The sequence below is a fragment of the Schistocerca americana genome, chromosome 2, assembly GCF_021461395.2.
Source record: "Schistocerca americana isolate TAMUIC-IGC-003095 chromosome 2, iqSchAmer2.1, whole genome shotgun sequence".
Lineage (NCBI taxonomy): Eukaryota > Metazoa > Arthropoda > Insecta > Orthoptera > Acrididae > Schistocerca > Schistocerca americana.
Genome location: NC_060120.1, coordinates 326668929 through 326957286, shown reverse-complemented (window position 1 = coordinate 326957286; position 288358 = coordinate 326668929). Strand labels below are relative to the sequence as shown.

The following is a 288358-nucleotide window of genomic DNA, read 5'->3' as shown; positions in this document are numbered from 1 at the left end:
GGTAAAACTAGTAGTTAATTGTTACTGGTGGTCAGGTGGTGATTCCCAGAGAAATATTTTTTTTTATCTTAAATTAAAAACATTGATTGTGGTGACAGCCAGAGCGAGAGCACCAGCAGCAGCGAGTACTGTTTGTATAAAGCGTTTATTTTGCATTTTGTTTACGACCTTCCACTAAGGAAGGGATTCTATTTGTGTTTATCTGCTCTGCATAGTAACTAACAGTTCTTGATAAAACTTTACGTAGTTTTCGTGTTAGATTTCTTAGTGTTTTCTTGATCGTTTAGAACAGAAAGTGCCCTAAAACCGTCTTTTGTTTGTTTCGCGGCCGTTAGCCACTAGTCACTTGAATCAGCAGTTGTCTTGTGACAGCCAGAGCGAGAGCACCAGCAGAAGCGAGTACTGTTTGTATAAAGCGTTTTTGTACTTATTTGCTGCGCTTAGCTTTTAAATAGTTTTTCTGGGAAAACCTAGCGTAGTTTTCGCGTCTCGTATTTCAGTGAGTGTTTCTTGATTATCAGAGTAGCTCATCAGAAGATTATCTTGGGAATTTGTCACCGTATAGAGTAGGGTAAACATAGTCATGTGTAGGGACTGTGGTTGTTGTGAGCGGACGCAAGGAGAATTGGCCACTCTTCGGGGGCAGGTGGAGGCTTTGTCTGTTAGGCTCATCGAGCTCGAGGCGCAGGCGTCGGCTCGTAGTGGCGTTGGGGCAATTGTGGTGAGACCTATGCCTACTTCGGTGGCCTTGGAATCACATGGAACCCCTGATGTCGCTGCATCTTCCGGCAGTGAGCATCTTACCGGTCAGCCATCACTCCAGGGTGAATGGCGGACAGTGGTGGGCTCGCGCGTGCCTGGCCGAAAGGCGAAGGTGGGATCTGGCCGCGTGGCAGCTGCCTTACCCTTTTCCAACAGGTACGGGGTGCTTCCTAGTGGTGATGACATCGTTTCCGAGCCACCACAGGATGCCTCGCCTGTTGGGCCAGTGGCCGATTCTCCGGCAAGGTCCCGACAGTCACAGAGGGCGGGCCTATTAGTTATAGGGAGCTCCAACGTTAGGCGGGTTATGGAGCCCCTTAGGAAAATAGCGGGTAGGTCGGGGAAGAATGCCAGTGTGCACTCGGTGTGCTTGCCGGGGGGTCTCGTCCGTAATGTGGAGGAGGCCCTTCCGGCAGCTATTGAACGCACTGGGTGTGACCGGCTGCAGATAGTAGCACATGTCGGAACGAATGACGCCTGCCGCTTGGGTTCTGAGGCCATCCTTGGTTCCTTCCGGCGGCTGGCTGATTTGGTGAAGACAACCAGCATCGCACGCGGAGTGCAAGCTGAGCTTAATATCTGCAGCATAGTGCCCAGAGTCGATCGCGGTCCTCTGGTTTGGAGCCGTGTGGAGGGTCTAAACCAGAGGCTCAGACGACTCTGCGACTATAATGGTTGCAAATTCATCGACCTCCGTTATTGGGTGGAGAACTGTAGGGCCCCCCTAGACAGGTCAGGCATGCACTACACACCGGAAGCAGCTACTAGGGTAGCAGAGTACGTGTGGCGTGCACACGGGGTTTTTTTAGGTTAGAGGGACCCCCCCTTGGGCGAAACGATAAAATACCTGACGGCTTACCAGAGAGGACATTATCATCGTTGATAAAGAACGTCCATCCTCAGAGACCAAAAACAGGAAAAGTCAACGTAATATTGGTAATAGGAAATAGTGCGCATATAGTATTAGGAACGGAAAGTTGGTTAAAACCGGAAGTGAACAGTAACGAAATCCTAGACACAGAATGGAATATATACCGCAAGGATAGGATAAACGCCAATAGCAGTAAAGAATTCAATAATATCCAGTGAAGTTATTAGCGAATGCGAATGTGAAATAATCTGGGTTAAGTTAAGTATCAAAGGTGGGTCAGATATGATAGTCGGATGCTTCTATAGACCACCTGCATCAGCAACCGTAGTAGTTGAGCACCTCAGAGAGAACCTGCAGAACGTCGTGAAGAAGTTTTGTGATCATACTATTGTAATAGGGGGAGACTTCAATCTACCAGGTATAGAATGGGATAGTCACACAATCAGAACTGGAGCCAGGGACAGAGACTCTTGTGACATTATCCTGACTGCCTTGTCCGAGAATTACTTCGAGCAGATAGTGAGAGAACCAACTCGTGAAGCTAACGTTTTAGACCTCATAGCAACAAATAGACCGGAACTTTTCGACTCCGTGAATGTAGAAGAGGGTATCAGTGATCATAAGTCAGTGGTTGCATCAATGACTACAAGTGTAATAAGAAATGCCAAGAAAGGAAGGAAAATATATTTGCTTAACAAGAGTGATAGGGCACAAATCGCAGAATATCTGAGTGACCACCATCAAACGTTCATTTCTGAGGAAGAGGATGTGGAACAAAAATGGAAAAAATTCAGAAACATCGTCCAGTACGCCTTAGATAAGTTCGTACCGACTAAGGTCCAAAGCGAGGGGAAAGATCCACCGTGGTATAACAATCATGTACGAAAGGTACTACGGAAACAAAGAAAGCTTCATCATAGGTTTAAGAGTAGTCGAATCATAGCTGATAAGGAAAAGCTGAACGAAGCGAAAAAGAGCGTAAAGAGAGCAATGAGAGAAGCATTCAACGAATTCGAACATAAAACATTGGCAAACAATCTAAACAAGAACCCTAAAAAGTTTTGGTCATATGTAAAATCGGTAAGCGGATCTAAATCCCCTATTCAGTCACTCGTTGACCACGATGGCACCGAAACAGAGGACGACCGAAGAAAGGCAGAAATACTGAATTCAGTGTTCCGAAACTGTTTCACTGCGGAAAATCGTAACACGGTCCCTGACTTCAGCCATCGCACGGACGCCAAAATGGAAAATATTGAAATAAACGATATCGGAATTGAAAAACAACTGCTATCACTTAGTAGCGGAAAAGCATCCGGACCAGACGAGATACCCTTAAGATTCTACGGTGATTATGCTAAAGAACTTGCCCCCTTTCTATCAGCAATTTATCGTAGATCGCTGGAAGAACGTAAAGTACCTAGCGACTGGAAGAAAGCGCAGGTCGTTCCCATTTTCAAGAAGGGTCATAAATCAGATGCGAATAATTATAGGCCTATTTCGCTTACGTCAATCTGTTGTAGAATAATGGAACATGTTTTGTGTTCTCGTATTATGATGTTCTTAGATAATACAAATCTCCTTCATCATAACCAACATGGATTCCGCAAACAGAGATCATGTGAAACTCAGCTCGCCCTATTTGCCCAAGAAATTCACAGTGCCGTAGACACTGGCGAGCAGATTGATGCCGTATTCCTGGACTTCAGGAAGGCATTTGATACGGTTCCGCACTTACGTTTAGTGAAAAAAATACGAGCTTACGGAATATCAGACCAGGTTTGTGATTGGATTCAGGATTTCCTAGAAGAAAGAACACAACATGTCATTCTTAACGGTTCAAAATCTGCAGATGTAGAGGTAATTTCGGAAGTACCGCAGGGAAGCGTGATAGGACCTTTATTGTTTACAATATACATAAATGACTTAGTTGACAACATCGGTAGCTCCGTGAGGCTATTTGCAGATGACACGGTTGTCTACAAGAAAGTAGCAACATCAGAAGACTCGTACGTACTCCAGGAGGACCTGCAGAGGATTAATGCATGGTGCGACAGCTGGCAGCTTTCCCTAAACGTAGATAAATGTAATATAATGCGCATACATAGGGGCAGAAATCCATTCCAGTATGATTATGCCATAGGTGGTAAATCATTGGAAGCGGTAACGACCGTAAAATACTTAGGAGTTACTATCCGGAGCGATCTGAAGTGGAATGATCACATAAAACAAATAGTGGGAAAAGCAGGCGCCAGGTTGAGATTCATAGGAAGAATTCTAAGAAAATGTGACTCATCGACGAAAGAAGTAGCTTACAAAACACTTGTTCGTCCGATTCTTGAGTATTGCTCATCAGTATGGGACCCTTACCAGGTTGGATTAATAGAAGAGATAGACATGATCCAGCGAAAAGCAGCGCGATTCGTCATGGGGACATTTAATCAGCGCGAGAGCGTTACGGAGATGCTGAACAAGCTCCAGTGGCGGACACTTCAAGAAAGGCGTTACGCAATACGGAGAGGTTTATTATCGAAATTACGAGAGAGCACATTCCGGAAAGAGATGGGCAACATATTACTACCGCCCACATATATCTCGCGTAATGATCACAACGAAAAGATCCGAGAAATTAGAGCAAATACGGAGACTTACAAGCAGTCGTTCTTCCCACGCACAATTCGTGAATGGAACAGGGAAGGGGGGATCAGAAAGTGGTACAATAAGTACCCACCGCCACACACCGTAAGGTGGCTCGCGGAGTATAGATGTAGATGTAGATGTAGACAGTGTGGCATCAATTGTTTTTATATTTACGCATAGTTTTAAGATTTAACAAAGATAGCTGCCTAAACGCCACTCCTGATTGGCTACTTTCATGTGACTTGTCCAAAGCTGCCAGGTGGTATCCTCATCTGCAGTATTCCCCATCAACCATACGTTCGATTTTAATAAATGAGTTTATTATTTATAGACATAGCACACATATATTCCTTAACAATTATTGATACTTTAAGAAAAGAGCAGTAGAACAGGACGAATTGTAAATTTAACCGAATTGTAAATTTAACTGCATTACGCTCATCTTTGCGAAAAAGCCGGACACTGTAAAAATCCGCCTGGACCCCAGACAAAGAGCTAAAAAGGAGGACATGCCCAGATTAATTCGGACATCTGGTCACCCTAGGTATAGGTCCACATTGGGAAATTTTCAGCCATTTTTGAAAAACTTGGATTTTTTGTTGTGCTATCTGTCAGACAGAGGGAAGCAGATTGTTGTTTGTGGGGACCTCAATGTAGATTTTCTGGAAGAGTCTGATAGAAAGCATGACCTTTAAGTATTACTTGGTGCTTTCAATCTAATGTCAGTAATTGATTTTCTTACTCAAGTCTTACAGGAAAGCAGCACACTGATAGATGTTTTTATGGACCAAGATAAATTTAATCAAGTAAAAACTTTTCATGTTAGGAATGTTCTGTCTTACCATAATGCACAGCTAGTTACAATGTATGGCATAGCCCCATACAGTAATCCAAAACAGTCCTCCAAAACAGTGCCTTCAATTAACGATTTAACAAATGAAAATTTTAAGGAAAGCTTGCAGCAGTTAGACTGGGATGAGGTGTACAGGGAACATGATGTTAATTTAAAATTTAACCTATTTCATGAGACCTTTGTGAGTATATTTGAAAACAGTTTCCCCACAAAAACAGTGTGACATAATTGTAATAAACAAGCAACAAAGCCATAGCTTACTAAAGGGATAAAAATATCCTGTAAACAGAAATGGGAAATGACTCTTATTTCTAGGAGGAGTAATGATCCAGAAACAGTGAAACATTATAAAAAGAATAGTGATTAAAAAGTACAGAAGTATGTGCATTATATATGAGATTAGCACATCTGATAAAAAATTAAAACAATTTAGAATATTTTTAAAAGGGAAACAGGGCAACCAAAGAGCACAGGAAGACTGTATTTCTATCAGACTCAATGAAAGTTTTGTTAACAAGAAGTCAGAAGTGGAAAACATTTCTAATAATTATTTTCTAAGTGTTGTAGAGAAAATAGGATCCAACTATTCATTAGAAAATGCAAGGCAGTATATGGAAGAGGCAAAACCTACACAATTTGATAAAACTGAAATTCAATCCACCTCTCCTACTGAAATTAGGAAAACAACAAATTCATTCAAAAGTAAAAGCTCACATGGAATTGATGGCATTTCCAACAAAGTACTAAAAGCTTGTTCCCAACAAATAAGTAGGGTTCTTAACCACATATGTATTAGCTCACTGAAAAAGGGCATTTATCCAGATGGACTTCCAACGAAGTACTAAAAGCTTGTTCCCAACAAATAAGTAGGGTTCTTATCCCCATATGTAGTAGCTCACTGAAAAAGGGCATTTTGCCAGATAGACTGACATGTGCTGTTGTTAAACCGTTGCATATGAAAGAGGATAGGTCTGATGCTAACAACTACTGCCCAATCTCACTTCTGACAGCTTTATCCCAGAATTCTTGAAAAAGTAATGCATTCAAGAGTAGCATCACATATTTATAAAAATTAAGTACTAACAAAATTTCAGTTTGGTTTCCAGTAAGGCTTTTCAACAGAAAATGCTATATATGCTTTCACTAATCAAATATTAAATGCATTGGATAACTGATCACCCACTGTGATATTTTCTGATTTCTCAAAGGCTTTTGATAGCATGAATCATGAAATTCTTCTAGGTAAGCTTAAGTATTGTGGTATGAGTAGGACAGTGCACAAAAGGCTTAATTCATATTTAACTGGAAGAATGGAGAAGGTCCTACAGAACTTGAAATGTAAATAAATAAATAAATAAACAGTACAGATAGTCTGTAAAAATCAGTAGAGTCCTCTAACTGGGGAGGTATCAAGAATGGAGTCCCACAGGGTTCAGTCTTGGGTCCCTTATTGTCCTTATTATATATTAATGACTTTCCACTCTGTATTCATGAAGATGCAAAGCCAGTTCCTCTTTCTGATGATACAAGTATAGTAATCACACCCAACAAACAAGAATCAGCTGAGGAAATTGTAGCGATTTTTCAGAAAATTATGAAGTGGTTCTCTGCAAATTCACTCTTGCCAAATGTTGAGAAAACATAGTGTATACACTTCTGTACACATTGATAAATATAGACTATGAACGAAGCCTATTGCTAAGGCACAATATTCAAAATTTCTGGGTGTGTGCATTGATGGGAAATTCAGTTGGAAGAAACACATTGATGATCTGCTGAAATGGTTAGGTTCGGCTACTTATGCTATTAGGGTTAATGCAAATTTTGGTGATAAACACATCAGCAAATAAGCCTACTATGGCTATTTTCATTCACTGCTTTCATATGGCATCATATTTTGGGGCAATTCATCATCAAGAGAAAAAGTATTCATTGCACAAAAGCATGTAATCAGAATAACAGCTGGAGTCCACCAAGATCACCTTGCAGACATGTATTTCAGGAACTTGGAATATTCACAGTACCTTTGCAATACATATATTCACTTATGAAATTTGTTATTAATATGAAATTTGTTATTAATAACCAATCCCAATTCAAAAATAACAGTGAAGTGCATAGCTACAACACTAGAAGAAAGGATGACTTCACTATTCTGGATTAAATCTGACTTTGGCACAGAAAGAGGTAAATTATGCTGCCACAAAAATCTTTGGGAATTTGCCAAACAACATTAAAAGTCTGACAGGCAGCCAACTAACATTTAAAAATAAATTAAAAGAATTTCTGGATGACAACTCCTTCTACTCAACCAATGAGTTTCTAGATGTGAAGTAGTAAAAAATAACTGTGTAAAGAAAACTTGTGTTAAAGTGACACATTTCACATCATTATGAAATGTCATATTCATGGTCTATGGAACAAGTGTTAAGATATGTACATATGTATGTTGTCCAAAATGTTAGTGTACTTCCCTGAACTGCTCATTTACCTTGTTTTGTATCAAATCACATTGTTCTGTATCTTGGTATGATACTTCTGATCGGCCAGACTGGATTGTTTGTAAGTTAGGAATAATTGTATTTCCTTCACTTGTCATCTTTAAGAGCTTGTAATTTATCTTTCAACTCATTAAACTGCTTATTTGATATCTCTATACTGTTCTTAAACCATTCTGATGCGGCATCCACCATATCACTTAACAGGCATGCATAACTTAAACAAAATATTTTTGACACAAACTATCATGGTTATGTGTTAGGACTAAGTCAATAAGTGATATGACCAATCACAAAATAAAATAACTCTGTCCATAAACTACCCCCTACTGATCATGGACAACACCAACAGTCGGTCACCCTGTGGTGAAGTTGAAAGGTGTATGTACTACTCCTGTTTCTCTGTTCCAACTCTTAGATTGTTAATTTATCAAAAGTCACAATTTGAAATGGCAGTCAAAGAAAATTATTAAGTGATTGACTATCAATATTGCCTGACTTCAGAAACTGCAGAGTAATTTAATTGTGCTTATGCTGCACCTTATTCATGCTGTTATTTTGGGTGTTGAAGGACAACAATGTGTATCTCTTGCGTATTTTTATAAAATTTTCATAAAAATCTTCTTAATATAATTTCACTTTCTTTTTGGCACAGCCTCATCCTGGTCCTGTCTTGATCGCCAGGATGAGCTGTTCCTATCTTGCTTCTGGTGTTGAGTAAGTCCATATTCATAGTCTTCTTGCCTATATTCTGTGATGGAACTAAATAGAAATCAGTCACCTCTATTTTTTACTTCTTCTCCTGACAGTTTAGCTACACTCTAAAACTATAAGAAAATGGCTGTCATCCTCTGCAACCTACTAAATGATGAAAGCCTTCCTTCAATTAACTGTACATACATTTCCTCTTCTCCTTACATGGGTATTTTTTATCTCACAAGACAAGATCTCATCTTCTATTTGCAGCTCTTCCATCATTTCTACTGATAGCACACTACTTTTGTTTGACTTCATGGCTAGCATTCCATGGCCATAGCACATCTCGTTGAGCAAGTGGTGCTGTACTGTTCATCATTCTTCCCAGTCGATATGCTGCACCCACAAAACTGCAACATCTGCACATAACAGCATACCATACCCTACGTAATGAGCTGTTCTTATCTTAATTCTAAAATACAACACTGACTAAACTTTTGATCATTTCCTTATTTAGGAAATATGTGTGACCTACCTTTTCCCCTGAAACGACTGTCACACCTCAGCCTTGGCTTGTAACTACCATGTCCATCCCCACTGCTGTGACAAAGTATATCTTTAATATATCATTATGGCTCAGAAAGGGAGTTACTAAGAACCTGTATTTGTGAATAAATTATGATATTTGAAACTGACACAATTCAGATACACACTTGTCCATTTTGATGATTTTATTGCCTGTGATAATTGTTTCTTTAATCTGATAAAGTTGGACTTTTCTAGGTATAATATATTAAGAACTGTAAAGCCTAGCTGTATATATAAATCATTTGATGTTGTTTATGTTTTTCAGTAATTATGCTGAATGAACTATTGGTAATTAACACAGTATGGTATTTCAGAGACTACCGGATGAGTTGAGATGTAAACACTTTAGCAAAAATAATGAGAGATGGGACACTAAATCGTCAAGCTTCACACACTTGAGGATAAGATGTTGTTAATGCGTTATTGCAGTCTAATGATGAGTTTGTAATGAAAACACACTCTGTTATATTTTACACCAATGTCTATACAATATGATTAATGGAATTTATCTCACAGATATGCACACTATAATCATGTTGAGTAACAAATTTCCCATCCTGATGCATGCATACCTTGGCCTTGTAACATGATCTTTCTCACTTTTGCAATCACATCAGTGATTCAATCTCTTAACCTAGGAATATAGTCCACTGTGGTTGCATCCAAGTGTTCCTTCACAAATCCACACAAGAAGAATCCAGTGAGGTACTGCTGGAGGAATGCGCTGGCAGGCAATGGGTCGTCAGTAATCAATCCACCAATACGGAAATTTTACATTCAAGAACTTGTGAGCATCCATTGACCTCTGCAGCAGAGCCCCATCTTGGTGAAAGATAATGCTGCATGGTAAGTTTTATATCTGAGGGCACATAAACTGTTCCAACATGTCCAGATACACTGACCCATTCAATGTGTTTCTTGCAAACAAAAAGGGTCCAACAATTCTGTCATGCATTGTCCGCACCCAGTTTAGGCTAGTATGAACATGTTTAATTATAGCATGCAGATGTTGTGAGCCCCAAATTCCAAATATTATGCTGATTAACCATTTCTAATACGTAACAGGTTCTCTCATATGAGAACAAACATCTTTCCAAGAAGATGGCATTCATGTCAATACACTGCTGTATATTTGTAGCAAGTTATTGTCAGCATGGTTTGTCATTCAGCATCAGATGTTGCAGAATTTGCATTTTGTAAGCATAAAAATGAAGACACTGGTTTACTACATGATGCAATGTTGCTCAGAGTGCATTAACAGGATTGCCACAAGTTTTCCCAAGTGAAATTCCCTTATATTTCCATGAAATCCAGACAAGTTTTAGCATTTTTCTCTGACAAGTTTTGAGATCTCAAGGGTAAGTAAAGGCATAACTCGACAAAAAAATGTAAGGGCTTCCATATTTCTCCCCCGTGAGAGCAAAAATGTTAAGTACTAATATCAACATCTTAGGTAATGAACTGTTTTCAAATGGAGAAAGCAAGCCAAATGGTACATGCATTTCATTAAGACCAGGACTGTTATTTTATTTCAATAAAACGAAACACATTTGGTGACAAAAACATGCATTACCTTGGAGTGACAAGACAGATTTAAAATACCTTCAGTAATTTCAGGAATAACCTCAGAAAAAAGTACGCCTCTTGAAAGAAGTGTATAAGGCAGGGAGTTTTGTAAACCAGCACCAATAAAGTGTTTGTTAACTATGTTTGTTATTGTCAGTTATTAGTCACTGTGTTACATCAATTATTTTACAGGGATTGTGTGATTTTTCTTTCGAGAAATATATGAGCACATAGCGTACAAACCGCCAGCAACTGCCACAATTTTCTTCTTCTTATCATCCATACTTTGTAATATATAAATTATTTTTGAAGTGCCAAAATGTACTAGAATAAATAAAATGTCTATAAAAAGCTGCACTGTGCAATGTAATTGTGGTGAGACAGTCAGCTCCAAACAAACCACTCCTCATGACTCCCCTGCCCTCAGTTGCTGGGCTAGTGGGAAGAAATGGTGGCAGCACTGACTGCAAGCTGAGGGGAGGGGTAGGAAGGGGAGAATCAGTAAGAATGAGGGAGTAGGGAAGTGGCACGTGTACTCAGCTGCACCCAATCATGATGATCCGTGATATCTCAGCATATGAGCTATTTCGCCTGTTGAGACAAAAATGATATTTTTCCAGTGTTTTTTTGTTTTTCCTCCCAAAATTCCCTGACACATTATAAATTCCCTGATTTTCATTATTAGACAAATACAGGATTAAGGACAATGCTCTAAATTGGCTAACATCATACTTACACAACAGAAAATAAAGGGTAACAATCACCTCAGATGCAGTGAATTATTATTCGAAATGGAGTACAGTATCACAAGGTACGCCTCAAGGCTCCATTCTGGTGCCAATCCTGTTCCTAATCTACTTAAATGACTTACCCATAAATATAAATTCCCATCAGCTCTGTTTGCAGATGATACTTCTGTTATAATTGAAGATGATGATGCAGAAAAAAAATCTCACCTCCATCGTAAGCACACTGGATACCTTAGAAAACTGGTTCCAGTTAAATCAGTTGAAACTGAACATTGCAAAAAACCATACGGCACATTTCAAAACCAAACATTCAAATGTGTGGAACTTAAAATACAACATGACAATCAACCTATGAAAAAAGCTGACATGGTCAAATTCCTGGGACTAAATGTGGACAAGAACTTAACGTGGAATACAAATATTGATTTCCTATTAAATAAACTAATCAGTTTTTCATTTGCAATGCAAATACTAGCAAATTCTGCTGAATCGAGTACACAAAAAGTTGCTTGTAATAGTTATTTTGAATCTGTCAGTAGATATGGGATAATTTTCTCAGGAAGTTCAAGTAGTGTATCTTGAATACTGAAAGTGCAAAAGCAAATTATCCTATACCTGTGTACTGCACAGCAAACAGAGTCTTGTCGCCCATTATTTTGGAGACTGTAAATCCTAATTGTTTCCTCCATATACATTTGTGAAATTATAATCTTCCTACACAGCAGACAATAATTGTTTTCGGTGAATCATTTTAACCATACAGTAACATAAGAAATAAAAATAATTTTATGCTACCCACACACCAGTTGAAATTATACGCACAGGCTCCATAGTATATGGGGATGACAATATGCAATACGTTAATGGGCAAAAACATATTTAATATTAAGCAAGAACTTTTAAAAAAGAGGCTGCAGCAGATTCTGTGGGAGAAATGCTAGTATTCAACATAAGAATTAATAGAGGATGAAATGATCATTTGGGCAAGGAGTAATTGGGTGTTAGATTTTTTGTATGTATGTATAAAAAAAAAATATTATTAGTGAAAGTTCCCACTGGAGAACATCAAGCAGGTAATTTTCAATCTTCCTTAGGGTTCTTTTTATTTTCTCAATATTTCTTCATTTTCTCCCCGAATGCCTACTTTCTTTCTTCAGACCTCTTTGGTTGGTATGGTTTTGGTTCCATCTCTGGAATAAACTTCCACTTATCAATTTTGCTTCTGAATGTACCCCTGTCTGGTGTGTTTGTTACATCAATTTTTGCTTTTGTCAAATAGTCCAAACTTCAGTTACCCGAGGTATTGATGCTTTAAGAGAGGTCACATAGTCCAACAGACATTTAGCTAAGCTGTTTCCAAGTAATCTGTCTAGGTGTCCATAGAACTTCATTCGTCTCTTTCTGATATCAATTTTGATGTTTGATACTTTTGCTTGATAGTTTGCAGTCTGTATCCATCTTGTGTATATCATGGTCCCAGAATTTTTCTAATAACTTTCTCTCTATTTTCTTAATTTCTTGTAAATCTAGTTTTCAATTCAGTGAGTGTCTTTCACTTGCATATGTGACTGTCAGTTTGATTACTGTGTTGTAGTGTCTGCATTTAGTGCCTTTTGAAAGGCATTTTTTGTTATACAAATTTGAAGCTAGTCTGGAAGCTTTCTTGATTTTCTGCAATCTGATTTTTTGTGCTATTCTACATCTACATCTATACTCCACGAGCCACCTTACGGTGTGTGGCGGAGGGTACTTATTGTACCACTATCTGATCCCCCCTTCCCTGTTCCATTCACGAATTGTGCGTGGGAAGAACGACTGCTTGTAAGTCTCCGTATTTGCTCTAATTTCTCGGATCTTTTCGTTGTGATCATTACGCGAGATATATGTGGGCGGTAGTAATATGTTGCCCATCTCTTCCCGGAATGTGCTCTCTCGTAATTTCGATAATAAACCTCTCCGTATTGCGTAACGCCTTTCTTGAAGTGCCCGCCACTGGAGCTTGTTCAGCATCTCCGTAACGCTCTCGCGCTGACTAAATGTCCCCATGACGAATCGCGCTGCTTTTCGCTGGATCATGTCTATCTCTTCTATTAATCCAACCTGGTAAGGGTCCCATACTGATGAGCAATACTCAAGAATTGGACGAACAAGCATTTTGTAAGCTACTTCTTTCGTCGATGAGTCACATTTTCTTAGAATTCTTCCTATGAATCTCAACCTGGCACCTGCTTTTCCCACTATTTGTTTTATGTGATCATTCCACTTCAGATCGCTCCGGATAGTAACTCCTAAGTATTTTATGGTCGTTACCGCTTCCAATGATTTACCACCTATGGCATAATCATACTGGAATGGATTTCTGCCCCTATGTATGCGCATTATATTACATTTATCTACGTTTAGGGAAAGCTGCCAGCTGTCGCACCATGCATTAATCCTCTGCAGGTCCTCCTGGAGTACGTACGAGTCTTCTGATGTTGCTACTTTCTTGTAGACAACCGTGTCATCTGCAAATAGCCTCACGGAGCTACCGATGTTGTCAACTAAGTCATTTATGTATATTGTAAACAATAAAGGTCCTATCACGCTTCCCTGCGGTACTCCCGAAATTACCTCTACATCTGCAGATTTTGAACCGTTAAGAATGACATGTTGTGTTCTTTCTTCTAGGAAATCCTGAATCCAATCACAAACCTGGTCCGATATTCCGTAAGCTCGTATTTTTTTCACTAAACGTAAGTGCGGAACCGTATCAAATGCCTTCCTGAAGTCCAGGAATACGGCATCAATCTGCTCGCCAGTGTCTACGGCACTGTGAATTTCTTGGGCAAATAGGGCGAGCTGAGTTTCACATGATCTCTGTTTGCGGAATCCATGTTGGTTATGATGAAGGAGATTTGTATTATCTAAGAACGTCATAATACGAGAACACAAAACATGTTCCATTATTCTACAACAGATTGACGTAAGTGAAATAGGCCTATAATTATTCGCATCTGATTTATGACCCTTCTTGAAAATGGGAACGACCTGCGCTTTCTTCCAGTCGCTAGGTACTTTACGTTCTTCCAGCGATCTACGATAAATTGCTGATAGAAAGGGGGCAAGTTCTTTAGCATAATCACTGTAGAATCTTAAGGGTATCTCGTCTGGTCCGGATGCTTTTCCGCTACTAAGTGATAGCAGTTGTTTTTCAATTCCGATATCGTTTATTTCAATATTTTCCATTTTGGCGTCCGTGCGATGGCTGAAGTCAGGGACCGTGTTACGATTTTCCGCAGTGAAACAGTTTCGGAACACTGAATTCAGTATTTCTGCCTTTCTTCGGTCGTCCTCTGTTTTGGTGCCATCGTGGTCAACAAGTGACTGAATAGGGGATTTAGATCCGCTTACCGATTTTACATATGACCAAAACTTTTTAGGGTTCTTGTTTAGATTGTTTGCCAATGTTTTATGTTCGAATTCGTTGAATGCTTCTCTCATTGCTCTCTTTACGCTCTTTTTCGCTTCGTTCAGCTTTTCCTTATCAGCTATGATTCGACTACTCTTAAACCTATGATGAAGCTTTCTTTGTTTCCGTAGTATCTTTCGTACATGATTGTTATACCACGGTGGATCTTTCCCCTCGCTTTGGACCTTAGTCGGTACGAACTTATCTAAGGCGTACTGGACGATGTTTCTGAATTTTTTCCATTTTTGTTCCACATCCTCTTCCTCAGAAATGAACGTTTGATGGTGGTCACTCAGATATTCTGCGATTTGTGCCCTATCACTCTTGTTAAGCAAATATATTTTCCTTCCTTTCTTGGCATTTCTTATTACACTTGTAGTCATTGATGCAACCACTGACTTATGATCACTGATACCCTCTTCTACATTCACGGAGTCGAAAAGTTCCGGTCTATTTGTTGCTATGAGGTCTAAAACGTTAGCTTCACGAGTTGGTTCTCTCACTATCTGCTCGAAGTAATTCTCGGACAAGGCAGTCAGGATAATGTCACAAGAGTCTCTGTCCCTGGCTCCAGTTCTGATTGTGTGACTATCCCATTCTATACCTGGTAGATTGAAGTCTCCCCCTATTACAATAGTATGATCACAAAACTTCTTCACGACGTTCTGCAGGTTCTCTCTGAGGCGCTCAACTACTACGGTTGCTGATGCAGGTGGTCTATAGAAGCATCCGACTATCATATCTGACCCACCTTTGATACTTAACTTAACCCAGATTATTTCACATTCGCATTCGCTAATAACTTCACTGGATATTATTGAATTCTTTACTGCTATAAATACTCCTCCACCATTGGCGTTTATCCTATCCTTGCGGTATATATTCCATTCTGTGTCTAGGATTTCGTTACTGTTCACTTCCGGTTTTAACCAACTTTCCGTTCCTAATACTATATGCGCACTATTTCCTTCAATAAGATATACTAATTCAGGAACCTTGCCCTGGATACTCCTGCAGTTTACCAATATTACGTTGACTTTTCCTGTTTTTGGTCTCTGAGGACGGACGTTCTTTATCAACGATGATAATGTCCTCTCTGGTAAGCCGTCAGGTATTTTATCGTTTCGCCCAAGGGGGGGTCCCTCTAACCTAAAAAAACCCCCGTGTGCACACCACACGTACTCTGCTACCCTAGTAGCTGCTTCCGGTGTGTAGTGCACGCCTGACCTGTCTAGGGGGGCCCTACAGTTCTCCACCCAATAACGGAGGTCGATGAATTTGCAACCATTATAGTCGCAGAGTCGTCTGAGCCTCTGGTTTAGACCCTCCACACGGCTCCAAACCAGAGGACCGCGATCGACTCTGGGCACTATGCTGCAGATATTAAGCTCAGCTTGCACTCCGCGTGCGATGCTGGTTGTCTTCCAGTCCTGTTGGTTCAATAATTTCACCAAAGTACTTAAAGTGTTTGACTCTTTTGATTTCACCATAATTTGTTTTAAGTTTTGGAATATCTAACTTGGAACATATGAATTCAGTCTTCTCAAAGGAGATTTGTAAGCCAACTTTCTCTGCACATTTTTTGAGGGCCTCAATTTGTTTCACTAGTGTTTCTTCAGTGTCAGAATCGCCAAGTCTTCTGCAAATGATAAGTATGGAATGTTCAGTTTTCCATGATTTCTTCCTAGTTCAATTGTCTTCCAAAAGTTTTGTTTTCTTAGTTCAATTTCACATTCTTTCATTACTTTGTCTAAAACTATGTTGAATAATAGTGGTGAGATCCCATCTCTTTGTCTTACTACAGTTTTAACTAAGAATGGTTCCAAAATTTCATCTATGAATTTAATTTTTGATTTGGTTTTTGACAGTGTTTGTTCACTCAGTTTTCAAGTTTTGGTGTCTAGTCCACATTCTTCTGGAATATTGAATATGGATTGTCTATCTATAGAATCATATACTTTTTTTAAATCAACAAATGTGCAGACTATTGGATTCGACCTGAATGCTTAAATTTTTACAATAGTTTTAATGTTAAAGATCTGTTCTGGGCACAATCTATTAGCTTGAAAGCCTGCTTGGTAATCTGAAATTGTATGTTCTAACTGCTCTTGTGCTCTTTCTAGAAGAAGCACGGATAAAATTTCTAAGTGATTGGCAAAAGTAGCCTCTGTAGTTGTTCACATCCGATCTATCTCCCTTTATGTGCAATGGATGAATTAGTGCACATTTCCAATCCTCTGGAATTTTTTCTGTCTGCCAAATTTCTTGGATGATTTGACTGATTTCTTTTTAAGGAATTTGTACCACGATTCTTCAATAGCAATATAGCAGTTGTGAGAAATATTTGGCTAATTCAGCATGGAGCAGTTAAAATCCCCATTGTTTTGAACAGATCTTTACAATGAGCTCAACTAGTATTTTTGGTTATTATTCTTATGGCTCTTTTCTGGAGTTTGAAAATTGTGTTCACATTTTGTGCATTTGTTCCCCAAAAAAGAATGCCATAGCTAAGAATTGAGTGTACATATGAATAATATGTAACTAAAAGACACTGCATGTTACACACTGATAATAGGATTATAAGGGCATAACATGCTGATGACATTCTGTTTACAACTACCTTTGTATGTTCACACCACTTCAACTGAGAATCAATATTCATTCCCAGAAATTTTGCATTTGTTACACAGTCTATAGAGGTGCCATCTAAATTTAATTTAACATTGTCATTTCTCCTCTTCAAACTGAAATTCATGGCATTAGTTTTCTTTATGTCCAATGTCACTTTATTACTTATTGACCAATCATGAACTTCCTTGAGAGTTTCATTTGTTTTTTCGGCAAGGAGTTCTCTTGTTTTCTCAGTGACTATAATATTGCTGTCATCAGTGAAGAGAATTTTTTCACCATGAGTAACACTGGTGGGAAATCCATTGATGTATATCAGGAATAGTATTGGTCCTAATATGCTACTTTGCGGAACCCCTGTATTAATGTATTTTGGTTCTAATAAGTGTTTTACTAAATGTTTAGATGTATTTGACTATCTCTACTCATTGTATCCTACCTGCTAGGTATGATTGAAACAGTCATTAGCTACCCCTCTTATTCCTAATGATTCTAATTGATTTAATAGAATCTTGTGGTCAACTGTATCAAAAGCCTTAGAAAGAGCCAAAAATATGGCTGTGACACACTCATCTTTATCAAGAGCATAAAGTACAACTTTTGTGAATTCTACTATGGCTGACTTCGTATTTTTGCCACTTCGGAAACCAAACTGTGATTCGCTTAAAAGATTGTATTTATTCAGATAATTCATTAATCTGTCTTTCATAATTGTTTCTATTATTTTTGAGAATGCTGACAGCAGGGAAATGGGCCGATAATTTTCTACGTCTTCTGCACTACCTTTCTTAAGCAAAGGTACACCTCTTGCCTGTTTTAACTGCTCTGGAAATGTCCCTGATGTGAAGGATTCATTTATTATATTTGTTAAGGGGCCTTGTACAAGGGCGAGTCAAATGAAAACTTTAAATATTTTTTAAAATGTTATTTATTGTGCAGAAGTGGTACAAAGCTGTATCACTTTTTAACATAATCTCCCCCACGCTCAATGCAAGTCCTCCAGCGCTTACAAAGTGCATAAATTCCTTTAGAAAAAAATTTTGGTAGTCCACACAACCACTCATGCACCACGTGGTGTACATCTTCATCAGAATGGAGCTTCTTTCCTCCATTGCTTCTTTGAGTGGTCCAAACATATGGAAATCACTTGGGGCAAGGTCTGGTGAGTATCGTGGATGAGGAAGACACTCAAAATGCAGGTCTGTGATTGTTGCAACTGTTGTACGGGCAGTGTGGGGCCTTGCATTGTCATGTTGCAAAAGGACACCTGCTGACAGCAATCCACATCGCTTTTATTTAATTTCAGGCCGCAGAGGATTATTTAGGAGATCTGTGTATGATGCACTGGTGACAGTGGTCCCTCTAGGCATGTAATGCTCCAAAATGACACCTTTTTTGTCCCAAACGAGAGCCAGCATAACCTTCCCTGCTGATGGTTCTGTTCAAAACTTCTTTGGTTTTGGTGATGAGGAATGGTGCCATTCCTTGCTCGCTCTCTTCGTTTCTGGTTGGTGGAAGTGAACCCAGGTTTCGTCCCCAGTAATGATTCTTGCAAGGAGGCCATCACCTTCTCGTTCATAGTGCCGAAGAAGTTCTTCACAAGCATAAACACATTGTTCTCTCATTTCAGGAGTCAGCTGCCGAGGCACCCATTTTGCAGACACTTTGTGAAACTGGAGCACATCATGCACAATGTGGAGTGCTGACCCATGACTAGTCTGTAAATATGCTGCAATGTCATTGTGTCACTGGGCGGTTTCCCTTCACTATGGCTTCAACTGTTGCAATGTTCTGTGGAGTCACAACTCATTGAGCCTGACCTGGACGAGGAGCATCTTCCACTTAAGTCACAGCATATGCGAACTTCCTACTCCATTCGTAGACTTGCTGCTGTGACAAACATGTATCACTGTACTGAATTTCAATAGCTTTCACACCTTCAGTACGCAAAGATCAAATAACAGAATGCTGTTCTTCCCTGGTGCAAGTCGCAAGTGCGCGGCCATCTTTATACGGATACTGTGATGGTATGTGTGCATCTGCTCTATGATGCCACCTACAGGCCATTCTGCACACTGTTTGGAGCACGCTTACCAACTTATAGGATAATGGCACGAAATTTTGATTTGTTATTACAAATTTAAGGTTTTCATATGACTCACCCTCATATAATCACTATGCATTGTTTCAGCACACACATTGGTACTACATCTAAGTCTTTTGACTATTTATTTTTTAGTTTTTGAACAGTTTTATTGACTTCATTCTCTGTGCTTGAAACTAATGTCATTGTATTTAGTGCAACATTATTTACAGGTGTTATATTTGTTTTTGGGAATTTTTGCTGTAATGTCTTTGCAATATTTGAAAAATGCTCGGTTACATAGTTTTCTAAGTGATATGGATCATTTATTACCTTATCTCCCTCCTATAGCAGTATGTTATTCTGCATTTGTTTGTCTCTACCCACTTCCTTTTGTATAACATCCCAGACTGCTTTGATTTTATTATCTGCATTATATATTACTTCGCCATTAAGTGACTCTTTTTGCAGCAATCAGCATCTTTTTTTGTCTATTGATAGAAATTTAAGAATTCTGGATAATTGCAGATCTTTTTCATGGAACTGAGGTTTTTAAGTGTTTGGGAAGACTTCTTAAATACCTGCTGTTATCCATCTGTTTATGTGAGATGTTGATACAGACATGCTTACTTTTGGAAATGCCTTTGCAAAGTCCAGTTTAAACAATGTGAAGAACTTCATAATCACACTGGTTTCCTTATAGACTTCATCCCAACTTTGTTTTTCTATTTCTTTTGAAAAATCCATTATTTTGATTTCTGATAGACGTTGTTTGTAGGCTTGTAGTTTAGGGAATGATTCAATGCCTGATTTTACTGTTTTCATTTGACAGAGATGGTCTGATAGTCCGAAATCTTTTACAGCTACATCACATTTTTCCCTGTTCATATTTGTGGCCACATGGTCAATTACTGATGCAGTCCTTGTAGTAACCCTTGTTGCACTATTGACCAATAGGGACATGCCATACTTTGAAGGATGTTTATGAAGGTGCTGGTGGATTCATTTATCATATTAGTGTTGATGTTAATGTCCCCACACCGAATTATGTTGAAATTTGTACATGAGACTTTATCTTGGACTTCTGTTAATTTATTGAAAGAAGTGTCCTCATTACCACTAGGAGATCTATACACAAACAAAATGACTAATTTCTTGGTGATATCAGGCCTGGTAATTCAACTGCCAATAGTTTAAAGTGTTTGTCTTTACTTACCATACTGAGGTCATGTCTTGATTCGAACTGTTTTCCTTTTCTGACAAAAATGCATGATCCTCCACCCCTTGAAGTAGTTCTCCAGTAAAAGTTTGCTCTTTCATACAATGATAATACTACATGTTGGATTTCTGTGTCTCTGCACCAGCGCTTGGTAATACAAACTACTGTGCAGTTCAAAGATTGGAGCTCAACTTCTAATAGTTGTATTTTATTTTTTATTGATTGCATGTTTTGATGGAGGATTTTTAAGTCTGTGAAATGCAGCATGTTACTCTTTCCAACGGGTTGTTTTTCTTTGTGACATCTGGTATGTGTGATATTTGAAGTGTTAAAATCTGTCTTGTGATTGATTGTTTCAGTATTTTTTAAACTGCTGGAGATAGTGTTTAGGCAGGGAAACCTGTTGTCTGGATTTATCCTAAAAAATACCTACTTTTCCTACCTATGACATTATGTATTTGACAATGTGTGGTCCGAGATCCACCCCCTGTACTTTCATGAATCAGCTCTACCAATCTCCCCTTCTGAGTCCTGTTTATGTGTAGGCCATGCTTAGTGAAACCCCATCTGTTGATAGTCCCGGCAGGCACCAGGGAAACATGAGCAAAGTTGGCTGTCCTCCGAGCCATCCCTAACCCCACACTGATTCACCTCACAGCTACATCAAGGTATGGTCGATCATGATGCCGGAACAGCTCAACAAAGTGTAAGTTATTTTGTCCAGGTCACCACCTATGTCATATGCCCCATCCCACCCACTATCACTACATGGTCCACTTTTGTAAAGTCCTTACATAAAGACCCTAGGTCCTCCATCACATGATTTAGCCCTGCATTTGTCTTTGAGATACTGGTGGCCTGGTATGCTGCCCCTAAACTTTCCTGTAACTGAGAGCCTACACCATGCCCACAGCTACTACCTAGCAGCAGCACTTTCTTCTTCCTAACACTTTGTACATTCCTTGGTTTCTTGGGCTCGGTTGAAGTGTGCTGCACATTTCCTGCTGCTCATCCTACCTGAAGCTCTTCTCCACTTAACTCTGGCAGTGGTAGATACCTGTTTTTGTTGTTGATGATAAAACTGTTATATCGTATTCTCTTTCTTCCTATCCTCCTACCAGCTGCCAGTTCCCAACCACCCTCCTCCCCCTATCTCCCCTGATCCTTATGAGTTCCTTCCTTGCTTCCTCCAACTGTGCCTGTAGGGCACAGATTTTCCTTTCCTGTTCCCCAATCAAAACGTTCCTACCGCATACTATGTAGTTCTAGGAGAGAGCCTCTTCTGATCTCCCAACATTCTGCCCATTGAATTCCCCCACAGTGAAAATATTTCCTACAAGATTGGCAACAAATCCCTCTACTCACTACCGTACAAGAGCTCCCACATTTATCACTCATGGTCGGTTTCGAAAGAATAATTAAGTTTAAAGAATGTTTTAAATTTGTCAAGGATGCGAGATTGGTTCTGTGTAAACAAAAAACGACACCAAGGTCTTATGTGCTGTGGTTGTTGTTTTTGTACTTATTTGGAGATATAATGACAGAAGATTGAATTTGTAATTACCTTGCTTTTAGAGAATTTACGTTATCAGGCGTGTTTGGTCAGGTTTTAAAGCGTTTATAATTCAGAAAATTTAGGCCTATGTCACGTCTGAGAAAGAAAACTGGCATTCATCGGATCGGAGCGTGGAATGTCAGATCCCTTAATCGGGCAGGTAGGTTAGAAAATTTACAAAGGGAAATGGATAGGTTAAAGTTAGATATAGTGGGAATTAGTGAAGTTCGGTGGCAGGAGGAACAAGACTTTTGGTCAGGTGATTACAGGGTTATAAATACAAAATCAAATAGGGGTAATGCAGGAGTAGGTTTAATAATGAATAAAAAAATAGGAGTGCGGGTTAGCTACTACAAACAGCATAGTGAACGCATTATTGTGGCCAAGACAGACACAAAGCCCATGCCTACTACAGTAGTACAAGTTTATATGCCAACTAGCTCTGCAGATGATGAAGAAATTGATGAAATGTATGACGAGATAAAAGAAATTATTCAGGTAGTGAAGGGAGACGAAAATTTAATAGTCATGGGTGACTGGAATTCGTCAGTAGGAAAAGGGAGAGAAGGAAACATAGTAGGTGGATATGGATTGGGGGGAAGAAATGAAAGAGGAAGCCGCCTTGTAGAATTATGCACAGAGCATAACTTAATCTTAGCTAACACTTGGTTCAAGAATCATGAAAGAAGGTTGTATACCTGGAAGAATCCTGGAGATACTAAAAGGTATCAGATAGATTACATAATGGTAAGACAGAGATTTAGGAACCAGGTTTTAAATTGTAAGACATTTCCAGGGGCAGATGTGGATTCTGACCACAATCTACTGGTTATGAACTGCAGATTGAAACTGAAGAAACTGAAAAAAGGCGGGAATTTAAGGAGATGGGACCTGGATAAACTGAAAGAACCAGAGGTTGTAGAGAGTTTCAGGAAGAGCATAAGGGAACAATTGACAGGAATGGGGGAAAGAAATACAGTAGAAGAAGAATGGGTAGCTCTGAGGGATGAAGTAGTGAAGGCAGCAGAGGATCAAGTAGGTAAAAAGACGAGGGCTAATAGAAATCCTTGGGTAACAGAAGAAATATTGAATTTAATTGATGAAAGGAGAAAATATAAAAATGCAGTAAATGAAGCAGGCAAAAAGGAATACAAACGTCTCAAAAATGAGATCGACAGGAAGTGCAAAATGGCTAAGCAGGAATAGCTAGAGGGCAAATGTAAGGATGTAGAGGCTTGTCTCACTAGGGGTAAGATAGGTACTGCCTACAGGAAAATTAAAGAGACCTTTGGAGAGAAGAGAACCACTTGTATGAATATCAAGAGCTCAGATGGCAACCCAGTTCTAAGCAAAGAAGGGAAGGCAGAAAGGTGGAAGGAGTATATAGAGGGTTTATACAAGGGTGATGTACTTGAGGACAATATTATGGAAATGGAAGAGGATGTAGATGAAGATGAAATGGGAGATAAGATACTGCGTGAAGAGTTTGACAGAGCACTGAAAGACCTGAGTCGAAACAAGGCCCCGGGAGTAGACAACATTCCATTAGAACCACTGATGGCCTTGGGAGAGCCAGTCATGACAAAACTCTACCATCTGGTGAGCAAGATGTATGAGACAGGCGAAATACCCACAGACTTCAAGAAGAATATAATAATTCCAATCCCAAAGAAACCAGGTGTTGACAGATGTGAAAATTACCGAAGTATCAGTTTAATAAGTCACAGCTGCAAAATACTAACGCGAATTCTTTACAGACGAATGGAAAAACTGGTAGAAGAGGACCTCGGGGAAGATCAGTTTGGATTCTGTAGAAATGTTGGAACACGTGAGGCAATACTAACCTTACATCTTATCTTAGAAGAAAGATTAAGAAAAGGCAAACCTACGTTTCTAGCATTTGTAGACTTAGAGAAAGCTTTTGACAACGTTAACTGGAATACTCTCTTTCAAATTCTGAAGGTGACAGGGGTAAAATACAGGGAGCGAAAGGCTATTTACAATTTGTACAGAAACCAGATGGCACTTATAAGAGTCGAGGGGCATGAAAGAGAAGCAGTGGTTGGGAAAGGGGTGAGACAGGGTTGTAGCCTCCCCCCGATGTTATTCAATCTGTATATTGAGCAAGCAGTAAAGGAAACAAAAGAAAAATTCGGAGTAGGTATTAAAATTCATGGAGAAGAAGTAAAAACTTTGAGGTTCGCCGATGACATTGTACTTCTGTCAGAGACAGCAAAGGACTTGGAAGAGCAGTTGAACGGAATGGACAGTGTCTTGAAAGGAGGATATAAGATGAACATCAACAAAAGCAAAACGAGGATAATGGAATGTAGTCAAATTAAATCGGGTGATGCTGAGGGGATTAGATTAGGAAATGAGACACTTAAAGTAGTAAAGGAGTTTTGCTATTTAGGGAGTAAAATAACTGATGATGGTCGAAGTAGAGAGGATATAAAATGTAGACTGGCAATGGCAAGGAAATCGTTTCTGAAGAAGAGAAATTTGTTAACATTGAGTATAGATTTAAGTGTCAGGAAGTCGTTTCTGAAAGTATTTGTATGGAGTGTAGCCATGTATGGAAGTGAAACATGGACGATAACCAGTTTGGACAAGAAGAGAATAGAAGCTTTCGAAATGTGGTGCTACAGAAGAATGCTGAAGATAAGGTGGGTAGATCACGTAACTAATGAGGAGGTATTGAATAGGATTGGGGAGAAGAGAAGTTTGTGGCACAACTTGACTAGAAGAAGGGATCAGTTGGTAGGACATGTTTTGAGGCATCAAGGGATCACAAATTTGGCATTGGAGGGCAGCATGGAGGGTAAAAATCGTAGAGGGAGACCAAGAGATCAATACACTAAGCAGATTCAGAAGGATGTAGGTTGCAGTAGGTACTGGGAGATGAAGAAGCTTGCACAGGATAGAGTAGCATGGAGAGCTGCATCAAACCAGTCTCAGGACTGAAGACCACAACAACAACAACATGTCACGTCTATCTAACCAGTAAACAATACGAAATGTGTTAGTTAAATATGATTTAGAAACTTTTATTTACAGTTTTATTGCAACAATAGAAACTGATGTAACTAGTAGCTGTCTTTTTTAAACGAATTTTGCACTATCAAGAAAACTCGAATATAATGTTTTGTGTGTATGCTAGGCAAAATTTCGGGTTATGTCGTGATTATCGGGACTTCAGCTAAATAACAAGTTTTTTCAAGAACAAGCTCTGCTGGGACGCTAATATTCAGTTGTGTGACAAGAACAGACACTACAGCAAGAATACAAAGCAAATAAAATTTAAATTTGACACTATTTCCTCTTAAATAAATTCTTTTAACGGACAAAGATAATACCTGTGATCTCACACGGTGGCCATCTCCGATATTTTGGATATCTTGGAGTTTTTCACTAATGCAATCAGTTCTCTTGCCTCCTGTATAATTTTTGTTTGGAAATCCTTCCAGTTGTTTGTAGGTTTCTTTTCCCATGCTTCTGTAATTTTCGATTCTTGGACTCTTTTTTTTTTATGTCAAATTTGGGAATTAGTGGTCTTTTCCTTCATAATTTCCTTTTTGGTGTGAATTTAATTTTGACTCTGGTAAGGTAGTGGTCAGAATATACAGGGTGGTCCATTGATCGTGACCGGGCCAAATATCTCACGAAATAAGTGTCAAACATAAAAACTACAAAGAATGAAACTTGTCCAGCTTGAAGGTGGAAACCAGATGGCACTATGGTTGGCCTGCTAGATGGTGCTGCCGTAGGACAAACGAATATCAACTGCATTTTTTAAAAATAGGAACTCCCATTTTTATTACATATTTGTGTAGTATGTAAAGAAATATGAATGTTTTAGCTGGACTACTTTTTTCGCTTTGTGATAGATGGCTCACAATTTTAGACGAACAGTTGGTAACAGGTAGGTTTTTTAAATTAAAATACAGAATGTAGGTACACTTGAATATTTTCAGTTGTTCTAATGTGATACATGTACCTTCGTGAACTTATCATTTCTGAGAACGCTGTTGCAGCGTGATTACCTGTAAATACCACATTAATGCAATAAATGCTCAGAATGGTGTCCATCAACCTCAATGCATTTGGCAATACGTGTAATGACATTCGTCTCAACAGCGACTAGTTTGCCTTCCGTAATGTTCGCTCATGCATTGATAATGCGCTGCTGCACGTTGTCAGGCGTTGTCGGTGGATCACAATAGCAAATATCCTTCAACTTTCCCCACAGAAAGAAATCCGGGGACGTCAGAAACAGTGAACATGCGGGCCATGATATGGTGCTTCGACGACCAATCCACCTGTCATGAAATATGCTATTCAATACCGCTTCAACAGCACGCGATCTATGTGCCGGACATCCATCATGTTGGAAGTACATCGGCATTTTGTCATACAGTGAAACATCTTGTAGTAACATCGGTAGAACATTACGAAGGAAATCAGCATACATTGCATCATTTAGATTGCCATCGATAAAATGGGGGCCAATTATCCTTCCTCCCATAATGCCGCACCATACATTAACCCGCCAAGGTCACTGATGTTCCACTTGTCACAGCCATCGTGGATTTTCCATTGCCGAATAGTGCATATTATGCTGGTTTATGCTACCACTGTTGGTGAATGACACTTCGTCGCTAAATAGAATGCTTGCAAAAAAAATCTGTCATCACCCCATAATTTCTCTTGTGCCCAGTGGCAGAACTGTACACGACGTTCAAAGTCGTCATCCTGCAATTCCTGTTGCATAAAAATATGGTATGTGTTTAATTGACGTTGATGTAGCATTCTCAACACCAACATTTTTGAGATTCCCAATTCTCATGCAATTTGTCTGCTACTGATGTGCGGATTAGCCGCGACAGGAGCTAAAACACCTACTTAGGCATCATCATTTGTTGCAGGTCGTGGTTGACATTTCACATGTGGCTGAACACTTCCTGTTTCCTTAAATAATGTAACTATCCGCCGAACAGTCGGGACACTTGGATGATGTCGTCCAGGATACCGAGCAGCATAAATAGCACACGTCCGTTGGGCATTTTGATCACAATAGCCATACATCAACATGATATCAACCTTTTCCGCAATTGGTAAACGGTCCATTTTCACATGGGTAATGTATCACAAAGCAAATACTGTCCACACTGGAGGAATGTTACGTGATACCACTTACTTATACGTTTGTGACTATTACAGCGCAATCTATCACAAAGCGAAAAAAGTGGTCCTACTAAAACATTCATTTTTCTTTACGTACTACACAAATAGGTAATAGAAACTGGACGTTCCTATTTAAAAAAAAAAAAAAAACGCAGTTGATATCCTTTTGACCTATGGCAGTGCCATCTAGTGAGCCAACCATGGCGCCATCTGGTTTCCCCCAATCAAGCTAGACGAGTTTCGTTCTTTGCAGTTTTTCGTTTGATGCTTGTTTTGTGAGATATTTGACCCGGTCACTATCAATGGACCACCCTGCATATTTGCCCCTTGTGGACTTCAACACTGAGTATTCCTTTATGTAAATCATAGGAGATTGCAACATGGTCTATTTGAAATTCACATAGCTGAAATATCGGGGATCGCCATGTGTTTTGCTTCTTAGGATTCTTTCGAAGTGATGTTGACATGATTTTTGTTGGTACAACTCCATGAGCCTAATGCCATTATTGTTCATGAATTTGTGTGCAGGCTAATTGACATCTGCTTTTTTTATATTTCTTCTCTTTACCAATTTGTGCGTTGAAATCACCGAGGAGAAGTTTTACATCCTCCTTCGGAATTTGGGACTTTTCAGTTTCAAGTTTTTCCAAAATATTTCTGTCTTCTCATGTTCCTTTTTGTTGTCAATGACAGTAGGTGTGTGAACATTAATAATTATGTATGTCTTGTTGGTGTGCTTAAATTGCATGGTCATTAGTCATTTACTGATTTGATTTACTTCTATAGCACAGCCTTGGATCTCCTTATTCACAATGAAGGCCATATCAAATAATGCATCTCCTTTGCATGTTTGTATTATTATTATGATTGTGTCTGTTATGGTGACATTTTACCACAATTTGGCGTGTCACCTGTACCTGAATAAAATGATTTAGATTATGCACGTTATGAGACATATAAACCACAATTCACCAATTCCACTTCATGTGATCATGCTGCACTCTGATGACAATTGTTGCCACGTCTGATGCTGGAATATAAATTTTTTGAGGTGCTTTTGTTTGAAATGTAGGAGGATTGAAAGGAGCACTTAGTACATTAAATACATACTGATGCCTGCTCTACTGCAAACTGTGGTACCTATACAATTCGCTTCACATATGAAGCACATTCAGTTTTTCTATGTTTTGTATCAATGTTATAAATATAAAGGAGACAGTTTATGATGCAATTAACTGATTTTGAATGTAATCAATTTTTATAATGCAAATATTATATGGTGAAGATCACTATATACACAGATCACTATATGCACCTTGGTTCCATCTCTTTCCACCTCCATCCTAGCAGTATGGAAGAACAGTGCCAAATTATGCTATGAAACTTTGGCAACATGCTACTCTGTGGGAAATTGCCTCCTGTAAAATCACCACTTCATTCCTAGCATCCTCAAGTTGGTCCACTAGCCCGCACAGCAACCTCACTACATTCGATTCATTGTCCAATGCACTCAATTACTTTAGCATTTCCTCCAAATTGCTATTCAGCAACTCCCTCATTTCACCAACACACCAGGTTAGCTCTGCTTCTAATTTCTGTACTAGTCTTGTGTTATTCAACACCCCTTGTGCTAAGTTTGATAACTGCGGTGTGTGCCACTCCATGACATCCTTCATAGAACTTGCCATCTGCTGAACGTGAAGAAATGTGCTATTTAATTCTTGCATTTCCTCTTCATCTGCTGTCCTGAATATTGTCTTTAACAATTTTTGTCCAGCATTTATCCAGCCCCTTTCCCACTGACTCCTAGCTTGAGAAACAACCTATATCAACTGCGACAAGAGTGCCCTTAATTTTCTGTAAGTGAACTGCAACTCCTGGAACTCTCCCAAGCATCCTTTTATGACTAATAAGCCACACATCTGGTTGTCTCGAGAATACCACACCCCTGCCTTGCTCTTGCAGACGTTCAGCAACAGCAGGACCATCCTTGTTCCCCAAGATGTCCTTATGTATTCGCCACCTGTAGAACAACATTACTTCATCACCCATCCGTCCTTCCAAGAACTCACAATCCCCCCCCCCCCCCCCCAAAAAAAAAGGGCTAGTGTAATCGAACAGCGGAGGAGTGGTACTCAAGCGTCAACTTTAGGTTACAATATCTCCGGATGTAATTAACATTTTACAATGCAACAAACGGCACTGATTACGTATTTGTTTATATGTTCAGATGTGCTAACAAAACTAACGGGGTTCCATTTAAAAAAACGTAGGTTTGTGTTAAAAAACATACTTCCGTGCATTTTTGTATGGTTTGTATTAAACAATTACACTCCTCACGTTCGGTCTGTGGAATCGGTTCGTCAGTATTTGATGTGGTTTACGAAATATATCCAACGGTAACGTAAGGTGACTCACCCTGTGTGTGTGTGTGTGTGTGTGTGTGTGTGTGTGTGTGTGTATATATATATATATAAACAAAGATGATGTGACTTACCAAACGAAAGCGCTGGCATGTCGATAGACACACAAACAAACACGAACATACACACAAAATTCTAGCTTTCGCAACCAACGGTTGCCTCGTCAGGAAAGAGGGAAGGAGAGGGAAAGACGAAAGGATTTGGGTTTTAAGGGAGAGGGTAAGGAGTCATTCCAATCCCGGGAGCGGAAAGACTTACCTTAGGGGGAAAAAAGGATGGGCATACACTCGCTCGCACACACACACACATATCCATCCACACATATACAGACACAAGCAGATATATATATATCAGTAATAACAACATGAAAAACTAAAAGCTCCCAACAAATTACAATTATGCAACCTGCGACCTTAACCCATACAGCACATCACACACCTTAATTGCTCACCAATCACAGGTTCCTTCTTTCTATCCTTTGTAACTTTAATCTCCTGGTTGGTTGCCAGTAACTGTGGTATCCCCTTTACCATTATTTTAAACAGTTTTATATGACTGACGTGTATAACTGACTTTTTGTGGGGACCTGTACCTTCATGTCAACTGATGAGGTCATTTCCACAACCTGGTATGGTCCCTGGTATTTTATTAAAAATTTCTTCATTTTTTCCCTTTGACATATAGGAAATACCAACTGCCCCACACAGTACTGTGGCAATTTGCCCATGTGTCTGTTCAATTGTTCCTGGTGCTCTGGTGTCTTTGTGTCAGCCTTTGATACATTCCTCCATACTTCCCTAATTCTTCTGGCAAACTTCCTCCCCGGCTCACCATCCGGTTGTAATTTAGGAATTAAAATGTTACATGGAGATGACATTTTCCTGCCATACACCACGTCAAATAGTGATAGGCCCATTGCAGTATGAACCTAAGAATTATAGGCACACTGTACATAATATACACAGGTGTACTAATCATCATGCCTGAAACTTACATAATAACTCAACACATCTGCAATTGGCTTGTGCAGGCGTTTGGGTTCTCCCCTTGATCTGCAGATGAAATGGACTTGTCTGTAACTTGCGGCATAGCTGTTTTTCATTAAATCTGAGACAATGTTTGCACCCTGGTCCATAATTATGGTCTCAGGTACCCCAAACTTTAATATCCAGTTGTTTACTAACACCTGTGCTGCAGTACTAGCCCACTGGTCTGAGCTCTGTATCTTTAACAAAAATTGAGAAATTGATTAATGATCATGAGAACATTATTAAATGGCCTGAGAACATCCAACCACAACACAGAAAATGTACTGGACGCATCTGCTAACCTTTGCAACAGGACATTCTGATGCGTGATGTCAGCAAGCTTTGCACACAGCACACAGTCCTTAACATACTGCTCCACCGCTCCTGAGGTCCATATTGTCAAGAACTAATACTGACCCAGCTTATCCTAAGTATCCATGATGTTTGGAATTGGATAAGAATCCAATACAGTTCGTGAATTTAGATACCTGTAGTCACAGCAAATCCGTATTTCTGTGTCCCATCCACCAATTTCTACAGCAAGATGACAATATTTGTGTTCCAGGGACCATCACTCAGTTCTGTGATCCCATCCTGTAGCACTTGTTCAATAAATTCTTTTACCCATGGTTGCAGCTGCTCTGCTGTACGGTATCAGAGATGGGGAAAACTGCTCTTTGCAGAGACTGGATTAGAATTGGTGACTCAGTCAAATGACCTAGCTCTTTTTCATGACTCAGTACTAACCATTCACTCAGAAAATAAGTACAGTAAAAGGAAGGTACTTTGTATTTTTAATTCAGGTCACTGAACCTGTATTTTTATCTCATTTGATCCTATTTTGAAAGCACATGTAAAGAGGAATAATTATTATGTGTCATGTCCCTAGTAATTTTCAGGTAAAAAAGTTTTAAATTTCGTCTGCAGTAAAAACAAATTTTGAGAATGAAGACTGATTGTTGTTATATTTTCATAGTTTTATTGCAAATATATAAATATTTGTCCAGTTCGACAACTGTCACACTTTCTGAGTCATGACTTTCTTGAAGCTGACAAACAGTTTCATTGAACTCCTCCCAGGTTGAGAACTTCTCATGTGTCACGGTGGCAACTGGTTGAGAAATGAGCTCTGTTTTTTGTTGTTGAACAACCAATGCTTCTATTTCTGCAACAGCCTTCATGTAGCAGTCCTGAAATGTTTTGTCATCTGAAAATCCTTGCCTTTGAATCAGGGGTCCAGCAACGTTACCTGACTAATCAGTTCATTACTTGAGATAACCGTAAACCACTCTGATAACCCTTCAAGAAGTTTGCTTAAAGCAAAAGGTCTCTCCTTAAGAAGCACAGCAAGTCACTTGGTCTCATCAACAGTTTTCTGTATGGACTTCTGTACTACGTGTTGCACAGTGAGGTTTAAAGAATGTGCAAAGTGTGGGATATATGAAAGTTTTGGAAGCATGGCAGATAATTTCATATTTGATGCATTCTGTTATTATGGAAGTGATTTTAAAATTGATTTTGTATTTGAGTTAATAGACTTTAACCAGTTTGGGATGTTTTCCACACTGTGTCTGTCTTTGTCGTAAGCACTCTAAAAGGTATGACTTTAGTTCACACTTGTCTATGAAATGTGCAGTGAGTGCCTAGAAACTATTGTTATTCAAACTCATCCACACATCAGACGAAAGGCAGACTGCCCTTGCAGTGGTCAAATCATTTTTAATTTTATCAAATAACACATGATTCAAACTGAGCATTAAAGAGTTTGGCAACATTTTTCGATTAGGTTAATTATAATTTGGGCAAAGCCCATATTAAATTCTGTCTCTTCAACTACAGCAAAAGAATAGTATTCTCTACAAACCATTTTTAAAAGCTGTACATCCAATGCTATACTTTTATTCAATGTGAGCAGCTTTATAATAATAAAAAAAATCTCTTGTTGGTTGCTGTACATGAAAAGCAGGTGAGGGTGAGGGCACCACAAAAGGAAATAAATCAGGACTTAGTCCACAACCTGACAACACTGATGGGCTGGATACAGTTTGAGACTCAAGTTGCCTTTCTGTGAGGATACCTTCACCCGAGTTGGAAGCATATACCAGTGAGGATGGTTAACGAGAAATTATTCCTCGAATTTCTGCATTGATTGATGGTGATTTTGGTCAGCTTTCTGGCCCACATCGTTCCAGAGGTACTGTAGGAAGCTCTGATTTTACATGTCTGCAGGTTTGATGATGAGCCAGATGCCACAGCAATTAAGTGCTGACAGTAGAGGCATTTTCCTTTTTCTTCCATTTTGGTGAAATGGTACCAAACATCACTCATAATTCTTCTAAGCGAAGGCAATGTGGATGACATCATGCTGTGCAGCACTGGAAAGTAATCTGATAAAATTACTTACAATTAACATAGCCATTTTAAATGGTAAAAGCTTAAAGTGAGAACAAACATACATGCAGCACATTCTATAATCAGAAGTTACAGAGTAGGATGTAGAATGTTTTGATCTGTGAAACCTAGACCCACAACCATGAAGTTTGTATCATGGGGCTACTGTTGCTGTAGAACATAGTTGGCCATCGCCTTCAACTAATTTCGATGAACTCCGCCACATATTTCAGAATATCAACATCCAGTCTTTCTTCTAATGAAGCATGCTCTACAGTTCTCTAAATATAAGTGCCTCTGTCTGAAGACACTACAGAAGTAACAGATGAGCAGGTGTAGTTGTGGCAAACAAACGCTTTGACTTATTACTGACCATGCTACTCATTTCCATTAGTAATGAAGACAAACAAGTTAAATATATGTTCATAAATATCAAATCCCTTAAGAAAATCTGCCTAATGTGGGTCCTCTTCAGACTTCCAAAAGCATGTGGAACAGCCTGTTTCAAAACTGACCTTTCAAAATTCGATTCGACTTAGGAGCATACAGATTATGCTAGGGACACTAGCATAAATATTCTGCTCCTTCATTGTGAAATTCAAGTGTGTAGTTTCTCCTTCAAATGTAACAGTATTTCAGCTTGCACCTACCCATAATGCTGCCTATACTCCTGCCCCCATACAAATATTTGCCACCAAATCCATGAGCAATGAATGGAATATCAGCTCACATCATCTTCAATATTCAAAGAATTAACTGTGCCAAAATACAAAGACTAAGTGTATCAGTGTACCTGAACTTGCAGTGGAGGCACAAGAAATAATCTGGGAGATGACTTCCATACCATCCATGGACATGAAAGACCAACTCCATGGATTTACTACCAAACTAACTCTATTACAGAATAAACGTACTCCCCCCAAAGACTGGAAATCTGAAGGAAAAACCTGCACCTTGGCTAACAGAGCTAAAACGGTTCACGAATCTTAGAGACACTGCACATTGGAATAACAAACGACCTCCTACCTTTGAAAATACAGTTTGATTACAAGCAGAAAGCAAACAGAGTCAATCAGTCTGAGAGAAACAATAACTAAGATGTGCCAATACATTAATCTAAAACAAAGACCAGATGCTCTATGGAAAAGCTTGTGTAATCTAAGGGAGAGTAGGCAAAGTAGAAGCTGCAGCTGATCCCATTGTCCGAACCACGGAACTAAATGGAGGGATTACATCGCAAGAATGGAAGACGAAGATTACAAAAATTGATGATAATTATTACCCAGTGTGCAGAAGATATTTAGGAAGACAGAGGAAAATCACCAATTTCAACCAAGAGGGCATCACAGGCAAATGCCTAATACATGCAGGGAGAAGAAGAAGATACGTCTTATTAAAAATATTATGATTTTTTAAGAAACTTTTATTTTAATGGGTTTTGTAAACATATAATACGCTAGTCTGATTTAAATGAATAAACAAAAAATTTAACATAATAAACAGATTATTCCAAGATGAATGGTCAATATTCAGGTACAGGATGAGAATGAGCAATTTGAAGCAAAACTCTTCATTTGAACACACGCACTATTCTGAATGGTTTCCGAGGTAGAACATATTATACGTCCATAGTTACTTATTTTCTTTATTGCTCTGTACTTTGTCATTGTTTACAACATACCATAGTAGTGTAGACAGAGTCGAGAGGAATAATCTGATACAGGACACATGGTATATCAACTTGGGAAACTGCCGCAAACTGGTTTACCTCCATGTTGTGCAAGATTTTCCGTATTCTCTTGCTCTCTTCATGTATTCTACAGGTCCTTGAGAAAAAAATGAATAAGACCTTTTTAAAGGAAATTTAATGTAGTTTAATTTTATACTGCGATAGTTTTCCGCTATGGACTGCGGATTTTATGTTATTCAAGAAAAACGTACAAAAGTAACTTTAATTATGTTCCATCTCAGAAACCATTTGGAATAGGGCATATGTCCATATTTAGTATTTTGCTTCAAATGATCGTTCCTGTTAACCATTTTTCCTCAGACAACATTTCTACATGGACTATCACGTATGTTAAAGTAATTTTGTTATACATACCATTACATTTAGTATCCTATTCACACAAAGTAATTAAAACCTTGTAAAGGCTACCAACACACCAACAAAAGCAACTATCATAGAAGAAGACGTAATAGTACACCTAACAAGAACACTCACACAAGAAAACAGAAGAGCAATAAAACAAGATGACGATGACTAGAAATAATCAAATAAGGATACAAAGAATAAAGACCTGAACTCGGATGGAGAAGTGCTCAGTAAAGAAAATGAGTAGCAAGCTGTAACACTGTGCCACAAGTGCAGAAAACAGAGTGACGCCTCAAGTTACCGTGTGGTATGCCCCATGCGATCTCGTCCGCGAGAGCGGCAGGGAGCAGTGAGCTAGCTCGCAATGCTGTCCATAAAAATGGTGGGAAGTAGTGAGCTACCTTGTGGTCTGATTCCAGAGAGTGATGGGGAGCAGAGAGCTAGTGAGATACAGTTCGATCAGGGAATGCTGGGGAGCCTGAGCGGTTGTGAGGGAGTGATGCCTGGATCGCTTTGTGATATGCTCCGACAGCACGATGGCTGAAGACAGCAGTTTTTATAATCGCTGAGAACACAATCCGAGTCCGATGCTAAGTCAAAGGATAAGAAGTAACAACTCACTCAAATGTATTTTAACATTTATCAAACTTCAGATATTTGAGATACTCTTTTGAAATCAAGAGTGGAAACATGATGCTGGAAGTCTATCCTATGTTAATGTATCATACTGAAGTACTCCTGTCTCGGTAGTTGCACTGTCAACACAGTGGAATGTAATGCAAAAGCGTCCAGGTTCGATTCCCAATTGTGTCGAAGACTTTTCTTCTATTCTGAGACTGAGTTTTGTCTTTTGCTTACTTTCATATCGACCTAAATAGTATTGCTATTGAGATAGCTGAATGGGTACAACCTGACAGCTAATAAATAAAAAAATAAAATAAAATAAATAAAAAAAATTTAAAAAAGAATGTGACTTGCTTTATTTTCTTTTTTCATGGATGAGGAAAGCTTCATGTACTAATAAGGTATGCAGATTCACATGTGCACATGGTCTATAACATATTTTTTGTAGCTTGGAAATGTTATCTTGTGGATGTGGGGTGGGGTGCCGCTGCAGCACCCTAGTGCAGAATTTTCATCCTGACCATTACAGCCACCCGAGATGCATTTTGAAATCAGATGAGCTACTGTTCATTTTCTCTGAAAATCTGTCACCCACTCTTAAGAAAGATCTGGCTCTTTCAATCAATTACGTAGCAGACTGCCCATCTCTATACGGTATGGTGCACTATCTCCTGTCGGTATGTGATGTTGCATCAGCGGGGTTGCCAGTAACCTTCCGTTCACACAAAATAAATCACTAAACCTAACAACAAGTTCTTCATAATCATTTGATCATTGCCCTCCAAATGACTTATTTTCCCTCTTAACATTTCTGTATCGATGATTTGTTTGTGGCTTTCCTGTAGGCTCGACCTATTGAAGTCTTTATCTTCCAAGACTTCCAGAGCGGCTCTTATTGCACCCTTTGACAGAGTCATCTCCCCTCTGCCAAAGTTATCCATACTAACCAGAATCATCTATTTCCCATTACTGTCACTCGCACGCACCAAACTCCTGCAGATAAAACAATGTAAACTATCCAAGTTTTCATTCCTTAAGAGCAGTTCAACCACATTTGGTTCCCCTCAGCAAAACGGTGTCCACTGAAACCCACACTATCTTTCCCATACCTACTGGTATTCTATCCTGCTGATTGAGCTTTACTGAAAATGTACGCAGTATAGTTGGTCGAACCCCCATGTAGGTGAACCTTGTTCCACTGTCTCCGTTGCAACTGTTTCCCCCAGTTGAAAAAAAAATCCAAATAAGCTCTACTGTGTATTGCAAAAGATCAATCTTAGTGTGATGTTTGTTGAGGAACTCTAGCCCAAGAAACACTGAATAACCCTCACTTACGCATGGCAACATCTGCAAGCGTTTGCTGAACTTCATATTCCCGACCAAAAACTCCAGTACTGCCATATCCAATGATTTCACTCTATTATTCCCAATACCACATAACCGGCACTGTGGTTACCCCAGTCTCCCTTTTCCCGCATGAGATCCACACAGATAAAGGACAAATTCGTATTTGTGTCCACCAAAAATCAATTTCCTGCCTCCTGCTACGCCCACTAAACTGCATTCTGTAGGTGTATGCTGTTCCGATCTATTGGGACTGCCTTCTGATGGTTGAAGCAATCCTGTTTGCATTTAACGCTGGTGCTTTCCACCCTTCCTACATCTACAATCAAATGCCCGGAGACCCACTGTGCCATTCACATAGCACTCTGGTTGCTTACACTGCTTCCTTACATGCCCCTCCTGATCACATCTATAACACCTGACTTCAGAAACACACACGTGGTGGTCCACACTCGGCTTTGAGGCCATATCCACATCCTCTACAAGTGTTGCAATCCTAAGAGCTGACTAAGTCCTCCATGTTTCCATCTCTACCCTTCATGACATTTCAGGGATACACCACGCAAAAAAACATCCACCTACCCCCCCCCCCCCCCCTCTCCCTGTATCAGTACTGTTGACTTCTGCATTCTGGGTCTGTACATATGTCTTTGCATTTAGCTTATGGATTCTATCCGACAATGCTCCCACAGACCCACTGGGCTGCATTAACAACGTACTTAAATTTCCCCTGAAAAAATTGCGCACTGTTCTGCGTTTGGTACTGCTGGCACAAACCAATGGCCCACTCCTGGAATGTAAGTGTTTTACTCAATGTCTCATGGTAGACAACAAGTGCTTGGTGTCCCCCACCAAACATATTAGCAACATACGGGTTACTTCATCTGGCGACCCATGTGTTTCCGCAGTATCCCTAATATCCTTAACAAAAACTGTCATGCCCTCTGTTGCCTTGTCTAAGAAGGGACTAATTGTGCAACAACATACAGAAGGCACTCTCAATCCATACTTACTTTCCTGTGACTCTGATTGCGACTGATCATGACTCTTTTTACGAGCCTCTAACTCACAACTAAGTTTGAAATTTCTCATTTCATGTCCTCAGACTGTCCTGTTAACACTTGCCGAGTTCCAAAGGAACAGACACCATACATATATAATTACGGAGATCACAAGACAAGGATCATTTCTGTGTGGATGCGCACACATGCTCAAACTTGTGTGGGAATAGGCCTTGCCACAAGCATTGAAATTACTGGGAAGGGAGCACTACTTATGTAGTGTGTGGAGTAAGATGAGAATGTTCGTCTGCTGGAGAGCGTACTTGGGATAAGTATGTAGAGCTGCACTAATTGCTGTGTCCTCAAACGCTTAGGGGTTAGAGTGCCTGCCTAACAAGCAGGAGATTCTGGCTTCAAATCCCGGTCGGACCCACATTTTCAACTCTCCCCGTTGATTTCTATCAACATCCCATACACAGCTGATGTTTGTAATTCATTGAAATATCAATTTAGTTTTTGTCTTACTGAAAAACAAAAAATCTACCTATTTTGAGAGCTAATTGCAACTGCCGTGTCATTAATAATACTATAAACCATGGTTCTAAAACATTTCATTATGATGTAGATGCAATAATTCTCAAAACTTACAGCAGATTTGGTTCCTTTGCATCAAATGTTAAGTCACAGAGACAATTTTCAGAGTTGTGGAGATAGAGTTTAAAGGAATGTTATGACATGTCCATACAGGATGGCTCTCATTACTTCTTGCAATTGACAGAATTGTATACTGTTGGTCATATAGGGCGACGAAGATTGTTCAAGGCTGATTTGGCAGTTTGTGACATCAAATGGGGAGCATGATGCCAACATTCCCTTCCTGAATACTATCTATATTTTCTGCATCACTTTTTGCCCATGACAAATTGCTGTTGGAAAACAGCTCAGTTACTTCTGTTGAGTTGAAGGGACCTTAATAGAAAGCTGGAAACAAGATTAACTCTTAGGAAAGGAAGTCTATGAAATGCTGGAAGTGATACCAAAATCACAAAGGTTGAGTTTTGAAAGCGAGGCAAATCTTTGTCATGTTGCAGTGATCGTTTGTCCCAAAATGATGACCTTTCTGAAAACAGTGTGTTCTTTGCTTACAAGTTTTTTGCATAAGGGACAAGAAGATTTTTCTCTGCTATGACATTATGTTTCAAAGATTACCAATAAACTGAATCTCAACCTGGATGAAAATCAGTTACACAATGAATTCTGTGATTACCAGAATGCATATGCTGTGCCTGATAAAAATAAAGTGGAATGCCAGATTTTGGTAGATTTCTTTAAGCAGTAGACCACAACTGACATGTGCCATTCCCAACTGCTTACTCTTACATCACACATATTTTCAGTTCCTACAAGTGACTTATTTGCTGAAAGAATTTTCAGTTTGATAAAAAGCCAGTGCTCAGAAGAAAGAAATCTGATGTCTGTGGCCCTAGTAAAAAGATAACTTCAAATCAAAATGAACTTTCCTGAAAGTTTTGGTGAATACTTGAATTTTCTGAAAGAGAGAAGGAGAGGGGCAGTGAAGGAGTGCTGAAAGCAGTTAATGATAACACAAAATATGCATTCAAAAACACAAAACAGTTATCATATTACTGCTGGGCATTTCCTGTTTGAATGGCAAATCCATACATTAAAATAAGAATGAAAAGGAGGAGATCTTCTTTGTGTTAAAATTTTAATATGTTTAGTAATCACAGGTACATATTGCTTATGATATTTGTAGTAAACTATTAGCAATTTCCTCATTCCAAATGATTGGAACTTTTCCTGGTCCAAGGTTTCTTGAAAAGGGGCATCCCTGTAGTTGAATCATTCTAAGTTGATCCTTGACAATTGCAGCAGGCTGGGTGCAACAGCTTTGTAAGCCTACCTCAACCAATGATGTAATGCGATTTTGTTAACATCTCTATGCCAGTGCCTCAGGGCTGTCACAGCTCTGTAGATGGCTATTCTTTTCGTGTTCAGCCATTAGCGTTTCACAGTTGAAAGCTGGCAACGACACTGTGAGCTCTCCGTGATCTTATGCCAATTCGATTACAGTTGGGACTATCTCTAGGCCAGAGAACAGGCAAGAGGCCCAGGGGTTTACCTGCGGGTAAAGGCACCTCTCCCACGTATGAAACTCCACAAACCCAAAGCAGGGTTAAGGCAATAACCAGATAATTCTTTCTGCCCAAATAGATAAGACCCATAATACCAAAAATGAAAAGGTTGCAAGTGTGATGAACACCAGTAGGACCAACCGCACTAAAATAAGATGAGAGAAATAATAAGAGCAATAGACAGATGGGCACAGTTTCGTGTGTGGCAGGGAAGAGCAAGGGGTAGTAGTAGTCCCTCTCACAACTGTCTCACCACCAATACACACACTCATGGAGGAAGCACAAAAACTTGTTCAACTGTTCTTTCATAATTATTGCTCATGTGAAACCCAGCTCACCCTTTTCTCACATGATATACTGCAAACTACGGATTAAGGCCAACTGGCAGGTTCCATACTTCTACATTTCCAAAAAGCTTTTGCCACAGTACCCCACTCCAAACTGTTAATGAAGGTACGATCATATGGAATAGGTTCCCAGATATGTTTCTGGCTGGAAGACTTCTTAAGTAATAGAACCCAGTATGTTGTCCTCGACGGTGAGTGTTCATTCAAGACAGGGGTAATATCAGGGATGTCCCAGGGAAGTGTGACAGGACCGTTGCTATTTTCTCTATACGAGGGGGAGTTGGAAAATAAGTTTCCCCAGTTGACTGTGGGCAGAGTTGTGTGATATGGGTGAAAAACGACACGACAGGTGAACGTGCATGTGCAAGACACTGATACATCATTGGGTAGAGGTCAACCGCGATCAAGCAGATGGCGCTGTTGCAGTGCCTGCGCAAAACAGAGGCCAGCCGCTCAGTCTTTTCCCACAGCTATGGAGAGGTGTGTTTTGGAGTCGTGGTCAAAGGCGGAAGTGAGAGCTGTTATCCGCTATGAATGGGCACATGGAGTATCAGGCCAGAAATTCACAACCGCCTTGTTGAGGTGTATGGGTCAGGTGTGATGTCAAGGCAAATGGTGCAGAAATGGTGCCAGCAAATTAGTGATGGATGTCAGCAAGTGCAGGACATACCGAGACCAGGACGGACGAGCGCGGCCACTACACATGCAAATGTCAAGAAGGTGGATGACATGATTAAAGTGAACCAGCATATCACCATTGATGGAGCAGCGGCAGAACGTGGAATCGGACATGAGTGAGCTCATGAGATCATCCACAACATTCGTCAATACAAGAAGGTGTCAGCACAATGGGTGCCCCGTCAACTGACCCCGACACACAGGGAATAACGCATGGCATTCAGCCTGGAACAGCTTGTGCGTAACTATGAACCTGGCAATGACCTTCTGTTTGATTGTGATGGGGATTAAATTCGGGTCCATCACTACACCCCCCCCCCCCCCCCCCAAAAAAATCAAAGGCCACATCCATGGAGGGAAAACATCCGTCATCACCTGTTCGAAAGAAGTTCAAAAGCACTCCATCTGCATGTAAAGTGCTACTCACCGTTTTCTAGGAAGCCAAATGAGTTTTGCTGCTGGACTTTCTGGGGGATGCAACCGTCAATGCTGCACGGTACTGTGCCACTCTATCGAAATTGAAAGAGGTGATTCGGAAAAAGCGGCCTGGCCTTCTCAGATCTGGCATTCTGCTGTTGGATGACAATGCGAAACTACACACGATGATGGCAACGCAAAACCATAATGCAACTCTTGGTTGGGAGCGCCTACACCATCCACCTTACAGTCTGATCTCGCACCAAGTGACTTCCATCTGTTTCCTACTTTGAAGAAGTCTCTCAGCGGAAGGTGTTTTGGCAGCAATGCTGATGTCAAACAAGCCGTTCAATGCTTCTTCCATATGCAATGCCCTGATTTTTTCCTGGAAAACGTTTTTGAAGCTTATACAGAAGTATGATAAATGTCTCAATGTACTTGGAAGTTATGTAGAAAAATAAAGATCTGTCTTATCTTTAATGTCTCATTCTCTTTTTTTTCCTTTCACACACAACTCTTGACCACAGTCGAAAGGGGAAACTTATTTCCCAACATCCCCATGTACATGTATGGTCTGGCGGACAGCAATCTGCCGTTGTTCACTGATGATGATGTAGTATGCAGGAAGGTATCAAAGATCAGTGACTGTAGGTTGATACAAGATGACCTTGAAAAAATTGCCAGTTGGTGCAATGGATGGCAGCTGGCCCTAAATTAGAAGAATGTAAGTTAATGTGCACGAGTAGGAAAAATAGACCCGTAATATTCGGATACGGCATTAGTAGTGTCCTGCAGGACACAGTTACATCGTTTAAACATCTGGCCATAACAATGCAAAACAATATGAAGTGGAACAAGCATCTGAGGATTTTGGTAGGGAGGGTGAAAGGTCGACTTTGGTTTATTGGGAGAATTTTAGGAAAGTGCAGTTCATCTATAACGGAGATCGCATACAGGATGTTAGTGCGACCTATTCTTGAGTGCGCATGATAGTGCAGGTTAGATTGAAAGAAGACATTGAAGCAGTTCAGAGGTGAGCTGCTACATTTGTGGTTTGATCAGCATGCAAGTGTTATGGATATTCTTCAGGAACTCAAGTGGGTATCCCTGGAGAGAAGAAAACATTCATTTCGAAGAAAACTACTGAGAAAGTTTAGAGAACTGGCATTTGAAGCTGCCTTCAGAATGATCCTACTGCCATTAATTTACATTTTGCATAGGGACCACAAAGATAAGATACGAGAAATTAGGGCACATTCAGAGGCATATAAGCAGTCGTTCCTCCATCGCTCCACCTGCAAGTGAAACAGGAAAGGAAATGACTAGTATGGTGCAGCGTACCCTCTGCCACACAGTGTGTGGTGGCTTGCAGATTATGTATGCATATATAGATGTGTAACATCAGGCAATAGCCTGGAAATGTAATATTCAATCACAATCCTGGTGACTGCTCATCATGTCACTAGAGATCTAGAGAGATCTGTTTAATGAAACACAGGGCTTTGTTAATGGCCATCAGCTTCCCTGTGAAAATGCTACTTGTTGGCGGCAACAAATGATTTTCTGACTGTTCAGAGGTGTAAATCCATATCCTGTCCTATTCATGGTTCCAGAGCCACCAGCGTAAATATTAGCAGCATCCTGCTACTCTACCAGAACTGAGAGGAATGGACACCAAGATGTCATTTGTGGTCTGGGTACTTACCAACAAGAAATGTTGGGGGGCGGGGGGCAACATTGTGAGCACATATGAGGGATCATCTAACGTGTGGGGTATGCGGAGGTCCCAACAAAGGAGCTCAAGGCTCATTCCAACAAAGAGATACACGTGAGAATGAGTATCTGAATGAAATACGAGTTCAAAGGAAAGATGGATGATTAGGAAAATGTCGTATGGAGATTGCATAAGTGAACATGAGTTGGTACTGCCTGAAAAGATAAGAGCCCTGCTTCAACAAATGGACTGTCTATGAGGTTAGTCTGGAAGATGCCAGTGACAAGTATTCTCCCATGATGATGTAGCTGAATACAATAATTTCAAAGCTGAAGGTGCCGCTGACCCACAAAACCTAGCAACCAAGTACATTTGGGATGACACAAGGGCAAAATAAACAAATTGGAGTAGATAAAATTCTTTGTGAATGTGGCAGCAGTTATGTTGGTCTGGCAATATTCATGTTTTCAGAATGCTGCACAGAGCACCAAGCCAGTTAGTTTCATGTTCCACGGATCATTTTGCACGATAAATCACAATGATGTGGAATGAGTCATTTTACATTCATGTCGCAAATCTGTAAATGTGTTTACATGCTTAATGTTTATAAGCATTATTATTAATATTATTATTATTAAAAATAAAGATGTGAATCAGCACATTTTACACATTACAATAATAGAAATTCTTCTAGGGTGTAGAACATGTCAAGGAGAAGCTTCTCCAGTTTGTTTTCAAATTTTGCTTTGCTATCTGTCAGACATTTTGTAGCAATGAATAAGTGATCAAAAATTTTAGTTGCAGCATTGTGCGCCCCTTTCCGTGTTAAGACAACTTTAATGTAGAACAATAAATGTCATTTTTCCTTCTGGTATTGCAATTGTGTACATTTGTTGTTCCTTCTGACCTACAGTGAATTATTTACAATGAACTCCATGAGGGAAAAAATATTCTCTGAAGTAGTAGTCAGAATGTCCAGCTCCTTGAACAGATGTCTACAAGATGATTGTGGGTAAGCATCACATGATGGTCTTACAGGACCTTTTTGAGCAATGAAGACTTTCTTTCTTACAGATAAGTTACCCAAGAACATTATTCGATATGACTTTACTGAATGAAAATATCCCAACTTTCTAAGTTCTCTCTCTCCCAGATTAGCAGTTATTCTAAATGCAAACATAATTCCACTAAGTTGTTTTAGTAGTTCCAAAATGTGATTTTTTCAGTTTATATTCTTATCAATATGGACACCTAAGAATTCTGAAGTTTCCACCCTGTTTACTATTTCCTCACCAGGTATCACACTTATCATCAGTATAGTACCCCTAGATGTGCAGAACAGAATATGCTGTGTCTTTTTAAAATTGAGAGTGAGACCATTTAATGTAAGCCAGTCAGTGATAGTTTTAAGAACATTGTTTACTATTTTTTCTGTCAGTATATATGCTAGGCTCGATTACAATACTAGTGTCATCTGCAAAACGAACAAATTCTGCTTGTTGTATATCAAACAGAAGATCATTCACATACAAGGAACAATAGTAGACACAAAATTGAGCCTTTAGAAAACCCATACACAATTTCTTCCCAGTCAGAATAATGTCCCAGGACTACATTAACTGAATTACTAAGTGCAACATTCTATATTCTTTTGGTTAGATATGACATCCATTGGTTGGCTGTACCATCAGTACCATAAAACTTTGATTTATTTAGAAGAATACTGTGATTCACAGAGGCAGATGCCTTAGATAGGGTGGAGAATATGCCAGCTGGTGCTATTTTATTATTTAATGCTTGTAAAATTGTGTGTCCGAACATGTAAATGGTCTTCTCAGTATAGTGACTCTTCTGAAATCCAAACTGTGATTTGCTGAGGATATTATTGTTGCCCAAGTGAGATACTATTCTAGAATACATCACATATGACGTATCGTGATTCTGAGAAATCTGCTGATGCCAAACATAGTATCCTAAACAAAAATGTAATTGTATTTGACGACATTCCATGTATCTACTAGTGGTAGTCCATCACCAAACAAGCCATTAAGATCAAAATGGACAACTACTTTAACCAGGACAGGGGCTATATCATAACCGTGCATGGAAATGGGCACTTGATGCTGAAAGATTACACAGAAAATGTGGAGTTCTTCCACATCAGCACCACTACAGACGTCAATCCATCATAGACTTCAAAAATATGTGGTTGGATATAGAAGTTCTGTGATGTTTCCACATTATAGTTCACAACTAAATGATGTACCACATGACCTAAAAACCTCTTGACAGTGATAAAGGAATTTGTTGAAAGCCTGAGATTACATTTACATCTGATGTGGCAGAAAGTCTGTAAAACTTTTACCTACGATTTTTTTATTTTTTACAGAAAAAGAAATAGATGCACTTAATAGATTTAATGCACTGAAAAAGAATATCAAGATTAAAACTGTCACCCAGCTGAGTGTTACCAGTAAGTACGGTGTTTCTGTTTCACTATCCCATATACGGCACATTATGATATCTATATGCAAAGGGATTGTGTCATAGGTTGTTCTTCCTCGAGTGAAGTGGACAATTTGGCAACAGCGCTTTACACCAGACTCGGGTGCGGCCATCCAGTCCATGAACACTGTTGAATGTAAAATCCGATGTTATTTTCATTGTCATTTGTCACAGCTGCGTGGTCTTGTGCTGCACTAGTTCACTCATTACTGGACTAGTGTTGCAGAGGCTGCAGTGAATCTTAAGTTAGGTGAAGTGTAGAAATTGAAGAATTATGTTATGTAAGCTTTCAAAAAAAAAAAAAAAAAAAAAAAAAAACGTGATACCTTTTGTTAAATTTGTGCCCATGTTATTTGTGTTTCAAGGAGGTGACCACTGACTAAAGCAGTAAAAGAAACATACATCTTGTATTTCGGGTGTCGAGTTGGAGACCAAGATAAATCGTGGTCTTCACACACGAGTAGCACCTCATGTTCGTTTACATTTAATGCTTGATTGCATAGTGAAAATGTCTCCATGAAGTTGATGTGCCTGCTATTTGGTGTGAACCCACAAATCGTGTGTCTGATTGCTATTTTCGTATGGTACCTCCCTTGAGGAAAGTAGTCAATCCCCCGAGAAATATTCAATACCCTGACACCCCATCTGTTGTTCTCCCTGCGGCTGATGGCGAAAGATTGCCAGTTCCTGTTCCCTCACATGTATTGCCATTACGCAGTGATGCTAAATTGACACAACAGCCGAAAAAGTGCAATCATATGCCAGTGACACTGATCCTATGTTTACACCAACACTGTCATTTGGGGAACCACACAAAAATCACACCACATGGCCTCAATGATCTGATTAGGGAAAGCTGAATTCTTGGCCTCATCGTTGCAGCAGTGAAATCTTCTCGCTGACATTACAGACAAACCAAACGAATGGAGACTCCTCATATAAGCCTCAAGAAACAAGCCTGAAGGCAGTACTGTTACAAAATAGTAACAAAGCTCATCTATTTCTGTTGCAAACACTGCCTTAGCTAAAGAAAGTTATGTTAAAATCGATTGTAAACTATGTTAATTACGATACGTATGAATGGCTAGTATGTGTAGACTTCAAAGTCATTTTGATTCTGCTGGTTTTCAAGTGGCTTACACTAAGTAATGCTGCTGCCTGTGTGAGTGGGACTGTCATGCAAGGGAAAAACACTATACAGAGGGGAATGTGTTCTGTGAACAGCCGTGGTGCCTGGGTCAAAAATATTGCCGAAGAACCTCTCGTGAATCTGAATAAAACTATTCTCCCACCAATGCACATTAATTTGGAACTCATAACAGCATTTGTTAAAGCTATGCACAGAAATAAAGCAGTATTTTAGTATTTGTGTAAGAAGTTTTCATGGCTGAGCACAGAGATCACAATAGGAATATTCATTAGTACACACACACACACACACACACACACACACACACACCAACTATTGGGGGTACACCCTGAGTCCTTCTAACCCCTGGGCAGCTGCACACTTTGAATTTTTTTGTAATATGAGAACACTGTTCTTGGGAAATAGGAGAAAAGAAAATTACTGGGACCTTGTGAACAAACTCACCAGGTAAGTTCAGTTAATGTAGACATATCGATTACGCTAGTTTAGATTAGATTCAGTTTTCGTTCCATAGACCCAAAAATGAGTTGATTCTCATGGGTTTGGAGCATGTCAGAAAGTACAACATAAAACATTTGAATATAATACTTCCTACCCTGATCATTTGTCTGGAGATTGTTGAAAAAGGTGAATACAATGTGGTAAACTGAAACAGCTAATATTTACAGAATTAACACACTGTCAGAATGAAACATTGTTATGCACTATTACTAAATTTATCATACACAAAATACCTAATCTTGACTGTTATGAGCAAGTGCTGTAAAAACTGAAATCTAACAGACATTTTTACTTAAGCTGACTTAACAGTCTCTGTTAAGATATTCATCTATAGAGTAGAAGGAGTTGCCTATCAAAAAGTCTTTCAAACTGTGCTTGAACTATGATTTATCTGAAACCAAGTTTTTAATGGTTGCTGGCAATTTATTGAAAATGTGTGTTCCTGAATATTGGCGCCCTTTTTGGACAAAGGTAAGTGATTTTAAGTCTTTATGTAGTTTGTTCTTATTCCTAGTATTGATAATATGTATTAAGCTATTGGTTCGAAAGAGATGTATTGAGCTATTGGTTGGAAAGAGATGTATTACTTGCAACAAATTTAATTAAGAAATAAATATACCGAGAAGCAGAGGTTAGAATACAAAGTTCCTTGAACAAGTTTCTACATGATGATCTTGAATTTACACCACAAATGATTCTTATCACACACTTTTGCATCCTAAAAACTTTTGCTTGGTTCGATGAGTTGCCCCAGAATATGATCCCATATTACGTAACAGAATGAAAGTAAGCAAAATATGCAAGTTTTTTTTATATTTATATCTCCTACATCTGAATTATTCTCACTGTAAATACAGACTTGATTAGGCACTTCAGCAATTTTGTGGTGTGCCCTTTCCAACTGAATTTATTATCAAGTTGTGATCCCAGAAATTTAACACTGTCAATCTCTTCAATCTGCATGTCTTCATATGTTATACACATGCTGGAAGGAAATCTCTTCCAAGTTCTGAACTGCAAATAGTGGGTCTTCTCAAAGTTTAATGACTGTGAATTAGCTTTAAACAATTTATTAATGTCAGTGAAAATTAGATTATCAGCTATTTCTAAATCTGTGATTGACTTGCTACTTATTGCAATGTTTGTATCATCTGCAAACAAAACAAACTTAGCATCTGGCAATGTAACAGATGAGAGGTCATTAATGTACACAAGAAAAAGCAATGGACCCAATATGGAACATCACACATAATTAATTCCCAGTCAGATGAAGACCGACTGCTTACTCCACAGGTATTTTGCGACAACACCCTTTTTTAAACTCCAACTTACTTTTAACTCTGAGCTGTTTACTTTGGTTTCTGCAGGGAAAAAGAAACCACAGTGGACCAGTGTAATTTAAAACAAATTCTGTTTGAAACACGTGTCATGTTATAGCAAGAGTGAAAAATGATTCCAAGTGATACATTATTCACAAAGACCCAGCTCATTGGACAGTCAGGGGGATCACCCTGCGGCATGAGCAGGAAGGAAAAAACTTTCTGTCAAGTCATCTGAAGTATTTATGTGGACTTGTTTTTATTACACACCAGCAGCTTTTGAGGTCTCTGAAAACTAGATAGCTGAACTTATGTCCCGTCCCGGTTACAAAAATGTTCCCTTCAATAAAGCCTTATTTTCTCTCCCAACCATCTAAATCTGTAACAGTGCTGGTAAGGTCATTCTTTGGAAACAATTTCTCTGAACTGCAGCTTTGGTTCCTTCACCCCACAATGTTTGTATTCCACTTCAATATCTTAGCAGTGTACATGAAAATAATTATATTGCAGAAATAGCACACACTTTAGTCTGCTCTTGTTTCACATCCTATCATTGAAACAGTCATCGAACTAACGTACAGATTTTAGATTTCAAAAGGAATTTAACATTTTTCACAAAAATGAGCACAATAATAATAATAATAATAATAATAATAATCCCCGTGGAGGCCCGGGAAAAGAATAGGCCTCCGGTATGTTCTGCCAGTCGTAAAAGGCGACGAAAAGAACAAACCACTAATAGGGCTAACCCCCCTTTTAGTGTGATTAGTTGGTTCAGGACAGAACTAAAGAAGCCTCCGACAAGCGCCGTCATGGTCGGGGACGACGCTTGAACCCTATGCCCGCCCACAATGGTAACGACACTGCTAGCCAACTGGAAAATGATTTAAATCCAAATAGAGGTGTTTTGCAGGATATGCTTCCTGCAACCACCCTAGAAGGAAAACAAAGACAGAGGATGAGATGGTCAGATGAAGTTAATCGACACCTCATGTTCTGTTATTACCAAGCAACAAACCTAGGAACCAACACAACTGGATACAGATCACAAGTATACACAACATTTATTACCAGATACCCAGAATTAAAATTTTTAACAGAACAACGACTAGCTGATCAGATCCGTGTAATAATAAAAAATAACAGGATACCCCAGTCAGAATTAGAAAACATCAAACAACAAGTACAACAAATACTGGAACAAAATAATGTGCAATCAGAAGAAGAAGAAAATACAGTAATGGACTCAAACATCCCAGAGCAAACAAACAAAGAACAACACGCACCAATTAAACAATCAGAGGAAAACGAAATCTTAAGACAGCCACCAGAACAAGCACAAATAGAACACGAAGTGACACAGATGTTAGATATAGAAGAAAAATTTCAGCTAACATATATAGAATACAAAGACACAAATACAGACATTAGACCATTCTTGCATAGACCACCAAATAACCCACAAGTCGAAACAACAATAAAAGCTATCAACACAATCATACACAACAAAATAAATGAAAACACAACTATGGAAGAGTTACAACTACTGGTTTATATAGGAGCACTCACTACACTAAATATACACACTAGGCAGAGATCAGAACCAACCAACACACAGAAGAAACCCACAAAACCAGCATGGCAACACAGGCTACAGATCAAAATAGAAAAACTGAGAAAAGACATCGGACAGCTAACACAATTTATAAGAAATGAAATCTCGGAAAAAAAAACGAAAAAGGTTAGGTAAAATCTCACAACAAGAAGCGACAGAGCAATTAGACGAAAAGAAGCAGAAATTACAAGCATTAGCCAAACGACTCAGAAGGTACAAAAAAAATGAAAATAGAAGGAAACAAAACCAAACATTCAACACAAACCAAAATAAATTTTACCAGACAATAGATAACACACACATTAAAATAAACAATCCACCAAACATAACAGACATGGAACACTTCTGGAGCAATATATGGTCAAATCCGGTACAACATAACAGGCATGCACGATGGATACAAGCAGAAACAGACACATACAAGATGATACCACAAATGCCTGAAGTGATAATTTTGCAACATGAAGTCACCCAAGCAATTCATTCTACTCACAATTGGAAAGCCCCTGGAAATGATAAAATAGCAAATTTCTGGTTAAAGAAGTTCACCTCAACACATTCACATCTAACTAAATTATTTAACAGTTACATTGCAGACCCATACACATTCCCTGATACACTTACACACGGAATAACATATCTGAAACCTAAAGATCAAGCAGACACAGCGAACCCAGCTAAATATCGCCCCATAACATGCCTACCAACAATATACAAAATATTAACTTCAGTCATTAAACAGAAATTAATGACACATACAACACAGAACAAAATTATAAATGAAGAACAAAAAGGCTGTTGCAAAGAAGCACGAGGATGTAAAGAGCAACTGATAATAGATGCAGAGGTGACATATCAAGCTAAAACTAAACAAAGGTCGCTACACTACGCATACATTGATTACCAAAAAGCTTTTGATAGTGTACCCCACTCATGGTTACTACAAATATTGGAAATATACAAAGTAGATCGTAAATTGATACAGTTCCTACACATAGAAATGAAAAATTGGAAAACCACACTTAATATCCAAACAAATTCAAATAATATCACATCACAGCCAATACAGATTAAGCGTGGAATATACCAAGGAGACTCATTAAGTCCTTTCTGGTTCTGCCTTGCTCTGAACCCACTATCCAACATGCTAAATAATACAAATTATGGATACAATATTACTGGAACATACCCACACAAAATCACACATTTGCTATACATGGATGATCTAAAACTACTGGCAGCAACAAATCAACAACTCAACCAATTACTAAAGATAACAGAAGGATTCAGCAATGATATAAGTATGGCTTTTGGAACAGACAAATGTAAGAAAAATAGCATAGTAAAGGGAAAACACACTAAACAAGAGGATTACATATTGGATAACCACAGTGACTGCATAGAAGCGATGGAAAAAATGGATGCCTATAAATATCTAGGATACAGACAAAAAATAGGAATAGATAATACAAATATTAAAGAAGAACTAAAAGAAAAATATAGACAAAGACTAACAAAAATACTGAAAACAGAATTGACAGCAAGAAACAAGACAAAAGCTATAAATACTTATGCCATACCAATATTGACCTACTCATTTGGAGTAGTGAAATGGAGTAACACAGACCTAGAAGCACTCAATACACTTACACGATCACAATGCCACAAATATAGAATACATCACATACATTCAGCAACAGAAAGAGTCACATTAAGCAGAAAGGAAGGAGGAAGGGGATTTATCGACATAAAAAACCTATATTATGGACAGGTAGACAATTTAAGGAAATTCTTTCTAGAACGAGCAGAAACAAGCAAAATACACAAGGCAATCACTCATATAAATACATCGGCTACACCACTGCAATTTCATAACCACTTCTACAACCCTTTAGATCACATAACATCAACAGATACGAAGAAAGTAAATTGGAAAAAGAAAACACTTCATGGCAAGCACCCGTATCATCTAACACAGCCACACATCGATCAAGACGCATCCAACACATGGCTAAGAAAAGGCAATATATACAGTGAGACAGAAGGATTCGTGATTGCAATACAGGATCAAACAATAAACACCAGGTATTACAGCAAGCACATTATTAAAGATCCCAATACCACAACGGATAAATGCAGACTTTGTAAACAACAAATAGAAACAGTAGATCACATCACAAGCGGATGTACAATACTAGCAAATACAGAATACCCCAGAAGACATGACAATGTCGCAAAAATAATACATCAACAGCTTGCCTTACAACATAAACTTTTAAAACAACACGTTCCTACATACAAGTATACACCACAAAATATACTGGAGAATGATGAATACAAATTATACTGGAACAGAACCATTATAACAGATAAAACAACGCCACATAACAAACCTGACATCATACTCACCAATAAAAAGAAGAAATTAACACAACTAATCGAAATATCCATACCCAATACAACAAATATACAAAAGAAAACAGGAGAAAAAATTGAAAATTACATCCAACTGGCTGAGGAAGTCAAAGACATGTGGCATCAGGATAAAGTTGACATCATACCAATTATACTATCAACTACAGGAGTCATACCACACAATATCCACCAGTACATCAATGCAATACAGCTACATCCAAACATATATATACAACTACAGAAATCCGTAATTATTGATACATGTTCAATTACCCGAAAGTTCCTAAATGCAATATAACACATACCGTACAGTTAAAAGGAAGTGACGCTTGATCAAGGTCCGCGTCACTCCATTTTTAACCGGACTTAACGTCTGAGAAAGTGAAGATAATAATAATAATAATACAAAGATTTTGACAATGTCTTTCTGTGAATAAAATATGTGCAATCCAAGAGTGTTAGTATTGATTTTAAACTGCAGGGTTGGGGGGATGGAGACAGGGGAGAGGGGGAGAAATTACATCAACTACATGTGCTGAAACTGTCAGAACTTTTGAAAATTTGCCAATTCTAGTTTTTCAGGCCAAGCTGCAATGCAAACATCGAAAGGGTTTTCTGCTTTAACAACATTTCAGTGGTCTAAAGGAAACGGCTTCTTGCCCCAGGCAGTTAATGGGATCATAATGCTGAAATACAGTTTCAAAGACTGTCCTGGGAACAATTTTACAATTCAAACTGCACGAAACAAAGTCTTCACTTCTTGCAAAGTGGATGCCAGTATAAATGTAACATCGGTTCAGCTGTGGCAATTTTTTGGTTAAAATCAGGTAATCAATCATTAGTGTCATCACTTGGCAAGATGTAATTTTACACTGTTGAACCTTCTAAATTGTATGTTGATGTTATCTAAAAGCCCATCTGTACCACAGAGAGATCTGTACTTGTGAGAATACAGATACATTTCCAGTAGCCAAGAATCTATTCAGTTGAACAGGCAGTCAAGCCTTCCACACCTCAAAACACAAACTCTCACTACTGAAACTGTGGAATACTTGAAATAACAGTGTCATTAAAAAATTATTAAATATAAAATGAAACCAGTGCGTCCGTCCCTCCGTGTGTGTGTGTGTGTGTGTGTGTGTGTGTGTGTGTGTGTGTGTGTGTGTGTGTGTGTGGTTTTTTGTTTTTAAGAAATTCAACTTACTGAAGCTCATACAAAATGCTAAGTAATGTTTGGCTAAAAATGGTAACTTCCATATGATTAGCCTCAACATACAACATGAGCTTTTTAGTCATGAAGCTACAACCATAACAATGCAGTAATCATTTGTGGTGGATACTTTTACACAGGTTTCCCTAAAAAATTAGAAATATATACATTATGAACACCCAAATAGGATAACCACTGACACTTCAATATAAAATAAACTTTATTACATGTGGTTTTACAAATATTTAAGAAATGCATTGAAACATGTCAAAAATAAAAGTAATACAAATATAACATTATGCTGTGAAGTCAAAATCTTAGTCTGTTTCCTTGTCTTAGCTCTTAAAAAAACTCATGTTGAATGCACACGTGGTCATCTAGAATGACTATAAAGTACATACCACATGAGATTTTTTTGTCATGAAGCTATAACAATGATTATAAAGTCTTCCATGATTTGATATCTTTACATTCCCTAACAAATGTGAAAGAGAGATTCTAATCATACAGATACCACAGATAACCAGTGACATTTCACTATAAAACAAACTTCAGTAAATGTATCTTTAAAATTATTAATAAATAGTTCTAAACCATGTCAAAAAATAATAAATACAAATGTACAGCAGCACTGTCAAGTCGAAAAACCTTAGTCACTGTTTATTTGTCTTAGTTCTCGAAAATGGCGATTCTGGTATAGTCAGTTCTTTTGTAGATTTTGTAACTACAATGGGGGCATATTTGGGAATGGGTTGGGCCTTATGTATGGCCTCCCTGCGTAGCCTTGCTCTTTCTTCCTCTTCCTCTCTTTCCTGCTCCTCTTTTAACTGAAAAGACAAAACCATCAGTAACCAACAATGAAAATTATTACCACAAAGCAGAAACTCTGACATTTCTTTCATTTGGAAAAACATGATTTAATATAATCAGCTCTATATCTAGTTAAAAGAAACCAAACAGTTAACTGATAGATGGCACATAGATGTAACCGCTCAGACAACTGCACTACCTTTAGTCCTGCCACACACTGCACCAGCAGAGAGAGCAGATACACAGCAGAACCTCTGCAGCTCAATGTGTAGGGCTCTTGCAGCATAGCATATTCTGCATGCCCACTGCAAACTTTTCGATATAATTAGATTAAGACCCAGAGTGATTCTGTACTCAATTTTTTAAATTATTTTTTTAATGCATATACTGCATGTAAGAGCAGTAAGTACAAGCAAGAGAACAAAATGTGATGAATGTGTGTTGTCTACAGAACTTCCTGATAAACTATTCAGGGAATATTTCCAACTTTCCAAAGAGATTCACACAGTGATAGAGGACTTGTGAGACCCCATATTCTCTAAAGAAAAATTAGTAGTGTTTAAGGAATGTGATGAATATTTATTATAATTACAAGAAACAAATGTCATCTGTAAATTCAAGGAACTATGTACATCTGAGAGATTTTATCGTGAATGTGGCGCAGTTTGTCCAAATGTATATCAGTACAATAACATTCCACAGTAGACAGAGATGTGAAAATGCAGATTCCCATTCTGTTTTGGACACAATCTGAAATACTTTACAAGGTAGACTTTTGGCATGCCTTTCGTTGAAAGATACACAGATATATAAAACTGATACAAAGTGTTGTTTCCTTGTTTAATTGCATTTACACGTGAAGTTTGTCTTTTCATAACTTTCTCTTTGCAGATTCCTGTGAGCTCGAGTTATCATGGTATTGGCGTCCTCCTCCTCGTTGTTCTCCTCCTTCTTGGCTACAGCTGTTCTGGTTCAAAGTATTTCTTTACATTTTGTTTCTGTGACATCACTGTCGTGATTTATAATGGTCATTGTGTTATCAGCTTCCAACATACTTGTGTGTTTCTGTTTGTCATATCTGGAGTTAAAAATGTCACCTGCTTTTGGCAGATCCATGGGCAGACTGAGGTTGCTGTTTGCAATAATTAACATCTATAACTAATAACAAATCCCCACAGAGGAGGAATGGATTAATGGGATGTGGAGATCACAGCTGTGGAGAGCCTCAGCTGTGGAGAGCCTCAGCTGTGGAGAGCCTCAGCTGTGGAGAGCCTCAGCTGTGGAGAGCCTCAGCTGTGGAGAGCCTCAGCTGTGGAGAGCCTCAGCTGTGGAGAGCCTCAGCTGTGGAGAGCCTCAGCTGTGGAGAGCCTCAGCTGTGGAGAGCCTCAGCTGTCTGTGCTGTGCAGTGGTAAGGGAAAAGGACATGACTTTTCCCATACATGGAACAAATTGTTGAATCAGGGTATATGCAAGGGATCTAAGTCAATGACTTATATAATGGAACTGCAGTAACCAACTCCTCACTTTCTGTGGAAGCTAGAACAAGCTGTATATGCGCATCAGTGTCAGAGTGGAGTCTCTTGAAGACGTAAGTAAATTGGACACACTTTCGAAAACAAGTCTCCGTAATCCACAAAGATTCTGTACCCAATGAAATCATGTTATTGGCATGTAGTTTTTTTTCTTCTCCTCTTTCTTCTGTTTCTTCCATATTTGGTTCAGGCGAGGCTCCTACACAAATGGAGGTTTGATTTATGGACTATATGGTTTCCACCACAGCAAATTTGAAGTGTTCAGCTCAATTAAAGCCATTTCTTGAGAGATGAAGTTCTCACAAATACCAGCCACATATAAACAACAACAATGACAATGAAATGGGGAATTTTGTAAATGCATGGATTTACCCAACCTTATGTCAAACCTCCACAATCAATTTTTTAGACAGTGCTCAGGCATTAATACTTCGTAAGTGTAGCGAGGTGATTAGCAATGTGTTAGTTAGCTTTGAGTTAAACAAACATAAAATAATTTTTATTATTCTGTTTAGTTTTTTAGGTATACTCAGCAAAGAAAATAATTATAAAGTTAATATAATGGAAGGAAACATTCCACGTGGGAAAAATTATATATAAAAACAAAGATGAGGTGACTTACCGAACAAAAGCGCTGGCAGGTCGATAGACACACAAACAAACACAAACATACACACAAAATTCAAGCTTTCGCAACAAACTGTTGCCTCATCAGGAAAGAGGGAAGGAGAGGGGAAGACGAAAGGAAGTGGGTTTTAAGGGAGAGGGTAAGGAGTCATTCCAATCCCGGGAGCGGAAAGACTTACCTTAGGGGGAAAAAAGGACAGGTATACACTCGCACACACGCACATATCCATCCACACATACAGACACTTGCCGCCACTCATACCTCACCTGTCTTTCAACAACTTCTTTGCCTCTACACTTCTGCCTCGACTGACATCTCTGCCCAAACTCTTTGTCTTTAAATATGTCTGCTTGTGTCTGTATGTGTGGATGGATATGTGCGTGTGTGCGAGTGTATACCTGTCCTTTTTTCCCCCTAAGGTAAGTCTTTCCGCTCCCGGGATTGGAATGACTCCTTACCCTCTCCCTTAAAACCAACTTCCTTTCGTCTTCCCCTCTCCTTCCCTCTTTCCTGATGAGGCAACAGTTTGTTGCGAAAGCTTGAATTTTGTGTGTATGTTTGTGTTTGTTTGTGTGTCTATCGACCTGCCAGCGCTTTTGTTCGGTAAGTCACCTCATCTTTGTTTTCATATATAATTATAAAGTTAGACAAACAAGTTTAAAACAGCCTTTCATTCATTATTTAAGTTGTAAGAAATAAGTACTACATAAAATTTTTTGTTCCTCTTCATTTTTTACTGTAAATGAATTATGAATGTATGCCACTGTGGACTGCTACTTGTTCTTTTCTTTTACTTTCTAATATGGACAATCATACTGTTATTTGTGCATTGTGAGAAGCATTCAGCACTGATTAAAGAGTTAATATTATATACACATCAAAAAAAGTTTTGCATCACCTCAGGTCCGAGAGATCCGGAACCTGTACAGAAAATAGGAATAGAGATAAACATAAACATCATTTCTGCCCTTTTTCTGCTCACGAAAATCACACATTGCATGTTGTACCACCATATAAATTGCATGTTGTACCACCATATAGAGAGACCTTCAGAGGTGGTAGTCCAGATTGTAGATACCTCTAATACCCAGTAGCACATCCTCTTGCACTGATGCATGCTTCTATTCGTCGTCGTGGGATACTATCCACCAGTTCATCAAGGCACTGTTGGTCCAGATTGCCCACTCCTCAATGGCAATTTGGCATAGATCCCACAGTCCTTTTCAATATATCCCAGGCATGTTTGATAGAGTTCATGTCTGGAGATCATGCTGGCCACTCTAGTTGAGCAATGTCATTATCCTGGAGGAAGTCATTCACAAGATGTACAAAATGGGGCTGTGAATTGTCTTTCATGAAGACAAATGCCTTATCAATGTGCTGCCAATATGGTTGCACTATCGGTCGGAGGATTACATTCATTCATGTATTGTACAGCCATTATGGCACCCTCCATGACCACCAGGAGCGTACGTTGGCCCCACATAATGCCACCGCAAAACAGCAGGGAGCCTCCACCTAGCTGCACTCGCTGGACAATGTGTCTAAGCCGTTCGGCCTGACCGGATTGCATGCAAACACATCTCCGACAATTGTCTGGTTGAAGGCAAATGCGACACTCATTGGTGAAGAGAATGTGATGCCAAATCCTGAGTAGTCCATTCGGCATGTTGTTGGGCCCATCTGTGCTACACTGTATGGTGTTGTGGTAGCAAAGATGGACCTTGCCATGAACGTTGGGAATGAAGTTGCGCATCATGCAGCTTATTGCGCACAGTTTGTGTCTTGACACGATGTCCTGTGGCTGCACAAAAAGCATTATTCAACATGGTGGCATTGCTGTCAGGGTTCCTCAGAGCCATAATCCGTAAGTAACTGTCAACCACTGCAGTAGTAGCCATTGGGCCGCTTGAGCAAGCCATGTCATCAACAGTTCCTGTATCTCCTCCATATCCGAAAAACATCGCTTTAGTTCATTCCAAGATGCCTGGATACTTCACTTGTTGAGAGCCCTTTGTGACACGAAGTAACAATGCGGATGCTATTGAACTGCAATATTGACTGTCTAGGCATGGTTGAACTACAGACAACACGAGCCGTGTACCCCCTTCCTCGTGGAACGATGGGAACTAATCGGCTGATGGACCACCTCCGTCTATTAGGCGCTGCTCATGCATGGTTGTTTACATCTTTGTGCAAGTTTAGTGACATCTCTGAACAGTCAAAGGGACTGTGTATGTGATACAATATCTACAACAATCAACGTCTATCTTCAGGAGTTCTGGGAACCAGGGTGATGAAAAACTTTTTTTAGTGCGTGTAAAAAGTAAGGCAGAAAATATTCAGGGCTTTTTGGACAAGTGAGTAGAATAAAGAAATACAGCATTTTCTAAAATAGAGCATTTTTGACACACATCAGGCGAGGCTAGTGCCACTTATGTCAATACAGTTTCCAGGCAATGGTTGACGCTCAAGTAAGAGCACAGAATGCGACTGTGGCTGACCGACCAGAGAATAGAAATGAAACGCCAGCCAGTCTGCAACATATTAAAACATCGACCCTACAAGAAGTGGAAAACACAAAGGGACAAAGGACATGCGCGAAAACTGATATGGAACGATAAAACCTACGGTCACATATAAAACGGAAAACTAAATTAGCCAATGAGGCGATGGCAAAGAGTCCGGTAACTGAAAAGTCTGGTGCAGAGCAGCCAAAGAATGACAGCTCACCAAAATATGGGCCACTGTCAGCCAGGTGTCACCCAATCGTGGCCAATGCGGAGCTGACAGAGAACCACAGAGTCCTTGCGAGAGGCCTGTGTGGCGATCTTCTACACATTCATAGTCTCCTTAATGGCACGCAGTTTGTTGTGTGTACTGAGGTTACGCCACTCTATCTCCCAAAGCCACAAAACCTTGCATTGTAGTACTGAACGCAGGTCAGTTGCAGAGAAGCAGTTTCCACGTAGCTGGTTTGGCCAGCCTGTTGGCAAGTTCGCTGACTGGGATTCCGACATGACCTGGGATCCAGACAAACAAACAAACACCCCTGAAAAATGGACCATTCCAGGGCATAGATGAACTCCTGGATGATTTCTACTAAAGGATGACGAGGGTAGCACTGGTTGATAGCTTGTTGGCTGCTCAAGGAGTCAGTACACAGAAGAAACGACTCCCCAGGGCACGAACGGGTGTGCTCAAGAGCATGAGATATGACCACCAGCTCAGCAGTGAAAACACTGCAGCCATCGGGCAAGGAATGTTGTTTAATATGTCCTCCATGGACATACACGAAGCCGACGTGATCATCAGCCATCAACACATTGGTGTTAACCACTTCATGGCCTCGGCACATGTCAAGAATCGAGAGGAAGTGGCAGTGGAGAGCCACAGGGTTTACAGAGCCCTTAAGGCCATGTTAAAGGCCCAGGCGAAGCCGTGGCCTAGGTGTACACTGTGGAGGTGTACGTGAATGAACAACAAGTATAGGTGGTGAAGGCAAGTACTCCAGTTCAGAAAGAAGGGATCGGACATGAACGGCAATTGGAACCTTGACCTCGGCCGCCAATGAGGGAGATTAACCGCTGTGGGTGGGAAAAAGAGATGGTAATTTGGATGCGCAGGAGGACTACGATCGTGTGCAATGTAACTGGCCAGCAGTTGTGCACGCCTAACTTGCAATGGAGGGACTCCGGCCTCCACCAGGACGCTGGTCACTGGACTCGTCCTAAAAGCTCCTGTTGCTAGGCAAACGCCACAGTGGTGCACTGGGTCGAGTAAACACAATGATGAGGGTGCCGCCGTACCATAAACCAGACTCCCATAGTCAAGGCGGGATTGAACATGGGCTGTGTAGAGCTGCAGCAGCGTGGAGCGATCTGCACCCCAGTTGGTGTTCCTCAGCCAGTGGAGGGCATCAAGGTGCTGCCAGCACTTGCATTTAAGGTGACTAAGGTGAGGAAGCCAAGTCAATCGGGCGTCAAAAACCAGTCCTAAAAATCGATATGTCTCTACTACAGTAAGTTGATCATCATTACGGTAAAGGTCTGGTTCCGAATGAACGGTACGACACCGACAGAAGAGCATAACACACACCTTTGCAGCCGAAAACAGGAAACCGTGGGCTAGAGCACATGACTGCGCCTTATGGATGGCTCCCTGTAGGTGCCGCTCAGCAACACCAGTCCTGGTGGAGCAATATGAAATGCAGAAGTCGTCTGCATACAGATAAGGTGAGACAGACGGCCCTACAGCTGCTGCTAGACCATTAATGGGTACTAAAAATAGTGAGACACTCAATGCAGAGCCCTGCGGGGCCCCATTCTGGATATGGGAGGAACTATGGGAGGCACCAACTTGGACATGGAAAGTACGATGAGACAGGAAATTTTCGATAAAAATCAGGAGCGGGCCTCCGAGACCCCACTCGTATAATGTGGCAAGGATATGATATCACCAAGTGGTGTCATACGCTTTTTGTGAATGAAAAAAAGGGGGGCAACAAGGTGTTAGCATCTGGAAAAGGCTGTTCGGATGGCAGACTCTAGGGACACAAGATTATCAGTGGTAGAGTGACCCTAGTGGAAGCTGCCCTGACATGGAGCTAGTATGCCATGTGACCCAACCCAACTGCTGACACACCATACATTCCAGCAGCTTACAAGGAAGGGTTGGTGAGGCTGTTGGGCCGATAGCTATCCACATCAAGCGCGTTTTTACCAGGTGTGAGCACCGGAATGATGGTGCTCTACCGCCATTGCAATTGATCTGGTTGAAGATGACAAGGAGATGTTGCTTGTAGTCAGATGATAGATGTTTAATCATTTGATTGTGGATCCACTGTGGCCCGGGAGTGGTGTCGGGGCAATGTGCAAGGGCACTGAGGAGCTCCCACTCTGTAAATGGAGCATTACAGGATTCACTGTGGTGTGTAGTGAACGAGAAGACTTTCTCTTCCAGCCACTGTTTGGGAGTGCGAAATGCTGGGGGGTAGTTCTACGACGCAGAGGCTAGAGCAAAATTCTCAGCACAGTGCTTGGCAACCGCGATTGCATCAGTAGATAACACACTATTTATGTTAACACCTGTTGTGAGCCTGGTACCCGAAAACACGTTTGATCCTTGCGCAGACTTTGGAAGGTGATGAATGGCACCCAATGGTCGAGACTTATCTCTCCCAACATTCCTGCTTCCGTCATTTGATAAGTTGGTGAACGAGGGCATGGAGCTGTTTAAAGGCTAGGAGGTGCTCCAGGTAAGGGTGCCAATTATGCCACTGTAGAGCTCGCCGACACTCCTTAATTGCTTCAGCGACTTCCAGCGACCACCAAGGGACTGCCTTTTGCCAGGGGCACCCTAAAGAGTGATGGAACGTGTTTTCTGCCGCAGAAAGGATTGCTGTATTCACCTGCTGAACCATCACATCGATGTTCCCGTATGGGGGAGATTCAACTGTGACAGCAGAGGTGAAAGTTTCCCAGTACACCTTGTTTAGTTTAAAGCCCATCTGGGAAAGCATAGGTGCCAGACGCTGGGGCATGACAGGAAGATGGGAAAGTGGTCACTACCACACTGGTCGTCATGTGCTCTCCAGTGGATAGTTAGCATACGTCCTGGGATGCAAATTGATAAATCAATGGCCGAGTAACTACCATGAGCAACACTGAAATGTGTGGCGGCCCCAGTATTTAAGAGGCAGAGGTCCAACTGAGACAGTAAAGTTTCCACATCTCTGCCTCGGCCAGTAAGCACGGTGCCACCCCACAAGGGGTTACGAGTGTTAAAATCTCCCAAAAGTAGGAAAGGTTAAGGAGTTGATCAATCAGTGCAGCTAATACATTCAGGGGTACTGCTCCATCTGGAGGAAAATATGCATAGCAGACTGTTATTTCCTGCGTCGTCAACATTCTGACAGCCACAGCTTCAGGAGGCTGAGATTAGGACATAACACAAACTCCACCTGACACTCGATTATAGTCGCTACTGTTTGTGTATTTTCCCTTATGGCTGCGGAGGGCAGCGGTCCGCATTGCTGGGAACCAGGTTTCCTGCAGGGCAATGCAGAAAGCAGGTGTAAAGCTCGATAGTTGCCGTAGCTTAGCCAGGTGGTGGAAAAAAATCGCCGCAATTCCACTGCAGGATGACATCATTGTGAGACTGGGAAGGCATGGAACATTCAATGAAGCAGTTTACGCCTCAGGATCTGTTTCCATGGCTGGGAGAACTTCACTGATTCAGTCTCCAGGACGAAGGATGAGTGTGAAGTCCTACGACCAGCAACTTTTGGGCTCTTCAGTCACTGGTGGCTGTCATCTTTCCCACTAGCAGAAACCTGGGAAGGGAGCGACCCAAGGGATCCCTTCCTAGAGGGAGGAGCCGAAGAAGACTGATGCTTCTCTGGCGCATAAGTGGGGACTGATGTCACCGATAGTTGTGGGCAGGGGGGGGTTTGCTCCTGAAGCAGGTGGTGCAGGAGCAACACGAAGGGAAGTGTCCCCCACAGGGGGCAGGTGTAGTCATCTGGCTCTGAGAGGTGAGTGGGGTTGGCAGAGCTGATTGGCCTAGAACTGTTGTACCGGCGGAGTAAGACGATGTCATACATCCACGATGTAGGCGTTCAAATTTCCTCTTAGCCACAGTGTAGGTCAGTCGGTCCAGGGTCTTTTACTCCATGATTTTCCCTTCTTTCTGGAGAATCCCACAGTCTGGTGAGCGAGGCGAATGGTGCTTTCTGCAGTTGACATAGATGGAAGGCGGGGCACATGGAGTACTGGGATGTGATGGGTGCCCGCAAACTCCATGTGTGATGCTGGAAGTACAGTGGGAAGACATATGGTCAACTTCCAGAACTGAAAGCACCGCATTGGGGGAGGGATATAGGGCTTTACATCACAGTAGTAGACCATCAACTTGACCTTCTCGGGTAATGTATCACCCAATAAGGCCAAGATGAAGGCACCGGTGGGAACCTAATTATCCCTCAGACCCCAGTGGACAAGCCGAATGAAATGAACACCTTGCCTCTCTAAATTAGTGCGCAGTTCGCCGTCAGAACGCAAAAGAAGGTCCCTGTGGAATATTTAAGCTTTTATGGGGTATAATGGTTACATCTCCCAGCTTGTCACAAGCAAGTAAAGACCGTGACTAGGCAGAGGATGCTGTTTTGGTGAAGACTGACCCAGATCTCATTTTGGACAAGCCCTCCACCTCCCCGAAATTGTCCTCTAAACGCTCAACAAAAGCAGGCATCGTTGTCATGATAGATTCCCCATCAGCTCTCAAACATACAGGGTACCGGGGCAGATAAGAGCCACTGCCATCATTGGCCTGACATTCCTCCCATGGTATGGCCAGGGAGGGGAATGATTTGGGGTCTTACTTCTGTGCGTTGAATTGAGCCCATGAATGCTTAAGAGACTGCTGGTGTTTGACCACCAGCAAGAGATGATGTACTATGCTTCATCGTGTGTCATCTGCCCTGATGCCACCCACCCTGACCAGGGACCCTCCCAGTGGGCACCACCCAGCCGCAGCAAAGGCCACCTGGCAGGATGGCCATTGCTGGGAGTCCCGATGCCCCAGAGTGACAGGCATCTACTCCTCGGCATACATGGAGAGTTAACGACGCAGGCATCAGCAGAACAATCCCTGTGTGATCATGGGGCTACAACCAACAGGGTACATGACAGCCCCACCACAACGGACTGGCTACTGTGCTGGATATCAGGTCCAACCAAGCAAACAAGTCCACTGGCATCATCAGCAAAGAAAACAATAATGCACAGTTGATGGAAGAATACACACGCAGGAGGGTGACCTCACCAAACAGTTGGAGCGTGAGCCGAAGTGCAGATTCATGTCAACGAAGGATGCGATAGGTCTCAGCGCATGATGGACACAATGCACCATGTAAGGCGCCCTTCCCCAATTGGCTTGCTCTTTGGGAAAATTTTGAAAAATATAGATCAAACCCTACAGGGGACCATCACATAAAGGCCAAAATGTGAGACACTCCTTTTAGTCACCTCTTATGACAGGCAGGAATAACTCAGACCTATTCTAACCCCCAGACCCGCAGGGGGAGTACACGGAATGACAATCCTACAGTAATGGGGTCAATTCACTGTGTGGAATGTTCTTTTACTTTAGGTTTTCACATTCTTTATCCTGCAAGTAACCCAAAATAGTTCTCTATACATTTTAATTACCAGTATTTTTGTAAAAGTCATGAAGAACAAAGGTAAAGGAAAATGTAGGATTGCAAATAAATTTCCAACAAAAAATTATTGTACTCGCAGCATCCATGAGGACTCCACAAATAACTGTAACTAAAGTGTACAGGACTTCATATATCGTTGTGATGCATTATGCATGGTTTGCTGCCAAAACCTGTGCTGAATGTAAACCAACTTACTTTCCTGCAGAAACTGTAAAACAACTGTGTAATTGTAAAAATGCGATGTTTATCATGCGTCCAATATGCCGAGACAATTACTATAGCCCCATTAAAACTACTTGATAGCTGACATTTGTCACTTGGCACTACTATTGACTCAACTGAACTGTGCATTTTGTAGCCCTAAATTTAAACTCTTTCACTAACCTAACCACAACCTCGTGATGTGCAACTTATCTGAGAAAACAGCTATCAACAATCTGCAGCAGACCTAAAATTGTAATCGTTTTGTTCAAGGCGATTAATGCCAACCTCTACAAGCAAAGTCACGACACAAAAATTTCAGTTTCAGCCCTAAGGGCACACTATAATTTCTTGTTGACACTGGTTAGCTGGAACTATCTTCAACCTGGTTCCATGAGCTGGTGCATTAACAACCAATGATCAGTCCTGGTTGGTGGTTGATTGTAGATTACAGATGACACAAAAAGATTCCAAAGGCAAAACAATGATATGAAGAAAAGTAAAGCAAATAAAGACATAAAATTTTGAAAATGATGCAATTAAGTAGCTGAGATTTTAAAAAATTACAATTAAATCAATTAACTGAAAAAATAAAAAGGTACAAGTTTTGATTATATTTAGAAACGTTTTTAATTTCAGTGCATTTGACAATATTCGAACTTATTATGACCTACACGGCAAGTTCATACACTAACCACTGCACCACACCAATACACTGTGGGTCATCAGAGTCAGAAGTACAATATAATGATCTTCCAGTCACTACAATTAATTGCAGTCTTAAAAAATTTGTCTTCACGCAATGTCATGCGAACCTTATCTAATGTATGCTGCTTGCTGTAATTATAGTAACTGTATACATGACGCTGATTTGCATCTTGTGTGGAAGGATCCAGTAGTGTGTTACAACACCACGTATGAAACATGTTTACTTCGTCAGCACCCTTGTGCATGTGTGTGTGGTGTGGTTATCCCGTGAACCATGGACTTTGAAACTGGTGGAGAGGCTTGCGTGCCTCAGTGATACAGAATAGCCGTACCATACGTGTAACCACAATGGAGGGGTAGCTGTTGAGAGGTCAAACAAACATGCGGTTCTTGAAAATGGGCAGCAGCCTTTTCAGTCGTTGCAGGGGCAACAGTATGGATGATTGCCTGATCTGGCCTTGTAACATTAACTAGAACGACCTTGCTGTGCTGGTACTGCGAACAACTGAAAGCAAGGGGGCAAACTACAGCTGTAATTTTTCCCAAGGGCAAGCATCTTTACTGTATGGTTAGATGATTATGGCGTCCTCTTGAGTAAAATATTCCGAAGATAAAATAGTCCCCCATTCAGATCTCCGGGCAGGGACTACTCAGGAGGACGTCATTATCACGAGAAAGAAAACTGGCGTTCTACAGATCGCTTAATCGGGCAGGTATGTTACAAAATTTAAAAAAGGAAATGGATAGGTTGAAGCTAGATGTAGTGGGAGTTAGTGAAGTTCGGTGGTAGGAGAAACAAGACTTCTAGTCGTCAGATGAATATATGGTTATAAACACAAAATCAAATACGGGTAATGCAGGAGTAGGTTTAATAATGAATTAAATAATAGGGGCACAGGTAAGCTTCTCCAATCAGCATAGTGGACACATTATTGTTGCCAAGACAGACACAAAGGCAACCCCTACCACAGTAGTACAAGTTCATATGCCAACTAGCTTCACAGATGAAGAGATTAAAGAAATGTATGATGTGATAAAAGAAATTATTCAGATGGTTAAGGGAGACAAAAATTTAACAGTCAAGGGGGACTGGAATTCTATAGTAGGAAAAGGAAGAGAAGGAAAATTAGTAGGTGAATATGGATTGGGGTAAGAAATGAAAGAAGAAGCCGTCTGGTAGAATTTTGGCACAGAGCTTAACCTAATCCCAGCCAACACTTGGTTTAAGAATCATGAAAGAAGGTTGTATACATGGAAGAGACCTAGAGACACTGGAAGATTTCAGATAGATTGCATAATGGTAAGACAAGGATTTAGGCACCAGCTTGTAACAAATTTCCAGCGGCAGATCTTGACTCTGACCACAATTTATTGGTTATGAACTGTGAGTAAAACTGAAGAAACTGCAAGAAGGTGGGAATATAAGGAGATGGGACCAGAATAAAATGAAAGAAACACAGGTTGTAGAGAGTTTCAGAGAGAGCATTACGGAACGATTGACAAGAACGGGGGGAAGAAATGCAGTAGAAGAAGAATGGGTAGGTTTGAGGGATGGAATAGTGCAGGCAGCAGACGATCAAGTAGGTAAAAAGGACGGGGGCTAGTAGATATCCATGGGTAAAAGAAGAGAGACTGAATTTAATTGATGAATGGAGGAAATATAAAAATGCAGTAAATGAAGTAGGTGAAAAGGAATACAAATGTCTCAAAAACAAGATCGACAGAAAGTACAAAATGGCTAAGCAGGGATGGCTAGGGGACAAACGTAAGAACGTAGAGGCATGTATCACTAGGGCAGGATAGATACTGCCTACAGGAAAATTAAAGAGACCTTTGGAGAAAAGAGAACCACTTGTATCAATGTCAAGAGCTCAGATGGAAAACCAGTCCTACGCAAAAAAGGGAAAGCAGAACGAGGGAAGGAGTACACAGAGGGTCTGTCCAAGGGTGATTTACTTTACGGCAATTTTATGGAAATGGAAGAGGATGTAGACGAAGATGAAATGGGAGATATAATAACGCGTGAAGAATTTGACAGAGTAGTGAAAGATGTAAGTTGAATCAAGGCCCCGGGAGCAGACAGCATTCCATTAGAACTAGTGATAGCCTTGGAGAGGCAGCCCATACAGAACTCTTCCATCTGGTAAGCAAGATGTATGAGACAGGCGAAATATACTCAGACTTCAAGAAGAGTATAATAATTCCAATTCCAAAGAAAGCACCTGTTGACAGGTTTGAAAATTACTGAGCAATCAGGTTAATAAGTCATGGACGCAAAATACTAACATGAATAGAAAAACTGGTAGAAGTGATCTTGAGGAAGATCCATTTGGATTAGGTAGGAATGTTGGAACACGCGAGGCAATACTGACCCTATGACTTCAAACCCACATTTCTAGCAATTGTAGACTTAGAGAATGCTTTTGACAACGTTGGCTGGAATACTCTCTTTCGAATTCTGAAGGTTGCAGGGGTCAAATACAGGGAGCAAAAGGCTATTTACAACTTATACAGACATCTGATGACAGTTATAAGAGTTGAGGGGCATGAATGGGAAGCAGTGGTTGAGAAGGGAGTGAGACAGGTTTGTAGCCTATCCCTAATGTTATTCAGTCTGGGTATTGAGCAAGCAATAAAGGAAACAAAAGAACAAATTTGGAGTAGCAATAAATATCCATAGAGGAGAAATAAAAACTATGAGGTTTGCCAATGACATTGTAATTCTGTCAGAGACAGCAAAGGACTTGGAAGTGCAGTTGAACGGAATGGACAGTGTCTTGAAAGGAGGGTATAAGATGAACATCAACAAAAGCAAAACGAGGATAATTGAATGTAGTCGAATTAAGTCGGGTGATGCTGCGGGAATTGGATTAGGAAATGAGACACTTAAAGTAGTAAAGGACTTTTGCTATTTGGGGAGCAAAATAACTGATGATGGTCGAAGGAGAGAGGATATGAAATGTAGACTGGCAATGGCAAGCAAAGCGTTTCTGAAGAAGAGAAATTTGTGAACATTAAATACAGTATTAGGAAGTCTTTTTCTGAAGGCATTTGTCTGGAATGTAGCCATGTATGGAAGTGGAACATGGACGATGAACAGTGTAGACAAGATCAGAATAGACACTTTCGAAATGTGGTGCTACAGAAGAATGCTGAAGATAAGATGGGTAGATCATGTAACTGATGAGGTACTAAATAGAATTGGGGAGAAGAGAAATTTGTGGCACAACTTGAATAGAAGAAGGGATCGGTTGGTAGGACACGTTCTGATGCATCAAGGTGTCACCAATTTAATAGTGGAGGGTAAAAATCGGAGAAAGAGACCAAGAGATGAATACACTACGCAGATTCAGAAGGATTTCGGTTGCAGTAGTTATTCAGATATGAAGAGGCTTGCACAGGATGAAGTAGCATGGAGATATCAATCAAACCAGTCTCTGGAGTGAAGACAATAATGTCATGTGTTCTGAAATACGACTTTTGAAGTTTGGCTCAGCGGAGGGGACGTGATGCCGTTGTCCAGATAACACCAATGGCATGCAGGCTTTCCCTACCATGACGCCAGTGCTTTGATTGATAAAGTGCCACTGTTGCCACACTTTGGATAAACATTACCATGTGGTGTTGCACAATAGATGCATCTGCATTCGGCAACTCTTGTTGGAGCTATAACAATACGATAGATGAAAGCGGATATTTGCCTCTGGGTACAAAGAAATGTTCCACTGGATAAAGTTCAACCTAGGTGTATAAGGCAAAGTTAATGGAACCTGAAGTGCTGTATAAGCCAGACCCCACATTACCAGGTTGACAAACTGGTTGACGCTAAAGGACATTGTACTCCCCGACTACACCTAGCTGCACTATCGGTTCCACCACATCCCTGCATGCTCTCTGAAGCAGTGTTTTACCATCCTCCAACCCTACCCTGTTATCCCTCCCCTTTCCCACCTCAGCCCCCCCCCCCCCCCCCCCCCCCCCCGTGACCTTTCTGAACATGAATCATAAAATCAGTCTTACCTCTAACAAAGTTGCGTCACGAGTCTACAAGGGTACTTTTTTTTAACTGTTCTTGTTTTAATAAAAATAGTCAATAACACAATAAGCACAGAGCTGCATATAAACTCTATGGTTCTTTCTTATATACCCAGTAAAACATCTATGGATTCCCATCCCACACCCTTATCCAGAATTTCGTGTGTTCGAGACGGTAGAAGGCTGAGTGATTCTAGAATTTACACAGAAATTCTCGAATCACTACATTTCCCTTCACCTCAGATCGAATACGCAATATTTTACACATAATCATTATGCTAATAATATCACTCATAATAACATTTCATATCTTAGAGAAAGCTTTTGACAATGTTGACTGGAATACTCTCTTTCAAATTCTAAAGGTGGCAGGGGTAAAATACAGGGAGCGAAAGGCTATTTACAATTTGTACAGAAACCAGATGGCAGTTGTAAGACTCGAGGGACATGAAAGGAAGCAGTGGTTGGGAAGGGACTAAGACAGGGTTGTGGCCTCTCCCCGATGTCATTCAACCTGTATATTGAGCAAGCAGTAAAGGAAACAAAAGAAAAATTCGGAGTAGGTATTAAAATCCATGGAGAAGAAATAAAAACTTTGAGGTTCACCGATGACACTGTAATTCTGTCAGAGACAGCAAAGGACTTGGAAGAGCAGTTGAGTGGAATGGACAGTGTCTTGAAAGGAGGATATAAGATGAAGATCAACAAAAGCAAAACGAGGATAATGGAATATAGTCGAATTAAGTCGGGTGATGTTGAGGGTATTAGGTTAGGAAATGAGACACTTCAAGTAGTAAAGGAGCTTTGCTATTTGGGGAGCAAAACAACTGATGATGGTCGAAGTAGAGAGGATATAAAATGTAGACTGGCAATGGCAAGGAATGCGTTTCTGAAGAAGAGAAATTTGTTAACATCGAGTATAGATTTAAGTGTCAGGAAGTCATTTCTGAAAGTATTTGTATGGAGTGTAGCCATGGATGGAAGTGAAACATGGACAGTTAATAGTTTGGACAAGAAGAGAATAGAAGCTTTCGAAATGTGGTGCTACAGAAGAATGCTGAAGGTTAGATGGGTAAATCACATAACTAATGAGGAAGTATTGAATAGGATTGGGGAGAAGAGAAGTTTGTGGCACAACTTGACCAGAAGAAGGGATCGGTTGGTAGGACATATTCTGAGGCAGGTCCTCAGAAAAAAAAAAAGAGAGAGAGAGAGAGAGAGAGAGAGAGAGAGAGAGAGAGAGAGAGAGAGAGAGATATGGATTGGATACTAGGATCAAAGGAGAGACAGAAGATAGCACTAAAGACAGGAAACCCTTCCCACCCCCTTTCCCTAGGATCCCTACCTCTCGGGTACTGGAGTGAAACGTCGGAGGTGGTTTGGTGTTAAATTGTCTCCTACAGAATGGACTTGTCCCACCTTCACCCTTTGAGGTCCCCGAAGGAAATCCTAGCAACCGTATGGAAATGGCAAATGATGAAAAATCAGGCACACTTGTTTGCGAAGGTTGTTTGAAAGCTGTGATGTGTGTTTTGTGTTAGACATGATTTATGTTCTTGTAAATCATGCTTTTAGCTACAATATCCACTACTTTCAAAATTTTTACAAACCCTCTCATCTATATCACATCTCATAAAAGGTCTAAAACACTCTATACAGAATAAGAAATCTATACATTATTGTATAACAGTTGTTCAGTTAGTCACATCTTTTTATATTTTCCATGAATATACCGGTAATACTCTATTTAGTTCATTTCGTCTAGACATCACTTTTTCCTGTGATTATCTTACGTTGTTTTCTATTTCATAGTCATAACTGGCTTTCTAAGCAATAAGATTACAGAATAATTCTATATTTTAAAGGATTTCGATGCAGGAAACTATTTGGAAAAAACACCGAAAACAACTTGGGATCTGGCAGTCGTTACTCCGCCCATTAACTTAGAATGTTAACGTCCCTAGGGGAAATACAATTTTACATCCTTTACATTGCATTTACCCTTCTCTAATCCAGTTGTGGGATCTACTAAAAATTATGTCTTAGGATGCACCACTGTTTGTAACCAGTATGGTCCCTCATATTTTTGGAAAAACTTATGGGTCTCTTTCTTCATAGTCGAGCTGGGAAGATGATTTTTTTTTTTTTTTTTTTTTTTTTTTTTTAAAAAAGTGCTGGGAAGATGATATTTTATAAGAACCAGGTTATCGACTTGGTACTGAGGTTCCACAGCCTTTTCGTTACACTTACTTACTCTTTGTTGTGCCTTTTAAATTAAATTTTTAGAAACTATTTCCCGATTTACTTCGTAATTAACACTACATTGTTCAGGCCAATTAAAACTCTTAATTAGAGGTTCTCCTACACAAGGGTTGCCTATAACTTCTAAAGGTACCAACACAGTCAATAAATGGGGTAATTCATTTAGGGTAAGTTCAAAGTCCTTAATTTTCGTTGCCCATGAAGTATGTTTGTCATGGCAGTAAGTACGACATAATTTTCCAATTACCTTCATTACTCGCTCAAACAGATTTGATGACGGGTTATAATTGGACATTAACACTTGTCGAATACCTTCCCATGCTAGGAATTCTCTAAATTTGTTATTCACAAATTATGGTCCGTTATCCGTAAGAAACAGTTTTGGTTTACCTACTTCTAGAAAGTATTGTTGAAAACAGTGTACAACCATCTGTGTATTTGCTTTTTTAATGGGATATAGTTTGACATATTTTGACCAACATTCTATGATAACCAAAATATATGATACTCCTCCCTTTCCTTGTGGAACTGGACCAAGAAAAATCTGCCACTGTGAGATCATGTAATGACTTAGGAATAATAGAACACATTTTGTATTTCATGTATTTTTCTCTTTTACTTTCTGGCAAGTTTCACAGGTTCTAATCAAAGATGCTATTTTATGTCCTAGTTTCTTGAAATAATAAAACTTATTCATATGGGATATATATTTTCTGATTCCGAAGTGTCCATATCCTGTGTGAACGTACCATACAAGTTTGTCATCCATTACCTTCGGAATACATAAGCACCATCACTGTGATGTTATGCCATCTCTCCAAAACAAGTTATGATCTATAATTTTCCATTTTCCTAATTGATTAGGAGGTAACGAGTTCTGGATACACACAGAAAATATTTCTGTGAAATACGGTTCATGATGGATAATCCTTGTTATTCTTTGACACATTTCCTTTACAAGGATGTTAGGATATTCTGCTGACATAAAATTAATGGCAAAAATAATGTCGGGTCCTTCCAGACGTTTTAAGTCTTCCATTCCTATGAGTAGCCTTGATAACATATCAGGTACAATATTTTACATATTGTATCTTTATGTCGTATTCCTGTAGGAAAAGCATCCATCGCATCAACCTACTGTGTAGTAATCGACTACTCATCAGAAAAGATAAAGCTTGATGATCTGTATAAATATGGATTTCTGATCCTCAAATATGGATTTCTGATCCTCAGACTAGTGTCTGAAACTTGTGAATACTCCACACAATCGCCAATAGTTCCTTTTCGGTAGCTGTGTAATTTAGTTTGTGCTTATTTAGGCTACGGCTAGCAAAAGCTATGGTTCTGTGCCCTACATCACTTGGATCCCATTCTCCCCGGAAAAGTTCAGCAGTAACACCATAATCAGATGCATCTGTCTAAAGTTTAAACGGTTCGCCCATAACTGGATGATGTAATATGGGTGACTCAACAAGCGCTCTCTTAACATTTTGAAACGCATCATTTTCACCTTGATCCCAAGTCCACAGTACTCCCTTTCTTAACAAGTTTAAATTCTCAGGTCATTTAACTCTTGCCCTCATACGTACTGTCGATAGTATCAGGCCATACCTATAAATCCTTTTTAACTGTCTTACATTTCTGGAGTGCAGACATCCTTTGATAGCTTTTGTGTGTTCAGTGTCCGGTGTAATTCCCTTTACCCTTATAATGCGACCTAAGTAGTTAAGTTCTTGGCGTAAAAAAAAAAAAAAAAACGATTTTGACAGCTTCACCGTAATACCTTTCTCTTTGAATCTTTTCAGAGTCTTGCACAAAGTGAGGTAATGTTCCTGCCAAGTAGCTGATATTATTAGGATATTGTCTATGTATATTACCAAATCCTTCAATAAGTCTCTCCCTAGTGATCCATCTAACGCACGTATAAATACAGACACAGAGATATTAAGTCCGAATGGCAAACATTGAAATGATATATGATATGATTTTCCATCAAATAAAAAGGCTGTATATTTTTTGGATTATGGATGTAGTTTTATCTGCCAATGTCCTGCAGTTAAGTACATTGTGCTGAAGAATCTTGCCTTTTCAAATTTGGATAACAGTTTGTCGATTTCGATTCAATGTACGAGTGCCTAAGACTATTAATCTCATCCCGAACTGCTTCCTTCAAACTCACTGGTATTGGATATGGTTTGCAAAAGAATGGAGTGTCACCTCTGATTTTGGACTTACAGATATAGTTGCTAATGTTACCTGGACAATCGGAAAACACCACTTCATACTCCATTAAAATTTTTATATAAATATCGCCTTTGTTGATCGGTTAATATTAGGGATTCATTAACTTTGTCTTGTATATCAGTTCGATGTGTTCCTTGATCCACATTATTGATTTTTGGTGATAACTGAGTTCTAGATGTTACTCGCAGACACCGACACTCAGCTGTTTGTCCCTAAATGTGACTATTTGTCACAAATGGTGTCCAGCATCTACTGTCCCCTCTACCAAAACAAAGATGATGTTCATCAAAGTTTAAGAGGACTTTAAACTCTAACAACCAATCTACACCAAACAGTACATCTCCATTAATATTGTCTACTATTAGTAGCGTTTGATGAAATAACATATTTCCAATACTGCAGTTAACTTTGAGTTTTGTATTTTACAAGTTTACTTTTTGTTCCCATTATCCCGATTATGTACACTCCAGTCACTGGCAATAATGACAAGTGCTGTTTATTTTGTAGTGAGGAAAAAAAATCCATTTGAGATGAGTGATACCTCACTTTCTGAATCTGTAAATACGCAAATCTATGAATTTTCCACTGTTCCTGCTATTATAGGTTGTGGGTTATTAGTGGGTAAGCTTGGTTCTTCAAGCAGCAAGTATTCCTTCGTGAGTATCTTGTGTGTAAAGTTAATCTAGCTATAAGGAATAAGGCCTCCTAATGTATCTCCACAACCTGGACCCCGGCCCTTGATCCAGGTCTACATCTACATCTACATTTATACTCCGCAAGCCACCCAACGGTGTGTGGCGGAGGGCACTTTACGTGCCACTGTCATTACCTCCCTTTCCTGTTCCAGTCGCGTATGGTTCGCGGGAAGAACGACTGTCTGAAAGCCTCCGTGCGCGCTCTAATCTCTCTAATTTTACATTCGTGATCTCCTCGGGAGGTATAAGTAGGGGGAAGCAATATATTCGATACCTCATCCAGAAACGCACCCTCTCGAAACCTGGCGAGCAAGCTACACCGCGATGCAGAGCGCCTCTCTAGCAGAGTCTGCCACTTGAGTTTATTAAACATCTTCGTAACGCTATCACGGTTACCAAATAACCCTGTGACGAAACGCGCCGTTCTTCTTTGGATCTTCTCTATCTCCTCCGTCAGACCGATCTGGTACGGATCCCACACTGATGAGCAATACTCAAGTATAGGTCGAACGAGTGTTTTGTAAGCCACCTCCTTTGTTGATGGACTACATTTTCTAAGCACTCTCCCAATGAATCTCAACCTGGTACCCACCTTACCAACAATTAATTTTATATGATCATTCCACTTCAAATCGTTCCACACGCATACTCCCAGATATTTTACAGAAGTAACTGCTACCAGTGTTTGTTCCGCTATCATATAATCATACAATAAAGGATCCTTCTTTCTATGTATTCGCAATACATTACATTTGTCTATGTTAAGGGTCAGTTGCCACTCCCTGCACCAAGTGCCTATCCGCTGCAGATCTTCCTGCATTTCGCTACAATTTTCTAATGCTGCAACTTCTCTGTATACTACAGCATCATCCGCAAAAAGCCGCATGGAAAAATGTTTTCCTGATTACTACTAATTATGGGCTGGTTACCGAAATGAGATAATACATTCCCATTCTGTGTTTTATGGTTACTCAATACAAATTTTTGAGAAGCTACTGGATCTAAATTTGAATGTGAATTCTTCTTTTGATAATCGTTGTTACAACTTTTCTTATTGTACTGGTGTACTTTTGCTAAGTTTGCCTCGTGCTTTTTAAAATTATTTCCACTATTTCTTTTACAGTTTGAACTTTCACCTTGGTGTAAAGTTTCGTTGTGGTCCTTATCGCATCAAGTCTGTCAACAAAAGACAACAACTCTTCTATCATTTTCCAACTACTACATAATATGTCTTTTCTTGCATAGATTGGCAATCGTCTAATTAAAATACGTACTAATCCTTCTTCTACCATTGGCTTATCTAAATTTTTTGCTTGTGTTAAATGCCAATGGAAATATTACCTCATAGTGCCCCAAGTAGTATTATAATATTTTGGGTCCCACAGATCTGATATTAACTTTTCTTGAGCACTGGCAGACCAGTACTTCTCTTTAAATTTCTTTTGAAAGTCTTCCCAAGAGGAAAAATTCTCAATATTTACAGTTCCTCATTCTAAGGCTTCCCCTAGAAGGTACCCCACAGCAAATTCGATATTCTTGGAATCTTCCCAATCTTTTTTAAGAAATGGGTTGGATGCACATCTCCATCCGGCTTAAATTCAGGGAATTGTCTAGATAACCCTGAATTACCTTCCCATTGCAAATCGGTCACCGCTTCACTAGTTAACACAACATTAGGTGAAGTTACCCTTTCTTCTACTTTGTTTTGGATAAGCTTAATTTCTCTCAACAGGTCGTCCACACCCTTCCTGGTATCATTAAGTTCGGAAGAAAGAATAGGCAATAACATTCCCAGATGTTATTCTCTTGGTAACCTTTCGGTCTATAATGTGCGCGCGCTCTGCTATTTTAACAATACCAGAGAAGGAAAGTTGCTACTTATCATATAGCGGAGATGCTGAGTCGAGATAGGCACAACAAAAAGATTCACACAATTAAAGCTTTCGGCCTTTGTCAGCAGTACACACACACACACACACACACACACACACACACACACACACACACACACACTACTACTGCTGCTGCTGCTGCTGCTGAAAAGGGCATTAAAGGCCGAAAGCTTTAATTGTATGAATCTTTTTGTTGTGCCTCTCTCGACTCAGCATCTCCGCTATATGGTAAGTAGCAACTTTCCTTCTCTGGTATTGTTATAATATCAGAGTTAGCTATTTTCTCTCTGAAATTCCTTTCTACATTATCTACCCATGTATTGACACCTTTGATTTGCGATTGAATAATTGGCATTAAATCATTATGCTTATGCACCCTCTCAAAGTATTCATTCCCTGTCTTCCATCATATTTAATATTGTACATGTTTTCAAAAGATTTTAATCTTTCAATAAGTTCTGATTCTAAATTATTACATTTGTTCTCAATGTCAAGTTTAACATTTTCAATAAATCTTGAAAAGTGTCATTCTGTTTCTGACTAAGGTCAATAAACGTATGATTTATATGAGTGGTCAAAGAATTTGTAAACTCGTTATTTAAATCTACTTGTAAATTCTCTACTTTATTACTTATGGCATCGAATTCAGTCTTTAAAGCACCTTGCCTTCGCATAGATTACTAAAATTCCTTGCTTTGAGAGTCGACTTTGGCGTTCAACAAACCTAAATTTGTCATTTGAGCATTTAACTGAGAATTTACCGAGTCTAGTTCTTTACTTAGAGTCGCACTCTGAGCATTTAATTGAGAATTTAATGAGTTTAACTTAAGACTCAGCTTCGATTAAATTTATCAACTCAGCCCAGTCAGGCACTTCTTTGCTAATCTTCATGGCCATAGCTGCGTCTTGAGTTTCCCCAACCTGTTGTATATTTTCTATACTTTTATATGCCTTAGCTCTTGTAAGAATTTAAAACTAATTTTAAATATGGTAATTACACAATAACAGTTCACTCAACAGTACCTTATGTTACTTTGTACTAAAGTAATCAAGTTTTGTTTCACGCTCACCCAGCATAGAATTCTCATCACGTAGGTGAGTGGATGTGGGAGCAGGTCAGCACCGGTGAACAGCAGCTAGTGCCAGCAGTGTCAGATGTATGTTCGTTTCCGCGTCTGCATCCCCGCGATGTGTGCGAGAGCTCTATACTCCCCGCACTGGATCTTCTTTGATGAAGCATTCTATGCGTACTACTACTTAGATAAGTATGTCAAAATCTTCTTTACTATTTTTATCGTTGTGAATTTTTCATATCTTCAATGTTTTTCCATTTAAATCTCACTCCATGGATACTTAAACATATTCCAATGTCTCGGAGTATTTCCCTTGTCTTATTATGTTTGGTTGCTATGGCAACACGTGACAGCAGCTTCTCTTGTTTTTTACTTAAAATTCATGTTTTATTAGTCCTTTCACACAGGTCGCCATGTTCTAACATTCTGATGACGAAGTGTGAGTGTGGATCTGAGTTATATCGACTAATTCTCCCAAACCACCCTCCACTTCTTTATGAGGTGACTTACTTGGAATTTGCAGCCACTCTTCTTTGCTGAATAGCCGGCTGCTGGAAACCCTCTTGACTTCTTCTCCATCGAATAACGCTAGGTACAGGAATTTTTAGACTCTTTCTACTTATGAAATAATTAGACATACAAACTTTACTTTCTGTCAACTATCGATGTATTTGACCTCCATACACAATAAAAGTCTCACTTTCTACATGAATGTGTGGCTTCCTGCAAGTTTCTTTTACAGTACGACGTTACAAACAAATTGGTTTACAGTTAAAAGCAAGTTGGCTTGGATACCACGACCTTCCTTAACATGAATCATAATATGAGTCTTGCCTCTAACAAGGTTGCATCAAGAGTCTACAAGAGTCTACAAGAGTACTTTTTTCAACTGTTCTTGTTTTAATAAAAATAGTCAATAACACAATAAGCACAGAGCTGCATATAAACTCCATGGTTCTTCCTTACACAACCACTAAAACATCTATGGATTGCCCGACAGGTACTTGTCGGTGCCCCGTCCGACTGCCGCGTCTACTTTCTTCCCGCGACTGATTTTAAACCTGCACACACAAGCATGTGATGCACAGTAGGCAGGATACTACCATCCCACACTCATATCCAGAATATATTGTGTGTTTGAGACAATAGAAGGCTGCGTGGTTCTACAATTTACACAGAAATTCTCAAATCGCTACAGACAATGCCTCCCTTTAACTTTCCTGCTATTTTCCCAACCAGTTTACCCTTCCCTTTCCTGTTGAGGTGAAGGCCATGCCTAGTATAATCCCACCTATTGAGAGAATCAACAGGAACCACACCAATGTGTGATCCTGCACCTGACATAAGCAGCCGTTCCAACTCCAAGTTAACTCTTGACAGAAGAGTTCAAATGAGGTTGGTAATGGCGCCCAAGAACAGATACAAATTCAACACTAGTATGCTTCGATGCTGATGCAATCTTTGCCAGGTCACACTAATACTGTATCCAAGATCTCTGTCAATACTATTACCTGGCCCACCCGCTATAACCATGGTTTTTTCTTAGTGAAATCTTTGCAAAGTGGCTATTTCCACGGGTGAACGTGCACTGTTTTCCTTTCAACTCTTGCTCTATGGGGGACCAGCAGGCTGCTAGCTCATTGCTGTATAGAATATCTACTAATAAATCAATACTTAAATATACAGCTAGGCCAGTATGTCGATATTTATCCCATCAACATTTTGATACTTTTTTTGATATCTTGAGGGCTGATAATGATATTTTTTTAAATATCGGTATATCAGATTCCTGATATTAACAGTACTACTCATAACATTACCAATGTTAAGCACTGCTCAAGTTTCAGCTTGAACATATCATAAATAAATGTGTTAATATTTTATTCATTTTGTAGATGTCTGGTGTGTTACGCAATCTTGTACAGACACAACAATGATAGGACAACAATGTTAATGTGTGATTCAGTACTGTTAGGTGGAAAAATAAGGTTTGTTGCTCAAAATAGTTTTCTGTATCAGAACTGTAAAATTCTTGATGATAATCAACTCATGAAAGCCGGTACAGAATAGTAGAGAAAGACTTATATTAAATTATGCATTTGCTTTAAATATATGTAAAATTACACCAATAGCAATTTTATACCCACTGATACAGAAGCTCCAATTGGGAGCACCGAAGGACAGAGCTGAAAATAACTTTGAAAATTACTGCAAAGAAATCAGCACAGAGAAGAAATTTTAACAGTATAAAGAGGGAGAGAGGGTTTGTGTGTTGTGTACTTCACACTGATATACACTCCTTCAGTCTGAGGCCAGAATGCAATGATTCCCAAGAAGCCTGGGAAAAATACAATTATCTTTTTGTTGCTGTTACTACCTGAAGTAAGACTACACCTATTTCCACCAAGTCTACAGTTTGAAACCGTAATAGATATTTTTACAATTTCAGCTCTTGTTTTGTAATAGTTCCCAAAATTACTTAGTATGCCACACAAAACAAGATCAGGACAGCCACACCAAAGCTCCAGTCACAGTCTAATAGTGATGGGACAATAATTTCATTTCTGTGCTGTAATACAAGACGAAAACCTCACATACATTCCATACCCTCTGCTCTGTAGAACAAAAATGTATTCACAACTTCAATTTAAATGCAAGCAGAACAAATTTCAAATTTAGAAGTGCAAAGTGTTTCTACATAGTAAACTTACTTGTCTCCTGCGTTCCTCCATAAGTACTTCCTTTTCTTTCATTTTCATTTCAAACCTCTCACGTTCCTTTGAACGAATTTCAGTATTTAAGCATACATCCGTTATTTCCTTCAATACACGGTGCGGCTTCACTGGTTCAAATGGCTTTTTCAAGAGGACAACAGGGGGCCTGGCTTTAAACCGTGCTGCTTCTGCTGCTGCTCGACGCTCTTCTTCAAGCTACAACGAAGAATTAGAATCTGTGTGCACACCGAACACCAGTATTTGTAGTACTTTAAGCAAAGCTTTTTAACAAAGAATGTGGCGATGGTGGAGAAACTTACTTTAGCCTTCTGCGCTTCTTCATGCAGTCGTCTTCTTTCCTCTGTATACAAATGGAAAGGTTCAGGCTGTGTAGGGGAGTGGGATTTTACTTCCAATTGTGAGACTGAGCATTTTACTGATTTGGGTATTGGCTTTGCATGGAATTCCCGAGCTCTTTTCTCCTCTTCTAAAAACTGAAACAGTAATTCTGACGTACTAGCTGTAAACAGAGAAAACTACACGAAGCAAGTGCCATGATGGGAAATGTTGGAGCAAAAGTCATTTCAGCATTTTTATTGGCAGCGTACTGGAAGATGTCTAACTCAGGAACTGGAAGCAACTGTTGGTCTTCAAATTACAATAATTACTTAATATGGGGACAAGGAGCCATTCTAAACACTGACAAGACAGTACAGAATGTTTAGCTTCCTGAACAGAAAAGTTCTTTCTCCAGCAACAGGAGAGGTGTGGCAACATGTGAGCAGTCACATTCTCACAAAAATGCATAATGAACTGAACAAATCAAGAATATATCTAACCCACTGTTGTATCACAGCTGGACAAAAGGTAAAGAAATGAAATAAGGAAGAAAACATGTTTTTGACAACACAGATGAAAATCATGATAAAAGATTTCTGGAATATTTGATCTCTATGTACATGTGCAACAAGTATGCCATAGCATGCTGTTAAAATTGAGTATTAAGTGACATGTCAATGCTACACCAACAAGTTAGATATTTTATTACTAACATATCATCACTTAACATTCAGACTATCTTAGTCACATCTTTACCTGTAAGTTTATGCTTTTCCTTAAGCACACTATACAAATTATTACTTTTTATCCAACAGTAATGTATCAGGCTTTTATCCAATATCAGCTCTAGTATTGTTCCTGAACAATCAACATTTCTTGTGTGACACTGTACAGTTCCTACCAAGCTAAATCCTTGCATCATTACTCCTGCCTCTCTGAAGATAAACTGTAAGAATACTTTTTACATACCTGCCTTATTTTTTCTTCTTTCTGTTGCTGTCGTATCTTGTCCCTCTCCTCAAATGTGAATGGTGCAATTACTGTTACACGCTTTGTAGGTGTTGCTTTCTTTACCCCTTTCTGTTCTATATCATTGTTAATTATTACTTCTGCCACTTTTTTCTAGTAAGAAAAAGACAAGCTTTATGAGTGTAGAAATGACATCACAAAACACCGTATGCTGCCCCCCCTTTTTTTTCTTCAAAGTGTGCCAGATTCAAAGACATCACCAGTTTTACACATGCCGTGAATACAAGAATATATCATGTTAACAGGATGTTTGAAAACTGTTAAAATACAGATAATATTTAAAGATTTTTGTTAACAATAAAGCATAAAATACACAGTACTGACAGGGGAGGTGTGCATGCACCTTTACACTTCATAACTTGATAATACTAAAATTTTACACGGTCTTAACTTCTATTTTGAACTTCATTACACAATTGCCACTTTATATTTGCATTATTCTATAATGTCGATATTACGCGTATATGGTTGAACACTTTTGGTTCTGGTTAGTATTATCAGCCTTTGACTGCAAGCTAATATTTGGCTCATGCATAACCAATAAGAAATATATTGTTAATGGTAATAGATTAGCAAGCTAGATCCTGCTCAGCACTAACATCTCAACAAAGTTGATAATTTCATTGTCCAGGGGGAAATATGTGGCCAGTTACATTGCGTCAGTTATACACACACTCTGTAGGGTGTAACTGAAGTATTGGTCTCCACACTATTCTATCTTGTGCTAGCCTCTTCCACCTGAGAAAAACTACTGCAACCTATACAAATTTGGTCTCCCTCTCCAGATTTTACCTTCCCCCACCCTGAAGCTTCCTGACATAGAAGCCAGAGCAAGTGCGCCTATCATGAGAGACTCACCAAGCAACATTCTACCAATGCCCTCTCGACAGCAAGTATTTAGGCCACTGCTGCTGACTGGACTCGCTCAGTTACTAACAGTCACTCACTCAGTCACTCTCACTGATTCATTCTGGTTTGGCAGCTGTCATTCATAGCAGAGTGGGCTTAAGCTAAAACAGTACACAGTGGGATTTTTATTTTACCAATAGTGATACTAAGGTTTGTAGTAGTTAGAATACCAATATTGTCTGCGAGAAAACTATTATGGAAGATCTTGTAGCATAACACACTGACTCTCTTAAGAGCTCTACAGTGGCGATGAGGATACTACAGTGGTGACTAAGGCACTACAGTGTGACAAGGATGCTACAGTGGGGACGAGAATAGTTCAGTGCCGACCAAAGGTAACCCATTTGGCTGAAGATTTTGCTTGCTTCTCTTGTGTTTTAACTTGTAGGAGTTATAGTGTTAAAGTGCTTGTAATTGCTAATTTTTTGTTGTGTTCTCACATATATTCCAGGAGGGGTTCTGCCAAGCTAATCAATATTCTCTTTTCAAAGGCTTTGCTTGCTTTTTACTATAACATATCTGTGTAAACCATGACTTCCCCACCCCATCCAACCCCTGCCTCAGCCACTGACAGCCAATGTGATGGATCTGACAAGTTTTTCAGTTTCAGAACCAACAAATTGCTACCTTACTGACGACAGTACAACTACTACTGGCTGCACAAACTGCGTCGGCCGCACAACCGACCAACCAACCAGCCCAACAAGTACCCCGACCAGCAAACCAACATTCCAGCAGTTTAACGACACAGAATAGGAACGGCACGAATACCTGACTCAGTTCCAAGCACACTGTCAAGTTCATCATGTTTAAGGTACTGTAAAGTTATAACATTTCCTTTCGTTTGTGCGGTTCTCAGTGTTTCACATCTACATCTACATCCATACTCCGCAAGCAACCTGACGGTGTGTGGCAGAGGGTAATTTGAGTACCTCTATTGGTTCTCCCTTCTGTTCCAGTCTCGTATTGTTTGCGGAAAGAAAGACTGTCCGTATGCCTCTGTGTGGGCTCTAATCTCTGATTTTATCCTCATGGTCTCTTCGCGAGATATACGTAGGAGGGAGCAATATAATGTTTGACTCCTCGGTGAAGTTATGTTCTCGAAACTTCAACAAAAGCCCGTACCAAGCGTCTCTCCTGCATAGTCTTCCACTGCAGTTTATCTATGATCTCCGTAACACTTTTGCGGTTACTAAATGATCCTGTAAAGAAGCACGCTGCTCTCCGTTGGACCTTCTCTATCTCTTCTATCAACTACCTGGTACAGATCCCACACTCATGAGCAATATTCAAGCAGTGGGCGAACAAGTGTACTGTAACCTACTTCCTTTGTTTTCGGATTGCATTTCCTTAGGATTCTTCCAATGTATCTCAGTCTGGCATCTGCTTTACTGATGATCAACTTTATATTATCACTCCATTTTAAATCACTCTTAATGCCTACACCAAGATAATTTATGGAATTAACTGCTTCCAGTTGCTGATCTGCTATATTGTAGCTAAATGATAAAGGATCTTTCTTTCTATGTATTTGCAGCACATTACACTTGTCGACATTGAGATTCAATTGCCATTCCCTGCACCATGCGTCAATTTGTTGCAGATCCTCCTGCATTTCAGTACAATTTTCCATTGCTACAACTTCTCTATATACTACAGCATCATCCACAAACAGCCTCAGTGAACTTCCGATGTTATCCACAAGGTAATTTATGTATACTGTGAATAGCAATGATCCCACGACACACCCCTGCAGAACACCTGAAATCACTCTTACTTTGGAAGACTTCTCTCCATTGAGAATGACATGCTGCGTTGTGTTATCTAGGAACTCTTCAATCCAATCACACAATTGGTCTGATAGTCCATATGCTCTTACTTTGTTCATTAAACAACTGTGGGCAACTGTATCAAACGCCTTGCGGAAGTCAAGAAACATGACATCTACCTGGGAACCAGTGTCTATGGCCCTCTGAGTCTCGGGGACGAATAGCGCGAGCTAAGTTTCACACGATGATCTTTTTCGAAACCGATGCCGATTCCTACAGAGTAGATTTCTAGTCTCCAGAAAAGTCATTATACTCTAACATAATGTGTGTTCCAAAATTCTACAACTGATCGACATTAGAGATATAGGTCTATAGTTCTGCACATTTGTTCGATGTCCCTTCTTGAAAATGGGGATGACCTGTGCCCTTTTCCAATCCTTTGGAACACTACGCTCTTCTAGAGACCTACGGTACACCACTGCACAAAAGGAGGCAAATTCCTTGCGTACTCTGTGTAAAATCGAACTGGTATCCCATCAGGTCCAGCAGCCTTTCATCTTTTGAGTGATTTTAATTGTTTTCTATCCCTCTGTCATTTTGATATCTACCATTTTGTCATCTGTGCGACAATCTAGAGAAGGAACTACAGTGCAGTCTTCCTCTGTGAAAGCTTTGGAAAAAGACATTTAGTATTTCGGCCTTTAGTTTGTCATCCTCTGTTTCGGTACCATTTTGGTCACAGAGTGTCTGGACATTTTGTTTTGATCCATCTACCGCTTTGACATAAGACCAAAATTTCTTAGGATTTTCTGCCAAGTCAGTAGATGAAAGTTTACTTTCGAATTCATTGAACGCCTCTCGCATAGCCCTCCTCACACTACATTTCGCTTCGTGTAATTTTTGTTTGTCTGCACGGCTTTGGCTATGTTTATGTTTGCTGTGAAGATCCCTTTGGTTCCGCAGCAGTTTTCTAATTTGGTTGTTGTACCACGGTGGCTCTTTTCCTTCTCTTACGATCTTGCTTGGCAGATACTCATCTAATGCATATTGTATGATATTTTTTAACTTTGTCCACTGATCCTCAACACTATTTGTACTTGAGACAAAACTTTTGTATTGAGGCGTCAAGTACTCTGAAATCTGCTTTTTGCCACTTTTGCTAAACAGAAAAATCTTCCTACCTTTTTTAATATTTTTATTTACAACTGAAATCATCGATGGAGTAACCACTTTATGGGTTAATACAAAAATTATTCCCAACTGTATCTCCCGACGAACTCAACTATGACTAAGTTGGGGTTGGGGTTGATTTGGGGGAGAAGACCAAACAGTGATGTCATCGATCTCATCTGCATGGGGAAGGAAGTCGGCCATGCCCTTTCAAAGGAACCATCCCGGCATTTGCCTGAAGTGATTTAGGGAAATCATGGAAAACATAAATCAGGATGCGGGATTGAATAATCATCCTCCCAAATGCAAATCCAGTGTGCTAACCATTGCGCCACCTCACTCAGTATGACCGAGTAATCGCTGCATTAACCAAGTACTATGACCAGCAAGTCCAAGTAGCTGCAGCTACATATCAGTTCTTTTGCCTGCAGAGAAAGTCGAACAGACGTACTCCCAGTGGTACACGGAATTAGTGGGCATGACTAGGAAGTGTAAATTTAAGAGTAGTTGGGGTAAATTTTCCAGCAATTTAATGATTCGGGACAGAATAATATTCAATGTCTCAGATAACAGAATATGGGAACAGATCCTAAAGTAATATGATCCATCAGTTCCTCAAGTATTGAAAATACTAGAGCAATATGATTCAGGTACTATAGCAGCTGATAAGTCTGACCACGCGCCAATTTGTCGGGTCAGGTCGCCCCTTGCTTGCACCTGCCCACAACGACGAGTGCATATGCAGCCTCACAGATAGCTATGTAGAAATGTAAACAGGCCTATGAATTTCTTGAAGTCATGCCCTAGATGTTTTGCTCGCCATAAAAGACAGGATTGCCCGTTACATAACACAACATGTTGCACATGTGGGGGTGGGGGAAGGCAAAGTCTAAGCACTTTGTTTGCAATGCCACCAAAATTTCAATTTTGCCCGCTCTCAGAAAAAAAAAAAACAGGCTTGTGTTCATGCAGTAAATGATGTGTATTCAAGACCTACAACAGGTCCTGACAAAAGTAGGATTAAGGTTGTGCTGCCTCCTCACCCTAGTGCTGTGCAATGGTGTTCTAACAAACTATTTGTCTCATTACAAATTGCTGGCCATCGTGTGAATTTTCAGTTAGATACAGGTGCCTCAGTAACTTCGCTTAATTGTGTCACGTACAAACAATTAGGCTCACTAAGCCTTTCTAAATCTAGCAAGCACCTCACTGCTTACAATGGAAAGGAAATTCCAGTGCTTGGACAGTGTTGTTTGCCTGCTACTCACAAATCTCACACTGGGACAGTGAATTTTGCTGCGTCCAAATGAAGGGACTGTGAGAACATTTTAGATGCCTTTGTTTTGTTTGGACTTGGCATCCAAGACAATGTATTTTACCTATCTGATTTTGCACCAAAAGACAATGTAGCTAGTTTGCTTAAAGAATTTCCTGGACTATTTTCAGAAGGAATGGGAAAAGCTAATAACTTTTTAGTGCATGTAACATGGAAAGACAATGCACAGCCTAAATTTCTCCAGGTCTGCCCCATTCCAATTGTTTTAAGAGAGAAAGTAGCAAGTGAATTGAAAGAATTGCGAGATAATGGTGTAATTGCTCCCATTCAAGCTAGTCAATGGGCAAGTCCTCTCATTTTGTTGCCTAAACCTTCTGGTCACATTTGCATTCGTGTTGATTTCAAGCCTACCCTCAACCCACCGACAGTAGTTGACACTTATCCATTACCTCACCCTGAGGAATTTGCGAACAGGCTTGGTGCAGGACATTACTTTTCTAACAAAGGTTTCCGTGACACCTACTTGCAAATTCCATTACAAGAATCACAAAAAGTGTTTGTGGTAAATACACACTTAGGGCCCTTCAAGTATTTGTGTTTGACCTTCATGAGCGCTTCGCTTCCTCACCCGGCATTTTTCAATGTTACTTGAACTGTGCTGGCGTAAGCTGTCACCAGCACACTGGCTGGAAAAGATGTAGCAAGAAGATATATAGTAGGCACTGGATCAAGTGGGTCTTCACGAGAGAGGCCCAAAGGAGACTCACAAGCAACACGCAAACAATGCCCTCTCAACTGCAAGGATTTAAATCCCTGCCACTGACCGGAGGGCTCAGTTTCAGACATTAGCTCAGTCACTCCCACTGAATCATTCTAGTTTGATGTCTGTCACTCATAGCAGCCCAGGATTAAGCTATGACAGTACATAGCGGAACCTTTACTTTACCGATAGCGATACTAAAGCTTGCAGTAGCTAGAATACCGATATTGTCTGGGAGAGGAATATTCCAGAAGAGCTTGTACCACAGCACACAGCCCCTCTTAAAGGACTCTACCGTGGCAAAGAGGATACTACAGATTCTTCCAGCCATGTCCAAAAGAACAGACACCATTTTGATCCAGCAGCCACTATGTTTAATTACTCATCGATGCCTCAGGATGTACTTTATCAACCAATACCTTCTTTTAGTCAAGTTGTGCCGTCAGTCTCTGCCCCTTCGATTTGTTTTAGTACCTCATCAGTTACACTATCTACCCATCAACATCTACAACTATACTCTGCAAAACCACTGTGATTTGCTTGGCAGAAGGTACATCCCATTGTACTAAATATTAGAGTTTCTTCCCATTTCATTGGGAGCATGGGAAGTGTGATTGACTGAATGCCTCTATGCATGCTATAATTATTATAGTCTTGTCCTCATGAACCCTATGTGAGGAATACGTAGTGGGTAGTTGTATATTTGTAGAATTATCATTTAGATGCTATTTTAAACATTAGTAAACGTTCTCGGATTAGTTTACTTCAATATCCAAGAGTATCCAGTTCAGTTTCTTCAGCATCTCTAACACTTTCCTATGGGCCAAACAAACCTGCGACCATTCATGCTGACCAGCTCTGTATACGTTCAACATCCCCTGTAGTACTATTTGGTACTAGTCCCACATACCTGAACATTCTAGGATGGGTTGCACGAGTGATTTGCAAGCAATCTGCTTTGCAGACTGATTACACTTCCCAGTATTCTACCAATAAACCGAAGTCTACCACCAGCTTCACCCACAACTGAGCTTGCATGATCATTCCATTTCATATCCCTACAAAGTATTACACCCAGGTATTTGTAAGAGTTGGCCGATTCCAACTGTGACTCATTGATATTATGGTCATAGGATACTATTTTTTTCCTTTTAGTAAAGTGCATAATTTTACATTTCTGAACATTTAAAGCAAGTTGTCAACCTTTGTGCTATTTCGAGATCATATCCATCTGATCATCAGCACTTTTCTGCAGCACCAGATTACAAAAACTTCCATTCTGTTCTCATCTGAACTGGTTATGTATATGTTTCAGTTCTGTAAAAGAACTACATTCCTCACAAATATCTAAAGAAACAGAGTTCATAACAAATTTTTATTATTTCTTTCTTTCATTAGATGAAGTTTTGCAGATTTGCTTTTCTAGCTGCTGCCAGTCAGTATTTTATTGCTATCTATCTCAGCCTATCAGCTACTTTGCTGTCATAATAACAGAACTGATCCATTTTTAGGCACCTTTCATAAAAAATTCTCTTAGCATCACCTGATTTGATTTGACTAAATTCTGTAACCTCTCTCTACTTTTGTTCAAGTCCATCTTATTACATCTTTTCAAGACACAGCCTATTAAATTTAATTGCTCTCCCAAATTCTTTGTCATCTTTGGCATTATTGGAAAATCTCTAAGCTTACATTTCTTCTTCCTGAATTGATTCCCTTTCCTAATTGCTCCTTGGTTTCCTTTCAAAGGATATGGGACAACAATGTAAGCTTGTTGTCAAACAAAGACCTAAGAAACTGAAAAGGAGGACCGTGGTCAGGTGATGGGCATTGAGGTAGAGCTCCACATTAGGATAGGCCATACTACAGCAACAGAAATGCACCATCCTCAACTTAAGGGGGAGAGAGCTGAAAACCTTGTGAGAGTATTTACATGGAAGCGCGCCATACAGCAGCTTAGAGCTACTGTCTCGCAGAGGCCACCGAATGGGAGCCAGCCCAAATATAGAAATTATCCACATACAGAGCAGCGATAACCAACAGTCTGGTGAAGGCCCTATGTCCATTAATAGTGATCAGAAAAAAAGCCCTATGGAACACCATTCTCCTGGGTTTGCAGAAAGGTTAAAACAGTTTCAACCCGAACTCTGAACACCCGGTGGGGCAGGAATTTGGGAATAAAAATCGGAGGTGGCGAAGAGCCTGCTCGTGGAGCATAAGAAAGATGTGATGGTGTCAAGCTGTGTTGTAGGCCTTACGAAGATCGAAGAAAAATTGCAACAACTTAGCGGCACTAAGAAAAGGCCAGCTGAACTGTGGTTTCCAATCAAATCACATGACTGATCGGAGACTGTCACTCCCAAAAGCCGCACTGATTAGGCGATAAAAGGGTCAGAATTGCGAATGCAACTGAGCCGACCAGCCCTCAATCCAGAATGAAATTTTCACTCTGCAGCGAAGTGTGTGCTGATATGAAACTTCCTCGCACATTAAAATTGTGTGTTGTACCAATACTCGAACTCTGAATTCGAGATTGAGTTCGAGTCTCGGTAGGGCACACAGTTTTAATCTGTCAGGAAGTTTCACATGAGCTCCACTCTGTTCCAGTAACTTGCAGGGGACAGTGAGACTGATGGGCTGGTAACTATCATAGGACAGGAACCACAATACTGCGTCTCCACTGAGATGGGAAAATGCCAATTATGATAAAGCACATGGAGGAGATACCATACTTGTGGAGGACTGAGGTGATGAAGCAATTGGTTATGCATGGAATCAACGGGAAGAAGAGAGGGCCACACGTAGTTCCCATTCAGTAAAATGTTCATCGTAGGGTTCCGCCTGACAAAGGGAAAGCTTCAGTCCACTGTTTCTGGACGAGGAGAAGGCAGCTGGATAGAGGGCTGGTATCAACGTTGTTGCAAAATGGGTCACAATGTGTTCTGCAAAAACAGATGGGTCCATACAAAGTTCACCTGGAACTGCAAGTCCCAGAACAGAAGACTACCACTGACAATTTTGGAGTGTAGTCCAGGCTCATGAAGAAAGGACAGAAGAACCTACGGAGGAGACAAATCATTCCCAACACAACTGTTTTGTTAAATAACAGCTTTGGCATGAAGGCTTTTAAAGGCAGTAAGATCGGCAGAGGACAAGTGCCGCATAAAGCGTTAAAAGGCGTGACGACAACCATGGATGACACTGGCAATGGCCATGGTTGGTTGGATTGGAGAAAGGGACCAAACTGTGCGGTCATAAGTCCCTCAAACCTTGGAATAACTGAAACCGATAAAACCTCGCACTATTAAGAGGGAACTACTATGGAAATAAAGTTACAAACTACTGACAGAGAAGAAAGGAAGAAGGTGGAAGAAGAGAGGAGGGAAAGAAAGTGACTAATGACTGGGGCATGAAAGAAGAGGCACAGGTAGACAAGAGAGACACTCAAGATAAAACAGACCCCATAAGAAAAGGAGTGGGAAGGCAGAGGTGAACCACCAACCCCAGTCGAAGCCAGTCCAATCAGGCCGAAAGGGGGAGCAAGACGGCCAGCCATTCCCTCCACCCACAGATAAGGTTGAAAGTTCCACCCTTAAATAAAGCGATAAAAACCCCAATCACGAAGAAATCATAAAACTAGATCTGCTGCTGAGGCACTGTCAGCTAATACTAGGGGAAGCGAGTCAGGAAAGCTAAATGTCCATCAAAGGGCGGGTAAGTTGAGACAGTCCAGTAAGAGGTGAACCACAGTCAACATTGATCCACAACGACAGAGAGGGGGATTCTCACCATGGAGGAGATAATCGTGAGTCAGCCAAGCATGGCCGATGCGGGGCCGGAAAAAGAAAGACAGAGGCCTGTAAGGAAAACTGCCACATAGTTGTAGAATCCTTTATCGCCCTGAGCTTGTTCGGCAAAGAGAGTATGCGATTCTGCATTCCAGAGTCCCAAAACCTGATGATGTAATGCCAAACGAAGGTCTATTTACGGAATGCCAATAGCAAGAGATGTCCTGCGAGTAGCCAATTGATCGGCAAGTTCATTGCCGGGGATTCCAACATGGCCTGGGGTCCAAATGAAAACCACTGAGCATCCACATTGATCAAGGAGAGAAAGGAAGTCCTGGATAGCTATGACCAATGGGTGGAGGGAAGCACTGGGCAATAGCTTGCAAACTGCTCAAGGAGTCACTACAGATAGTGAAGGACAGTCCTGAGCAGAAGAGGACATGGTCCAGTGTGCACAAGATGGCTACCAATTCTGCAGTAAAAACACTACAACCATCTGGCAAGGAACGAAGATCTGTGTCTCTCGCATAGATGTGACCAGCAACCATGAAGCCATCAGTATAAATCACTTCTGAACCCTGGAATGAACTGAGGAGACAGTAGAATTGGTGGTGAAAGGCCTCTGGAGGGAAAAAATCCTTTGAATTGATAGAGAGATCAAGACAGTGTTGTGGCCGAGAGACGCACCACAAAGGGGTATGTGCGTGAGCGGAGAAAAGAGGCGGTAAAGGGAAGTGCTGGAGCTCAGAAAAGAGCGAGTGAATGTGGGCCGCCATGGTAAGCCCGCATTGTAGCTGCCGCCACGGGATGTGGATCTCCGTGTCTGGATAAAGGAGATCATAATTAGGGTGCTTTGCAGTGCAGCAAATGCGTAGCACGTAAGATATCAGCTGCTGTTAGTGCAAAACTCTCAGCGCGGTGGAATCTCCACCTCTGCAAGAAGGCTAATCATGGGGCTAGTTCGGAAGGCACCAGTCGCAAGTTGTATCCCACAATGGTGGATGGGGTCTAGTATCTGCAATTTCGAAGGTGACGCAGAACCATAGATAGGACTCCCGTCGTCTAAACGAGACTGGACCAGCACTTTGTACAATCGCAGTAGAACAGAGCACCTGCACCCCCAGGTGGTATTGTACAGACATCTAAGAACATTGAGATATAACCAGCATGTCCCCTTCAGCTGGCAAAGATGAGGAAGCCATGTCAACCAGGCATCGAAGGCCAGGCCCAAGAAGCGATGGGTGACTACCATCTCAAGGGATTGGCCATTGAGGAACAGGTCCAGATGGGGATGGACCTTACGGCGACAGCAGAAATGTGTGACATATGACTTTGTCATCGAAAACTGAAACCCATGGGAGAGAGCCCAAGATTGCGCCCGGTTGATTGCCCCCTGTATAGGGCGTTCTGCAGTGCCCATGATGGAGGAAGTGAAGTATAGAGAAAAATGGTATGGGGGGGGGGGGGGCGGGCACTGTCGGGCCAGCAGCCACCACCAGTCAATCAATAGCTACGAGAAAGAGATGGACACTGAGCACGGAACCCCGTGGAACCCCATTTTCTTGCCGATGAGAAGTGCTGTAGGAGGAATCAACTTGGACCCGGAAAGAGCGGCAAGAAAGAAACTTACGGATAAAAATGGGCAGAGTGCCACAAATGTCCCATTCATGAAGGGTGGTGAGGATGTGGTGGTGCCACGTGGTGTCGTAGGCTTTATGCAGGTCAAAGAAGACTGTAATGAAGTGTTGCCGATGGGCAAAAGCTGACCGGATAGCAGACTACAGGTGGACTAAGTTATCCATCATAGAGCGGTCACAGCAAAAACCACCTTGAGTCGATAACAAAAGGTTGCGGGATTCAACAATCCAAAACAGCTGCCGACTCACCAGGCATTCACAAGGAGCTTGCAGAGTGTGTTGGTAAAGCTAATTGGATGGTAGTTATCCAGCTGAAGAGGTGGTTTACCAGGCTTCAACACCAGAATAACAATGCTTTCCTGCCACTGGGTAGTAAATACTCCCTCACTCCACAGAAGGTTGAAAAAGGTCAGTATACGACTGTGGCTAGCGACCGAGAAGTGTTGGAGTATTTGGTTATGTATCCGATCCGGTCCAAGAGTTGTGTCGGGACAAAGGGCAAGGGCACTGGCACTGGCACTGGCACTGGCAAATTCCTGCTCACTAAATGGGGCATTATAAGGTTTCAAGCAGTGAGAAACGAAAGACAAAGGCAGTCCTTCTGAGTGCTCTTTCAGGAGGAGGTACATGGGCAGATACCGAATTGATGCAGAGGCTTGGGCAAAGCGTTGAGCGAAATGCTCTGCAACAAAGTCCAGATGGGTAAGGACAACACCATAACACCATGGAATGAAATTCCTGAAACGCCGGTGGGAGGACGATGGCCAAAAATCCATCCGAGTTTTTCCCAGACTTGTGAAGAAGGGGTGTGCGGTCCTATGGCAGCCACATATCGTTCCCAGCAAATCCATTTCTGAAATCTGATTAGGTAAGGGCTTGGGCACGGACATTTAAAGACCAGAAGGAGAGCAGTAGAAGAGTGCCACTTGAAGTGTTGAAGAGCACAGCGGCAGTCTGTTATGGCCGCAGCAATTTCCAGAGTCCACCAAGGGACCATCTTCTGACGGGGGGGAACCCGAAGAAGGGATGACTGACTGCTGCCATTGTGTCCACAGTTGTTTCAAAGTCTGTGTAGACTCATCACTACTGCTGTGGGCCCGTATAGGGGCGATGGTAGCAGAAGAGAAGGTCCCCCAATCAGCTTTAGAGAAGGCCCACCTGGGTGGGTGACAGAGTGAGATACAATGAAGGACGGTCAAAACAATCGGGTACTGATCGCTGTCACATAAGTCATCGTGGACACCCCACTGAATGGAGGGAGGAAGGCCGGAACTACAGATGGAGAGGTAAATGGCAGAGAAAGTGCCGTGTGCCACACTTAAGTGTGTGGGAGCGCCAGTGTTATAGTAGTCAGAGGTCAAGCCCTGCCAGAACAGCTTTAAAAACTGACCTCCCCAGGGCAGTAGTCGTGTGACTACCACAAAGAGGGTTGTGGGCATTAAAGTCCCCTGGAAGCAGGAAGCGAGCAGGGAGTAGTTGAAGTGTGGTTAGGCCACGGGATATGGGCGGCCTGTCAGGCGGGAGGTAGAGACTACAGATTGTGATTGGAGTGGCCACATGGAGCCTGACAGCAATTGCTTCCAGAGGGGTATGGAGGGGAACCCATTCACTAACAATGTCCTTGCGGACCAAGGTGCAAACACCACCAGAAGCCACCAAGCGGCCAATTTGATTCAGACAGAAAACATGAAACCCATGAAGGGTGGGTGAGTAATAACTAACAAGATGGGTTTCCTGGAGAGCAATGCAAGCAGCAGAGTACGAGGAAAGGAGGGGGCTGCAACTCCGGGAGGTGATGCAAATATCCATTACAATTCCACTGGAGGATTCTCAAGCTGGAGTCCAAATGGGAAGTGAACAGACTGGACCCGGTCTGCCGCCGAGTCGCCATCCGTCACCGAAGGGTAATGTCCATATGGGTGGGGTCAGACACTGTTGGTTCATTGGCTGGAGGAGGGGAAGGCGGCACCTCAGGGGGTACCAGAGGGGCCTTGCCCTTGCTCTTACATTTCTGCTTCTTCTCTTGTGAAGGAAGAGAAGGGCAGACTGCAGTGAGGTTGGGCATGGAATTACATCTGGCAATCTTGGCGCCCACCAGCCGCAGATCGCGCAGCCGATGTGGAGCTGCAGATCACTTTTCAGGGGGCTGAAAGGAAGAGGAGTCCCAGGAGGGAGCTCCAGTACCAGCAGCTGCCGAAGAAGGGGAGCGCTTCTCCGGTGGAGGAGCAGCACCTGAGAGGTGGTTATGGGTACTGATGGGGATGGGGAGGGAAGTGGGAGAGTGAGTGTGAGGCAGGTGTGGGGCGAATGGGGCGGGGATGGGAAGAGGAGGGGGTATGGATGTAACTGAAGCAAAAGTAGAAGTTATAGGCACGGGATAGAGTTGGTCATACTTTCGACAAGCCTCAGTGTAGGTAAGTCTATTTAAGGTCTTGTACTCCTGAATCCATCGTTCTTTCACATACACCGGGCATGCTGGCGAGTGTGGAGGATGTTGCGCATTACAATTTACGCACACTGGCGGGGGAGCACGGGCACTCCCCTCACGGAGAGGGTGCCCACCGTCACTGCATAGGGGATCATTGGTGCAGTGGTAAGAGGTGTGTCCAAACTGTAAGCATTTAAAGCATCTCATCGGTGGTGGAATGTAAGGTTTTACATCACACTGATACACCATCACCTTGACATTGTCTGGGAGGGTATCCCCCTCGAAGACGACCCCTATATTAATCTTTTGAACAATGTTAAGACTGATGTCAGCAGCAGTAGTTGCTTAATCTGCGAATAAAAGACGCCCCCGTGTTTTTTTGGATGACCAATTCGAAAAACAACTTTGTCGTATAATTGGATAAATATGGTAACTAAGTAACTATACACTGTGGCATACATGGGGCCTACTACTGTATTTACCCTATTATAAGACAAGGTTTTACCCCCATATTTGTCATTCAAAAAAATACAGGATCATTTTATGTTCGCAGGTGAAACTATTGCTGCTGATGTACACATTTTTACCCTGAGAAATAGATTAATATAAAGGTCGGATTACATTTACAGATGAAGCTTTGGCTATTGAGGTTTCATACAAATTTATTTTGAAGAATTCTGGTGTGTAGAGCTCAGCACACAATACTTCCATTTGAATAAGAGCCTAGATTTCCAAATACACTGAAGCGCTACAGTATCGAACCTGTTCAATCCACCATGTGACATTTCGCTCACAGCGTTAATGCAACAGCATCCAGATATGTGAGAAACTATGAACTAGTCGCTACAACAATCTAATGCTCTGCTTAAAAAAGTGAGAACACAGGAGGAAATCGCATTAAATTCTATCAACTCACAAAGTTCTGTTGTATTTGAATAGGTTTGTGACAGAAGTTCTCATAGATTTATGGAAACTGTACAAATACATTTCTGCTGCTTTTTAAGTAAAGATAATATTTAAAGGTGAAGATTCTGTTCTTTAAAAATCATTACATGGTTTTGAAATCAAGTCAGTATTTTATTTGGTTATGAGAAACTAATGATTTACGAATTGCATTGCAAATGAAAATTCGGTAGCTGTTCATGTATCAGAATACGGGGGAAAAATGTTACCAGCTTTAAAACAAGATGGTGACATTCAGTGAAACAAAAAAGAAAATTAATCCGAAATTCAAAGTCTAGCAAACAAAACAAATCACATTAAACCGACTACAATTGTTATTGCAACAATAAAATGTGGAAATAATACCAACAGACAGCACTAGATCGCAGGATGAGTGGGAAGACTAAATTATGACTGTGATCTTTTATTCCTGTATTAGTTGCTGGTAGTACATATGACCTGCCCCCTATAGGATACAGCATTCCATGTTTCACAAGCACAGCACTACAGAATGCTTGGAGATGGGAAAGTGACAAGTTTAGCTGAGAACAATAATGAGTGGGGGGTGGGGGGAGGAGTGGAGAGCAGGCAGCAAATTCAGTCGTGCTGTCTGCCATCCATCATAATTAAACTGGAGTTTTCCTGAATCCATTTGTACTTGGAATCTAACTGACTTCAAAATTGGCCAAATACTGAACAACAGCATGCATTTCTGCAGGAGATGTTAAAAGTCTCGACTGGGGCCAGTAGCCTACTTCAGGTTTTGTGCAGTAATGTTGTCGACACTCACTGTGACATGTGACAGAAACAATAGCGAGTGTGTGTGTGTGTGTGTGTGTGTGTGTGTGTGTGTGTGTGTGTGTGTGTGTGTGTGTGTAGTATCTGGGAGTGGTGCGAGTGATTTCACTTCTATATTCTTCAATCTTTTTGGTTACACACGAAAGATAACGAGGGCCGCAGACTTTTTGGAGACAAATAACATATAAAATTTCAAAGAGAGGAATAAAAAATATATTTCTAAAAACATTAATTTGCTTACAACATCACATCAAGGAACTCTCAGCAGACCATTCTTGTGAAAGCCAACAGATGGTGAGAGCCTCTTCATATGATCCCAAGTTTAATACTAGTATTAAACCACCTTCGTCTCGGGCATTTTGGGTACCTACTGCGCGAAACAGAGCTCACTGTTTGACTTGTAGAGCAAGTGAACACAGGAGGTACCATGTGCCTGCTGCTACAACAGACGACTATAGCCAGCAGGTGAAATGCACCACTTCTCCACTGCTTCTGCTGCAGTGGGCTGGAGTGCAGGTGACACATGCTCACAGTGGTCCTGAAGGATGCGAACAACATGGAGTCTGACTGATTACAGTTATTGCAAGAGACAGGCTTAACTCTGAATTGAAGTATCAATATATGCATGTGAATATTACTTCTTTATGCTAGTGAAATACTATACTTGTTTTTTTCAAAGACTGTAAAATGTAAACAGCTTTGTGTAGGAGTTTGTTTTGTGCATATGTAGCAGGTAATGTAATTGTGTGTGCATAATATATTTCCTGCCAACGAATAAATGGCTGAAGGAGTGCTTAGGGGCTAGATTCAAATCATTTTTAATTTCTTTTCCAGTAAAATGTAATGCAAACAACTCTAAAATTTTGCAGTGTTCCTTTCTGCTACATGTACCCCTAAGGAAGTTTTCAAAGGAAACTTTGTACCCCCAACAATACATCAGTTTTGTTGGTTAAGTGTTAATTGCAACTAGAAAACTTAAGGAACAATAATATATTAATCATTTTTGGAAGGTGGCTATTAACACCCGTCACGTAATGTAATGTATAAAATGCATGTCTGACCATCAGCTGCTTGTTTATTTAAAACCCAAACATTGACTGGCTTTCATCACGGCACAGAAGAGACATGGCCAATATTTAAGTAAAGACAGATGTGATGATGTGGCTTAAACTGTTTTAACCCTAATCCGTGAAGATGGTCTGTGACTGAAACCAATTGATATTTGGGTTTTAAATAAAAGAAGCAGCTGATGGCCAACCATACATTTTATACAATATATTAATCAGTTTTAAATGATGAAAAGAAAAGTATGTTCAAAATTAAATAAATATGTATGTATAATGATTATTATCATAACTTAGGCATGTGCCCTGAGATGTCTTCCCTTGCTACATTTGCCCAAGTGCAGAAATTTATCGTAGCGCGTCTTCCACTGCCTGATGCAGCTGTAGGATGCTGCATTAAACATTTGCCTATGCATGGCAGAGTGCGCATCAAAATGTAAAAAAATGAAATTGGTGTGTTTTGTAACTGGACAACTGTACATGATAGTGATAAAAGAACTACCTTCTGTCAATTTTTTAAATTCAATGAAAATTTTGTGTTGCTGAAATAGAGAAATATTTAAGGTTTTAAGAAAAGTAATGTTCATTTGCACTTAATATTACATATATTTTATGACACAGTTCTTGTATTTTTCGAAATACTATTTTGACTATCTGGATGATTTGAAAATGAATCATGGCCCAAAACTATTCATGAAGTAAATAAAATGATATGAAATTTGCTCCTTTGGCTATTTTTCAGTTGTACAGTGTTTTTTTGTCTAGTCGGGGTCTCCTCATTGATTACTTTCTTGCAGACGATGACCTGTGCCTTCTTAATAGTGGACTCCAACTCATTTTTGTGCCACATATGGGGCTTTCTCTGCCAGTGATTTTTCATTCACTTTCCCTCCCCTTCTTCCTTCCTTACACCGGTCACCACACAATGACTTCTCTAATAGTTAGCACTTCTCGTTCCATTCCCATCTCCTGATGGCCAGGTTACCCCACTGGGCTTTCCATTGTGCTGATTGGCCTGTATATAACTCCCAGGTCATATTTACATAAGATAATTCACACTGCCAGCATTGCCATTCCCTCTTGATGGGCCCCGTTTGCTGCCGGCCAGTTCCATGGTGGAGCATGGCCATTGCCCCCACAGTCCCTTTTCTGCGTATGTGTGTGGTGCGTACGGGTCCCTGAGCTATTGCAGTCTCCTTCCTTTTTCCAGACTGCATCAACGTCCCTGTTCCTCTCCTTCCCAGTCCTTGCTCCTTTCTCCCTGCCCCCTCCTTTCCCTCTTGGTGGACTTCTTTATATCACCCTGGCTCTCCTCCAGGCTTTGTTTTAGTATGTGCTATTGTTTAGTTTCCTGTATCTCCTTTTCGTCGTTTTTGGTCCCCTTGGGGTTTGACCTCCATTTCCAACATTTTCCATTCAGTGTGAGCCATTTGGGGATGAACTCCCAACCTAGTTTTCATGGTGCAGGATCATCTAACCCTCCCCTCCCTTTTACCCTTGCACACTGACACCCTTCCAACTTTATTATTTAAGGCTTGTGCTATTTGATGAATGAAGCATTCTTAGCTAAACAACCTTACTGAAATCCAAATAACTATGCAGAATTTGTGAGGTAATGGGCGAGTCGTGGCCCCCTAAAAATATTCTAAGTTCGGAGGAAGCAGTGGCCACACAGGCCGCTCGACCAGCCGGGGCCCAGCAGCAAACACGTGGTGGCGAATGTTAGCTGGACGAGAGGGGTAGCCCCAGCGTGTAGTCCATCGAGCACATGGCTGGGAATTCCTTGGTGACGCTGTGCACCAGGAGGGCCAAAGATGACAGACATTGTGAAACCTTAATGGCAGACATTTCACAGTTTGTATAGAAATTAATAGTAGCTAAATGAATAATGATACCTGAAAAAGAAACATGTACATTACTATTATTTGCATGATGATTCTGATGGTGTAATCAGATTTTCAATATCTTTATTAGTTTAAAGTTTAGTATCTGACGGTAAATTATATAAGTAACACCCAGCAATGAATTTCCAAAATTTGAACGCTTCATCTGATTTTGTCAATCCATGTGTCTTTAGAAAGCTATCAGTGTAAACCTAAATTGGTATGAATTACAGGCAAGTAACTTTAATAGTACATGAGTTATTGGAGGTCAAAGTGGCCAATTACTATCAATGGCGTCAGGCCTTAAGTACTCCACAGTCACATGAAAAAACAGTAGCAGCATGCTTATAAATATATTTATCCATCTATGCCTTTGTTTATATCCGGTATATACTATTCATGAAGAAATTGGTTAAATATTTGCTGTGTTGTAGAAAGCACAGAGACATTAGGTTACTGGCCTACCTTTTGTTCTATCCCTTTGATGTATGATTGTTTAATTTGTTTATGTATCTAATAATGTGTGTTAGTGTGTGTTTATGGTCCAGCCATAGGAATATTTATATAATTTCAAGTTATTTAAATGTAAATCCAGTATTTCAAATGTGTTTCATTATGTTTGTGTGGGTGCGTTGGATTGAAGACATGGCGTGAGCGCTCTAGCCAATCACAGCGCTCATAAATGGGGAGACTGGATGGAAGCAAGTTCGGGAAAGAGGACAGGGGAGTACGGCGCAGGACACTAGGAGTGCTGGACATGATGGCGCTACGAACACTTGGTCACGGTAGAGACAAGAGTGTGGAGCAGTTTGCGCATGGTCACGGCAGATAGAAAAACTTTGGAGTACCGACTCGAGCACTTGTGAGATTTCCTTGGCTTCTACAGTGAAGACGTAGTGTGCATTTAGAAGCTAATATCTCGCGAGCTATGTTGTTGTTCATAACTAATTACGTGTAGTAGGAATCTATTGTTTCCCTTTTATTCAGCTTATATTTTATTTAATTGCTGGACCATCGACACCAGTAAGTGTTTTGCAGAAATATACCGCATTCTCAAAAGGACTTCTACTATCGTACTCATCATTTAAAGTCGTTACGATAGTACATGCAGATTTTATTTAATTGCAATCTTTAATTTATATGTTACTTTCATAATTCGCAATTGCCGAGCAATAGAAACCTTCAACCATTCGATTCATGTGTGTATTCTTATGGTATACTGTAGACTCAGCAGTGTTTGGCCAGTAATACGGCAACTACGAATCCCAGCCCCTAGACAACGAAGCCAGCCAAAACTTTTAATATTGCTACTCTGAGTCCGAGGGTACATAGTTGAGGGCAACACCTCACCATCGTTTCATCCATTTCATATTGTTTGAGAGGCTGCAATTGGGGGCTTGTCCGGGATTTGTGACCTGCAAACTGGTAATTACTTTGCTCTCTGTTATTCAGCATACTATGCAGAGTGTAAAAAACCTTGGCAAAACCAGTAGAGATTTCTGTAGAGTGAACCTCTCACAAAATACAGTGTGAGATAGTTTTTTTTCCTTCACAAGTAGGTTTCTGTAAATAGTGAAATTACTGCGTAATTTCCACAACTAACACATGCTATCAATAGAGATCCTAATCTATCACGTCAAAGGCAAATTACGTGGGGGCTCAGAGTCTAAATAAGTTGAATGCAGCGAACAGTAGCGGTTGGCACGTTTAATGGACAGCGGTATCGGAGACAGTTGGAACACACGGTAACCGGCAGCAGCTACAACTACATCAGGGGACTTTATCCAGTGGCGGACGTAGATCAACAGCAGTACGCCGGCAGCTTCTTCAAGTATTGCAGGACAGTCTTCATGTCGACTTCTCCTTCAACTTACGGTATCACCATGGCTGAGGGAACTATCTCAGATCAGATAAGTGCCTGTGCAAATAGAGACATAGTGTTTGTTTCTGAAGTTCAAGCTCCATGGATATAAAACAGTCACCTAGTATGTGTAATTCTGAAAATGGAAGTGAGCCAGTTAGTCTGAAATCAGAGCGCGAAAGTGTAACTAGTAGGAATTCAGGCAAGGGAAATGAATGTGGGGGAGATATGATGTCTCAGCTAATGCAAATGATCCAGGGATTGGGAAATAATATGAATATAATGGCAAATAATATCAGTACAATTCAAACAGTGACGGATACATTTCAGTCTGATATGGGTACAATGCGAACTGAAATAGATTCCAATGTGAAAGAGGAAGTTTAAAAACTTACGGGTAACCTTGAAAAAGCAATTGATGATAAAATGTGTCCGAGTGGATATGGGGAAAATTACAGACGAAGCTGCAGTAGTAAAATCTAAAGTCGAATCAGTGGAAAAAGATCTTGGGGAAAAAAATGGATAAGATATAGATGGAACTTTGGGACAAGGTAAGCGAGTGTATAAAAGCGCAACATGCTCATAAAAGCGATGTAAATTTAGCAATTAGTAACATTGCCAATTGTGTAGGTGAGGGGGAGAAAGAAGTGGGCAAAATTAGAGATAAAAGAGAGTCCAGTATCACTAGAGAAAATGAATTTAAGAAACAAACGCCACAGATAAAAAGTGATTTAAATTTGTTAGCCGCCCAACAGGCCACTGCGGTTAAAAATATCCGTTGGGCAAATACCGGATCTGTGAAACATTACACAGAAGACGGAATATATCACCCAGCAAATTTCTTGGCTGCGTGTAGGGACACTTTTGTTCATGGCATGTCGGGCAAAGCGAAAATAAAATACGTTAAATGGCATTTGGAGGGAGACCCACAGTCTTGGGCAAATGCTAAATATAGGTCATGCGAATCGTATGAAGAGTTCGAAAAGTGTTTTTGAACAAATTTTGGAGCGAGGCAAAACGGACGTGGATTCAAAATGAATTCTTAAACGGGCCGTTACAGGTATGGTAATGGGATGATGAGAGATTTTTGCAAGTGCGAACTTTGTGAACGTATGCATGTGAAAAATCCGTTGGGGGGTTTTAACAGAAATCACCACATTAAAAAGGCGATTACCCGAAGGTTTGCAGTGGGATCTTTTCCATAGTCGATGTGATTCCGTGGACGAATTTCTAGAAAAATTAGAGAGGGCTTTGAAGTTCAAACCTCAGAGCAAACCAGTTGGTAGTTACCAAAATTGGAATCCAAATAATCACCACCAAAATAATAATAGTGAGAGAAATCAAAGGAATTCGCAGGGAGATAGTAGCTGGAATGAGCAGAATGGTCAGAGAACAAACAGGAATCATAACTTCTATGAACGGGATCTGAGTAAAGAACGCAGATTTGACGGGGGAAATTCGTGTGAAGTGCTATCACGTAACAACCGATCGGGAAACTGATGTTCGCCACTTCTCAGGTCCGGGGATGGCGATCTAAACAGGCAATGGTAATGGTAATGGTAAAATTGTTAATAGGTTTGGAGAAAGGCAACAAATATGTATTACAGAGTAAGTTAAAGACAAAGGCTATATAGGTGGCTCTTTCAATAAAAGCAGGTGCGAACGGTGGAAGCATAGATTTGAGAGAGATTTAAGTAAAAGTAATGGGAATAAATTTGCGGGGAAAGATTTAAGTTCTGCATGTTTAATGAATGAGTGTATGAATGGTGATAATTGGAGAGACTCAATGGTTCAAATAGAAGTTAAAGAGAAGATGAATTTTGTGGAAGAAAATTGTCTCTCGCCAGCTGCAAGTGAGGACGATTGTGTTTCGGCAGAAAGTGTCAATGTTACTAAGGAGAGGCTTAGCATTGGTCTCGCCTGCAGCTGAAGTTAAAAATGTATTGGAGGTGGTAGATGATTTCTGTTTAAAGGAACAGAGTAATGGTAATTTATGTAATGATGCAAAAGCTACTGGTATTCATACTTCGGAGGAAGAAATTTACACGTTTCTAATCACAAATGAAGGTGAAACGAAACTTATTGATGAATGTGTGAATCTAAAACGTTTCTCAGAGTGTGAAAGCGAGAATGTATGTAAAATAGGATCGGGGGTTAATTTGAATGAAAAGCGTGTAGGAATGGCAGCGTGTGCTGATTTTTGACCAATCACAGCGGGATGTAACAAGTCTGGAAGTCCCAATACCTCAGGAAGATAAAGTGTTTAACAGTGAATTGAACTGTAATTTTGTTGAAGCTGCAAGTGTCGATACTTTGGAGGAGGAGGGGGAGGGGTGGGGGGCAAAGTTGTGCATGCTGTGGGTAGTGAATTGGCGAAATGTGTGGAAGAATTAACAGAAAATAGAGAGGGATGATGTAAATAGTGTGGATGGGGATAGTTTGTGTAATGAAGTTCGTACGGATTGGTATACGAAGGAGGAGTGGGATTCCAGTGAGACTGATTGGCGTTGGTATGGCAGAATGTTACGGTCATTGCTGCCGCATATGTGGAAACAAGAGAAGTTTAAAATTGCTAAGGGTATATAGAGAAAGAGCAGATGTGAGAAGCTGTTCTAATTTGTAATTAGTGGTAGTGATTTTGGAGGGATAATTTTATGTTTTGCTTGGGGATTCATTAGTAATTTGTTAGTTTACTGTGGCCATGTACATGTGAAAAAGGGGGAAGTTTAGGCACTGAGGGTGCGTGTAGGTCAGCGACCTCATGGATTTAAGTAAAATATGTACTGATTTATGCTTCCATAAGAGTGTGGCAAAGAAATTAGTGGTCAATTTGAAGGGTATTAAAATTGTAATTCTATGTGCACGCAATATTTGGAGCTTGGAGGTAGGAAGGATTAATTAAAGTCAATTAAATAGAACTTATAGGAATTTTAGCCCACTGTGATTTGGAGGGGATCTTTAGTGAGCATCCTGGTTGTTTGGGAAATTGTTTGTTGAGGGGTTTCTACTTTTGGTTTTCGTTGTCGACAGATTTGTTACAATAAACGGTGGAGCTTGGAATTCAGAGGCAGACATGATTTCTGTGAGGCACTTGGTCAAAACACTGATGTGAGTTGATCAATACTTGGTGCCGAGATCCGTGTGAGCATGTGTAGTGCGACGAAAAAAAAATTAGTGCAAGAAGGCGACTTAGCGCCGAGTGAAAAAAATTTTATATCTTGTCAAAACTTTTTGCATGCAGGCATTTAATTAATATGCCATTTCGTTCATAATTTGTGTTAGTTTAAGTTATTTTGAAATTCATGCTGCTCCCACACCACTACAAAGATATATTGACTACACTATTGGCCTGGCGTTAATCATTTAATTCTGGCCTTTGAAATTTGTTTTATATGTACTTGTATGAACTGAAGGGTGCTACCTACGTATCCCAGCCCCTAGACAATGAAACAAGTCAAAACTTTTAATATTTCAACTCTGAGACGGAGGGTACATAGTTGAGGGCTACACCCACTATTATTTCATTTTATTATTTGAATGCCCCCATGAACCATGGACCTTGCGATTGGTGGGGAGGCTTGCGTGCCTCAGCGATACAGATAGCCGTACCGTACGTGCAACCACAACGGAGGAGTGTCTGTTGAGAGGCCAGACAAACGTGTGGTTCTTGAAGAGGGGCAGCAGCCTTTTCAGTAGTTGCAGGGGCAACTGTCTGGATGATTGACTGATCTGGCCTTTTAACACTAACCAAAACAGCCTTGCTTAGCTGGTACTGCAAACGGCTCAAAGCAAGGGGAAACTACAGCCATAATGTTTCCCGAGGGCATGCAGCTTTACTCTATGGTTAAATAATGATGGCGTCCTCTTGGGTAAAATATTCCAGAGGTAAAATAGTCCCCCATTCAGATCTCCAGGTAGGGACTACTCAAGAGGACATTGTTATCAGGAGAAAGAAAACTGGCGTTCTACGGATCGGAGCGTGGAATGTCAGATCCTTTAATTGGGCAGGAAGTTAGAAAATTTAAAAAGGGAAATGGATAGGTTAAACTTAGATATAGTGGGAACTAGTGAAGTTCGGTGGCAGGAGGAACAAGACTTTTGGTCAGGCGAGTACAAGATTATAAATACAAAATCAAAGAGGGGTAATGCAGGAGTAGGTTCAATAATGAACAAAAAAATAGGAGTGCGGGTAAACAACTAAAAACAGCATAGTGAACGCATTAATGTGGCCAAGATAGACACGAAGCCCATGCCTACTACAGTAGTACAAGTTTATATGCCAACTAGCTCTGCAGATGACGAAGAAAATGAAGACATGTATGATGAAATAAAATAAATTATTCAGATAATGAAGGGAGATGAAAATTCAATAGTGGGTGACTGGAATTCGACAGTGGGAAAAGGGAGAGAAAGAAACATAGTAGGTGAATATGGATTGGGGCTAAGAAATGAAAGAGGAAGCCGAGTGGTAGAATTTTGCACGGAGCATAACTTAATCATAGCTAACACTTGGTTCAAAAATCATGAAAGAAGGTTGTATACATAGAAGAATCCTGGAGATACTAGAAGGTATCAGATAGATTACATAATGGTAAGACAGATTTAGGAACCGGGTTTTAAATTGTAAGACATTTCCAGGGGCAGATGTGGACTCTGACCACAATCTATTGGTTATGAACTGGAGATTAAAACTGAAGAAACTGCAAAAAGGTGGGAATTTAAGGAGTTGGGACTTGGATAAACTGAAAGAACCAGAGGTTGTACGGAGTTTCGGGGAGAACATAAGGGAACAATTGACAGGAATGGGGGGTAGAAATACAGTAGAAGAAGACTGGGTAGCTCTGAGGGACGAAGCAGTGAAGGCAGCAGAGGATCAAGTAGGTAAAAAGACGAGGGTTAGTAGAAATCCTTGGGTAACAGAAGAAATATTGAATTTAATTGATGAAAGGAGAAAATATAAAAATGCAGTAAATGAAGCAGGCAAAAAGGAATACAAACGTCTCAAAAATGAGATCAACAGGAAGTGCAAAATGGCTAAGCAGGGATGGCTAGAGGACAAATGTAAGGATGTAGAGGCTTATCTCACTAGGGGTAAGATAGATACTGCCTATAGGAAAATTAAAGAGACCTTTGGAGAAAAGAGAGCCACTTGTATGAATATCAAGAGCTCAGATGGAAACCCAGTTCTAAACGAAGAAGGGATAGCAGAAAGGTTGAAGGAGTATATAGAGGATCTATACCAGGGCGATGTACTTGAGGACAATATTATGGAAATAGTAGAGGATGTAGATGAAGATGAAATGGGAGATACGATACTGTGTGGAGAGTTTGACAAAGCACTGAAAGACCTGAGTCGAAACAAGGCCCCGGGAGCAGACAACATTCCATTGGAACTACTGACTGCCTTGGGAGAGCCAGTCCTGACAAAACTCTACCATCTGGTGAGCAAGATGTATGAGACAGGCAAAATTCCCTCAGACTTCAAGAAGAATATAATAATCCCACTCCCAAAGAAAGCAGGTGTTGATAGATGTGAAAATTACCAAACTATTAGTTTAATAAGGCATGGCTGCAAAATACTAACATGATTTCTTTACAGACGAATGGAAAAACTGGTAGAAGCTGACCTCGGGGAAGATCAGTTTCGATTCTGTAGAAATGTTGGAACACATGAGGCAATACTGACCTTACGACTTATCTTAGAAGAAAGATTAAGGAAAGGCAAACCTATGTTTCTAGCATTTGTAGACTTAGATAAAGCTTTTGACAATGTTGACTGGAATACTCTCAAATTCTAAAGGCGGCAGGGGTAAAATACAGGGAGCGAAAGGCTATTTGCAATTTGCACAGAAACCAGATGGCAGCTATGAGAGTCGAGCGGCATGAAAGGGAAGCAGTGGTTGGGATGGGAGTGAGACAGGGTTGTAGCCTCTCCCTGATGTTATTCAATCTGTATATTGAGCAAGCACTAAAGGAAACGAAAGAAAAATTCGGAGTAGGTATTAAAATCCATGGAGAAGAAATAAAAACTTTGAGGTTCGCCGATGACACTGTAATTCTGTCAGAGACACCAACGGACTTTGAAGAGCAGCTGAACAGAACGGACAGCATCTTGAAAGGAGGATAAAGATGAACATAAACAAAAGCAAAACGAGGATAATGGAATGTAGTCGAATTAAGTTGGGTGATGCTGAGGGAATTAGATTAGGAAATGAGACACTTAAAGTAGTAAAGGAGTTTTGCTATTTGGAGGGCATAATAACTGATGATAGTCGAAGTAGAGAAGATATAAAATGTAGACTGGCAATGGCAAGGAAAGCGTTTCTGAAGAAGAGAAATTTGTTAACAGTGAGTATAGATTTAAGTGTCAGTAAGTCGTTTCTGAAAGTATTTGTATGGAGAGTAGCTATGTATGGAAGTGAAACGTGGACGATAAATAGTTTGGACAAGAAGAGAACAGAAGCTTTCGAAATGTGGTGTTTCAGAAGAATGCTGAAGGTTAGATGGGTAGATCACATAAATAATGAGGAGGTATTGAACAGAATTGGGGAGAAGAGGAGTTTGTGGCACAACTTGACCAGAAGAAGTGAGCGGTTGGTCGGACATGTTCCGAGGCATCAAGGGATCACCAATTTAGTGCTGGAGGGCAGCGTGGAGGGTAAAAATCGTAGAGGGAGACCAAGAGATGAATACACTAAACAGATACAGAAGGATGTACGTTGCAGTAGGTACTGGGAGATGAAGAAACTTGCACAGTATAGAGTAGCGTGGAGAGCTGCATCAAACCAGTCTCAGGACTGAAGACAACAACAACAACAACAACAACAACAACAACGACAACATAAGAAAGCCTGCAAATTCTATCAACACCACAGTAGCTTTTGTTTTTTTTTTTAGATATTTTATGATTCTATTAATTTCAATAAAGGATGTTGGTGCTTATTATAGGTGCTTACAGTTTTGTGGAAAGATATTTTTAATACATCCTCATGCTTCCTTATCTGAACCATTTACTCCTATTTTTCTGCTACATTTAGAAAGTGATTGTGGAAGTACTTGCACCTTGTGAAACATTTACGATATTGCCATTTAATTTAATTGTTATGGTATCTTGTCACCTGACAGGCTATACTGTCTCCAATTTGACAATATCTCATGTAGTTTTAATCTCATTATCTGCTACCTGCATTATTTATTTCTATCAGGACAAGCATAGTTCTAGACATTATAATGACTTTCCTTAAAATACTACATTATTTTTTGTAGTTGCAAGTAACATTGGATCTTGGTTTACTCTGGCCTTCATATAAATTTCTCTCCTCCTCTTAAACATGATTTTAATTCAGTTAGTTATCTACAGCTCACTTTTTTTGTGGACCTAGATAATTTTTTAGACAGCAACTTTTAAATACTGACAAATTTTCTACGTAATAAATTGAATTTGAAATTAGTATCTCTTTCTACACAGAATGGTCAGAAACAGTGTGAAAAGCTTATAAGAGTGACAGGGTATGTTGTGCTGGGGAAGGGGGGAATTCCACTGCGCTGTCCTGATTTAATTAGCACTGAAGTTAGCCATCAGGTCATTGCATGCACAAATTCAAGCAGCCTGCCAGAGACAATATCACCAAGCATGTTCTTTGTTTGGTTTCCTCAAGGTGAACAAATGGAGCTTCTGCTCACCTAGCTTAACACTTTCAACACTGCCCTCTTTACACCCGGCACTTGGCTGTGAACTGGCATATTTAATGGATGTTTGAAATTAGATTGCAAAGAACAGAAAAATGATTGGAATATGGTTCTTGCATCATTTAAAAGGAAAATTTCAGAGCTTTACATGAATGTGAGTTTAAAAATAAAACACAAAAATATCGTGGATAAAGTTTTACATGATCTCTCTCTTGAGTGATGCCATTATTACTGTATCTAAATTTAAAACAAAGTATCACTGGACTGTCTAACTGCAGGTACCTGTAAACTAGAGTATTTTTATAGTTCAGATATAGTTAGCCTTTGTGTGAAAATCCTGCAAACACTGTGGGACGCGTAGGCCAATGCCACAGTCCTTGCACCACATCTAGCTGGCCAGAGAGGCCGAGCGGTTCTAGGCGCTTCAGCCTGGAACCGAGCGACCGCTACGGTCGCAGGTTCGAATCCTGCCTCGGGCATGGATGTGTGTGATGTCCTTAGGTTAGTTAGGTTTAAGTAGTTCTAAGTTCTAGGGGACTGATGACCTCAGATGTTAAGTCCCACAGTGCTCAGAGCCATTTGCACTACCATCTACTTTCCTTCCTGATGCTCTTACCCGTCTCTTTCTTCCCCCTGTCTGAACATACTTTGCAATACCTAGTAGTATTCACCTTGTTTGCAGTGGGTGGAACGTTCTCTGGAAAGTGCCTTGAAAATGTCCTCTCAATTTGTGAGGATGAAGCGGCTTGTTGCTGAAAAATATTTCCGCCTTTCTCAGCCAATTTCTTCCCCATTCTGTGAATAAAGTCTACTAGAGACACATTCTTCCTAGTGTTCTCTTTATATAAAATAAAACTGTTGACAGTTGACTCGATAAAGAAATGGAAAACCAGCTTTTACCACCACTTCAAAGTTTTTCGGGCAAACGGATAATAGCTGGAAAACTGATCTGCTCTGTCAACCCCAGCTTTATTCTTATCGTAATCAATAACAACGTCTGGCTTCACAATTTCTGCTATTCCACCTTTGGCCCTCACTTGAATACTAGTGATGGTAGACTTATGCTTTGTGGAAAGACAAAAAACATCTCGTTTTGACTTCCACTTCACCGCCAAGAGATGGTGTTTCCTTTGAGAAACTATTTTTTTTTTTAGTTTTAGTGTTCTGAATATTCGTCGCAAACCTTTCCTGTTTTTCATTACAGTTCCCGCTCCAAGAGCTTTATTTTCCCACAACATATCCAAAAGAGATGGACTGGTGTAGTACCTATCCATATAAATGCAATGTCCTTTGCCAAAACACTGTGAACACAACCTTTTTACAAGGCCTGGATACTATTGTCAACACTGCCTGCAGAACCTGTATATACATCACAGTTTAGCACATTACCAGTTGATGAATCGCAGAGAGCATACAATTTTATTCCGTATTTATTGGGTTTGTTTTTCATGTATACTCTGAAGCTTGTTCTACCACAAAAGGGACACACTGCCTCATCTATTGTCAGATTCATGCCTGGACGAAAACTCATTTTGCTTTTATTCACAAAGAAATCAAACAAAGGGCTCACTTTGTGAAGTTGGTCTTGCTTTTCTTCGCCTGTGCTAATGAACGCAGCAATGTCATTCAAGTGTAACATCGACAATGTAGCGCAAAATCTATCGCGACAACAATTTATGGGTCTGTTGACCAATAATCACTGATTTTCAGCAATTTGATGACGCACATATGCAAAATAATACTGAGAGACCAGTAAATCTCTTGCAATTTTACTGCAGACCACTTATGCCAAACAGAGTTTATTTTCATGCTATCTTTGCTTTTCATTGCCATAATAACGTTACCAGCGTACCGATGCGTTTCACTTTTGATGAACTGAATAAGGTCGTTATCAAAGAAATAACTAAAATACTGAAGCTCCTCAGTGGCATCTGAAAAATGCAATGCTACACCGACTACTTCCTGGAAATCCGGCAGTGCTGGCTGATCGTCTACTTCCGACCAATCTTGCTCTTTGTGCTCAGTGAGGCACACACGACCAGGTACCACAGATGGTGACTGATGGTCTGTACCATTGTCTGCATAGAAAAAAAATAATGCTAAGATTGGTGCTAAAAGGTACTAAATGCAAGTTAAGTAATGAACATTACTCACAATACAAAATGCCGTAATGAACTCTTCACTTTATGAACAACTGAGACATATACATACCGGTACCTGAATCATCACTTGTACTTTCGCCTGGAGAGTACAAATCCTCTTTGTCAGAATCGTCAATTTCAGATCCTGCATCTTCATGAAGAATATCTAAGATCTCTGCCTCCATCAACTCGCTGCGCGATATTTTCATGATCGTAAACACCTGTGAATGAACTGCAGGTAACTTCGTCTTTGTAGTGCTCACAGCTGCTCCCAGGATGATATAGCCAGAAAGTGCTTGCCTCTTGTGGAAGAAGAATGAAATACCTCCACATTAGTTAACGAAACTGCTTCGGCGCCGCGCTAAACGTACTTACAGAGCCAAATAAAGGCTCGCCCATGTGGTATACGGCCACCGTCACCAGCGTCAGGGCGGCCGCGCCCGTATGGCGTCAGGGCGGCCGCGCTGTAAGTGTCAAATTTATCACATCCCGAAACAGCACATTTTAACCAATAATGACCATTTGAACAAGTGAAAGCTCATCGACTCAGAAGTTTGTGCATTACAGCATTTTACTGTGTGCAAGTGCTTGAATCTGTGCGCACAATAAACTGATTGGCTAACATCAATGGCGATGAAAATGGAAATAGTGCACCATATAAATTTTGTTCTTAATTATTTCTCAGCACAATCTACCCTGCAATACTCTTACAAGCTATTCAGACTTTCTGATCACCCTGTATATATCTGATTGCTAGCCAACCCTTCACTTCACTCTTAAAATGTTGTAACCTGTTCTCATACACTCAAATGAAATTAAGGACTTGAAAACCTGAGAACTTAAAGGTGGGAGATGGGATAACAAGCAAGACATAGATTACTGAAACAACAATGTGCAAAAGTCAGGGAGAGCGGGAAGCAATGTGCATTATAAATGATAGACATGTTAGGAGGGCAGGGGAAAAAAAAATATACAGGTCAGAAAATGAAAGATACAGACAACTAAAACAGAGTGAAGAAAGAAATAATTACAAAGAAACCTGCTGAAGCTGCAGAAATTAACACAAACTGAGGCAAGGTGGATGGTGACAACTACGGTCATATTGTAACGCCAGTTCCCAGCTGCGAAGCTCTGAGAAACTGGTGTCAGGGGGAAGAATTTAGACAGCACATGTGGTGAAACAGGCACCGAGATGATGACTCATGTTATGAGGTGTGCTCTGCAACAGAACCTGTTACCAGCATTCATCCTCTGACTACGCCCATTTCTAAATGATAACTTAGTAGCAATCATGCCAATGTAGAACGATAAACAGCATTTATGTAACTGTTGGAATACAACCACAGGGTGGTCATTTAAACGTGGGGAGTGGGGGCCGGCATACCACAATGACGACTTTCCTAACCTCTTGGCAGAGCTATACAGCAGCCATAAGCAGTGGTTTAACTGTACTTTTGAAAGATCAATAACTGTATGGAATAATATTCATAAAATTAACATATTTTAAGATGTTAAGTATTGTAAAATTTAATAATATTACGAAAAGGAAGTTGCTACTCGCTATATAGCAGAGATGCTGAGTCGCAGACAGGCACAACAAAAAGACTGTCACAAATAAAGCTTTCAGCCAGTAAGGCCTTCGTTAAAAATATATGACACACACACACACACACACACACACACACACACACACACACACACACACACACACACACACACAGTAGCCTCAGTTGCCAGAGACCGTAGAGAGAGAGTGAGTGTGTGTGTGTGTGTGTGTGTGTGTGTGTGTGTGTGTGTGTGTAACGAAGGCGTTATGGGCTAAAAGCTTTATTTGTGACAGTCCTTTAGTTGTGCCTGTCTGCGACTCAGAAACTCCGCTATATGGTGACTGGCAAATTTCCTTTTCATAATATTGTTAATTCCTTCCTGGAGTGCCCCTTGTATTTTAAAATTTGTGATTTATAAAACTCAATAAAATTCAATTTCAGTGCTAGGGTAAAGATGCATCCCCGAGATTATATGAAATTCCTGAAATTCCCCGAGATTTCCCCATTTTTTCCAGGTAAATGTGATTCCCTGAGAACTACAAGTTTTGCACAAGAATCACCACCCTGATAACATGTGTCACTACACAGGTGGCTCTCCTTCTGACGGTACAGGATGATGAGTCCTTAACATAACCGCCTGGCAGGGATTTTGTGCACAACAGGCAGCCAGCCAGCAGTGGCACTGGTGGGAAATTTACTCCCCCTCCACTGCAAGGCCTATGTTTGCACAAGTAAAAGGAGTTTGTTAGGCAACACAATACAGTGCACTGAGTGAAAGCGTTTCAAGTGGAATGGTGAAATACAAAAATTCTATTCGCCAAAGAGTATTCATCTACAATTTATATGTGGGTACAGAATCAGCTCAGGCAATAATGAGATTATTCCAAGAGGAATTTGCTGATTTTCGAGTTCCTAACCAGAGAATGATTCATCAATTGATAAATAAATTTTGCGAAATTATAATTGTTCCTGACAGGCAACAGGCAACCATGAACAAAATTTACAGAAGAAATTCTGGATAACACTGAGTATGTTCAGGAAAAGTCTCCCAGAAAATCGATAGTAAGCATTTCTCAAGAAATGGAAATTTCCCATGGCTTTGCTCAAAGAGCTACAAAGTTACTGAAATTCCAGCACTATAAAATAACTGCAGTGCAAGAACTTAAACCAGGTGATCCTGCAAAATAGTTGCAGTTTTGGGAATAGATTTTTAATAGGGTACACGACTGAGCAACTGGCCCTCACCAAACATTATTTTTGGATGAATCATGTTTCCACCTAAGCAGGTACATTAATTCACAAAGCAACCATTATTGGAGTTCTGAAAATCCTAACATAATATGTGAGTCACTTCCACATGATAAAAAATAGAATGATGTGCTAATAGTGCTGAGAGAATTATAGGCCCTCTTTTTTCCCGATATCAATTAACAGAGGAGATATGTGGGAAACATTTTGTAGCCTTTTTTGAGCAATTAACTGGGAGAGAACATGGTTTCATGACACCTCAGCAGGACTCTACAATAGAACATATAGCTAACTTCTCATTAGAGGAAACTCATGATGTGTTTCCATATAATGTTATTACTAACAACATTTGGCCTCCTCACCCCCCCCCCCCCCTAAAAAATCAAATACACACACTTTACATGAACTTAAAATTAACGTCCATTATTAAATTGCTGTTATTTCTCAGAGGGAGCTGCAGAGTGTAATGAGCAATTTCCTAAGCAGGTGTCAGAAATGCTTGAACAACAAAGGAAAGCAGTAAAAGCATCTACTTTCTTAATATAAATGAGTAATGTACTTTTCGTTCTAAGTTTTTATACTATGTATGTAAGAAATAACTGATGTGACAAACCACGCTATGTTTACTGTGGACCCCCTGCCACCCAAGCTGGCTGGCCACATGCCACAAAAGCAATTGCATTAACAATTAATCACCCTGCATGTTTTGCCAGTTATAGGGCTAGTATAGGTGGCTTGGGGGGGGGTCACAGGACAAAGTCTTACAACAGTGATCGTCACAGGGGAAAGAGCCATAGGACAGGGAAATGGGTGCAGAAGGAGCTTACGGGCTGACCAGGATATTGCAGAGATTGGGGTGTGACAAAAACCTACTCTAGCTGCTACGCACAAAATGTCAGACACAATGGACCTAATTTCAGGACATTATTACCAGAACTGGATGTGACTGTCCGGGAAATCTGCTTTTGAACTAGACCGGTTGGGTACTTACATCCCATGAAGACTAAGGTGAGAATGGTCATGTATCACTGATAAGTGTCTGCATCCGAACACATGTGTTTGCCTCAAACGCCAAGGCTGTATGGGAGGGAATGTTTGACATGGGAAGGATGGAAACTTTCAAAATGTACGTATTATTGTTTGTTAGTAGTTTTAATGTGAACATAAGTGTGTAGCAGACTTTTGGTGAGGATATTATCAACAGCAACGAAGGAGCCATGGGCTTTGGAATAGGAAATTGTGAAATTTAATTGGGAGAATGTGTTTAGATATTCCACGAATTTTAACAGGTCAGCCTAACCACAAGTCTATAGTCAAACACATTATTAATGTATGTAAACCAAACCAGGGGCTGAAGGCTTATGGACCCACATGAAAAACTTTTCTTTGAAAGAAGCCACTATGGTACCCACGCCACAAACCTGATCTGTTTGTTTGTATGTATGTATGTAAATGTTGTTGTTTATAAATATAAAATTTATCAAGATGAGCAGGAAGGACGTCATAGGTTTGGAACCAGGACAATGCTGGTTAATGTTATGTTCATCCGCAGACACCCATGATGTGGGAAATGTTGGTATAGAGAGAGGTGACAAGGAATGTGCGTGGTGAGCATGGGACAGACAGATTTCAGATGACCTAGAAAATGATTGGTGTCTTTAATATGATAGGGTAGTCTTTGTACTAAAGTTTGCAGGTGTTGCTCAACCGAGAAAAAGACATGTTCAGTGTGTGCTTGGGAACCAGCTACTTCGAGATGGCCAGGGAAATTGGGCTCCCTGCTATTCCAATCTTTCCTCATGTCATTTGGAGTGACTTTCCTGGGACCCATATGCCTTCAGCCCCTGATTGGTTTATATACATTGATGACATCTAAGTAATATGGATTCGTGGTGAGGATGAACTGTCAAAATTTTATGAATCTCTAAATACTTTCTCCCTATTAAATTTTACATGGTCCCATTATGAATCTTGTACCACTCCCCTTGATGTTGACCTCATCCTCACTCAGCATCAGAGACACACTTCTGCTTACATTAAACCTAAAAACGAACAACAGTACTCACATTGGATGTTGACATTTTCAAGTCAAACATTCCCTCCCAAACAGGTTTGTTACCCATAGCAAACTTACCTGTTCAGACACAGACTCTTTACAGCAACACACCACTACTGTGTCACATCAACTTTCACTGTGCATAACTATCCCACCAGCCTAGTTAAATAGCAAATTTCCTGAGCCATCACATCCACTCTTGGCACTGGTGATCCCTCCAAAGAACAACGTAGGGGTACACCTCTCATCACTCAGTACTATCCTGTTGTTGAGTGTATTAAACAGCTGCTTTGACAATGCTATTACTTCCTAAAAGCATGTCCCGAAATGAGGTCTATTTTATCTGACATTTCGTGCATCACAGCTAGAGTAGCTTTTTGTCACACCCAATATCCACTGCACCCATTTCCCTATCTTATGACCTGTGACCATTACTGTTTTAAGAGTGACCTGTGCACCCTCCTACACCAGCCCTATGACTGGCAAAACATGTAATATCAAAGGGGAAGCCGTCTGCGAAATGACCTGTCAAGTACCAGCTGTTATGTAAACACTGTTCCGTCTTATTCACTGGTATGACTACCACCAGTTATTTAGGATGAATGAACATAGACAGGGGGTGTATGCTGGTGACCCACGATACCCTGTTACAGAGCAAGCTCTAAAACAAGATAGTCGTGATTTTAGTGCCAGTCTGTTTCAGCACATGTGCCCTCTGGATCTCCCCCCCCCCTTATTTTCCGATCTATGTATTTTTTCCCCTGCCCTCCTAACCTGTGTACCATGTACAATGCTCTTAGCTTTCTGCTCTAATTGACTTTTGCACGATGTTTTTTCAGTACTCTCTGTCCCACTTATTAGCCCATCTTCCACCTTTAAGTTCACAGTTTTTCGTTTCTCACCTGGTGCAGGCAACAACAGTCTTTCTGTCTCATCCTATCCAGTAAGTCTCTCCTCATCCCAGTTTCTGAATGACTTTTCCGTTAACTCTCCGCAGTTTGTAAGCCCCACCAGTCCTTTTCCTTTCCCCTGTCTACCTTTTCCTTCAACCCTTCTGCCATAAGGAGTCACTGGCTCCAAAAGCATGTAAACATACAATTTTTTTACACGTGTTTTCTGCTTCAGCCACTTAGTGGGCTGATTTTTATCTATATTTATATTACTTTGAACGATATAGTTTGAATTACTACAGCAATGTTTTCTTAAAAGTTTTATAAGGCCAAGGAAATAATGTGGTTTTTGTTACCATTTAAAAGTGAGATGACATCTTAATCCTTCCTTCAACAATTAAATCACATTTCAAAAACAGTACCTTACTTACGCATTTCTTGCTTAGCAAATGTGACTATGGTTAATGCAGAGATTTGTTGTTAGATATATACACTTCAGATGTTTTCTCAGATTACTGTCATTTCTAAACAATGCCCGTTCACAAATATCGCACTGCGCAATATGTTTTATATATTTTGCGTTTAAGGAATCGTCCATGCAGGAGAACCATACAAACATACTGTTGTTCGTCCATCCTGCAGACTTCTGTATGGATGACATAGTAATAGGCATCCGTGGCATAGAGAAAAAAAAACTGAAAGAGTTGAAAACAAGTTGCCAGGTCCGGATAGAAATCCAATTCGGTTTTATGAAGAGTACTAGACAGCACTGACCTCTTACTTGGTTTGCATTTATTGCATCTCTCTCACCCAGGGCGAAGTCCCGAGTACTGGGAAAAAAGCCCGAGTGAACTGTATATTACAAGAATAAAAGAACAGACCCACAAACTTATAGATCAATATTCTTAACATCTGTTTGCTGCAGAAGCCTTGAAAATGTTCTCATATTGAATATAATAAATTTCCTTGAGATGGAAATGCTTCAGTTTACAAATCAACATGGTTTTAGAAAACATCACTGGTGTGAAACCCAGCTTTTCCTTTTCTCCCATGACATACTGCAAACTATGGATGAAGGGCAATGGGCAGATTCCATATTTCTAGATTTCTGAAAAGCCTGGAATAGGTTTCCCGACATGTAAGTTGCTCAAAAACTTCTGAAGTAATAGAACATATTGTGCTGACCTCAAAGGTGAGGGATCAGAAAGGAAGGTATCATCAGGAGTGTCCCAGGAAGTGTGATACCACTACTATTATTTTCTATATACATAAATGTGCTGGCAGACAGGGTGGACAGTGATCTGTGACTGTTTGCTCCTGCTCCTGCTCCTGCTGCTGCTGCTGCTGCTGATGATTATGGTTTTGTGGGGCACTCAACACTGTGGCCATTAGCGCACGTACAAGTTCCATATCTTTCCATTTGCAGTCTCGGCACTTCCTGACTGAGTATGAGATGAGGAGGACAACACAAACACCCAGTTCCTGGAAAGAGAAAATCCCCTCCGGCCGGGACTCGAACCTGGGCCCCATGGTCCAGTGGCAGCAGCGCTAGCCACTAGACCACAGGCTGCAGACACTGACTGCTGATGATGCTGTAATGTATGGAAGTGTTATCATCAGGTGACTGTGGGAGGATACAGGATGACTTCAGCAAAATATCTAATTGGTGTGATTAATGGCAGCTAGCTCTAAATGTATAAAAATGTAAGTTAATGCAAATGAATAGGAGAAACAAACCCATTATGTTCAAATACAGCATTAGTAGTGTGCTGCTCGACACAGTCATGTTGTTTAAATATCTGTGTGCAACGATACAGGCAATTTAAAATGGAATGAGCATGTAAGGACTGAAGTAGGAAAGGCAATTTGTACACTTCCGTTTATTGGGAGGGTTTTAGGAAACTGTTGGTCGTATGTAAAGGAGACCATGTACAGAATGCCAGTGCGACCCATTCTTAAGTACTGCTCAAGTCTGGGATCCCAACCAGGTCCGATAAAAGGAAAACATCAAAGCAATTCAGATGCAGACTGATACATTTGTTTTTGGTAGGTTCAATTAACACACAAGTATTACGGAGCTGCTTTGGGAACTAAAATGGTAATCCCTGGAGGCGAGGTTACATTCTTTTTGAGGAACACTGTTGAGAAAATTTAGAGAAATGACATTTGAAGCTGACCAGAATGATTCTACTGCTGACAGTACATTCTGCATAAAACCCACGAAAATAAGATAAGAGCAAATAGACAATGGAAAATCCAGGATGGAATACCAATATTACAAAGAGAAAAGCTGCTACTGTTTAGCCAAAAGCTTATATTGTAACAGTCTTTTGTTGTGCCTATCTGCAACTCAGCATGGTGAGTAGCAACTTTGCTTCTCATAATATTATTACATTACAAAAATTAATGCTTTTACGGAGGCATATAGACCATAATTTTTCCCTCAACAATTTCTTTGCTGTTCCACTCACAGAAAGAGCTAGTACTGGTAAGGGTACCCTATGCTATGCATCATATGGTGGCTTGTGGATACGTATGTAGATGTTTACTTTCACTTTACAAAAAAAAATATATCCTCATGAATACCTAGACTTATTCACCGTTGGCAACCACATGCAGCTATACAAAAATGAATGTACAATTTCTACACTTCACTTTCCCATAATGTATCACATTTGCATAATACCCAAGAACAGGACCCTAGTCAGGAACACACAATACACTTTGAGCTGTGAGTATGCACCTACTTCCACATTGGGTTGTTGACATAGCTTGGCCTGTGGAATGACAGGACAGACAGCAGTCTGCTCCTGTTAACAATTAACACTTACTACATGGAGCTATCAACAAGTCACCTGCCACACGGAATGGATACAATAGTGCAGTCTAGTTGCAAATCCCCGAATAAAACCATCACTGCATGGAACTAACTGTGTGTAATAGGTTGCAAGACTGATCTCTTGAGTCTTGCTCATTACATTGAAAAGGCACGAACAGTATTTATTTGTTTAAAATTTAAGAAATTTTAAGCAGCAATAAGAAAGGCAAACAACAAATAGTTTTTTTCACCACTAATCGAGAACAACATGAGAGGTGAAAACTTGTTTTGCAGTTAGTGAATCCGGCATGGTATAGGCTCTAACAGTATTATTCTAATAGTTCCAATAAATTTTCCTCACGCCTATTCTTCTGTCAAATAGCTGGCAAATTTAATATTAACACACAGTTTTGTATACATTACAATTCAAGTTATCAGATACACTAAATATAGTTTGTTTGTTCTCTAAATATACATATATACACTAAATACTGTTGAGTTGAATAGACTATGATTAACTGTGATACAGTACATCTTACTGCAAACAGGCAGGACATTTACCAATACATTATGAGACACTGAATATGACCATACAATGCATGTAATGCTATATATTTCATTAAAAAATGAAGCAAAATAAGTAATACTAGTTTTACCTCCCACACAGGATGAACAGTATTATGTTCGTCAGGTTCTACAGGGTGTTTTTCATCTGGAAGTGTATTCATTTTAGTATGCAGCATTTGAGATGTGTCAGCCAGTTTTGCACCACCTGTCTGATTGAAAAATAATAAAAATAATGACTAGGAATGCACAACAAATTTACAATGACTTTTCTAAATATCTCTTACTTTACTGCAGTTCTATTTCACATATTCACAATCCATTCCAATTTATTAGCCACAGAAATGGTATGAAACACTGAACACTATTTGTAATATACTATGTATTTTACTTCTCCGATGGAGCAATACATAAAGTAACAGAAAGGCAACAACTCACCCACAGTGGCCCGAAGTGTGGAGCACACACACTTAACAGCACTAACTTTTGAGCTCTTGGTCTTTTTCTAGTGAAACCTGAATGCACACTTCCATGGCTGTGAGAGTGTGCGTTTGAGTGTGTGCGCTTGTGTGTACTTTCTGGTAGGAAACGAGCAAGAGTTCAAAAGCTAGTGTGAATGCAGTTTCATGTTAAGTGTGTGGGCTCCACACATCTGGCTGTGTGGCTGCCTTTCGCTGATTTTATGCACTGTATTTTATTTCTCCTGTTGACCAACCAATCCATTTAACAAATGCACACATCACAATGTGCTAATTTAGAATTTGTGGAAGTGAATCACCATTAAGTAAGCAGTGTAATACAGAAGTTAAAGAATAAACATTCACTGGGGTTAAAAACATGTCAAAAAGTCTTGCCCTCCTTATTTGTGCAGTACTTGAGAAAAAATATATTAGAGTGGACTAAAAATGTGTGTGTTCAAGCCATACCATGCAAATGGTAGTTAGGAATGTGTGTGTAATTTTAGATCAGTATCATTAATCCACAGAGCTGGCAGAGCAAATTGAAAATAAAAATATGAAGGCAATGGTGTTTGCAGATGATTTAAAGGTGGGGAAAATGGTGGTACAAGAAAGACTAAATGTATGGGAGGTGATGCTGGGACAATATGAATAGAAATTTAATGCTAAGTAGTGTGAAGTGATAGTAGGAGACAGTGGGAGGAATGATGAGGTACAAGAAAGGGGAAGGCAAGCCCATGATTTTCTGCAGTATGTGAGAAGCCTGGTTTGGAGCAAGAATGTACTGACAAAAAGAGAGCGAATATTATAACGAGCATATTATGCTACAATATTCATATATGCAAACAAAACATGGGTAACGGAGAAAATACAGGTTAGCAAGATATACGTTTGTGAAATGAAATTTCAAAGAATAGGACTCACTAGAATGAATATAGTAAGGAATGACATAGTGTGAGAAATAGTGAAACAGAACCCCATGCAAGAGACCATAGGAAAGGTGAGCTAAGATGGTACGAGGTTGTTAAAAGAATGGAATTTGGCAGTACACCAAGACAGGCTCACGAAATGGCAATAGGAGGAAAAGCAACATAGGGTAAGACAGATATAGATCAATCAGAGTGAAGGAATGTGTGGTGAAGAGGAAAGCAGCCCAAGAGAGTGGAGAGGGAAACATGTTGGAAAGGCAGGAAAAGATGGTGAGCTTTTTGTTCTAACCAGACCCAACCAGGAGCTGGAAACTACAGAAGATGAAGAATATCCACACTTCCAGTAACATACATGAAACTATTTATTTATTTATTAATTACTTGTCATTAGCCAACATTTGTTGAAATAGACACTTTTGACATTACATTTGATAGTGAATCTAAAATTGGGAAACTATGTACATTCAGATTACATTACATGAGGATAAAGAGTTATTCTCTACATTATAATTCCTTAACATCATAGTTACTCTCTACTACATTCCAATTCCTTTACATCATAGATACACTTATCAGCTAACAATTTGTGCAGCTGCTTCTTGAAGGCATCACCTCGTAGGTCTTTCAGTGATTGTGGTAACTTGTTATATAATTTTAATCCTGTTTGCTTAAAGCTACTTTGGACCTTAGACAACCTAGTAAAGTCTACATCAAGATTGTTTTTATATCTGGTATCATGTGATTGAACATCCGTTCTGGAAGGTAAGGTATGTATTTGTTTTTTTATGGAAAGAAGACACTTTATATACAGAGAAGGTAATGTTAAGATGTTAAGTTCCTTAAAGTGCTTTCAACATGATTCTTGGCTTTTAATACCTGTAATTGCTCTAATTGCTTTCTTCTGCCACATGAACACTGTCTGAGCACCAGTTGAGTTGCCCCATAATTTTATCCCGTACTGTAAGTGAGATTCAAAGAAGGCATAATAAGAAGATAAAAGTTGTTTTCTGCTAACTAATGCAATGTCTCAACTTTGTGCTATATTCATGAGGTAAACAGTTTACACAATCAAACGTTTGTAAAAAGGAGATAAGCATAACCATAGCAGCAATACAGTTTGAAATGTAGCAAGATGGAATAACTACACTTGCTCCGATGCCACTCCTAAGTGGCATGTTTGTATAGGTAGCAGCAAACTCAGCCCACAAGTTCAGTGATCCTCTATCTGTACACTGCTGTTCATAACAAATGTGTTTTAAGTGCTAAATGTTCTTCATTCATGATTGTGCTTTGTGGTTATGACTTCACAAAATTTGGTGGAGAACCCTTGTCCTTTGAAACACCTACGCCATCACGATTCCAATGTGCCAGCATAAAATCTGTTGCCTACACAGCCAAGTACCGGAATACAAGCAGTACATCATTCCCAAGAACTGTATATTCAGAAAACAAAGGATTCAAAAATTAAGTTGCAGAAGAACTCTTCTGGTAAAGAATTTCACAACAACTGAAGAATTCATCAAACAGTGCCAGTACATTGAAGAAATGCAACAGAAAAGGGATGGGTGAAAGAAGTATGACTGATTCCCGAATGTGGGCCCTATGGTAGTTGTGGAAGACCTTCATGATTTCAAGTTGTAAGAAAAAGACAGTTTTATGGCAGGCAGAACTGTCTGACGAAGTAAGCAAGAGAGAGTTAGCTGCTATGAATGTCAGCCTCACACACAGCAAGAGGTTACAGAGAAGATCTACAAATATTTCAATCTCTAACACCAATCTCTGCCAACAACTGCACACACCAGGAAGGACGTGTCAGAGTCTAATCAAACAACGCACCATTTGACAAATTAAGTACAACCAACTCCTCCATCATGTACATTAGCTGATCAAAACATAGTCAACATTATTCTCAAACAGGACTTTTAACAGGTGTCACGAACAGTCACACTGCTAAAGGTCAGAGCGCCAGACTGATAAAGCCATTCTAACAAGCATACAGATTTTTCTGGGAACCAGTTTGCTGTTGAAGATGGTGCCATTCCACAGCCACCAAGAAGATGGGATCCTGTTGTCAATCTAGAAGCTCAACCTGTGAAGCTTTTGTCAACATCAAAAATTTAATCACACTCACAACAGAAACACATGTATCAGTGACAATCTTAACTATTATAGGTGGGTAAGGAGAACTTCGGATCACTGTAATGAGCAGCCACAACTCGTCCCTAAAGGTACATTTGTAGGCACATCTCTCCACTCAATATCAGCTTACATGAAGAGCAGATCTGCCAACTGCAGAGAGACTGGTATACAATACTGCCTGTTGTGACATTTGCATTCAACACAGTGAACCAAAGACACTTCACACTATTCTTTCCACTCCATGGTCATGACGCCAAAACAATAATGAATATACTGTTCCCATTTCAACCAGATGATACTCAGAATGACTCAGTGAAACATCACCAGAATGGAAGAAGATAGCGGGCTCGTACAAAGTTCCTTGTGCCCAGAACAAGAATGCTATAACACGAAGCATCAACTAGTGAGATACTGTTCAGCAGACCTAGTATCAATATTTACACCTATCCAGAATGTGGGATTAATAGAAAAGTTTTTAAAACACTACCTTTACCCATATCTTATTTGTTGATTGCCGGACATCACAAAGTCTAGGATAATGACCTTACACCAAGAAAACAAATGTACAGGTATGTCACCCACATTATACTCTATTCCTCTGTATGAAGTTCTACTACAGTCCTGAGGCACAAAACAACAATGGGGGCTTCTCACTCAGGAAACAAAAGACTCGTTCAAAAACCACAAAGCTCTGATGGGAGAGGCTATCTTCAATGCTAATCACAATGACATGGATGTGACAAAAGGGCCAGAATACGAGGATCTGCAAGTGCCACCATACAGAGGACTGTTGATAAGATATAGATTCAGGGTGCTGTAATCACGTCCAATGAACTTCTAAGGAGGACGCAATGCGCAAGCTGTGCTGCACGTATTACGTAACAGTGGCACTGGCGTTGGTATGGTGAGGCTTATCAGTTCAAACCCAAACAGAAATTTATTCAGTAGTTATCATTTCTGGAAGTTTTTCAAAATTTCTTATGGTCATATATTCTGGAATATTTCATGTCTGTACAAACAGAGCAATCTCTGACCAGTTCAGCTCTCTTCTACCTGTGCATTGGCGTCCATAATAAACACGCTTTTAGTGCTAATGTTTTACTCTATTGAAGACCCTGCTTTTGGATATGGTCTACTGTGGTTACAATATGACAATATAAAAATTATTAATTAAATCTTGATTTGAGACACTTCATTTTTATGAATATAATTTACATGTAGCTATTAGTAAGAGTATAAACATTATTTGTTGAAACTTTTACCTTAAGGACATATTCATAGCATGTGAATTATGAAACTATGCGACATTAAAAATCCAACCTCACTAACAATGGCTTGTTTTAGGATTGAGCTATCTTATACGAAAGGCCTCTTTATGCATGTCTTTTTTCTAAGTAATTGTATTCGAGAAACACACACACACACACACACACACACACACACACACACACACACACACACACACACACACACACAAAATTTGCATGACCATTCTGATTTTTAAAAGCAAACCTTCCAAAAATCTGGAGTTACTGTCTTGCACCCCTAATTTTTCTCAAAAATTTATTCTTTTACTACGAAAATACATTAATGAAATTTTCAGATTTAAAATCTGAGTTTCTAGAAAAATCTTTGCTAGAACACTGGGGGAAATAGAGTGTGTTTAAAAATCCACTACGGAAAACACACTTAATATTAGTGCCGAGGAAATACAATTAATAGTTAAAATGATATGACTTCAGTTCCAGGTCTTTGTAGACTGCTGACCCATTTTCTGATAATTGTGGAATTTATTATCTTCCAGCTGATTGTCATAAAACTGCTGTGACAAATGTGCTTTACTTTAAAAGCAACTTCGATGGAGTCTGCTTAAAGCAGTTTATGGACCTAGCAGTTCATGTAATTGACATTTCAATGAAAATGAAGTGAAGAATTTGAGTAATGTTACAAGTTTTCAGAAGTATATTGTCTTCTCGATCAGTATGCGTAGACTACAAGGGTACTTTTAGGCTCGATAAAAACTTTTGACTCATTAAACCATACATTACTCTGAACCTAGTGACTAATTATGTAACAAATAGCTAAATACTTCAGTAACAAGGGCTTACAGATTAATTTCAGCACAACTGTTGTAGAGATCTAAGCTTTTGACTGTTGTTCAAAAGTTAACTCTTCACACTTCGCTGCTCCCCCAGCTGCTGTTAAATTTAAGTTTACAGTGGATTTTCTGCCCTGTGTCTCAGTAGCTCTCTGCATCTCTGGTCACTTAGTTGTGCTCGTGTAGTTTGTTGCAAGCTCACTTTATGGCATTTAACTTCGCTTTATGTCTTACTGTTCATCAGGGTTGTCATCAGTGTTAAAGAAAATCACAAGACATCAGGGCTGCTCCAAGGATGAAATCAAAGAGATTCATAGCAACAATGAGGATAAATTATTCTATGTTGATGTATGCGATAGCTCCTCTACAAATTCTGAAGGCAACAGATCTACTATGTCTACATCAGCAGATGTAGAACTTCAGTCTTATGTTTCCAGAAGAGAAATAGAATCCAAAGAATCGAAGTGATAGTAGCTTTCTGAAAGGATTGCCAAAATTCTATCAGAAACTTTTGAAGAAAAAGCTACCTTTACATCTCTGTAGATGCCTAGCACCTGAAAAATTCACTGAATAGCTTCAAAATCGGGAACTAATTTGGACACCTACAACAATGTTAATCTTGATGGTGACATCTTACAGCGACAAAAACGACATAACTGGAAGCACTCCAGAAATAACTAGCACAGAGTGAGACAAGCTACTTCAGTTGGCCCAGCACAGGAATATGCCCAAATGCAGGTTAATTAGTTCAGTTAGACATTACAGAATAATGGGGCTGCACTCAGCTTGGCATGTGCCAAACACATCTGCAGCAACCGAAGATTTAAACAGATAGTTCTCACCACTACAATGTAAATAATTTATTCTGAATCTTTACAACAAACTGGTGACTGAGTTTCTGGGTGTGAACATCTATAAATATGGTAAGTGGGTAAACTACATTAATTTTAGAAGTGGAAAAATTTGCAGTAGCCTGAATCACCTTAGCAAGCTATTGACACTAGTCTAGCCAAACACGAAAATATAACAATTTAGACTTTTCGTAACTGTGAGACTGAAATATGGAGCTGTTCAGCAGAAACACAAAATATTTCTGTTACAGTAAGAGGCCACAAACTCTTATACTTAATACATTTTTTTAAATCTGTTGTTGTTTTGTCCCTTAAGAAGTGAAGCAAATGCAATAGATACTACTTATCACACCTACAATGATCACAACACCACCACAAAATGGAGCTACATTCGACAAAGGACCAAAGTGTAGAATGAAATATCTAAGTCCACTTATCAATGGTTTGATTTGGATTAACAGGCTTCCAGATTCAAGGAGGACACCCAAGTGGATTACTTCAACACAAAATTAAAACATTTTTAACAGAAAACGGTTTTATTAGATCAAAGAATTTTAACAGGGAATTGTTATTTGTAATATTATGTGGCTCAAGTTAAGAATCTGTTTCCATCACCAGCACAGGAATTGTAATGTGATAACTACATAACTTTAATGTGCATTAACTGTTTTATGTAACATTTTGAGCATGATTATTGTATTTCTGGTACACCCGACACTTGCAAAATCTACTCATTTGATGACTGAATGAATGAATAAATAAAGCAAAATCTTACACATGTGACAACCCAGTCCCTCACCATGGTAACCTCACACGTTTTGCACAAAGTGCAGTTATCTATGAGTGCTATCTGAAAAAAGCCGTGCAAAAATACAGGTAAATATTGATGAGGTTTCAAAGTGATGCAGAAATTGCAACTTGCTTTAAATGTCAAATGTACAGTGTGCACTTTACAAAATGAAGAATTTTAGTATCCTAGGACTTCAAAATACATCAGTAACAAATGGAAATCAATCATATTAATTTGTAGGGTTACAAAAAGGAATGATCTCATAGGATTAGTCGAAGGTAAGGTTGGTGACAGACTGTGACGTAGCAAGTGGATTCTTCCCATCTGTTATGTTTTTTCTGCTCCTAGAAATAAATTTTTTTAGCTAGTTATCATCTTACTTTCCATACATTTATATACTTGTATGTAAAACGTAACCTCTTGAGATCTTACTTACACCTGATTGCATTTGAATTTATTGTTCAGATTATCATTTTAGTAGCTCTGTTTACACTGGTGTAATTGATGGGCACTCATAATTACAAAATACAATTAACTGATGTTAATACTACAGTTCACAACATGCAAAAGCCTATGCACTAATGAGTACATTTGAAAAATGTAAAAAGGTACCAAAAGAAAGTCCGCCTATTCGACTTTCCAGTAATACTTAACTAACTCAAGAAATTAATTGAAGAGATAATTAGCATTCTAGTTGATACGCAACCCTATTTTCCATCACAAATTGTTTCGTAACCATTGTTGGATTCTGAACTTTGACCAAATACTTTTTATACTTTAATTTTCCTGAGCAAAATGACACGGCACTGGTTATTTAGCTCACTAATCAATAATTTCATGTAATTTGATCTAATTAGCAATATGGCACTCGTGCATGTAAACAAGAATATCCACATTGTGTAATAATAAATTGATATTAATGGTATGCACGTATTTCTCTAAATTTCTAAGCAGCAACATTTTCTATAACCCAAAACCATAATAGTTCTTGCAACTGAAAGAAGAATCGAGCCTACCCAACTTTCAAAGTATAATTTAATTTATGAAATAGCATTTTATTCTTACACCTGCCTGTAAGTAGTCCGACGTCACCCAAAACTGGCAGTTCACGGTTTGAAATCTCATGAGGTAACCGTGTCAAGTGTTTTGTCAGTGGTGACTACTGGCACTATTATGCTCATTTAGTACGCAAAAAGAAAATATGCATACTGACATCCATGAAACTCGACAACATCAATACCCAAAGCTTTCAACTGACTTCCTTAATCAAAATCAATGAACGTAACAGAACTGTGTTGTGATTAGCAAGAGGTGTGAAATGTCACTTTCATTGAAAAGAGCGATTGTTGGACATGGTAATGCTCATTATGGACTGACTTAATTCAATTACCACATTGTATTTTTTCTCAAATAAATTGCTGCAGGATTGTGCTAAGTGTGAACCGTGACATTTTCATGTATATGTGAACTTTGTTTAGTGCCACAATAAATTAAATAACTTCGCCACTGGATTGTTGATAGGTAATTGTAGGTGTTGACCTGGTTCTGTACACAACTGAGTTTTCTCCCCTAGTGTTCCTAACAATTGAACTTCGTGAAGAAGAAATGTATTAGTGCAATTCAAATCATGACCTCTTACTTCCTCGAGCAAACACCATTCTCCACTTGTTTAGGCTTTCAGCTTTGAGGTGACCAGAAGTTTGTTCTACTGAGCAGGGTCTACAAAAAAATAGGCCAGTACCACTAAATTTCCATTCACTGGCAATGTACCAGTAAAATGCGAACATTCTACAAAGGTGATTGTTTTGAAATCACTTTTGTGACCCATTTTAGAATACCGTTCAATACTGTACAACCTCGTACAATCTTACAGCTCCAGGTCTAGTTCTTTGATCAATTTGATCATTTCATCTGATGTGCAGTGAATGGCCGTTACAGTTCTTTGATACACACTTTTGTAAGAGGACATTCAGCAACACCGCGGAGGACTGAGTGTAGGAGGCACTTAGATCAGAATTTGAAGAACTAGCCCATTTCCATTCGTGTAGCAGATAACCATATCTGCCTTGCCCAGTTTGAATCCAGTTCATGATCCTCCATTGGAATCTGGGGAGATCACATCCTTTTGTCTTGTGTCAGGGTTTCTCAATAAGGTGTGTTTTACTATTGCTGTCAGTTCCAATTGGATTTTCCATGAATGGCTGACACTGACAGACCAACAAGGTAAGACTTGCATGCCAAAACAGTTTCCTTGATTTTAAGCATTTGTGTTCTGCTTGTGCCATACCTTTATTAACAAGTAGCTACGGATTTTTCTGTATGCTGAGCTACACGTTCAGGTGAGCTTATTTTTTTTATATCTGAAGGTGGGATACTGATGAAAACAGAAAGCCAGAGGGTGTTTGTACTGCAGCTACATCACATAAATATCCATATTGCCTGACAGCTGTATGTCTACCTTCCTCGAGTAAGCACTATTTACCTTGCTCAAACAGCAGCGATTAGCAACAAGGTATGATAGGGTTAACACTGTTCATCTTAGCACACTAGTATTACGTACCAATGAGGTACAAGCAAGCTTTTAAAGAACATTTCCCGTGTTTATTTTAGCTGCTACATTTCAGATATGCTGCTTGAAAGTTCTGTCTTGTGTTATTCCTATGTATTTTCGTGTACTGCAGTATGGCAACACACAGCCTCTGAATCTGACTCCTCATTTTTAATCTGGTTGTCTGTTGCATGGTGGAATGCATATGTAATTGTTTCTTGACGATTTAGATAGAGTCACCATTTCCTCAAATACGCATCAAACACTTCTGCATCAGACGATACAATGGTTTCAGCAACAGGAAAGTTGGAGCTATTCATAACCAACAAAATGCTATCAGCATAAATCAATTTTCTTGTAGATTTTTCCAGTTTGTTGTGTATTTTCAGGATGAAAAGGTGGGGAGCCAGAGCAGATCCTTCTGGTAAAATCATCATTTAAATAATAAGATTATGTAACAGTCAGAATAGATTTGAAAGCACATTTTTCAGTGTGTTGTTAAGTAGGTGATGTCAAGAAAGCAACAGTGATAAGGTGAGACTGAACTGTGAGCCATAGGACACAAAAGATGTCAGAAGGTACTTTTTAGGCCCAACAAGTTCGTAGAGTCTGATGGCTTTGCACATTTGTCATCTTAATATTAAAGGTATAGCAATTATCCCACGAAGGCCTACTTTCGAAGTTTTAACATCACGTGAAGAACCTACACCCCCCCATACCCTTGCTGTGTGTTGATCTTGAAGTATCATAAAAGGAAGAAAAGTAGCTCAAAGGGAAAGTACCAGTCTGTGCCCGACAGTGTACAGTATCAACATGTTAAAAAAATCCACGTGCACAAATGTGATTCTTCAGGGGATCATAAATATTTCTCCCATGAGAGACCAGTTCATAGTTACCAGTGCAGAATGCGCTAATTTGTTGATTGAGCCACAACCTCACCTCTGCTTGAACTTCATCGTTATCAAAGTGAAGTCCTGTAAGGTGTTCTTTAAGTTTTGAAAACACTCCAAGCTCCGTCACATATGTAGGGGTTAGCACCAGCATTTCCTTCATTACCAGCAACAACAACCCACTGTCACATGTTACTTATGTTGATACAATCGTCACTGTCCACAGATTTAGTTGTTCTATGTATTTCAATTGGAGGCATGTTTCCTGTGGTTAGAAACTCTATTACAGTATGCCATTTCCCACACAATGATATAGTTACGTTACACAATGCCATGTTACATGCTACCATTCGGAACCCTCTGATGCGAGAGGGCTGCAACTCGCCCCCATGAAACGGGAATGTCAACTGAGTAATATGTACGACATTCAATTCCTCAACTAACATTGAGAACAGAATAAAAAATTCAGAAGCAATACTTTTCAGAATGACCATGAAGTTTCAACTAACTTGGTGAACACATGACAGTGGTTCTAAAGTCATCGCAACAGTTCTGATGTCATCAAACTAAGTTTTTAGTTAGCACTCTTCCTGCAATAAAACTATGTTTTACTATCCCCATATAATGGGCACTTCACACTTGGACAGGCAGTCTTCACCTGAAAATTATTCGACAGTGGCACCTGGTGGCATAAGGAAATTATTAAAAATTATTCTGTCTACGAAACTCTTAGTATTTTAAAATCAAACAATGTATTTTTTGTATAGCATAAGTGAAGCCCAAAAATATTGTGCAATTTTATGTTAAGTAATGTAAAGCGAGTGTGTTGGGAGACGATATTTTGTTAACTTTATATTATGCATATCAACAATGTAGGGAAAGACAGATTGCACTCGCACAAAGCAAGCACACCTCACGTTTGCTTGCTTGCTTGCTTGCTTGCTTGCTTGTGTGTGTGTGTGTGTGTGTGTGTGTGTCTTATTGCTGAAGGCTGTGGGTGAAAGATTTATGCGAGTGTCTTAATGGTGCCTGTCTGCAACCTGACTTGTCTTTTTTGCAGTAAGTAGCCATCTGTTTTTTCCTATATTGCTGATATTCCTACCTGGGGTTTCCAATGTTTGATTACACACTGAAATTCCACAGAAACTCGTGTAGACACTCGTATTCAAATACAGATATATGTAAACAGGCAGAATACATCCTTGCGGTCAGTGCACTTGTTACATCAGTTACTGCTGCTACCACGGCAGGTTATCAAGATTTAAGCGAGTCCGTGCACAATCGATGGCACACAGCACCTCCGAGGTAGCGATGAAGTGAGGATTTTCCCGTACAACCATTTCATGAGTGTTCCATGAATATCAGGAATCCAGTAAACATCAAATCTCTGATATCACTGCAGCTGGAAAGAAATCCTGCAAGAACAGAACAATGACTTAAGAGAATCGTTCAATGTGACAGAAGTGCAACCCTTCCGTATACTGTTGCAGATTTCAATGCTGTGCCATTACCAAGTGTCAGCGTGCGAACCATTCAACGATATGGGCTTTCAGAGCTGAAGGTCCATTCATGTATCCTTGATGACTGCACGGCACAAAGCTTTACGCCTCGCCTGGACCCATCAAAACTGACATCGGACTACTGAAGACTGGAAACTTGTTGCCTGGGCAGACAAGTCTTGTTTCAAATTGTATTGAACAAATGGACATGTACAGGTATGGAGAAACCTAATTAATCAATGGACCTGCATGTCAGCAGGGGACTGTTCAAGCTTGTGGAGGTTCTGTAATGGTGTGGTGTTTGAGAAGTTTGACTGATGTGGGACCCCTGACACATCTAGATATACTCTGACAGATGACACATACGTAAGCATCCTCTCTGATCACCTGCAGCCATTCATGTGTGCTGTGCATTCCGACAGACTTGGGCAATTCCAACAGGACAATGTGACACCCCACACGTCCAGAACTGCTACAGAGTGGCTCCAGGAACACATTTCTGAGTTTAAACACTTCTACTGGCCACCAAACTCCCCAGATATTAACATTATTGAGCCTATCTGATATGCCTTGCAACATGCCGTTATCTGATATGCCTTGCAACATGCCGTTCAGAAGAGATCTCCACTCCCTCGTACTCTTACAGATTTATGGACAGCCCTGCAGGATTCATAGTGCCAATTCCGTCCAGCACTACTTCAGATGTTAGTCGAGTCCATGCCACATCGTATTGTGGCACTTCCACGTGCTCGCGGGGGCCCTACACAATATGAGGCAGGTATACCAGTTTCTATGGCTCTTCAGTGTATTATGCATTCTTACTTGTCCTCATAATGTGTGTCAAAGTATGTAAGTAAACTGTCAAAACTTGACTGACCTACAGAATTCGTTTTATATAATCAGCACACCCTGTTGAAACAGGGGAAAAAACCTGAAAAATCCTTGTGTCGGAGCACAAGAGAGGTGAATTTTCTCCTCTTTAAAAGATTGACAGAAAAATGGGGCAGTAGCTGCAAAAAAAAAAAAAAAAAACAAAAAAAAAAAAAAAAAAAAAAAAAAAAAGAAGAAGAAGAAGAAGAGGAAGAAAAAGAATTACGCGTGTTCTCTACATGCGACGCTGTCTGCCAGCCGTGCAACAGCCGCGCCACCTAAGCGGCCAGCCAGCCAGTGGCAGCTAGACTTGGACTCAGCGCTGATTTGAATGTTACCATGTTCACATGTCATGCTTTGTCAACTTGCTCTGTGACTTATATGTGTTGTGTCTTTTGGAATTGTGTGTTCAACTTTACGTTATAACACTTGGCGATGAGGTAGTGGATTTTTCCTTTTCATCATTGACCCCCGGGTTGCCATGGCTACTTTAGAGCAACTATTGCAAGGTCTCATTGAACAGCAAACGCTTCTCACATCGGCGATTCGCGATTTCGTCATGGCATCGAATGCAGGCCATTTCTCGTCATTGTCTATACCCCCTTTTCCTTCTTACGACGAGACGGTGGAAGACTGGTCTGATTCCGAAAAACGTCTTCGACAGCACTTCTTGGCATTTCATGTCACGGACTAACAAACATGTAAGTCTCTGTTCCTTTCATGGATTTCACCTCAAATGTATCAATTATTGTCACAATTGGCTCCTTTGAAAGATCCTGCGTCTTTGTCCTTTGCTGAAATGTGCTTACTTCTGTCCCTATATTTTCATAAGCAAACTCATGTGGTAGCCTCTCGTGTTGCCTGTTATTGTTGTCAAAAACAACCGAAACAATCCTATCGCACTTGGGGTGCTGAGCTCCATGGCCTCAGTCAAAAGTGTCAATTTGTTACTGACGTTCACAAAGAATCCTATGCCGATTCCATGGTACACGATGCTATTATCCGATCGGCGCCCGACAACGAAGTTAGGCAACGCGCCCTTCAGTTGGCAAATCCGACTCTAGATGAAGTCCTATAAATCGCGCAGTCTTTTGAAATTTCTCGTGCCGCTGGAGCGCAAATAGAGGCATGGGGTGACCTTGGGGATATACAACCTCTGTGCACTGTTGACGACGGGTGCGGTGTGTCCCCGCCAGCCGACGTGGCCGCAGTACGCTCCCACACGCAGCCATGGCCTAACGGCAAACAAACCTCTCAAACTGCAGCAAAACCCCTGGCTACTTCCTTCATGTCCGCGGTGTTTTACGAAACATTCATGCGAGGATTATCCCCAAAGTTGGGCCGTGTGTCACAATTGCAAAAAGAAGGGTCACGTGTCTTCCGTTTGCAAATCCGACCGCATACATGATGTTCATGACTGCGACGCTGATTCTGCTTCTGTGTTGTCTGTCAATTGCACTTCTTCCCTTTCAGGCAAGTTATTCCTCACAGTCCAAATACTTGGTCGAGATGTTCGCATGCAGGTGGATACTGGTTCTGCTGCCACTATCATTAATTCTCAGACGTATCTTCAGTTGGGTTCTCCACTGCTATCACCCGTCACTCGGCAATTACGGACGTACAATAAACAGAAGATTTCTCTCGTGGGACAATTTAATGCTGAGGTATCTTACAAATCCGTCGTTCGCACTGTTCCCATATTTGTGGTCGACCAGAATAACGCAGAAAATCTTTTTGGTTCGATGCATTTCGCGTTTTTGGGTTCTCCATAGATGACTGTCAATATCGTCTCTGATGCTACTCCTTATGCTCAATTAGATTCCTTGTCGATGACATTTTCGTCCCTTTTTTCTCCTGGGTTAGGCCGTGCAAACATCTTCGAAGCTCACATCACGCTCAAACCCACTGCTCGGCCTAAGTTTTTTCGGGCTCGGCCCATTCCTGTGGCCCTTCGTGATCGGGTAAATCAGGAGCTGGATCATCTCACTATTTCAGGGGTCTTGCTTCCTGTCACTTCCAGTGAGTGGTCCTCTCCTGTCATTGTCGCTGCTAAGCCCAAAGGTGATATTCGTCTCTGTGGCAATTTTAAAGCCACTGTAAATGCTCAATGCCTCATCAACACTTACCCTATGCCCCGACCTGAAGAATTGTTCACTAAACTTGCAAGAAGCCAGTATTTTCTTAAAATTGACCTGTCAGAAGCTTATCATCAACTTCCTCTTGACACTGCTTCCCAGCAGTTTCTGGTCCTTAACACACCTTTCGGTCTCTATCAATACCAACGACTGCCATTCGGGGTTGCCAGTGCCCTTGCTCTCTTTCAGTGATTCTTGGAACAACTATTGCTCCCTATCCCTGGACGTATCAATCACATAGACGACATTGTTGTCACTGGTTCCACAACTGAAGAACATCTTCAGAATCTCCGCACACTTTTTCATGTCTTACAGACTGCCGGTCTTAAGTATACTCTTCAGAAATCAAAATTTTTTTCAGGCATACATCACGTACTTGGGTTTCCAACTCTCTCGAGATGGTATTCATCCACTTCAGCAAACCGTCGCTGCGATCGATGCCTTCCCTCACCCCACATCTGTTAAGGAACTGCAGGCCTTCTTGGGGAAAGTAGCATACTATCACAGGTTTTCACCGTCTGCTGCTTCGGTGGCTCAGCCGTTGCATCGCCTGTTGCATAAAAACATACCTTCTCACTGGTCTGCGTCATGCGATGCAGCTTTCCAGAAATTGAAGACTATGCTGAAACAGGCCCCGTGCCTGGCTACTTATCGACCTGGCCAGCATCTCGTTCTTGCCACGGACGCCTCTCATTACGGGGTTGGTGCAGTCCTTGCGCACCGTTTTTCTGACGGTTCTGAACAACCCATTGCTTATGCCTCCAAAACACTCACGGATGCCCAACGAAAATATTCTCAAATTGAAAAAGAAGCTTTGGCCATTATTTATGCTCTTCATAAGTTTGGTGTTTTTCTCTATGGATCCAAATTTCATCTTGTTACGGACCACAAACCACTCATTTCCTTGTTTCATCTGTCAACTCTGCTTCCCAACAAAGGCTGCACATCGCCTCCAGCGTTGGGCTCTTTACTTGTCTCGTTTCAATTATGAGATTCATTTCCAGCTGACGGATCTACATGTGAATGCTGATGCACTGTCTCGCCTTCCCATGGGTCCCGATCTGACATTCGATAGGGACGAACTTTTGTGTTCCCACCTAGATGTTGCCGAGCAGCGGGTTGTGGACAGGTTCACCATCACCGGGGACCGGCTGGTGGCTGCTACGGGTTCTGACCCTACCCTCTCCCGGGTTTTACTCTGTATTCAGAAGAGTTGGCCAGATCGTCCATCCGCTAAGACTTCTGATCCGTTGCGGAACTACTACACTTTGCGTTACCGCCTCGCGGCTAGGGTAGGTGTTATCCTCCTTTCCACCGAAAATGCTTCGCCGCGTGTTGTGGTACCTGCATCTTTGCGTGCTTCGGTCTTGCGCCTCCTTCACCAAGGGCACTGGGGTCTCTCTCACATAAAACCTCTGGCACGCCGTCATGAGTACTGGCCCGGCATCGACTCTGAAACTGCACACATGGACACTGCCTGCGGCCCTTGTGCATCACAGGCCGCCGCCCCGAAGTCATCTTTGTCACCGTGGCCTTCGCCTTAGAAGGCCTGGGAGCACGTTCATGCTGACTTCGCGGGACCTTTTTTAGGTACTAATTGACGCCTACTCTAACTTTCCTTTCATTGTCCGTTGCACGTCGCCTACCACCGCGGCAACCACAAGTGCTCTCGCCCACATTTTCTCTTTGGAAGGCCTTCCCTCTACTCTTATTACTGATAATGGTCCGCAATTTGCCTCTTCCGATTTTGCGGATTTTTGTGCTCGTCACGGTGTCATGCATGTTACGGCCCCTCCGTTCCATCCCCAATCAAACGGTGAGGCTGAACGACTTGTCCGCACATTTAAGGATCAGATGAGGGAACTCCTGACTTCTTCTGCTGCTGATGATGCACTTCTCCAATTTCTGGCTTTTTACCGTTTCACCCCCATGGGCGACCACAGCCTGGCTGAGCTTTTACATGGCCGACAGCCCCGCACACTACTTCATCTTCTGCGGCCTTCGACCTCATGTCCGTGGGTGCCTTCGCTAGGCCTGTTCATCACCGGGGATATGGCAGGCGGCCAAAATGGAGTCCTGGCCGCATCTTACGACACCGTGGCCAACGCCTGTATGAAATCTAGACGGACACGGGTGTTGCGGTGCGTCATTTGGACCAGCTTCGGCCTCATGTGCCAGCAGCGCCTGTTCCGGATGCCGCTACACCACCTTCAGCTCTCCCTGACGCTCGGGATCTTGGCATCTCTCATTACTCACAACGCAGCCCTCTCACCATCATCTCGGTGCCAGCACAAGAACTGACACCAACAGGAGACGTGCCCATGCAGGAACCGGATGACCATTATCTGTCGGAGCAACTTTACTCGCCTCCTCCTCCTACGGACACCGACACATTGCCCATGTCTCCTGTTATAACAACCGGACTTGCCGCAACGGGCAGATTGGTGCACGTGGCCCCAGCAGATTCGACCCCTACGTCTCCTGTCATCTCGACCCGGTATGATCGGGGACACTTCCGTCCGTACGAGAAGCCGCCTCCTCCTCGAGACTTTACAGCCAGTCAAACAACGCCTATGGACATTAGGAATCTACAGGCCACCTCCATCAAGTCCAGTTCAAAAATTTCAAAAGGAGGGAAAAGTGTTGTGACTCGCCGATCATTAAAAGTGTCACCGTGCAATTACGCACATCCTCTACATGCGGTACTGCCTGCCAGCCATGCAACAGCCGCGCCACCTAAACGGCCAGCCAGCCAGCGGCCGCTAGACTTGGACTCGGTACTGATTTGAATGTTACCGTGTTCACATGTCTTGCTTTGTCAACTTGCTCTGTGACTTACATGTGTTGCGTCGTTTTGAAATATGTGTGTTCAACTTGACATTATAACAGTAAGTGAACTGAGGTTTTCTTAAGTTTTGGGTTACATCAGAAGATGTATCTGGTGGGCAATAGAAGGATCCACTTATACCGAGTCTTGCTCAAACAGTCTCACATGCAGCTTCAATTTAAATAATGGAGGATTTGAGCTTCTTGTCTACTGCAACAAATACACCACCTCTGAATCCCATTTGCCTATCCTCTTGATATAAAACACATGTTCCCCAAAAATCTCAGTAGTATCAACTTCAGGTTACCACCAGCTATCTGTACTTGGTATTATGTGAGCTTCACTGCTTTTCAGAAGAAATTCAAATGTTGGCATGTTATGAAGCTTTGGCGGTTTAACATTAGGATTTTTACTACTCTCACCTGCAGGAGGCATTCCTTTCAATCTTTTACCGATACTCTCAACCAAGCAGTCTAGCTTGTCATAGAATCTTCCAAGTCTAACAATGGAAAATCCATTGTTAGGAAAGGACAGTTGCCGAAGTATGGCGTCAGTTGCCTGAGACTGCAGTCATGTTTGTGAGTTGTTTTTGTATGTGTGTGTTTGTCGTCTAATTTTGAAGGTCTCACTGGCTGAAAGCTATGTTAGTGACAGTCTTTTTACTGTGCCTATCTGCGATTCAACATCTCTGCCATATGGTGAGTGACAACTCCCCTTTTCACAATATTATTACAATCTTCAAAGCCACTGGTTCAGTCCTTCCTTTCTTGTCCCTTGCTAGATTTCCCTCAGGGGTACCATCATTCACCGTATGTCTGAACTGCCAATGATCCTTTTGCATTTGCCTCCTCTTGATGCTGGACAAAACAGGTATCTACAAAACAGAGGAAGTGAGTCCCACTGGCTAAAATGCAGTTTCAGTGCAAGACAGCACCTCAAACTTGTTGATTAGGTGGGGTCGGCACAACACCACGAGTCCTTCCTGGTTCCTGTCCATTCTGTACAGCATGCCTAAATCTACCACTGACATCATTTACAGTAAAGTGAGTGGGTAACGACAGATCCTGTATTTTCTGCATGAGATAGGATCCACATGAGAGGATAGTACTTGAGGTACCTCTGGTATCAGTATCACAGGCACACAACTATCGGGAGCTTTCCAACAAACTGATTCACAGCAGCTCCCAATTGTTTGACAGTAGACAGGGCAACTCCCAGCTGCTTATGAAAGCCAACCAACTCATCCTGTGTTCAAGAACAGCATTCACAGTGGGGTTGCATTTTGGCTGGTCCAATGTATTACATGGCAGTGATAAAATAACTAAATTTAGCCCACAGATTATCTTTTAATATGTTGAGATAAAATGTTGCTAATTTCCTACAAGATTTGAAACAAGTACACAAAACGAGACATCTATTAATGTAACACAAAAACCTGTGGGATGAATTGTCAGTTTCCTAGAACATTTTGAAGTTAATTACAACTGTTAGCAAAATCAAAAACAATCAATTTACAATAAATGCAGATGCTATAATACAGAAGGCTGCACCTCTTTAACGAAAACGAGATGTAAACAATGTTTTTTAGAATATCTGTCACACTACATAAATCACAAACTCAAATTTATTATAAATTACCCGTAGATTATCGAAGGACAATGGCTGTTACCAAAAATTCTCAAAAACACACATTTATTTGTGTTGATATACAATTAAATTAAAGATTGATGTATTATTTGGCATTAACTGTGAACCACAAACACTGATTTGCTAAAAAAATAAGTTACATGTTTAGAACACTCATGCCGTTAACTTAGGAAATTGTATTTTTGTAAGTGCCTGAAAATTTTCAAAAATAACCTATTCCTCAGATAATTATACAATGAAATTACAGAGTTACTGTTTTGAACGTGGGTAGGCCTACTGGTCACAAAAATTTTAATCGTGGCACTCAGGAATGTTCAAAATTTTACAAAGTATCACAATACAAACAGATACTGATAGAATCAATGGAAAATTATGCAGAAGTGACGAGACCGTACATCTTTAACTTCAAATCGGCACACAAATCTTGTACACGCTGTCTCACAAGAAGGAAAATTCTTAAGTCGGCTTTTATATATAAATAAACGTGCATGTTGCACCAATTTTTCACTTAGCTATGTCTGTGCACACTTCTACATTGGTGTTTCAAAGACGAACACTACAACGTGAGTTTATCTTGGTCAAAATTGCTAAAATGTGCAGCACCAACCAAGCACATCTTCTCCCTGCTGTAGCTAGTGATGCTAATCCATGGCACCCTATCCCTTATTTTGCAACAATACAAAACAAGTTGCTCTTCTTTTAACATTTTCCATGTCCTCTGTGGAATTCACACTGCACAGCAGCATTCCAGAAGAGGGAAGACAAGCTTAATGTAAGCAGTCGTTTTAATAGACCTGTTACATTTTCTGAGTGTTCCACTACTAGATCGCAGTCTTTGGTTTGCTTTCCCCCTCAACATTATCTATGTGATTGAAACCAATTTATATTATTTGTAATTTGGCTATGTTACACAACCAAGGTCTATTTGTTCCTTGCCATAATTGTGAAAATTTATTTTTCTTCCTTATGTGAATATTGTGTATTGTTTGAATATAGGCGGATAAGTTTATCATAAAGCTTTTTTAAGCACATTTGGCAAATGTCAAGCTTGAGGAGTCACACCAATCTGAACATAATTACGTGAACAATTTACTAAAAAAACAATTCTCTACTTACAGGCAGATTTTAGCTGTTTTCTACTCACTCATTTTATTACATAATGGCAACAGATGAAGCAACAACTTAGCTGTCTGAGCCACTGTGGCAGAGATAATCACTGCTGCAAAGGTTGAATTTTGTTAGTTACATCACATTTCATTACTAATTAGTAACTGATATCTATGAAGGTGTGGTGGCGTTTCACCACTCAAGAATGCCAATTTTTTCTTGTTTTCCAGTAGAGCATAGAAGTTATGTTGCTGCCGCAAGATGAGAGCAATAAAATACCGTATTTACTCAAATCTAAGCCGCACTTTTTTTTCCGGTTTTTGTAATCCAAAAAACCGCCTGCGGCTTAGAATCGAGAGCAAAGCAAGCGGAAGTTCTGAAAAATGTTGATGGGTGTCGCCACAACTAACATCTGCCGTCGAATATATGTTGCGCTACACAGGCATGCTTTGTAGGCACAAAGATAAATACTGGCACCAAAACCTCTGCGTCAGTAAATAAATTTAAAAGACGAGCTTTTTCTCCGCCTCAAGTTTCGACCACTGCATTTTCGACCATTATCCAACGAAGTAAAAACAAATTCCGTATTGTTCATCTTCGAATGTAGGAGCATTTCAATGTACTACGAAAATCCGACTGGCAAGACTGTTTGGGATGTTTGTCAATATGGCCAACTCTACATTCTGAATTTTTTTCCTACCTGTGAGAAGAGATGGTTGCTAATAGGAACTTTTATGAATTGTGAATCACATGCAGTATTCTCTTCACCATAAGAATAATACGAATATAAAAATTTTGCCACGTATTGTTTCGTGTTTTCTGCTATCTCATTTAAATCCTGTCTGCCTAATAAACTACGAAACTAGAGTGAGACAACAGCAAACGCGGAAGAATATACATATCATGTCATGTTTATATTCATATTATTCTTATGCCTAATAGTGATACAGCCAAAAATGAAGCACAGCAATTGACTAGATTTTTAAATCCAAGATGACTAATTTCTGTGCAGAATGTAATGTAGTAAGGCGTCTGCGAAGATTTTCAAACGGAGAAAAATTTTCGCGAAACTCTCGTTCAGAAAATCTTCTATCATTCGCAGTCTATTATTTGGTTCTTGTTGATCACTATCAAAGAAAGCAGCAGCTTAAGTAACAACAAATAGCAGTCGCTTGCCATTGTTTTGTTAATGAGACGATTCCTCTCCTCTCTCTCTCTCTCTCTCTCTCTCTCTCTCTCTCTCTCTCTCTCTCTCTTTTTTTTTTTTTTTTTTGGTTACTTGTAAGCGGCGGTAGCGCGCACAAAAGCAAGCCATGCCGCGAGCGGCGACAGGCCATAAACACGCACTATCAGAATGCAACAAACAATGCATGACACAGTACAGGAATGAATTTTCAGCTTAGAGTGACGTAAACACCTATAACAAAGAAAACGGCGCTTATCAGATCAAAGAAAAATAAGCAGTCAATTCAAACCAGACGAAGCACGTGAAAAAGGAAGGGTACCCGTATAAATACGAAAGGAGCGCCCGACGCATAGCAATGGCTACCTGGAAAGCTCAACTGCTAAGCTTACGACTTGAACCAAACTACTCTACCTGTACCATCATTCATTCGACCTAAATTGTCTCTCATATTACAATGGACCAACTTTGTTTCGATTTGGCGGCCTAAAACTTTTCTCTCCCCTTGAATTTCGAGTCTCAAATTTCAGGTGCGGCTTAGATTCGAGTGCGGCTTAGATTCGAGTAAATACAGTAGGCAAGTGTGGATTAATACACAGCACAAGCAGCTTTCAAAAAAATTAACAATGAAATGTATTGATCATTTTTAATACCAAATGAAAAATCCAACTTCTCTCTGTGCAATGATTAACCTGAATAAATTTTGACGGAGAATGATGATGAAAATTAAACTTAGCTTATACTTTTAAAATAATTTTATTTCTCTACTTACATTAGCACTGTGTCTATATATCAAAACCCAGAGCTTTCTGTACTAATGACTCACAGTGAAGAAACACAGCTGTGAAGTATGATTTATTTTTCAAATCCTATACTTCTTCACTACAGAAACTTAGGCTAACTTTTTACCAGTCAAGATATCTTTGCACTTTTGTTTCAAATGTCTGCTGCTCCATCTGTTTGCATTCTTTTCTACTAAATGTAACCGTTTTATTACTTCTGTGGTTTCTAATTAGTATTTTAGTTATTTTTCCACATCCTTACAAGCTCTCAGGCTTGTGATTATCCTTTAATTGCAGTTGCTGTGAAGAGATCTTCAGGTGACAGTTGAACAATGCAAAGTCTATAAAAGTACCTTGATATTTCACAGTAAAAATGCTGAACAGAATTAATACTGTTCGTTTTGACTTCTTATTAACAGCCGATTTCCTCCTGGCATGATCTAAATTTACCCAAAGCATTACATATAGGAAAAATATTACGTTTGTCAAGACTGGTGTAAAAACACAGTAAATGACTGTAACTTTGTACCAGTTTTAAAATAGAAATTTTAATCTGATAGGGCATAGCTGGAGTACATTTTCACTTTCCAAATCAATCGGTAACTATAGATGTTAAATGTTACAATATTTGTTGTGATGTGTTACTTCTTTCATGTCTAGAATTTTCAAGAAATGGATAAAAGCAGTACAAAGTTACACCAACTGACGGTACCTTGTTCTTAACAAAGGCCCAAATCAGTTTAAGTTTCCTGTGGTGCCCAGTGAATTCAAAACCATTTAAGTCTAATTTCTTTGTCCACAGAACACAATATTCTTCCAAAATGAAATTTTCACTCTGCAGCAGAGTGTGTACTGATATGAAACTTCCTGGCAGATTAAAACTGTGTTCCAGACTGAGACAAACTCGGGACATTTGTCTTTTGTGGGCAAATGCTCTACCGTCTGAGCTACCAAAGTTGACTCTCAGCCCATCCCCACAACTTCATCTCCAACAGTACCTCATCTCCAACCTTGGAATCTTCACAGAAGCTCTCCTGCGAACCTTGCAGAACTAACACTCCTGGAAGCAATGATGAAGTTTGGAAGGTTGGAGACGAGGCACTGGCAGAATTGAAGCTGTGAGGAAGGGTTGTGAGTCATCTTGGGTAGCTCTGTCTATAGAGCATTCTCCCACGAAAGGCAAAGGTCCCAATATTTGAGTCTTGGTCTGGCACACAATTTTCATCTGTCAAGACGTTTCACAATATTGCAAGTTTACTTGTCAGAATAGACCTATTTTGGTACATTTCTCATAAGACATGGTGTCAGACGTAATTTCTGCATCACTGCATTCCATTCGTTCAACAGAACTGAGAAGGTAAGTTTCTTTGCCAAGATAGCTAATAATAACCTTTATTCTCAATAACCTGTTTCGGCAACCAATGTTACCATCTTCAGATTCAAGAGAGAGATCACTGCATTTTTTCAAAATATGCAATAAGCATACTCTTTCTCACGAACTGGCATGTGTATAACAAGACTAGAAGACATGCATCAGCATGTCAAAATTAAAACAAGTGCTGCTGTTGTTGTTGTTGTTGTCTTCAGTCCTGAGATTGGTTTGATGCAGCTCTCCGAGCTACTCTATCCTGTGCAAGCTTCATCATCTCCCAGTACTTACGGCAACCTACATCCTCCTGAATCTGCTTACTATAATCATCTCTTGGTCTCCCTCTACGATTTTTATCCTCCACGCTGCCCTCCAATGCTAAATTTGTGATCCTTTAATGCCTCAGAACATGTCCTACCAACCGGTCCCTTCTTCTTGTCAAGCTGTGCCAGAAACTCTTCTATTCAATAGCTCCTCATTAGTGATGTGATCTACCCATCTAATCTTCAGCATTCTTCTGTAGCACCACATTTCAAAGGCTTGTATTCTCTTCTTGTCCAAACTATTTATTGTCCATGTTTCACTTCCATACATGGCTACACTCCATACAAATACTTTCAGAAACGACTTCCTGACACTTAAATCTATACTCGATGTTAACAAATTTCTCTGCTTCAGAAACGCTTTCCTTGCCATTGCCAGTCTACATTTTATATCCCCTCTACTTCAACCATCATCAGTTATTTTGCTCCTCAAATAGCAAAACTCCTTTACTACTTTAAGTGTCTCATTTCCTAATCTAATTCCCTCAGCACCACCCGACTTAATTCGACTACATTCCATTATCCTCGTTTTGCTTTTGTTGATGTTCATCTTATATCCTCCTTTCAAGACGCTGTCCATTCCGTTCAGTTGCTCTTCATAGTCCTTTGCTGTCTCTGACAGAATTACAATGTCATCAGCGAATCTCAAAGTTTTTATTTCTTCTCCATGGATTTTAATACATACTCCAAATTTTTCTTTTGTTTCCTTCACTGCTTGCTCAATATACAGATTGAATAACATCGGGGAGAGGCTACAACCCTGCCTCACTCCCTTCCCAACCACTGCTTCCTTTCATGTCCCTCATGTCTTATAACTGCCATCTGGTTTCTGTACAAATTGTAAATAGCCTTTCGCTCCCTGTATTTTACCCCTGCCACCTACAGAATTTGAAAGAGTATTCCAGTCAACATTGTCAAAAGCTTTCTCTAAATCTACAAATGCTAGAAACGTAGGTTTGCCTTTCCTTAATCTATCTTCTAAGATAAGTTGTAAGGTCAGTATTGCCTCACGTGTTCCAACATTTCTACGGAAGCCAAACTAATCTTCCCCGAGGGCGGCTTCTACCAGTTTTTCCATTCACCTGTAAAGAATTCGTGTCAGTATTTTGCAGCCATGTCTGATAGTTCAATAATTTTCACATCTGTCAACACCTGCTTTCTTTGAGATTGGAATAATTATATTCTTCTTGAAGTCTGATGGTATTTCGCCTGTCTCATACATCTTGCTCACCAGATGGTAGAGTTTTGTCAGGGCTGGCTCTCCCAAGGTTGTCAGTAATTCTAATGGAATGTTGTCTACTCCTGGGGCCTTGTTTCGACACAGGTCTTTCAGCGACCTGTCAAACTCTTCACGCAGTATCATATCTCCCATTTCATCTTCATCTGCATCCTCTTCCATTTCCATAATATTGTCCTGAAGAACATCGCTCTTGTATAGTCCCTCTATATACTCCTTCCACCTTTTTGCTTTCCCTTCTTTGCTTAGAACTGGGTTTCCATCTGAGCCCTTGATATTCATACAAGTGGTTCTCTTTTCTCCAAACGTCTCTTTAATTTTCCTGTAGGCAGTATCTATCTCACCCCTAGTGAGATAAGCCTCTAAATCCTTACATTTGTCCTCTAGCCATCCCTGCTTAGCCATTTTGCACTTCCTGTCTATCTCATTTTTGAGACGCTTGTATTCCTTTTTGCCTGCTTCATTTACTGCATTTTTATGTTTTCTCCTTTCATCAATTAAATTCAATATTTCTTCTGTTACCCAAGGATTTCTACTAGCCTTCGTCTTTTTACCTACTTGATCGTCTGGTGCCTTACAACTATATACACAATATTATGAAAAGAATAGTTGCTACTCATCATATAGCAGAGGTGCTGAGTCACAGACAGGCATAGCAAAACAACTATCACACAAGTAAGCTTTCAGCCAAAAAGGCCTTCATCGGAACTAGACAACGAAAGCATGCACGACCTGTCCCTGACTGCCAAGGCCAGACATGTGTGTGCCTGTAATTCTGATGAAGGCCTTTTTGGCCGAAAGCCTACTTCTTTGACAGTCTTTTTGTTGTCCCTCTCTGCGACTCAGCATATCTGCTATATAATGAGTACCAATTATCATTTTCATAATACTGTCTTTATTCCATCCTGGACTTTCCATTCTTCAACTACACACACAGTTATCCAGCACATAGTTCTGTCTTATGCCACTAAGAACACAGCACATCATTGCAACCAGGGACCATTAGACAGGTCCTTGCCTACAAGGTAATGGAACTTTATAGCATAAAAAAAGAATTAAGTGTTATGTAAAATTATAGCTTAGGGAAAAATAATACTATAAGGAGCAATAAAAAAGTTTCCATTTGAAGGAAGTATAATCCAGATTCGGTATGCCAATGAGACAAAAATCACTGACCATTAAGGCAATCATTCCATTGATGTATCACGTTGAAGGTTGGTAAAACACTGTGTCCTGCAGCTTGAAAAAGTCAGTAACTGCCTGCTACACATCCTCTTTCAACAAGAAACCTCATTCCTTCAAAGCTTTTAAGGGTCCAAAGGCATGATAATCACATGGGATGATACCAGGACTATAGAGCAGGTGCTCTAGTGTCTCCCACTGTAGTTGGAAAGGACAGACTGCTACTCACGAAATGGAGGAGATGTTAAGTCGTACACAAGCACACCAAAAAGAGCACTATGCATTTGATCTTTTAGTCACAAGACCTTCTTCTAAGATAGAAAACACATACACACATTCATACAAGAATAGCTCACAAACACATGACCACTCACTCTGGGCACTGAGGCTGGACTGCATACAGTAAATGCACCTGATACGAGAAGCAATCAATGGGTGTTGGGGTAAGGAGGTGGCTGGGACAGGGAGAGTGAGGGATAGTGGGGTACAGATGGGTGGGAGCATGCAGTGACATGTTGGGGACAGGATAGGACTGCTAGACACTGTGGGGGAGTGTGGTTTGAAGGGAAGCAGAAATGGAGAGAAGTGAGGAGGAGGAGGAGGAGGAGGAGGAGACTAGTGAGTGTCGGTGGGACAGAAGGCAGTGTCATGCTGGAGTGGGAGCAGGGAAGTGGATAGGTAGGTGAAGGACAGAGATGAGCAACAGCTGAAGCCAAGGAGGGTTACAGGAACGTAAGATACATTGCAAGGAGAGTTCCCATCTGTGCAAATCAGGAAAGCTGGTGTTGGTAAGGACCACCTTGATGGCACAGACTGTGAAGGAGTCACTAAACGAAGCACGTCCTGTTGGGCAGCATGTTCAGCAACTCGGTCGTCCACCTGTCTCTCGACCACAGTTTGTTGGAGGCCTTTCATGCAGACAGACGGTTTGTTAGTCATCATGGCCACGTAGAAAGTAGCACAGTGGTTACAGCTTTGTTTGTAGACTGCATGACTGCTTTCACAAGTAGTCCTGCCTTTGATGGGGTAGGTGATGCTTGTGACCTGACTGGAGTATGTGGTGGTGGGAGTATGTATGTGACCATTCTTGCATCTATGTCTATTAAAATGATATGGAGCAGGGATGGATGAGGATACTGAGTAGGTTCAATGGCTGGCAGAATACTACTGTGGAAGGGGTCAGGAGAATATTCCTCATTACAGGGGAAAAGGACAGGTAGTCTAAATCCTGGCAGAGAATGAGATTCAGTTGATCCAGTCCTGAGTGGTACTGAATCATGAGGGAAATGCTATTTTGTAGCTGGATGATGATGATTATTAGTGTTTTAGGGCGCACAACAGCGAGGTTATCAGCGCCCGTTGTAGCTGGATGATGGGTACATGGGAGGTAGTAGTGACTGGAGAGACAAAGCAGCTGATCTGTTTCTTTACAATGTTGGGAAGGTAATTCTGGTCTATGATGGCCTCAGTGAGACCCTTGGTATATTCAGAGAGGGCTTGGTCATCACTGCGGGCGTGATGGCCACAGGTGGCTGGAAGGAACTTATTGATAAGAATGGTGGCAGCTTCAAAGAGGAGGAATTGCTGGTGATTGGTAAGTTTGAAGTGGAGAGAGGTACTGATGTAGCCATCCTTGAGGTTTTAAGACAACAGTAAAAACAACAGAAGTTTAAGGCTAATGTGACTGTACACTTAACATAAGTAGGGATGACACTTTACATCCAGATATCTGAGTAACTACTAGCTCATATTCAACTCAGATCAAGAAGAAGAAGAATATAGAAACATACAGGCAGACATACATTAATTAAATAAGTTCAGTAAATAAAAGTGATACATATTTAGCCATAAAGAATCTCATTCACACGCATTCTCTGAGCAGGGGGTCAACATCATTTTCTTATTGCAAGGTTTTGATAGTGATGGACAGATTTATTCTGTAAAGATCTGCTATTTCTGATATTCAGTCATTAATACTGGAAAAAGAATTTAATTATTACTATGCAGTGGTATGGAAAAAAAAATCATTGGCAAGATGAAGCCAAAATCAATATTGAGATACAGCTCTGCATTAACTTTCTGACAATGCTGAATTTCCATTTTAGAAATTAGTTTCAACTTTTCGATCACAGAACTTACCAATTTCTTTACTTCAGTCAAGTTAAATGGACTAGGCTTTGTCACTGGTTTCGGCTCAACTTTCTTAAGTAATTGTGGTTCCTTTAAGATGTCTGCTTTCAATGGTGCTGCCTTGAAGATGTACCTGAAGCATTAAAATTAATGTTAACAACACGCTGTCTTAATGCAGTATTAAAAGATTGTTATTTCAGTAACTTACTTTTGCATTTGCTGCAATTCAGCTTCCTCCCGTTCCTCTTTTGATGGGTAAGTTACTGGTCTGACACGTAAATGGGAAATGAAGTTAGGTGACTGTGGCACAGTACAGCGTAATTTCTTGTAAGATGGATTTATCTGGCTACCTTGCCACCTCTGTGAACCATCTGTAAAAGACAATAATGAATTTATCAGACTCGCAACACTGTACAGGAAGATACACAAAGAGCACAGAAAAAAATTACAATGAAAGAATTAAAATATTACTGGTTTTGGAAATCTTAACACCAAGAATAATTTCATCAAATACTGAAATAGCAGGACACCAAAAGCAATGTGTTATAATTATAGTTGGAGCAGGCAACAGTTTGACCAAGAATATAGGAAACACATCAAAGAGCCTTGGTGAAGATAGATGCAGCATCATCATCAAACACATTTGGGGTTTGCAGAAGTTTTGCAGTGGCATGATCAACCCTGGATGAACGAAGTGATCAGGCAAGTTAACCAGGAACTGATCAAGTTGTTGCTAAGTTCGGACGGACCTCACATTGATGACGTGTCAGTTGGTGTTATGAAAGGTGGGGAGAACACATGGCTTACATCCTAGATATATTAACTCAACTAATAACTGAACATGTACGGGGTGTGTGTGGGGAGGAGGGGAGAGGCAGGGGCAGGGGCAGGGGGAGGGGGAGGCAGAGGCGGAGGAGAGGGGGGGAGGGGGATGGGGGGGGAAGAGGGAGAGGGAGGGGGGGGGGGAGGGAGGGAGAGAGAGAGAGAGAGAGAGAGAGAGAGAGAGAGAGAGAGAGAGAGAGAGAGAGAGAGAGAGAGAGTTGCACTATCACATACATGTGAAAGTGAAGCCTTTTTTTAGGTTAAATACTACATTCAGACAGACTGTTTTAAAAGGGGTCTAGACAACTGAAATGCCACACACCAAAGAATCTAGTATGAATACTATTATGCGTCAGACTGTCAGTACTGAAGCTGCACTGCTGATCTGTTTTCACAATGTAAAATGTCAAAAGAAAGCTCATGTATTATGTCCTGCCAAACTTTACAGAAGTACCTTGAAGGACTTCAGTGAAGTTTGGAAGGTAGGAGACGAAATATTAGAATAAGTAAAGCTATGAGGGCAAATCTCAAACCTTGCTTCGATAGGTCAATCAGTAAAGCACTTGCTCATCAAAGGCAAAGATCCCAGGTTCAAATTCTGGTCCACACACTTATCACATCGTGTTTTTGGCGAAGTTTTTAATTCTACACTGTGAAAGTTCTGTGTAGTTATGGTCTTTCCTGAATGCCGACACTCATGGACCTTCTGCAGCAAACGGGTGAACATTCATGCTCAGTGATGTAAAGAGGCCTACACACTTTCAGATTAACTATGCAGTTATCCATTCCAGTCAATATTTGTACAGATATCTGAACTGATGGCATATGGACTACAATCTGTTATCCCCAGAGTCCTCTCAATTTTGGTATTCTGTGCAGTGTTCAAGATTATAACTAGACAAAGGTGAGCAGGAAAAAAAAAAGATCTCCTGTTTGTTTAGTTACAACTGCATTGTTTCTTTAATTAATGACGGTATACTTGTCTTTGTTACTCATTTTTTTCTTTATTTTTAATGTCTCATGACATCAAATCTGTGGCATAAGAATAAAATGTATGACAAAATGAAGAAATATACATTACAATGAAGGAGTGAAATTGAGTAATGTACCTTAGGGGTAATACTGATACATAATATCCCACCACTTAGTGTTCCATTACGATATCAGCGTCCAAGCTGGCTGAGGCAATACAACATGTTATAAAGTAAACTACACTGAAGAGCCAAAGAAACATACACCTGCCTAATATAATGAAGGGCCCCCACGAGCACGCACAAGTGCCACAACACGATGTGGCGTGGACCTGACAAACATCTGAAGTAGTGCTGGACGGAATTGACACCACGAATCCTGTAGGGCTGTCCATAAATTCGTGAAAGTACAAGGGGGTGGGGATCTCTTCTGCACAGCATGTTACAAGGCGTACCAGATATGCTCAATAATGTTCACGTCTGGGGGAGGGGTGGGGGGGTGTTGATGGCCAGTGGAAGTGTTTAATCGGATGTGTGGGGTGTCGCATTGTCTTGCTGGAATTGCTCGAGTCCATCGGAATGCACAATGGACATGAATGGATGCAGGTGATCAGACAGGATGCTTACGTACGTGTCACCTGTCAAGAGTCATATCTAGATGTATCAGGGTTTCCCATATCATTCCATCTGCACCATTACAGAGCTTCCACTAATTTGAACAGTCCCCTGTTGACATGCAGGCTCCATGGATTCACGAGGTTGACTTTCCTTCTCATCTTGTCCCATAAGTCTCCCCTGACTCGGGTTCTGGGCGACTTTTCTGAGCTGTACCCCTTGCCCTGAACCTCTCCAGTCCTTTTCCGTCACCCCTCTTCCTTCCCCTTCAACTCGTCTCCCACAAGGAGCCACTGGCTCCAAAAGCTTGTAAAAATTAAAGCCTTTTGCAAGTGTATTCCCTGCCACCACTTGTTAAGTATATTTCTTTATCTATCCATATAATAGAGGGAAACAATCCACGAAACAAAGATGATGTGACTTACCAAACGAAAGCGCTGGGAGGTCGATAGACACACAAACAAACACAAACATACACACAAAATTCAAGCTTTCGCAACCAACGGTTGCTTCATCAGGAAAGAGGGAAGGAGAGGGAAAGACAAAAGGATGTGGGTTTTGAGGGAGAGGGTAAGGAGTCATTCCAATCCCGGGAGCGGAAAGACTTGCCTTAGGGGGAAAAAAAAGGACAAGTATACACTCTCGCGCGCGCGCGCACACACACACACACACACACACACACACACACACACACACACACACACACACACACACACTGGTCTCTGTATGTGCTGTTGGGTGTGTGTGTGTGTGTGTGTGTGTGTGTATATACCTGTCCTTTCCCCCTAAGGTAAGTCTTTCCGCTCCCGGGATTGGAATGACTCCTTACCCTCTCCCTTAAAACCTACATCCTTTCGTCTTTCCCTCTCCTTCCCTCTTTCCTGATGAAGCAACCGTTGGTTGCGAAAGCTTGAATTTTGTGTGTATGTTTGCGTGTCTATCGACCAGCCAGCGCTTTCGTTTGGTAAGTCACATCATCTTTGTTTTTAGCTATATCTTTATCTATCCATTTACATAATAATATCAAAATTGCCTGTTTTTGTTGTTATAAAATATAATAAGGTCTAACATACTGTTAAGGGATAAATACTCTCAAGCTTTACATCAAAAATGTTTAATTGTTTCTGAAAAGCAGATCTAAAGTCCTTTATTTTCTTGACTGTACCACCACGAGTCACGTTAGGTCCCATAAAAATCTGTTTTTTTATTATAGCATGTAATACATTCTGTATCCCGAAGTTCAAGAAGATTCCGGAAGTTTTCACATAAAATCCAAAGCTGCATCCCCTCCCATGTAGTTATGATAACAGTTTGAGGTTCAGGTGACAGACAGGCAGCTCCAAATTTGCCTGAAGGAACTGCACAGTTTATCATTGATAAAGAATGGTATTGTATAGGCAAATAGCTTGCCTGAAATACATTGTTACCTCAGGCCATTTTACAGTTTATTACTCAGACGTCACAGGTGAGAAGCTGCACACTTAACTGAAGCTGTGTAGGCCCCAGAAATTTGAAATTACCCTCTAACAAAATGGGCTCATGAAATGAGTAGTGTAAGCATTCTGATCCATAGATGGAAATTTATTACGATGAAACGTCCGAGAAATAGCACCGAATTTTGGGGCTGAATATTTCGGCACACTGAATGGCTTGCACTTTTTTGTGCAAGATACCACCATAACCTCTTACCAAAACTGAACAAAGTAAACCCTGAAAGATGAATATTTTTATCACAGATGAAAATGGATAACTGCCCAGAAATATTTTCAGTGGTGATGGAAACTGCAAAGGAACTGATCAGTGACACTTTTCCTTTATAGTCCACAAAGTTTTGGCTTATTATTTATGAGTAAACAAACAGTCAAGTATTGTTTCATTTACATTACATTACATTTACATTAAATTACAAAATTAAGTAATGAGAAATTATTTCAAACTGAAAACAAAAATAAGTTGTGACAAACAGATTTTTTTTCAAATTCTGGAAAGATGTTTCAAATAGCAGTAGTGATTTTTTAACGAAAATAACCATTTTTCGAAGATATAAGAAATTGAATAGGTAAAAAAAAAATCTACTCACCAAGCACCAGTACAAGAACATACATATAAAAAGGTATTACAGTTTTCAAGCTTTTGGAGTCAGTGGCTGAAAGGGAAGGAAGAGGACTGAAGGAAAACAAATGGTGAGGTTAACAAAAAGGAGTAAAGTTCAGAAAAGTTGTTCAGAATCCCAGGTCAGGGGAGACCTACCAGATTGGACAAGAAGGAAAGACCTTCTCATGCCATCTTTTAAGTCTCCCCTGACCAGTGGTTCTGGGTGACTCTTCCGCACCCTACCCATTTTACTCAACCTCACCAGTCCTTTTCCTTCAACCTTGCTGCTTTCCCTTCAATCCTTCTACCAGAAGGAGCCACTGGTTCTGAAAGCTTGCAAACAATTTTTTGGATGATAATTTGATACCATTTGTAAAGTAAATTTTGAATCGAATTAATTTCTGTATCAACTGGAAGTCTAACTCCAAATGTCTAATCATATCGACCAAAGACGCTCATATTACATTTCTTGCCTAATTACATCACGGCTGCCACAAAATGCCATGAGAACACAAAATGAAAATACTTTTCGATTCCACTTCCAGATCAGCCTATTACATGGCTTGTTGGCACAAAATTCAAAGCTAGAAATAAATAACTAATTCTTTATAACATACAGACTGATGGAAATCTTTTTGCCTTACTACAACATGGCAGACTATGCAGATGACAAGAATCTGCAGGCATGTCGAAGTTCCATACTCCTAGACCAGACATCTAAATCCAGGTAATATAGATATCACTATACTAATCACGTGATTGTCTCTGGGTGTGTAATTTAACATCTTAACATCTTTGCACTGAAAGACGTACATTCCTGGTGATATTTCTGATGTTGCGTCTTATATTCCCAATTCTGTTCTATGCCTGTAGTTGTTAGTTGCCACCATGTGGGAAGGCAGATATTTATTTGGAAACGTTTATGGTCGTTATTATGTGATGGGTTGTGTCGTGTTGTGTTTATGAAAATAATAAAATTATGTAAACAAAGGCTCTGCATCGTTTCATTTCAGATTTAGTACATAAACTGCAAATCCTGAATTTCTCCTTGTAAAACCAGGATCCACTTAAAATGGATACTGAGCTAACAACTAAATGGAATTTAAAGAAAATTGCATAGAAGAAGCAAGCTAATTAACTTATTCCTATTCAGATAGTGTTTTTTCACAACATTATACTAATTCACCTTGCTTTTGTATTTTGTCATATGCTGTATACACCAACGCATGCCACTGAATGTCTGCTGATGAGCTTTGATCATTTCATTTTAATAAATCACTGAAATAAGAAGAGATGTTAGAAACTTCAGACTCTATTGAACTCTCATCAGTGTCAATCAGCATCAGACTGTTTAGAAGATGGCGATTTCTCAGAATGCTCTCACGGATATTGCAGTAAGCGTGCTATTTCAAAATTTTGTTGAGATGATAACTTTTGCATGTCAGATTAACGCAGGGAACTGTGTGATGCTGTTGTATCGAACCAAGCAGAGCTAGATGAAAGTTTGGCAGTGGGCGATGAGGAGGATACAGCTGTTAGAAACTAGTTTCTCTCATTCAGTGTAGATGAAATGGTTCTGGCCAATAGCCTCCTTTAGCAACAACTCTAACCAGCACGCTGTGCCAGCAGGAAAATAAGTGACGTCATTTATGGAATTTTGTGATAAGCTGAATGAAACACCTTTCGAATATAAGCAATTTTTACATCATTTTGGATGTTAATTTTAAAACAAAACATCAGGTGGTGGTTTTACGTGTGACTAAACTTAATATCTACCCAGTTACTGAAAAGTGTGTAGTATTAGTATTTATGTTAGGATTTGCTAATGCTAAGTGAGGTGTGCTTGAGATCAAAGAGTACTACCTAAATGACTTATAAACTTCCAAATTCTGATTGTGATACTTTGTTGGCATATTGGAGTTAAAGGATTCTTGCCACACATGAGATCATTTAGTTTGTAACCATTCCAATTATATGTAACATGACAGTCTAAAAAACTTAGGAACATCTGGTACTCAGCCAATAGCCTAAATACAAACCAATTTGATGAAGCCAATTCCAAACTGCACAAGATGATTTTAACTGGTCAAAAACACATAGCTGTTAATTACCTATAACAGGCCTTGTATGGAACCTCTCTGGTGTACTTCTCTCAAATTTGTACATAGCTTCTGCCAAACTCACAAATTTCTTCTGTGGAGGCTTCTTTTCATATAGCGACTCATTTGATTTGTTCTGAAACCAAAAACATTTAGATTATAGTAAACAAAAGTGAGGAAAGACAACCACTCACCAGTACATGAGAGATGTGTTCCTCATCAACTTAATACAAATGCAATCCCGAAAGTATATACTTGGGAGATACACAAACAACAGTTTATGTTCTACGATAATTACATTATTTGCTAGGTTGAAGAATGCTTTACTTTTTACATAATCCATATTTTGGTTGAAGCATTTTTGTAGACACTACAGCAGTATCCACATCACACTCTCCCACTGGCATGTTCTTCAGGAGCTGTTTAACATCATCCTTCACCTCGTTATTGGAGGTGAACTGCCATCAAAACAAATCTTTCTACCACTTGGGAGACAGGTGGTAAAAGCTCAGTGTCAAGTCTGGATTGCATGATGGGTGATGGCGATGTTCCAAGCAAAGTTTTGCAGAAAACTGGTGGTTTGACAGACATGTGGAAAGGTACTGTAAGGGACAGCACTTATGCTGTTGCTCAAATTCCTCTTATCTGGTTCTGAATTGACCTTCCAAGCTTTATAAGTGTTTTCCCACTGTCGGTGTTTATTACTGTACTAGCAGGCAGAAAACTGAAAAATAGTATCCCCTTTCAGACCCAAATCACAGATGCCATTACTTTACCAGCAGACTGTGTTTGTCTGAACTTTCATGGCTTGGGCAAAGGGGGGCGCAATCACTAACAGAACTTGTTTAGTTTCTGGCATAAAGTTGAAAGTTGAGATTTTGTCACCTGTGACAATCAAGTGCAAGAAGTTGTCCTTTTTGTCTGCACAGCAGCTAAAATGTTGCAGGAACAATCAACTCGTTGCCATTTGTAATCTTCTGACAGCATATGTAGTACCCATCTGGCACAAGCCTTCCTATATTTCAACTTTTCCAGTAAAATCCTGTTTATGGTGCTTCAGGAAATCTCAGGATCCAAAATGCAAAGAGAATCCAGAGTTATCCTATGAGCTTTACACAGGTTTTCCTCAACTTTCACTATTGTCTCCTTGGAAACTGACAGCCTACCACTTGTTTCTTCATCTTCAATTTCAGTATGACTGGCTGTAAACTCTTTACACAACTTATGAACATTTTCAACTTACATGCATGATTGTCCACACATTTCCGTCAAATGTGAATGAATTCCAATCAGTTTAACAACTCTAGTGTTCATAAATGCAAAACCCGTACAAGCTTCGCATCTGGCGGCAGTGTTCAATGGCAGCTCCACTTTGAATGGCTGCCAAGCCAATACTGAGCATCTGAGCAAAACATGTGCATGTTCAGTTGGGACCGGAGGTAGTGTCAGTCAATGTTATGGCCACTAATTGTATTAATTGTTTCTCTACATCCCCCCCCCCCCAAAAAAAACCTAGGAGACTTCTTTGGGATTGCCCTTGTAGTGGAGAAAACTGACTACCTGACTGATAATGAGAGCATTAACAAATTGTTTCAGTAAGTGTGAAACTGAAAATATTTGGAAAATAAATGATTCGTTTTTTTTTTAATTAACCAGAACTATAAGGCACAAACAACCAACATATATAGATAGATGAGAACTGAATGCATATATTTTCAAACAATATTATCAACTTCCTAGATGCGATAATTTTTCCATGGTTATCTTTCATATAGCATATGAGTAAGATAACCAAAAATTAGTCAAAAAATCAAAAATTGTTTTCAGATGACACTGACATGACAAATCAGAATGCTTCAATGAAACCTGAATAACAAATACCCAAAGTGAACTTCATCCTCTTAATTGCTGAGCACAAAATGAATCATTTGCAGGCTGGGAGGGAGAAGTGTCGGATGGTGAATTGAGGGAGGGAGTGGGCTGGTTGGGAGAAGAAGTGTGTGTAAGGAGGAGTGGTGTTAAGGAGATGAATAAGAAGGGGAGGGGGACGGATTGGGAAGGAGAGGAGTGGGTTTGGTGTGACACTTGAGCAACGGTTGAGGAGATTGGATGGGATGGTAGAGAGAAGCAGTGTAAAAAGTATGGAAGCTGCTACATTGAGAAGAGAATGGAAAATCAATTTCTGATAACATTACAAGTTAAGCAATTGTTTTGAGGACTTCTACAATGATACATATCCCATTTTAAATGATTAATGGAAAATCTCATATAAAGATGTGACACAAATAGTAACAAAGAGATAGAGGGGCTGGCCAATACTTACCTCAGCTCAGTACAGCCGATAGACACACAAAACAGAACAGAAAATTTTTTATCCTAGCTTTCAGAACTTTGTTCCTTCGTCAGGGAGGGGAGAGGGGAAAAAAGGGGAAGAAGGAAAGTAGATTCAGTTACTCACAACCCAGGTTATGAAGCAACTGGGGAAAGGTAAACAGGGAGGGTAGCAAAGATGTGATGCCTCCATCTTTGCTACCCTCCCTGTTTACCTTTCCCCAGTTGCTTCATAACCTGGGTTGTGACTAACGGAATCTACTTTCCTTCTTCCCCTTTTTTCCCCTCTCCCCTCCCTGACGAAGGAACAAAGTTCTGAAAGCTAGGATAAAAAATTTTCTGTTCTGTTTTGTGTATCTGTCGGCTGTACTGAGCTGAGGTAAATACTGGCCAGTACATATCCCATTTTAACAGCATAATGCACTCTGATGATACCGTTTCCACCAGGATCTACACTAAGCACTGCTTGTGATTTCCACACTGAGGCAGCACCAAGCACCAACTGGAACTAAGGTGTCAAGGCACTAACTAGTTCATGGACTATATCCCCATTCCTTTTCATAACAAAATACTAAACAATACCAAAATCTAAGTTAACGTAAGATCTACAGGTCGTACATTCGGCTGCTACAAAAAACATTTACCAACACAATCACAACAAATTTTACTAAAAACAGCACATTTTGGAGAGATCTTTACTGTGTGTATGTTACTGTTCTTAAAGCTGTTTGTTTTCAGTTCTGAACTTCGACATTTAATGTTTTTCATGTGTGTTCAATACATGGCATTTATGGGTTCGCTTGAGTAAAAAGTGACATTTAGTGAAGTCACATTGTGTTCTGTGATTGGCTAACAGAAACAGAGTGTGTAGCCTCCACACTGGTTGCAATAATTGTTGGTTTTCATATTTGCACTTGTGTATTACGAAGATATTCAGTTTAAATAATACACCACATTTGAGATATTTCAAAATGCATAAATTTTAGTAGTTTTTGTTGTCATATAGCACAGATGGGCAACCAACAGCCCATGGGCCGGATGCAGCCCATGATTAGTTCCAACCCAGCCCATGGAAGAAATTTGCAGGAGGGAGAGAGAATTGCTCACAATGTACTCTACCCAGGGTCTACATTTGGATATTTTCACCTACACTCTGCTCCCCTCAGGTTGAGCTCATAACGTAGGCAAGTGAAGGTTTTTTTTTCTCCGCACATGCACAATGATATTTCACTGCCACTAGATTTGGATAACAAAGTGTGAGTGTGAAGTTATGGCCCACTGCTCATGTGCAGTTTGTAGAGTGTGGGAAATGGCTGACTACCTTGAGAAGCACTTTCACTTCTAGACCAGTGCTGAACCCCCACCCACATGTGATACTGCTTGCTGCCAAATTGATAGGTTGCAAACATTGGAAAATGGTAACAACAGCACAAAACTTACCGACTACTCACAAAATGAACTGATTTGGACAATGGCAGTGGGATGCCATGCATATTGTTACCTTCCAGATGCATACGCGGCCGAGAAAAATAAATTCTCGGATTTCCCAGTTAACAATGCCTTTTTTCCCAGGAAAAAGCACACTTTTTCAGTGTTTAAGTCACAGTAAACTTTCCCTCTTACATCAAACAGTTTATTAGTTTCTGTAGCACTGAAATCGAGATTGCGATGCACTTTTATAAGACAGTCATAGTTCACGTCACGTGATATCGCCAAGCAATGATAGCAGATCTTCAAATCATAGAACACGTGGTGTAGTCGGCCAATAGCAACATCACTGTTAACAAGTGTGAACAAGCAAATGGGAAAAGTTAATGGTTTAAATTAATGTCTATAGTGTATCTACAAGAAAAGCTAAGCTTTCAAATACAATATTGGAGTTCTTTGCATGTATTACACTTTAAGATACATCACGCATAATGACGTAAATGTCTGGTCTTGAGATACTTTTAAAAGGCTGGCCTTCAAAGTGTTATCCTTTAAATGAGAGTCAAATGGTCTGTGGTTTAATAAATTCAAAGGAAATTCTCACACGAAACATAATTCATCTCGCACAAAGTGAAACTTACTGTGAAAGTAATGCTTTTCAGATCACCATTGGCAATATTTTCCAACTGCCTGGCGATCTGTTAGAATTCATTTCACCAACTGTCAGAGCACAAGGGAACCGGCAGTACTGCATGGGCGCAACTACAATTACATAGGAAGCCAATATGTTTATACGTTTATAGCATTAAGAGATCTTACATAGCAATAAGAGGTCTTACATTACATCTACACGAAACAGGACATCAGATGATACTCCAACAGCATCAGACTTCCGTAAATCATACTAAAACACATAATTTGGCTTAAAGTGCACATTTGAATGTCCTGATTCACAGAGATGTAGGTCCCAATCTGATATTAAGCTTCACACTGTGGTTTTCGGAGTGCAAATTTCCTTGGAGTACCAGTACTCTATTAGCTCGTGTTTGGTTCTTTATTATAACATAATGCCATACACGCCAGAAGATGAAAACGTACATTTGAAATTCAGCAAACAGTTGAAATTGGACAATGGTGTGGGATGAAACACTTCGTTTCAAATAAATTAACTGCCTCTGTGGAAAATACTAACAAAAGGCAAATTTCTTTAGAAAATCAACAGAAATAACTCCATTATTCTGCAAGGGGATTAATGCTTGACTGCCAAAAACGTGAAAATAAAATAAAATAAAATCAGAAAACTGAAACTAGTAACATATTTCAGCCATATGTAATTATGTGAATGCATTTTAATTCACTTGACAGCTCGCAGCCACAGGATTCTATTTGGTTTTCAATTGACATGACAGTTGTAAACGAAGGGGAAACAGCAAAATCACTAAAAGTAAAAACTCAAGACTGCTCTGCGCATGTACGAATATGGCAGCCTGGGCGTGCCAGACAAATTTTTCTGGGTAGCATCTGGCTGCTTGTTGCTACTGCTGATACAATTAACAGCCACACTTCAAGTAGCCAGAAGTGGGAGAAGGTACTGCTCATACGCGACTCAACTGTGCATGCGCATGAGCCCGCTGGCAACTGTTGAAACGAACCTAATGTGAACAGTTGTGATGTCACGCTCATCAGAAGCAGTTTGTTGTTATGAAGAATTGCTTGCCTTTGACCTGTTTTGCTGTTGACAGATGTTTGGGTGTGAACTGTGTTTCACTGTCGTAAATGGCGCATTTCATTTGCAACTTAAGTTTTATTTTATTTTATTTTTTTCCCCTCTCGTTTATGTTTTAGGGCTGCAGTATTTTTCTGCAGTGTGGCAGGACACAGTAAAATTATTTGTCAAAATATCAGTTCTTACCAGTCAAAATTACAAAAATTTAAATGGAAACTAAAACAATGAAAAACTCTCGGGTTTCTCCCGGCTGTCCCATGGCGTATAAAACCCGTACATTAATCCATGAACAATAACGTCAGAGATTAGCTTTGGCTTTATGCACCAAAAGTGCTTCCACTGCATCACATGATGAAGCGGCACGTAAGCTTAAGTGCGTGAATGAGATCTGCGGATCACCAAAGCTTGCCCATGCCTGTGCTAAGGTTTCGGGAAATGTGGCAGTGGCTAAATATGTTGCTGAAATTACATACATACCCTTGTCTGGCTTTGACAGTTTTTTTGTTTCCCCTGTTTGATGTTATATCGAGTTTTGATGCATCAAGTTCCTGCACTATTGTGCTAAGCTTAAGTTCCAATTTTTTTCCTAATAAACTACATACTGGATTCATAATTTACCATTTTCAGACTCTCAGTATGCTTCAGTTATTCCACAGAAAATGAAAGTCCCAAGAACTCAGGCACAATATATCATTATTAATGTGATTTATCCCACTAATGCCATCAGTGAAACACTTAGCAGCTAAAGGTAACAGCACAAGTTTAGCATGCTTATTTTTTCTAATCATTCGGGGTAATTTCATGTGAAATCACCCTGTGTCCGTTGCCCTTATGTCACAGATTTTTCTGAAAATTTGGCGTAAGAATGTACATAATGAGTTGGGGTTAAAATATTTTTTCTGGAATTTTTTGACCAAAATTGTAATTAGGAGACCATTTTGAAATGTGGGCTCCTTCTACCAACTGGCGTTGAGAAATGAAGAGCCTTGTAAGTTTGTAACCACTATAACTTTTTTTATTTATGTATCAATTTTATTGAATTTGGTGTCATTGGAAAGTAAAAGAATAGAGCTATAATACAAAAATTATTAAAATGCTGTGTCTAAGCAACAAATGTTTGAAACTTTGTAATTAATGTAATTTCTGACTTTTTTTTGCCAAATTTCAGGAATTTTTTTTTTTCAGCAGAATCACAAGTTTCACCATCTGAATTTGTGTTTCAAATAATTCCTACTGCCATACTTTTCAATTAAAAAAAATCAGAAAGGTGTTTGTCCTCTATTGTTAGATCTTAAACTTTTTCAATAATGCTGGAATAAATAATTGCTGTAAATAGTAATCAACAATACATGAAACAACAATGAAAAATTAAGTCTAGTAGCAACAGTCACATGCAACACAGGCTGTGTGACTAATTAGATAACAAGAAAAAGTTTCAAACCATCCAGTTCTTTTCTGCAACTTACACAGTTGATTAAAAATCACAATGGAAAACAAATGTTCTTTAGGTTTTGCATCAGCAGTTGTGTGTCAGAAGAAAAGTGGTAGCAGAGAAAAGCTTGATTTAGTAGATATGTCAAGCCTGAATCAAGCTGATACTGAATTATTGAAGCTAAGAAGCACCTGTGAAAATATTGAGTGTGTTTGTTCTTCTCACAAAAGGCTCTATTTAGGAACATTCGAAGACAAAGAATTTGCTGTGGCCCTTTTAAAAAGCATGGTAAAAAGGCTGCTAAGAAATCTACTTCTTTAACCATGGCAAGAAAATATAAAACCCTTGGACTTACGGAAATTTTATCTCCTATGGGGGATAACCTTCCAGGGATGGATAAATGTGACGTTGAAGATCAAGAATATACACCAGGTCCATCTAGAGCTCTTCAAAAACTTAATGATAGTTGTGAATTACTTGAAATTCCACCATTTAAGTTTACCAGAATAGATTCGATCCAAGTCTCGTCACTTAGCTTTAAAATTCCAGCAAACAGATCAGAAGTGCTACATGTTCCAGTGAAAAATGTGTGTGAAGAAACTGGCAGTGCTGAATATACAGACTGTAATATTTTAACGCAAAAACTTAAAGAGAAATTCATCAGAAGTTCTGTTCAAGAAAAACTACAACTACTTACCTTAGCACCAACTGCACAGAGTAAAGAAAAAACCCAAATGTTTTTAACACTACTGAATACATGGTAAAGAAATTGAGGGTACTGCTAAAAGAAGATGGTATTTTGTCAAAAGGGAGTTATAAAGTGGGAAACAGAACAGGTAAGGATGTGGAAAAACATGTCCAGAATATTTACTGTGAAGATGATATATGTCTCATTTCTACTAATAAAAAAAGACTGTCTGTCTGTCTCTTCAGAAAATGGCAAAAATAGTGTACAAGACAAAAAGACTGATTTTACATAATCTGAAAGATGTATACTTAGCTTTCAGAGAAAAATATGCTAAAGATAAAATTGGTTTTACTACATTTTGTGAACTTAGGCCAAAAGAATGCGTTACTGTAAACAGTCGTGGAATGCATAACGTATGTGTATGCACATATCACCAAAACGTGAAACTTAACGAATGCAATAGATGTGAAAGAACCGTACACTGAACTTCTACAGAAACTTGTGTGCAATCTGGAAAACGAGGAGTGCATGCTGCCTTACTGTTCTCAGTGTCCTGACAAATATGAACTGCGCAATTTTTTAATGGAGCTGGAGTCCTTACAAGATTGTGAAAATGTATTCAAACAACGGATGCAAGCTGATCGACCTACACTGGAGACATTAATGAAGATGACCGATGAATTTGTTGATTATTTCATGCAAAAATCTTCAAAATTTAACACGACATCATTATGTATCAAAATCTCAGAGTCACTACTTTAAATCGAGCAAAGAAACCCTCCCTGATACTGCATGCACCATTATAGTGGATTTTGCAGAGGACTATACCTCTTTGCTTCAGGATGCTGTACAAGGATTTCACTGGCAGAACATTTAATTCACCCTTCATCCTTTTGTGGTGTACTTTAAAACAGATGATTGCATTATGTCAATGTCATTGTTTTGTACAAGTGACTGACTGCAGCATGATACAAACACATTCTATGTTTTCCAGAAAACTGCTCTGACTTATGTATTGGAACAATTACTACACATACAGCATGTTATGTGCTTCAATGATGGCAGTTCTGCACAATATAAAAAACTTCAAGAACTTTTGAAATTTGTGCCATCACAAGCAAGATGATGGAGTAACTGCGGAATCGAATTTTTTTTTGCCATTAGTCATGGCAAAAATGCATGTGATGGAGTTGGTAGTACTATTAAACGTTTAGCAACAAGAGCAAGTTTACATTGTTCATATGACAGTCACATTTTAAGTCCAAAAGATCTGTTAACATTTACCAAAACTCATGTTCCAGGAATAGAAACCTTTTATGTTACAACAGAAGAGATAATAAAGTTCACAAACATCTTACAAAAACGATATGAGACTGGTTCTACCATCCCTGGGATGTGAATCATTTTTTCAAACCACTGAATGAAGACAAGTTTCTGATAAAGCGTGTTTCATAATCTACTAAATTCATTCAAGTTCCTCTTGGAATTCAAAACACTGCCCCTAACACAAAGAAGAAAATTTGTCACAGCTACCTATGATAACCAGTGGTGGCTTGGAAAAAATCTAGAGATAAGAGAAGAACACAGAAATGCAAAAGTCAAGTTCATGATTCCAAGTGGCCCTTCCTCAAGTTATTCATGGCCACTTCACACTGATGTTTGCTGGATACCTTATGAAAACATTTTAATGGCTTTGCCTGCTCCTAGTGCAAGCACAAGCACTGGTCATTTATTTACTTTGGAATCAGACAAAATATTGTCCATTGAAAACTTGTTTCAAAGAATGAATGCTCTTTAGAATTTTATGAATGTGTTTTATGAGAACTGATCATCATTTGTGACCACTAGGTAAGAGCCACAAAGTTAAACGTGTATATTATTATTTATGTTCTTTCTGTTTTAAATGATTAAACAGAACAAATACCCTTCTTTTTTTTTTTGGCAATAGGGATTCTATGAGACAAAATATAAAATGGTGGAACCCGTGATTTTGACAAAAAAATTCATGAAAAAACACACTGAAAAATGACTTTAATTACGGATTTGCACATATTTATATGCACAGTTGCAGCATTTTTATAGTTTAGTAATATAGTTGGTCCTTTTATCTTCCTAATGACACCAAATTGAATAAACTTGATTTATAAATAAGGGAGTTATAGTAGTTAAAAACTTTCAACCTACCTTTCGTGCCGACGCCAGATCGTGAAAATGATAGACATTTCCAAATGGCCCCCCCTGACTACAGTTTTGATCTAAAAATATCTGAAAAAATTTGTTTTATCACTTTCTATTTATGTACTTTCTTACACTAAATTTTCACAAATATCTGTGACATGATGGCAACGAGATTTCTTTATTTTGGGCGATTTTAAATGAAACGAGCCTTCGTGAAACTCTCACTTGTTGGTGCCATTCCTGTACTGTAGTGCATTCTATCAAGAAATTTACAATCTTTGCATACATTTCCTACAGCTGATAAAATTCCCAATGCCAGAAACAAAACTATCTTCAGCACTATAAAAAATTAACATTAAATGTCAAGTAACAGCACATCAAATCATAATAGAGATATATAGAGACAGTCGTTCAATAGTGGAGGTTCAGCCAGTCTACTCTGTTTTCACTGTAAGTGGTGAAACGTGAAAATCATCTGGTGGTCATAGGACACACTTGGGCTGAACGAACCGAGCCTTCACGAGGCTAATAAGTGATGTACTCTGTAGCAGCTGCAGCCACACCCTCACCCCTGTCATATGGAGCCAACAGGCATTTCACGTTGGAGCCTTAAGACTAACTCTACTTGTTTGGAAAATACAAGTCAATGACAAAAGTTCCAAAAACAATGATTTATTATTTAAATCCATGTGGGAAACATTCAAAATACACCCTGATAATTTGAATTCTGTAATCCATTAGTAAGAATGTATGTTAGTAAATCTTTTGCGGCAGTCCCAGCTCCGAGTCTTTAACCACAAGGTGTGCCTGATCTACACTAATTGGATGTATGATATTACCAATACAGATTTAAACAAACTTCAATCTTTCACATACTGCAACATGTGACAAGCCCGAAGCGTCAAATACATTTAAGTTACAACTACAGTATTATTACGACGGTGGTTTATGTATTTCCAGCCCATTCTTAATATCCAGTAAACCGCTTCACAACCAGCAAGTCTTAAGAAGCATGCGTTTCAGTCTAGTTCAAAATAAAAATTTCACTGTCACACAAGGCACTGCTGCTTATTTCCCCACAATTGTACAAAGTATAGCATAAAAAATGGACAACGTACAGACTTTTTTACTCACCATATGTAGCGAACGTGACCGCCTCCGTTTATCAGGACGTTTCCTGCTTGGTGAACATAAAGAATTGTGCCTTTGTCTTCCTGAGGAATCAGGTTTTAGTGACTGAGAGCTGAAACCAGAATGAAAGTTAATGCAATCTTGGTAGTTACTATTAACTTATACCTATTGGCAACCTATTTTAAATGGAACAGCAACAGCCTATAATACAATTCATTCCTGTTATATAAAAATGACAGTGATGACCATCAGAATGCCAATTTCAAAATGCATTTAAACAAACTTGAGGTTTACATGTATTTTACCAAACTGAAATCTTTGCCATGCCACAGTTCTAGGACATTCTGATACCTCTTTAACCTTTGAGGGGAATGTTGGAATGATCTGCTGTATCCTGTTTTAGGTAAGTGCTTTAGAAATTAGTTTCACCATCTTTTAAAGCGCAACTAACTATATCTACAACAAAATCCAAACTCTGCGAACCACCGACATCCATAGTGGAAGGCACATCCCTTTGTAAATTCACTGGAACCAATTGATGGACCAAATATGGGTTAACAAACTTCAAAATGAAACATTTGAAAATTATATGTTACCTGGATGACTGGTACACCAACTGTGAACTTTTGTCTGTACTGTACTACGGACTAGATACAGATACGTTGGAATTATATCAGTAACAAACACTTTTTTTTGTATCTGTGGGTATGGTATGGCTGCAGAGAAGAGAAATAGCTTAGAGGCAAAGGTTAAAGGTAACTAAATGGAAGGACAGGAGGATGTTACCACTGACAGTACGTTTAGTGAAAAGCAAATTCACAAAATCAATATAATGTTAGGCAATAAGAAGTATGAGGTATATGCAAGGGTCAAACAATGGAAAATCCAGGATGGAATTTAACAACATTATGAAAAGGAAAGTTGCCACTCACTGAATCACAATGGGCACAATGAAAAGACTGTCAAAAATAAAGCTTTCAGCCCGTAAGACCTTCGTCATATAGATGACACACACACGCCCGCGCACAAACACAACTCACACCCATGATTGCAGTCTCAGACAACTGTAGCCACATGCAGTCTGGAAATTTTCAAATGAACTTCACTAGAGCTGTATGCTGAACCAGGGCTCAAACTGAGACACTGCCTTTTTGGGGGGGGTGGGGGTGGGGGTGGCAGCACTCTTAACTACAGATATCCAGGCACTGGTTGCAACTCTTCCTCACAGTCAGGTGGAACGGAGGACCGAGTCGCAGATCAAATCCAAGTAAAGCCGCAAGTGAGGGAGGGACCAAGGAGGGATAGAAGAAGAGGGCCGAAAGGATGGAGAAAGTGGAAAGGACTTGAGTGACAAGAGAAGGGAACAAACGGGGACCACGATCGGGAGACCCGATCTAGGCCGCCGTCATGGGGAGGGGAGTGCAGAAGATAGAAAAAGGAGCCTGCGGTTTGGGTAATCGGGTGAGGCATGGACACGGGCAATGTATGACACAAGTAACTGTTGCCGGCGGAATCGTAGGGGAGGGATTCCAGCTTCTACAAGAAGGTTAGTCACCGGACTAGAGCAGAAGGCACCTGTCGCCATTCCGACGCCACAATGGAGGATCGGGTCGAGGATCTGCAATGTTGAAGGTGCTGCTAAGTCTTACACCACGCTCCCGTAGTCGAGACGGGACTGGACTAAGGCCTTATAGAGCTGTAGGAGGGTTGCTCGTGCAGCCCCCCAAACAGGGTGGCTGAGGCAGCGAAGAATGTTGAGGTGCCGCCAGCACCGCTGTTTAAGCTCGCAAAGATGAGGTGTCCAAGTGAGCTGAGCATCAAACAGCATGCCAAGAAAGCGATGCGTCTCCTCAATACGAAGGAGTTCATTGGCAAGATAGAGCTGTGGATGGAGGTGGACCATTCGACGACGACAGAAATGCATCACTCAGGTCTTAGAGGCTGAGAACTGAAAACCATGGTTGGATGCCCAAAAATGTGCCCTGCAGCTGCCGTTCAGCGACACTGGTCTTGGGGAACTGTAATAAAGACAAAAGTCATCGGCATATACAGAGGAACAGACCGATGAGCCCACCGCAGCCGCAAGACCGTTAATCGCCACCAAAAAGAGGGGAACACTGAGAACCGAGCCCTGCGGGACACCGTTCTCCTGAATCTGAGCAGAGCTAAAATAAGTGCTAACCCTAACCGGAAAGGAGCGATTGGAGAGAAAATTCCGTAGAAAAATCTGAAGTGGACCCCGTAAGCCCCATTCGTGCAGCGTAGCAAGGATATGATGGCACTAGGTGGTATCGTACGCCTTCCGAAGATCAAAGAAAACAGCAACTAGATGTTCTCACCGAGTAAAAGCTGTACGAATAGCCAACTCTAGCGAAACTAAATTGTCGAGCGCTGAGCGGCCCTGACAGAAGCCCCCCCTGTTGCTGAGATAGTGTAAGAGGGACGGATATGCAGATGCATAAACAAAGCACTCATAGTCTAGTTTCAAACATACAAGGGACCGGTACATACAGAGTAGGGTGGTTCCATGGTTGCCACATGTTTCCTCAACTGAAATTCTCTAGTATTTCCCTGATTTCCAGACAAGTTTTAGCATTTTTCCCTGACAAATTTTGAGATCTCAAGGGTAAGTAAAGACGTAAGTTGACAAAAAAAAGTAAGGACTTCTGTATTTCTCCCCCGTGTGAGCAGAAATTGTAAGTACTAACATGAATATCTTTTGTAATTAACTGTTTTTAGATGCAGAAACCAAGCCAAAAGGTATGTGTGTTTCATAAAGACCACTGATGATATTTTATTTCAATAAAATGAAACACATCTGGTGACAAAAATATGCATTTCCTTTGAGTCTGAAGACAGATTTAAATACAATGTTACTTATAATCCGTCTTCATTTCAAAATGTTTATTCATATGACCGGCTTTGGTTCATCTAGTGAATAAACATTTTGCAATCAAGACAGATTATAAGTAACACTGTAAAATCACTGATTGCAGCTATCCTATTAGACATTATGTCTGTTTTTGTAAAGATTTAAATACCTTCATTGATTTCAGAAATAATCTCAGAAAAAATAGGCCTCTTGAAAGAAGGGTATGAGTCATGTAGACCGGATGTGGCTTGAATTAATAAAAAAAAAAAAAAATAGTTCCAGCAGCTATTGAGATATTTATACCAAATAAATTAACAAGCGACAGAGCTGGTCCTCCCTGGTACACAAAACAGGTTAGAACATTGTTGCAGAAACAATTAAACAAACGTGCCAAATTTAAACAGACGCAAAATCCCCAACACTGGCGCTCTTTTACAGAAGCTCGAAATTTAGCGTGGGCTTCAATGTGAGATGCTAATAACAGTTTCCACAACGAAACTTTGTCTCTAAACTTGGCAGAAAATCCAAAGAGATTCTGGTCGTATGTGAAGTATATTAGTGGCAAGAAACAATCAATACCTTCTCTGCATGATAGCAATGGAGATACTATCAAAGACAGTGCTGCCAAAGCAGAGTTACTAAACACAGCCTTTCGAAATGCCTTCACAAAAGAAGACTAAGTAAATATTCCAGAAATTGAATCGAGAACAGCTGCCAACATGAGTAACATAGAAGTAAACATCCTCTGAGTAGTGAAGCAACTTAAATCACTTAATAAAAGCAAGTCTTCTGGTCCAGACTGTATACCAATTAGGTTCCTTTCAGAGTATGCTGATGCATTAGCTCCATACATAACAATCAAATACAACCATTCGCTCAACGAAAGATCCGTACCCAAAGACTGGAAAGTTGCACAGGTCACACCAATATTCAAGAAAGGTAGTAGGAGTAATCCCATATCATTAATGTCGATATGCAGCAGGATTATGGAACATACATTGTGTTCGAACATTATGAATTACCTCAGAGGTGGGAAGGGGGGGGGGGGGAGGGGGGGGGGATCTATTGACACACGGTCAACATGGGTTTAGAAAACATCATTCTTGTGAAACACAAATAGCTCTTTATTCACATGAAGCTTGTGGAGTACTACTGATAAGGGATTTCAGATCGATTCTGTATTTCTGGATATTCGAAGGTTTTTGACACTGTACCGCACAAGCAGCTGGTAGTGAAATTGTGTGCTTATGGAATATCTCCCGATCTTCTCCAAAAGTCCATCTCTAGAGCTTGTTTTCCGTTTCTCATTGCCAGTTCGTCGTCCAAAGTTCCAATTTTTCCGAGGCATATTATTAGGTTTCTTAGCATTTTTATGTTTTTATAAGAATCTCCAGGAAAGAAAAGATAAGGAACACCGAAGTAATAAGGAGAATGGAAATAAAAGAAAGAATACATGACGTAATGGATAGGAAGAAATTACAGTGGTACAGGCATGTACGACGAATGGAGGAAGCCAGAATACCAAAATTGATACTGGAGTGGGAACCGGAGGGGAGAAGAAGAAGACAACGACCTGTGACCACCTGGCTCCAAAATGTACAGCACACAATGAGGAGAATGGGCGCAGAGGAAGAGGACACGCAAGATCGAAACACCTGGAGAAATATTTTGAGAGTATAGGTTAAGAACGTTTATTGTTTGTATTGTCATTTCCAGGTAAATTATTATGTTGGAGATAAGCCTCTGTAATGAGGAAAAGCTCAAAATAATAATAATGGAATATCTCCCCAGTTACGTGACTGGATTTGGGATTTCCTGTCAGAAAGGTCACAGTTCGTAATAATTGACGGAAAGTCATCAAGTAAAACAGAAGTGATTTCTGGTGTTCCCCAAGGTAGTGTTATAGGCCGTTTACTTTTCCTTATCTATATAAATGATTTGGGAGACAATCTGAGCAGCTGTCTCAGGTTGTCTGCAGATGATGCTGTCGTTTATCAACAAATAAAGTCATTAGAAGATCAAAACAAACTGCAAAATTATTTAGAAAAGATATCTGAATGGTGCGAAAATTGGCAGTTGATCCTAAATAACGAAAAGTGTGAGGTCATCCACATGAGTGCTAAAAGGAATCCATTAAACTTCGATTATATGACATCAGTCAAATCTAAAGGCCATAAATTCAACTAAATACCTAGGTATTACAATTATGAACAACTTAAATTGGAACACACAGAAAATGTGGGTAAGGCTAACCAAAGACAGCATTTTAGTGGCAGGACACTTAGAAAACTTAACAGATCTACTAAGGAGACTGCATACACTACACTTGGTCCGTCCTCTTTTAGAATACTGGTGCGTAGTGTGGGATCCTTAGAAGATAGGACTGACGAAGTACATCAAAAAAGTTCAAAGAGGGGCAGCACGTTTTGTATTATCGTGAAATATGGGAGAGTGTGTCACTGAAATGACACAGTATTTGGACTGGACGTCATTAAAAGAAACGGATTTTTCTTTGTGATTGAATCTTCTCACGAATTTCCAATCACCAACTTTCTCCTCCAAATGCGAAAATATTTTCTTGACACTGACCCACATGGGGAGAAATGATCACAATAAAATAAGGGATGTCAGAGTTCATACGGAAAGACATAGGTGTTCGTTCTTTCCACGCGCTATACGAGATTGGAATAACAGAATTGTGAAGGTGGTTCGATGAACCCTCTGCCATGCACTTAAATGTGATTTGCAGAGTATCCATGTAGATGTAGATCTAGATGTAGCTGGAATGAAAAACAATGGAGAGAGAGTTCTTGTATTGGCTACTGAAAATGCAGAACACATTTCCAAAAGTATCCCACTCATATTCCCCAAGGGAGGAGAAAAGAACAGCAAAAGGATAGGCATGCAACACAGAAGGGAAAAGATGCTGCAAAGGCTGGGGCCCCGTGGTAGCCAAGCACAAAACCTCCAGGGCGGCAAGTTCCCTTGGACGAGGGGGAGGGGGAGGGAGATAAGGCGGGTGAGCCTGTGGAGTAACTAGAAAGCCAACAGACACAGTGTCAGGAGGTTGTGGGGCAAGGAGGTAGTGAAAAAAAGGAGAGGAGCAGGGAAAGATGGGTGGATGCATTGACAGAGAGCAGCAAATAAACAGGGTGGGAGATGAGAATGGGGGGGATGTCCATGAACAGAAGGTCAACAGGGCCTAGATGTAGGGAAGGCACATAAACTCCATATGAAACCAAAAATTTTTACAGATGGTCTTACTGGGAGAAAATCTGAAGCCAGTTTCGATGCTCCACGAGTGGAGGCGATCGAGACATCCTTGAAGACGTCATTCAAGAAGGCTGGTCCGTTGAGAGCAGCAGTAGACTGCAAAATTGTCAACAAGGAAGGAGTCCAAGACATTGGAAAGGAGACAATCCATAATTGGATTTATGGCAATGGCAAACAGTACAACACTTAGCACGGAGCCCTGGGGCACCCCATATTCTTGGGAGAAAGTATGCAATAGAGTAGGGTTCACCCGCACTTTAAATGTGCATTCCGTCATAAATTCGTGGATGACAAGGAGTAGCCGACCTCAAAAGCCCTAAGAAAACAGTGTGCGGAGGATGCCTGTCCCCCAACAGCTATCGTATGCCTTCTCCTGATCATAAAATATAGCTACTGTTTGACATTTCCTGAGAAACTTGTTCATCATATAAGTGGAAAGAGCAACAGGATGGTCAACTGCAGAACGATACTTTCAGAATCTACATTGGGCACTTGTTAAAAGGTTATGGGACTCCAGCCACCAGCCTAAATGGCAATTTAGCATATGCTCCATAACCTTAGAAACACTACCTGAGAGAGAGATTGTGCACTAGCTGGAGGGGAAATGTTTGTCCTTTCCAGGTATCGGAACAGGAATGCCGATAGCTTCCTACCATCATCTGGGAAAGGTACTGTCGGATCAAAGTCTATTATAAAGGCGAAGGAGGTAGCACAGTCTAGGGTATAATAGATGCAGCAACATTTGGACGTGGATTCCATTCGGACCCGGAGCAGAAGAGCGAGAGGAGGAGGGTGCATGTCTGAGTTCCCACATAGAAAAAAATAGCATTATAGCTTTCACGATTTTGAGAGGAAAAAGCAAGAGGTCCACTCTTTTGCTACCAGTTTTTCAGGAGAAAGGTTGGTGGGTACCGTATTTACTCAAATCTAAGCCGTACTTTTTTTCCGGTTTTTGTAATCCAAAAAGACGCCTGCGGCTTAGAATCGAGTGCAAAGCAAGCGGAAGTTCTGAAAATGTTGGTAGGTGCCGCCACAACTAACTTCTGCCGTCGAATATATGTAGTGACACAGGCATGCTTTGCAGGCACGAAGATAAATACTGGCACCAAAACCTCTGCATCAGTAAATAAATTTAAAAAAAAAAAAAGGTGGAAGACGAGCTTTTTTTCTCCGCCCCGAGTTTCGACCGCTACATTTTTATACATTATCCAACGAAGTAAATACAAATTCCGCATTGTTCATCTTCGAATGTAGCAGAATTTCAATGTACTACGAAAATCCGACTGGCAAGACTGTTTGGGATGTTTGTCAACATGGCCAACTCTACTTTCTGAATTTTATCCTACCTGTGAGAAGAGATGGTTGCTAATAGGAACCTGATGCAATGTGAATCACATGCAGTATTCTCTTCACCTTGAGAATAATACGAATATCAACATTTTCCCAGGTATTTTTTCGTGTTTGCAGCTATGTTATTTAAATCCTGTTTGCCTAATAAACTACGAAACTAGAGTGCGACAACAGCAATCGCAGAAGAATATACGTATCGTGTCATGTTTATATCCGTATTATACTTATGCCTAATAGTGATACAGTCAGAAATGAAGCACAGCAACTGACTAGATTTTTAATTCTAAGATGACTAATTTCTGTGCAGAATTTGATGTACTAAAGAAGCAGCCGCAAAGATGTTCAAACGGAGAAACATTTTCGCTGAACTCTCGTTCAGAACATGTTCTATCATACACAGTCTATTATTTGGTTCTTTTTGATCATTATCAAAGAAGCAGCAGTGTAAGTAACAACAAATAGCAGTCTCTTGCCATTGTTTCACTAATGAGACAATTCCTCCCTTTTTTTTAATTGTGAGCGGCAGTAGCGCGCACAAAAGCAAGCCATGCTGTGAGCGGCGACAGGCCGTAAACACCCACTATCAGAACGCGACAAACAATGCACGACACAGTACAGTAATGCATTTTCTGCTTAAAGTGACGTAAACACCTATAACAAAGAAAACGGCACTTATCAGATCAAGGCAAAATAAGCAATCTATTCAAACCAGACGAAGCACGTGAAAAAGGAAGGGTACTCGTATAAATACGGACGGAGCACCTGACGCATAGCAGTGGGTACCTGGTAAAGCTTAACTGCTAAGCTTACGACTCGAACCAAACTACTGTAGCTGTATCATCATTCATTCGACCTAAATTGTGTCTCAGATTACAATGAAAAAAAGTTGGTCCGATTTGGAGGTGCGGCCTAAAACTTTTCTCTCCCCTTGAATTTCGAGTCTCAAATTTCAGGTGCGGCTTAGGTTCGGGAAATTTTTTTTCCTTGATTTCGAGTCTCATTTTTTCAGGTGCGGCTTAGATTCGAGTAAATACGGTAATTAGAAGAGCTTGAAACCGCAGCAAAGTGCCAATCCAATGAGTTAGAGAATGCAACTGGGTCCATTAAGGTATCCTGCGCAACAGTCAGCCAGAGATCAGGGAAAAGCTGCGTGTGCCGGATATCTGTCGGATTCAACTCTGAACAACTGTTAACAGGGTGAAAGGATCAAAGGAGCTGGTAAAGAAATGCCAGATTGTCTTCTTGCTACCTTGTATGATGCGACAGCATTGCGCATGTAACTGCTTGTAGTGGATACAGTTGGCCACATACGAGGATAATGGTGGAAAACGTGAGGAGCATGTCTCCGCTCATGTACTGCGTTATGGCATGCCTCTTTCCACCAAGGAACTGGGGAGCACCAGGGCAAAGGGGAGGAACGGGGTACTGAATGTTCCGCAGCTGTAAAAATAACTTCCGCAACAGGAGTGACTTGATCATCGATGCTAGGGAAGTGATGGTCATCAAATGTTGCTAGAGAAGAGAAAAGTGTCCAATCAGCTTGAGAAAACTTCCAGCATCATGGAGGCATAGATGGCAGTTGTGGCTGTAATCAAAGGACACAAGGAAAATGGTCACTTGTATGTGTATCAGCAAGAGCTAGCCGAACAGTACTGCCCGAAAGATTCAGATGAGAGTAGGCTGACATGGAGGTAGACAAAAATGTCAGGTTCCCAGTGTTGAGGCAAACAAGATCCGCTTGGTGGAAGAGTTCAATCAATAGGGAGCCCCTCTGACAAGGATGCGGAGATCCCCAATGCGGGTGGTGGGTGCTGAAGTCCCAAACTAGTAAATAGGGGGGGTGGGAGCTGACCAAGAATATGAAGGATTGGTTGGTTGGTTTGTGGGATTGAAGGGACCAGACTACTACGACCATCGGTCCCGTTTTCCACGTACTTTAAACACCCACAAAGAATAAGAACAAACAATGGGGCCGACAAAAGACGACAGAGACCAGAAAAAAAGAATTAAAACCACACTGAATGTGACAGTGGTTGGCTGACCATAGAAACAAAAAAGGAAAAGCCAACCACCAAGAAACGCACTATAAACCCCAGTCTAAAATCGTAGCCCAAAGGCCAGACTCAACACAAAAAAAGGGACAAACACTTAGATCAAGCAATAAAAAACCCCTGCACAAATAAAACTCAAAACTAAATCTGCCATCTCAACGTCACCCGAGAAAAGTGCAGGAAACTTACCAGGAAGCGCAAACATCTGCCTGAGCAGAGTTAAAAATGAGAGACCCGCAAGGAGGATCGCCACGCACCAGTAGCCTCCTTGATGGCCCAAAGTTTGTTGGGTGAAGGAAGGGTGCGCCATTCTTCACCCCAGGTGCGAAGTACCTTCTGCCGCAAAACTGACCTGAGGTCACTTCCGAAAGGCCAATCTCCAAGGCTGGTGCACCGACAGCCTGTTTGGCCAGCATGTCAACACATTCATTTTCCGGGATGCCGATATGACCCAGGGTCCACACAAAGACCACAGAGCGCCCGCAATGGGATAGAGTATGGAGGGACTCTTTGATAGCCATCACCAAATGAGAGTGAGGGAAACACTGGTCAATAGCTCATAAACCGCTCAGGGAGTCACTACAGACAACGAAGGACTCACCTGAGCAGGAGCAGGTATACTCAAGGGCGCAAGAGATGGCGACCAGCTCGGCAGTGAAAACACTACAGCAAGCCGGCAACGAGTGATGTTCATAATGATTCCTAGAGTTAGAGCATAACAGACACGACCAGCAACCATCGAACCGTCAGTATAGACTATGTCAGAGCCATCAAACGCGGCAAGGATTGAAAGAAAGTGGCAGTGGAGGGCCTCGGGAGGGACTGAGTCCTTCCAGCCCTGTGCCAAATCGAGCCGAAGGCATGGGCAGGGCACACACCACAGGGGTATATGCTGAGGGGCCTGGAAAAGAGGTAGGAGAGGGAAAACCTCAAGCCCAAAGACAAGAGCTCTGACGCAAACCGGGATTGTACACCTTGACCAGGGTCACCGCTCCGGAAGATGGACGCCCGACTGAGGGAACAGGAGACGATAATTGGGATGCCCGGGCAAGCTACAAACGTGTGTAGCATAAGCGGCCAGTAACCATTGGTGCTGGAACCGCAATGGGAGGGACACCTGCCTCCACAAGTATGATGTTGACAGGGCTTATCCGGAAAGCTCCAGTGGCGAGTCGGAGCCCGCTGTGAAGGATGGGGTCAAGCAACTACAATGCGGAAGGTGATGCCAAACCTTAAGCAAGGCTCCCATAATCTAGACGAGACTGAATTAACACCTGGTACAGCCGTAGAAGGGTAGACCGATCGGCACCCCAGCTTATCTGGAAAACCGGAGACCAGTGGTATCAATTCATGGAGCAACATCACAAGAACAAAAGCTGGAACATGGAGTACCCCAAGGGTCCGTCATAGGGCCTCTCCTGTTCCTTATTTATGTCAATGATATAGGTTATAACAACATTATATCAAGTAAAAGACAGGGGCACTGCAGGCCTATATTCAACCAGATAGGAATTATTAGTCTTCAGCCAGTATGTGTTTTTATGTCTCATCAGCGTGAAAGAAAACCAAGGAGTCTTCAGCATGAGGCAAGATATACACAATCACAATACCCGTAACAAGAGGAGCATCGAAATACCCAGGTGTCGGCTGACAGGAATGCAAGACAGCTTTCCAGTGGTTGCCCTAAAGATGTTCAACTCACTGCCTCAAGAAGTGCAATCCCTGCCGCTTGGAACATTCAGATGGTTGTAGCACAGGACATGAAAGAATGCCCATTGTACTCCATTGGTGAATTCTTTAATGGGGACCAAAGTGAATGGACAAACAAATATTGTTTCTATTAAGTATAAATGTCTTAATTTTGTGAATATTTTTAAAATGTATATATGCAATTAATCTTGACGCAGTTTGTCCAGCCATGGCTGGTAAATGACACAGATCTAGTAATAAAGTAATAGCAATAAAGTATTAAATTGAGGAGGGGTGTTCAGGTTGAAATTCAATGATTATATCTGTGGCTTACGTTGAGTAACTTCAAAGATTTAAAAGTACACTAGTTATCATTTTTCACTACTTAGGGTCCTTTCAAAAATAAATAAATAAATAAACAAAATAAATATAATCAACAAATGGTTTTAACATTTTGACAGTGTTATTTAAGGGAGAGAAACTGAAAATTTATCATGTTACAACACTCCTGTTACCACCGAAAAGTTGAAAAGTAGCTTACACTACGAGAGCATCGAACAGTTTTGCTGGTACTGATCACAAAAATTAACTGATAATACCAAAAACTTAGTTCACACCAGAGCCACAGGGATTTGACCTTCATCTGTAAAAGATGAAGCCTATTTTCTTAAAAATCACACCATTGCTTTCTTTAGTCAGCAAGTTACATATGGCGTAATGAAACCCGAATTTAACTAGACAATATATGATGGGCAATCTAAGATTTATTTCTTATCTCATACACTGTTTCTGGGAAATCTGTACTGTTCTCTCAGTGATGCTTTGGGTTGTTTCAGAAAGCTGTCACAGTTCCACCTGCAAGAGTGTCCTAAGAAACCAAACTCTAGTTACGTATTACCTTTTCTTACCTTTTGCAATTCTGTGTCCATTACACACAATATGGAGACATTCATATGCAAAAAAAAAGTATATGCTTGCACTTAGTATAAGGGAGCAGGCTCTTACCCATTATGTGACTGTCCATCATCAATGACGATGGCACTCAGTTCATCACAGAGTGCTTTTGGTGAACTGGAGTTATCCAAAAGCAACTCTTCACCTGAAATAGTATCGCAATTATGTATTAGCGTATTTCACAATCATATTTAGGGACCGAAACTGACTGTTAAGCAGTCCATGGTTTGGCAGTGGCTCTAGTACATCATGCAGTTAACATAAAATCAAAATGTCGCAGAAAACGCAACTTCCACCACTACTGCATGGAACTTAACACTTCCCCGCTGGTGATGCTGTCGGAGGTTTCCTTAGAACGCAAAAACACAACTGTCAAGCTCCTAAACCACCATGGACAAGTGATTAATAGTTATGGTACTTTAATATTGCATAGAATACAGGAGAGAGATGGGTGCATGGGCTACGTGTCAAATGATTTATAAAAGCAAGCATTCTTAGATTATATCACGTTACGTGTAGCAGCTTCTTGGCAATTTTACTAACGGTCACATTAAAATTAATCTACTTTAAAACTACAGAACAAAACCTCCATTCGAGAAATATTCTATAGGAATAACTACGAACAGAGTCAGCTGTTTTTTTGAAATGGGAATTGCAGATCAATTTCTAACATTGAAAACATTATGCGCAGCAGTAAAGTCTTATAATGTATTACAACAGAAATCTGTACTCCCATTTTAATTTTACCAATACATTTCAAACAGTCATTGTAAATCAAAGTTATATGTAAAAACAAATAAACCAAAACAAATAAACCTTCACCACAATCCGTGCCACTGTCACTCATGATAATTGCTTAGTTGGATAACTGAATAACAATTTCAAATATCGTGCAACTACGAAATGTATTCGTCTTTGGTCTGATAAGGGGTACCAATACACTCCCCTCGCGAAGTTGGCGAACTTTAACTTAATAAGAAATGGGTGTATCATTACGTACAACCCATAAATTTTTATTCTGTCAGCAAGATTCATAAATAAATCCTTTGAGAATCTTTTTCGGGTTTTTATAGACACCACAATTGCAACTCCAGACTACAGCAAAGATATCTGATAAACAAAGAAAATGAACATATGTCTTTGGGCTTAGTGGCGGTTCTACATTTGAATGTACACCGATTTGGGATAGAGTAGTGACAATTTGTAAGAGTAATTGGTTGTTCATTGATTAGCAATCTAGCCGTTTGTTGTTGCAGTGGGCGTAAGTATAACTAATATACTGCATCGATGAAGTTATATTGAGAATAGTACATTATTTTGATACACATTATATGCAATTGAGACATGAAAAATGCCTCTGCATTCGATTTCATATTATTTCATGCATTAGTCCGTTAGCATTCTACTGTCAAAACCATTGCATGAAGTGTGTTACGATTCAGAAACTGTGTGCGTTGTTTTTTTATGTTACGATAGTATTGTTAATTTCTCTGAGTTACACGGATTGCAATGTGTGTGAGATACATATTATGTCCCTTAGAATAAGTACTGGTGTGTTTATAGAAAATGAAGTGGACAGACTTCAATTTGAAACAAATTTTGCATAATTGTGCCTTACAATTGGCAGTAACGAAAATATGCGGCCCATCAGTGTGTATCGGAAAACAATGTGTGCGTCTGCCTAGTATTGAAAATTTATTACTACAAATAATTTATAGTTGAGTGTTCCCCAACTCTCCCTTTTGAGTTTTCACTTAGACGTGTCGACTTTTTTTTGTGAGCACAAATTGTAATGCATGTGATTTAAATAAATACATTATACTATAGTTAGTTTAATGTAAAACGTTTTTAAATTTGGTCAGAACTGAGTTTGCTTTACATTTTCAGCCTTCCACTAAAAGTTTCTTAAAACTATGATTTTTTTCATCTTGTGCCAAAATTTCCTCATCATGTTATAGTTACTTTCTATATAGAGTAGCCTATCTGTGCAATATTAAACTTAATTAGGAAATGATTAGGGGGGAGATGGTTCCTAATATTGTACATCTAATGTGGGCTGACCCTTCTACCAAACGGTCAGTTTCAATACTTGGTTGCAAAAATAAAATTATTTTGTAGGATAGGTGGAACATCTTGTTTCCAACCTGAAGACTGATTTGGTGCAGCTTTCCATACTGTTCTATCATCATTTTCATCTCCGCTTAATGTCCAAGCCTTGGCATCCCTCTAAGACTACCACACTCCCCCTGCACGGGCCCTCTCCCTCCCTCCCCCCCATTACCAAAATGACAATTCGTTGATGTCTCAAGATGGGGTCCTATCCACCAATCCTTCCTTTTTAATCAAGTTGTGTTGTAAGTTTCCTTTTCCTCCACCTTCCTACATCCCTCCTCTGTCCCCAGCCCATTTTAATCCTGTACCTCAATGCTGTACGTAGGCTTATCCACGTGGTCCTCAGCATTTTTCTCTAGCACATCATTTCAGAAACTACTATTCTTTCCTTGATTGAACTGCTTAACAACATTTCACTTCTGTACAAGGCTGCACTCCATGCAAATACCTTCAGAAAAGACATCCAACCACCTAAATTTATATTTTCTGTAAACAGATTCTCATTCTCTCCTTCACACACACACACACACACACACACACACACACAAAAATTGCTTTTCTTGCTATTGCCAGCCAGAATTTTAAACCCTCCATACATCGGCCATTGTTACTTAGTTTGCTGCCCAAATAGAAAAATATTGTTTCTACTTTTTCTTATCTACTAATACCTCAGCATCGTCTGATATATTTATATTCGGTCATTCCACATCAAAGGGACCAACATGTCCCCCACTCGACCCTCTCCTAATCTAATGAAATTTAGTGTTGATATCCTATATGGTCTTTGATGGGTGTATACCAGATCTCAGTCCAATATCTTCAGTGATTGAATTTTTAGGGCAACCCCCTCACCCCTTACTGCTGCTCAGTTAATTTGATGTGCACCTTCCCCTTTGGGGCTTTCCCAGAACATGTCACAGAGGTGCCCTCTTGGCTGACCTCAATCAATTTAACTTCATCTGCTTTTAACGCGGGAGCTCCCACAATCCTTTCAGACTCAATAGACACCTATTCCCATTTGGACCTCTCCTTCTGCACTGCCCAGCTTGCCCACTGTCCGGAGTTGTCCGTTGTCTCTGACACGTACTTGAGCGACCATTTCCCATGTGTTCACCAGGTAGAATATCTTACAAACGTTATCCTTACTGCTGCAGAAAGTTCCGTTCCTTGCACTTCCTCTTTATCGCGCCATCGGAACTCTGATTTCATACAGTTGCTTCTCTTTCCTCCAAAGGTCTCCATAATTTTTTGTAGCCAGCATTTATCCCGTAATTATGTTCTTCCAAAATCTTGCGTGAGTCCTCTAGCCATTCCCACTTAATTTCTGTACTCATTTTTTAGACAGCTGTATTTTCTTTCACCTGCTTTTTTATGTTCTTAATTTTTATATTTTTCCTTTTGTCAGTTAAATTCAGTGTCTCCTTTATTATCCAAGGTAATATACATGGTTTTTCAAATTTATTCAGGGCCCATATCCATGACTTCTACGTTTTGGCAATTCTTTCAGTTTGAATTTGCAAATAATAGCCAATAAATTATGATCAGTCTCCACTTGCCAGTGGGAATGTCTTACAGTTTAAAACATGGTTTTGAAGTATCTGCCTTACTGTGATACAATTGATCGAAAACCTTCTGGTGCCACAAGGTCTATTCCACATACACAATCTTCCGTCATGATTCTTCAACAAAGTGTTAGTGATGATAAAATTACGCTCTGTACAAAATTCTACCAGGTAGCTTCCTCTTTCACATATTTCACCCAGTCTGTTTGTCCCTACTGTTTCTCCTCCTTCTTTCCCTATAACTGAATTAGTCACCTATCACAATTAGATTTTCCCCTTCCTTAACTGTTGGAATAATTTCTTTTATCACATTTTTCATTCTTCAGTCTCTCCATCCATGGAGCTGGTTGGCATATAAACTTGTACTGCTGTGGTGGGTGTTGGCTTCATATCTGTATTGGCTGTTATAATGTGTTTAGTACATTACTCACAGTAACTTACCTGTATTCTTAGTTTCTTTTTACTATTAGACATACTCTTACACTACCCTTGATTGATTTTGTATTTGTATCTCTGTACTCAATTTCCAAGAAGTCATTTTCTTCCTCCCACCTCAGTTCACTAATTTTCACTATATCTGATGTCAACATATCCATTTTCCTTTTTCAGTGCTCATAATTTACTTACCTGATCAAGGAATCTTAACATTCCATGCTCCCCCTGTGGGTCCGGGGGTAAGAATAGGCCCTAGGTATTCCTGCCTGCTGTAAGAGGTGACTAAAATGAGTCTCACATGTTTTGGCCTTTATGTGATGGTCCCCTGTAGGATTTGACCTCCATTTTTCAAAACTTTCCTGAAGAGCGAGCCAATCGGGGAAGGGCGCCTTACATGGTGCGCCGTGTCCATCGTGCATTGAGATCTTGAGCCCACTTTCTCATCGTCATATTGCAGTCATGCCCATTCTCCATCTCTTTCGTGAGGGCACCTTCTTGGGTGTGTTTTCCACAATGCACTATGCAATATCACTTTCTGTGCCAACGATGACCATGGACTTCTTTGAACCTCGTATCCAGCACAGTAGCCAGTCCGTTTTGGTGGGGCCTCCATGTACCCTGTTGGTTGTAGCCCCTGACAACACAGGGATCGCTCTGCTGATGCCTGCGCCGTTAACTCCCCACGTATGCCAAGGAGTAGATGCCTGTCACTCTGGGGCATCGGGACTCCTGGCAATGGCCATCCTGCCTGGTGGCCTTGGCTGCGGCTGGGTGATGCTCGTGGGGAGGGCTCCTCATCGGAGTGGGTGGCATCAGGGCAGATGACACACGGTGATGCATAATATGTCATCTCTTGCTGGTGGTCTGCCGCCAGCAGTCTCTAAGCGAGTAAAGTCTAACTTTAACACTAAGAAATATGACCCCAAGTCGTTCCCCTCCCTGGCCACACAATGGGAGGAACTCCAGGCGAAGGGTGGCAGTGAAGCTTATTTGCCCCAGTACCTCATATGTACGACAGTTGATAAGGAATCTTTCATATCCATGAAGCCTGAGTTTTTTGTAGATCATTTGGTGTACAAGTTTGGGGAGGTGGAGGGTTTTTCCAAAATGCGCTCTGGGTCAGTTTTGATAAAAGCAGCATCCTCTGCCTGATGTTACAGTTACCATCAAGCCTCATACGAGCTTAAATATGGTCCAGAGTATTATATTCCACAAGGACCTACTTTTACAGTCTGATGAAGAGCTGCATGCCAATTTAGAACGGCAAGGTGTTCATTTCGTCCAGTGCGTCCATCAGAGTCCGGGGGATAACCAGGTTGCCACCAGTGCCTTCATCTTGACCTTAGAGTGTGACGCATTCCTCGAGAAGGTCAAGGTGACTACCGCTGTGATGTTAAGACATATATCCCTCCCTTGATGCGGTGCTTTAAGTGCTGGAAGTTGGGCATATGTCTTCCCGCTGTACTTCCAGCCTCACCTGTTGAGATTGTGGACATCCATCGCATCCCAATACTCCATGCGCCCCGCCTCCCATCTGTGTCAACTGCGGTGAGCATCATTCACCTTGCTCATCAACTGCAGGGTTTTATAAAAAGAGAGGAAAATAGTGGAATAAAACTTTCTGGACTGACACCTACACTGAGGCTAAGAGGAAATTTAAGCGCCTACATTCTGTGGCTATGACCTTCTCATACGCTGCCGCTACGAGAACAGTTCTCGCCCTCATCAGTTCCTCAAATTCCTGTCTCCTCGTAGAACTGGGAGACTACACCTGCCCCCTTGATGGGGGGGGGGGGCACTTCCGTCCTAGTTGCTACCACACCACCTACTTCGGAAGCAACACCCTCCCCCCCCCCCCCCCCCCCCCCCCCCACACACACACACACACACACACACACACACACACACACACAAATTGGATGGAGATTTCAGTCCCCACTTCTGTGCCGGAGAAGCATAAGTCTTCTTCGGCTCCTCTCGCTAGGAAGGGGTCTCTTGGGTCACTCCCTTCCCAGGTTTCTGCTAGTAGAAAAGATGACATCCTCCAGTGGCTGAAGTGGCCAAAAGCAGCTGGTTGTAGGGCTTCACTCTCATCCTCAGTCCCGGAGACTGATTCAGTGAAGTCTTCCCAGCCAGGGAGACTCAAGGAATAGCATGAGAAACCGAAAAAGAATACCACTAAGAACAAGAAACTTGAGGTGGCACCCACACCACCGCTACCTATGAGCTCTGTGTATGATGATGGGGTGGAGATTCTGGCATCTGCTGAGGACCTGGATATCACTGGATCCTCAGGCACAATGGATATAGACTGCTCAGGCAAAAAGTCGGTGCCAGCAGGTGACCCTGGGGCATAAACTGCCTCATTGAATGTCCCATGTCTTCCCAGTCTAACAATGTTGTCATCCTCCAGTGGAAATGCGGCTGTTTTTTCCACTGCCTGGATGTGCTATGGCAACTTTTAAGCTTTACACCTGCTTTCTGCATTGCCCTCCAAGAAACCTGGTTCCCAGCAATGCAGACCCCTGCCATCTGCGGCTGTAAGGGATATTACAGGAACTGTAGCGACTATAATAGTATCAGGTGGAGTTTGCTTTTATGTCCTAAACTCAGTCTAGTGAATCTGTGCCCCTTCAAACCCCTCTTGAAGCTGTGGCTGTCAGAATCAGGATGACGCAAGAAATAACTGTCAGCAATGTATATCCTCCTCTAGATGGTGCAGTACCCCTGAATGTATTATCTGCACTGATTGATCAACTCCCTAAACCTTTCCTACTTTTGGGAGATTTTAACACCCATAACCCCCTTGTGGGGTGGCAACGTGCTTCCTGGCCAGGGAAGAGATGTCGGAACTTTACTCTCAGTTCGACATCTGCCTCTTAAATACTAGGGCCGCCACACATTTCAGTGTGGCTCGAGGTAGTTACTCTGCCATTGATTTATCAAATTGCAGCGAATTCTCCCATATATCCACTGGAGAGCATATGACTGCCTGTGTGGTAGTGACCACTTCCCCATCTTCCTGTCACTGTCCCAGTGTCAGGCACACGGACGCCTGCCCACATGGACTTCAAACAAGACGGACTGGGAAACTTTCGGCTCTGATGTCACCGTTGTCTCTGCCCCACATGGTAGCATCAATGTGATGGTTGAGCAGTTGACTACCACAATCATTTCTGCGGCAGAAAACGCGATCCCTCTCTCTTTAGGGTGCCACTGGCGAAAGATAGTTCCTTGGTGGTCGCCAGAAGTCGCTGAGGCAGTTACAGAGCGTCGGCGAGCTCTACAGTGGCATAAGACACCCTTCTCTAGAGCATCTGATAGCCTGTAAGCAGCTCCGTGCCCGTGTACGACAGCTTATAAAACGATGGAAACAGGAGTGTTGGGAGAGGTACGTGTCGACCATTGGGTGCCATATGTCACCTTCCCAAATCTGGACAAAGATCAGACGTCTTTTTGGGTACCAGACCCCAACAGGTGTCTCTGGCGCCACCATCAATGGCGTGCTATGTACCGACGCAAACGCGATTGCCAAGCACTCTGCTGAGCACTATGCTTGGGTCTCTGAGTTGGTGAACTACCCCCCCAACCTTTTGTACCCACACGTGGCGGATGGAAAGGGAAGTCCTGTTGCTCACTACATGCCACAGTGAACCCTATAACGCCCCATACGGAGTGGGAGCTCCTCAGCACCCTTTCTCATTGCCCCGACAGCTCCTGGGCTGGATCAGATCTACAGTCCGATGATTAAACATCTCTTGTCTGACTACAAGCGCCATCTCCTCGTCATCAACTACCAGATCTGGTGCGATGGCGTCTTTCCATCGCAATGGCAGGAGACCACAATCATTCCAGTGCTAAAGCCTGGCAAAAACCTGCTTGATGTGGATAACTATCATCCCATCAGCCTCACCAATGTTGTTTGTAAGCTGCTGGGACGTATGGTGTATCGACGGTTGGGTTGAGTCCTGGAGTCATGTGGCCTACTGCCTGCATGTCAGGGCGGCTTCCACCAGGGGCATTCTACCACTAATAATCTTGTGTCCATAGAGTCTGTCATCCCAACAGCCTTTTCCAGATGCCAATACCTTGGTGCCGTATTTTTTGATCTACGCAAAGCGTATGACACCACCTGGTGACATCATATCCTTGCCACATTATACGGATGGGGTTACCGAGGCCTGCTCCTGATATTTTAGTCCAGAATTTCCTGTTGCTGCGTACTTTACCTATCCAAGTTGCCTCCCACAGTCCCCCCTTCCCCCCATATCCGGGAGAATGCAGTCCCACAGGGCTCTGTATTGAGTGTATCACTATTTTTAGTGGCCATTACCAGTCTAGCAGCAGCTGTAGGGCTGTCCGTCTCACCGTCTATGTGCAGACGACTTCTGCATTTCATACTGCTCCACCAACACTGGTGTTGCTGAGTGGCACCTACAGCGAGCCATCCACAAGGCGCAGTCATGGGCTCTCGGCCATGGCTTAGAGTTTTCGGCTGCTAAGTCGTGTGTCATGCACTTCTGTTGGCGATGTATCTTTCATCCGGAACCAGAACTTTACCTTCATGACGATCCACTCACTGTAGTGGAGACATATCGATTCTTAGGACTGGTTTTCGATACCCGATTGACTTGGCTTCATCACCATCGCCAGCTTAAACGAAAGTGCTGGCAGCACTTCAGTGCCCTCTGCTGCCTGAGCAATACCGACTGGGGTGCAGATTGCTCTACTCTGCTGCAGCTCTACAAAGCCCTTGTTCAATCCCACCTTCACTACGGGAATGTGGTTTATGGTTCAGCGGTGCCCGCAGTGTTGCGTGTACTTGACACAGTGCACTACTGTGGCATTTGCCTAGCGACGGAAGCTTTTAGGACGAATCCGGTGACCAGTGTCCTGGTGGAGGCCGGAGTCCCTCCATTGCAGATCAGACTTGCACAACTGCTGGCCAGTTCCGTTGAACACATGCGTAGCTCTCCTGAACATCTGAATTGCTGTCTCCTTTTTCCACCCGCGGTAGTCCATCTCCCACATCGGCAGCCCACGTCAAGGCTAATGATCATGGTTCACGTGTGATCCCTTCTGTCTGAATTGGAGTCCTTCCCTTTACCACCTCCCATTCAGATCCATCTGTAAACACGTAGGCCACAGATTTGTCTGGACCTTTCACATGATTCTAAGGACTCAGTTACTCCTGCCGCTCTCCACTGTCACTGCCTCTCGATTCTTTACTTTCTCTGGGGCTCTGAATTGGTTTACCCTGAAGGCTCGATAGCTGATGGTCACGTTGGCTTCACATACATTCACAGAGGCCATTTTGAACAGCATTCCTTGCCTGATGGCTTCAGTGTATTCACTGCAGAGCTGGTGGCCATCTCCTTGTGCACTTCAGTATATCCATTCATGCCCCGGGGAATCGTTTCTTCTGTGTACTGACTCCTTGAGCTTATCGACCAATGCTACCCTCGCCATCCTTTGGTCCATCTATGCCTTGAACCGGTCAAATCATTCAGTGATGTTTGTGTGGACCCCAGTATATGTCGGCATCCCAGGCAACGAGCTGGCTGGCAGGCTGGCCAAACAGGCTACATGGAAACCGCTTCTGGAGATGGGCATCTCTGAACCTGACCTGCATTCTGACTTACGCTGTATGGTTTTTCGGCTTTGGGAGACGGAATGGCATAACAGTACACACAACAAACTGCATGTCATTAAGGAGACTGCGAACGTGTGGAAGTCTTCCATTCGGTGCCCTCACAAGGAATCAGTTCTCCTCTGCAGGCTTCACATTGGCCACGCTTGGGGCGACCCATGGTTATCTCTCGTGCCGTGAAGACTTGCCTGGGTGTCGGTGCGGTGCCCGGGTGACAGTGCCCATATTCTGGTGCACTGTCCCACTTCGACTGCCCGGCGGTGAAATCTTGGGTTACCGGACTCATTGCCACTAATATTATATGACAACGCCTCATCGGCTTATTTAGTTTAAAGTTTTATTCATGAGGGTGGGTTTTACCATTTGGCCTAAGTTTCAGCACATGTCCTTTGTCCCTCTGTGTCCTCCACCCTAGTGCTTCAAGGGTGGAGGTTTTAATGTGTTGCAGAGTGGCTGGCTTCTCCATTTTTATTCTTAAGGTCTGCCAGCCATGGTAATCTGCTTTGTTGTTTTAATCTCTTCATCCCGTTTCTGTGGTTTTCTTTTCCCCTTTTGTCTATTTACATCTTTGTTGTCCTTCCTCGTTCTTCTGACTTTTTCCTTTCATTCCATTTTGAGTTGTCGGTCTTGTTTGTTCTATTCTCACACTTGTGGCGTTGTGTTATTCAGAACAAAGGACTGATGACCTCGTAGTTTGGTCCCTTTCCCCCTCTTTTAATCCATCCAACCATTCCATGTTCCAAAATTTAGAATGCTGGTTTTGTTTCTCCTAATGACAATGTCCTCCTGTATAGTCCCCACGTGGAGATCTGAATGGGAACCTATTTTACCTCTCGAATACTTCATCCAAATGGATGCCACCACCACCATTAAACTGTACTACAGAGCTGCATTGTAAGATTCCTCACATGATTCCTTTTCTTTCTGTATACATCTTTTTGACTAATGTGATATTTTTCTCTCTCTCTCTCTGACTTTTGTTGTGATGACATTGATTTGTAGTGCAGTCTAATGTTTGTTTGTGCCGAATATAAATGCACTTTCATCAGTCATATAAACTAAAACTGCAATATAAATTCAGAAAATGTATGTTAGATAATGGAAAAATCTCAAGAATGTTTTTATACATGTTATGTACTTTGTGTATTATAACAATGAAAATAATAAATTTTTGATAATACAATGTAGTAGGATGGATAAAAAAAATCTACTTACCAAGCGGCAGCAGGAGAACATACTTATTTTAAAATAATAATAATAATAAAAGGTTTTACTTGCGCAAGCTTTTGGAGCCAGTGGCTATTCCTTCGGGCTGAAGAGGAAGGAAGAGGAGCCGAAGGGAAAGGAACTGGAGACGCTTAGAAAAATGAGTTTATTTTGTTTTAGAGCGCAAAAACAACTAGGGGTCATATGTGCCCATGCCAGAATCCAGAACACCAATATGAAAAAGTTGTTAAAAATTACTACATGTGAAGCCCAATCAATGGGAGGAAAGAGAGCTAAGAACAAGGACTCCCTCTTGAAGAAAGGTCCACAAAAAATGCTGTGGAGGTTCTCAACCAAAGATTAAATGTCCTTTGCCATATTGCTACAGCGGATAAAAAATGAAATGGAGGTGACAGCTCATGCATCATTTGCTAAAACGGCCACTAACTCAGACAGCAAACATACTACTGGTACATAAGCGGTTAAAAAAAAAAAAAAAAAAAAAAAAAAAAAAAAAAAAAAACTGTATTCGGTCTGGAAATGGCAACCCATCAAAGGTTATGATAATGTGCACTGATGGGATCACCCTTAACATAGCCACGTGGTCTGAGGCTACGCGCGGCTTGCCCCCATCCCTTGTGTGTGTGTGTGTGTGTGTGTGTGTGTGTGTGTGTGTGTGTGTGTGTTGTCCTTAGCATAAGTTAAAGTTAGTTTAAGTAATGCGTAAGCTTAGGTACCTGTGACCTCAGCAATTTGGTCCCATAAGACCTACCCACAAATTTCCAAATTTCACCCTTAACAAAAAGGATGGCTAAAACGACAATGCCCAAGACGCAACCTCGCTAAAATGGTGAGAGGGCCGATAGGATGTCGGTCAAGCTGCTGGAGTGGTTAACTCCCCAGAACTTGTTCCCATGAAGGGAAGACCAATGGTGATGCCAAAGTGACACCACCTGCTGATTGATGGCAACACGGAGCTCATCGGAAGGAATGAAAGAACTAGCTAGTCGTGATAAATTGCAGCCTTGGTGGCAGCATCAGTAGCCTTGTTTCCCATCAGACCGAATGACCAGGAACCCACATAATCATCAGTGGCTCCCTCAAAAGTAAGCAAGTGGAAGCTTTCTAGGCCCCATTGCACTAAGGGGTGGACTGTGTACTGCACGCAGAGGCTCTGAAGGGCACTGAGTCAGATCAGAGGACCCAACTGACAAGCTTATGTTGCGTGCCTCAGCGATACAGATGGCCGTACCGTAGTTGCAACCAAAACGGGGGGGTATCTGTTGAGAGGCCAGACAAACGTGTGGTTTCTGAAGAGGGGCAGCAGCCTTTTCAGTAGTTGCAGGGGCAACAGTCTGGATGATTGACTGATCTGGCCTTGTAACATTAACCAAAACGGCCTTGCTGTGCTGGTACTGCGAACGGCTGAGAGCAAAGGGGAACTACAGCCGTAATTTTTCCCGAGGGAATGCAGCTATACTGTATGATAAAATGATGATGGATGGCATCCTCTTGGGTAAAATATTCCGGAGGTAAAATAGTCCCCCATTCGGATCTCCGGGCGGAAAACTGGTGTTCTACAGATCGGAGGGTGGAATGTCAGATCACTTAATCGGGCAGGTAGATTAGAAAATTTCAAAAGGGAAATGGATAGGTTAAAGTTAGATATAGTGGGAATTAGTGAAGTTCAGTGGCAGGAGGAACAAGACTTTTGGTCAGGTGAATACAGGGTTATAAATACAAAATAAAGTAGGGGTAATGCAGGAGTAGGTTTAATGATGAATAAAAAAAATAGGAGTGCGCGCAAGCTACTACAAACAGCATAATGAATGCATTATTGTGGCCAATATAGACATGAAGACCCTGCCCACTACAGTAGTACACAAGTTATGTGCCAACTAGCTCTGCAGATGATGAAGAAATTGATGAAATGTATGATGAGATAAAACAAATTATTCAGGTAGTGAAGGGAGACGAAAATTTAATAATTGTGGGTGACTGGAATTCGAGAGTAGGAAAAGGGAGAGAAGGAAACATAGTAGGTGAATACGGATTGGGGGTAAGAAATGAAAGAGGAAAAAAGAGGGACCTGGATAAACTGACTAAACCAAAGGTTGTAGAGTTTCAGGGAGAGCATAAGGTAACAATTGACAGGACTGGGGGAAAGAAATACAGTAGAAGAAGAATGGGTAGCTTTGAGGCATGAAGTAGTGAAGGCAGCAGACGATCAAGCAGGTAAAAAGACGAGGGCTGGTAGAAATCCTTGGGTAACAGAAGAAATATTGAATTTAATTGATGAAAGGAGAAAATATAAAAATGCAGTAAATGAAGCAGGCAAAAAGGAATACAAACGTCTCAAAAGTGAGATCGACAGGAAGTGCAAAACTGCTAAGCAGGGATGGCTAGAGGACAAATGTAAGGATGTAGGGGCTTATCTCACTAGGGGTAAGATAGATACTGCCTAAGGGAAATTAAGGAGACCTTTGGAGAAGAGAACCACTTTTATGAATATCAAGAGCTCAGATGGAAACCCAGTTCTAAGCAAAGAAGGGAAAGCAGAAAGGTGGAAGGAGTATATAGAGGGTCTATACAAGGGCGATGTACTTGAGGACAATATTATGGAAGTGGAAGAGGATGTAGATGAAGATGAAATGGGAGATACGATACTGCGTGAAGAGTTTGACAGCACTAAAAGACCTGAGTCGAAACAAGGCCCAGGAGTAGACAACATCCCATTAGAACTACTGCCGCCCTTGGGAGAGCCAGTCATGACAAAACTCTAACATCTTGTGAGCAAGATGTATGAGACAGGCGAAGTACCCTCAGACTTCAAGAAGAATATAATAATTCCAAATTCCAAAGAAAGCAGGCGTTGATAGATGTGAAAATTACCGAACTTTCAGTTTAATAAGTCACAGCTGCAAAATACTAACACAAATTCTTTACAGACAAATGGAAAAACTGGTAGAAGTCGACCTCGGAGAAGATCAGTTTGGATTCAGGAGAAATGTAGGATCACACGAAGCAATACTGACCCTACAACTTCTCAGAGAAGATAGGTTAAAGAAAGGCAAATCCATGTTTATAGCATTTGTACAGTTAGAGAGAGCTTTTGACGCTCTTAAATGGAATACCTTCTTTGAAATTCTAAAGATGACAGGGGTAAATACAGGTAGCGAAAGGCTATTTACAATTTGTATAGAAACCAGATGGCAGTTATAAGAGTCGAAGGCCACGAAAGGGTAGCAGTGGTCGAGAAGGTAGCGGGACAGGGTTGTGGCCTATACCCGATGTTATTCAGTCTGTATATTGAGCAAGCAGTGAAGGAAACAAAAGAAAAATTCGTAGTAGGTATTAAAATCCATGGAGAACAAATAAAAACTTTGAGGTTCGCCGATGACATTGTAATTCTGTCAGGGGCAGCAAAGGACTTGGAAGAGCAGTTGAACGGAATGGATAGTGTTTTGAAAGGAGGATATAAGATGAACATCAACAAAAGCAAAACGAGGATAATGGAATGCAGTCGAATTAAGTCAGGTGATGCTGAGGGAATTAGATTAGGAAATGAGACACTTAAAGTAGTAAAGGACTTTTGCTATTTGGGGAGCAAAGTAACCGATTACTGTCGAAGTAGAGAGGATATAAAATGTAGACTGGCAATGGCAAGGAAAAGCGTTTCTAAAGAAGAGAAATTTGTTAACATTGAGTATAGATTTAAGTGTCAGGAAGTCATTTCTGAAAGTATTTGTATGGAGTGTAGCCATGTATGGAAGTGAAACATGGACGATAGATAGTTTGGACAAGAAGAGAATAGAAGCTTTCGAAATGTGGTGTTACAGAAGAATGCTGAAGATTAGATGGGTAGATCACGTAACTAATGAGGAGGTATTGAATAGAATAGGGGAGAAGAGGAGTTTGTGGCACAACTTGACAAGGAGGGGGGACCGGTTGGTAGGGTATGTTCTGAGGCATCAAGGGATCACAAATTTAGCATTGGAGGGCAGCGTGGAGGGTAAAAATCGGAGAGGGAGACCAAGAGATGAATACACTAAGCAGATTCAGAAGGATGTAGGTTGCAATAAGTACTGGGAGATGAAGAAGCTTGCACAGGATAGAGTAGCATGGAGAGCTGCATCAAACCAGTCTCAGGATTGAAGACCACAACAACAACAACAACAACAACAACAACAACATGTTGCCGGATGTACTGTGTGGCCTGATAGCAGCAAAGAGCTCTGCTGTAAATACTAATCATTGTTCCGAGAGCAGATAGTGAAAATCATCAGTGCCAGTGGTGAAGCCACATCTGGCACTACAGTCTGTCCAAGAATCATCAGTGTACACAAAGGTTGCTAAATTCTGTGCGAAGATTGAGAAACTTACATTGATGGATCGAATATGGAGTAGTTTTCGTAGGATGCTAATTAAGTCCAAGGTGAACATGGGCCACCACATGAAGCCAAGGTGGTGAAGGGTTCACACACATTGGGAAAATTGCAGGTTGTGTGAGGTAGTGTGGAAATATCACCCAGAACCCATGGTCAGGGGAGACTTACTGGATAGGATGAGGACAGACTCCTTTCTTTCCTTCTCATCACATCTGGTAAGTCTTACCTGACCCAGGGTACTGGTGACTTCTCCGAACTCTACCTCTTTTCCTCAACCTTCCCTTCACCTCTCATCCTTCCCCTTAAACCCTTCTGCCGGAAGGAGGAGCCACTGGCTCCAAAAGCTTTCATAAATAAGACCTTTTTTTAATATCTGTTCTCATGCTGCCATTTGCTGAGTAGATTTCTTATCTATACAGTTACATATGTTGTATATTGATATTTGTGCCAACATAAATTACTGTTTTCCTCCAAATAATTTTTGGAATAACTGTTGCTACCTTTCCTTACCTTCTCCTCAACAGTAATACACAGATTAAAATATGCCACGTACAAAGCGTCCAAAGAAAGGAAGACAGACAAAACCAAATGAGTCGGCTAACACTGAACTTGACCCAAATATTGTTATTAAACAAGAGCCTGAGGATCCACCTCCAGAAAGTATGGAATTTGAAGCTGAAGCAGATGGTAATCTAGACGAGGACAACTATCCACTCCAGGTGTCCAAAGTTAATCAGTCTGCTAATATGTATTCAGTTACACAACTGAGAAAGCTCGGTAAGTGTGTTGGCCTTTTTATGTTGTTTGAATTGTAGATTATAAAATCACTTAGCTTTAAAGACATATTTTAGAATAAGTTATGCACTTCTTGATGAAATATTATACTATTGGATTTGAACAGAAGTAAGCAGCTTCCTTTGGTGAACTTAACAACAGAAATTGATAAAAGTAATATTCTTCTGTGCTATAGTAGTGTAACCACACTGGGGTGGTAGCAGTCATATTCCATTGAATAATTGATAAAAATTGATAAAAGTAATATTCTTCTGTGCTATAGTAGTGTAACCACACTGGGGTGGTAGCAGTCATATTCCATGCACATAATCTGCTCATGGTAAGCTTTGCAGCAGGGGGCTGTAGTGTGATATTAAACAACCTCTAAAATATTGATTGTTGTGGCACTGCTCTTTGGCATAGCCTTAGATCTGGGTTAGATTGAAAGGTGACAATTTATTAGTGTGTAGGTGAAGTCAACAAATGTTAATGCCAAAGACAGGTCGCAGTAACAGATTGACCTGTAGCGTAACCTAATTGTTACATATTTAAATGCATTTTGCCACATTTAACACACTTTTTTATCACGAAAACCTAAACTTCAGGATACTAGTATATTCGGAAAATGTATATTGAATAATGGAAAAGTGTCGGATTATTTTGACGCGTGTAATGGACACACAAACTACAAAAAATGCAAATTGGATTTTGTAATTTTATTACAGGCCAACTAAGGACCATGCCTGGATAACTATTCTTCTCTTTTCCCTCATCGTCCTTCAAAACTTTATTTTTCTCAGAATGAGCTCTTTTTCTCGCATCTGACCATCTGACACCACTTTTTGTTCTGTTTTATCGTCCTGAAAACCTTTAAATTTCTTGTATTCTAGTTTGAATTTGTTCATGCTAAGTAAGGTTTCCTATTAAATTTGCATTTCTTCTTAGTCCATTGTTGTCTTGCTTCCTTACTCATTTGTTTTCCTGATATGGAAGAATGAGATAATGAAGGAAGACAGCCTAACAAAGATACACACAAACTGTCCATAGTGTATATGTATAACACGTCTTTCCCTGATCTCATCTGTTATTTCAGGGCAGAATAAGTATATTTCCTTATTTGGTCTCAAACCCCAGTTGCCACAATTGTGACCTAATATTTTTTTGAAGATTCTTCCTATCGTTACCAGATCTGCCATGCATCTGGATGAATGTAATGTTTCTAGCAATACAGGACTTGTGGTTTTACAACATCTGTAGAAAAATTCATTTATTGTACAGATTCGACACTTTCATGTACGCTCTTCTAGTGCCCCCCCCCCCCCCTTCCCCCCTCCGGGTTCTGATTTTACTTGCTTTTTTCATGTTTGTATGTTCCACCGAGGTATTTAAATTTATCAGGGGTTTATCTCCCAAGTCCAGACAACTTACTGCTTCTTTTGATCTACATAACTTTTTCCTTCCTCTATTTTTCATTTTCTTCAAACTCTTTCCAGCTCTCAGTATAATAATAACAATAAACTGCCTCCTTGTCAGATTCTTAATAAAATTTGGGAGGGACTAATGATCTAGGCTAAATAAATTTAAGTTCTGTGTATGTAAGGGTTTGTTTAGTTATTTCCAGAGTATTCTTATCTACTGCAAATCTATTGCCCTGGTTCGAAATATCGTAGATCTGGGGCTGATGTGCAGAGCAGTCTGAGTTATTTGGGGGGGGGGGGGGGGGTGTGGCTCCATGTGAAATGTGTTTACATTTAGTGATTTTGCTGTTTCCTCTTCGTTTACTGCTTTCACGTCAAATGAAAAAAATTTAAAAAAAAAATCTGTGCCTGGATACTATCAAGTGAATTAAAATACATTCATCTAATTACGGAAGGCTACAATATGTTGTTAGTTCCAGATTTTATTTTATTTCCACCTTTCTGACAGTCAAGTATTAATCGCCTTGCAGAACAATGAAGTTTTTTTGTTGCTTTGCTAAAGAAATTCTCCTTTTATTTATCTTTACCGCTGGGGCAGCCAGTTTGTTTCAAACGAAGTGTTTAATTCCACACTATTGGCTAGTTTCAACTAACTGTTCACTGCATTTCAAGTGCACGTTTTTCATCTTCTAACATGTGTGGCATTATTCCATAATAAAGAACCAAACATGAGATAATACAGTACTGGTACTCCTAGAAAATTTACATCCCGAAAACCACTCTGAAAAGAAATGATAATTAAATTGACACCCTAGCTGCAAGCAGGCGTTGATACACTTCATTGGGGACATGTTGAAAATGTGTGCCCCGACCGGGACTCGAACCCGGGATCTCCTGCTTACATGGCAAACGCTCTATCCATCTGAGCCACCGCGGGCACAGAGGATAGTGCGTCTGCAGGGACTTATCCCTTGCACGCCCCCCGTGAGATCCACATTCCCAACATGTCCACAACACTACATTTGTAGTGCGCCTAATAGATGTTTGCCCATCACTCTGAAAAGTTTAATGTGAGGTCGAGGGCTACTTCGTTGGGAATCTGGACGTACGAATGTGCACTTTAATGTGAATTATTCATCTCAGTATGGTACAAGAAATTCTGACTCTCTTGAAGTATCCTCTGATGTCTTGTTTCTTTTATGACATAATGTAAGATCTACTTAATATTTTACACATACAAACTTACGGGCTTCCTACGTCATCTTAGCTGCGCAAGCACGGGGATGCCTCTTATGTGGCACTCTCTGGCAACTGCTGGAACAAATCTATTTGTAACAGGTCTCGGGGAAAATTGTGGTTTGAAAAGCATTATTTTCAAAGTAAATTTCCTTTTGCGCAAGGTGAACTATGTGCGAGAATGTACGATGAATTTCTTAAATCACAGAGCTTTTGACTCTCATTTAAAAATCAACTCTTTGATGACAAGCCATTTAGATGAATTTTGATCCCAGAAGATCAGAGATTTATGTTGGTATTAAACATTTTACTGGCATATTTATGCGATGTGTCCTAAAGTGTAAAACGTGCAAAAAAAGATCAACATTATATGTGAAAGCTTAGTTTCTCTTGTAGCTTATTAATCTTTGTGACAAATATTATATATGAAAAGTTTGCTTTTCCTGTAGCAACACTATGTACATTAATTTAGACCATTAACTATTCCTGTTTCTGTGTTTGCGCTACATAAGTGATGTTGGTATTGGCTGACTACGTCATGTGTCCTATGCTATGAGTATCCGCTGGCATCAGCTGGCGAGATCACGTGACATGAGCTATGACTGGCTTTCAAAAGCGCATCGCAATCTCAATTTCAATGCTTCAGTAAGTAACATGCGGTTTTTTGTGAAATTCGAATTTATACTTTCGTAATACAAAAATGTGCAGCATATATGTTGCTGCACTTCAAAGAATTTTCCAAAACGTGGTTTTTCCCCTGAGTTTCGTTTTCTAAAGTGCCGGGAAATTCTAAGCCGCTGTACAAAAACATCACGATTCAAATGATTGATAAATTGTACAGTTCTGAGGAAAAGTATACTGTTACTTAACATGAAAAAAGTGTGTTTTCACCGGGAGAAAGTGTATTTTTAACCGGGAGATCTGGCAAAAATCCGGAAAATTTTTTTCCTTGTCCACTTATACACCCTGAAAAAAGAGAAATGGATAGGTTAAAGTTAGATAAAGTGGGAATTAGTCAAGTTCTATGGCAGGAGGAAAAAGACTTTTGGTCACGCGAATACAGGGTTATAAATAGAAAATGTAATAGGGGTAATGCAGGAGTAGGTCTAATAACGAATAACAAAATAGGAAAGCTGATAAGCTACTACAAACAGAATAGTGAGTGCATTATTGTAGCAAAGATAGACACAAAGCCCATACCTACCACAATAGTACAAGTTTATATGCCGACTAGCTCCATAGATGACGGAAGATATTGAAGAAAAGTATGATGAGATAAAAGAAATTATTCAGATAGTGAAGGGAGATTAAAATTTAATAGTCATGGGGGACTGGGATTCGATAGTAGGGAAAGGAAAAGAAGGAAAATTCTAACACTTGGTTTAAGAATCATGAAAGAAGGTTGTATACATGGAAGAGGCCTGGAGACACTGGAAGATGTGATGGGTTACATAATGGTAAGACATAGATATACAAAGCAGGTTTTAAACTGTCATTTCCAGGGCAGATGTGGACCCTGAGCACAATCTATTGGTTATGAACGGTAGATTAAAACTGAAGAAACTGCAAAAAGGTAGGAATTTAAGGAGAGGGTACCTGGATAAACTGAAAGAACCGGAGGCTGTAGAGCATTTCAGAGAGCGTTAGGGAATAGTTAACTAGAGGGGAAAGAAATATGGTAGAAGAAGGGTAGTTTTGAGAGATGAAATAGTGAATGCAGCAGAGGAACAATTAGGTAAAAAGACGAGGGCTAGTACAAATCCTTCGGTAACAGAAGAAATATTGAATTTAACTGAGGAAAGGAGAAAATATAAAAGCGCAGCAAATGAAGCGGGCAAAAGGAATACAAACATCTGAAAAATGTGATCGACAGGAAGTGCAAAATGGTTAAGCAGGGATGGCTAGAGGACAGATGCTAGGATATAGAAGCATATATCTCTATGGGTAAGGTAGATACTGCCTACAGGAAAATTGGAGAGACCTTTAGGGACAAGAGGACCAACTGTATGAATATCAAGAGCTCAGATGGAAAACCAGTCCTAAGCAAAGAAGGGAAAGCAGAAAGGTGGAAGGAGTATACAGTGTGTCTATACAAGGACGATGTACTTGAGGGCAATATTATTGAAATTGAAGAAGACGTGAGTGAAGATGAAGTGGGGAGATAAGATATGGCACGAAGAATTTGACAGAGCACTGAAAGATCTAAGTCGAAACAAGGCTCCGGGATAGACAACATTCCATTAGAACTACTGATAGTGTTGAGTCGGCCATGACAACGCTACCACCAGGTGAGCAAGATGTATGAGGCAAGTGAAATACCCTCAGACTTAAAGAAGAATATAGTAAGTCCAATCTCAAAGAAAGCAGGTGTTGACGGGTGTGAAAATTACTGAACTGTCAGTTTAATAAGTCATGGTTGCAAAATACTAACACCAATACTTTACATGAGAATAGAAAAACTGGTAGCTGATCTTGGGGATGATACCTTTGGATTCTGGAGAAATGTAGGAACACATGAGGCAATACTGACCCTATGAGTTATCTTAGAAGATAGGTTAAGGAAAGGCAAACGTATGTTACAGCATTTGTAGATGTAGTGAAAACTGTTAACGATGTTGACTGGAATACTCTTTGAAATTCTGAAGGCAGCAGGGATGAAATACTGGGAGTGAAAGGCTATTTACCACTTGTACAAAAAATAGATGGCAGTTATAAAAGCTGTGGGAGATGAAAAGGAGGCAGTGGTTGAAGAGTGAGTGAGACAGTGTTATGGCCTATTCCCAACGTTATTCAGTATGTACATTGAACAAACAGTAAAGGAAACCAAAGAAAAATTTGGAATAGGGATTAAAGTTCAGGGAGAAGAAAGAAAAACTTTGAGTTTGCCAGTGACATTGTAATTCTGTCAGACAGAAAAGTACTTGGGAGAGCAGTTGAACGGAATGGAAAGTGTCTTGAAAGGAGAATAAGATGAACATCAACAAATGTAAAACAGAAGTAATGGAACGTAGTAGAATTCAAACAGGTGATGCTGACCGAATTAGATCAGAAAATGAGGCACTTAGAATAGTAGTTTGGTTTTGCTGCTTGGCCAGCAAAATAACTGATGAAGCCTGAAGTAGAGGCTTTGAAACGTAGACTGAAAATGGCAGGAAAAGTGTTTCTGAAGAAGAGAAATTTGTGAACATTGAATATAGAATATAGTGTTAGGAAGTCTCTTTCTGAAGGCATTTGTCTGGACTGTAGCCATGTGTGGAAGTGGAACATGGACGATAAACAATGTAGACAAGAAGAGAATAGAGGCTTTCGAAATGTGGTGCTGCAGAAGAATGCTGAAGATTAGATGGATAGATCACGTAACTAATGAGATACTGAATAGAACTGGGGAGAAGAGGAATTTGTGGCCCAACTTGATTATAAGAAGGGATCAGTTGGTAGGACACAGTATGAGGCATCAAGGAATCACCAATTAAGTATTGGAGGGAAGTGTGGAGGATAAGAATTGTAGAGGGAGACCAAGAGATGAATACACTAAGCAGATTCAGAAGGATTTAGGTTGCAGTAGTTATTCGGAGATGAACAGGCTTGAATGGGGTAGAGTAGCATGGAGAGTTGTATCAAACCAGTCTCTGGACTGAAGACTACAACAACAGAAAGTTCACCCTCAAAATATGCTTTAAAATAATTTGGTTGGAAATATCACTTTTTGACAGTCTGTAAATTAGAAACAGTGTGGAAGACCTTATTGGAGTTCATTTAATTATTTTCTGAAAAATTGATCATATTGATACTGTAATTTTGTAGCTAAGCAGCAAAGCTGTTTCGTAAATGAAGTCAAGGAATACTTGAATGAGGGTGAATATGTTCTTACATTTGACTTTTTGGGAAGTGGTGGTGGTGGTGGTGGTGGTGGTGGTGGTGGTGGTGGTGGTGGTGGTCGTCGTCGTCGTCGCTGCCGCTTCCTCTCCAAGTACCTACTGCAACCTACATCCTTCTGAATCTGTGTAGTGCATTCATCTCTTGGTATCCTCTAAAGATTTTTACCCTCCTTGCTGCTCCCCCTCAATACTAAATTGGGGCCTCAGAACATGTCCTATCAACCTATGTCTTCTTCTAGTCAAGTTGTGCCACAAATTTCTCTTCTCCCCAATTGTATTCAGTACCACCTCATTACATAAGGAGACCTGGACATAAACAGGCTGCATTTTTATACCTCGCTCTCAGTGCACGTTATTCTTGGTGTACAATGCAGACGAAGTTGAGTTAATTTCATCCTTTGTTGATAAAAACCACAAACTGTCAAAGGAAATTTACTGAAATATTGTAGTTGAAGAATTACAGTAGTTTGCCTAATAGATGTTCTTATAATGCACGTTTCCATTCTGGTACCATTTTCTGGTCCATCATCAGTCTAATAGCATTCAAACTATAGCAGGCTGCTGTTAACATTCATAGGAACACATTATGCCTCTCATTTCGCAGTTTGGAGTAAATCTGAGGAAATAGAAAAACTCTTATTATACCACATTACAATTTTGTCTAAAACATACTGCTAAAATTATATACAAAATGACAAACATAGATCATTTCTGTGATGTATTAGGCATAATACGAAGATACTATCCTGTTCGTCAATTGACAGAAATTTGGTGAACATGGATAAAACCATTGTGAAGTTAGATGTTCCTAATTTCTGAAAATGTAGTTTTGAGAAAAAGATAAAAAATGTTCATGCTGTTTCTGACTCATCGTATGCGTCTTTCAGAACATTCCAGCAGCATAATCTTGTTGGCCAGCTGCTTCTTTACCTTCTGCAGACTTCTTCAGGAGCCTTTTCCTTACTCTGGACTCTTTAGTTTTGGCTTCCACAGCCCTTTCAGCTTCAGCTAGTCGCGGATGATCTGTGGCAGAGTAGCTATCATATTATTTCCTACCTGGATGCCTAATTTATCCATTACTTTTGTCCTGCTGATGACAGCATTCATCACACGTTTTGAGTACTGTCCATCCAACACACACTGTTTTTGGTACTCGTTGCCACATGCAGCTGTTGCAAATCTCATCAGGGTTTTGTGTATGGCCATGTAGACATTTGCTAAGTAATTTTGTATCTGCAAGGCCCCTGTATATTGGCTTTATTGTTTCCATGACACTGGCAGACAAGAAATGTTTATGGTGATATTACTTGCCTGTCGCATGAACACAGCTGGTTTGCAGCTTTTGTTAAAGGAACATTTAAGATCAAATCAACAACTGAAAATTAGATAAAAAATACATATTTCAAACAGGATAAAATTGTCTTTCAGATGGTGAGAAAAAAAGTCTAAAATTTCAGTCATTTCACATCCAGGTCCCCTTAAGTGATCTACCCATCTAATTTTCAGCACACTTCTGTAGCACCACATTTCAAAAGCTTCTAATCTCTTCTTGTTCAAACTATTTCTCGTCCATGTTTCACTTCCATACAGGGCTACACTCCATACAAATACTTTCAGAAACGACTTCCTGACACTTAAATCTACACTCGATGTTAACAAATTTCTCTTCTTCAGAAACACTTTCCTTGCCATTGCCAGTCTACATTTTATATCCTCTCTACTTCGACCATCATCAGTTATTTTGCTCCCCAATTAGGAAAACTTCTTTACTGCTTTAAGTGTCTCATTTCCTAATCTAATTCCCTCAGCATCACCCGACTTAATTCGACTACATTCCATTATCCTCGTTTTGCTTTTGTTGATCTTCATCTTATATCCTCCTTTCAAGAAACTGTCCATTCCGTTCAACTGCTCTTCCAAGTCCTTTGCTGTCTCTGACAGAATTACAGTGTCATCGGTGAACTTCATAGTTTTTATTTCTTCTCCATGGATTTTAATACCTACTCCGAATTTTTCTTCTTTTGTTTCCTTTACTGCTTGCTCAATATACAGATTGAATAACATCGGGGATAGGTTACAACCCTGTCTCACTACCTCCTTCTCAACCACTGCCTCTCTTTCATGCCCCTTGCCTGGTATTACTGCCTTCTGGTTTCTGTACAAATTGTAAATAGCCTTATGCTTCCTGTATTTTACCCCTGCTGCCTTTAGAATTTGAAAGAGAATATTCCAGCCAGCATTGTTAAAAGCCCTCTCTACATCTACAAATGCAAGACACATGGGTTTCCCTTTCCTTAATCAATCTTCTAAGGTAAGTCGTAGGATCAGTATTGTCTCATGTTCCAACATTTCTGTGGAATCCAAACTGATCTTCCTCGTTGTCAGCTGCTACCAGTTTTTCCATTCGTCTGTAAAGAATTCATGCCAGTATTTTGCAGCCGTGACTTATTAAACTGGTAGTTTGCTAATTTTCACACCTGTCAACACTTGGTATCTTTGGTATTGGAATTATTATATTCTTCTTGAAGTCTGAGGGTATTTCGCCTGTCTCGTACATCTTTCTTGCCAGGTGGTAGAGTTCTATCGTGGCTGGATCTCCCAAGGCTGTCAGTAGTTTTAATGGAATGTTGTCTACTCCTGGGGCCTTTTTTCGACTTAGGTCTTTCAGTGCTCTGTCACACTCTTCACACAATCATAGCTCCCATTTCATCTTCATAGACGTCCTCATCCATATCCATAATATTGCCCTTGTATAAATCATCTGTATATTCCTTCCACCTTTCTGGTTTACCTTCTTTGTTTAGAGCTGGTTTTCCATCTGAGTTCTTGATATTCATATAGGTGGTTTCTCTTTTCCAAAGGTCTCTTCAATTTTCCTGTAGGCAGTATCTATCTTAACCTCTAGAGATATATTGCTCTATATCCTTACAGTTGTCCTCTAGCCATCCCCACTTACCTATTTAGCACTTTCTGTTGAGCTAATTTTTGAGATGTTTGTATTCCTTTTTGCCTGCTTCATTTACTCTATTTTTATATTTTCTCCTTCAATCAATTAAATTCAATATCTCTTCTGTTACCCAAGAATTTCTACTAGCCCTCGTCCTTTTACCTACTTAATCCTCTGCTGCCTTCATTTCGTCTCTCAAAGCAACCCATTCTTCAGCTACTGCATTTCTTTCCCTTGTTCTTGTCAATCATTCCCTAATGCTCTCCCTGAAACTCTCTACGACCTCTGATTCTTTCAGTTTATGCAGGTCCCGTCTCCTTAAATTCCCACCTTTTTGCAGTTTTTCAGATTTAATCTACAGTTCATAACCAATAGATTGTGGTCAGTCCACATCTGCCCCTAGAAATGTCTTAAATTTAAAACCTGGTTTCTAAATCTCTGTATTACCATTATATATTCTATCTGGAACCTCTCTAGGCCTCTTTCACATATACAACTTTCTATCATGATTCTTAAACCAAGTGTTAGAATTTTGCACTTTCTTACCCCCATTCCATATTCACCTACTACTTTTCCTTCTCTTCCTTTTCCTACAATCGAATTCCAGTCCCCCACGACTATTAAAGTTTCGTCTCCCTTCACTGTCCGAATAATTTTATCTCATAATGCATTTCTTCAGCCTCATCATCTGCAGAGCTAGTTGGCATAAAAACTTGTACCACTGTGGTAGGTGTGGGCTTCATGTCTGTCTTGGCTACAATAATGTGTCGACTATGTTGTTCATAGTAGCTTACCTGCATTTTTATTTATTATTAAATCTACTCCTGCATTACCCTATTTGATTTTCTATTTATAACCTTGTATTCACCTGACCAGAAGTCTTGTTCCTCTTGCTGCCAAACTTCACTAATTCCCACTATATCTAACTTTAACCTATCCATTTCCCTTTTGAAATTTGCTAACCTACCTGCTCGAATAAGGGATCTGACATCCCACGCTCCAATCCATAGAATGTCAGTTTTCTCTCTCCTGATAATGTCGTCGTCCTGAGTAGTCCCCACTTGGAGATCCGAATGGGGTGGGGCTATTTTACCTCCGGAATATTTTACCCAAGAGGACACCATCATCATTTAACCATACAGTAAAGCCCCTGGGAAAAATTGTGGCTGTAATTTCCCCTTGCTTTCAGCCGTTTGCAGTACCATCACAGCAAGGCCATTTTGGATAATGTTAAAAGGCTAGATCAGTCAGTCATCCAGACTGTTGCCCCTGCAACTACTGGAAAGGATGCTGCCCCTCTTGAGGAACCACATGTTTGTCTGGCCTCTCGACAGATACCCCTCCATTGTGGTTGCACCTGTGATACGGCTGTCCATCACTGAGGTACACAAGCCTCACCAATGGCAAGGTTCATAGTTGGGGGGGGGGGGGGGGGGGTCGGGTCCTGAACTGATGTACGAAAGATCTGCTACTTTTCCGATGGCAGTGCAGCCAAGTCCTAGATTAAAAATAATTTTGTGAACTTGTGTTTTAAGAAAAGATTTTGGCCTGGAAACAGTATGACATTTGTTGCCTCTGCTTATGGAAAAAGTCTTTGTGATTGTGTCGGTGGCACTGTTAAGAGAGTAGCAGCAAAGCAAGTGTGCAGAAATACTTTTTAATTGAGGAATTAAAAACATTACATCCATACTTCATAGAAACTGAAAGATTTCTAGAAGAGCTCTGTAGGCACTGTTACCATCAAAGGGGCACAGACATTACATGCATTTTACAGACAGCGTCAAGTACATCAAAAATATTGGTATTGATATTTTCAGATACAGCAGAATCTACTGTTGAAACAGGACTATATTTATGTATATTTCGACTTAAATCTATAATTTTTTTCTTTAAAAACTTCCATGCTTAGGGAATTAGTTAACAATAATGTGAAGGCCTGTATATAATTTTTTCGAAAACTTTTGAAGATACTTTGTTTGATGAATGAAAACTCTAAATTTTTATTCAAATTTTTAAAAAAATTCAACTTACTCATACTATGTTGCAGTTAAAAGAAAGTCATAGCAATTCTGCAGTATTACACCTCTCTCATTGTTTTAGCTTAATTAGTGTTGCTACAGCAGTTTCAAATTATGGCAGTGGGATGTGTTTTGTGAACTTTTAGAACTTCACATCCCTTATTTTCAAAATGGGTCAATGTTTTTTTAATAAAATTGAGTATTTTTCTTGATTTATATATAGGCTTACTGTATGCCAAAGTTTTATCAAAATCTGAATCACTGTATTGACTTTACATTGAATGACTCGACTGCTCTGACAGTAAACTTTCTTTGAATTGCTCTAAAACTGCCATGGAAGCATTGGGCAACTGGTGCCACATATCTCTGGAAAAATTAGACTTTGTGTATCTATACCATGCAGAACTACCTACTGTACTGCATTCCAGATTTGGCCCACCACACTATTGAGTTGGTCATAATATTGCAGCTTGTCATTGTATATCAAAATAGTGGACCTCAGGACAGAAAAGTCACCTGAAATCACCCAACAGAGAAAAGGTGATTAAACCCGATGAGATACCTGTGCAATGAAATTTAGAGTATGCAAAAGAACCTGCTTCTCTTCTATCAGCAGTGAAATGTTCCCAGTCATTGGCACTCAGAGGGCATGTTGGATAGGCACACACAAATGTGGACCTAAGTCTTTTGCATCAGTGTGTTGTAAAATTTTTGATCATGTCTTATGTTTGCATGTATGACATTTCTGGATGAGGGTTCTGAAAACAACTATCATGTGACACCTGTTTTGCTCTGTTTGTTGCCAAGACGTAGAAGGCAGCATGTATTGGTGGCCAGGAGACCATGTCCTTTCACTTAAGGAAAGTGTTACATACAGTTTGGCACTATCACTTAATGAACAGGTGCACCATTTCAGACCAGCTTTGTAATTGAATTGTAGAGTTTCTAGCAAATGGAACGCAGTATGTCATTCTTAATGGAGAGAAATCTTCTCACACAAAAGTAACTTTTGGTGCACTCCAAGGGAATGTCTAGAAGACCATTACTTTCCACAAGGTGTATAAATAAACCAGTGGATTACTCTGGAAATTCCGTGAGGCTGTTCATGGACAATGTTATGTACTGGTGGGGAGAAGTAACAACATTAGAAAATGGTAGCAAATTGCTGGAAGAACTACAGAGCATCAAGACGAGGTTCAGGGATTGACTGTTGAACCTCAACAGAGATCAGTTTAATGTAACATGTGTAAATAGACAGGAAAACCATTTGTTGTATGATTTAAAAAATTGCAGTACAATCACTGGAACTAGCGACGTGCATTAAATATCCAGGAGTATGCACATGGAGCGATTTGAAGTGTACAACCACATAAAACTAATTGGAGGAAGGACAGATATCACACTGAAATTCATTGGAAGAAGTCAGTGTAGCCCACACACAAGGGAGGTAGCGTACGAAACCTTGGCCAATACCTTGAATTTGCTCATAAGTGTGGGACAGAATTGACAGGAAATAAAGATAATCTGGAAAATAAGTGTGTTCTGTTCTACAGGTTTGCTTGATAAGCATAAAAGCATTAAAGAAATGCTTGTCCACCTGCAGTGGGCAGACATTAGAAGAGGCATAGTGCACAGTTCAGTGGTTTAATGTTAAAATTCAGTGAGCTTTCTTAGAAGAGTCTACCACTACAATGCCTCCTCATACATATGTTATGAAAAGAATATGAAGGTTAAATTAGGGAGATAAATACTCACACAGACTTGTCAACCATTTTCCTGTGGACCAGTTTGCAACTGGAACTGGGAAATGTGGATGTGAATTGCAGGGTCCAGATGTACATGTGGTCTCAAAAGTTTATCTTGCCTTTGTCTTCTTCTTCTTCTCTCCCCCCCTAAAAAAAAGGAAAAAACAGCTTTTAGCCTTTTTTGCTATTGAGTCAGTTTTTTATGTTCTGTTGTCATAAGCTATTTTGGAGCCCTAATAGCCCCCCAGGGGGCTCACCACTGTTTGGTGAGTACGTGCTTGGCGGCCACAGGCCCCCAGCCCTCGCAGCACCGCTCCTTTTTCAGTGCTGCTTGTCTCTTCTTCTCCTGTTCTTTCCCGCTCTCTTGGGGAGATGTCTCGTGCCCCCATGGGCTCTTGAAGCTCATTTATATTGGTTTACTTGTAGTATTCTTCTCTCTTGTACTGCTCTTTCCTTATACTGTTCCTTCCCTGTATCGCTCTCTCCCTGCACTGCTCTTTCCCTGTATCGCTCTCTCCCTGCACTGCTCCTTCCCTGTATTGGTCTCTCCCTGCACTGCTCCTTTCCCCGTTCCTGCTCTGTGACGTTTGAGGCCATTCTTTCTTTCCTCCTTTCCTTCTTCCCTCTCCTTCTCCCTGTGTGTGCCTGACGGCCACCCACATGTTTGCCACACAGCTGGAGACTGGGTAACGGGTAATTCCCAGCCCCCGGTTGGCATGTAGGGCGCGCACGTACCCCCTGGTACAGGCCAGGCCCCGAGAAGGGTGATTGCCTGAGCTGTTACCTTCCCTCTCTGCCGATTGGTCCTTCCATCTGTTGTTCGGGAGGTGTGACCTAAGGTGAGGAAAATCACCTAAAGTGGGGGGCTCCGTTTTGGAGGCCCCTCCTGGGAGGAGCACGCCATCGGAGATGCTGGCAATCATGGGGGGACTTCTTCCCGATAACTGACTTTCCTTTTCCTTCTTAGTGTTTTCTATAAACGAAAGTGGAATGAGGCTCCTGCCTCGATGTCTCTTCCTGTTTCGCCTCGATTTCTAGCAGTCTCATGTTTAGACGGAAACCAGACTTTTGCTACTGTTAACCTCTTTGTTATATAGAAAGGTGTGGATGGCAACTCCGGCCCTGTGAAGTCATGCTCTCGTCTCCAAATGGAAATTGGTAGTGCTCTCAAGGCCTAAATCCTCCACGAATGTCCTATGAAAGTGGATGCTCACAGGACACTTAACTCGCCCCGCGGTGTTATCTACAACCGGCTGTTGGATAGTTTGACGGAGGACGAAATAACTAATTACAGGGTGTATACTACCCGGGAAAAACCCAGGAATTTTTTTATCCGGGAGGAAACCGGGAAAAACCCGGGAATTGTTTAGAATTCCGGGAATTTTTCGTTGTTTTAGTTTTCAGTTAAATTTTTGTGATTTTGACTGGTAAGAACCAATACTCTAACAAAGGATATTACTGTATCCTGCTATTGCAGAATAATACTGCAGCAACAAAACATGAACGAGAAAGGAAAAAAAAACGAAAATAAAACTTAAGATGCAAAGGAAATGCGCCATATACAACAAGAAAACAGTGCTCATACAAGCGTCTGCCAAAAGCAAAGTGTGTCAAAGGCTTTAGGAAGACTATGCAATGCTTCATAATAACAAATTGCCTCCGATGAGCATGACGTGACAACTGTTTAAATTAGATTCGCAGTTGCGGGCGGGCTCTTGCTCATGCGCAGTTGAGTCGGGTATGAGTAATACCTTCTTTCGCTTCTGGTTACAGAAGTAGGGCTGGACGCCACTACTTAATATTGACCTGGTTTGGAAATACAGTAAATCTGGTGCTGATGCCCAGAGCAGTCAGTTGTGGTGGGGAGGTGGGTCGTCTCCACAAGACCTGTGTTTACGTTAAGTGATTTTGTTGTTTCCTCTTCGTTTGTTGCTCTCGCGTTAAATTATAACAAATGGATTTTTGCGGTTGGGAGTTATCAAATGAATTAAAATACGTTCACATAATTACAGAAGGCTAAAATATGTTGTTAGTTTTAGATTTTATTTCCACCTTCCTGACAGTCAAGCATTAATCACCTTGCAGAACAATGAAGTTATTTTTAACGGTTTGCTAAAGAGATTTGGCTTTCATTAATCTTTTCTGCTTTATTTGAAAGGAAGTTTTTAATTTCACACTATTGGCTAGTTTCAACTGTTCGCTTCATTTATAGTGCACGTATGGCATTACGCTGCAATAAAGAACCAAACTTGAGATAATACAGCATTGGTACTCCAAGAAAATTTACATATGAATCTGGACATATGAATGTGCATTTTAAGCCACTTATGCAACTTAGTATGGTTCACGAAATAGTATGGTTAACGAAATTCTGATGCTCTTGAAGTATCCTCTGATGTGTAGTTTCTTTTATGACATAATGTAAGATTTTTTAATGTTTTATACGTACGAACATATGGGCTTCCTGCATCATCGTAGCTGCGTGAGAACGGTGACGCCTATTACCTGGCACTCTATTCAAACTGCTGAAACGAACCTGTTTCTAATAGGTCGCAGGAAAATATTGCGAATGGTGGTTTGAAAAGCATTACATTCAAACCAAATTTCCTTGTACGCAAGATGAACTATGTGCGAGAATGTAGGATGAATTACTTAAATCACAAGGCGTTTGACTCTCATTTAAAAATCAACTCTTCGAGGACGACCATTTAGAAGAATTTTGAGCCCAGAAGATAAGACATTTACGTCATTATTAAAAGTTTTGCTGGCACATTTGTGTGATGTATCTTAAAGTGTAACACGTGCAAAAAAGATCAACATTATACGTGGAAGCTTAGCTTCTCTTCCAACTCGTTAATCTTAGAGACCAATATTATATGTGAATGCTATGTATGTTAACTTAAACAATCAACTTTTCTTATTTGTGTGTTCGCACTACTTAAGAGTGATCTTGCTATTGGCTGACTACATCACGTGTCCTATGCTGTCATCAGCTGGCGAGATCACCTGAATAACCTATGACTGGCTTACAAAAGCACGTGGCAATCTCGATTTCAATGCTTCGGAAAGTTTGGTGGAATTCAAATTTATACCTTCGTAATACGGAAATATGCAGCGTACATGTTGCTGCACATCAAAGGTCTTTCAAAACATGTTTTTTTCCCCCCTGAGTTTCTTTTTCTAAAGTGGGGGGAAATTCTATGTCGGTATGTTAAACTATAAACATTCAAAGAATAGATGAGTTTTACAGTGCCAAGGAAGAGTATACTGTCACTTAACACGGAAAAAGTGTATTTTCACCCAGGAGAAAGTGTATTTTAACCGGGAAATCCGGGAATTTTTTTCCTTGTCCACGTATACACCCTGAATTATCTATCGGATCAGGGCGTTACTGCTGTTCATAGGGTTACGAAAAAAGAAGCTACCGATTTGGTGCTCACTCGCACATTGTTCCTGAATTTCAATCGGTTAACACTTCCTACCAAGATAAAGGCAGGCTATGACGTCATCTCTGTGCATCCTTATATTCCCAATCTGTTGCAGTGTTATAAATGTCACCAGTTCAATCATACCAGCACGTCATGTAAAAATGCTGCCAAATGTGTAACTTGTAGCAGGGATGTACACAAAGGTGCCTGTCCACCTCCTTGCCCCCGCTGCCGTTAATTGTCATGGAGACCACGCTGCTTCTTCTCGTTCTTGTCCCGTCTATAAAGACGAGCGGGCTGTTCAGGAGACACGGGTGAAGGAGAAGGTACCTTTTCCTGTTGCCCGGAAACTGTTGGCGAGCCATAAATTGACTGTCCCTTTGTCTGGAAGCTACTGCACCGTGTTAGCCTCTCCCCGTCCCAAACTTGCGACTTACAGTTCAGCCTTCAAGCTGACACTCCGTCTCCTGCTTCCTGGGCTGTAGATTCTGCTACCCGTTCTTTGCCCTCACCAGCAAAGATGGTTGCAATGCAGCCAGCGTACTGTCAGTTCAAAAATGAATGTTCCCGGGAAGATTTCTTGTGTATCTCGCGTTCTTTGACAACCGACCGTTTCCCAGCTGCGATGATCAGGTCGAGTACCTCATGGTCGTTATTCTCTCGGCTGCCGAATCCTCTATCCCTCGTACTATTACTTCTCCCCATCGGGTCTCGGTCTCTTGGTGGACCGTGGAGTGCAGCAATGCGATTCGTGCCCAACAATGTGCGCTTTGTGTCTCTAACCATCATCCTACGTTAATGAACTGCATCTGCTACAAGCAACTATGTGCGCAGTGCCGTCGCACTATTAAGGAAAGCAGGAAATCTTCCTGGGTTTCCTTCATCAGCTCGTTCAACAGATTTACTCTGTCCTTTCTTGTTTGGGGTGGCCTGCGCCAGCTTTCCAAGACTATCACCCACTCCCCGATTTCTGGTCTGACTGTGGCGGGAAACATCATAATTGATCCTGTCAATGTTTCCAATGCCTTGGATCGGTACTTTGCGGGGGTTTCAAGCTCCACCCACTACCATCCTGCCTGCCTTCCTCGGAAACAGGCGGAGGCAGCTCGTGCAATCGCTTTTCTCTCTTTGAATTGAGAATGCTGCAATACTCTTTTACTATGAGGGAGCTCATGTGTGCTCTCTCCTCATCCAGGTCTTCTGCTTCTGGGCCTGATACAATCCACGTCCTCATGCTGCAGAATCTTCCTCCTGTGGGGAAAATGCTCTCTTCTCAATACCTGACAGTGTATTTCCCACGCTTTGGCGTGAAGCTACTACTGTTCCCCTACCTAAAACTGGTAAAGATAAATCTCTTCCTTCCAGCTATCATCCAATTTCCCTTACCAGCAGTGTTTGTAAGGTGATGGAACGCATGGTCAATGATCGATTAGTGTGATGGCTGGAGTCACATCATCTTCTCACTAATGTTCAGTGTGGGTTCTGAAAGCGCCGCTCTGCGGTTGATCATTTGTCAGCCTGTCTACATTCATCATGAATAATTTTCTGCAGAAGCAACAAACAGTGGCTGTTTTCTTTGATTTGGAGAAAGCCGATGATACCTGTTGGCGGACAGACTTTCTACGTCTTGTGCACACATGGGGCCTCTGCAGTCGTCTTCCCACTTTCATCTGGGAATTTTTAATGGACAGAGTTTTCTAGGTACGTGTGGATTCCTCCTTATCCCACACCTTTTCACAGGAGAATGGGGTGCCTCAGGACTCCGTACTGAGTGTTGTCCTCTTCGCCATAGCCATCAACCCCATTATGGACTGCCTTCCAGCTGGCACTTCCGGCTCTCTTTTCGTGGATGACTTCGCTATTTATTGCACCTCGCAGCGGATGTCTCTCCTGCAACGCTGTCTTCAGCATTGTCTGGACCTTCTCTATTTGTGGAATGTCACAAATGGTTTCCGCTTTTCTGCTACCGAATCCGTTTGAGTCAACTTCTGGCGGTACAAGGCGTTTCTTTCACCATTCTTGCAACTGGGCCAAAATGCTCTCCTGTTCGTGGATGCAACGAAGTTCTTAGGGCTTACATTAGATAGGAAACTCAGTTGGTCTCTCCACGTGTCCTACCTGGCTGCACGCTGCACTTGGTCCCTCAATGTCCTTCGTGTATTGAGTGGTACCTCTTCGGGGGCTGACCGGACTGTCCTTCTCCACCTCTATTTGAACTCGTGTCCGCTCCAAGTCGGATTATGGATGTATTGTCTACTCCTCTGCACGGCCTTCTATCTTACACCATCTAAATACAATACACCATTTGGGGATCCCTCTCGCCACTGGTGCCTTCTGTACCAGCCCTATTGAGTCTCTACGCAGAAGCCGGTGAACTACCACTATCATAAGTTTATTCTCTGCGGCCTCCTGGTGTCTGATTTCGTCACCTGCTTGAGCAGCTGCAGTTCACACTTCCTGCCACTTTCTGAACGGGGGAGAGCCCTTCACCACCTTGGCTTCAGACACAGGTTTGTGTTCGTTTTGACCTCTGCTTGTTCCCAAAGGATTCGACTCCCGAGCTGACCTATCGCTGCAAATTTCTCGAGCTTCGCTCACAACTTGCCGAAAGCATATTCTTCTACACTGATGGTTCGAAGTCCGCCCACAGCGTTGGCTGTGCTTCTGTCATCAGGGCTGATAAGTTTCAATACCGGCGTCTTGACCAGTGCACAATTTTTACTGCAGAACTTTTTGCCCTCTATCAGGCTGTTCACTACATCCGTAGGCACCAGCTCGCTCGCTGTGTGATCTGCTCTGATTCCCTCAGTGCCCTTCAGAGTCTTCTAAATGATCCCGATCCAGTCCACCCAATTGTTCGATGGATCCAGGACTGCCTCCATTTGTTCCCAGATGGGGGAGCCCAAGTGATGTTCATGTGGGCTCCTGGCCATGTTGGTTTGCCTGGCAGTGGCGCTGCTGATGCTGCAGCCAAGGCCTCCGTCCATCTCGGTCGGCCCGCCTCTTACTCTGTTTCCTCACAGGATATTTGTACTTTTCTCTATCAGCGTATCGCGTTACTTTGGCATGACCATTGGTGCTCGCTTCATGGGAACAAACTCAGAGAAGTGAAACCTCTCCCAACAGCCTGGTCGACTTCCTCCCGTCCGTCTCGCCATGAGGAAGTAATGTTAGTTCGGTTGCAAATAGGGCACTGCCGTTTTAGACACCGCCACTTGAGTGGCGACCCTGCACCCAGCTGTCCTTTCTGTTGCCAGCCATTAACAGTCAGACATTTCCTGATCCTCTGCCCCTATTTTAGCCACTTACGTCTCAGGGTCGGGCTGAAGTTTTTTAAAAAGCAGTAATATGTCAAAAGAGATTTAATTTCTGCCTGGGGTCTCCGGTTTCTTGTTGACATCTTTTAGTTACTCTTCCGTAAAGTCGTGATGTTTTAGATTTGTTTTTTTCTTCCCTTTTGTATTGGATCTCGTAACGGTTTTTTCCCCCTGTGGTCCCAGCATTCTCCGGTTCTTTACTGGGCACTATGACCTTAGATGTTTTGCGCCCTAAAACAACACACAAAAAGGAGCCCTAATAGCAAAATTATTCTGCTGCTCTGTCTCATTTACAGTCTAATTCTTTTATCATCCGATCTGAGTTTTAGCACCTGTCCTTTGTCCCTCTGTGTCCTCCACCCATTTGCTTTTAGGGTGGAGGTTTTAATGTGTTGCAGGGTGGCTGACTTCTCCTTTTCTTGTTTCTTGCATCTCGCTGTTGTTCTCTTGTCCTCTTTTGTTCCTTTTAGTGTTCATTGCCTTTCCTTTGTTCTTGTGGTCTTTCCTTTCTTTCCGTTTTGTGTTATGTGTCTCATCTATTTTATTCTCACACTTGTGGCATTGTTTTATTAGGAACAAGGGACCGATGACCTCGTAGTTTGGTCCCTTTTCCCCTCTTTTAAACCAACCAACCAACAGTTCTAATTCACTCTGCACTGCATGTTTGATTAAACTACATGCCTTTGTCCTTGTTTTACTTTTGTCAATGTTCAACTTAAAACATATATTCAAGACACTGCCTCTTTCACTCGAGCGCTCTTTTGAGACCTTTGCCATCTCTGTCAAAATTATAATATTTAAAACTCGCTAGCCTCCAAGTCTTTATTTCTTTACCCTAAACTTCGATTTCTTGCCAGCTCTCTTACGGATTGAATAACTGCATGGATAGTTTACCAACCTGTCTCCGCCACGGTATCCTGTTCATATTCTTATAGTCAAAACTAGTTCGTGTGCAAAGGATGGATAGTATTGTTCCCTGTATTTGATCTCCGGAGTGATTTGCTAAATAGGATCAACTAAACATTATACTAAAAGAAATAGTAGAATCCTATTGGTGGTATGTTAATGAGGGTCACAGTTGGACCTGCTGCTCTAATTGTTACTTCCTCCCTGTGCCGTCAGATAAGTTTTTTGCTTACGTGAAAAAACATTCTCTCTTTGGCAGTGGCAGTGTTGGATTATGGAACCATAGCAGGTGTTGCAGCTGGGGGGGGGGGGGGGGGGGGTTAAAGACAAGTAAAGGACAAAAGTTTAGTTTGGCATATTGTCTGATAAATGTGAGGCAGCCTTTGTGATGTGGGAAAACCCCCTACCCACAATGATTTATTATCAGTGGTTATAGCCTGTTCACTATGAAAAAAGAATTTGTTAAGAGTAGAACAAGTGATAAATGTACAGATCCCTACCAGCCATTCAAGAGTTCTAACTGGACAAAAGATGTGTATAACTACCCTAAAAAAAGGAGAGACACTGTAAAGAGCAGTGTGTGCTACAAGCTTACCCATATCATGGTGGTGAAAGCTGCAAGTAGGCTTTCAGTGACTACGGCTGTGAACCAGATATGACTACATAAACATCTTTTTATACTCGGATAGGAAAGAACAGATTTGATTGGTCTGTAGCTTTATTGATATGAGTCGTGTTAACATACGTGGTGTTCACAAGTGACTGATAAACTGCCAAAAGAGAGGTTTGAGATTCTGTGTGATTAGGAAGGCTTCCTTTAGATGGTCCATGAATAGGTTGACATAGGATGGTGCCATGCAAGTACCCATTGCTGTACTGTTTGTAGATGATGCCTTCATAGGTGAAGTAATTGTGGGTGAGGATATAGTTGGTCACAATGACCAGGAAGGAGGCTGTAGGTTTGGAAAGATAACATTAAATAGCAGCCCAACAGTGTTCTTTTTTTCAGTAACAGCTTCACAGCCTGTGCCATCTCGATCTTTCCTACAAACACCAGCTTTTCTGAACTGTGCAGGTGGTAACATGTCCTGCAATATATCCTATGTTTCTGCAACCCCCCTGGCCTCATCCTTTGCTACCCAACTGCGCCTAGCAGCCCCCCCCTCCCCCTTCCCCCCATTCCCACCATCATCCCATAAGCACTGCTACACCTTTCCCCACCCCTACCGTGCTATCCCTACATACCCCAACCTCCTCATTACCCCCACCTCCCACATTACTTCTCCCATCAGGCACCATAGACCAGTCTGGCCTCAGTGGTCACGTGTGTGCAAGTTTGTGTGTGTGTGTGTGTGTGTGTGTGTGTGTGTGTGTTTGTTTTTATTACACAGGAAATCTGCAAAATTCATGTATGCCTTCCCAACTCTCCCATTGTCACGTAAATGTGGAGCAGAACACATCTGGAAACAGCTCTTACACATTACCAAATGTGAGATTCTTCTTATTTTCAGTGATCACAGGCCCTGTCGAGAATGTGCTGCATCAACAATCTGTTTCCATTGTCGTCTGTCTGTTGCTGCCTGTCTCCACCCTGTGGTGATTCCTAATACAGCAACGTCCTGTCATCTTCTCACTGTGTGCAAGGTTGGCCCAATGGTCTCGTTGCGTGGAGAGTGCCCTCAAATATTTCATTAACCCTTAACTGCCCGATTTTTTCAAAATTGGATATTTAAATTTATTTTCAGTTTTTTACTTCTTGTGCATCTAAGTAGTGCATATAAACTATTATTTGACTCTTCTCTGTCTTAGTTTGTCCATATGGACACACTGGGCACTCAGATGCATATTTGAAATATTTTCTGTGATACTGAAATACATTTGAAGATTTGTTTTATTAATCAGATTTTTAATACAAGTAAGGCAAAATTTGAACAAAATAATTCTTACAAACCAATTTATAACACCATACACAAAATAATTCACTATCATTTGTTTTACCGACTTTCATGGTACACTTCAAAGCATTCTAGACACAGTCCTACATCACATTTCCCACATTTTGAGCAAACAGTTGATGATTTCTGTTTGCAGTACAAACCTACACATCTTCTCTTCTTCTCAGTTTTCTTGATGTAGTGCTGTATACCATCATATCTGATATCACTTGGAACACGCGAATTGTATCCACACATAGGACTGATAGACGGCCTGCTTGCTCCTTTTACGGGATTCATATATCTTTTTAGGCAAACTTGTACAATTTCTCTTCTGAATTAAAGTTGAGTAGTCCTAGCTCCCGTTCCTTCCTTCAGCTGCCACACATTATGTATAGATACGTCAATCAGCCGAGAAAGTAAAGCCCAGTACCACTTCTTGTTTAGAATGTTTATTCTGCACAGGCAATGTTTTCATCCCTTCTATCCACTCCTCCCATGTGTTTATTATAAGCCGTGATAGTATGAGGACCTTGTACTTGAATTGTCTTCTTCTCCATTGCGGAATATCTATTTACAAATGGTACAGGTTCAACTCCTTCACAGATAGAAGTTACAGTAACCACTGAATTGTCCGCCCTTTTGTGACTATAACACCATCATACTTGCAAAGTGAGGATTCAAAATACCCCCTCTTGTTTTCTCTGATAGTGCCTGTTGCTCCATAGCCCTTTTCTCTCAGGTACGACAGAACAGAAAAACCTGTAAATAGGTTGTCAAAGAAAAAGTGGAATGGCAGTAGCTTTACAGCCAGTGTAAAATCATCTATCATCTGAACGAGTGGGGCAGTAGCCTTAACAAACTGTGCTTCATATACTGTATTTGGATTGGGTGATTTTCCTTGGTAAAAGGAAAAATCTACCAGATGTCCACAAGTAGTGAATAAACACCATGCTTTATATCCAAATCGTATCGGTTTCCCCCTTATAAATTGCATGCAAGAGTGTCTCCCAAAATATTTTATCATTGATTCATCGTAAGACAGATGTTGCTGAGAAACAAACAGCTTATTACATTTGTCTCTTACTATTTCAATAAAGTGTCTAATTTTCCACATCTAGTCCTTTTCATCAAATTTGTTATTGTCGTTACAGTGCAGAAATCTAAGAATTTGTTCAAAACGATTTCTCCTCATGGCATTGCATACAAAATTGTTTCGTGTGTCTTAATTGGAATCCCAGTATAACCTCTTATTAGGGAGAGAGTTACAACTACTTAGAATGAGGATCCCTAGAAAACACCTCATTTCTTCACAAGTTATATTAGGATTTGGAAAGTTCTTGAAAAGTGCTTAGTTGTTTGACTCATCAACTAGGAATTGTATCAGATCGTCATCAAAGAATAATTCGAAAATTTCCACTGCAGACTTACCAACATACGTGTCAAAGCATGGATCAGGAAAAGACTTCAAATTTGAAATTAGTGCACCATGAACCCAGGTTTTTTTTGCATATTTCTGTTCCTATAATCTATATTTCTGAAATCTGTTTCTCTCTCTGTGTGTGTGTGTGTGTGTGTGTGTGTGTGTGTGTGTGTGTGTGTGTGTGTGTGTTTTATTTCAGCTTCAGCCCGGAGTTGTCTAGGATTGAGATCATCTGCTATTCCTCCTTCATCCTTATCACCCGAATCCTCATCCATGAGGACTGCTGGACCAGGGGGTGTGATGTAAATTCCATCAGCCTGAGGAGCATGTGAATCCTCAAACAAGATGTCTAAAACATCCTGCACAGTCAAACCAGGCTCTAAAGATTCTGCCAGACCTCTGTTATGATGTGAAAAGAGAAAAAGAAACGAAATCATTTTTGACCCTGCAACTGCCCAGCAGCGTGTCCATATGGACACGGCTGAGATAATCACATGATAAACAGAAAATGAATCGATGGATAACAACTTTTCTCAAATGAAAATCTCTATAAACATATTTAGATATACTGCAAACAGTTTCACATGCCAGAATGAAGTAGTTCTTTACAAAACATTACTTACTTTACATCAACATGCTCCATTGCGGACGTCAAAGCACTCCCTGAAATACAGGCTGTCACAATCACAGTGTAAATGGTAACAATGAAGTGTTAACACAATGTACGTAGAATTCAAACCCTCCCTGAAAACAATATGTGACCACCAACACTAAAAATAATTGTAAGCCAACGATGAAGTAAAAACAAAACTAGTCAACAATTGTGTCCATATAAAATTTTGTTGGAAAATTAGCATTAACTAAGTCTCATTCACTTTAGAGAACTGTACATAGGAAAGTAGTTGCTACAGAATCACATCTGCAAACTATATAACTGTAGATAAGAGGAGGGAAAACACAGTTGCATAAAGTAACATGGAGGTAGGTTAATAGAGTTAGAGAAATTAAATGATATCCAATGGAATAAAATATTGTTCAAATACAAAGGAGTGAATCAGAGAGGAAATTAAATTGCAGGTATTAATGCAAACAAGACAATTAAAATAATTTTTAGGAAGGACAGACAATACATGAAGCTAATAAGAATCAGGTAGCTAGGTGATTAACAAACACTGGTTTAAACTTAGTGAAGCTGTATTTAACACTTGACTGACACATACAAGAGCACGGAGTGAACTGCCTGTGGCCAGATCACACACAGTATACATGCACATCCTTAACAAGTTCCTCTCACTGGTTCATGATATTAGAATTGAATATTCTAATTAAAATTTACAGACAGATAAGGTGATCTTTTACGTTAGAAGCCAGCACTACATACACTACATCATACTGCTGCTTGGTTCTTTCTCATCTGTGACAATGAGTTGTCTGGAAATGATTAGAGTCCATCTACTTTTGAGCTGTACAAAAGTTTTCAGAAGCTGATGAATGTAGCAAATCTCTCAATATCATAATGGTGGGTTTTAATGTTACAGTAGGACAAGAATTAAAGAATAATTATTTATTGGCAAACTTTGCATGTTACACATTGCAAATGTAATTTATTTGTAAAAGTTGCTGAAAACCTGTTTCTTTTAAGGTGTTCCTCCAGAGGGGGCATATGGAAAATGGTTTTCAGCTGAGCAAATGTAATTAAAAAAAATTAATTGCTAAGGGAATTATACATTTGATAGCACTACATCATTTTGTAATATTGATTAGGCTTGTAAAAACAGTATGTATTTTCTACTGCGGAGACCTCAACCATACATATACTTATTACTACTGGTGTCTGACCACGGACATGCTGTTGCTGTGGCTAGCTGCTGAACATGGTACTTACCATACTTTGTTACAGTTCTGAAAGTAAACTTCATTTTTGGTGGATTTTGTGTAAAATCTGGCTTGTAAGAGTAAAATGTTATTTGTATCCACCAACACATTAGTTCCATCAAAAAGATGATAATTTTCGTACAGTTCCCAAAAATTGCAGTATATAAAATTTGCCACCATGGTATTGCTCTGCAGGTACAGTAGACTTTCACATTGTAAAGTGTGTTCTGGGTGGCAAAAAAATTGTTAAAACACATGGTCCAGTTATATTAATGTGACCACTACGTATGTCAGTTGCCAGAGTGCAGTAACCACTCAGACTGCAGTTGGCAGCACTAGCAGTGAAGTGTGTATAAAGCATATCGGGGGACACAGAAAACATTGCATCCTTGTATGAGGGTGAGTCAAATGAAAATATTAAATTTTTAATAACAAATCAAAATTTCGCACTGTTATCCTGTAAGTTGGTAAGCGTGCTACAAACAGTGTGCAGAATGGCCTGTAGGTGGCAGCATACTGCAGATGCACACATACCGTCGCAGTATCAGTATAAAGATGGCCGCCCCACTTGCGACTTGCACCAGGGAAGAACAGCATTCTGTTATTCAGTTTTTGAGTAGTGAAGGTGTGAATCCTATTGAAATTCATCAACGAATGAAGGTTGAGTACGGTGATACATGTTTATCACAGCAGCAAGTCTATGAATGGAGTAGGAAGTTCGCAAATGGTGTGACTTCAGTGGAAGATGCTGCTTGTCCAGGTCAGGCACAACGAGTTGTGACTCCACAGAACATTGCAGCAGTGGAAACCGTAGTGAAGGAAAACCACTGAGTGACGCTGAATGACATTGCAGCATGTTTACAGATTAGTCATGGGTCAGCACATCACATTGTGCATGATGTGCTCCAGTTTCACAAAGTGTGTGCAAGATGGGTGCCTCGGCAGCTGACTCCTGAAATGAGAGAACAACATGTTGGTGCTTGTGAAGATCTTCTTCGGCGCTTTGAATGAGAAGGTGATGGCTTCCTTGCAAGAATCGTTACTGGGGTTGAAACCTGGGTTCACTTCCACCAACCGGAAACAAAAAGAGCGAGCAAGGTATGGCACCATTCCTCATCACCAAAACCAAAGAAGTTTTGAAGAAAACCATCAACAGGGAAGGTTATGCTAACTCTTTTGGAACGAAAAGACTTTATTTTGGAGAATTACATGCCTAAAGGGACCACTGTTACCAGTGCATCATACACAGATCTCCTAAAAAATCATGTGCGGCCTGCAATCAAATCAAAGCGACGTGGATTGCTGTCAGCAGGTGTCCTTTTGCAACATGAATATGCAAGGCCCCACACTGCCCGTACAACAGTTGCAACAATCACAGACCTGCATTTTGAGTGTCTTCCTCATCCGCCATACTCACCAGACCTTTCCCAAGTGATTTCCATATGTTTGGACCACTCAAAGACACAATGGGAGGAAAGAAGTTCCATTCTGATGAAGAGGTATGCCACGCGGTGCATTAGTGGTTGCGCGGACTACCAAAAGACTTTTTTTATAAAGGAATTATGCACTTTGTAAGTGCTGGAGGACTTGCATTGAGCGTGGGGAGATTATGTTGAAAAGTGATAGATATGTACCACTTCTGCACAATAAATAATATTTTTAAAAAATATTTAAGGTTTTCATTTGACTCACTCTCGTAGTAACATGGAAATGGAGTGATTTATCTGACATCCAAACCGGCATGATCCTAGCTGTTGGGACAAGGGTAGGAGCTTTTCTGAACTGTCTAAGTTTGTAAACTATTTGTATGCCACCATGATTAAAATATACTGTGAATGACTAAATGGTGCTTTCCAAATCCGTTGCCAAGGCCACTGGGGCACCATGAGCCATAGAAGACAGGACTGAAAGACAGCTGTAGAGATGTGTACGGGTGAATACACGCAACTGACTGCGCATATGAACCCTGGGGCTGCCAACAGTCTCGCCTCAACAATTGTACAGAGAACATCTGCAGCAGGCACCTGGTTCATGCAACCGTGCTGACAGCTGTAAATCGACGACAAAGGCTGGAAGCACGCCGATATAGCAGGTGGACGTTTACTCAGTAACAACAGGTGGCCTTTCCAGCTGAATCACATTTTATGCTCTATCGGACAGATGACAGTTGGCATGTACAGCGTGACATGTTTGACACCAAACTTCCTGCAGCTATTGTCAGAAGGGTCCAGGCCAGAGGAGATAGTATAAGGATCTGGAGAATGTTTTCGTGGCATTCCCTGGGTAATGTCATCATTCGGAAGGCACAATGGATCAACACAATTTTCCATTTGTCCTTGGCAACCACATGCAGTAGTTTTTCCTTGGCATGATGGCATCTGCCAACAGGACAGTGCAATGTCTCCCACAGTTTGCAGTGTATGGGCATGGTTCAAAGAGCATCAGTGCAAGGTTACCATACTCCCCTTCCAGCAACCTCCAAAGTCCTGAGATTTAAAGCCAATTGACAATCTGTGGGCCCACCTCAATTGGACTTTTCATGCCCTGCATCTTCAGCTGAAAAATAGCTGGCCATGGCACTGGAGCTCACATGGCTTCACATCCCCATCGGTACCTTCGTGAACCTCATTGACTCACTTCCCACACATGTTGCAACAATCTGCACAGCAAAATGTTGTTATTGAGGTTTTTGGCAGGTGGTCTCGTTAATGGGACTGAACAGTGTATATTAGTTCGGTTTTAAATTTTGAGATATTACTTTGCATTTATCTTTGTTCTGCAGATAACTTCCAGCTAGACTGTGTAGCCACCAACATTTACTACATGGTCATGTACAGTGCTTTGTGTTAACACACACTGCAGGTATTTTTACAGAAAACTTCATAAATTAATTGTTGACAAATGTCTTCATTAACGTCATCCATTCAAAGGCTAAATATTTGCACTAGCACATATCATATGTTCAGAAATATGCACATGGACGTTATTTTAAAAATGTACCTTTTAACATAAAATTAGTAACAAGGTTATTTATAGACAATGAGGGTACAGAAAACTTCACACCTCAGTGTCTTAAGGGAAAATCCCAAATCCTGTATATATATATATATATATATATATATATATATATAATCTGTGTGTGTGTGTGTGTGTGTGTGTGTGTGTGTGTGTGTGTGTGTGTGAGAGAGAGAGAGAGAGAGAGAGAGAGAGAGAGAGAGAGAGAGAGTGAGTTTGATTGATTTTTTAAAAAATGTAGATACTCCTTGATTAGGAGTCGACACTAAACTGTCATTCCCTATGTGCCTGACTGGAGAAGTCATTTCAAAGGTTGGAGAAAGACAAGGCATACCACCTCCAATAGTACCAAACCCAGTAAAGCACTTTAGTGTGCAAATCAACCCCCAGGTTGACATCTGGAGTGATAACTGCTTAGCTGCTGTTAAAAATATTTTATTTAGCAATCTAGGAAATGGTCAGTATCTTTAATATAAGAGGGAGGTCTTTGTACTATAGGTTGCAGGTTTTGATGAAATGAGGCAGATTCACATTTTGTGAATGCTTGGAAGCCAGCAACTGTGGGACATCCAGGATGATTGGGTTTGTGGATATTGGGAGGAAGGTAAAATGCGGGGTGCATGGTTTGAATTGGGTAAGAATTTGTATGGGTTGAGATGTTAGTCCTTGTGAGAGGCCTGAGGTTTTGAGGAGGAACTACAGGCGAGTTTGAATCACAAGGCTGAGATCTTGATAGCAGATGCTGTACATAGAGGTGTCATATAATTGGCATAGAGCTTCATTCCATTGGTCAGGTACCGCAGTGGTAGATATCTTGTCTGCTGGGTGAATGACAGTCATCAGCTTTTAGGGAACAAAGAGCCTGTAGTTCTGCAGAGGACTGGGTAGGACCATGTTCCAGTGACCTGTTGAAGGGTTGTTAAGCAACACTGGATATGAGAGATTCTTGGAAGGCTTGTGAGGGATGATTTTGAGGTGGTAGTGGTGGAACTGTTAAAGGCAGGGGTGAATGTTAGGTTTGCTGTTGGAGTGGTTTTGAAATTGGTGTGCAAGGTGATATTTTCAGATGACATTGTGAGTGAAGGAAAGTAGGTCCTTTACCAAAGCAGCATGATTAAATGTGGGTCTAGGGCTGCAAGTTAGACCCTTGGGTAATACGGATATTTCAGGAGGGGGTCGTGCCGTAGAGCTGCAGAGGTTGAGAACACTGTACTGTTGTGACATGTTCTTATGATGATTTATCATTTGTCTGGGAGGCAGTGGTGAAGGTTGGAGGATATTACGGGAATTGGCCAAGCTCAGTTTGTGGAAGGGAAGTGGTGGACGATGGTGTGACTGTTCAGGCAGCTGCAGAGGGAGAGAATGGGAAGCACCACTGTTGAGGTAGTTTAGGAGATGGGATAGCATTTTAAGGTGAACTCTGATATGTTGTTGCTGTTTGATGTTGGCTTGGTGAATGATATCAGAGGAAACACAAGTGCATATAACTGAAGGGTTTCGTAGGAGGAGAAGTGTGGAAATTGGCAGGTAAGGCATATAGGTCACAAGTTAGATTGATAAATGCAAGAATTTGCTGTAAAAGAGTATGGTGTATAGTAAGATAACATACACAAACAGAGATTTGTTAGGCCTTTAGAGTAACTCCCAGGAACAAGCAGCATTCAAGGAACAGAATGTGGGACCATAGTTTGGATAGTGCAAAACCGTATTTTCGGAAGGAAACATGGGCTTCAGCAATGCAAGAAAGGAGGGTTTAGATTGTTGGGGATGGTGGATATCACAAAAGAGAGAAGCAGAGTGTTGAAAAGATAGAAAAATTGAAGAAAAGCAAGGAAAAAGATCAGAAAAATTGGAATAGTTTCTGCAAAAAGTGTAAGAACAGAAAAGTGTTAGCAAGAGGTGACGAGTGGGTTATATGATACAAAAAAAAAAGATTGGAAAAGGAAAAAAATCTATTGGGATAGTTGTGAAAGGAGACAAAAATTTTAAAAAACAGAGCAAACAGAAAGAGGGCGTCATTGGAGGAAATGTAATCTGTTGTGTTTGGCAAATAGTGATGCAGGAGATGGTGGTAAAAGTAGATTAGAGCAGTTTGGGTGAAAAGACACACAAATGTGAAAGAATTATGTTTAAGAAAGGTAAGTGGATGGTGGGAAAGAAAATAGCTGTCAGATTTGCAAATAAATCAACGAAAGATGACCAGGAGAAGGCCTTGCAATGTAGTAAACTGTAAACAAATTGTAATATGCATATTCATATATAACAATGTATCCGTCTACATGCACAGAAATTGGTACTAGAAGAGATATAAGGGAAAGATTTTGGTTAATATAGATGATACAGGTAAATTAACAAGCTGACTAGCACTTCAGTTACAAAACAGCGAACGTTTGAACAAGATAGAGTACAACAAAGACCTACTAGAGGATTACGTTAGAAGGAATGATGGCCATACAGGCTAATATATCAAAGAAAATAATCAGTTTTTGAAAATGTAATTGGATAGATAAAAAATGTGCTCACCAAGCGGCGGCAGGAGAAAACTCATATAAAAGATATTAAAATTTACAGAATTTTGGAGCTAGTGGCCCCTTCTGGCAGAAGGTTAAAGGTGTAAGAAGGGAGAGTGAAGGAAAAGGACTGGTGGGGTTTAGGAAAAGATGCAGAGTTCAGAAAAGTCATCCAGAACACCGTATCAGGGGGGACTCACTGGACAGGATGGAAAGGAAAGACTGGTTGTGGAGGATTGTACCAGATGAGTTGTGAAAACTGTATAACTTAAATGTGAAAGACAGGGTTAAGAAAAGTATAAATGCATTTTACGTGACAGAGGTGGGAGGTGGGTGGCATAAAATAGATGGGTCAGAAAATGAAAGATGTAGAAAACTAAAACAGGAGTAAAGAAAGGAATAGATACTGTGAAGAAGTGCTCAGGACGAAGAAATTAATGTAAATTAAGGCCATGTGATGAGCATATTCTGCAAAAGGATATTGTTTGTTGCCAGTATACACCCTCTGCCTATGCCCATTCATCCTAACTGATAGCTTGGTTGTAATCATGCCAATGTAAAAGACCTAACAGTGTTTACATAATGCCTGGTATATTTGCATGCTATAGGGCTGGTATATGCATTTGTAGGGGGCTGCATAGGGCAAGTCTTACAGCAGGGATGGTCACAGCGATGGGAGTCATAGGGTAGGGCGATGGTTGCAGAACGTGTCGTATACCAACTTTGAAGTAAACACTATTCAGCCTTGTACATCAACAAGACTAAAACGAAGTTATCAGTTGGGATGAAAGGGCATAGGCAGAGGATGTAATGTACACTGGCAACACACAGTCATCTAGCAGAGCATGGGAACTGGTGCTACAACATGTCCTTGGCACATCAGAGTTCTGGTGTATGTACCTCCTCCGCTGTGTGATGTAGCAGAGCTCCGGGAGAGAGTACGGGAAGTGACTCCCACAGTCGACGATGCCATGCTGGGACAGGTATGGTAAGAATTAGATTACCGTATTGACATCTGTCAGGTCACTCATCTCATATCGAATGATTGTTAAAAAAAACTCTTTCAGAGGTTCTCTTCAAAATGCAATACGTATGTCATCTGTACAATGTTTAGTTCTTGTGCAATAAATAATTGAGTGTTCCCATACTTGTATGTATGTAAATTTCTTCTGTTGTGGAAACACCTACATGAGATAACCAAATTGAATCTCCATACTCATTGCATAAATATACATTACTTTCATCCAAGACATTACACTGTTTATCTCCATTTATACTCCGCAAGCCACCCAATGGTGTGTAGCGGAGGACACTTTACGTGCCACTGTCATTACCTCCCTTTTATGTTCCAGTCGCGTATGGTTCGCGGGAAGAATGACTGCCGGAAAGCCTCCTTGCACGCTCGACTCTCTCTAATTTTACATTCATGATCTCCTTGGGAGGTATAAGTAGGGGGAAGGAATATATTCGATACCTCATCCAGAAACGCACCCTCTCAAAACCTGGACAGCAAGCTACACCGCGATGCAGAGCGCCTCTCTTGCAGAGTCTGCCACTTGAGTTTGCTAAACATCTCTGTAACGCTATCACACTTATCAAATAACCCTGTGACGAAGCGCACCGATCTTCTTTGGATCTTCTCTATCTCTTCTGTCAACCTGACCTGGTACGAATCCTACACTGATGAGCAGTACTCAATTATAGGTCAAATGAGTGTTTTGTAAGCCACTTCCTTTGTTGATGGACTACATTTTCTAAAGACTCTCCCAGTGAATCTCAACCTGTGACCTGCCTTACCAACAATTAATTTTATATGACCATTCCACTGCAAATCGTTCCATACTCATACTCCCAGATATTTTACAGAAGTAACTGCTACCAGTGTTTGTTCCGCTATCATATAATCATACAATAAAGGATCCTTCTTTCTATGTATTCGCAATACATTTGTCTATGTTAAGGGTCAGTTGTCACTCTCTGCACCAAGTGCCTATCCGCTGCAGATCTTCCTGCATTTCGCTGCAATTTTCTAATGCTGCAACTTCACTGTATACTACAGCATCCTCCACGAAGAGCCGCATGGAACTTCAGACACTATCTACTAGGCCATTTGTATATATTGTGAAAAGCAATGGTCCCATAACACTCCCCCTTGGCACACCAGAGGTTACTTTAACGTCTGTAGACGTCTCTCCATTGAGAACAACATGCTGTGTTCTGTTTGCTAAAAACTCTTCAGTCCAGCCACACAGCTGGTCTGATATTCCGTAGGCTCTTACTTTGTTTATCAGGCGACAGTGCGGAACTGTATCGAATGCCTACCGGAGGTCAAGGAAAATGGCACCTACCTGGGAGCCTGTATCTAATATTTTCTGGATCTCATGAACAAATAAAGCAAGTTGGGCTCTCATGATCGCTGTTTCCGGAATCCGTGTTGATTCGTACAGAGTAGATTCTAGGTTTCCAAAAATGACATGATACGTGGGCAAAAAACATGTTCTAAAATTCTTCAACAGATCGATGTCAGAGATATAGGCCTATAGTTTTGCGCATCTGCTCGACAACCCTTCTTGAGAACTGGGACTACCTGTGCCCTTTTCCAATCATTTGGAACCTTCCGTTCCTCTAAGAGACTTGCGGTACATGGTTGCTAGAAGGGGGGCAAGTTCTTTCGCGTACTCTGTGTAGAATCGAATTGATATCCCGTCAGGTCCAGTTGACTTTCCTCTGTTGAGTGATTTCAGTTGCTTTTCTATTCCTTGGACACTTATTTCGATGTCGTCCATTTTTTCGTTCGTGCGAGGATTTAGGGAAGGAACTGCAGTGCAGTCTTCCTCTGTGAAACAGCTTTGAAAAAAGGTGTTCAGTATTTCAGCTTTACACGTGTCATCCTCTGTTTCAATGCCATCATCATCCCGGAGTGTCTGGATATGCTGTTTCGATCCACTTACTGATTTAACGTAAGACCAGAACTTTCTAGGATTTTCCGTCAATTCAGTACATAGAATTTTACTTTCGAATTCACTGAACACTTCATGCATAGCCCTTCTTACGCTAACTTTGACATCGTATAGCTTCCGTTTGTCTGAGAAGTTTAGGCTGCGTTTAAACTTGCATTGAAGCTCTCTTTGCTTTCTCAGTAGTTTCCTAACTTTGTTGTTGAACCAGGGTGGGTTTTTCCCGTCCCTCACAGTTTTACTTGGCACGTACCTGTCTAAAACGCATTTTACAATTGCCTTGAACTTTTCCATAAACACTCAACATTGTCAGTGCCGGAACAGAAATTTTCGTTTTGATCTGTTAGGTAGTCTGAAATCTGCCTCCTATTACTCTTGCTAAAAAGATAAACCTTCCTCCCTTTTTTATATTCCTGTTTCCTTCCATATTCAGGGATGCTGCAACGGCCTTATGATCACTGATTCCCTGTTCTGCGCTTAGAGTCGAAAAGTTCGGGTCTGTTTGTTATCAGTAGGTCCAAGATGTTATCTCCACGAGTCAGTTCTCTGTTTAATTGCTTGAGGTAATTTTCGGGTAGTGCGCTCAGTATAATGTCACTCGATGCTCTGTCCCTACCACCCGTCCTAAACATCTGAGTGTCCCAGTCTATCTGGTAAATTGAAATCACCACCTAAGACTATAACATGCTGAGGACATTTATGTGAAATGTATTCCAGATTTTCTCTCAGTTGCTCTGCCACTAATGCTGCTGAGTCGGGGGGTCAGTAAAAGGAGCCAATTATTAACCTAGCTCAGTTGTTGAGTATAGCCTCCACCCATAATAATTCACAGAAACTATTCACTTCTATTTCACTACAGGATAAACTACAACTAACAGCGACAAACATGCCACCACCGGTTGCATGCAATCTATCCTTTCTAAACACCGTCTGTGCCTTTGTAAAAATTTCGGCAGTATTTATCTCTGGCTTCAGCCAGCTTTCCGTACCTATAACGATTTCAGGCTTCGATGCTTTCTATCACCGCTTGAAGTTCCGGTACTTCACCAACGCAACTTCGACAGTTTACAATTAAAATACCGATTGCTGCTTGGTCCCCGCGTGTCCTGACTTTGCCCCCACACCCTATGAGGCTGTTGCCCTTTCTGTACTTCCCGAGGCCATCTAACCTAAAAAAAAAAAAAAATATGGCACAAGTCGAGGAATCTGCAGCCCACACGGTCGCAGAACGGTTTTAGCCTCTGATATTATTTGTTGAATTAAATAGGCACATTAAACTCTCTAATTTAATAAAACCGTATTATCATCATTGTATTAAAAACCTGCAACTCAAGTTTTGGAAAACTCTTTGCAATGTGAGATGCACCCTTAAACTGTAACACTCACTCTGATAGCTTGGTGGCTGTATGGTGTTAAAGGATGCATGGGGAAAGGGGAGGAGGGAGGTGGGGGCGGAGAAACACACACACTTGGAGACGTGCAAGAATTGTATGTACCATGACATTTCCTCGTTAGACTTGACCTCCAGCAAGAGTAATAATATGCGATAGGTATTCGCTACTCTTGTGTTGCTACCAGCTTGGCCCAAGATGGGCACAAGCAGCTTCGCCATGTTGTACTCGTTAGATTTGGCCCACTGAAATGAAGTGGTAGAGTAAGAAAAATGACGTGACTGAAGTTGAGCATAATTTGATTCAATACTGAGTTGGTACTTCCAGGCTTGTGAAACATTTTGTGCTTTGTAACGAATGTTTGTAATATGCAACAGGCTTATTTTCGAATCATTATCCAGAAAAAATACAGTCAGGTAGAATCAAACTCATTAGGCTGGTACTACACGATAAAGTTTTCTTTGACAAAGTTTCTTTCTGAGATAAAATTTGATAGTGTAATAAATAATTTTGTCACAGTTAGGCCTTGTTATATTTTCTTTGATCACACCTAGCACCTTTGATTTGATCAAAGAAAATGTTTGTCTTCTGTCTACTACATTAAAAAATGCAACCACTCGGTGCAGTAGCAACGCTGCAACTGTCTAATCTAATATTTATCAACGTGACATCAGAATTTAAATGGTGTGTCGCATCTATAACGAAATTTATGGAAATGTACAAGGCAGATAAAGCACTGTATAACTTGCAGCATCCCGAATACAAAAATAGAACAAGAAGTGAGAACTATAAGGAAATTACTGAGGCCATTAGTTGTGAAGTATGACTAAGATGTACCCCCTAAGGATATAAAAGAAAAAAATGTACAACTTTTGTAGATGTAAAAATATTTTGCAATGGCTATAACTGTACTAAATAGTTATGTCTTCAGATATTCCTCCTTCAGTGCTTTATAAATAGCTTCATGTTCATCAATCTGCACTGTGGTATTAGTACTGTAGTTTAAACTAGATAGCTTTCTCCTGTTGCAAGGCATTGCAGAGTTAAAGGAAAGTCTGTCTTTCGCAGATATAGCGTTTCTGATGTGACTATTGTGTTCGATATTATGTGGAGCTACTTTCTTTAGCATATATTGAAAGTATTCTTGTCTATTTGCAAGTAATTTTCATATGATTTTACACCCTCGACTTGCAGTTCCCCTAACAGATTTTGGCCCCCAGGGGCTCAGCATTCATTTGCTGAGTACGGGCTTGGTGACCCCGGGGTCCTGAGCTGGGGACTGGTCAGCGCCGCCAGGCTCCTGTCACCGTAACCCCCGGACATGCTTCAGCGACCACCGCATGGCGCGGTGGTGTAATGTTATGTGCTGCGGGGAATGGTAATCTTGGCTTGACCGCCTGGATTGCGAGGAAGGTAAACCTCTATTAAAACCCCTCAATCTTACAGTGTGCTGCGCGCCTATAAGATGCATGGCTGTTGGGGTGGAACAGTCGCAAGCGGGCAACCTCTGGGGCACCTGCCGCGCCCCAGTTGTATAAGGCTTACCTAGGCACGCGGGGCTCTGTCTAGGTGGACTTCTAGTTCCCTAGCTGCTCGTGGGACCGAGATGGAACCCTCCAACTTTTATTCTTCTCCTGCCAGCGGAAAGGGTGGACCGCTGGTGGGTTCTAACACCCAATCCAACAAGAGGGCTCGTGTAGCCAGTCCTCCTGATTCAGGTAGTAGTAACAGAACGCATGCTGCTTCGCAGAATGTGTTTTTCATAATTAAAAGAAAAGATGGGAGTTTTGAAAAAGTTTCGCCATTTTATATACAGAAGGGCTTAGAAGGTATTGCTGGCACATTAAAATCTGTAAAGCGCTTGCGAAATGGCACCTTGTTGGTTGAAACATCTAGCTTCCAGCAAGTCCAGAACCTTCAGAAGGCACAATTTCTTGGGGAGTTTGCGATAGAGACTGAATTTCACAACACCTTGAACTACAGCAAGGGTGTTGTGACTTGCAGAGATCTCGTTGACATTTCCCAAGACGAACTGAAGGCTGAATGGTCCTGGGAAGGAATTGTCGACGTGCAGCATATTATGAAATGGGTGGATGGTGCTCTCATAAAGACTGACTCATTTATCCTTACATTTAACACCACCAAATTGCCAGAGCATGTGAAGGCAGGTTTCCTACGTCTCAGTGTACGGCCTTATTACCCCAACCCCATGCGGTGTTTTAAATGCCAACACTTTGGACACACTACTCTGGCTGTAGAGGGGAAGCCACTTGCGGGAATTGTGGTAAAGCCACCCATGAGGGAGTTGGTTGCTCCTCTCCTCCCAAGTGCGTCAACTGCTCTGGGGATCACCCTGTGTGGAGTAGGGAATGCAGAGTTTTCCTTGAGGAACAGAAGATCCAGGAACTAAAAACTACAAAACACATCCCGTATGGTGAGGCGAAGAAAATCTACAAGTCCATGCAGCCGCCCACGTTCGCTGCTTCCTTTTCTTCCGTTCTCAAACAACCAGTCTTGAAAACCGATGCCGCTACACAAACGGAGGTTGCTACTGTCAGCACTAGCACCTGCGCTTGTCAATGTACGTGTGCTGCTGCCGTTCCTGTGAAGCCTGCTGCGCCCCCCCCCCCCCCCCCCCCCCCCAGGCCTTCTGAGGTTTTGGCTCCAATGCCACCTCAGGCCAGAACATCGAAGCCAAAGACAAAGGTGAAGACTTGCCCACTAAAGGAGACTGCAGTTATACAGTCTCCTGATGTGGATGTCATTCTCTCTGACGTCTCTCTCGACTCCTCTTCTGAGGCGATGGAGGTTGATGTCAGACTGGGGCAATCATCTCGCCCCAAAACTGAGCCTCCACCTGTTGTGGGCTCTCCTCCCCAACAGAAAGTGAGAATGAAGGTACTCCCACCCTGATAGATGGCTCCCATTATACAGTGGAACATGAATGGATTCCGGGCACATGTGGGGGAACTGAACCTCCTAGCACGGCAACGCCCCCTGTGCTTGTGTTTACAGGAAACGCATTTAAAACCATCTGATGCTCCTGTACTAAGGGGCTATACGTCATATCGCAAAGATGACCTGACTGGAGAAAGGGCCAAAGGCGGAGTCGCTGTGTTTGTCAATAATGACCACCACTCCTCTGCCCTCCCCTGGATACTGACCTGCAAGCAGTTGCAGTTGAAATTCATTCACCTCTGAGGCTTACCGTTTGCTCCCTTTATTTACCCCCTCTGGATGCAATGACCTTAGACGCTCTCACAGATCTTATCGACCAACTCCCCCGCCCATTTCTTCTCCTGGGAGACTTCAATGCCCATCATGTCCTGTGGGGCTCCACTTCTCTTTGCGCTCGAGGTCGAATTTTGGAGAGCCTCCTAACATCTCAAGTGTTGTGCATCCTCAACACAGGTACTCCGACTCATTTCTCTACTGCTACAGCGTCATTCTCAGCCATTGACCTATCTTTCTGCTCTCCAACCCTCACCGACTCTGTTCACTGGGAGGTCATTGACGACCTTCATTCCAGCGATCACTTCCCTATCCGCATTCATCTCCTGGATGGTGTATTGCTGGAGCCGCCGCCATCATCGTGGATGATTGGCAGGGCTAACTGGCCACTGTTCACAATAACGTACAGGAATGGGTGGATCACATCATGCTTGTGGTCCATCATGCTGCTGACCTGTCCATACCACAGTCTTCTGGCCCTCCTAAGCGGCGCCTTGTGCCTTGGTGGACGGAAGAGTGCCGTTCCGCCATCCGGGACAGGCGTGCGACTCTTCGCCGACTTAAATGCCGCCCAACAGCGGTCAATCTTACTGCCTTTCGAATCGCGAGAGCCAGGGCACGCCGTGTCATTAAAGAGAGCAAGAAAAGGTCATGGCAGGAGTTCCTGGATTCCATCAACCGTTCCACTTGTTCCACAAGAGTATGGGAAGCCATCCGGAGGATTTCCGGTAAACATAGCCGTTTACCAATAGCTGCTATCCTGAACCAGGGATGCCTCCAAACGACACCCAGAGCCATTGCTCAGACGCTGGCAGAGCATTTTACACAAAGTACTGCCACTGCAAATCAGGATCCAGCGTTTCGTCGCTACCGTGCGACTGTCGAACGAGCGACCTTCGACTTTCGGTCGAACAGTTCTGAGGCCTACAATTCCCCTTTCTACATGTGGGAACTTGAATCGGCACTTACTGAGACTTCTGACACTGCACCAGGTTACGACCGCATCGGGTACTCCATGCTTCGACATCTGCCAGCGGCGTCAAAGGAAATCCTCCTCGAATGTTTTAATCTCATATGGCAGACAGGAGTGTTCCCCACCTGGTGGAGGGAGGCAATTCTCATCCCTCTCCTCAAACCAGGAAAGGACCGCACATGTCCCGGTAGTTATCGTAGTATCGCCTTGACAAGCTGTCGGAAAGACCCTGGAACGGATGGTTAACCGGCGTCTGGTCTGGCTGTTAGAGACCAGACAGCTCCTTAGCCGCTTTCAGTGTGGATTCCGAAAATTTCGGTCCACAGTCGACAACCTGACCCTCCTAGAGGCGGCTATTCAGCAGGCTTTTCTCCGTCAGCATCACTGTATCGGTATCTTCTTTGATATCAGTAAGGCATACGATACTACTTGGAGACACTGTATTCTTGCACAAATGCATCAATGGGGCTTTTGTGGCCGCCTCCCCATTTTCATTCGGTCTTTCCTGTCTCAGCGGTTTTTTCGGACCCGCGTTGGTAACACACTGTCTGATCGCTTTGAGCAAGAGAACGGTGTCCCCCAGGGCAGTGTTTTAAGCGTTACCCTCTTTACCATAGCCATCAACAGTATAACGTCTACAGTGAGGAGTCCAGTACAGTGCTCCTTATTTGTGGATGACTTTGCTGTTTTCTGTTCCTCCTCCAGTGTTGCAACCGTGAGCCGTCAGTTGCAGCTAACAGTGCGGCGGTTAGAGGAGTGGGCTGCAAAGACAGGTTTTCGGTTTTCTGCCGAAAAGTGTGTTTGTGTTCATTTTAATCGTTCTCGTCATCTTTTTACTTTGCCTGCCTTGCATATGGGGGATACTGTCCTACGTTTTAGAGACACAGTGCGGTTTCTGGGCCTAATTTTTGACTCCAGGTTGTCATGGCTGCCACACCTACGTGACTTGAAAGCCATAACGCTGAAGGCACTGAACATCCTCAGGTGCCTCAGCCACAGGTCTTGGGGCGCGGACAGGGCGCGTCTCCTACAGTTTTATGGAGCTTTTGTGCGTTCATGGCTGGACTATGGGTGCACAGTATATGGGTCAGCGAGGCCATCTTATTTGCGGATCCTTGACGCTGTTCACCATGCTGGGATCCGACTGGCCACGGGTGCTTATTGGACCAGTCCCGTATCCAGCCTCTGTGCTGAGTCTGGCGAACCGCCACTTACCATCCAGCGGCAGCTCCTGCTGGTGCGCCAGGCTTGTAAGTTTCTTGCAGCTCCCAGATCACCTGCTCACCATCTTGTTGCCCATCCACCTCTGGACCGCCTTTTTTTCCCGCCGTCCCCGGGCTACGTTGCCGTTTGGGATCCGTGTGCAACGTGTACTAGAGTCCCTCGGTGTGGAGTCTGTACAACCCCAAATCCAAGGTTTTAACCGCCTGCCACCCTGGTTACTGAAGAAGCCCGGAGTGATTTTAGATTTATTGCAGTACAAGAGAGATTGCACTCCTGCCACCGTTTTTAATGCAGCATTTTCTGCCATTTCATCTGAGCACCACGACTGTAGCTGTTTTTACGGATGGGTCGAAACAAGGGGATTCTGTTGGTTGCTCAGTTGTTTTTCCATATCGTGTCCTCAAGGTCCGACTGCCTCAGACTTTTACTGTCTTTGATGCAGAATTGTTTGCGATCTTGCGGGCACTGGAGCACATGAGACATTCTTCCTCTCCTAAATTTCTTGTCTGTTCCGATTCACTCAGTGCCCTTCACTCATTGCAACGTTTGTATGCGGCAGACAAAATTGTCCAGACCATCCAGGATGCCCTCCTCCGACTACAGCGACTGGGGAAAGTTGTAGCTTTCTGCTGGGTTCCGGGGCATGTTGGCATTGCTGGGAATGAAGGGGCAGATCTCGCAGCCAAGGAGGCGTGTCTCGCCCCACAAGTATCTCAGTGTGCTATCCCCTTGCACGCACTCACCTCGCTGTTGAGCTCACGGGTCATGTGTCGGTGGGAGGATGAGTGGCTGGAAGTGACTGACAATAAGCTCCGTATAGTCAAGCCGACAACGCGTGTGTGGTGTACTTCCTTTCAGCCCCATCGACTGGACGAGGTTCTCCTCACTCGGCTTCGAATAGGCCACAGCCCTATGACGCATGGCTTCCTGCTCCGGCGAGAGGACCCTCCAATGTGTGGTGCTTGTGGTGTCCAGGTCACTGTGCGCCACGTTTTATTGGATTGCGTTTTATTTTCTGACCAGCGGGTCGCGGCTGACTTGCCAGCGGACCTGCCATCTCTTTTAGGCAACACTCGGACGAATGTGGTTAAAGTTTTAAAGTTCTGTGCCCTGTCAAATGTTTTTACAAAGATTTTAGGGAGAGGATTTTCATTTGCTCACTGTGTGACAAGCTCGCCCATATTTTATGTAAGTGGCCAGCCAATAACAATTTCCTGTGACATTCTTGTTGCTATGTTTCCCCTTTCCTTAGGTTTTACTTTCTTAGGTAGCATTTTCCTTCTTTTCCTGCTTTGTTTGAGTGTGTGCTTTAGTTTTCGTAGGTCTGTCCACATTCGTTCCTTTTAATGTGTGTCAGGGTGCTGATGACCTCGATGTTGAGCGCCCATAAGCCCCTACACACCACCACCACCACCACCACCACCACTAACAGATTTTGTTGGATGTTTTTAGCGTCTCGCTGTAAAATCCATGGCATCATCCAAGTACATTTCCTTTTTCTTTCGTTCTGCTCCTCTACCAAGTGTAAATTTAATGCAGTTGCAGGACATGCAGCTGCAGGGCGCAGTAGTAAGTATTCTTTGGCTGTTTTGATGGAACTATGGCATCACTAAATGGCTCAATTACATAGTTTGCACTTCAGTCACCTGCACATTAAAACAACTTTTGCAAGTTGCATGAAGCCAGACAAAATTATGACCCTTTGTGAACATTACATCTACATCCACATACTGCAAGCCACCGTAGAGGGAAATATGACAGTCTGTATGCCTCCGTAGAAGCCCTAATTTCTCTTATCTTTGTGATCCTTATGCAAAATGTACATCGGCAGCAGGAGAATTGTTCTGCAGTCTGCTTAAAATGCGGCAAGAACAAGTCTTCCTTGGAGGGATTCCCATTTGAGAGTGTTAAGCATTGTCACAATACTTTTATGGTGATCTAACCTACTGGTAAAAAATCTAGTGGCTTGCCTCCTAATTGTTTTGATGTCTTCCTTTAATCCCAACATTTGAGCAGTACTCAATGTATCACACAAGTGTTCTATATGCAGTCTCCTTAAAAGATGGACCACATTATCTAAAAGATTCACAAAGAGATGTCTTCCCTACTACCACTCTTACTTGCTCATTCCATTTTAAATCATTTTATATTACACCTAGATATTTAATCAACACGACTGTGCCAAGCATCACATTACTAATGCTGTATTCGAATATTACAGGATTGTTTTTCCTACTCACTTGCATTCACTTACATTTTTCTACATTTGGAGTACCCTGCCATTTGCCACACTGGAAATTCTGTACAAGTCAGCTTTTATCCTCCTCCAGTTTGCTAATGATGAAACCTTCCTGTACACCACTCAATCATTTGTATGTATAGAAAACAGCAATCCTACCACACTTCGCCTTGGCACTTCTGAAGATACCCTTGTCTCTGATGAACACTTGCTGTCAAGGGGAACCTACTATCCTCTGCTAATATGTCTTCAAGCTAATCACACCTGGGAAGCTATCCCACAGGCTCTTAATTTTTTTAACAGCCTGCAGCAGGACACCATATCGAAGGCTTTTGAGAGGTCTAGGAATATGGAACGTGTTTGTTGCCCTTTATCCATAATGCGCTGGATATCATATGGGAAAAGGCAAGCTGAGTTTCGCATGAGCTGATATGTGGACAGAAGCTTTTTTGTCTCAAGGAACTTTATCTGAACTTTTATGCTCAAGAATTCTGCAGTATATTAGTCTGTAACTGTGTGGATTTCTTCTTTTACTCTTCTTACATATAAGAGCCATCTGCATTTTTTTGCAGTTGCTTAGGGCTTTGCTGGGCGAGTAATTCACTAGAAATGCAAGCCAAGTAAGGGGCTAATGCACCAAATAGAGATTCCATTCAGAACTGGTGACTTATTTGTTTTCAACTCTTTTCAGTTGCTTCTCTACGCCAGGGATGCTTATTACTGTGTCCTCCATATGAAAGTCTGCACAATGGTCAAACATGATATGTTTGTATGATCTTCCTCTATGAATGATTTCTTAAATGCAAAATTCAAAACTTCAGCTTTCCATTTCCTGTCTTCTATTGCCACACCAGGTTGGTCAATTGGTGCCTGGAAAGAAGCCTCTGACCCACTTTGTGACTTTTCATAGGGCTAGACTTCTCTTGAGTTCTTGGCAACATCTTTTGCTAAGGTGGATGTTACATGCTTCATACATAAATCTTTTTACTGATGCACAAACTTCTATCAACTATTGACTGTCATTGCCAGGTTGTTTTCTGATCCAAAAGTGCAACAATCTTCACTTCCGCAGCACTTTCAGAATTTTGCTATTAAACTACAGGTTGTTTCCATCCTTAACCTACATTCTTGACATGTGCTTCTCCAGGGTGTGATTTACAGCCACTTTAAACTTTGCTCATAACTCCTATATATCCTTCATATTGGAACTAAATGATGTTCATTCATTGTCTAAGTGTGAGGCTAACAACTGCTTACCTGCTGTTTGTAGCAAAAATTCTCTCCCACTCTTCCCAATTAAAGAACACATTTCTGATTCAACTCTTAACTACACAGTACTTACACCTTTGACTGCTTGTACAATTTCCTGTCTTCCAATACTTAAACTTCTTATTGTATCTTTACATCCCCACAAAGACATGTAAAGTTTTGGTTAATACAGCAGATTCTACCATGTCCTCTTGTTACATTTGAGTTGTTACATTTGAGACTGTCTTTTAGTTTCTCCGCAGCTTTGTTAAATAACAACAATGCTTTCTGTCTGTAACACTCATTTACTAACATGATAAACCTTTTGCTTAATTTAGATTGGTGCAAGTCCCCATTCTCAGACAAACTGCCATAACCTTTATGATTTTCCTGCCGGTACTGCACTATCAAATTTTCTTTGATATACACTTTAATTAAATCAGAAAGTAGTTAAAATCTTCATATTTGTAAGTAGTAGTTGTCAGCACAAATCCCTAGGCTTTTTTGTTACACATTTCTAGTAGTGTGCATGTGTGTTTTAAAATTAAGTTTAAATTACTTGCCTTCCCCCAGGAGATATTTTTGTACTTCACAGCAGACTCAGAATAGCTGTGGTTTATCCTTGTCAGTTACACCAGAGAATACTTGTCAACCCAAGTAAAAGATTACTTTTTATTCCTCGCATTGTGTAAGTGAAGATTTCCTCCTCCTCATGATCATCATCATGATCATCATCATCTTCCTCCACATGTACCCCAAGGAATTTGACAATTTGCCATCTTAATACCCTGGTCTTTCTGTGTAAACTGAAAGTTATACAATTTTGATGATTTTGTTTTAAACTGTCAAGCTCCTTGTTTCCTTTCAGGTGAAGACATGCTCAATAAGCAAAGGAAGTTTTTTGACCAAAAACGGCAAAAAGCCATTAGTGTGATAGATGTAATTAAGATGAAGATTCCACTGGAGATCAGAAATGTTCCTGTTGGTGAGGTTTTCAGGAAACAGGTATATATTATTTACGTTGAAATAGCATTTTCAGGGGGCCAAGGGGAAATGTTAACAGAAAATGTATTTTGGAAATTCAAATGAGTGTTCCTTAAACTGCAGGTATCCATCTTAAGTAATAACACAATTTGAATATAACAACTAACGTGAAGAATTGTGACAATCATGAATATGTTGTCCTACTTGATCATTTCTTGCAAAAACTTTTTGTTTTCATATGATCAATCTTTTAATTCTTTTCTAGGGGCTAAAACCAAGTTGTTCTAATGACTTACTGTCGGTGTCTCAGCAAGTTGGGAATAATGATTCCACAGCACTTAGTGTTGAACAAACGAACAAAACGGTCATCAGTGATGTACAAAAAGAGTGTACAGCTGGTATGCAGAAAGTTATGTTTATTGTAAATATATGCTTCTATTCCATGATCTATTTCACTCATATGTCGTGTAATAAATCTTTCATGCCATATAACAGAATGTTCAAATAAGTATCTCTCTAAATATTTATTATTGTTTTCATTCCATGGTTAATTTTTTAAAACATCGTATGTTTCAGATACTGAAAATGCGTTTCCATCTACAAGTAAATTTAAGGTAAGCCACTTTAACGTTCTCAGTTTTTTAAATCACCACATATACAATAGGAAAAATACAGGATTTAATCGGTGGAATGCACAGAAGTCCAGGAGATGCAACTACTGATCATCATTAACTAAAAATTGAGATATAAATGTGGATTATTTACAGTTTATTAATACAGCTGTAGTTATAGAAACAATGGTCAGAGACACCTGTAGGTGGTGGTCGTGGATGCATGAGTTGTGATTGGTTGTGTGTGTGGATGTCGTGTATTTATCTTTTGCTGATAAAGGCTGTGGCTGAATTTTAATTGTGCCTGCCTGCAGCTTAACATGTCTTCTTTATGGTAAGTAGCAATCTATCTCTTCCTACATTGTCAATATTCCTACCTTGAGTTTCCATTGTTTGATATGTATTTTTAAAAACAGAAACTACCTTGGTTGTGCGGAAGTTCATTATGTTGGCAAAAGCATCCATCAAGCAACAAATTGTAATTTATAGTCAATTTCTCTTCTTAGACCTCAATCTTAATTATCCTGTGGACAGTAGCCATTGAGGGGCGCAATAACGAACAGCAGCTCAATTTTGCGAGGACGTAACCAGCTTCATAGCCAATGAAAACTGCTGTAATTTCAGTTGGAGTTGCTCATCCCCAAGATTTTCCTGAGTAATTGAGACTAACTAGATTCACTATTTGCTCAGACCACACCTCATGTTGTGTGACAATAATAATTTTGATTAATGCTATTGTGTGGGTTTGACATTTATTGGCAAATTGTTTTTATGTATGTTACTCCCCAAGGAAGGAACTAATAATTCCGAAGCTAGGATTTCATCAACACTTTCATATAAATATGTCTGCTGGCAGTACTAAACATTTTGCCTCATGAAGGCAAGTACTGGTTAGTAATACTATCTCGTAATTTGTTTCCTTGATTGAGTTTTTCTTTGATAAAATTGTATTTATGGATAAACACAGCTGTATCAATTGGAAGTGCACCTGAACTGTCCCTTAATGGAACGTCATATTAGATGAACTCATATAAATGACACAGAAATTGTGGTCTTTAACCGTCATCTTATTATAGATTACATAACTCATAAAATAATAATAATTATTATTGTTGTTATTCTTTCTTTCTTTCTTTTCTCAGACGTTATGTCTGGTCAAAAATGGAAAGTGACGCGGACCTTGATCAAGCGTGACTTCCTTTTAACTGTACGGTATATGTTATATTGCATTTAGGAACTTTCGGGTGATTGAACATGTATCAATAATTACGGATTTCTGTAGTTGTATATATAAGTAGCTGTATTGCATTGATGTACTGGTGGATATTGTGTGGTATGACTCCTGTAGTTGATAGTATAATTGGTATAATGTCAACTTTATCCTGATGCCATATGTCCTTGACTTCCTCAGCCAGTTGGATGTATTTTTCAATTTTTTCTCCTGTTTTCTTTTGTATATTTGTTGTATTGGGTATGAATATTTCCATTAGTTGTGTTAATTTCTTCTTTTTATTGGTGAGTATGATGTCAGGTTGTTGTTGTGGTTGTTCACAATAAGCAGTAGAATCTCTACTCAAAACATTTCTCCCATGCTTCATTACAGCTGGGGCCGCAACGAACTGCTGTGAATAGGATTTCCTTTCCATTCAAACCCAGCTGCATTGTTCTTCTAGCGGACATGATGGTGTTAATCTCTCCTTCCTGGGCATGGTTGCAACAAGGCAGTGGGTAGTAACCAGGTTGATGTCTCACATTAATTCGAAAGGGTAACAGTGTTTAGTTTATTCATTCTCCCACTGCATTGTACTGTCACAGAAAGTGGTCCTGTGTGCATCAAGGGTACTGAATTCAGGACTGATTTCTCACTGGTGCATCCAGCTATGCCTATGCCATTGCACAGGCAGGCCATAGCAGGGCTGCACCCGGCAGCAGTTACAGTGTGGCAGCAAGGAAGCTCAGAATTAGGGCTCTGGCTCAGGTGCATGCACCTGTGACTGCCTCTGAGGAAGGTGCTTGCACTGGCTCACAGGCTAGTGCAGGATTCTCCAAAATGGGTGGAGTCATGCTGTCAACTCCACCGTATACTGCAGCGACAGTGGCTGACAGCAGCAGAATGTTCCCTCACAAGGCAGTTAGGCAGGCTAAGATGTGAACCACAGCTGCCACCCCCACCCCCTCCCCAAGTATGGGACCTGCAGGCCCCTACAGCTGGAAGGCACCACTTCAACTCCCAGTGGCATCTCTACTTAGGCACAGCAGGCAGTCCCACAGCTTAGGGAAGACTGTGTCTTTTGGCAGCAGCTAAGTGACCCATTTCAGAATGATGCCTGCTGCAGACTTCCTCTGGCGGCTGTCTGCAAGTGGTGACAATCTGCTTAACTAAAATGGGGTAGTATGTATGGCGGTTTGCTCCACTAATGTTTGGAAAGGTTAGCACTCCTTGTCACGTAGGATGGGGAGGAGCCCAGTGCTGGGCTACACTGTTTGCTAACCTAACCCCGATTGGCATTACTCCCATCTGGCTTTCTACGTCTGCTGTCAGCAGTGATCGGACCTGTCAGTGCCATTGAGACCTAATGTATGGTAACTTTGTGACATGGGCAGTGACTCGTGCTGCATCAGCTCTGGCTGTGCATGCGAAGAACGCTTCTTGCATCGAGTTTGTGTGAAGTCTTAAGTTACTTCATACTTCTGATGACTGTTCTCCCACTTTCGATCTATTTCTATGAGCCCCATCTTCACAACTTTTAATATCACTGGGCGCATTCTGTTTTTTATCCAGTTTACATTGTCTCTCAAAGGTGGTACAGTGTTCAGATACTGGACTTGCATTTGGGAGGAAATTAGTTCAGATTCTCCAACTTTGACCTGGTCAACCCTGGGAGGATGAACCCTCATCTCCCTTCTCCAGTTATCCTTTCAAGAAGCCTTTGTTGGTTGTGTTAAATAGATTGTGAATATAATAGCCTTCTGTCTAAAATGTATATTTCTCCTCTTGTTTACAGAACATTAATTGTATTTCAGACTCCAGCTGCTGGTTTACCAACGCCACGCATTGGGACTATAACGCCAAAAGTAGGCCCAGATTCTCCAATAACAATTCTGCGGCGTCCAAAACTGGGTGAAGTAGTTGTATCCATGAAGGGAAGTCCAGTGATGTTGAATGCTGCCAGAGAAGACAAACCAACTCTAAACATACCAATGGCCAATGGAACAGTAAGTAAATATTAATATTTGAATGTCAATTCTAAAATGTTTTTATTTCAAAGAATGAAAATTGTTTACTTATCATTATCTCCCTGCCTCCCTTCATCCACTCAGTCTTGTTTCTATTATCAAAAGGTGTACAGTTATTGATGAGTCATATTAAGTATTTAACTTCACTGTTGAGCTGTGTTAAGCATTGTTGTTTTGTACATCCGCCCCACCTCGCTCCCTCCCTCATTTTTCTATTCCTACCTCTTAAGGGCAGGGGTGGGCACTTGGGAACATACAGTTCTTCGCTGTATTGTTGTACCACCTGTAACACTATTTGGACTCCAAAAAAATGGAGGGAGAAGGAGAACAAGAAGACGTATCTTCATAGTACAACTTTAAGTGTGTGTGTGTGTGGGGGGGGGGGGGGGGGGGGGGGAAATCTTCGTGTGTTGTAACATGATAAAGCATTTCAAGCAACAAGATTTCAAGCAACAAGTGTGTCTAAAATAAGTTTCAAAATGCAACATAGCCACAAGGAAAATTTCTGTATCATGTCATAGAATAGGCATTGGCAGAAGGGGAAACACACCTCTTATAACCCTCTCCCCTGCCCTCCTCCTCCCAAAACAGGGAATTACAGGCATTTGTTGTTGGGCATTTCTGAAAATTTTGACGAGAATGTATAAGGTTGCTATCCTGTCACAGTAGAAAGAAAACACTGTCTCTTTTCATATATAGGAATCATGTTAAGATAGAAAGCGCATCCGGGTTTCACTAGCCTGTTGCAAATGTCGGTTCTCCAAACTTTCTCAGTAGTGTGTCTTGACAAGAACGTCTTCGTCACTCCAGGTGTTCCAACTAAAGTTCATAGAGCCTTTCTGTAATACTCCCACGTTGACAGTGCAACGTGACTCTGAAATGCTTCCCCCGCTTTCTGCAGTCATACCTGCTGAGGATTCCAAAGACTTGGAACAGTACTCAAAATGGGTTCCACAAATGTTCTGTCTTTTATAGATAAGCTGCACTTCCTGGAATTCTCCCAATGTGTCCTATTCACGTCATGCGTGGTTTTCAGGAGAACAATTTTCCATTCTTCCTAGTGGCAAGTTCAGGTAATGATTATGGCACCACCCTCTCCCCAAAAAGGCTCCACAAAGGCTCAATAATGTTGAGGTTTGGTGACTGTGGTGGCCAAGTGAGATGACAGTTCATCTGTGCTGTGCTGACTGGGGTCCTGTCTCAATTTGGGCTTACACATTGTACCATGGGATTAGCCAAAATGGTCACATACCGTATTTACTCGAACCTAAGCCGCACTTTTTTTCCAGTTTTTGTAACCAAAAAAACCACCTGCGGCTTAGAATAGAGTGCAAAGTAAGCGGAAGTTCTGAAAAATGTTGGTAAGTGCCGCCACAACTAACTTCTGCCGTCGAATATATGTAGTGCTACACAGACATGCTTTGCAGGCACAAAGATAAATACTGGCGCCAAAACCTCTGCGTCAGTAAAAAAATTTTAAGAAAAAAGGTGGAAGACGAGCTTTTTTCTCCGCCCCAAGTTTCGACCACTTCATTTTCATACATTATCGAACGAAGTAAATACAAATTCCGTATTGTTCATCTTTGAATGTAGCAGCATTTCAATGTACTATGAAAATCCGACTGGCAAGACCGTTTGGGATGTTTGTCAACATGGCCAACTCTACTTTCTGAATTTTATCCTACCTGTGAGAAGAGATGGTTGCTAATAGGAACCTGATGCAATGTGAATCACATGCGGTATTCTCTTCACCTTGAGAATGATACGAATATCAACATTTTGCCATGTATTCTTTCGTGTTTGCTGCTATCTCATTGAAATCCTTTCTGCCCAATAAACTACGAAACTAGAGTGCGACAACAGCAATCGCGGAAGAATATACATATCATGTCATGTTTATATTCGTATTATTCTTATGCCTAATAGTGATACAGTCAGAATTGAAGCACGGGAATTGACTAGATTTTTAAATCTAAGATGACTCTAATTTCTGTGCAGAATATAATTACTAAAGAGACGTCTGCAAAGATTTTCAAACGGAGAAAAGTTTTCACTAAACTCTCGTTCAGAACATCTTCCATCATACGCAGCCTATTATTTGGTTCTTGCTGATCATTATCAAAGAAAGCAGCAGTGTAAGTAACAACAAATAGCAGTCTCTTGCCACTGTTTCGCTAATTAGAAGATTCCTCTCTTTTCCTTTTTTTTTTTTTTTTTAAAATCGTGAGCGGCCGTAGCGCGCACAAAAGCAACCCATGCCGCAAGCGGCGACAGGCCGTAAACACTCATTATCAGAATGCGACGAACAATGCGTGACACAGTACAGTAATGCATTTTCAGCTTAGAGTGATGTAAACACCTATAACAAAGAGAACGGCAGTTATCAGATGAAAGAAAAATAAGCAATCAATTCAAACCAGACGAAGCACGTGAAAAAGGAAGGGTACCCGTATAAATACGGACGGAGCGCCTGGCGCATAGCAATGACTACCTGGTGAAGCTTAACTGCTAAGCTTACGACAACCAAACCACTGTAGCTGTATCGTCATTTATTCGACCTAAATTGTGTCTCATATTACAATGGACCAACTTTGTTTAGAGTTGGAGGTGTGGCATAAAACTTTTCTCTCTGCTTCAAGTCTCAAACTTCAGGTGCGGCTTAGATTCGGAAAAATTTTTTTCCTTGATTTCGAGTCTCATTTTTCAGGTGCGGCTTAGATTCGAGTGTGGCTTAGATTCGAGTAAATACGGTAATCCTTCACAGTAATGTGACCTTAAAGAATACCCATGCAGCCCTTGGAATACCCCTGCTATGTTCCACTCTTCGGATGTAAACTCCGCCAGAAGTTGGAAAAGAAGTGAAAGACTCAGTCGGACAAAAACCTTCTTCCATTTCTCCGTAATCAATGTGTTATTTTTTCGGCACCTCAATTTTTTGTTCTGGGCATTTGCATCACTGATTAGTGTATTTGGAATTGTAGCTCGCCATGCAATTCCCTGCTTACGGAGCACCCTTCCTGTTCTGGTGCTGACACATTTCGCAAGTGCAACATTTAGTACTACAGTGACTTTTTGCAGCTGTCAGCCTCTTATTTTTCATCGCAATCATCTTCAATTAGGATTCCTCATGATCACTCAACACACACTTTTATCCGTGTTGCAGCTTAGCTCACACTGTTTCTTCCACTTTTCCTGTATGTGGTGTAAATCTTCAGTATGGTGCCTCTTCAGATGTCGCATACTTTTGTCACCTTGGTTACAGAAGCACTCACCATATGAGCACCAACAGCTCATCCATGATCAAATTTAGTTAGCACTCACAACTACCGAGAACACTGTTCTAACCAGTACTGGTAACCCATGAGACTAGTTCTGCTGGAAATAGATTTACTCCTTGAGGATATGAGGATTGGACAAAATATGGAAGCACTGAAAAATACACAATTGAATATCAATGCAGATGCCAGTCTATCCTGCAGATTGATTTTACATCAATAAACCACCATTCTCATCCAACGTTCAATGAACATAATTATACCATCAGCCTAGTTCAAAATCAAATTTTCTGGGCCATTGCATCCAATTGTAGTATTGCAGATTCCTCAAAGAAACTACCTAGGAGTACATTTCTGATCACTCAGTATTAGAGTAGTCTTCAGTGTATTAATCAGCTATTTTGAGAAAGCTCTGACTTCCTGAAATGAGGTCCATTCCTTCAGATATTTTGCCCACCACACATAAAATAGCTTTACATGGACACCCTCTGTCCCCTTCAATCTCTGCAATGTTCTGGTCAGACTCTGTCTTCTTTCTGCGTCAATTTCCCTACTCTATGGCCCCTACCCTTGTTAGTGTCCCTGCTGTAAGACTTGCCCTATGCATACTATTAAAGGAAGAGCCACCTGTGAAACTGCATGTCGTACCAGCAATTGTGTAAACACTATACAGCCTTCTACATTGGTGTGAATACCACCAAGTTATCAGTTGGGATGAATGGATGTAGACAGAGGGTGTATACTGGCAACACACAACGTCCTGTTATAGAACATGCTGTAAAACATGAGTCGTGACTTCGGTGCCTGTCTGTTTCACCAAATGGGCCATCTGGACTCTTCACTGAGGCACAAGTTTCTCAGAACTTCGCAGTTGGCTACTGGTGTACAAGAAGTCCTTAGTTCCTTCTACCTGCTTGGCCTTAATTTGTGTTAATTGTTTCTTTAATTTCCTCCGCTCAGCATTTCTTCGTAATAACTGTTCCTTCCTTCATTGCCTCCTAGTTTTTTATATCTTTTATTTTTTTATCTATTTCCGCTTACCTCTTCTCTACCATATTATAATCCACTCATTAACTTTTGCACAATGTTTTCTTTGCCAGTAATAAGTCGTGCTTATTACCATATCTTCCGCCTTTTAAGTTCTTAGTTTTTCAGTTCCTGTCCAGTAAGCCTTCCCCGACCTGGTGCTTTGGGCGACTTTACCAATCCACCCCATTTTCTAAATGTTACCGGTCAATTTCCTTCATCCCTCTTCCTTCCGCTTCAAGCCTTGTGCCAAAAGCAGGAGCCACTGGCTCCAAAAAATTTTCACATTTATTTAGCCTTTGTAAGTGTGTTCTCCTGTCGTCAAATGGTGAGTAGATTCTGGAATGTAAGTTGCACTTCCCTTGGTTTTCATGATCCAGAAAACCACCTGTTGCTAAGAATAGAGTGCAAAGTAAACAGAAGTTCTCAAAAATTGCACTAACTGCCACCACAAACTACACAGGCATGCTTTGCAGACACTAAGATAGATATTTGTATCAAAACTTCTGCTCCAACAAACATAGAAAAAAAGGTGGAAGAAGAGTCTCCCCCCCACCCCCCTTCCCGGCAATTTTAAAACATTATCCAGCGAAGAGAACAGAAATTCTGTATCTCATCTTCAAATGTAGCAGCCTTTCAAATATTCATAGCAACAAAAATAAATTTCTTTACATCAATAACAACAATGCATAATGCTTCAGAATTCTTGCCCTAGTTGCAAAGCCATGGCTCATTCTAATTTCACATATAATTCTGTTGAATTGTGTAAAGTGCTCGTATTTGTCATCCATAATGAAGCACTTTCTTTGTAGTGCCAAATTAAAGAATGAGGTTTTTTCTTTTGCAGAAGAATATTTTAATCATACTGCAGGTTTGCGATATGGGATTGACGAGATTAACATCAGACTATGGCGATTGCAAAGAGACAAATTTTTTGGAAGTTCCAGTTGCATGAAAGCCTTTAGTAGGCCAAAATGTGGCCATTATCATGCTCTTGAAGTAATTTTAAATAATTTTAAGGAGCAGCATCAGAAATGCGTGCCTGTGAACACTGAAATTTTAAAAATTAAGGCACGTGAAATTATGCGAGAGCTAAAAATCGATAATTTTTTAAGGCTAGCTTCAACTTGATTGGTCTTTTTACGAAGCACTGGGGTTTTTCACTTCAGAGGGGCTGCCAAAAATTATGAAAAAGACTTCTGGAAATTCAGCTCTTCATAATCAGGTGGATTACACGGTTGATGCCAGAGGAAAAGATAGAAATATTCTTATATCAGAGGGTGAAAAACAGCGGACATCTGTGTTTGCTTGCACAGTATATGGACGTAAGTTACCCCATCCATAGTTTAAGTGAGACCTTACCGAAATCTGAAATCTCTGGAGTGATGACAATTCAGAATTATCTAATAGATATTTTAAACATTTCATAAAGTTTGTATTACAGATCTAATAAAATTTTGTTTCATATTTCTACTTTTAATGTCTAAGTTATTTTCATTCATATTTCACAAGTGTTGTTAGACATACGAGGGCGGTTCAGAAAGTAACCTCCGATTGGTCACAGTGCGGGTTGTGGGGGGAGTAGCGACGCCATCTGTGCGTTCACGCACTCAACAGGTCAGTCGGCATCAAGCCGTGGTCGAGTGAACGTCGTACCTGCGCAAGTTTAGTTTTTGTGGCAGTTTGAAATGTGTGCTGCAATAGAAAACCCCGCCAAACGTGAAGTGCGTGCTGTCATAAGGTTTTTTACAGCCAAAGGATATTCTGCAGCAGCTATTCATCGTGAGCTTTGTGCCGTGTACGAACCAAGAGTTATGAGTGAAGGAGTTGTCCGTGAATGGGTACGTTTATTTAAAAGTGGACGAGAAAACGTTCATGATGAAGAGAGGAGTGGTAGACCATCATTGGTGACTGACGAACTCGTTCAGACAGTTGATGCAAAAGTTCGTGAAAATCGACGTTTCTCAATGTCGGAGTTGTCTACTGGTTTTCCACAGATTTATAAGACTCTCTTGTACGAGATAGTGACAGCAAGATTGGGTTACCATAAGTTCTGTGCACGATGGGTGCCCAAAATTCTTACCGACCACCACAAAACTCAAAGAATGGCCTCTGCATTAGACTTTCTGTCACGTTATGAGAACGAAGGAGAACCATTGTTAAACAGAATCGTGACCGGTGACGAAACCTGGATTAAGCACGTGAACCCTGAGACAAAAGAACAATCAAAGATGTGGGCACATTCAAATTCGCCTACCAAACCAAGAAAAGCCTCGCAAGATTTTTCTGCCAGAAAACTGATGGCAACGGTGTTTTGGGATGCCAAAGGGGTACGACCATTAATCAAGACGTGTACTGTGAAACAATAAAAAAGTTACGCCGTGGTATGCTGACTTCCAGTATCGTTTTTTTTGCACGATAACGCCCATCCTCACTCTGCTCGCAGAACAACGGCCCTTCTTGAGTCCTTCAAGTGGGACGTTATCAACCATCCACCTTACAGCCCAGACCTGGCGCCAAGTGATTATCACCTCTTCATGCATTTGAAGAAATGGCTCGGGTCACAGCGGTTTGATGACGACGAAGAGCTCAAAGATGCGGTCACAGGCTGGCTCCAGGCACAAGCGGGTGATTTTTATGCAGAAGGAATTTCAAAGCTTGTGAAGAGATACGATAAGTGCCTCAATCGCTATGGAGACTATGTAGAAAAATAGTGCAAAGATGTAGTTGTAAGATGTATATATTAAAATATTTTTATTTAACTTGGTGTATTTTTTTAAATCAACCGGAGGTTACTTTCTGAACGGCCCTCGTACATTTGAAGTCTTCACTAAAAATCTAATATGAAAAGCAGAGTGGATCTCAGATTTATATAAATATGGCTGACACTACATTTTTGGATGTTTTTCCTACCAGTGACAAGAGGGGGTTTCTATGAATCATGAATCACATACTCTTTTCACCATAAGAATAATACGAATATAAACATTGTGTTGTACATTCTTCTGTGTTTGCTGTTACCTCATTTAAATCTTGCTCACATAATAAACTAGTGAGACAAAAATTTACGTATCACATGATGTTTACATTTTATTATTATGCTGAATAGTGACAGAAATGGAGCACAGCAACTGACTTCTAGTATTGATTTTTTAAAACTTCTGCACCTATAAATTCTGTGCAGAAAAATTGTGATTTTAAATGTTAGACTCCTAAGCTTAAGACTCGAAACCAACTGCTGTAACTGTATCTTCATCTATTCTATCTAATTTGTATCTCACGTTAGAACATATCAGCTTTGTTTTGATTTTGAAGTGCAGCCTGCAACTGTTCCCAAACTTGTATTTTAATGCTAATTTTTTGGGTACAGGTAGATCTGGGTATTTTCTCTTTTCTTCAATTTAGAGTTTAATTTTTTTGGCTGCAGGTTAGTTTCGGGTAAATACGGTACATTTTCAAAAATTGATTATTTTACTTCATTTATGATACTATGCAGAGATCTGAGATGAATTTGTTTGTGAGGTAATTCTTGAATTTTTCAAAGTTGTAACATAGTGATAAGAACAATTATTGATATGTGTTTTGTACGAGCCCATCACCATCACAAGAGTGCACAATAATGGCTTGTTCTGCCCAAAAAATCGGTGCCTATTCTTACAGTCACCTGAAGACTGCTGCGTGGTTATTTGTGATTACACATACTCATAAGTGTCAACACATGCAAGGTGATTCTAACCTACTACACTGACAGTTCTCAGGTACAATGCATTTTAAACAAAATGATGGTGTGCGCGCATGCGTGCGCTTGCGCGGTATTTTGGTGGTATCGCACAGAAACACTTCCTGGCAACGTGCCATGTCAGTCAGCAGAAGCAATTAGGAACATATGACACCAGATAAAGTAACTTGAATTTCCTCATCGTTGATGTTATTACTCTGGCTACATTGTCAAAGATTTCTGTAATGACCTTAAGTTCGTGTTCAGTAACGACATATTCTAATGAAGACACATTTAATCATACTCAGAAAATATTGCCAGAATTACATGCAACCAAAGTGAGTTCATGGGGGAAGATACCAAGATCGTTCACTGTTGGTTACATGTTTGAGTTTTGAGGCATTGATTTGGCATAGTGGTCAGGTGCAACTAATCCACATTCATAACAAACAAGACAGAAGACATGTTCAACACCATGTAAGTGCAGATATTCTTACTGCAATAAATCTCAATCCACATCTTTCTACATCAAGAATAGCTCTAGATCCTAGCGTGAGCAGAAGTACCATTGGTGAAATCTGCATGATAGTAGTTTCTTTCTCACATCCATGTTCACCAAGAACTATGGGAAGGTGATATCCAAACAAGAAGTTTCTTCTGCACCTAGATTCTAAATCAAAATCTAGATTTCACAGTATCGTACTGAGAGCTGATGAAGCCATTTCAAAGTCTAATGGTGAATTAAGTCACAAGGCTGCCAGCATATATGGATCATAAATACCTGATGTGGACTCGTCAATGATAAAATTCAGATAAAACTTCCTTGCAGATTATAACTGTGTACCGGACTGAGACTCGAACTTGGGACTTTTGCCTTTCGCGGGCAAGTGCTCTACCGACTGATCTACCCTAGCATGACTAATGACCTGTCCTCACAGCTTCAATTCTGCCAGTACCTCATCTCCTGCCTTCCAAACTTCACAGAAGATTCAGATCTTGAGTCTATGAAAAGATACAAAAAGTGGTACACAAATTTCTGAAACACTCACTGACAGTTGCCCGAAAATATTTTACTAGCAACACAGTTGAAGTGTTTATAACAATAAGAGTACAAAACGCTCACCCCATTAATTATTTCTTTTGGAGGCACATTGGGAACATTGTAAGATTCTCCATTCTGTTTGCCCTTATTGGTTTACAAAAACAGCATTTCACCTAAAAATATTGGATGTGTCATTCCATCAGCTTATGAGTGTGCACCCAGGATATTATTAATTCTTCCAGTATTTTGGTTAACAACTTTGTTGCCATTCTCAAGGTGAATCACTTCCAGAAGTTTTAAATTACTTAACACACTGCAGTAAAGTAAATATGTGTCTTGTAGATAACACTTTTAGTAACAAATATCAGTCATACACAAAGCATTATGCATCTAAGAGTAAAACAAAGCAATTGCAGTGTCAACGGCCAGCCGCTGTGGCCGAGTGGTTCTAGGCGCTTCAGTCCGGAACCGCACTGCTGCTACAGTTGCAGGTTTCAATGCCTCGGGCATGGATGTGTGTGGTGTCCTTAGGTTGGTTAGGTTTAAGTAGGTGTAAGTCAGAGCACTGATGACCTCAGATATTAAGTCCCTTAGTGCTTAGAGCCCATTTTCAGTGTCAACAAATCGGCACTTGTCAAGTATGTGGTTGACTGGTACGGATGGCATAGTTTGGAATGTTAGGCACTGAAGACTTAAAACATTGTTTGCTTTTAGAGTGCAGACATGAAATAAAGGGTTTCCCCGATTTGTCGAGCTGGAAATCCTTGTCTCAGTTGATCAGGTTGCATGCTAATTGTATTTCCACAGCTTCCTTGAATACTGAATTCCAGTAGGATGAGGCTGTGGCCAATATCTGAACTTCCAGTAACCCATGGAGTGGCCAGTGTAAATGCAGTGTTCAGCCACTGCAGTTTATTGGGCTGTAGAATGCAGATGTATTGCTGGTGTTAGAGGCAATGATCTTGTAAGGTGCATATTGTTCGTCCCGTTTACCTTTTACAGCTACATTGGTGCTGAGTAAGTGCAGGGAAATTAATGAAACACCAACAGTTGCAGACAAACCATTGATGAATAGGAAACAGTTCTTTATTAGTTTGTTCCATGTGACAAGGTTCAGTGTTATCTTATAATATTTAGATGTTGTTGCAGCAGGCAAGGAAGACAGTGCGTGGATAATATGCACTGCTCAGACAATTGTGTTCTGACCTGGCGCCATATGCATGCCAGAGTTCATAACACGACATTTGGTTCAGGGTGGTGTGGGACAGCTAGTGGCACCATCTGCTGTTGGGTAGGTTGTGGTGCTGCCGGTCTAACTCTCAGCTGTTGTCTGGAGAGCAACGGCAGCGGTGATGGTAAGCTACCATGTGGAGGTGGTGACAGTGTTGGACACTGTGTTGGTCGGTCGGGCAACAGCCCTTGTATCGTGGCGTAGCAGTGTCAGTGACAACATAGTTATGGTGGAGACTCAAAGGCTGCAGCTTATAGTTTGGGTGCAGCTGAGTTGCCTAGCTGGTTGAACACCACAGGCTGATTTAAATGCAGCCTCTTTTTCTGGCTTTGTGGAAGTACAGTATCTATGCATGAGCCCAGAAAGGTTTGTAACAGGGTCAGAGACTACTGATCACTGTGTTGTTAAGCAGCAATGTGTCAAGCTTTCCTGACATCTCAGGTCATTGACATGTGGAAGTGGCGGTACTGAAGCAGTCAGATCCCGAGGGGTGTTGGTTTCACCAGAATGTTGACCCAAAAGGACTAGCAATGGCTCTGATTTAGGCTTTTACACCAATCACAAGGAATTTCATACATAACTCCCCGCCCCTTTTGTAAAAGCATATTATCTTTCACAGATGTCAGATGGGCTGCCATCTTAGTCGGTGGAAGTGTATCCACGTTGACTCATTATTCTTGCAAATTTTGCAGAAATCTGCTCTTCTTTTTGTTGGCCTGGCATTTTTACTTACTGAGCTCTTTTAATTTGATGTATGTCAGTTCTTATTGAATAGCTCTTCAAAGTATACCAGTTCAACTAAAGGCTGTCAGCATCACGCTCATGAGCCCTGTGTCCTCAGGTTTTAAGTGCACTAATAGTTTGTGAAGGATGGTGGCAGCTAGATCCCCCACAAGTCAATATGGATGAGCTTAGGGTAAATGCAATGCCCTAAAAACCCATCTTCCTTATGTAGAACTAATACATCCGAGAACTGTAGAAAGCAAACCATTTCCCATTCCATTATAAATTCGGTATTTTCTTGAGTGAAGTTATGTTGATAAAGCACTTACTAAATTGTATTTGGTGTAGGGCCAAACTAAGAATGTGTGATCTGCATACCTCCAGAACATTCATTTTCAAAATGGAGAGTTGATAGCTTTTTCTTCAAAATCCTCCATAAATAAATTATAGTGGATGAGATGACTGTCCATAACAATATTGTCAGTCCCTTCAAAATATTGGTTATCTAAGAAAAAAAGTAAGTGGAGGTTAGCACATGCTTAGGTGATGTTGCTGCTAATCAATGATAGTCAACAATAGATGACTCAGTGAATAAGAAATGTCAAAACTAAACAGTATATCAGAGTAGTTAGGTTTCAAAGTTTCTACCTATTAATAAACCTGCCAAATTGTGGGTCTGAAGTTAACATTTACCTAAAAAAGATCTTAACAATGAGGCTAAATATTTGGCTGGCCAATAATTAGGTACACACATGTTACCATTGGTCTAAATGTCAGTGCTTTTATTTTCTACTCCCAAGCATGGTTAATGACCTCCATCTTCCTCTGAACCAATTTTTTAATTATGTATAACTTTGTGGGCTTTGGTGAGGCTTTCAATCTTGGAGACACAGAACTGCTGCACTACTTCAGTATGTTGATGATTTCCTTGGGTAGTGAACTGTAGTCCGGAAGTAAAGTAGCTTTTCTTCGAACACATGTAGTGGAGTCTTTGCCAATCTTAAGATATGTTGTGCCGTGAAGTAAGTTGGACATTTTCTGTACCTAGACATCTTTTGGCAACAAAACAGTGGCATTACTTTTGTGTACAGGAAGACATACAGTCTAGGAATTGTTGGGGCTACAAAGCCCATATCTCTGACAAGGATAAGTTGCAATTTTGTGGACAGGATCTTGTTAGAGCTTAGTGTGCTTCACGTCTTATTTTCTCAGCAGTGTCATCAGTTAGTTTTCTAATGGCTTAATGATCTTATTTGTTGTTCTTCTCCTTCTGTATCATAGATCACTATTAAACCTTATTTCAAATGTGTCCGAGTTTTACAAACAGTATCTTCTCTTTAAGAAAGGATGGAGTGGTTTGTTTTCGGATTCACTATTTGTTTTGTTAAGTTGTGTAGTTCACATCAAATAATACATTTATCAAAATTGGCAATTTACATTTCATTTTGAACATGTCTTATTCGGTGTGGTAAATGATACAATTTCCTTGTAAATCTATTGACACTCACTCGCATTGTTAAAATTTACTTGTGATACACATGCTGTGTTTGCAGCACACACCGGAAAGCTTTTCAAAGAAACAGGCTGGATTAAATCAGTGTTAAAAATTTAATGGATGTTTCCTGAAGGACAATTAGCTGTGTGACAACACACAGTTCCTTCAGGGACTGTCCTTGCCCCTCCACACATGCTTGTCAAATATAGCTGGAAAGCTAGTTTCATGTGTCTGTGACCCCAGTTATGTGTCACCTCATCTCTGGCTGTCCCCTGCTCCCTCTGCAACAGTTTGTCTGGCCTCCCTCCCCCTTCCCCCCTGCACCCCCCCCCCCCCAATCGATCTTCCCTGTGCTCCCTCTCCCAATATATATTTTTTCTCCCATTGTCCTCCCCCCTTCCTCCTCCTCCTCCTCCTCCTTTTGCCTCATCCCTTGTGGCTTCATCTCTCTGGTGTTTGTCGTTGTAACCAGTTTCCAATTTGTGTCCGTTTATAATTACGGAATATTTTCCAAATCAGTGAAGTGTTGAATTTAATCAATTTTGTCATAGGTGATGTCCATCCTTCCTCAGAGAGGTCTACGAACTGCTCAGTTGCCCCAGCAAATGGATCCTGAAACTCAAGAAAACCTAAAAGTGATATGGGAAAATCTAAAAGATCTTATTGGACATACAGAAACTCCTAAACCTTGATTTGTCATTAAATGTGTTTTAAGAAAAAAGACAATGTTTGAAAGAAAGGATACTGCTTAATATTATTGTAATTTTAATATTTTATTTTGTTAACTTGCATATAAAGTGCATTTTGCTGCGTGTTTTGCACATTAATTTAACTCTCGTACCCAAATAATAATGCAACAAACCTAAATCGAAATAAATTAGAAAATATTCCTGGAAGGAAAAAATTTTTTTCTGTTGACTAGAAGTGTGTTAATTTGTATGTGCAAAAGAGGCAACTGTACCTTACTAGTTTAATAGTTGCAGGTTCCGTGGATCATAATAGTGACCTCTCACTATTATGGGAACCAAGTCGATCTTAGAATTACAGTAAACTTTCTCAATTACTAATTTTCAGGTAAATTCTATTTACATCTTCAAGGGTTGAACTTGATTATAATACTTCTGGTATCGGTAAAGAGAACTGTTTCTGCCTCTTAGATATGTGATTACTGATAGGAGTGCTTTCATAACTTAACGGGCAGCATGCTAGCTTGGGAAATACGAAGTTAAACAAACCCAGGGTTGAAACCATGCAGCAGATTGACTTGACTCTGGTGCATCAGCCAACATCAGTGGCTTCTATGTGTTTCCTATGCTTGTTTAGGCAAATGATGGGCTGGTGCCAAATTTCAACCTGAGAGAATAATACACAAAAGCAGTTTAAACATAGTAACACACAATTACACAACCCACAGGCAGATGGTGCATATGACTTTCCTCTTTATGATTATGACAGTTGTTGCATCAGGTAAGGCATCTGTCTACAATAATATATAAGGAAAAGGAAAAAGAAAACGAAATCCAAATCTTGAAGAAAATGATGTAACAACCACAAGAATGACCCCAATAGTGCCCACCTACCTGCCTACTGACTCACTCGCCCGCCCCTCATCCTGTCCAGTAAGTCTCCCCCGACAAGGGGGTTCTGGGTGACTTCTCTAAATTGTACGTACCCTTTTCCCTAAACCTCTCCAGTCCTTTTCCTTCACCCCTCTTCCTTCAGCTGTTCTGCCAGAAGGAGCCACTGGCTGTGAAAGCTTGTAAAAGTTAAATCTCTTTTGCGTGTGTGCGTGCGTGCGTGCGCCATTTACATTATATTGTCTAAATTTGTATTTAGCTAGATACGGTGAAAAGTTAGTAGCAAGATGTCGTACACCATATTATTTGGTATTCTTTAGGAGAATACTATGAAGTTCACAATGAGATCCTTCTGGCAAGTCATGGGAAAACACCAACTGGCACTGTAATGTCTTTTAAGTTTTGAATTATCCATTTGGTGAATTGAAAAATGACATGCTCTGTGGAGAGATCTAGTTGAAATCCAAATTGAGAGTAAGGACATCATTTTGAAATTTCTATGTTTGTTACATAATCTTTTCCGGTACTTCCAAAACATGAGGTAAGCAGTGAGCCTGGTCAGTAATTAGAAATATGGCAGAGTAACAGTGATTTACCTTTGTGTAAACCCATTGGGCAAAATATTTGCTATCCTCGTCAAGAGCACGCTGGACGCTTTGCAATGCTCTCGGTGGTTTAGTACTGGTGCCAGGCAGTCGTGTAAATGTACGTCGCTAACGCAAGTCTGCGCAATGAATTTGTGTGACAGAGAGAGAGAGAGAGAGAGAGAGAGAGAGAGAGAGAGAGAGAGAGCGCGCGCCCAGGACCACCCTGGGTCATTCCGTGTCAAGGCATCCAGGTCACGACACCCATTACCTAGTTGTGAACTGAGATTTTGTGTACTACGTTTGTATCTAATATCATGAAACTCTGCCAATTTTTATTGCTTTATATACATTCTGTTGGTAGCAATTGCTGAGTGTTTGATGCAGTACGTTACTTCAAAGGAAACTGCAAAATTTGAAAACTGGCTGCAGTTTTTAACAAAAAATGGTATGCTCATAGTTTTTCCCCTGAATATCCTTTCAGGCATGTAGTTTCTGAAAACGCTAGAATTGTCCAATTAAATTTCTGTAAATTAATTTTATTGTTAAATTAGAAAAATTGTTTTGGACCAACAGGAAACTGAAAAATTCTTTGTATAAAGTTCACTAGAGAGAGAGAGAGAGAGAGAGAGAGAGAGAGGGGGGGGGGGGAGATAAAGAGAGATAGAGAGAGAGAGAGAGAGAGAGAGAGAGAGAGAGAGAGAGAGAGAGTGTGTTGAGTGAGTGTGCATGTGTCCTGGAGAGAAATAAAATTACTATCCAAGAGACAATCACATAAGTACACATAACATCCAATTGAACAAAAGTTGCAATATATGAAACAAAATTACACATTATAAAATACAGGGCAACTTGTACATGACATGTGAACACTTTCTTACCTCTGCCATAACCAAATTAACTCAATATAAAAATACATAGCATTTTGTTTATAATATTTAAGCATTCTATCAAGAGCCAACAATGGTAGCATTGCACAAAATGCTGGTGCTGCGCAATCTACACATGTGATGAAACACTTTGATGCTTAGATGATATTTTATTGTATGAGAACCACTTTTCTTCCACCAACTTTGAGGACTCTTTGCTAAGAGAATAAGTACGGCCTGTTGCTGGGGTGATATCAGCTTCACACAGAATATGAGAGAAACAAACTTCATTATCAGGCCAATAGGATGACGGGGATGGTCCATGAGGATGCATGAACCTTACTGTAACATCTCCTTCACAATTCACCTTCTCAACAATTCCCAAATACGAAGAAGAGTCATATGCACGTGCAACATAGCAGGTGGGCTGCACAGCGCATTCTGGCATTAGTGGCGGAAGTGCATCTGAGAAATCGTGCACGACACTAAAATTTGTATCACAGCTCAGCCTGTTTGCTCCAATCTTGGTTGGTGATATTGGTACAGTGTGATGCATAGATAGTGTTCCAGGATTTTTTTTTACTGCGTGTGAAGCACTGAGAAAGATTATGTCTGACTCGGTATCATTTCATCTTTTGAAACAAAGAACTGAAATGCCTTGCAGGTTCTTGTGACAGAATTCAAATACCTGTGAAGCTGTAAGTATTTGATCTTTATAAACTCTACCATCACAGGGAGATTTGCCATGGCTGGTAGCATAAAAGGACCTGCTGCGCTTAAATGTTGAGTCGTGGTCATGGTAACAGCTATTTCTGAAATTCTTACAATTTGTATATTGTGCAGGATAACCATCAGTGAAATATTCAACATATGCAAGATGAATTTCTAGAAATTCACACTTTAAAAAATTCGGTACAGTCTTCAGTCTGGTACACCAAGGCAACATCACGTTCTAGATCATCAGAAACAATACAAATACTTTTTGCATGCAACTGTTTGTCCTTTTTGTAATATGTATGGACAGTGTGAAGAGTGCAGCTGCCATTGTTCCAATGGTACCCCTGTACTTCATCTTGAACAACAAAATTGAGATTTTTCACTGAAATCCATTGAAACTAACACTGATCCTTTATCACATGTTTCTTTCATTTTCAGATAATCAGATTGTGATTGAGAAATAAATGTGTGGAGTAAGTTTCTCAGTTTTCTTAATTAGTTTGTCACAGAATTCTGATAGAGAAGTGATTTGAACACTTAGTCCTTCTATCAATTGATACCCATTGACTATACTGAACCATCTCATCAGGACCATAGTCCTGTAGTTCATTTTTTTAAGTGGGTTTGGAGCAATGAGCTAGTGGGGAATTTTTCACACAGACAAAGCATACAGGCTCGGTTACTTATATCATACATTATTATTTTAATTAGATCTTGGTATGTTTCTTTAACAGAGATGGAATTTAGAAGCAGTTTAACGTTTAGGTGGTAAATGCACACACACATGGTATGTGTTCCTAATGAACCTGCAAGTACACACTGTTTTGGTCGAGGAGAAACAAATTTTGAGAATCCTACTTTGTCTTCAGGATACTTTTTTTATAGAGAGAATACAGTGCAGTTAGATTACTTAAAACAAGACTCTTTTGTTCATAGGTATTTTTGCTGGTACTCACTTTCTTTTTCCCAGGCACTATTCTTGTGTTTTCGTCATCCAAATAAAAACTATTTACTTTTTGTACTGTATGTGGCAGTGTCTTTCCTCTTTTCTGCCCGGCCATCAATACACCCTTTCCCATCAAAAGAGCTTTTGCTCGTCGCTGAAATTTGGAACAGACTTTTTGTGGAGACCAAGTTGGCGGCACAAGGGTAACCGAATTTTTTTCATGATTATTTGCATATTCAATTTTCTGTTTGATTTTGTCCAAGAGTTCGTCATGATGTTTTGCCTTTTCTTCCAGTTCTGTGAAATCACTGTCAAGGATAGTGCTTGCATCAGCAGCCAGCTCAACTTGATAAATATGTGAAATTTTAGTTTCCAGAGGCCCAGCTGCTTATTCCAATTTTTGTTTGCTGCATACCGACTATGCCGAGGATCTGAATGCAGCTTTGTACGAGATACTCATAAGCTAGTATTGAGCACAGATTTTTCAGGTGTCTGCACCTTCACATTACTGTCATTTATACAGTGTGGTGATGAATCATCACTTGCTTGTTTTTTATTAATAAGTTTTGTACAGGTTGGCCACATTTTCTCCCCAGGAATTATGCTAAATCGTCTGATTTTGAAGCTGTTTGCCTTTTCAGTACACAAATCACTGTTGCTTTACCATAATAAAAGTTCTTGTTCTTCACTGGTCAGTTCATTCACACAAGCTAGGGCATTATCACATATATCTTGCAGATATTGTCACAGGAAAACACTGCCTACTTGTACTTTCCATACTGCTTCAGTCATAAAACCAATATTTGTCATAAATAATTTAAAAGATTGGAGTAACCAACAAAGCAATTAAATAATGAAAAATCATTCTATCCCATTGTTTCATCACAAAAAATATTTAACTTTATTATTGTAACATTAGGGGACTTACTTTTGTTTTGGCTTGAATAGTTAAAAACTGCAACAATTGAATTTTTAACCAATAATTGACTCTGGTTCGAACTCGGTACAAGAGCTCAGAACTCCATGTTTAGTGAACATTTGACTCAAAACACAGGAACTGGATGATGCAATACATGTAGTGGCAATAAGACAGTGTTCTCGGATATGATTTGCTCATAGAGAAATCCAGTTCAGCCAACTTCAGCAATTTAGCTACTGACTGATTTTTTTTTTTTGTGTGGCATAATGGAATGTTTATAATAATATTGTAAATTTTTCAAATGTATCTAGGAGGGGCACTACTTTTAAAAAATTGTAATGTCCATGCATGAATTTTGTTTAAAACTTATTTAAATTTTTTTGAGTTGTAGATGATGGATATTCACTAAGAGAAGCATGGCTATAAAAATATAAACCTTCCTCTTTAACTAAAAAAAATCAGACTTCCACTGCAAAAACTGTAGGAACTATTGCATTTTTACATTATAAAAGAGCTTGTCTATGGAAGCCTGAATTCCTGAATCTATAAAACTTTTTAAGTGAAAAAGTAATTGACCTGCAACATTTACACTTTGGAAATGTCAATATATCTAGGTAAACTTCCAGTACCCAAAATTTCAAGGATTTGCGTGATGATGAGTGTCATTTCCTAAAATTTCTGGATGATTTGATGTGGAATGACCCCTCTGTGAGTGAAGTTGCTCAGTTTGTTGGTTTATCAACACAATCTGTATACTGTCTCTACAAGGAACGGCAAACCACTTGCCACCGTGTAATATGGCATAAGAAATAATGTTAGACAGGTACGGGAGACAGGCCTTCTGCTGTGTCAATGACATTTAGATTTCAAACTTGACAGGAATTGCTGCTGTCAGTGAATACAGGTAAACCTCAACCAGTTTCCAAGCAAACATTGCAAGAGGCTATTGTTCACAGTGGCATGTAAGGCTGCATGTCTATGGTGTGCCAAACAACTCACAGTGGACATCATTGTAATCCACTGATTTGAGATTTTACAATTTTTCAAATGTGAGGCATCAAGAATGGAGACAGCCTATGAGTTTTGGGTGTGTTTTTTTTGTACCAAGGCTTGGACTTGTTCAGTCAGGGTACTGGGAACATAAACAAGGATCTTTATTTCAACATTTTTGGCGACAAATTGGTGCCCTTTATTCTATATCTGAATGATCATACTGTGGAACCTTCTCTCTTCTAAGATGGCCTTAGCTATGTTCACAGGTCTGCTCTTATATATTGCTAGTTTGATAAACAGTCATCTATCACATCTTGACTTGCCCACTGAACCAAATGATCGTAATCCCATAGAAAATGTCTGGGGCTATTTGGAACAGGGTTAGCGTTAGGTTAAGTGGAATGTAGCAATATCAGTCCAGCAATTTGGGGCTCTGGGGGATCTAACTATCAACAAGTGGCTTCAGTTGGCTATGCATGTGGCATATCTACATAAACTTGAAACCACTTTTCCAAATGATGTAACTTTTCAGTTCTATGGAATAACGGGGACTAGTGTAGCAGGGGATACAACCCGTCGGCTTTGGACAATGACGTCACAAGTCGCCAAACGAGAACCGATTCTTCTTAGTGTTGTAGCTCCCTTCAGTAGCTGGTAAGTGTTTTTTGGCTTTTAAAAAAAATCTCACGAGATAGAATAAACAGATCCACTTTATTAAGCAATCAGTAAAAAAAACGAAACTGAAACATAACAGCAAAAGCGAAAATGGTAAACTGCTCTCTGGCGACTTGTGACGTCATTGTCCAAAGCCGACGGGTTGTATCCCCTGCTACACTAGACCCGAATAAAGTGTTCCACTGCTGTCATGACTTGCGGTTGTAAAGCAAGTGGTAGACTTCAATTTATTCAGGGTGTATACGATCCGGGAAAAACCCGGGATATTTTTACAATTCCGGGAATTTTTCGTTGTTTTAGTTTTCGGTTTAATTTTTGACTGGTAAGAACTGATAATCTAACAACGGATATTACTGAATCCCGCTACTGCAGAATAATACTTCAACAATAAAATATAAACGAGAGGGGAAAAAAACGAAAATAACTTAAATTTCAAAGGAAATACGCCATGTACATAAACGACACACAGTGCTCATGCAAGCGTCTGCCAATTGAAAATGTGTCAAAGGCTTTACAAACGTCTCAAAAATGAGATCGACAGGAAGTGCAAAATGGCTAAGCAGGGATGGCTAGAGGACAAATGTAAGGATGTAGAGGCTTGTCGCACTAGGGGTAAGATAGATACTGCCTACAGGAAAATTAAAGAGACCTTTGGAGAGAAGAGAACCACTTGTATGAATATCAAGAGCTCAGATGGCAACCCAGTTCTAAGCAAAGAAGGGAAAGCAGAAAGGTGGAAGGAGTATATAGAGGGTCTATACAAGGGCGATGTACTTGAGGGCAATATTATCAAAATGGAAGAGGATGTAGATGAAGACGAAATGGGAGATCAGATACTGCGTGAAGAATTTGACAGAGCACTGAAAGACCTGAGTCGAAACAAGGCCCCGGGAATAGACAACATTCCATTAGAATTACTGATGGCCTTGGGAGAGCCAGTCATGGCAAAACTCTACCATCTGGTGAGGAAGATGTATGAGACAGGCGAAATACCCTCAGACTTCAAGAAGAATATAATAATTCCAATACCAAGTGTTGACAGGTGTGAAAATTAGCAAACTACCAGTTTAATAAGTCACGGCTGCAAAATACTGGCATGAATTCTTTACAGACGAACGGAAAAACTGGTAGTAGCTGACAACGAGGAAGATCAGTTTGGATTCCATAGAAATGTTGGAACATGAGACAATACTGATCCTACGACTTACCTTAGAAGATTGATTAAGGAAAGGGAAACCCATGTGTCTTGCATTTGTAGATGTAGAGAGGGCTTTTAACAATGCTGGCTGGAATATTCTCTTTCAAATTCTAAAGGCAGCAGGGGTAAAATACAGGAAGCATAAGGCTATTTACAATTTGTACAGAAACCAGAAGGCAGTAATACCAGGCAAGGGGCATGAAAGAGAGGCAGTGGTTGAGAAGGAGGTAGTGAGACAGGGTTGTAACCTATCCCCGATGTTATTCAATCTGTATATTGAGCAAGCAGTAAAGGAAACAAAAGGAAAAATTTGGAGTAGGTACTAAAATTCATGGAGAAGAAGTAAAAACTTTGAGGTTCGCCGATGACATTGTAATTCTGTCAGAGACAGCAAAGGACTTGGAAGAACAATTGAATGGAATGGACAGTGTCTTGAAAGGAGGATATAAGATGAACATAAACAAAAGCAAAACAAGGATAATGGAATGTAGTCAAATTAAATCGGGTGATGCTGAGGGAATTAGATTAGGAAATGAGACACTTAAAGTAGTAAAGGAATTTTGCTATTTAGGGAGTAAAATAACTGATGATGGTCGAAGTAGAGAGGATATAAAATGTAGACTGGCAATGGCAAGGAAATCGTTTCTCAAGAAGAGAAATTTGTTAACATCGAGTGTAGATTTAAGTGTCAGGAAGTCGTTTCTGAAAATATTTGTATGGAGTGTAGCCATGTATGGAAGTGAAACATGGACGATAACTAGTTTGGACAAGAAGAGAATAGAAGCTTTCGAAATGTGGTGCTACAGAAGAATGCTGAAGATTAGGTGGGTAGATCACGTAACTAATGAGGAGGTATTGAATAGGATTGGGGAGAAGAGAAGTTTATGGCACAACTTGACTAGAAGAAGGGATCGGTTGGTAGGACATGTTTTGAGGCATCAAGGGATCACAAATTTAGCATTAGAGGGCAGCGTGGAGGGTAAAAATCGTAGAGGGAGACCAAGAGATGAATACACTAAGCAGATTCAGAAGGATGTAGGTTGCAGTAGGTACTGGGAGATGAAGAAGCTTGCGCAGGATAGAGTAGCATGGAGAGCTGCATCAAACCAGTCTCAGGACTGAAGACCACAACAACAACAACAACAACGAGCGTGAAGCCGCAGCTGTTAACATTCGATTTGTTTTAGCAGTTCCGCGCGGGCTCTTGGGCATGCGCAGTTGAGTCACGTTTGAGTAGATGCTACCGGGAAAAGGGGGCGCCAAATTCATGTTCTTGAGGAAAACAACTTGTTTCACATAGCATCCAGCGCACGTTTGCCTATCGATTATTCATATCGTTTTGGAATGCTTCCCTGTTGGTTTTTGAACACATTTTAAGTTGATTTTTGAATGAATCATAAGTTGAATTTTGAATGCATGCGTAGTGCACGTGATCTCTCTCTCAGGAGAATCCTCGTCGCCTAGAAATAAACTTTTCGCAGACAAAAGGGGATGGGGCTATACGAGCTGAGGGAGTAAAGCGGAATGGATGAATGCCAATCGCTGTCCGATTATGTGGTTGATGGGTTTGCGAATGATCAGCGTTTCCATAATCACTTGCGAATTCCATAGATTCGGACTACCAGAGTGTAAATAAACGACTGACAGGAATAACAGGTGAGAAAGATTACGTATTATCTTCTCGGTGTATCCAAGGAAACAAAATTTTGACAGAAAATTTTTGGCCAGATCACTACACTAGTAAGGACCAGTAGTACAGGGTTAGTGAAGTTAATTGGCGAACAAGTATTGACATCGGCAGCAATAGCTACAGAATTGGTGATGACAAGAATTTATTTGGTGTGTTACAAAATTGTTGCCATATTAGAAAGGCCTATTTTGTTTTATCTAGCAGACAGTGAGAAAATAGACGTAATCAGATCGAGAAACCACACCAGTCTTTGGTATTATTTGTATTAACAGCTTTTTCAATATAACATTTCGATTTTTCATGTAACAAAACGTTTGACGAACTTTGATGAGGTAATAGATTCTTTCACAGAAAGAAAAGCACGCCATGTAAAGCTGTAGCGAGATTAGAGAGAGAAAATGCTAGGAACTAAGGTTTGAAGAAATGTGTAATTTCTTGCGTATCTCTTGTCAGTATGGGTTTTATATATCCTATATTTAATTTTATGTCACACAAAACAGTAAATTATTAGCTATTAGGCAATAAACAGTTCAGATTTTCTGAAGAGTTGTTCTCTCGATTACAAATAATCCCATCCTATATTAATTGTGAGATTTTTTTTAAAGAGGGGCAGGCTGTCAAACCGGCCGACTGGGAGCAGGAGAGGCGCCACAGGACATTTCAATTTCCACTCTCCTGTATATAGTTTGGACGTGCGGTAGAAAAACGATTTATGAGGAGGCGTGGCACTCCACTTCGGCATACTTAAGACCAAATAATATGTCTTACATTTCCTCGAGTACATATGTTTTATGTTTCAGACTTTTCAGAAAAATGTGCGCTACAAGATGAACATATTTTGAGAATTCTATTTTTTAAATATTGACCCAGTTCGCAAATGTTGTAGATCCGGGGCTGATGCGCAGAGCTGTCTGAGCTATAGTGAGTAGTCTCCACGTGACCCGTGTTTACATTTAGTGATTTTGCTGTTTCCCCTTCGTTTACTCTCACGTCAAATGAAAACAAAACGGATATCTGTAGCCAGGAGCTATCAAGTGAATTAAAATACATTCACATAATTATGGAAGGCTGGAATATGTCATTAGTTTCAGATTTTATTTTATTTCCACCTTTCTGACAGTCAAGCATTAATCGCCTTGCTGAGCAACGAAGTTATTTTTGTTTGTTTGCTAAAGAAATTAGGTTTTTGTTAAACTTTTCCACAGAGGCAGTCAATGCATTTGAAACGAAATGTTTAATTCCACACTACTTGTTAGTTTCAACTGTTCGCTGCATTTCAAGTGCACGTTTTAATTTTCTAGCACGTATGGCTTTATGCCATAAGAAAGACCCAAACATGATACAATACAATACTGGTGCTCTCCAAGAAAATTTACATCCCCAAAACCACACTGAAAAGCTTAATATCAGGTCGAGGTCTATTACATTGGGAATCTGGACATACGAATGTGCCCTTTAAGTATGCACTTTAAATGTGCACATTTTAATATGGTTCACGAAATTCCGATGCTCTTGCAGTGTCCTCTGATGTCTTGTTTCTTTTATGACAATGTATAATCTTTCAGTGTTTTACACGTACGTACATACAGGTTTCCTACGTCATGATAGCTACCCAAGCGCGGTGTCGCCTATTATCTGCGCGCTCTGGCAACTGCTGAAACGAACCTATTTCTAACAGGTCGCGGGAAAATATTGCGAATGGTGGTTTGAAAAGCGTTAGTTTCCAAGTAAATATCCTTTTACGTAAGTTGAGCTATGTGCAAGAATGTACCATGAATTAAACTATTAACTTTCCCTGTTTGTTGTGTTCATGCTACTTAACAGTGATGCTGTTGGCTGCCTACATCACGTGTCCTATGCTCTGAATATACGCTGTCATCGGCTGGCGAGATCACGTGACATGAGCTACGAACAGCTTACAAAAGCGCATCAAAAAAAAAATGGTTCAAATGGCTCTGAGCACTATGGGACTCAACTTCTGAGGTCATTAGTCCCCTAGAACTTAGAACTAATTAAACCTAACTAACCTAAGGACATCACAAACATCCATGCCCGAGGCAGGATTCGAACCTGCGACCGTAGCGGTCTTGCGGTTCCAGACTGCAGCGCCTTTAACCGCACGGCCACTTCGGCCGGCCAAAAGAGCATCTAAATCTCTATTTCAATGATTCGGAAAGTAACATGCGGGGTTTGGTGGAATTCCAATGTGTGCTGTCGTAATACGAAGCGTACATGTTGCTGCACATCAAAGATATTTCCAAAGGGTGTCTTTTCCCCTGAGTTTCGTTTTCTAAAGTGCCGGGAAATTGTTCGCCCTTGTATAAAACCATAACCATTCAAAGGATTTTTAAGGGAAAGTGTAATTTTAACCTGGAAATCCGGGAATTTTTTTTCCTTGTCCACGTATACACCCTGTTATTGTAGAATACTGGGAAAGTGCAATCGATCCACAAAGGAGATTGCTTACAAATCACTTGTGCGACCAGTTTTAAAATATTGCTCAAGTGTGTAGGACCCATACCAGATAGGCCTAACAGGGATATAGAACATACACAGAGAAGGACAGCATGAATGGTCACAGGTTTGTTTAATCTGTGTCAGAGATATTGAAAGAACTGAATTGGAAGACTTTGAAGACGCACGAACTATCCCAAGGAAGTTTTATTAACAATGTTTCAAGAACCAGGTTTAAATGATTACTCTAGGGATATATTACGACCCCCGAAGTATCACTCACATAGGGATTGTGAAGATAAGATTATAATAATTACTGTCTGCACAGAGGCATTCAAACACTAATTCTTCCTACGCTCCATATGTGAATGCAATAGGAAGAAACCCTGGTCAGTGGTACAATGGCATGTACCCTCTGCCATGCACCTCACGGTGGTTTGTGGAGTATACATGTAGATGTAACCACTTATGTCAGCGAAAGATGTTTGTTGAAACAAGAAATGTTGTTCAGGTAGTTAGTGTGGAACACTCCATTGTATGCGCTATGGTTAGCCATATGTGCAGATTTGGTGTACACGGTGTAACGGCTCCTGGCAAAACACATATGTGGTAAAAAAAAAAATAATTGAACTGGATGATTGTAATTTTATTTCTGCATGGACAATGACTGTGTGAACTTTATGTAATAAAGATAAGCCATTATGTGTCGTGTTTTATATTTGTATAGAATTATGTATCGATTTTTTAAAAATAATATCTGTGTCGGCGTGTTCTTTAACCACCACAGACTATACTTGTTAAATATCAAACAAAGATGTAAATATATCAAATCGAGTATAAATAGTACTGACCGAGCATTAATCTTTCTGTCGTCTTTTTGGATTTATGTGAGTAGGAAGAGCCTGTGATGCTATATTTTATGCTTGTGTGGCATTATTTTGTCAAGATTGAGAGAAGGACGCCATTAGGCATTGATTTGTAAAGGTGTGTAAGAATTTAATCTGTCTAAATGTTTTGAATAGAGTTACTCACTGGAAACTTGCTTTATGATTTGTAATAAGCTTGTCTGGCATTTTATCCCACCCTTTTAAGACGTTTTCAGCTATTTAAATATTATTCATGGTGCAGAACTGCACTACGAACGAACAAGCCGCTGCCGCGGCACATTCAAACTGCATTAAATGAACCCAACCATACCGCAAAGAAGCGGACAGGTAACAGTGAACTAAAATTATTTCTTTCAGCTTTCGGGATTGCAGGACAGAGCAGCAGATTTTATGATGTGCTTTACAGGTGGACGTGGGCTGTGGATGATGTTATATTATTAACAGTGCGAAAAGATAATTTACCTTCATGACATAAAAGAAATCTTGCTGTGCGTAGTTCTGGTCTGGCAAACATTATAGTAAAAACATTTTTTTTCTGATAATAGTCTCATGTTCTCGTGTTAGTCGTAGTACTTATGGGTGTTTTAATGTTAACAAAAATCCACTGAAAAATTTTGATGTTGAACAAACATTGCGTACTGTAACATCAGTATTGATAACGAAATAATTTTCAGTAACCTTTCCAATAACTGTAAAGTAAGAAAGATATGTTGAACTTCATAGCGAGTTACAGTAACGAAACAATGTTCCTTTTATAGAAAGCCAGATCCAGAATAATAATAATAATATATTTTGTTTTGTTGAAAATTAATGATCCAAAGGAGGTCACAGTACAGCATCCCTAAAAAGCATTTCCGGGCTCTTTTCGTAGCAACATATTTTATCTCATCCATTTATCAATATGTTAGTTGTTACGCGAGCAATAACAAATTTCATGAAAAAATGCACCACTGCAAGCGAGTCAGATGAAAAGATCCTGATACTACTGAGAGACTTTAGCAGCTACATAATCTGGGAGCAGCCGAACCCTGAAATCAGATAAAGGTAAGACTACAGTGTAGTTCGCCTGTTCGTAGAAGCTTAACTCCAGTGAAGTGATCTCATATCGCTAGTGTTGTGCACAGTTTGAAGTTCGTATTTTTGCTGGATTACCAGTCAAAATTTGCGCAACAAGAAGTTGAAAAGGACGAAAAAATTCAGAGCTTAATCGCAGAGCAAGCTGATCGAGATCGCCAGCTAGAGGAAAAGTTTCTTGCCCGGCACACCGAGCGGGATCGCCAGCAAGCTGAGCTTCACCAGCAGTTCATGCAATCGTTAGAAATTGTGAAAAGAGAAACTGCCTGTATGAAACAGAATTATGAGTCGATACCTAAGGCCGTGCAGAGGTTGACTGGACAGGAATAACCTGCAAGTAGCAAACACTAAAATTGTAGACGAGACGGGTGTTTTGGCAAACCGATTAGAAAAGCTAGAAATAGATTCCGCACAGCTCGTAGAGCAGAAGTTGAACGAACAAGCAACTAAAATTGAAACCGAATTCAACTCATGGCTAGAAGCGAAGGAGAGCGAGATCGACAAAAATATTGATTCTAAGGTACAAGCAGCCATGGCAGATAGAGATTCCGAATCGTTCAGTACCACACTAAATAGTCAAGTACACAACGACGCAAATACTCAATGAGGATATTCCGCAGTGGCAAGTGAATATCGCCAAATGGGTATCCGACTTGGAAAAGGGTTTAGCACAGAGCAGCAAACGTCTTGAACATGAAACTATGTCGCCAACAGCCAATGTTTTTGGCAATGCACAAACTTATGCGCGACGCAACAATGGTGAATCTTCAGGCAATAATGCGAAGATCTGTAGCTTCGGTTGGGAGCACAGCCTATGTCCCAGGAGCAAACCAGTATAGTCCAAAAATATTGGTTGAAGAAAGTTTGATCAAAAATAGGCAGTTTCAAACGTTTTCTACTGAACGGAAATCCATACATCCAGTAGTATTCATAAAAAGCTTTAAAAATATCTTGCCTAGTGTGTGGAACGAAGCACAGAAAATTAAGTACGTAATGTCACACATTCAGGGTGATGCAGCGTTGTGGGCTACGGAAGTAGCAGATAGCTGCATGACGTATGAACAGTTCGAAAGGGCGTTTTTGTCGAATTACTGGTCGCCTTGTATACAAGGGCGGCTAAGAAAAGAAGTATACAATCCTGAACCGTACTCAGCCCATCTTGGGAATCTGAGACGGTATTTCGAGAAGTATATAAACAAGACGCGCTACTGGGATGAGCTTATCTCACCAAGAGACATAATAAGACTCCTAAAATCACATTTACCCATTCATATCAAAGAGAAACTAATACACGTGCCACAGAACGACATGGGACATTTCCTGTCTGTTCTAGATTCAATAGACTTAATCCAGGAAGAAACAAAAGCAGCATGTGATCACTCACGGAACAATGGATCAGGGTGTAAAAATGACGAATAATAGTACACCAAACCACAACCATGGAAATGGTGGGGTCGATAACAAACCGCAAGAGCACTCGCAAAATGGTAATAATGGTAGAGGTCAGAACGGCTATGGGCAGCCGTCCCATAATAAAAAGCCTCGATGTGATGACCGGTACGATTCCGGACCAACAGCTGGAAAAATGCGCGAGGTCAGTGGCATAGCAATTACAGCGACAGCAATCCCAATTGGAATCAGAATCAGCGACCAAGCCCAGAACGGCAAGGTAATGACCGGTACAATAACAACAGACCACTGCTGCAAAACGCGCCTATTGCGCAAGTAGCGGCAGCCTACAAATCAAAACGTAGACATAGTAGAGGTCACGGACAATAGAACGACGGTATCAGTATGGAGTAAGATCTACTGACCGAACCCCATGAATGTAATAAAGGTAGCAACGAAAATGTGCAAGCCACAATAGAAACGAAAATCAATGATGTTGCAGTGAATTTAATCATCGACACAAGTGCCTCAGTGAGTGTAATGACTACAGAATTGTTAAAAGCGCTGGGGAAGGGACGTAGCACACCGACTTTCTCTGTTAATAATTACAGGGTGTCTGGAGCCAATTAATTAAGCATCAAGTGCGTGTGGAGATTTGTAAGGAGGGCGAAGCCATAGTGAGCTCGTTCCTTATTGTTAAAGGGTTAAAGGTGGCCCACATTCTGTGAGTAGATTTTCTCCTTGAGAGGGACGCGGTGATCGACCTCTCCTCGGGAATACTAAGCATAGTTAATAAAGGTAGGAGGACTGAGTTGTCTGATTAAATCGAAGGAGGTACTTTTGCTATGTTGCAACCGAATCAATATCAAATGTAGGAACCCCTGGGTACTACACTTAGGTGATTATTCACATGTGACAGATCCTTCTTATCCTAGTATGGAAGATAGAAATTTTGAAACATATGTTGATGCATTTCAAACCAAAGTACAGGAATCTGTTAAGTTTAAGCAATGTACAAAAGCAACAGTTAACACAGCTGCTATCCGAATATACCACGGCATTTACCGACTGACCAGGAATAATCAAGGGTACCACTATCACATAGAGGTGATGCCCCACAAGACGTACTGTCGCGCATCTTACTCCATCACTTAGTCGAGGAGGGAAGTAGTGGCTAAAGAGATTCGGAAGATGTTAGGGGACATGGTGCTTATTCTTAACTGCCCCAAATCCTCAGCCACCCTAAAGCAAAATAGTAAGTGGCAATTGATGTACTTAGGACCCTTTGAAGTAATAAAGGTGCCGCACGAATGTAGCTATTTGTTTGCACACCCCCAGACGGGGAAAATAAAGGATTGTATCCACATAAAGATGTGAAATTATTTATTCAATGACCTGTCAGATGTAAATAGTAGCAGTAAGAAGATTTCAATTGTGTTTTAGAGTATAAGTATGTTAGCTTTAAGAAAGAATTTGTGTGCATTTAAAATTTTGAGAAAGCAAGACATTTAAGCATAGCATAAAAGTAGAATCAATAAACTGGGCAATAGCATGCAAACTGAAGATTTTGTTTACAGACAATTAGAGTCAGTAAAATACCATATCCTCATCAAGCAACGAACAATTTTTTTGTTGACGAGGTAATGAATAATTTCTTGAATCATTTTTTCATTTGTAGTAAGTATGTATAATTTATAATGAGATTTCGTATAGTAATATAATAGGTATAATTGTGTTAGATTAAGGAATCCTGAGAAAGTCTCTACTGGACAAAAAATGACTTTGTAGTACAAAACAATTATGTGGAGCAATGTTACTGCCAATAGTGATCTGAGTACGACACTGGAGCAGAATTCAATCAAAGACAAACCCGTTTCGTGTAACCTACACGCTGTATGTAATAATGCTTCAATTGAAGCCTGTGTACTTGGTACACATCCTTGAATGTTAATTACGCGGTACGCGAATCAAGTCGGTCTGCGTGGAAACTACACTGTAGTCCCGTAGGACAGATCATTCAAAAAAAAAAATCTAATACTAAATGAAGTATTTACTGAGCAATATGCCCAAGTCCAGCTGTCATGCATATGGTAAAATCTGTTTGCTAGATGGGTGATAACCTGGCAAGCTACACCGAAAAATGAAAAGAAAACTATGCACCAAAAATCGGACACCTTTAAATAATGACAAAAAAGCCATATATGCCTAGTAACAATACTAAAAGTGTGTAATGAACATGGTAAACACAATGGACTCAATATAGATGACTGATTATGTAAAGAACAGTTGATATGCATTAAAAATAAACTGTGTGCATAAACAATCTAGGAAAGGACGGGATATTGTGTGTAGCAGGGACAGAAAATGACTGTTGGATCTGCACCAATATATACGTCGGTATAAGTCAAGTTTTGAGAGAGAAACTGTCATAGTACAGTGCTCAACGAACAATAAATTTACTGTGTAGAAAAATGGTAGATAGTGATCCGTTCGGAGTCGATTAAAACAAACATCGCTCGACGGAAACATTTAGTGTGTGTGATCCGAAACATTTTTGTGTGTTGAGAGACGCTCTGGCAGTGCATCAATCGTGAGAACAGATGAAAGTGTGTAGTACAACGCGCGTGTGACGAACTCTAAACAGCAGTAATAGCAGTATCACAGTGCGATTCAGTGGTGAAGCCATGTGCAGACCAGCGAAACAACGGCTTACTGAACAATAAACGCTTTTAACCAAGTTGCATTTTCTTCCACAGCTAATAACTTGTACCCTTAAAGACAGTACACCGTGGTGTAATATTTGTTTCATGCGTTTCGATGGGGAGCCATACGGAGAAGCAGAGATGGGTGCCGTGCCGACAGCCAGCCGTCGTGGGAAATAACTGCAACACGCCGACTTAGCAGAATGGTTCGGCGCAGTTCGCGACTGCGCGGGCGCCACCCCAACACGCCGTCGCTGTTACGGCGGACAGGACGTACTCCACCGGTCGTTGACACGCCGCGTTCCAGACGAACAACAATTGCTTCGCGCCGCCCGCTCCGTACGACACTGTGGACACTCAGCCGAACATGAAAATGATTTATTGGACACGAAATTACGTGCCAAACATTTTTTCTTTAGTTTACTGTGTATAAACTCAAAATATTAATTTGTTAGATGATATATGTTACATGTTTTCTTCACATTAGTGAAGCAAACTGACATGAATGCCATATCATGGTAGAACATTTGTAGTGAATTAGAGACAAGTCATTATACGATTGTAAAATTATTTAATGATTGACTTCCTACATTACACCGAACATAAACTCAAACATTACCACGGATGTGGAAGAGTGTAGATGGTACATTTTCAACAAGGGGACTAAAAGTGTAACATTTTGTCATAAATAACTTTCGTGTGTCACACTTCCTCTATGAACATTTGATAAATCACAACCTTATTTGATGAACAATCAGACTGCGTTTTATTGCAAACCAGGTGAGATGACCATGGCTCTGGCGCAGTTTTCCCCGGTTTCCTGGCCGCACATAGAAAACTGTAATGATCCTGGGACTAGGTTCATGGTCACCTCGCAAAGTGTGAGAAAACCATAAGCAGTGTAAATAAAACTATAGTATAAAAGAGCAAACAAAGTGAATGGTGAATGCCCCAAATAATGTGAAAAGAAACAACGAGGAGGAGGAGGAGATTAGTGTTTAACGTCCCGTCGACAACGAGGTCATTAGAGACGGAGCGCAAGCCCGGGTGAGGGAAGGATGGGGAAGGAAATCGGCCGTGCCCTTTCAAAGGAACCATCCCAGCATTTGCCTGAAGCGATTGAGGGAAACCACGGAAAACATAAAGCAGGATGGCCGGAGACGGGATTGAACCGTCGTCCTCCCGAATGCGAGTCCAGTGTGCTAACCACTGCGCCAACTCGCTCGGTAGAAACAATGACGAAACGGACGTTAGTGACAGCATATGACGAACATTCTTAACGTCAGTAAATTCCTGCCAGGAGACATTGTAACGTGTCCTGGTAAAACACATGTTATATGTGGTAAAAAGAAAAAAAACTGAACTGGATGATTGTAATTTTATTTCTGTTTGGACAATGATTGTGTGAAATTAATGTAATAAAGAGAAACCACTATGTGTCATGTTTTATACTTGTATAGAATTATGGATCGATTTTTTTAATGATAATATCTGTGTCGGTAAGTACTGGAACCACCACAGACGATACTTATTAAATATCAAAGAAAGATGTAAATATATCAAATCGAGTATAAATAGTACTGACCGAGCATTAATTTCTCTGTCGTCTTTTTGGGTTTATGTGAGTAGGAAAAGCCTATGATGCTATATTGTATGCTTGTGTGGCATTCTTTTGTCTAGATTGAGAAATGGACGCCATTAGGCATTGGTTTGTAAAGGTGTGTAAGAATTTAATCTGTCTAAATGTTTTGAATAGAGTTACTCACTGGAAACTTGCTTTATGATTTGTAATAAGCTTGTCTGACATTTTATCCCACCCTTTTAAGACATTTTCAGCTATTTACATATTATTCATGGTGCAGAGCTGCACTACGAACGAACGAGCCGCTCCCGCGGCACATTCAAGCTGCATTAAATGAAATCAGTCATACCGCAAAGAAGCGGACAGGTAATAGTGAACTAAAATTATTTCTTTCAGCTTTCGGTATTGCAGGGCAGAGCAGCAGATTTTATGATGTGTTTTACGGGTGGACGTGGGCTGTGGATGATGTTACATTATTAACAGTGCAAAAAGATAATTTACCTTCGTGACATAAAAGAAATCTTGCTGTGCGTAGTTCTGGTCTGGCAAACATTATAGTAAAAACATTTTTTTCTGGTAATAGTCTCATGTTCTCGCGTTAGTCGTGGTACTTATGGGTGTTTTAATGTTAACAAAAATCCACTGCAAAAATTTTGATGTTGAACAAACATTGCATACTGTAACATCAATATTGATAACGAAATAATTTTCAGCAACCTTTCCAATAACTGTAAAGTAAGAAAGATATGTTGACCTTCATAGCGAGTTACAGTAACGAAACAATGTTCCTTTTATAGAAACCCAGATCCAGAATATTAACGTAATATATTTTGTTTTGTTGAAAATTAATGATCCAAAGAAAGTCACAGCGGAGCATCCATAAAAAGTATTTCAGGGCTCTTTTCGTAGCAACATATTTTATCTCATCCATTTATCAATATATTAGTTGCTACGCGAGCAATAACAAAGAGAGTGGAAATGGCCTCGGCTCGGTACATCGAGAAGGCACAACTGTGAGCGGGCATCTCCTATTGCTGTGGAGGCCCGCTTAATGCTTCGATGTCGCCGCTGGGCGATGCCTTGCAAGCCACGGAGCATACGTTGCCGGCAATAATATAGACACCAGAATATTTGAAGAGAACAAATGGAACAGTCATTCTTTAATGACAAAAAAGTACGATAGTACATTTTAAGATTTGTTGTGAGCTACAAATTAAGAGTGATCTGTATCACATGCAATTTTAAAGGATACTGTACAGTGGGAACATTGTGATTATAATACAGAATAGTAATTGAGAAACTGATTACATCATTTTAGTTGCTTGAATAGATTGGAGCTCTTTCAGCTCCCGTCCACTGCAAAGGGTGAAGAATTCTAACGTCACGGTCTAGTGGGACTGCATAGTAGATCCACAACTTCAAATAGCTTAAAGAATGGTGATCACGAAATACTTGTCAGATAATAATTGATACACATCAGCAGGGTGACAGATCGTGTATGGAATGGACCACATGATTGGGCACTCTAGAGCGGAATGCGAATTAGAGGTGCTAAAAGAAGAGAGGTTGGCGCTTTCAGGAAACGAGAATGTGCAGTGAACTTTTTCGGGGTGTATAAGCTCCGGAAAAAACCAGCAAATTTTTAACAATTCCGGGAATTTTTCGTTGTTTTAGTTTTCTGTGAAATTTTTGTAGTTTTTACTGATAAGAATGATAGCCCGTTAATGCAATATAATACAGCGGCAATAAAACATAAACGAGGGAAAAAAAGTTGATAAAACTTAAGTTGCAAAGGAAATGAGCCATTTACAGCATCAAAACATAGCGCCAGTGTTGTCAACAGTATATATATTTTTCCCAACCAAATTGAGAGTAAAAGAAGACCTAAAAGATGCCTTAAAAGAACTAGATTCCAAATTTTTATTCAGAAGCATATAAATAACAATGAAACGCCACTCACCCTAGATATAGACTACATAAATAACATACTTTTTACGAAACTTACCTGCAACTGGATAAGAATGTCGTCTTCATCATTAAGCCATCATCCTCTTGGGAAAGACAAGCTGCAATAGAAGTTGCTGGTCGCGATTTATATGCTTCAGTTGTCCCATTGTTCTAAGAACTGACTCAGGAAATTTAGACTTATGGCAGCACCGATTCTTTCTGCGAAGACCTGCACGAATGCCTAATATGGCGTTTACCATATCTGTACGCATTCGATTCCTTATCTTCGTTTTGACGAGATTCTTTCTACCTCACCGTTGGACCACGGAAGTACGAGCCTAGATAATGCAAGTTCTTTAAAAGGATTTTTGCCGCTGGCGTCATGGTAACTGAAAACCTCACACCAGAAAGCGACAGAATTTTTAACATTACCCCAGTGGACGACGGTCATTTTTTGCCACTGTAATTCAGTTATTGTAATTGTGTCATAATCCAGGCGAGAGCTTCCTAACAGGGGAATTAAGGTTCTTTTACCATTACCTTTGAAACTGCAAGAAGAGATAATTTCCTCAAATGGTTTCTAATGGCTCTGAGCACTATGGGACTTAACATCTGAGCTCATCAGGCCCCTAGAACTTAGCTAAATAACCTAAGGACATCACACACATCCATGCCCGAGGCAGGATTCGAACCCGCGACCGCAGCGGTCGCGCGGTTCCAGACTGAAGCGCCTAGAACCACACGGCCATACCGGGCGGCAATTTCCTCAATACTTCAGTATTATCAGGCAATCTTTGCTGTAATTGTTTCATAAGTGAAGAAACAAATTTTACACATCTTTCTCGAATATTTTTTTTCTTCGCCTTCGGTTATTTTGTTTCTAATTTATGAAATTTTTTTCATACAAATATCCAAGACAGGGCTCTGGATCTATGTGATTTTCGAAGTCATTGTCAAGATGTTTTCTCTGAACTGGATAGGTGGGAATGACAATCTGCTTAAGAAGAGACTGAATAAGAATTACCAGGTCATCTAATAACTTGCTTGGACCCACACCATTTGACTCGAATTCCTTATTGACATTTTGAAGACTTAAAAAGATAGCAAAAACAGACAATGTCTTATGGGACAACCGCAATCAGTGATTTTATAATGTTACTTAAAATCCGTCTTGATTGCAAATTTTTTTTTTTATTATTCATATGACCGGTTTCGGTTCATTCAGAACCATCTTCAGATCTGTAAAAATAATTATACTAATTTACTATTTCACGAAAGCAAATCTTTTTCATCCTATCTTATCAACATCGAATGTACCAGAACGTACCTGATATTTAAGTTACAGGAGTAACCCGTCCAATTCAGCAACTTTCACATGCTACGTCACATAAAATTGGTTGGCAGAGTGCACGTCATTTATATTAATTATAACACTATTACCGACAGGTGGCGTCTGGTACATTTGTTACATTCCATTTGCACATACTGTATTCAGTAGATCTTTTTTATATTAAAAATATTTAATTAAAATATGTAGATGTCAAAGCTAAAATCTGTACTTGTCAGGATTAAAAAACAGTAAAATTATCATTTTTATACGATCTAACAGGCATAGGGCGATTTATATATCTATGGTGCTGGTGTGAACTTGTTTTCTTCTACGGTCTGCTTCCGTGGTTCCCGCCACTTTGGTGTTGTGCCGCGGTGCGCTCAGTCGTCTGCTGTCCATCGCCGCGGGCAAGAGGGCCGCACAGGAGGGCCCCGTCAACGACGCCAGGCGTTGCACGCGTCTTCCGGCTTCTCCACCGCGCACCATCTCTCATCCCTCGGCCTGGATCTCCATACGCAACGGTTGTCATCTTAGTAGGTCGTCATAAATGCTAAAATAGGCGTTATGATTGAATTCGCTTTGTTCGTTGAGGATTAAATCCGGATCTTTATTTTTGTGGGTGTATATTTCGATCTCTTCTAAAATGTTAAGGAACTGTCCCTTGTGAGCTCTATGCAGGATGTCTAAGTTTTCAATATTCGTGACTGAGTGCTTTGTCGCAGCCATATGCGCCCCAAAAGCTGTTTTTTTTTTTTTATAGAGTAGGTGTGCTCCCTGAATCTGGTTTCAAAGTTCCTACCAGTCTGCCCTATATATTGCTCACAGCAGTCATTACATTTGATTTTATATACACCTGAATCCTGAAATTTATTCCTACTATTACACATTCTATGCCGGAGCTTCAATTTTAACGTGTTATTTGTTCGGAACCCTATTTTAACGTCGGATTTACGAAAGCATCTTTCAATTTTGTCTGCAATTCTTCCATTGTGAGTGAGAGCTACATATTTTTTCTTGTTGTTCCTCTTAACTGCTACTTGCCTTCCTTCTGTTTGTTCCATTTGCCTCTTCTTTCTCTTCCTATAAATATTCATCACCTGCTTACACAGTTTAGCTGGGACGCTGGCTGACATTTTTGTAAATCACTTAGAAAACAAATTCTTTGATGAAAATCCTAATATCGCTGAGAAAATTGTATATTACAGGAGATATGTGGACGACTCCATTTTATTATACAAAGGAGATAAAAATGATATCGAAAACTTAGCACAAAAAATGAGCTCTCAACACCCGAAAATTAAATTCACCATGGAATTTGAAGAAAACAACCGTATAGATTACTTAGATTTAACACTAATAAAGAAAAATGGGAAGCATGAATTTAGCATATTCAGAAAACCTACGTGTACAGATCTAGTTATCAACGAGCGCTCTTGTCACCCACCGCGATACAAATGGGCATATTTTACTTCGATGGTATACAGGCTACTAAGATTGCCACTAAGCCAACACGAAGTAGAAAAGGAGTTAAGTATTTTAAAACAAGTGGCCGTAGCGAACGGATATACGTGTAAGCAGGTGATGAATATTTATAGGAAGATAAAGAAGAGGCAAATGGAACAAACAGAAGGAAGGCAAGTAGCAGTTAAGAGGAACAACAAGAAAAAATATGTAGCTCTCACTTACAATGGAAGAATTGCAGACAAAATTGAAAGATGCTTTCGTAAATCCGACGTTAAAATAGGGTTCCGAACAAATAACACGTTAAAATTGAAGCTCCGGCATAGAATGTGTAATAGTAGGAATAAATTTCAGGATTCAGGTGTATATAAAATCAAATGTAATGACTGCTGTAAGCAATATATAGGGCAGACTGGTAGGAACTTTGAAACCAGATTCAGGGAGCACACCTACTCTCAAAACAAAACAGCTTTTGGGGCGCATATGGCTGCGACAAAGCACTCAGTCACGAATATTGAAAACAACTTAGACATCCTGCATAGAGCTCACAAGGGACGGTTCCTTAACATTTTAGAAGAGATCGAAATATACACCCACAAAAATAAAGATCCGGATTTAATCCTCAACGAACAAAGCGAATTCAATCATAACGCCTATTTTAGCATTTATGACGACCTACTAAGATGACAACTGTTGCGTATGGAGATCCAGGCCGAGGGATGAGATGGTGCGCGGTGGAGAAGCCGGAAGACGCGTGCAACGCCTGGCATCGTTGACGGGGCCCTCCTGTGCGGCCCTCTTGCCCGCGGCGATGGACAGCAGACGACTGAGCGCACCGCGGCACAACACCAAAGTGGCGGGAACCACGGAAGCAGACCGTAGAAGAAAACAAGTTCACACCAGCACCATAGATATATAAATCGCCCTATGCCTGTTAGATCATATAAAAATGATAATTTTACTGTTTTTTAATCCTGACAAGTACAGATTTTAGCTTTGACATCTACATATTTTAATTAAATATTTTTAATATAAAAAAGATCTACTGAATACAGTATGTGCAAATGGAATGTAACAAATGTACCAGACGCCACCTGTCGGTAATAGTGTTATAATTAATATAAATGACGTGCATTCTGCCAACCAATTTTATGTGACGTAGCATGTGAAAGTTGCTGAATTGGACGGGTTACTCCTGTAACTTAAATATCAGGTACGTTCTTGTACATTTGAAGTTGATAAGATAGGATGAAAAAGATTTGCTTTCGTGAAGTAGTAAATTAGTATAATTATTTTTACAGATCTGAAGATGGTTCTGAATGAACCGAAACCGGTCATATGAATAATAAAAAAAAAAAAATTTGCAATCAAGACGGATTTTAAGTAACATTAAAAAGATAGGTTTCAAAAATAGCAAATATACTCAGATAAGTTCGTCACTGAGCATCGAATAGTGCAGCCCAGCTGAGTAGCGTTTTTCCCTTTGCCTAACAATTTCAAAATGAGTTTTTAACTCGAGCCACCGATCAATTATTTTATATACCGCAGGTTCAATAGATAACCATCTCGTGTCACAAGTATGGAAGATTTTCAGTGGCTTCTCCTCATCACTTAGGACTGAGAAAAGCTGGCGGTAAAAGAGCTAGCGTGAAGTAGACGAGCCGGCCGGTGTGGCCGAGCGGTTCTAGGCGCTTAAGTCCGGAACCGCGCGACTGCTACGGTCGCAGGTTCGAATCCTGCCTCGGGCATGGATGTGTGTGATGTCCTTAGGTTAGTTAGGTTTAAGTCGTTCTAAGTTCTAGGGGACTGATGACCTCAGATGTTAAGTCCCATAGTGCTCAGGGCCATTTTTTTGAAGTAGATGAGAAAACCAGCTGTAAGTTTCCCTAATCAAAAAATCCAAATTTCTTGGAAGACATTCTGAAGTTGCTGCAGAGGTTGTCAACTGAATGGAATGACAGACACACCTTGTAAGTACCAAATGCGAAATCTCCCTTTTAAGTATGTCACACACTCCGTTATCAATACCGACCATCACACTAAAGGTCGCGTCGTGAGACGGCCCTTCCGCGCATAGAGGCGGAGCAGCGAAGGGAAGAGAACCGCGCATGCGCGGTAGCAGAGAGCGGGCAAACCAAGTCCACGTTGCCGAACTGCATTGCTGCGGACAAGTCGGGCTCATTTGCTTTCGGTACATCATATTATACGTTCAAATCTGTGAGGGGAATAGTAAATATTAAAATCAATTTCAGTCAGTCGTCACGAAAGAAATATTAATTCACGTCTTGAAGACGTCGCTTCTACTCATTAGAATTTTTAAATATGTGTATAAGGTGTGTGTTGATGTGTTTGACTACTTAAGTGTAATCACTGCACATAAACAAGAATTATTGGTAGAAAAGACTAATGAAAAGACTATCATAAGAATGGTCAGCAAGTTGTCATATTTACCGCAGTTAACGGGAATTTTGAGTGTAAACTAACTCGTTCGACATTACAGTGAGTAACCGCATTTATAATCCATTTAACAAGCCAACAATTAGCCATAATCTGCGAATAACTCCAGGGAATGATGACCGAAAACCGCCGACATCTCGACTAGTAACAGTCACTGTCATTTTAGGGCCTTATCCAGTTCGTGCCTTGAAAATGACATGTGGAAATATCGGACTTTTGACGAATTTATCCAGCTGCAACACGGTGGGAGAAGCGTAACTTCTCCTTGGGCAATATATTGAACATTATAGTCTGCATAATTCACAGGATTAAAGTCCTAATCAAAAAGGCTAGGAATTGCTCGTTATTTTGCATGAAACTGATACGTCGACAAACACAACCTTTAAACCACGAGTCTTTAAAACTATGAAATATTATTACTTTGTTCCACAGTCTCCATCGCAATAGCACTGTCACTTCAATTTGATTCTGTTTCCAAACAATCTGTCCGCAGCTCGTGGTCGTGCGGTAGCGTTCTCGCTTCCCGCGCCCGGGTTCGATTCCCTGCGGGGTCAGGGATTTTCTCTGCCTCGTGATGACGGGGTGTTGTGTGATGTCCTTAGGTTAGTTGGGTTTAAGTAGTTCTAAGTTCTAGGGGACTGATGACCATAGATGTTAAGTCCCATAGTGCTCAGAGCCATTTGAACCATTTGAACCAAACAATCTGATTGTAAATTAACGATGATAGGTTCAAGGTTTATATCCATCATTATTTCCCTGTCAAGTTATTCTTTCTGAGCTTTTTAGCGTGCCGCACAGACTGTGCCCACGCTACAGGTGGGATGTTGTCTATTGCCTCATGCACAAGCGATTCAGTGAATGTTATCCTGAATGGTTTTTTTTTTCCTCTCCTACACAGACTTATCCTTTGACCAAATTCATTCCATAGGGCTACATTGTCACGTGGGTAAATGCAAAACTGTGTGACGCTATTCACATGCAAAGAAGTTAAGCTTGTACATCCTGTCACATGACTCGTATAAATTAACGAGCTGCAGGTGATCGGCAAGAGTCTGGTTTATACTGTTCTTAGTATTTTTATTTTTAAGCCACTGGAAAATATCCGCTTTTCTGGTGTTTATACGTGGCGTTTTCTCTGTAACAGTTGAATAATAACTGGCAAAGACCAACTTTGAAGCAAGGTATGACAAGAATTGTGAATAGCGTCACGAAACTGACAGCGTTCATTTCCGAATGGTAGTCACTGTTGTTTTTCTTACACGTAAATACAAGTTTACTCTCAGAAACAAAATCAGATGAAGGTACAGTATGCAGAATAATTATCCAAGAACCTATTTCTATAAAAACTTTAAAACCGCCAGTACTATCTCTCATTTTCCAGCAGATCTTCCTTGAATGATTCTAATTGACCCATATTTCATCAAGATTATACACTATTGACCTACCTCCTTCACTTGTATCATGAATCTTTATATGGGATGTAGTTCGTGCAGCACCTGTGTCACTTCTTTGAACTAAAAACTCTCTTCTTAACTTATCAGGAACCAACGTCTTCTCAAATTCTTTATGTTGGCGCACTTACCATTGAAGCTCATTTTGTCCTGTACAACTGTAACACGTTTTTGTGATGTTGGGCATTCCTCATCCACATGGAGCACTTTGAAACATCGTTGTTAAAATCATCCATTTGTGTTACAGTTCCTTGCGTTTTCGATGCTTTCCAGACGACACGAAACCAACTTTTTGCATGGTTCCTACAGCTCTGACACTTCCATTTACAATTCTCTTGCCGACACCACATGGTTCTGGAGTCCGTTCTTGTGTCTTCAAATGTGACAGTAAGAGACCAGCTTTCAAACGCACATTTGAAAAAGTTATGTGGTAAATAATTCCCCTCACCTGCTTGTGAAGCACTTCACATTTATTGCCG

General features: G+C 40.6%; 2 protein-coding genes and 1 non-coding gene across 5 annotated transcripts; 1 reads left to right on the top strand and 2 right to left on the bottom strand.

Moving 5' to 3' along the window:
* Window positions 1-54478: 54478 nt before the first annotated feature.
* LOC124595477 (targeting protein for Xklp2-like) lies at window positions 54479-181528 on the bottom strand. 2 transcript variants are annotated; one of them, XM_047134235.1, is made up of 11 exons: window positions 181412-181528; window positions 180647-180740; window positions 168410-168518; window positions 157505-157628; window positions 151100-151262; window positions 150901-151024; window positions 121990-122109; window positions 82600-82752; window positions 81612-81785; window positions 81289-81507; window positions 54479-55103 (listed from the first exon to the last, which is right to left on the bottom strand). In XM_047134235.1, exons 1-11 carry the CDS (start codon window positions 181440-181442, stop codon window positions 54930-54932), a joined length of 1485 nt encoding a protein of 494 aa, XP_046990191.1. In that variant the 5' UTR covers window positions 181443-181528; the 3' UTR covers window positions 54479-54929. The 2 variants fall into 2 exon arrangements, with proteins under 2 accessions (XP_046990191.1, XP_046990192.1); XM_047134236.1 differs by having other exon boundaries at window positions 181418-181519.
* A 184-nt stretch (window positions 181529-181712) lies between these two features.
* On the top strand, window positions 181713-259804 carry LOC124595476. 2 transcript variants are annotated; one of them, XM_047134232.1, is made up of 7 exons: window positions 181713-181856; window positions 196473-196725; window positions 242504-242640; window positions 242885-243017; window positions 243196-243233; window positions 246255-246446; window positions 259529-259804. In XM_047134232.1, exons 2-7 carry the CDS (start codon window positions 196491-196493, stop codon window positions 259667-259669), a joined length of 876 nt encoding a protein of 291 aa, XP_046990188.1. In that variant the 5' UTR covers window positions 181713-181856; window positions 196473-196490; the 3' UTR covers window positions 259670-259804. The 2 variants fall into 2 exon arrangements, with proteins under 2 accessions (XP_046990188.1, XP_046990190.1); XM_047134234.1 differs by having other exon boundaries at window positions 181721-181856; window positions 196470-196725.
* Trnat-ugu lies at window positions 199004-199078 on the bottom strand. The gene has a single exon. It is a non-coding gene; the product is annotated as a tRNA-Thr (tRNA).
* Window positions 259805-288358: the final 28554 nt, after the last annotated feature.

What these genes read in the sequence shown, in the direction of transcription:
- LOC124595477 (XM_047134235.1), bottom strand. Translation starts at nt 181,442, where the DNA reads ATGAGTGACAGTGGCACGGATTGTGGTGAAG. An exon ending in CTGTTCATCCTGTGTGGGAG is followed by an intron (nt 82,753 to 121,989) that starts GTAAAACTAGTA and finishes TTTTCTTACTAG; the next exon opens with AAAAAAGTGGCAGAAGTAAT. An exon ending in AAGAAGAAAAAATAAGGCAG is followed by an intron (nt 81,786 to 82,599) that starts GTATGTAAAAAG and finishes TTACTGTTTCAG; the next exon opens with TTTTTAGAAGAGGAGAAAAG.
- LOC124595476 (XM_047134232.1), top strand. Translation starts at nt 196,491, where the DNA reads ATGCCACGTACAAAGCGTCCAAAGAAAGGAAGACAGACAAAACCAAAT. An exon ending in GTGAGGTTTTCAGGAAACAG is followed by an intron (nt 242,641 to 242,884) that starts GTATATATTATT and finishes ATTCTTTTCTAG; the next exon opens with GGGCTAAAACCAAGTTGTTC. An exon ending in CATCTACAAGTAAATTTAAG is followed by an intron (nt 243,234 to 246,254) that starts GTAAGCCACTTT and finishes ATTGTATTTCAG; the next exon opens with ACTCCAGCTGCTGGTTTACC.